This window comes from Hermetia illucens, chromosome 3 (genome assembly GCF_905115235.1).
Source record: "Hermetia illucens chromosome 3, iHerIll2.2.curated.20191125, whole genome shotgun sequence".
Lineage (NCBI taxonomy): Eukaryota > Metazoa > Arthropoda > Insecta > Diptera > Stratiomyidae > Hermetia > Hermetia illucens.
Genome location: NC_051851.1, coordinates 34,211,599 through 34,498,154, shown reverse-complemented (window position 1 = coordinate 34,498,154; position 286,556 = coordinate 34,211,599). Strand labels below are relative to the sequence as shown.

The window sequence follows — 286,556 nt, the reverse complement described above, 5'->3', positions numbered from 1 at the left end:
GAGTCTCGGGTTCTCCCTGTATACCAGCTCCGCGAGGCAAGACTTGGGTCCAGGACGGATCGTCGCATGCTTTAATGGCGGCTTTCAGCGTCCGGTGCCAACGTTCTAGCATCCCATTCTATTGCGGGTGGTGTGCAGTAGTCCGCCGGCGTTTAAACCCCAGGAGTTTGCCTAACTCCGAGAAGAGGGTGGATTCAAATTCCATACCCTGGTCAGTGATGACCACTGCAGGGACGCCAAAGCGAGGTATCCACTCTCGACAGAGGGCTTCGGCACAAGATTGCGCTGTAATGTCTTTCAGAGGTATTGCCTCAGGCCACCGCGTAAACCTGTCGATGATTGTGAGACAATACTTGTAACCGTGCGAGCCTGGCAAAGGTCCTACTATGTCCAGGTGTATGGTGTGGAATCGCTTGGTAGTGCGGGGAAATGAGCCTACTATCAACTTCGCCATCTTTTTAGGTTTCTAGAATAGCTCTCACCTCTTGGTTATCTCCGGCCACTCAAGATGGTCGTTTGACCATCGACAAATCTATATTTGTCATTACACTTCGGTAAAAACGGTCTGTTGACGTCAATATCCAATTCCAATGTCAATATCCTTCAAGTATGACCTAGGAAAGATTAGGAGTCGTATTCTACAGCCAAAGTAAGACCATTGACTCATTTGCAGTCTCCTATTTTCTCCAAACTAGGCTAGGATGTGTAGGTTCTAACAAGGTTATCTAAAAAATAATGGTAGTGCATTACATAAAAGATACCTGTCTCCCCCCTTCTCACTTTGTTTAAGAACGTCCAACCTATATCGCCAGAATATTCACTCTAGAAAGGAAGAATAGGTAATTCTAGTGGCCGTAACTTCCAAAAACCCATCCTTGTAAAATTACTTAGAATAAATAAAGGAACGGAAGAATTATAATATCTACCCAATCAAATCTAATAAAAAACTATGAGCCCAGGGACACTGCTAGAAGTCGTTAGAATATCCAAAAAATCTGAAGAACCTAACACGTTATGGCACCTTTACCAAGGTGAATGCTACATAGCACATTCCCACAAACCTGAAAGTTTGGCACAAGTTCCCATAATTGAATAGAATCTAATTATAACTCCTCTTGGTTTTGTGTGAATGGCTCGTTCGCCGGGTGTACATAATTAAACATAGATATAAGGTATTATTAGTGGATCAACTGAATATATTGTGCAGCCTTAGATACCTATATTGACTACCACTCTAATATTCTGGCCGCATTCATCCGCCAGCGAAGCACATCCAATCCCCACCATCCTTTCTTATCCGTCCCCGGAAAAAATCCTCAGATACGTACGTTCTTTTCGAATTTGGATCTCACTGAATAACGCTCAATCATTAAAATTTGTTATTCTCCGTCTAGTTCTGTTTTCTGAAATTACCTCTGCAAAACAATATTCCTCCTGCAAGGATTCAGGCATTCATACTAGCAATGGAGCCGAATGTGTACACAGAGTATACAAAAGTAATGAATTCATTTCGATCTCGGGACTCATCCTTTTGCCTAGGAACGAGGAAATATGAACCGTTCGTCGATTTAAACGCTGACATGCTATGCAATCGGAATGAAAAAGGATAACTAAGCAAAGATATCAATGGCTCGAATGTATTATGGGCCACGTAAGCTCAGTGTTCAGATACGTACGTACGCTCAAAACTGCCTTCGCTAAATAAATAATTTGGCAACGTGTACCTTCAATCGAGTCATTCAGAAAATCAATATGAAAGACTGTTGAAGGAAAGCAAGGAAGCATTCGTGGCAGGAGCAGCAGGATCTAGCGCAAAGCCACAGGGACGAATGTGCACACACATGTGAACTTATCTAGAAAAAAACTTTTTTGTTTGAATTCGCTGAAACTTAAGTTCAAACAGGAGTTCGGCTCCACTCATCAGAACTAATTGCCGAATCTTCGGGAGAATTTTGTCTTATACACAAGTAATTTGAACAAAGGGAGTACATCCAGTGCAGTGGAACTGCCAGACCTCCATTCAGACATTCAGAGACATTCATTGCCAAGCAGAGAAAAGAAAATTTAATTATAAGGACAATTCGCTCGCCACAATCTATTCTGAGCGGAGCTGAAAGAATGTCCTGCATCGAGGATAAATGAGATGCAGCTAATTTCTTTGGGGCTCCCGGTGAATGAAACAGGTGAGAAATACGACTGCTATTGCTCCCGGTTGGAGGATGTTCAAACCGAACGACACTTTACGTAATGAGAAAGGATCTTATGTAAGTGAAGGATGCCTTGGAGAGGTAATATAAATCTTCGAGAAAAGATAGTTCTGTGCTCGTTATTTGTAAATGGAACTAATATATATCGTTAAAAATTGAAGATTTCAGTTGCGGGGCGCGAATATATGTTTACTTTTGTAGATTCTTGCAGAATGAATTTGTAGTTAGTATCCATCACTTTAACTGTTCTAAGCTGTACCTTTCTGATAGGCCATAATCTACTTCGGAGATCCTCTCTAGAACTAATAAGAGATGTGCGTCTAAAAAAAATTGTAGTCTACATGAGGTGTGAAGGTCGTCTCAGTTCGAATCCCAAGCAGAACTTCGTAGCCCTGCAACCTTCCTTTTGAATGCCAGATTTAATTGCAAGGCCATGCCCTGCAGCATTTTTAAATAGCCATAGAATAAATAAATTGTCAAACAAAACAAAAAAAATCGAATGGAACACACTGAGAGAATTGAATGTCTTCCATAATTAACACCATGAGTTTTACAAAGATCAGATCTGAGCAGCGCTGGGGGAGGATCTCATTAACGAAGTGGCATCGTTGGCAATTACCCGAAATATGCTTCAGCCCCTCTATGTGCTCTTGGTGACCCAATCGTCGACCATCTTAAGAGAGTGCGTCCCACTGCATGTCATAGCCAGAAATGTAATTGTCACCTCCTTAAATTGTGACCTATCCACTGCCATTTCCGTTTTCCCATCACATCACCGACTGATGATAGACATGTGCACCGATAAAGTTCTGCGTTTGTAATGAAGCGCAGGCAGGTGTTCACAAAAATTGGGAGTTTTTGACTGACTATGGGGATGTCCAGTTAGCTGAGTGGTTAGAGCGCAAGGCTGTCGTACGGAAGGTCGCGGTTCAAATCTCACTGGTGGCAGTGGAATTTGTATCGTGATTTAACGTCGGACACCAGTCGACTCAGCTGTGAATGAGTACCTGAATCAAATTGGGGTAATAATCTCGGGCGAGCGCAATGCTGACCACATTGCCTCCTAGTGTACCGTTACGGTCTTGAATGAAGTGCTCTAACGCACTTCAAGACCCTGATCCAACATGGATTGTTGCGCCAACGATTATTATGGGGATCACTTTCCATGTGCTACTCCTATATAAATTGCAACACAAGAAGAATATCAACTCAGAACAGCCTCAATTTGTTCTTGGTGTTGAGCTAACTTTTCAGACTTTAGAAGGCAATGAAAGCAGATCTAGCGTTGTTAATGTACCGGACAACATTCAGTTCGATGCCATTGTCGGAAGAAACCACGCTTCCCAGATATATAAAATACTCCATGCCTTCGATGCTCTACCAGTTAATACAGATAGTAAGAGTACGGTGACCTGTTAGACTGAGAACCTTGGTTTTGTTGGTGTTTATTTTTAATTCAACTCTACTTGCTTCTCTTCCCAAATCGAGAGCCATTTGACCAAAGTTTGTGAACTAGTGAGAGAAAAAAAATAAATGTCATTAGTGTAGTCCACCACATCTTCCGAACAGGGCAAAAAGCAAAAAATAATCTCGGTGATAAAATTCAACCCTGGCGGATTCCCCTTTCGACCTTAAATTCCACTGAGATTTTACCTCAGAACAGCACATGACATTTTGCGCTATCATATATCTCTCGGAACGCCCCTCCTGCGTAGAGCACCTCAAATACACTCCCTGTTAACGCTATGGAAAATTTTCTCTAAATAGACAGAGCAAGTGGAGCGAAGATCTAAATTCCGCCCACTGTTCCAAAATGATAAGTAGGGTGTTGATGCCTTCAATCCAGGAGGATCGATCAGCTTTCGAGATGTTCTTTGACGCGTTCCAGAATTAATTTAGCAACTATTTGTCCAGCGGTAGACAGCGCGTAAATACGCCTCCAATTGTCATACTCCAAACGGGTGCCCTTCTTCAAAATCTTAACGATGACCCCTTCATCTACTCTCGAGGAAAGATTCTAATTCCCAGCATTTCCGTACGAGTGGAAGTAGCAGATCTGCAGAGACTGCAGGGTCATCAAGAATTAACTCTGCGCGCACACTGTCGAACCCAGGGATTGAATGCACTGATGGCCGAGATAATTTCTCTTTTGGTATGTTATGGTAACCAGCCATTTCATCCACAAGGGATAGAACTTCTCCGTGACCAGCGCAATAGCAACTTCTCTTTTGTTACGGTGCACACTACGGTGGCCTCGGAATTTGGGCCGGTATCGAAATTCGAGCGTGTCATGATCGCATTACCTGTAGCGGTCAATAGAGAATTCAATCCCTTCCGTTCATCGATCCGCTTTCACATTTCCGCAGTCAACCAGATCTTATGCCGCCTACGTAACACTGGAGGAAAGAGCCCAATGCACGTCGATATCCTCAGGCAAGTTACTCAGAGTATCTACCGTCCGATCCACAAGATAGCTTTCTCACTGCCGAACGACAGCTGAGTCGTATAAGCGGTCGATGTTGAACAACACTCAAACGAAGAACAAGTCGGGCAACAGGAAGTTAGACGCTTCAGGTATGAAAGGTTTTGTGTATTTCTTTTATAAAGAGATTTGAGTGTGCATTTGTCCCAGTAGTATGTAGCACGCAATATATGCATATACATAACATAACATAATATGTAAGAATATCCACTTTCAAGTGATATTGACATTCAAAGTCTAGAATTTGCGCAGAAACGACACCTTTCACCTACTATAACTTTGTTAGTAATAGTGCGATTTTCACCAAATTAGATAGGATGCTTATATTGCTGCGAAATTTCGTGATTCCAGGAGGAACTTAAGGGGGCTTTTTACTTAGAATTGTAGTAATGTACTATTGTTAACTCTATTTGAACAGGTATCGGTATAGTCGGTATTTTGAAGTCTAAGCACCATACAGTAGAAGCCTCTTGACCCTTTTCAGATTTTTCGGTTAAGTAGTTTCTGAGAATGGGTCCGTTAAAGAAATTATCACTTTCAACCCCTCGCACTCCTCACCTTTCTAACAAATGCCGAAACTAAGACCGGCTTCGAAAAGTACTAACCGAGACCTTTAATTTGATACCCCATAGGACTATATTTGATGAAAAAAAATTTACACCCACTTTTGCATATATGGACCCCCCCCCCCCCCCTTAAATTCGACGTAAAAGGATGTAACTCACTATATGCGTGAGCGTTCACAATTCCAGTTCCCACCTTTCTACCTTTGTATTTACACAAAACCTTAAAAACGACCATAAGATGGTGATCCCTCTCGCGGCCGATCTCAGCGGCTCTCTTGTTACGCACATCCAGGAGGGAACTCCAAAATCTATTGCTGATCGCAAAGTAGTCAATTTGATTGTTCGTACAATGGCGGACAGTTGAAAGCCAATTGACCTTATGGTAGCCTCTGTGCTCGAATAATGTGCTACCAAAGACGAAGAGGTGGAAGCTGCAGAATCCATAAACCACTATTATTGTTACGGTCGTCAAGACTGGTTTTCCCCGTCATATGTCCGATCAAGATGTTGTCAAAGCCCACCTTGGCATTCAGATTACCTTTAAGATGCCTCCTCTGAACAGCATGTAATTACTCGTAGAATGCATCATTCTCCACTATATTGGAAGTCTCGGTTGCTACATAGCACACAAGGACATTAGTGCCCTCCAGAGTGACGCCACCTTCGTTCATTCGAAGAATGTCCAGCTTGTATCGTTGGAATCTCCGCTCGAATTAGAGAAAGCGAACATTCTAAGCACCCTCGCTATCAGATAACCAAAGGTCGTCGCCGTAAAATTAATTCTTGCCCGGGACGTTCTTGACGATTCGACAGCAGTAAAACTTCGACATTTGCAGGTTGCTAGCCCACAAGTTTCTTTCTTTTCAATCGCCTCTTAAGACAAGCAGGGAAATCTTTGAATATATTCTTAAGTCCCAACTCACAGCGTACAGATTTAGTTGATAAATAATGGACGTTTGAGACACCATTAACGTGTGAAAGCCACCAGATTTCGGATGTTATTCTTCATTGACTTTGACATCCAGGCCAACATAGTTAACGAATTTTTCTCAGCACGGGTAACCTTGGAGAACGTTCTTTCGAAACTTCTTCACTATGAGATATGGATCGCGGGTATGCTCCTTTTAACCTAACCATAGCAAACTATGCCACTAACCCAGCGCAACAATTGTGTCTTCGTCTCCATCGCCTCAATGGGGGTTCATTGCTTCTGGTCCTGCCCAGCATCCAGAACTATGATAGGTAACATTGCGAATGACGATTCGGTATATTTTCCATTTAAGCCTTTCGTAAATGCGCTAATCGCCAAAGGCGGCAATTGCGAAGATCCATTTCATTAAGTCAGCATTGATACAGCAATTCACCATTGACTGACAGCACCGTACCTTGAGTAGTTAAATCGTCCAATTCTGGGCTGTCACTGATAGTATGCTCTTGATGTAGATGTTACGCTATTGAGCACGCCACAGCAACCTTCCCAATTGTTTTTTTTTTCACATGGCTGCGGAAGGCTTCAGCTTTGCTTTTGTCGAACTTCTCCCGCTCCGGCACGAGATCCCTTTTCTAGTTTCTCCGGGCTCTGTGACCAGAACGACCCATCTTGCCAAGTAATAGCACGTCTGGCTTGTTGTGTCGAATGTAGCGATCAGTTAGAAATTGTCGGTCCGAATACATGCTGTAAGCAGAACTATCAAATACTGCCTCCAGCTTACATCGCTGAGCCGGACATGTTCCCGTGATCAGCCCATGCTTGTATGAAAGGTTATGATGGATGACCTTACTTACAAAATTATGCCTGTTCGTGTATTCTACCGGTACCATAACAGTGCAGCCAGAAATAAGATGGTCTAACATCTCTAACGCCAAACCACATATTTTAAATTGGTCATTCTCCACCCACACTTTCATTATGAGCTTTTTATAAACTCGGGTGGCGACCACGCTGTTCTAAATGCACACTCATTATCATCAACGCAACAACCGGTATCCGGTCTAGGCCTGCCCGGTTTTGCGCCGTGGTCCACCAATTCGATATTCCTAAAAGCTGTCTGACGTCCTGACCTACGCCATCGCGCCATCTCAGACACGGTCTGCCTCGTCTTCCTTTACTACCGTAGATATTGCCCTTTTAGACTTTCCAGGCGGATTAGGTGACCCGCCCACCGTAACCTATTGAGCCGGATTTTATTCACAACTTGACGGTCATGGTATCGCTTATATATTTCGTCGTTATGTAGGCTCCGGAATCGTTCATCCTCATGTAGGGGGCCAAAATTTCTTCGGAGAACCCTTCTCTCGAACGCGGCCAAGATTTCGCAACTTTTCTTGCTAAGAATTTCCAAGGAATACATGAGGATTGGCGCGATTAACTGCTCGATCTTTATGAAGGCAATTGATACGTCTCGGGTGGTTCTTCCCATGATATCGATATCGTCAGCATAGGCTAATAGTTGGGTGGACTTAAAGAGGATCGTACTTCTTGCATTTATCTCAGCATCACGGATCACTTTCTCGAGGGCCAGGTTAAAGAGGACGTATGATAGGGCATCCGCTTGTTTTAGACCGTTGTTGTTGTCGAATGGTCTTGAGAGTGATACTGCGGCTTTTATCTGGCCTCACACATTGGTCAGGGTCAGCCTAGTCATTCTTATCAATTTCGTCGGTATACCGAATTCTCTCAAGGTCGTGTACAGTTTTACCCTGGCTATGCTATCATAGGTGGCTTTAAAGTCGATGAATAGATGGTGCAACTGATGGCCATATTCCAACTGGTTTTCCACCGCTTGCTGCACAGGAAAAATCAGATATATTGCTGATTCGCCAGGAGTGAAGCCTCTTTGGTATGGGCCAATGAAGTTCTGGGCATATGGGCCTATCCGGCCTACCAAGATTGCGGAGAATATCTTATAGATGGTACTCAGCAACGTGATACTTGTATCATTGCTCCACTGTATGATATCTCCCTTTTTATGTATGAGACAGATAATGCCTCGTTGCCAGTCGTCAGGCTGATTCGCTGTCCCATACCTTGAGTATTAGTTGATGAATTTGGTCGCCTCGATATTTAACCAATTTGGCTGTAATTGCATCGGCTCGTGGCAACTTATGGTTTTTAAGCCGATGAATTGCTAGCACTGTGCTTAGTGGTAGCAGCATTTGTCAGTCATCTTTAGTTGACAGGACCTCCAACTCGTCGATATTTTGGTTGTTGGGCAGTTCATCAAAATACTCAACCCATCGCTCCAATATGCCCATTGTGTTGGAAATCGGATTTCCCTCTTTGTCTCGGCAGGATGAGCATGGAGGTGTATAAGGCTTCACCCTGCTGATTTGTTGGTAAAACTTCCGCGCCTAGTGCAGTTGCTCCCTGTACTTTTCGAGTTTATAGACTTGTTGGTTCTTCCACGCTTCTTTTTTCCGTCTGTGTAGTCGCTTCTCCGCCCGCCGGAGTTCGTGATAAGTCTACGCGCGTGCCCGCGTCCTTTGAGAATGCGGCATTACTCGGTATGCAGCATTCTTCCGTTGCGTAGCAAGCTTACATTCATCATCAAACCAGCCGTTCCGACTTTTCTTGCAGCTGGGGCCAAGTATCTTTGTGACCATATCAGTGATAACGTTCTTGAGGCGGTTGTGAAGATCATTTGTTGATGCTTCATCTCCAGGATCTCTGTTGACTGTGGTTATTGCGGCATCCATTTCGCCCTTGTAACTATTGCGGAGAACTGTGTAGTGAATGATTTCCGTGCTAACTTTCACCTGATTATCAGAGGGGATTGTAGATGGCGTCGTAATTCTTGCTCGGAACACTTTGCCAATCAGATAGTGGTCGGAGTCTATATTGCCCCCCCCCCCCCCCCCCTCTGGAGAGGCCCACGTATGTTTGTGGACAATTTTCCACGCAAAACAGGTACTTTCAACAACCATTTCGTGCGATACTGCTAACTGAATAATCCGCAGTCCGTTATGATTGGTATCCCTATGTAAACTATGGGAGCCGAGGTATAGCCTGAATACGGGCTCCTTCCCTACTTGACTGATCCCCCAATTTTGATATCATACTTGGGACAGGCTTCGAGGATCCGCTCAACTGCCTCGTAGAAGCACATGGTTTACTGGATGCACGCTATAATATATGGTGTAGCAGCTCTTCTCCACGAAACCGGCCCCTGTCCATCGCATCTCTTACAACGCTGTTACATCAGGCTTATATTGAGATAAGGTTTCGGCATTCGGTCTGTACAGGGAACGCACGTTGCATGAGTAAATGCGCAAATCGTTAATCCGTTGTCGTTGGCGGGTTCGTCGTTTATAAATCCATCCACTCCGAGGCTCCTTCCGTGGCTTCGTAACATCAGTTTTCCGTGTAGGGCTGTCAGCCCTACCCAACCCCCAACCTGGAGGACCAGTTGGTACATTTGGTCCCGTTTGTAGGCGTGGGAGACTCGCCTTCATCCTTCTCCATCTGCAGTTTTTCATGAAGAAAGAAATCCCAGCGATCACCACGTGGAGGTGGAGATAGAGTTTGGTAGTAGAGCTGATGGTGTTGGTTCAGCAGGCGTTTCCCAGGTTTTATGCTCCATCGTGGCTACCAATCCATATTTCGCCCTGGAACCTATACTACCCTTTGACCGCCAAAAGGGTAAATGGCAACCATATATTGAATAATTACGCGAGTCTTGTCTTATTATTATTATGTTAGCACATGTCGATAGTGCCAGTATCTCGTCCATCCCCTATTACAAAGAACAATCAAAGATATTTACAACAAAAAGGCAACAAAATGAAAATCCTCCCCCATATTCAGCCTCCGTTGATCCGGGGGTTTCGAGTTTCTCACCAAAAATCATTAAATGAATAGTTATGCTAAGAACGTTTAAAATTTATTGAAAAAATACCCCGGCACTGCGAGACTGGAAGGCATTCCACTCTCGTTGTCTCTCGTTTCGATTCCTACATTATTTATCCTGATTTATGCTATTGCCTTCAATCTGTCAGCATTCGAAAAAGATTTGAGAAAATAAAGAAAAGGAGCGACGATAATAAAGAATAATAGCCAAGAGCAAGTGGTTTGCTGCTACTTTCATTTCGCTCCTTCAATTCCGCATTTCAGAGGCCTAATCTTCTGCCTTAAACAATTTGACAACAACTTAATTTCGCCTGCTTATACCCACTGGGAAATACAAGATGAGACATTATAAGCACATTCGAGCGGAATATATCCATATGAAAGGATGTAATGCCGAATGTAGGAGCGCACGAAGACTCCCTGCTCGTCGCTCATATCCTCCTGGCCGGATACACTTCTGTCTGTCTGTCTGCCTGCCGAGGGTTTATCATTCCTGCAGAAGCTCCAAGCAGGAGCAACCATAAATAACAAATAGAGAGATCATCTCGCAGCATTATGTGTAATCCCTATCTGATCAAAGTGTGTGAAACTTTAATAAATACCAAATAGACATAATGTACAAAACGGAAACTGAGTATTAAAACCGAGAAAAATGAGAAAACACACGTTTGCTTTACAGATGAGGCAATCCTCCACGGAGCCAGTTATTCCATAATTTGACGATTCAGGCAATAACGAAATTCCATTTGCTCCGTGTGTGAGTGTGTGTGTTCTGAGCGTCCAAGCCGCCTTTTTATCATTTATATTTGATATATAAATAGATGGGAATTAAGCGCTGGAGTGTCGTTGAGCATCTTGAGAACTGAGGAAGCGTGGACCGGGTGATGGCCAGCACAGGAAAATAAAGTCCCTGGCAATAGGGAGCGGTGAATAATGCAGAAAATCATATTTATTGCTTACATTTTGAAATAATTGGCAATTGCCCAGCCACTCAGCGTTTTGTTTGAAGTGCAGAAAATGTCAGAAGGTCCTTGGGGTCTGCGAATGGGCGGATATCAAAGCGAAGGCAATTTGATTCGTTATCAAAGATGGATTCGCTGTATCTATTACACCATAGACTTAGTCCTGCACTCGGAAAACGAATCTGTATTAAAAGATATCCAATGAAAATGCGGAATCAGCAATAGTTGAGCTGATTGCAAAGGAACAGTTCAATTTCGACATCTAATTCAAATATATTTTCACTCAACATTGAAAATTCTCGCAGTTTTTAGCCACAACAGTTTGTGCCGAAAACAGTAATATTTAAGTTTAATGGCGGGAGCCGCAGCTCCGACCACACAGGCCTTTGTTAGGCCATTGTGCTAACCCCTAAATCGCCTATTCAGTGGCTTCCCGCCTACGGGGTTCATAGACTTTGGAGAATCTGAGAAAATTCTCCAGAGGTGGAGGGTGAGCAGATTCTTCATTGTAGAATACCTTACCTAGGTGTCTTCGTTTGAGATATGAGGAGGCTCGGCAACTGCATATGAAGTGCAGAACCGTTTCTTCCTCCTCTTTACATTGGGTACATATAGCCGAAACCACCAATCTTTTCCATATGGTAGTGTGTGATACACACTTAAGGCACAACAAAAATGCCGCTCTAGTGGCCTAGGTTCTTTCACAATATTTTTCGCCTGCCAAGAGTTCAAATTTATCCACTAGGCTGCGTGAGTTCTTACAACCTTCAGAGTAGACTTGACAGTGGATGGTCGGATACCAAAAGCTGGTTCTGGCCGCGCCATTGTGGATTCAAACCCTTGGCGAGCCAGTTTGTCCACTTCCTCATCACCAGCTATGTTTGAGTGCCTTGACACTCATTTCAGAAATGTTTCATATGGTCGGCCAAGTTTCAACAGCAACTGGTGATAACTCCACACCAGCTGACTCGATATTGTTGCTGTTTAGTGCTGATATTGCTGCCCGGCTGTCGAAACAGATACAAATAGTGCGACCTCACCATTTTTGTCGCAAGCATTCTTCTGTTGCCAACGAAATAGCATATATCTTCGCCTGGAATATGATCGTTATTTTTCCAAGGGGTCGGCCAGTTCTATAATCGGATTATCCAATAACACCCCTGTGCCTGATCCGTCTTCCAGGAGTGACTCATCGGTGAAGACTATCAGGTCTATAATCCGAAAAAACTCATGGCCATTTATCGACCATTCATCTCTTTAGCTGATTAAGGCAGGGTATGTTTTTTCAAAGGAGAATCTGGAAACCATATAATCGGCCGGAATCAGAGCTACTGAATGTTTGTTCAAGAATTTCCAGATGGACGCATGACCATATGATTGGGATGTACTCCTAAATACTTGACTGTTTGTACCAACTAGAATTCCGCTCCTGCTAAGGCGGGTAGCGTGTAACTGCCACACCTGGCGCCAAACTTACTGGTAATTATTACTGCTAGATCATCCGCAAGTGCTTGGGCAAAGACCGTTTTGCCCTCCAGGAGCCACAGCAAAGTGTCAATTACCAAGGACCATGTCAGAGAGAAGAGAACCTCTCCCTGTGGCCAGTTTCAAAGACTTCTGGCCGACCAATGATACTACATTGCATGCCAGATTTAAATCTCTCGGCCTCGAAATGAGATTTTGGATCCTGCTAGGAAAGTGCACTTTAAGCAAATGGTTTGCCGTTTCTTCATCGCTTTCTGTGTTCCTCCCGCTCTGTAAACGTAAATAACCCAGCTTCTGGCTACGTTCGTTAAAGAAGATCCGCTTCAGCATTGAGGTTGCCTCAAGAGAATTTATCCCTCCCCAAAAGCGTCTCCGGATGGCTCAAGTGGTTAGAGCGCTGGGCTATCGTAGCAGAAGGTCGCGGTTCAAATCTCGCTGGGGGCAGAGGAATTTGTTATCGTGATTGGATGTCGGACACCAGTCGACTCAGCTGTGAATGAGTACCTGAGTCAAATCAGGGTAATAATCTCGGGCGAGCGCAATGCTGACCACATTGCCTCCCACAGTGTACTGTGGTGTACCGTTACGGTCTTGAATGAAGTGCTCTAACACACTTCAAGGCCTTGATCCAATATGGATTGTTGCGCCAACGATTATTATTATTAAAAGCGTCTCCATGATCGTGATCGTTTTGCCGATGCCCTCCAATCCATCCAGTCAGCAGCTGAATCACACTTCAGAGCACGATTAGGGAATACCCTTGTCATTCTCCTCTGTTTTGCCAAATCCGAGTACCGTCAAGGTGTTTTACCCTTATGTGAGTCTTGAGTTGACAGCATTTGTCGAAAGCTTCTTTTATGTTCTCATGCTAGGGTCATCTGGGTTGTTTCCTCTATTCCAGCAATGGATTTGGTAAACAAGGATCATGACTTCAGCGGTCAGTTCTATTTTATACATCGCCTAATCTGTCCTCCGCGGATTCCAAAATGGATTAGCCAGTGGTAGATCCATTCCCATTAAGAAATTAATGCGCCTGTTGTCGGAGAGTATGATATCGTTTAATACTCTCCACTCTACGACAGGAGCCGCAATGTCAGGGAATGCCACCGTGATGTCGATGACCTTTCGCCTGGCCATGTTGAAGAAAGTGGGCTCATTACCCAAATTGAGGATCTGCAGATCGGTTTCTACTAGATACTTTAATAGTCCCGATCCTCTTTTAAAAACGTAAACGATCCTTTCAGGCACAGTGCTAGGGTACTGAGATCGCCAACAAACACCATTTGCAATGGTAACAAAAAGCCCAGCAGCAAACGCCAAGGACAAAAACACATTTTCAAAGTTAGATGTGATGATTTTGTACCTGATGGAGTTTGTTGGTCACCGACACAACAACTTTGGCCCGCAACACCCTCAGAAGAGACTTTCAAATCATTTGTAAGCCTCTCTGGAGTAGTGTTGGGAAGATGCCATCTACTTCCACTTTAGCCTAGCTTCCGAACATACCTCTTTTGCTAGTTTCCAGTTCTCCTTTCTTCCCCTTTTATTCATTATTGGGGGGTCAGGCAGAATGTTGCCACCTGCCGCTCTGGGGTAGGACCCCGGGAAATGAGTTCTGAGAAGCAGGTATACTCTGTCCTCCTCATTCCTGGTGAATGCCCGATCCTCCATCTTCAAACAGACAGAAAATATTGCCCCGTCTTTGACTAGAGGCTTTTGTGGTTTGTTCAATCTCTTCACAGTACTCCCTGAAACTGGTCCATTTTGCATCCCCGATCGCGTTGCTATACGCAGTCAGCGCATTTTCGTACCACCCCCGTTTTTTTTACCGATTAAAGAGTTTTCGAACCCCTGTTCTCATTCTGGCTAAGTTCCTATTCCACCAGGGTACATCCCTTGATGACTTAGCTGTCTTAGTCGGAGAGCTGGCCTAATGTGTGTCAATGACGACTGTGTCTAGGTTTTTTAACACTATTTCTAGTTCCAGTTTGCTTTTAATGTCGTCACCCCTTGAAGTTGAGCCATGTTGCCACTCAGGTGCATTGAATTAGAATCTCAGTCCGTTCTCCTGGGATTCCTTATTGTTTTTATTTGAGAGTTGCCTTCAATGTCGAATATATATAATCAGATTATTCTGTGGTCAGGAATATGCGACCCTCCAATTCCTGACCGCCCCGTTCATAACAGTATTTCCTAGAGTTAGTATTTCCTAGAGATCACGAATGTTGGAGTGTTCCCTATGTTATATATTTCTAACTTATCGCTGAGAATAAATGCATGAAAGTACTCACCTCTTCGGTTCGGGTCGCTGCTTCCCCAGACTTCGTGATGGGAATTGGCAACGAAACCGAGGAGAAGTGGTAACGCCCTTTTCACACAGGACTTCCCCAGTTTAACGACCAGCTCCGGTGGGACCTGGATGTCGTCTCCTGGAAAATAGCTCAATGCCACAACTGCCTCTCGAGTGTATGTGACCTGGTGAAAGGCGTATCTCGATGAACACGAATTTCGCAGTCCATCCCTTGCATATCTGCCAGACGACAAGGTCTTCAATAGTTTCCTGCTCCTCACCAGTGAGTATTTGCTCGGAAAGCACTTTTGGGAGTATGGCTAACCGAATGCCCTTGACCGCACTAGCATAGCTAATGACGGGCTTCCTAATTCCTGTCTTCACCCCTGACCTACCCGGGTTTTCTTCCCTCTTGGGTTCAGGTTTGAACTTTTTGGGAGCATTCCTCTCATGAGGAGTTTTTCAACTCCCCAATCTTGATCCGCAGCGTTTTGTTAACAGTAGGATCACCTCGTACAGGGTGCGGCTATCACCACTCACTAACAATCTTAGTAGATGGGAGGTTTGGACCCAGGGGAGGCAGCTCACTCTCAGAGAGAGATAGGTTGGCCCCAGGAAGATATATTCCGCTCAGTCTATCCTACAGTGCAGTGCTTGACCCCTGCTGTAGCTGTTAGTTTAGCTGACAATTTTCGACAAATTTTTCAACATGCTTTGCTATGAAAGACCACCACATTATTTTCAGCCAGAGAATAAGCGGGTTGGCTGCTTTCAAAATTTTTCCATCTATTTCTAGCTTCCTTGAAGCCCCAACTTTTTCTCTTGGCTTTGACACTACAGCCTTTTCTGCACCTCTGAGAATGAAGGTTCCCTCAGAGTACTTATATGCATGATTTGATTTCCAAACCAACCAACCAAACTCTCTCTCCCTTTTCGAGGGCATTATCTGTCTCCTTATATTTGCTGGTCCATCTGGCATTAAAAGGCAGCCTATGCCAAGTGAAAGTACTATCTTAAACCTACCGTCTATTTAGGTCCTTTTGAATATTTGGCAGGAAAAAAGCGCTCACCTCAGAAAAAATATTGAAAGAAAAGTTTCCAGTAAGGATTTACCATCCAAATATGATAATATTACCTGAGATGCCAAGGGGTGGAGCAATCAATCATCCTTATTTTTGGACAGACTATGACTATGACCATGCACACGTATATGACCACGACTCTGCATTTTTGTAGTTTCTTTCATTCAAAAAGGCTTTATTCATAAAACTATACGCAACTCACGGACATGACCCTGCTGTTGTTTTTTTTTCGGCAAACATGCATGGGCTTCATTGTTAGAATTTATACTGGCAAAATTTGAAAAAGCGTCCTGGATAGCACTCATATGTATGTGAGTGTGTTTCCAGATCGCACGAATAATCTGCGGTTTAATTTAGTTGAAAACAGTTCACACTGGTTCTTTACAAATTTTTACCAATTCGTGAGCACTATGGTGAGCAGGATGTATGGCTTTATTTAGAACGTCCGTGGAACAACGTTAAACTAAATGAAAGGGAAATTTTCAAGATTGAGTTGATTGTTACGGAAAAATTTCCATATACATATAAATCACAGCAGATAGTGAAAAACACAATGGAACTAGGCAAGAATACATATGTAGTGAAAATGAAAATAGCACTACATTGTGGAAGGCTTCCTGAAACTTGTCGGTAACGATAATTTTATGGTATCAATTGCAAAGTATATGAAAAAGATATTAAAATACAAATAAAGGGTACAACGTTACGATAATCAGATACGATATTGCAGAAATTCGGTAGATAACTCACAAATTCTAGGCAATGACTTCATGACAGAACATCTGCATCATCCCTTAGATATCAATGCTTTCTTTCTCAGCTAAGAATAGCATCTTCAGCGTGACCTTCTATAAAAAAAGACAAACTGTTACTTGAAGAAGCATATGAGCGTAAATATTGCAGAATTGCAAAATGACCATCCCTAAAACGGAACAAATCGGGAAACCGGAAGCTAAAAGCTTCAGGTATGTAAGATTTTGTGCATTGCTTATATAAGAATATTTGATTGGGCATTTGTCCCATTTGTGCCTAGCTCGTAATGTTTATGCATTTTTTTTGGATAGGGTAGGTGAATACGCACCGAGTGTTGGACTCCCGGAACGGAACTACGTCGGACTACCAACTAAACACAACCCCATCGTCAGAGAGCTAAGCTGGAGCCGTTTGTCGCATTACTTTGGGCTTGTCCCCGAACTCTCCCGTCTTGCGGAGCCTTCAAATCAGGGAATTCCTTTTACCAACGGGAGGGGAGAGGAGGAAGGGAACTGTCAGTTCAAGGAACCCCCGGCCATCCGGCTCCTCCACTGGTCGAGCTCTATCTTCTTAGCAACGAGAAGTCCCGAAAGTACTGGGCATTATTATTATTATTATAAGGAAGTAGTCAGTCTCACCATGCTTCCGATTCGGCCACGGACCTAAGGTACCGATGAACCGCGTAGTCCATTTGCTTCTAGTTTGGTCTAAGGCGCGTCGCCGTTCTTCACGAACAACCACCTCCTTTGGCTCTTCTCCCTTGCGTTTAGATACGGCTTGACGCTCCTTAGCAAGAAGGGCAACGGGAATCACTCTCGCGATCACCATCACGGACGGTTCAAAAGAAGGTTTACCACATCTCGATGCCCTCCTACACATGGAGGCTCCGCAGGGCATTGTCATTAAGATCATAACTGAATTTATGTGAGAGCTGCAGCACCACTATCCCCAGGAATACCCTCCAGCGTGACCCCACGTGTTCCAAGAGTTTCGACAAACCTCCTGGTGTTCACCTTCGCAACGTTCCATGTACAGAAAGAGCGGCGGGGTGGCGCACACCGAGAGTTTGTGTCCACCACTTCAAAGGCAATGTATTGATGATCGCTTGCCGAGAAATCTTCCAGGACCGCCACCCGTCCACCAGCGATACCAGCGACTCCGATGCTAAGCTTTCATCCGGAATGCTTGGGTAGCCTGGGCGCCGGAATGTTGGGGTGGATCCGGTGTCTAGAACTACCAGTCCTGTTCTCACCCATAGGGCAGCGGTGCTGATATGTCAAGGTGTCATGAAACTGAGTCCTTGTTTTGGTACTGCTCACTAATGAGTACTAAATCAGCTTTGGTCCCCGCAGCGAACTGCACTAGCAACTCGTGAGCGAGTGCACTCCGATGCATAATATTTTGTAGGATGCGAATCATATTGACCTCGTCCTAGCTCTTTCCAGTTCTGCTTTGAATACAGAACACCTACCCGCGCCAAAGTCCCTGCAGAGGACGCAGCTTTCATTACTTTTCATTACAGGTGTTCACTTTATGGCCTCACTGACCGCATTTACGGCAAGTTGCCCTTCTGTCAGGTCCCCGACGGGTTTTAGACGTGTGTCCATAATGCAAACATCTGTAACATTTGGTTAGGGCGGCAGGGTTCGTATCCTACACACTGCCCAACCAATTCTCGTTTTCTTGCTGTATTGAAGCTTCCTCGCGTATTGCTCGGCAGCTTCCACCACAACGAGTCTTTGGCCTCGGGAATTCGCAGAGGGGATACCAACCCGAACATTAGTTACCTCCAGACATTGGCGTTTGATGGCCTCTTCTACCTTTTTATGAGGCAGTCAAGGTCTCGGATTTCCAGAGGCCATGTGGGTTCCAGGCTGGAAAACAAAGCTTTCTCTTCCAGAAACCCCTTGACCGCTTCACAGAACGTAACTTTATTATTACTATTATTTAAGTTTTTTTCTAGCGCTTTGTGTGCAAGGGAGCGGGCTGTCTGGCGTCCTGACCTACGCCATCGCTCCATCTTAGGCAGGGTCTGCCTCGTCTTTTTCTACCATAGATATTGCTCTTATAGACTTTCCGGGTGGGATCATCCTCATCCATACGGATTAAGTGACCCGCCCACCGTAACCTATTGATCCGGATTTTATCCACAACCGGACGGTCATGGTATCGCTCATAGATTTCGTTGTTGTATGCCGCCATCTTATGGTACAAATTGTGGTTTGAGGTATATGTGATGGTTCGTTGTGTCTGGGTCGGTTTCCTGTAGATTTCGAATTCAAAATCCCCTCCTGGGGGATGGGATTATTTTTAAGTCTAGGAACGGTATCTCCCTTTCCTTTTCGATCTCCATGGTAAAAGCGATATTCCTGTGTGCCCGGTTGAATTTCTTGAGGTTTGTTCCTGCCTCTTCCCTTTTGATAATTGCTAATACATCATCCACGTATCTAATCCAGAATCTCGGGAGTGCCCCAGCTTCCTCGAGTTGCCCCTCCAGGTTCCAAGGTAAAGCCTTCCTAAGGAAGGAATATTTCACAGTTGTCCCACGGGTATTTGAGCGGGGAATAGGGGGTGTGGTTTTAGAGGGGTAAGAATTCCGTACACTAATGCAACTGTGTGTATTTAATATTTCCACCTCTATCCATAAAAAAAACTACCCCTACATCCTTCGGCCGTAATATACGGAGATGCACTTATTAAAATGGTTCCTTCGGATAACTATAGAGAGTTGAGAGGAGGGCTTTCTTCAAATCAAAAAGGATTATTTGCATGAATCCAATTTGAGCTAGATTTTTAACGTGGGACTTTGAACATTCTGATGTCTAGTGAGGTCAGAGGGTGTCACTCTGGTGGTCACTCCTTTCACTTTTACCGCACTGTGCTATTGTACTCCGGAGAACCTGGCGGAAGTAAGCGTAAATCCACTGTTGGGTTAATGTTTATGACAATTGTATTTGGAATTCCGTCCGGGACAAGAAACGGACCGACAAATTCCGGTCTAAAATCGAGAACATTTCAATAGTACAATGTTATGAACCAATGGAGACTCCCAATTCAAAGGGAAGGACGCTATATATAAGAAAGTGCGGAAGAAGCTTGCTAAATGTAGCATTGTGGATGAAATGAATGCCAATATGAGCTCTGAAAATACTTCGCTCGGGCATTTAATAGGGAAACACTTTCTTGGGAACCGTAAGAATAATAGTGAGAGCTTTACTGATTTCTGCAGTATCCACTAACTCGCCATTGGTGGCACATTGTTCCAGCTGCTTGCCATTGGTGGGTTTCAACTGACCACATCGTGTCAAATTTCCCCCATTGTGATTAACAGGCGATTTGGAGGTTGTCTTTTGGATGAGCGTAAGAAGGCAGATGCTGACTTCGGCTTCGAAAGGGATCATCATCTCACCATCGCTTGCGCGTTGCATCAGTTCGTCGGCTTCGACAGTGGGAGATCATTATCATCATCACCAACGGCGCAACAACCGGTATCAGGTCTAGGTCTGCATTAATAAGGAAGACTTCCCGGTTTTCCGCCGAGGCCCACCAATTTGATATCCCTAAAAGCTGCCTGGCGTCCTGACCTACGCCATCGCTCCATTTCAGGCAAGGTCTGCCTCGTCTTCTTTTCCTACCATAGATATTGCCCTTATAGACTTTCTGGGCTGAATCATCCCCATCCATACGGATTAAGTGGCCCGCCGATCGCAACCTGTTGAGCCGGATTTTATCCACAACCAGACATTCGTGGTATCGCTCATAGATTTCGTCGTTATGTAGGCTACGGAATCGTCCATCCTCATGTAGAGGGCTAATAATTCTTCGGAGGATTCCTCTCTCGAACGCGGCCAAGAGTTCGCAGTTTTTTTTGTTAAGATCCCAAGTCTGCAAGGAATACATAAGGACTGGCAAGGTCATAGTCTTGCACAGTAAGAGCTTTGACCCTATGGTGACACGTTTCGAGCGAAACAGTTTTTGTAAGCTGAAATAGGCCCTGTTGGCTGACAACAACTGTACGCGGATTTCATCATCGTAGCTGTTATTGGTTGTGATCTTCGACCCTAGATAGGAGGAATTATCAACGGTCTCAAAGATGTAGTCTCCTATCTTCATTGTTTTCGTTAGACCAGTGCGATTCGATGTTGTTCGTTCTTTTGGTTTTGGTGCTGACGTTGCCACCATAAACTTTATCTTGCCTTTATTAATGTTCAGCCCAAGATCTCGCGCCGCCTGCTCGAACTGGATCAAGGTAGACTGTACATCTCGGCATGTTTTTCACATGATGTCGATATCGTCAGTATAGGCCAGTAATTGGGTGGACTTCAAGAAGACGGTGCCTCTCGCATTTGCAGCGGCATCGCGAATCACTTTCTCCTGGGCCAAGTTGAAGAGAACGCATGATAGTCTTGTCTGAGACCGTTGTTGATGTCGAATGGTCTCAAGAGTGATCCTGCTGCTTTTATCTGACCTCGCACATTGGTCAGGGTCAGTCTAGTCAGTCTTATCAATTTCGTCGGGATACCGAATTCTCTCATGGCCGTGTACAGTTTTACCCTGGCCATGCTATCATAGGTGGCTTTAAAGTCGATGAAAAGATGATGCAACTGATGTCAATATTCCAACAGTTTTTCCATCGGTTACCGCACAGAGAACATCTGATCTGTTGCTGATTTGCCTGGAGTGAAGCTATCCGACCTAGCAAGATAGAGGAGAATATCTTATAGATGGTACTCAACAACGTGATACCTCTATAATTATTACACTGCGTGATATCTCCCTTTTCAATGTATGAGACAGATAATGCCTCGTTTCCAGTCGTCAGGCATTGATGCGCTGTCCCACACCTTAAGTATAAGTTCATGAACTGCTTGCCGTAACTGGTCGCCTCCAAATTTAACCAATTCGGCTCCAGGCCACTTACGATTTTTAAGCCGATGAATTGTGCCGACTCTTTCTTAGATACTTGGTGATGGTAGTATTTGTCCGTCGTTTTTAGTTGGCGGGACCTCCAACTTGCCGATATTCTGGTTGTTCAGTAGTTCATCAAAGTACTCAACCCATCGCTCCAATATGCCCATTCTGTCGGAAATCACATTTCCCTCTTTATCTCGGCAGGATGAACATCGAGGTGTGCAAGGCTTCATCCTGCTGGCTTGTTGATAAAACTTGCGCGCCTGGTGCGGTTGTTCCTTGTACTTCTCGAGTTCACAGACCTGTTGAGTTCTCCCAGGCTTCATTTCTCCGTCTGTGAAGTTCGGGGGTGAAAGTTAATGAGGCTTATATTTCTAAACTTGCCTCGCAAGGGCAGAGTGCATAGCTATTCACTTATATTTTCAAAACCGATAACAGCAGGTTTCATTTTTTAGCTGACTAAGAAACCTACTCCGAACATATGGTTTACTGGATGGCCACTATAATATATGGTGTAGTGACTCTTCTCCAGGAAAGCGGTCGTCCTTGTATTATCAGTCTAGTCTGAGGCTCCTGTTCTAGCTTCTAGCCCTACCCAACCCCCAATCTGGACTCTTTGACCAGTTCTGGCTGTTTTTTAAAAAACTTTAAAATCAAAAAAATTCGAACATTTTTAATAGTTATTTTTCACATTTTTTTTAACCCGAGGACTTAAATGGGAGGTTTCCACGATAATCACAGGTGTCCTAAGTACTAAGAATTTTGGTTTTTATGTTTCAGAGCGACTGGAGGGCTGCAATCGGGTCCTGCAACGGACACCGTTTTTTTACACGCCACACGATTTTGTGACGTAGAGAGGGCTAAGGAGGGGTTAGGAAGGTCGGAAGGTATTTTTAATTGAAGCCAAAGATGTGACCAATAATTCTAATTTGCCAATTTTAGCCTTGATTTACTTTTGAAAATAAACCTGATTTAGATCCTTCTACACTGTACTCCCCCTTAATGTCGTATAGCGTATAGGTAAGTATCTAGACATAACAGCCACTACCTCGAGCGAATACACCCCTTGTTTAGTATTTTATCAAGTTTTACGTGAGTCCATGCTTTCCGTTGTATTCAGGTTAAAGTCATGCAATTACAAAAGAGTAGAGTCACCCGAAGTAGTGATTGTTGTTGTGGGGGTACATATCAGCCGTTCAGGCTATATTAACGACCCCCTTCATTTTTCCAATAGACTTGGAACGACTTCAGTCAGATTTTCTTTTGGACTTCTATCTCAGCATTTTTCAATTTAAGCACAAAGTCCTCAAAAGAAGTTTTAATGTAAATCGAACTCTATCTATTGAAATTGATGTTTTTACTTTTCGTAGAAAATCAGAAATGTGAATCTCCTAATTATCTCCATCCCTAATGTCGAAACGTTGATTCCCCACAATTTGTCATTGCCTCGCAACCCCCAGTAACGCATATTCAAAGAAAATCGTGGCATCCCTTCAGAAGAAGGCCACAAACGAATTTCAATTTATCTCAATTTTATGATCATTTGAGAAAACGTTCATAATATCCTCCATCTCCACACGTAAACGTTTATCCTTACACAAGGCCAAACTGCACGGAGAAATAAGTTCCGATTTCCTATCGAAAAACTGTCCAATAAATGGCTACTACAATTCGCCTATGTAAATAAAGCGACAACGTGGTCTAATCTGCAGAGGATTACATCTAATTTTGATAAATGGATTTCATCGTCCGACGAACACTCTCCCTGGGAGCTGCATAGTTAACGATAAAACATAAACCGGCTACTTATCAGAGTCCAATCTCGAGGGGCGGTTTTGTGCGTACTTAAATTGAATGCTAAATTTCCGTTACTTCTTAAGATGCCTTCTTTCTTCCAGAAAGAAAGAGTTAAGACAGAGGAAGAGGCTCAGAGACAGGGTCGCTCGTTTTGGGGTTATTGATGACTTGGCCCCAAAGCTATTTATTTATATTGACTGGCTTTATGCTAAGTGAATTATGTGGCATTCCCGATAAGTAATTTAAAATTCCTCAGAGGATGTGCAATAAAAAAAATTTTCCTGTTTCCTTGCTTGCTTGCGGAGGATTCATATTTTGATAGAAGCAAAAAAGGGAAGTTTATCTGTACATACGAGTGGTTCGCATCATTGGAAGTTGTTGCCTGTTGCCGAGAGAGTAGATGAGTATCTTTTGTTCATAGTCCTTTGGCGCATCATATTTAGGAACGGATGATGAAAGTCTGATAGAGCCACAAGGGTGCGAAGCTCTGAAATGAAGTCAAATTGTAGCGAAAAATTACTCCACCCTTTATTTCGCACAAGTAACTAATAGTGTACAGTGAGCTTCATTGCACGTTCGATGAGTGACATATTCCAAAGTCCTTTATGGGTAATCTTGATCGACAGTCACTTGCTATACGTGATATGCGGAAGCCACTTGCTTCCCTTGCATCTTCAACAACTTCCTGAAATAACACATTCGGTTTGCCATATCAAATGAACAACTCAACCCTCCATACATGTATCTTGTCAAATTAGAATTTCTGTGTCCTGGAAAGCTCTCTCGATGTTGCCAGGACTCTTGGAACCCTCCACCCCAAAGTAAAAACAGAAAGAATTCTCATACCGCAGTTTGAGGAAAAAATAAATGAGAACTAAATTCGTTTATGGTTGAAAACGAATTTCTGAAAGGAAAGGCTCGCACACATTAGATTAAATGTAAACTTTTCAATCGAGAAATCCACTTAGGGGGAAGTAACGACTTAGGGAGCGTATCAAATAAGGTTATATCCACGTACATTCATGTGGACGAATGTGTCTCTCCACAGGCGAAAAGTAAGAAAAGCGACAGAAATACGTATAACCGCGTAATGTGTCTAGCCCACAAGAATGTATCATTCACTCACGTACGGGGGTAGGTATGTCTACAGCCCGAAACCAAATGTTAATAGGATGTCCTTTATTGCCTAGAATCACGTTCTCTCCTCTTTGTAGTTCTTTAAATTTAATGTATCATTTATTTTTCAATGTTAATATATAATGAGCATATGAAGGTAAACACGTTAGCGTGCAGCCATCACAGAAAGCTGGTCCTCATTTTAGGAGTCAATGGAAAACATCGCTCATGATTGGGTCGAAAACCGGATGCAATTATTTGTATCCTTCATGCCATTAGGGATATGTGGTGGTCCCTGACCGCATGATAATGTTGGAGGTTTCAGGTAATTGCTTTAGTTGTTTTCGGTCAAGTAAACTACGATGAGGAAATGTAGTGCTACGTGGGAGGGGGAGTGTGTACGGCAATTTTTGGATGAACATTATCGATTTATGCAAATTGCTTGTTTATTAGCTTCGTAGTTAATTCACCACTCCTTTTACACTTCACACTTTATCATTACCCATAGTAAAGCAGAAATTTCAGTTGCTATATTTATGTTAGTCCTCGAATATTTTATTCTTAAATTGTCGTTGGAAATGCCACACAGGCGTCGGGTTTAGGAAAATGCTCAGTTAATTTTTCTCTAATGGATTATCTACGTAGTGGAATATTTAACACATAATTAGTACATATATACTTACAGAGATACAATTTAATCTCAATAATATTTTTTGGGATTTTGGTTTTAGGATTGAAGGAGTGCTGAGTTCGCCATTCACTTGATAGCGAATCACACCAATTGGAGAGAAATTTTCACCCAGTTTTTGAGCCACAGCCCCACTTTTATGGGCTACCAATCAATTTCGAGAAACAGGTGACTTGTGGTTTCATCCAGAGCAGAAGGATCAGATACTACCTCAACTATGCCACGGCACGTATCGTTCAGAGAGAATCGACCAAAATAGTACAATCAGGCTCAAGCCTCGCGACGTCTCTTACGATTGTCGAGTACGATTTCTCTACTGTTCCGATGTTTTCCACGATTGAAGACCTTGAAGATCGTCTAAAAAGGAAGGCGCACCCTACATGATGATAACCCACTCACAAACCCTTTATAACTTCCGCAAGTCCATTTTTTATTGAAGACAACTTGAATGGTTAAGTGGTTAAAGAACTATACTGTCGCAATGGAAGGTCGCGGTTCTAGTCACTAGAGGCAAAGAAATTTGTCCAAGTCGATACAGCCAAGCGAAATGCTGACCACATTGCTTCCTAGTGTACCGTTACGGTCCTGTTCTGAGGCTCGAATGATCCTACCTACTCAAAAAGAATAAAAGAGCTTCGGTGGTGGTGGCCGTATTAGATTAGTGGAAAAATTCATGGAAACTTAATGACAGCCCCTGGACATCTAAAGAAGTCGTGAGAGACTTAAATACAATACCCATAACCCACAATATGATGGAACGTACAACCACCCTCCCAAGATATCAAATTTCTTTGATTTCGCGAGCCAAAGAGTCACAGTTCGCCCTCTTCTCTACGTATTTCTGTACAATGCTGCTATTATAAGAGATAGCAACATCGGTAATATATGCGGAGTGTCCTGTCTTGTCAACCAACAGCATGTCAGCGAAATGAGCGATACCATGGCCACCTGGTTATGGATCAAATCTGGCTTAATAGGTTGCGGTGGGCTGGTCACTTAATTTGTAAGGAAGAGGATGATCCAACCCGGAAAGTCAATAAGGGCAATATCTATGGTAGACGGCGCTATGGCGTAGGCCAGGACGCCAGACAGCTTTTAGGGATATCGAATTGGTAGATCTCGGCACAAAACCGGGATGTCTGGAGTTCCAGACCGGATACCGGTTGTTATATCTTTGACGATGATGATAATCTAAAACTTACCAGTCCCAACACATGCGATAAGCGGTTCGTATCGGTAAACTGTCCAAGCTCCCATAATCACCCAAGTTACCCAGTGTATCTACCGCCCAATCAACAAGATAACTCTCCCACTGTCGAACTACAGGTGGATCATATAACTCGTCGATATGAACTTGGATGGTCGCAATTCTTAAACCCTACAAGAAGTTGCACGCAAGTGAACTTATGCGATTATCAGATGGTAATTTCTTTCGAAGCCGATATCAACGCCCCGTCTTGTTACGCACACACGGGAGACAACTCACAAATCTACTGCCTATCACAAAGTGGTTGCTCATGCAGTGTCGGTCAATTGAAATCTAACTCTGGGCTCTGAGCTCCAAAAATGTGCCACCAAAAACGATGCGTTGGAAGCTGCAGAAATGCCACCCTATAAGTTCAACACAGACCGCTTGTACGATCCGGTAGTCGCTCGACAGTGGGAAAGCTATCTTGCTGATCTGACGACCAATGCAATAATTAACCCGGAAATATTGATAAATATTGAGCTGCAATCGAAAATTCCCTTTTCTCGTGCGCGGAGTTTAGATTTTCGCTTCACCTTCTCATCATCACCATCATCAACGGCGCAACAACCGGTATCCGGTCTAAGCCTGCCTTAATAAGGAACTCCAGACATCCCGGTTTTGCGCCGAGGTCCACCAATTCGATATTCCTAAAAGCTGTCTGGCGTCCTGACCTACGCCATCGCTCCATCTTAGGCAGGGTCTGCCTCGTCTTCTTTTTCTACCATAGATATTGCCCTTATAGACTTTCCGGGTGGGATCATCCTCATCCATACGGATTAAGTGACCCGCCCACCGTAACCTATTGAGCCGGATGTTATCCACAACCGGACGGTCATGGTATCGCCCATAGATTTCGTCATTGTGTAGGCTACGGAATCGTCCATTCTCATATAAGGGGCCAAAAATTCTTCGGAGGATTCTTCTCTCGAACGCGGCCAAGAGTTCGCAATTTTTCTTGCTAAGAACCCAAGTTTCCGAGGAATACATGAGGACTGGCAACATCATAGTCTCGTACAGTAAGAGCTTTGACCCTATGGTGAGACGTTTCGAGCGGAACAGTCTTTATAAGCTGAAATAGGCTCTGTTGGCTGTTATCGGTTGTGATTTTCGACCCTAGATGAGAGAAATTGTCAACGGTCTCAAAGTTGTATTCTCCTATCCTTATTCTTCTTCGTGTTTGACCAGTGCGATTTGATGTTGTTGGTTGATTCGTCTTCGGTGCTGACGTTGCCACCATATATTTTGTCTTGCCTTCATTGATGTGCAGCCCAAGATCTCGCGCCGCCTGCTCGATCTGGGTGCAGTTTGTACGTCTCGGGTGATTCTTCCTATGATGTCGATATCGCCAACATAGGCCAGTAATTGGGTGGACTTGAAGAGGATCGTACCTCTTGCATTTACCTCAGCATCACAGATCACTTTCTCGAGGGCCAGGTTAAAGAGGACGCATAATAGGGCATCCCCTTGTCATAGACCATTGTTGATGTCGAATGGTCTTGAGAGTGATCCTGCTGCTTTTATCTGGGCTCGCACATTGGTCAGGGTCAGCTTAGTCAGTCTTATTAATTTCGTCGGGATACCGAATTCTCTCATGGCCGTGTACAGTTTTACCCTGGCTATGCTATCATAGGCGGCTTTAAAGTCGATGAACAGATGGTGCAACTGTTGTCCATATTCCAACAGTTTTTCCATCGCTTGCCGCAGAGAGGTAAAACTTCAGAGGATTTTAAGGTCGAAAGCGGAGTCCAGCAGAGTGGCATCACCGATATTATTTCTTGTTGTTATCGGTAGCGTTCTTCACGCTACTTTGTCCGGAGGGTTTCGAAGAGTTCAATCAACTATACCCTGTTTTCTCAGACACCTCGACTACGCTGACAACATCTATTTGCTTTTTCACTGATCAGATAGCTTTGCATTTGAAACAGGAAGTAGATAAAGTTGGACTGAAGATAAGCACCAACAAAACCAAGGTTCTCAGTCCGCCGGGTCATGGTGTGTGTGTGTTTGAGATGGGGGAGAGGCAAAGACTCTGAGCACTCAGACCTTAGTAGTCCATTGTACTCGATTCCCCCGTCTAACGGAATATCCCGAATTCGCTTATGTATCGCAGGGTTTACTTTAGTGGATATGATGCTACCTGCTGCAATTGGAGCACACCAGCACCAAAAATCTGATGTCTGATGCGTCCTTAGACGGGGTACTCACATAGAAAATGTTCCGTGGATTCCGCTTCCTCATTACAGGATAGACACCTATCATCGTGAAGTATTGCCAGTCAGAATGCCCACAATGCTTCTGCGAGTATTCGTACTTTTCGACAGGATAAACTTTGCAGTATGTTTGTTTGGTTCTGACAGGTAAATTTTTGTCTGTCCAGCAGCATTAAGTGTTCGCCACCTGTCATTATGGGAAGCTTGTTCATAGTTTTTGATAGCAGCATCAGCCAAGACTACCGACACTCCAATTGCTGGTTCCGGTCCGGGCATGAGGAAAATTGAAATCTCTTTTACTAAGGCATCCGAGATTTCATTTCCCTTTACACCACAATGACCATGTACCCAGAATAAATCCACTATATTGAATTTAGAAACATTCTTGAACGATTTTTGAAGTGATCAAAGTACTACTCATCGCCCTCAATGCAGCTTGATTATCGCTACAGATTGCGATGCGCCTGCCCTTAACGCTCGTCAATTATCCAGGTTGCCGCCCTTAGGATCGCGTACACTTCAGCCTGAAAGACCGTTGTGTATTGTCTGAAAGGAAAAGCCCACTTCCCGTTTTTATTCCAGAGGTAGACTCCCGCTCCAGAACCATTTTCTGCCTTTGAGCCATCAGTGTAGAAGACATCAGTATATTCTTACACACATTCATCTGGTTTGTCCCAGTTTTCTCTTCGTCTCAAGATAATATCATATCTTCTACCAAACAGATGGATGCGTTTTTTTCTTTCACCTTAACCCACCACACTACGGATGCATAAGCGAACATCGACCTGATGATAGCATTACTACCTGAGGTCTAAGTCCCCATGTCGAGACAAAGGTCCGCCTACACAGCCCATAAGCTGCGAGAGCTCATTTCATCTATATCTCTACATGTTTGTTCCAAAAAACCTTCTTGTCTAGAATAACTCCCAGATATTTCACTTCTTCGGAGAGTTGAAGGGTTGTACTCCTTATCTCTGGAAGGCAAAGACCATTCAGTTTCCTCCTTTTTGTAAATAATACCATTGTGGTTTTATTTGGATTTACTGAAAATTCCTGCCTGAGGCACCAACTGGCTACCAAACCACATCGTTCCAAGATCCCGATCAACAGCAAGCACAACCACGTCATCAGCATAAGCTTGAGTGTGCATTGGCAAATTTTTCAGTTCGAATAGTAGTGAGTTGTTCAGCATACCTCACCGAATTGGCGATAGCACTCCTCCTTGCGGGCTGCTATTCGTCGTTTCTGCTGTTAGGTAGCGATCGTCGCCCACCTCAGCACACAGGAATTCCTGTCTTAGCATAGTATAAATCAACTTAATTAAAGTATCATCAGCACCATGCGCTCTACCGCCATCACAAAATTTATGGAAGGGCGCACCGTCAAACGCCCCTTCCACGAATACCCTCATCGCGTACTCACTCTTCAGAGTTGCATCTACAATCTTTGAAATGAAAGAATGAAGAGCAGACTCTTGATTTCTCTGAGAATACCCGCACTTGGAGATGAGGCCGTTCCCATGTCCTCATCCATCAAAGAGCTGGTTTCAAGTCAGTTTCGTTCACATCTCTGGCTTCCTTTCTTCCTCTTGTTCCATAAATGGTTTAGGATAAGTTACTAGCATATGGAGGTTCCGTCACTGTATGCACTATCATCCGCGCGCAGCTCCATTGTGGGAAAACGTACCGAAAATGCTGCAATTTGCTCTACCTTATGTGAGCCAAATGAAGATGATGCCCTACAGTTTCCTGACATGACTGAATTTCAATTTTGTGACAGTCGCTGAACACATTCAGACTCTTTTGGTCCAGTTCGAATACCAAACTGAAACCCTCCACTTTTCTAGATTTTTCCTTAATGGCATTCATGAATTTCAGCGTGTCCGAAGTCCATGCCAAGGTTTTGTTCACCTAACATGCGGATGATGTCCGCTGCTTTCCTTCGGGGACCAGGTAACCAGCATCCGATATGTTCAGTCCTGCGCAGCGCAATAGTGAAAAAATTAGGTCGACCACCAGAACTCAAAGTGGAGATTACCTGGTGGAGCCACCTTAAGGCAGCCTTATCAGTGCGCTCCAAATGGAGGAGCCCATTGCACATTGATTGTTAAATTTTGGCTTCATTCCAAGGTTTTTCCAGCATTTTTTCCCCAAGCATTCCCCAAGAATGGTATATTGTCCTTCTGACATTTTGTCATCCTTGGAGAAAACCCCAACGGTAGCAGTCCAAAATGTGGCTGCAACTTGCGCATATGTCCTCTTTCTTCCGGTCCTTGTGTCCGTATTCATATGGGAGGGACCACCTTCGTTGAAATCTCTCGCTGATCTGATCACCTCCTGGCACACCGGTCGTAATCCCCGCGAGATGCGTGGGCGTAGGCCCTGGTGCGGAGCGCAATAAAGCGTTATTGGCCTTTCGTTTCTTGCGTGCAATACCGCTAATAGAGGAGTCTGGTGCATCTGCTATGGCTCTCACCGGGCTTACCAGTTTGTCCCCACCTTCCGCCGAAGATCCCACTTCCTTGCATCCGATTTCTCTGGACATTACCGCACCTAGTGATGTAGCGACGCCCATGTACTCATTCCCAACGTGCTTCACGTGGTGGTGCTTGGAGCCTTCCAAGCGTGACCGGGTTGCTTGGGTCAATTTCCATATACTAGTGTTAAAACAGTAGCGTCCATGTCACCAGCTTCCCTTTCTACCCCTCTTCTCGGTAAGGGTGGAGGATAAGATTCTGACAGGCAAGATTCAGTCTGTAGCCCCCCTCCTTAATAGCTGAAATTCCCCTCTGGCGAGCCTTCTTCTACAGTTTACGGGTAGATTTAGGCTGTAGTGCCATGGACGGGCTAGGGTTTCCAGTTTCTCCCAAGTTGTTAGTTGCCGTACTTTCTTTTCTGGCTGACTTCGCCGTAGGCACTAAATTCATGCTTTCCATTAAGTCTGAAAGCATGCCTTCTACAGATTTCTTCGTGGGGGGACATGAATTTGAAAAGGCCTCCAAAATCCGCGCCTCGACCGCAACCTAATTGCTCATGATCGAGTGTGGATTAGAAGCTTGTGATTTCTCACCACTTAGAGAGTTAAAATCCGCAGCTTCCATATGCATGTTTGGACACCTGGTGGACCAGGTTGCATTCCATTTCCTTCATGCATGGGGCTCACAATTTCAACATCTGCAAAAATTTCATGTGAATAGCTGCAGCCATTTCTGAATAAATTTCATGTGTTAATTGAGAGACGATAAACTGATTGTTATGCCAAAAACCTTAGAAACTATAATCCAATTTTGAAGCGTGGAGAAAAACCAAACCATGCTTTGCTCACATAAGTCCGTTCAAGCAACATATTAAATCCAATAAATCCTTTTCCAGGCGCTTGCTCCTATTATGAAACCAAACTCGAACTATCAATTTAAAGGAATGACTCCCGAAATTATTGTTCAGCAGACACCATAACTTTTATCCTGCTCGTATGTACATTTTTTCGGAAAATTCATTTTACGAGTATCCTGTCTAAATCATCGGTCATTGGATCGCATCCGGGAACGGGCGGAAAAGGTCATTTTCGAAAATGCACAAGTGAACCGATTTGCTGATATGACTTAATATAATCATCATAGTGTCCTGATGCCAGATGTCATACAAATTTATATATAATATTCTCGGTTCCGTCCTCCGAATAAGAATTTACAACACATGACATATCCCAAAGTTTGCTGGCGCTCGAAACAAGGGCCGCTTTCCGTAATCGTGTGTCATCATGGTTGCCATCAGGACATTTCCACATGTATGAGGATGTGCATATAAGTTTGCGTATCTAGTGTGGACTCTCCGAGCTCTGTATGAGAATATATTTGGAGCATACAAATATGTATGATGCGCATATATTACATAGTCGATAGACCATTTTTAAATTGTTGTGAGGGTAGAAAATGATCGCTTTATTGCACTTCGAACACATGTTTTTTGGTCCCAGTAGTGGCATTATGCCTGACACAATTGAAAGCCGCCCCGGTCATCTCCAGCAATTGATGTTGTCTGTTCGCCCCATGCTGGGGTCGGATTTCAATGTTTGCCTGATGTCTGGTGCTCCAAAATATTGGATGAACGCTCTCTAGGAATGGCATAATAATGCTTACTATTTACTGGTGAAATTTATATCAACCACTTTCATTTTTGTTTTTTTGGTTTTCTTAAACGAGAAATATCGACCGCCTGGCGACACTCATCTTGTTCTTGGAATATGAACATGATGGTACTTTCGCAATTGTGAAAATCCAATAAAAATCTTTCTTTCGAAGATGAAGGAAAAATAGAAAATGTGGCCTGCTTTTTGAGCCGAAATATATAGTCATATTGGTATAATTAAGTCAGTCAGTTAATTTCACAAAAAGCATTACTAGCTTTACCTGCATAAAATCTACATTGCCAAATTGTGGTTGATTGGTTCTTCTATCAGTTTCGCTGACTCCACTGCCAACTCCCCACAACAATCCTGTGACCTACTCTGCACCTACCTCTCTTCAGTATTTTCTCCCTGGAACCACCTTCAACATCTCTCATAACTGCAGACTGCTCCGAATCTCTGGCCATTCCTCTCCTTACGCCTTCCTTGGTTGAGTTCCTCATTGGTAATCTTGACCCCAATGTCGGACCTGGCACAGATGCGCTTCCTAACCTCTTCCTCTTTAACTGTAGAAAATATATTTCCCTCCCCCTGAGTATAATCTACAACAAAAGTCTAGATGAATGCTACTTTCCCCGTCTCTGGAAAGAGGTCCTTATCCTCAAGAGCGGAGGCCCTTCTCTTCCTGTGAACTGTAGCCCCATTTCTATTCTCTCCTCTTGCTCCAAAATCCTCGAAAGATACGTCAATGACTGATTGATCGCGCACTTAGGTCACCTCATTGTCAAAGAGCAGCATGGTTTCGTAAAACATAGATCTACGGCTTCAAACCTTCTGGTCTTACCAACTTTGTTACTAAATGCTTGAATTCACGACAGGAGGTACATGCTCTTTATACCGATTCCTCCAAAGCTTTTGATACCCTTGACCATAACATTCTCCTCTCTAAACTTTCATTACTAGAGTTCCCTCCCTCAGTCATCTCCTGGCTTTCCTCCTATCTCTCTTACCATTCCTGCAAAGTTTCTTTTCATGGTTACTCATCTCGTTCCATCTCTCCTTCCTCGGGTGTTCCCCAAGGCTCTATACTTGGCCCTGTTTCGTCTCTGTTGGACTGTGCTCTCTTACAATCCCATTTAGGGATAATGTGTTTAGGGATAACGTTTTTTAGCGTTTATCTGACATTGAATGAGACAATGCCGGAATTCGGCGCCGGCTCGATGCTATGAAGGACACCATTTCGGGCACGAAGGGGCAAATCTTGGTAGGAAGTGACTTTAATGCTGGGGCCCTTGAATGGAGCATGCCTTGGCCGAACTCCAGAGGGAAATGGATCCTGAAAATGGCGGCCACGTTTCGGCATGCAGGCTACGATAGAAGCATCCCTGACATAACTTTTGCATCGGAATCTCTGGCACTGTCTGGGAGGGTGGCGTGTCCTAGAAGACTTCTCGGCAAGTGATCCTGAAGGTATCCCAGCAGAAGTTTACAAACTGGTGATACTCGGAGCGTTCTACGCTCGCCTGAAAGAGGACATTTTTCCTTGTCGCTGGAAAGTGGCGAGACTCGCACTGATCAAGAAAGAAAAAGGAGGCCCTGAGCTGCCGTCTGTATAACGACTGCTGTATATGCTTGACATGGCTAGGAAAGTGCTCGAAAAGCTCATCAGGAGTAGATTCGCTGAAGCGATCCGCGCTGCCAGGGACTTATCCCCAAGGCAATTCAGGTTCAGAACAGGAAGAGCTACGGTGGATGCTGTTGTGGAGGTCGTGGATGCGGTTCATCGAACCGACGCACACAGCGACCGATCTCGACAAATAGTGCTCCTCATAACGCTTGATGTGAGAAATGCCTTCAATTCCGTAAGATGGACAGATATGCTAGGCACATTAGAAAACTCATTTCAAATGCCAAGCTATCTCTTGCGGATATTGAGTGATTATCTGAAAGACCGTTCTCTGCTCTATGAGACGCTAGAGGGCCAGAGGAGGATGGAAATCACGTCAGGAGTCGCACAGGGATCCATCCTAGGCCGGACCTCTGGAACGCTTCCTACGATACTCTGCTGAGACTCGCTTTGTCCGAAGAGTCGCGCCTGCTCGGTTATGCAGACAACGTTGCCGCACTTGTTGAGGCGTGCACTGTTGAACAGGCGCAAAGCAGACTTGACATATTGATTGATGACATGGGTAAGCCGATGGATGACTGCTCACAGTTTCAACCTTGCGCTGGAAAAAACCGAAGTAGTCATCTTGACCAGAAAGAGAATCCCGACTCTGCGTCCCATAGCGATCGGCGAGTTGACTATAGAGTCAAAACCATACCTTGGTTTAATGCTTGACTCGAAGATAAGCTTCTTCGAGCAAATCAAAGCAGCAGCAGACAGGGCTGCAGCTGGAGTCGCGGCCTTGAGTCGGCTAATGGCGAATGTTGCCGGCCCTATGTCTACCTAGGAGACAGGAGCAACGCAGTCGGTTCTGCTCAGCAGCTTTATGCACACACAGGAGAGCTCTCACCAGACAACATTGTCTGAGGGATGCTGAAAAGCGCTGGTAACTGGAGTCGTACTGCCCATTATGTTCGGGCTATTCTTTTTGTGTAGAAGATTTAACTCGATCGGCGGAGGAATCGGATAGCAAGGGGTTCCCTGAACTAACAACTCCCTTTCTCCCCTCCCCTCCGTTGGTGAAAGGGATTCCCTGACTTGAAGGCTCCCAAAACCGGGAGAGCGGGAGGACTAGCTAGAAGTAATGTATCAAACGATTCCAAGGTAGTTTTCTGATGGCAGGGAGGTGTTTAATTGGTAGTCTGGCAGCGTACTGTAGTGACATAGGGTTCAGCTACAAATGGTGGAAGGAGGAGCTACAAATGGTGGAGGAGGAGGAAGGAGGTCGTTCCAAAATCGATCATTAAATATCTGGGGGTAATAATGGACGCCAAGTTGAGCTCCAAAGGGGCACTTGAAATATTTGCAGGAAAAGGGAGCAAAGGCTAGTTCATCTCTAGTAAGAATGATCCTAATTGAGGGTCAAAATCTAATCACCGGGTGCTTATCTCAGGGGTGGTGAAATCCATTCTGATATACGCGGCGCCTGTCTGAGCGTGCGTGCGCACTGGATAACACAGTGACCCTGGGAAAGGTAGATTCTTCATATGGGGCAATCGCTCTGATAGTGTACAGCGCATATAGAACAGTATCCGGTGGGGCAGTGTGTGTCAGCACAGGGATGATTCTTTTGAATCTTCTAGCGAATGAGGCACACTGGCTCTACCGGAGAACGAGGGCGAATCCAGCCGAAATGACTACGGGCTTCCGAAAAGACGAAGGAACTGCACAGGAGATGGTAGCAACGGTTGGATAATTCCGAAAAAAAGCCGCTGAACCCATATACTAATCGCGATGATCGAGATGATTCGCCCCAAATCACGGAGAATTAAATTACCACCTAACATAGTTCCTTACGGGACTTAGTGGATACAGGAAGTTCTTATATCGCTTCGGATTGGATGAGTACCCAGACTGTTCCGAATGCGCCGCTACACTCAAAGACGCCCCCGCGTCAACGGAGCTATCGGACTCTATAATCTGGTGCAGGGCATGCTGAAATCGGAAGCAAATTGAAATGCGATAAACGCAACAGCAACCGCGATACAGGAAAAGTTGCAGGAATTAAATCGCAGCATTGTCTTTTTTTAGAATTTCACCTATGTACACTCATAAAAAAAGATGATATTCGCCAGAGGAGTTATTATGCATTAACGCCATTCAATATCTAAGTTAGTTCTGCTTGTTTTCAGTTCCCGAATATGCTTCAGCATTGTTACTAAAATGTATACTTTCAGAAAATAGTCAACGATTAGTCGAAAAACGCTTAAGTTTATGGTTTTATCTTTTGTGTTATTTGAATCTATATAACCTGAATTATTTTCCCAAATGGCACAACCGATCACATCTAGCCGATCCCGCTTGTAAACGGGACAAAGGCTGAAGAAAAAGAAGAAGAACTCCCAGGTTCACCTGATTAAGATTTCCAGGACACTAACTAAACAATTAAAATTCGTTCCTTCACGCATATCATCAACGGCGCAACAACCGGTATCCGGTCTAGGCCTGCCTTAATAAGGAACTCCGGACATCCCGGTTTTGCGCCGAGTTCCACCAATTCCATATCCCTAAAATCTGTCTGGCGTCCTGGCCTACGCCATCGCTCCATCTCAGACAGGGTCTGCCTCGTCTTCTTTTTCTACCATAGATATTGCCCTTATAGACTTTCCGGGCTAGACCATCCTCATCCATACGGATTAAGTGACCCGCCCACTGCAACCGGTTAAGCCGGATATTATCTACAAACAGACGGTCGTAGTATCGCTCATAGATTTCGTCGTTATGTAGGCTACGGAGTCGTCCATCCTTTTGTAAGGGGCCAAAAATGCTTCGGAAGATTCTTCTCTCGAACGCGGCCAAGAGTTCGCAATTTTCTTGCTAAGAACCCAAGTCTCCGGGGAATACGTGAGGACTGGCAAGATCATAGTCTTATACAGTAAGAGCTTTGACCCTATGGTGAGACGCTTCGAGCGAAACAGTTTTTGTAAGCTGATATAGGCTCTGTTGGCTGCCAACAACAGTTGTGATTTTCGACCCTAGATAGGAGAAATTTACAACGGGCTCAAAGTTGTAGTCTCCTATCTTCATTGTTTTTGTTTGACCAGTCCGATTCGATTTTCTTCGTTCTTTTGGTTTTGGCGCTGACGTTACCACCATGTACTTCGTCTTGCCTCCATTAATGTGCAGCCCAAGACCTCGCGCCGCCTCCTCAATCTGGATGAAGGTAAACTGTTCATCTCGGGTTGTTCTTCCCATGATGTCGATATCGTCAGCGTAGGCCAGTAGTTGAGTGGACTTGACGTGGATGGTGCCTCTCGTATTTACATCGGCATCGCAACTCACTTTCTTCAGGACCAGGCTGAAGAGAACGAATGATAGGACATCCACTTATCTTAGACCGTTGTTGAGGTTGAATGGTCTCAAGAGTGATCCTGCTGCTTTTATCTGGCCTCGCAATGTGCGAGGCCAGGGTCAGCCTAGTCAGTCTTATCAATTTCGTCGGGATACCGAACTCTCTCGGCCGTGTACGGTTTTACCCTGTCTATGCATAGGCGGCTTTAAAGTCGATAAAAAGATAGTGCAACTGATGTCCATACCCCAACAGTTTTTCCATCGCTTGCCGCACAGAGAAAATCTGATCTGTTGCCGATTTGCTTGGAGTGAAGCCTCTTTGGTATGGGGCAATGGTGTTCTGGGCGTATGAGACTATCCGGCCTAGCAAAATTGCGGAGAATATCTTATAGATGGTACTCAGCAAGGTGATACCTCTATAATTGCTGCACTGCGTGATATCTCCCTTTTTATGTATGAGACAGACTCTTTCCTTCATGCACAGCTTTTGCAATATTCGCATCTTCTTCCAAACTATTATGTTCAATGAGAGTTTCCACAGCTATAACGTACTAAACACTGCCATGGTTGAGGCACACTTCTTGGGAATAAAGGTTGTATCTGAGAGGTAAGGATCTTACAGACCAGAAGAGTAGGAAAAATAGCCTTGATTTAAAAACAAGCAGCGAGAATCGCTATAATTAATAGCAAGGCTCAGAACTTATCACAATCAAGTAGATTGTTATTTCTCTCAATACTTTCAGTGAAACTTATCACGCTCTCCAAGTTTCAGGTTTCACTTACTTAAGTACATAAATCCACGGATCCATTTCGATAAGGTAACTCATATTGCGAAAGCAAGTTTCCGCTGAGTTTATTTATCTATACAGTAAAAGATATTATCCGTGTGGACTCTTCATAGTAAACACAACTCGATAAAAGTAAAATTAATTAAATTAATTAATTTTCTTGGGAAAACAATACAAAAACCAATAATATGTTGCGAGCAACAACTATCCGGTCATTGTACAATAACAGCCCCCTTCGGCCCTGCTTTCACAATTCCAGAAAATAAACCATTTACAAATTGAAACATGCAAACAATTGAATTGTGGTATTCCAGATTTAAAGTTGACTCCGTCAGTTCTCAACAAATGGGCAAAACTGTTCAGTTACCTGAACAATAAATAGATTGGTAAATAAATAGCAAATCCTTTTCAGGCTGCAACTCGGAACGTCCACCGTCTATAGCGATTCTTCTCTAAATTGCATGTTTCTTAGTAAATAGACAGAATAGCTGAGGAACTATGTATATATGTACGGTATGTCTATGTTTTTATATTGTGAAGTCCATCTACATTAAGGATATGAAGGTCTTAAAGAAAGATGAATTTTTATACCAACTCAACTAACAATAAAAGTGCATGATACCATGCGAACTTTTCAAATCCTGAACAGAAAATGGCCAACGAAAAGCAGAGGAGAGTATAAGGGCCCTGTAGAAAACCGGAACGGAATATGAAAAGATTTTCCTGGACAAGGATAATGAAAAACATCCAAAAGTAATAGAGAAAAATTGACTAGTACAAAAATAAAATGTAGATTGGTAGAAAAGGTTCAAGTAAAGGCGTTTTAAGGATACTTTAAATATGGGGAAATGTATATCTCAAAATGTTTACCTATGTTTATCTATGTTTACGTTAGCATAGAAAACTGAAAAGAAAAACTCCTGGGCTTATATAAATCTGATGAAACTCGGTTCACATTTCGTCTTAAAGAAGATATGTTTCCATATTTGTTGATATTTTAGATTTGAATAGGACAGATATTATTTATCAGATATTATATATGATTGCCATAAACCGCACACCACATCAGCTATAACTGCGCACAGCACTGTCCGTTCCTTACAATGCGCTTCAGCTCCGACAGGTTTTTCCGGGAAGTTTACACTGTTTATCCATTGTTCCACTGCTCTGCGTTTTGGATCTCTACGACAGCTAACTGATCAGCCATCCTGAGATAGTGGGTTCCACTGCATGGTTCTTCATTTGTTATTGTCTAATCCCAGCTGACTCCAATGAAGAATTGATAAAACCTTGAAGTTTTCGAGTAACAGCGCTGGTGACTTTCTATACAATAATACAATAATGCATCATCATCTCCAGATGATAGTTTAGGATGCAATGACAGGTAAGCGTTTCCACTATTCTGCAGAAGCTCTTCCTGTTTAAACAATCCTTCCAACGCTTGGGTTCGTATCCCTACAAGCACCCTGGATTGTTTCATTCCAGGTAAGTTCGCGCAGTACGCTCTTTCAGCGTCATAGCCATAGACCTATTTCCGACTTCACAGAATGGTTTATATAGGATCGTCCCTCCTCCTTTCCTGGCCCACTCGTCCGCTGCTTAATTACCTTCTAACCCTGTGGTCTGAACCCCAAAGTGTGCAGATCATATTGAGCAAGCCCTGAATGTACAATCTGTGAAGACATTCCCATGTCAGCTTGAAATTCTGCTAGTTGGATCTAAGTGCCTTAATGTCCGCTTGGCTGTTGGTTAGAATAGTGTTGTTCTACCCCACATAGTTCCTTTCGATATTGATTTTCCTTAGACTAATGACCTCACTTAAGCTCCGTCTGCTGTGAGGGGTCCATCAGTGTCATTGCCAGTCTTTCCCAGTTTACCCTGTTGTTCAAATCTATTATTATTATTATTATATTATATTATATATATTATATTATTATATATATTATATTATTGTCAAAATGAAAAATCGTTATCGTGTTACCCCTTGATATAAGTATTTCGGGACCCGCCCAGAAATAATGCCAATCCATGGTGATAACCCCCTTATATCCTGAAGACAGAGGAGTCAATCCCAAAGGATCCCAAAAGGATCTCCAGGGATGCCGTTAGACATGTTCTCATTGCTGACATACTCACGCAAGCCAATCTTTAAAGTTTGTGTAACTCGCTTGCTATTGTGCTGAGTTCACTTCCATTTGTCCACATTACCACGTCATAGGTAATCATTGAGCTTACTATTGCAGTATATATCCAATGATTCCCAAATATTTGAAATAATGAAAACTTGCTTTTTCTATTCGCTAGTGTTATTTATTGGTCTTGTGTTGTTAGCACTGACGTAGGGAACAAGTGGTTCCCGAAATATCAGTATTTCCATGACCAATAAATATTACTTGCGAAGAGAAAAAGCAAGTTTTTATTATTTCAAATAATTTATTCGCTGGGTATACCGCGTATTTTCACTCAGATCCCAAATATTTGTCCTTTGTTACTCGTTTCACCTTCATGCCATGTCAACTAACGCTCTCAGGTGATCAAGCTTACGTTTTCTAACGAATGGTACTATATTGGCTAGCCTAGATTGATGAACAGCTCCGCCTTCCTGCACTAGGTACTAATGATTCATACTCCAGTTTGGATTCTGTGACATAGAGCATCCTCATATTCGCCCCTATACATTAAAACAGTGTCATCACCTAAAAGTTCGTCAACTATCATACTCTACATTAGTAGTGATGGTACCCCACCCTCCAGACAAGCTTGAGTAATGTTCATGATAATAGAATTTGCATCTGGTGGTACTTCTATTTGCCTACTCATTAACTCCGTAGTACATACGTCAGCTAATACAGGGCAGTTTCGGTTTAACGTCCTGCCCGGTAAGCGTACTGACATGGATGTAAGGAATTACCAGAAATTTAGGTCTAATATACATAATTATCTATGACCTTCTCCATCATTTTCAGTACAACCGATGTCAGCCAATTGGTCTGAAAGATTTAGAGTGAAAAGATCCTTTTTACCCGCAGTGCGAATAAAAGCCACTTTCATCCCCTTGTTATATATCCCAAGGTCATGCTGCATTTTACCAGACCGATACTGAGATGATTTCTAGGCCTCTCCCATTGCGCATCTTACTCTAGCTCAAGAGCATACCTCTTTTGCTATTTCCCAGTTCACCTCTTTTCCCTGCTGTCCGTCGTTGGGTTGTCAGGCAAAATTTTGTTGTCTTTCACCGTGGAGTAGAACCGCCGGAAATGGGCTCTGAAAAGTAGATGTAACCTGACCTCCTCATTATCGGTTAATGTCCCATTTTTCTTCTTCAGACAAAGAGAAGATTTAGCCCTGTCTTTGGCTTTAGCTTTGTATACTCTGAATGCTTCTATGGTTTGTTCGATCCCTTCACAGAATTCATTGAAGCTGTTTCCTTTGGCCTCAATGATCGTATTGCTCTACCTCGTTAATTTGGTATCTCAGCTAACCCTCAGTTTGTTTCGCCCAGTTGAACTTTCGATGCCCTACTCCTATGTAGCACACAAAAAACACTGGCGGAGAATAGCCTACTGGTGTAAAGATAGGTGAATTTCCACATTTTGGAATCAATAGGAAGAGTGTAATTACCCGTCAAACTGAGAGCCTTAGTTTTGTTGGAACTTATTTTCAGCCTGGCTCTGTTTGCTTTCTCCTGCAAATCCATAATTATTTGGCCAACGGACATGTATCGATGAGATTTACTCTCTCATCGATTCGTCACGGTCTATTGAAAACCTCCACGTTCTACAGGCCAGGCAACATTAAGGACATCACCAATAACGAGAAGAATAAGTAACGGTGACCGGATATAGCCCTGACGGATTCCGAAGAGAATGGTACTGCGGCTTCTGTTTCTCAATGATGAAATTGCTTTTGTCAGGGCTTACACTACGCTGAACTGGCGGGACTTCCATACAATTTTCTTCATAACTATTTAACCTACATATCATTAAGTAATAATTAAAATAAGAGTCCTGTTAAATGCAATTGATTAGTGAACTATAAAAGGTGACACCGACAACAAAACTATGTTGATGTGGTGCCCAACTGTGAAACAAAGAGTAGGAAGACCTCCCTCCAGTGCTGTGGAGAAGTGAACAACTCGATTAAGTGCATACGGCATGTCAGTCAAAATTTGACGGAAGTGCTCATCTTACTTCGCCTCACCGCACTTTCAACTCTCTTGTCTTGTTCTGTCGCGTGTAATTTTTGCGTGCGGCAGCTACTGTCTGCTGTCGTCCATTTTAATAATATTCTCACTCAACTTCAACTCAAATCCAGGGTACAAACACATTGCTCAGCCGCCTGTTGACTCAGCCCCATTTTACGCCGACTATAAAAGACAATGAATGGCGTCTTGCGGTAATGGAAACGAAGATGTTGCTTTGGACTAGTGGCGTGATACGTTCTGACCACATCCGAGATGAGTATATTCGTGATCGATATGGGGTTGTACTGACCATGGACAAATTGCGAATGAAGCGTCTTCGATTATATGGTCACGTAATTCGCGTTTAATAGAACTTACTTGTCAAGATTGGCCTGAACGTCCAAGTCGATAGTAAGCGACCAAAAGGCCGGCTGAAAGAACGGCTTGATACGCTGGATGGGGATTTGAAAGCATCGCAATTGCATCCAGACCAGTCATTTGATAAAATAAAAGTGCGAAACCGATCACGATGAGCCGACCCCGCTTGTAAACGGGACAAGGGCTAAAGAAAAAGAAAAGTGATGTATAAAACAATTTATAATTTATAATTATAATTTATAAAATCTATTTTCAAAAATAAAACAGTTAGGCCAAAAGAGCCGACGCCAAATTTTTTTTTCAAGTACAAAGCTAGGCAGGCTGTGACCTCTGGAGTTTGCGCTCGCGGACATTACTACTGACTGAGATTTCCCACAACCTAAAACGGTCAAAAACCTGCGAAGGTTTTTGGGCATTTTAAACTTGTGTCTTTCCCAAAGCCGCACAACATCATGCATCCTCAACGCCCCCCTCGTCTGGACGCGTGATTGCGTAGTCTACAGAGGCCGTCCAGCTGAGTTAGCCAGCTTCTTTTCCAAGAAATTGAATACAGCTCAACGCTTTGTCACGCATTTCAGAAGTCAAAATCCCAGCCACTGTCGAATTTTCTATCTTACGAACCCAGGCATTCGGACAACGAATCGCATAGACTAGCAAATATTTCTGCACCTCAATGAATAAAGATGTTAACTCCTGGGGCAGACAGTGCATACCTTGCCAGAAGTGCTAAGTCACCAAGCACATACAGAAAGAAGTATGCCCATCCTCTCGGTCTACCAAGCATTTTCACACGATCCACCTCGACATCATTGGCCCCTTGCGAAACCCACATGGCTTCAATTATTGCCTCACAATCATCGATAGGTTCGCGCGGTGGCCTGAGTTAATACCTCTGGTCGACATTTCCGCACAATTGTGAGCCGAGGCCCTTTGTCGAGTATGGATCCCACGTTTTGGAGTTACAACCGAAGTCATTATTGACTAGTGGATTTAGTTCGAGTCTACACTACTTTCGAAGTCAGGCAAACTCCTAGGCTTCAAACGCCATCGAACGACTGCGTACCACCCGCAATCCAATAGGATGCTGGAACGCTGGGATAGGACCCTGAAGGTCGCTATAATGACACACAAGTCCTGACGGTCTTGCCGAGCTACAGGGAGAACTTGAGACACCCTAACAACTCTGTGTTCGATACTAGGTCAGTCCTTTCCACCATTAAGCTTTCGCGCTTGCTCCGAGACACCGTGGGTAAGCTAAAATCACCCCCGCCATCCGGTCATTGTTCGACGAAGGCTAACGCCTTCAAGGACCTGGACGTTGGCGTACACGTCTCGGTTCGAATAGATTTTTGCCGGAAGCACCTGCAATCACCATATGAGGGCCCATATGAAGTGTTTAATAGAGGGGAGCACTTCTTTAGGCTTGACGTCGGCAGTGGGCCCAAGAACGTCTCCATATCCTAGACAACAAGTCATTAACTAATAATTAACATTTTTAAATTTTGGCAAATTCAATTAGTTAGTGAACTATAACAGGAATTCCCTGACTTGAAGGCCCCCTACGTGGGAAGAGCGGGAGGGCAAACCCGAAGAAACATGCCAAACGTTTCCACGCCAGTTAGCTGATGATAGGAAAGAGTTTAATTGGTAGGCCGATAGCGTACCGCTCCACGAGCCCAACATTCTCTACGTAAAAGCAGACACCAGTCCTACCCAAAAAAAATTACCACTAAGCAATCTATGGGCAAATAATAGGTGCGTCGAGGCGTAGAACAAGAAAAGCAGGATTTACCAAAGATGTTCGCTGAACATTCGGAGCCTTTATTTCTTGATAACCATTATATATAAGAGATCAAATAAATAGGCAAAATATTACTTGTCCAGATAAGAGACGCTTTTCTTCGTTAGGAGAAAAACCATAATAGACAAACAGCCAACAGCAACCCAATCACTGAAACAACGGAAACCGAGGTTTTTACCCAGAAACTTAGAAGCCAATAGACATCCGACTATATCTAAATTGTGCAAATAACTTATGATGGGGGACCAGAAAAAATTTAATCGGATTATATCACACAGATTTATGGACTTACAACAAAAGAGCGGTCAAAAAAATCCATCAACAGAATCACACTTATAATTGGAGTAACTGGGAAGACAGCACCTTAGTTTGACAACTCATAGGCAGCAACATTTTCTTTTACCCCAACAAATCTACTCTTTCATTTTCTGAAGACCCAAAGGGTCACCACCGCATGGCCTACTTATATTATGAGTGGAATCCACTTCTATCATGCAAAGGGTATTCAGGATCAACACAGTATTGAACCGAGCCTGTGTTATCATTACATACTTACTATACATCATCAGGACTACCATCCGTAAAGGACATTCTCGACTAGCAATTGTTCAGAGAATAGCTCCCGTCAACTGGATAGCGCTATAGAAATAATTCCTAGCCATATCTTTGCTTTTGAAGATACATTGCAACTAATTATGAAGAGTATATTTGAGTATATATGCAGAAGTACATCGCCTAAATAGAGTATCTGCGTTGTCTTTTCCTTCTGAACAACGCTGGATGGAAGATAAGTCGGATCGAAAAAGCACCGCCATAGGACGATGGACGATGTCATCCTACATATTCATAACAATTCTATGAAAACTATATCAAACACTTTCGCTCGTTATAACTTTTTTTCGCGGAGCGCACAGAGGAAATAAAGGATTTGTCCATGTTGAAAAATAAAGGCTTTAATTTCAAACCAGTTGAATGCGGTAACGAGTTCCTATTTTACTTTGCTCGTGTATGCCCGTGAGTACGTAAACAGTAAGCGGGACTCTCTGGCATAGTAACAAGCCCCCATTATTCCTTCAGAATGTGTATATGTTGGTAGGTAATGAATACTTCAATTAGCATCCCTCGGTGGAGGAAAAGCACAACAAACACTTTCTTTCCCATATTTCCGAATAATAAACTGGAAAAAAAACAAAGCGACATAGCATTTTTGTCGCAGTGCATCCTACGGCTATGAATAAACAACCTTTCAAAAGCACAGTCGGGTAAATAAATAACCTTATTAAAATTATGTTAAGATTTAAAAATGCAAGCTCGGGGCGGAATATTCGAATGTTCGGGAGCATTGGGAGCATTCCTTTACCAGGTGGGTGATTTCGTTTTTTCCTTAAATTTGTATTTGACAAATACTTCCACAAATTCGTGCAGGGTCCCTGCTCGTGTCTCTGCTATTTGTTGAGTTCAAACCGACAACCGGGAGGGGTATTGTTGGCAACAGGAAACGCCAAACTGTGCCCTTTACATTCGCCGACTATTAGCTATAAATTTGAGGGAAATTATTTGTGAATAAATACGACCGGGAAACTTTGCAACATTACAAGTTTTAATTGCCATGCTATTTCATAATTCAAGGATGGCATCTTGCTATCCTTAGCACTGAGCCCTCAGGCAATATTTGGATTTACTGCACTTTAATGGAATAAAGTCACTACATTCTGTTGGAGCTGGCTTCGACTCGCATATACATCACTAAATTAATTGAACGGAAACAAGCCCATGTTTGAAGGGTTTTTGCATATGTTATCCTTCAATGAAAGAAAGTGGCTTCTCACTTGCCCGCTTTTTCCGAGATTATTGTCTGACTTCGAATGTCCGTTTGACTACAAGTTGTAACACAACATTTAAGCCCGTCCATCATATACTATACAAAGATAATACTTAGTTTTACCAGACCTGTCAGAATATAGGCGTTTTCCTTCGGACCCCGAGTTTTCTTGGGGACTCATAATTAGGTTAATTGACATTAATCTAACACTTTAAATATTTAATTGTCACTGTTATTAGCCCAGGGCTCGTAAGCCTTTATTTAACAGTTTGACAATTATTACTAATAATCCTTCTATAACCTCTGAGCATTCTACAAGCTTAATAACGGATCACACTCCCCTGTGAGGGATTTGCCCCTCCCCCTTTGAAACAAGTTACTGGAGATGCAATCCTTCTCGCTCCCTAGAATTTGGTGGACCAAGCTTCCATCAATAAAGTGATAGTCCCGGTCTTATATGACGTTGCAACCCCGAGAGAAAGCTACCCCTTCTTGATCGAAAGGATCAAGATTGCAGAAACTACCCTTTTCAACTTAAATTCCGTGCAGCTACAACATCATATCCAATCGCTCAATATTCAGAATGTACTCCATTCTGTACATGATAATTGGAGGAGTGTGAAAGTACTCTTCAAGGACTCTGTTAATGCCAACAGGCCGGCCCACGATGGCCGTTTGACATCTTTAGGAGTTAAAGGGTTCATCCTCTTTAGATGCGTCTATAGATATGGGGTGATCAGAAATATACCTCTCTGCTATGATATAGAAACAATTGCGAATACTGAATCATCGGTTAAAATCGCCAATGTCGAAAGACTATCTCGTAAAAGTCGTGAACCGAGTGGTGTTAGAGTGCCTCCAACCACTTTCAGGGTAACTTTCCTGGGCAGTGACTTGCCCGATCACATCTCTTTTGCCTACACTAGAGTGGAGGTTGCCTATTTCAAATTAAGGGCGTCGTAATGTCTTAACTGTGGTAAACCAGGCCCCATACACAAATTTGTTGTCATTCAAAGTCTTAAATTTGCACAGAAAGGCAACTTTGACCTATTATAACCATGTTAGTAACTGTGCGTTTTCCGGCAAACTTGGCAGAATTATGCTCTATACTGTAACCTATATTGGTGCTAGGATGAACTTAATTGCTAAGGTAAGTTTCGCAACCAATCACTAAAAACTATAGTAATATACTATTATTAACTTTATTTGAGCAGAAATCGGTATCGAGGGCATTTCGCAGTCTAGGCACCATTTAGTGGCAGCCTCTTGATTTTTTTTTTTAGATTTTACAGTTGAATAGTTTCTGAAAATGGGTGCGTTAAAGAAATGGTCACTTTCGACCCCCGCACTCCCCGCCTTTCCAACAAATGTCAAAACTAAGTCCGGTTTCAGAAAGTACTAATCAAGACCTTTTATTTGATATCCCACATGATTTGGTGAAAAAAATTACACCCCTCTTTTGCATGTATGCCCCCCTTTGAATTCGACTGCGAAGGATGTTACTCACTTCATGCATGAGCGTCCATAGTTCCCACCTTTCCATCAAATTTGGTGGCAATCGTTGCAGGCGTCTCCTCCGAAAAAATGCGTGTGACAGACAGATAGACGGGCAGACCTGTGCGGAGTTGCCAGATCTCCCATCAGGCGCGTCCCTTCGTGCGGGTAAGGAAATGCTCGGCAGATGCCTAGGAACATGCACGCGTACGCATTTGGAGGTGTGCCTGCATGGGCATGTTTATGCGCAAGTCAGGTTAGTGCGAGAAAGACACCCACCCGTGGACAAAAATGGCGGTGGGAAGGACACCCAGAACAAGAAACCAATATGGAAGAAGAAGGGAGAGAAAAATTGACGGTGCAGCGAACCCAGTACCGGCGGCTTTTGGGAGTGGGCAAGCAGGCTCCCGGCCGTCGATATCCCTCGACTGCAGTGCCACCGTGATGGATTACTTGGCCACTGCAGCATCTAATGCTACAAGCAGCTTCGACAAAGAGGTGTTTAAACCGAGCAGTCGCTCCCCTAGGACACCCATAGCAAGCGCGCAGAAGAATGTGCCCAAGGAGCAACGAAGGAAGATAGGATCCCGAGGAATCAAAAGGCAGATCTTATGCTGGAACTGAAAAGGTCCGAAGAGAGCAAAGCCGAAGGCCTCCGCAGCCAAGACAAAAATTTACTTGGAGGAAGTGCTGGCGTGCGTGGTCAAAACATGAGATCGCTATACAGTGCAAGGACCTAGATAAGATCACTTCTAAGGCCGAAATTTGCACTGCCTTAGGGGAGCAGTTCAACCTGCACGACTTGCAGGAAGCATCCATTGCAAGCCTTAAAAAGCCGTATGGAGGTACACTGACGGCGACCATCCGGCTGCCAGCGAAAGCAGCGCGCAAACTGCTGCATTTCGGAAAGGTCCGTATTGGATGGGTAGTTTGTCGCCTTAAAGAGCAAATCTCATTGAAGAGATGCTTCAGGTATCTCTCGTAGGGACATCTAATGAGAATGTGCACAAGTGAAGTTGATCGGTCTAGCCGATGAAGACGTTATGTTATGTTATGTTATATTATGTTATTGTAACAATGGTTCCAAATGCATGTTGTGTGATGGAAAGGAGGGCCTGGACAGCTGGCATATTGTCGGAAGCAGCAAGTGTCTCGGGTTTAAAAAGGCACTAAGTGAAGCAAGAAAATGAGGTTGGTCCAAATCAACCTCAATCACTGCAGGGTCGCGCAAGATCTGCTCTCGCAGACCACCCATGAATCAGAGGTGCAAGTAGCTATAATAAACGAAGCCTACAGAAAACCTAGCAACTGGTGGGGCAGCCTTGTGGGCATGCGGGGACCAAGCCATACAAGAATATATGAGGCAATCCACAAGTACATTTGTATGGGCAAAAATAGACGGCATATACGTCTACAGCTGCTATGCACCTTCAAGCCTAACGTTGGCCGAATTGGATTGGATTTCAATGCATGGGCCACAGAATTGGGAAGTTCACTGACGAATGCAAGAGGGCGTTGTCTCTTGGAGGCTGCCGCAGGGTTAGATATCATTTTGGCTAATGATGGTCGCGTTAATATTTACCGGAAAGGGGGGTCCACTTCGGTTGTGGATTTGACTTCTGTTAGTCCTTCACTAGGTTAAAATATCCCCTGGAAAGTCGGTGAACAGTACACCCAAACTGATCACCAGGCACTAGTCTTGGACCTGAAGAACAAGTCAAGTGGTTGAAAATCTTCTCGTCCAAAAATGACCTTGTCAAGTTGGTCCACAGTAACAGTGCGTAGGCTGAAAGACAACAAAGCGCCCGGCATCGACGGCATACCAAACAAACCCCTTAAGCTGGCCGTTGACTCGAGGCCAGACATATTTGTAGAGTTGTTGGAAGCATGCTTGCCGAATGAGACCTTTCCTGAGACATAGAAAAAACAAAGGTTGGTGTTATTGCCTAAACCTGGTAACAATCCTGGTGAACCATCTTCCTACAGGCCTATATATCTGAACACTATGGGCAAAATGTTGGAGAAACTAATTCACAACAGATTGCTTCCGGCTGCAGAAAGTCTGGGAGGCTTATCAGGCCGACAATTCGGTTTCCGTACGGCCAGATCAACGGGCGACGTCATCAAACTGGTGACTGGTTTAGCTGAAAATGCGATACACGGAATGGCTGTCACTAGCAAGTATTGTGCTGTGATTACTCTCGACGTGCAAAATGCGTTCAACTCTGTCAGTTGGAGCCTTATAAAGAAGTCATTAGCGGCGATTGGTGTACCAAGTTACTTAACTGCACTAGTCGACAGCTACTTAACAGATAGAAGGCTCTGGTACGACACAGACGTGGGTGTTCCGCAGAGGTCTGTGCTGGGATCGCTATTGTGGAACATCATGTATAATGGTATCCTCAACGTCCCAATTGCTAGCGAGGCCACAATTGTAGGTTACACCGATGACATAGTGGTGATTGTTGTTGCAAAATATCTGGCGGATCTGGAATTGTATTCATCCAAAGCAATGACTGCTATAAAGTAGTGGCTGAAAGATACAGGTTTTACACTCGCGGAGAATAAAACAGAGGCGGTGCTTATCATGAAGCGGCGTAAGGAAACCACTGCCCGTATCAGAATGGAGAAACATATCATCTCTTCAAAGCCAACATTCTTGCCAACAGTACCTTGGAGCGAGGCTGAATTTCAAGCAGCACTTAAAAAATGTTTGCACCAAGGCGTCCAATGTTAGCATGGCCCTGGCAAGGATGATGCCAAATGTTGGAGGTCCGCGATGCACTCGTAGACTGCTTATAGCTAGAATGGTGAGTTCTATGCTGCTTTGTGTATCGCCATTTTGGTCAACTGCATTGCATACCGTATGCAATGCTCAAAAAAAGAGCGCGTTTAATAGAAAGGCCGCCCTAAAAGTGTGCTGTGGTTACTGAACCATACAAATCCTTAAAAATGTACAGATTGCTTCGATCAAAAGCATAACGGTTGAAGAAGCTGCTCGGGAATCTAACAACTACTATAGCCGTGGTGTTTCTAATGAAAAGGTTTAAGGAATTAAAACGTAACACCGTCTCCGCCGCTAGTTGTGATTATTTTATTAAGCAAACGTTGATATTTCGGGGACAGCTTGTTCTCTTCTTCAGTACACGAGCGTATACATCAGCAAAATATTACTAATGCTGAATGAAACTGTTATAAGGCAGGGTCCGCTTCGTCTTCTTTTTCTACCATATACATGACATTACTGATTTTCCGAACTGGATCATCCTCATCCTCCATACGGATTAAATAACCCGCCCACCGCAACCTGTTGAGCCGGATTTTATCCACAACCAGACGGCCGTGGTATCACTTATAGATTTTGTCGTTGTGTAGGCTACGGAATCGTCCATCTTCATGTAGGGGGCCAAAAATTCTTCGGAGGATTCTTCTCTAGACCGCCGCCAAGAGTTCACAATTTTTTTTGCTAAGAGTCCAAAAGGTTTGACCCTATGGTGAGACGTTTCAAACGAAACAGTTTTTGCAAGGTGAAATAGGCCCTGTTGGCAGCCAACAACCGTGCGCGGATTTCATCTTCATAGCTGTTATCGGTTATGATTGTCGACCCTAGATAGGAGAAATTTTCAAACGTCTCAAAGTTATAGTCTCCTATCTTCATTGTTTTCGTTTGACCAGTGCGATTCGATGTTATTCGTTCTCTGGTTTTTGGCGCTGACTTTACCACCATGTACTTGGTCTTCCCTTCATTAATGTGCAACCCGAGATCTCGCGGCGCCTGGTCAATCTGGATGAACGTAGACTGTACATCTCGAGTTGTTCTTCCCATAATATCAATATCGTCAGCGTAGGCCAATAGTTGGGCGAACTTGAAGAGTATCGTGCCTCTCGTATTTACGTCTGCATCGTAAATTATTGTCTCCAGGGCCAGGTTGCAGAGAACGCATGATTGGACATCGCTTTTCGTAGACTGTTGTTGATGTTGAATAGTCTTGAGCGTGATCCTGCAGCTTTTATCTGGCCTTGTACATTGGCCAAGGTTAGCCTAGTCAGTCTTATTAATTTCGTCGGGATACCGAATTCTCTCATGGTTGTGTACAATTTCAACCTGGCTATGCTGTCATGGGCGGCCGTAAAGTCGATGAAAAGATAGTCGATGAAAAGATGTCCATATTCCAACAGTTTTTCCATCGCTTGCAACAGAGAGAAAATCTGATCAAGTCCATAATCAAATTATCAAAGCCAACGGTCGACAGGAAGATGTACTTTTTCGAGCAAATCAGAGCAGCAGCGGACAATGCTGCAGCTGGAGTTTTGGCCTTAAGTCGGATAATGGCAAACATTGGGGTCCTGTACCCAGCAAGCAACGTGTTCTAATGAGGGGAAGGTAGTCTGTTCTGCTCTATGTTGCTGAAGTATGGGCTATTGCTCTTGGCAAAGAGGAGACAAATATAGAGATGGGCTACTTTGTGGTTGGCGTCTGCATATCGCACTCTCTCTGAACCAGCTTGTCGGTAATCGCGGGAGTGATTCCCGTTGCTCTTTATGCTAAATAGGGTAAGACCATGTACAAGTGCAAAGGAGAAGACTCAAGGGAAGTGATTGCTCGTGAAGTACGGAAACGTGCACTAAATAAGTAGCAAAGCGAAATAAGACGCAGATGGACTGCACAGCACAATGGAACTTACACGCGTGGCTGAATCGAAAGCATGGTGAGATTGACTATTTCCTTACCAAGATTGGGAAGTCACTGTCTCCTTCACAATGATGTTGTGGACGACGACGATCATACCTATTTTCTTTGTGGAAGGTTGAATGAGATTCGTCAAAAACTTTTCCCAAATGCAAAGAACCTCACTGCTAATAAAATTGTCGGAGTGATACTGAGGAACGCTGACAGATGGAATTGTGTTTTGCATTACGTTAGGGTTCTTTTTGAGAAGAAGATAGAGCTCAACTGATTACGGCACCAGATGGTAAGGGGCTCCTATAACTAATTGTTTCCTTCTTCCTATTTCTTCCCGTTGGTGAAAGGAATTCCTTGACCTGAGGAGTCCCCAAAGCAGGAGACTGGGAGGGCTAGCCCGAATTAATATGACAAACGGGTCCAGGCTACGGGGACGAGGAGGCTTTTAGTTGGTAGTCCGATGGCGAATCACTACATAAGGCTGTGCTCTGTGAGTAAACGCATTCATTTACCTTACTCCAAAAGAAAAAAAATCTGATCAACCACATCGCGTGCACCAGTAAGCTTAGGAATTATCTACATCTACTTAATATGTGCTCAAGGAGTATAAGTCTGTGAAACTCATTGTTGGAAAACGCATCTTTTATCTAAAAATAGGTAACTATACAATTATATTTGCAATACATATAATCTAGCATATATAACTCAAAAAAGAAGAAAGTGCTTCGATTAAACACTATTAAGACAGCAACTCGCCATTAAGTCACAGACCATCCCCAAAACTATGTCAAAGTTGGAGAAATCATAAGGTGTTCTAAGGGAAATTCAAACAAACTCAACAAGGGTAGAACAATATCAATTCCTTAAATAATTTCTAACTTCTGACGCAAAACCCCGAAGGACTTCATTCGCTGCCCCGGTAATTCCCGCAACGAGGTCAACAATGTACGGTGGTTCCTTATTACGATCAAGCATTGTTAGTGCCAGGCTGTATCCACAAAAGGAGCAGTGAATAAAGTTTTTCGTAAATTTGTGTACGCGCGGGTATTTTTTCCTAATTTTCAATGAAGAGCAAGTTCCTCCATTTCACCCTTAACGAGAAGTTGTTGCACTTTGCAATTGCAAACTAATTTCTTTCCCACGACGAAGAAGACGAAGTCGGTCCTCTTGTTTCCGCCTCTCAGGCATTTATCAGTTAGCCGAATCTTTCAACATGAGATGAAGTTAAGTGACTTTCGGCTAATTTGCGACTAATTACATCCGGAATTATGTTAAATTTATGTGTAAGTATCTCTCCTGGTGGCTGTGCCGGAGAGTCAACCCTTTTTCGTTCAGTGGATATTTCTATCCTTTTTAAGTGGCTCGAGAGATCTCTGATGAGTTGCGTTTCCTTTCAAAAAAGGTTATGTTTTCCACAATTAAAACTTTTGTAATTAAAACTAAGGCACTTTCACGAAAGAGAGGGCGTAACGGTTGTAGCCATCCTCAGGGCAAATAAAAAAACAGAAATTCAACATTCTCATGGGGCGCGATATGCGGACTGCAGGAACGCGCTTCCCTAAGTAGCGGGTGTCGAGGGTGAAATGTTTTGCTAACTTCATTTTTTATCTTTCACCATAAGTTTGGGACCTGGTTAATTTCCCTCGTAATGATTAAAATCCGCATTTTCCTTTCGCACTGGCTCAATGTAGTAATTATCTGTGCAGTAACTTTGGACGAACTCCCATCACATCGCTTAGATGAAGTGCTGACAGAAGCAAGCAAGGAAGTAACCAAGTTGGTTCAATGCAAGATTCAAAGCATAAATTTCAACTTTTTGCAAGTGTTGATAAGATTTCTTGCATGCACACACATACTCGTGCATTTTTTCACGGCCTATTTCTCCTGCGATTGAAGTGAAAGTCACTCGACTTCAAGGATAATTACATTGCATACTACACAAGTAGCATCTTCCCGGAAATGGATTTTTCTTATTCCTTTTGGGATTGAAAATCGAGTAGTTGATACACTTAAAATATTTATAAAATTATACAAAATGGGAATAAGTAATTCTTATTATGTGTCCGGATAGCTGAGTGGTTAGAGCACAAGGCTGTCGTACGGAAGGTCGCGGTTCAAATCTCGCTAGTGGCAGTGGGATTTGTATCGTGATTTGACGTCGGGTACCAGTCGACTCAGCTGTGAATGAGTACCTGAGTCAAATCAGGGTAATAATCTCGGGCGAGCGCAATGCTGACCACATTGCCTCCTACAGTCTACTGTAGTGTACCGTTACGGTCTTGAATGAAGTGCTCTAACACGCTTCAAGGCCCTGATCCAATATGGATTGTTGCGCCAACGATTATTATTATTATAATTCTTATCAATGCTGAATCCACGCGCCCTAAATGGAAAACATTAATTTTTCGAATTGACTATTTTCACAAATTTCAGACGCAATGCAATTTTTGAGAACGAGATGCCTCTTTTTTATTACATCATGCAAAAATGCAATGTCCCAGTAACATGACTGTTAATGGTTATTAAAACCTAGCCTAAGTACGCCAAATAACTAGATGCAATTCAAATGTTGGTCCTATTAGTTCGAAATGGTTATGGCTGAGGCGCGGATTTTGGAGACCTCATACTTTCCCCATGGAGTAATCTGCGAAAGACAGACTCCCCGCTTCAGTGGATAATCTTCACCCGGTCTCTACGACGCAAACAACCAGAAAGGATAGTATAGCAACTTCCTTAATGAGAGGAACTGGAAACCTGGCTACGGTCGGTCTATCGGTGACACTATTGCCTAACTCTTCCAGAAAACGGAAGGAACTTCAGCCGAAAGGGAGAAGGGACTACAGGCTTACCTATCCGAACCTTCTCTTCCGCCTCTACCAGCAAACAGGAAACAATGGAAGCTGATGATGTGGACGCATTTGATCTGATTCCAGTATATGGAAACAGATCCAAGAAGCCCGGATATCGTGAACCTAGGAGGGTCTCACCGACGACAACGCAAGGCACTGCGAAAGAATGCGTAGTTTCTCGACATGGGCATTGCTACACATCAAGCGTGGTGATATCCAAAGAAATCGGACGTAAGAAAGTGGAACTTTCGGCAGAAAGTAAGATCCACACTGAACGCAGTACACTTTTCAGTTAGCGCCGCTTTTTACATGAGACTACGCTGGTGTTTACAAACATAAAAGTTAGTCAACCTGCAGCATGCCAAAGCCTCTTCCTATCTACTGGCAGCAAAGCTAACAAAGTTGCGGGACTTATATACTTTTGGTACAAGAGCCGTAAGTTCGTTTTATCAAAATCTGTGCGCACTGTGCACTGCTTTCAGAAGAAGTCAAGTAGTTGACCTAACAATCTGCACTTCAAAGTTGTTAGAGTTAATTAGAGAGTGGCAAGTGCTAGATGAATTCTCACTTTCAGAACACCGTTACTTAGAATTCAGTCTGAATATTGTAGGCGAACAATCTGTAATACCAAGCCGAAATCCTAAAAAAATAGATTGGACAAAGTTAAAAGAACTCCTTAGTAACAAACTGGACTTGGGACTCCTTTGGCCAAAGAAAATCAATTGGAAACTCTGAATCGCACACTTTTGGAGTCTTTTGAAGAGACTTGTGTATTTCCCAAGACCAAAGTAGTAAAGCAATGGAACCAAAAACCGCAAAGACTCAGGAAATTAATCAGCCGACTTCTAAATCGTGCTTGCAAAAGCAATAATCAAAACTGATTAGATTTCCGGAACTCACAGAGTCAATATAAGAGGCTTGTAAAACGTTCGAAACGGAACTTTTTTAGAGCACACTGTGAGGAACCCTAAAGGTAGATTAGAGGCTATGCAGAATCCTTGATAAGGATGAGTCGGCCCAGTTGGACTCTCTTAGAAGACCTTAGAACTCCAGGGTTGAGTCTATACAGACTCTCTTGGAAGTACACTATCCGGGAGAGTGGGTCTCAAAAGTGGGAGGGAGAGAATTGGCGGTCTCGATAAAACTTCCAACACGAAAGTGTCGCAAAAGGAATTGGGACACTGCGAGGGCAGTGCAAAACTTGCTATACTATCCTGTGAACACTTCAAAACACCGGGCATACATGACACCTATCCAGCAATGCTATAGGAGGGTATAGAGCACATAGAGCAACTTCTAAAAATATTTATCGTGTATGTCTTGCTGTGGGATACATGCCTTCCTCTTAACAAAAGGTTAAGGTAGTCTTTATACCAAGTCCGGGAAAGATGAGAATTCAAACCCAAAGGACTTAGGACAAATCAGCTTAACATCATTTTCGCTGAAATGCCTGGAAAGGCTACCTGAGCGTGACATTCACGAGAAGGCGTTAAGGTCGCACCCACTGAATGAAAACGAACATGCTTACCAACGTGAAAAGTCCTGTGAGTCTGCTCTTCACTCTTTCGTTTCAAAGATAGAAAACCCAACTCTGAAAAGCGAGGACGCAATGGGGGTGTTCGCAGTCATTAAACTGGCGTTTGACTGTGCGCCTTTTCGGAAGCTCTGTGATGCACCCAGAGAGCATGGTGTTGACGAAACTTGAATTAGGTGGATCTAACTGGTACAAACCAAACGAATGCGTGGCAGGATATACCAACGTCTTCTACACCGATGGCTCAACAACAAAATAGGGTTCTGGAGCCGAGTCTACCTCTCGAATAAAAACGGGAACTGGGATTTTCCCTTGGTACAATATGCAACGGTCTTTCAGGCTGAAGTGTATGCGATCCTAAAGGCGGCAACCTGGCTAAGTGACGAGCAATTGAAGGGCAGGTGCATCGCAATCTGTAACGATAATCAAGCTGCATTAAAGTCGGTGAGCTGTCCTTTGGTCACCTCGAAAATCGTTCAGGAATGTAGAAATCGGTAAAACCTAACCTAAATCTTATTGCTCGTACCGTGTCGGTCAGTTAAAACCCAACTGACATTATGGCAAGCTCTGCGCTCGAACAACGTACTATCAACGATGAGTCGATGGAAGTTAAAAAAATCCACAAACCTCCTACCATTATTGTTACTGTTTCCAAGACCATGTTTCCCCATCACATGTCCGAGTATTGTGTAGTCAGAATCCACTATGAAATTCAGATTACCCATCACGATCACAATGTCACCTTTAGGAAGCTTCTCCGGAAGTGCATGTAATTGCTAGTAGAAAGCATTGTGGCGGTGCGAACAACTTGCGTGCCGAACGCACGAAATTGCGAATCGCTGTCAAAAATTGTGTTTCGATGTCACTGCTGAAACAAAGCCGAAAGAAAGATTCAGCGGAGTAGACATCCGAACTCTCCATATTATTTACATTTTCAAGAGCTCAAAATAGTTTAAATAGTTTAAGAAACAGTGATTGTTAATTGAATATAATGAATGTCTGAATATAAATAATGTCTGCCATTTTGACGTAGGAGACTAGCAGGGTGGTTACGCGCAGTTTGATATCGGATTCACTTTGGCCGGCATTAAAATGGACGTCATTTACTTCAATCACGCGCAGGTCAGGCTAGGTGCAGAGACAATTGAGCTTGTCTCCGACGTTCTCGAGAAATGCTCTCAAAAAAGGCTAAAGGAGCGGCTCATAAATGGCCTGTCACTAAGTGAGATGGTTAAAATTAAACACTTACTGACAGAGCTAACGTTAGGTGATCGTGCTCTAAGTCAGCGACCGAGGAAAATGAAGTAGTTGGGTGGTGACAAAGTCGGCACCGAGCTGCTACAGTCTTTGGGGCAGCAGAGGCTCCCGAAGAGCACACATGCCATCGTGGCATGTGCGGATTCAGGGTCTCTGGACACGTTAGCCGCCACCGTGCACAAAATTCATGAGGTCCACGTGCGACCCGTGGTTGGCGAAGTTCTTCGCGATACACCAAACCAGGTCGCTCAACTACAGCAGATGATGGCAGTATTAATTGCCACCGTTTCTGAGCTGACGTTGAGTTGGACGATCGGGTAGTAGGTCGTTGGGACCTCTGACTCTGACTTTAGAAGACATTCAAGAAACGGCAATATGCACACTTTTCAGACTCTTCAAGCCCACTAGGGGGTGATCTCCAGATGCTGTCCAGCCATTTGAGACCACCAAGCAACAGCTGGTTGGTGCTACACTTCTGGCATTCCCTCAGTAAGATGTACCTCTACCCATATTCGTCGATACCTTAGATATTGCCGTCGGTACAGCTCCTCACGAAAAAGTAAAGCAAATCTAACAACCATTGAGCTGCTTCTCGTCCAAACAGCTAAATTCCGCTCCATGGAACTACAGAACCTATGATGGTGAATTATTAGCCTCGTACCTCGTAATTAAATACTTCCTGTATTCCCTTGAAGGCAGGCCCATGCACAGTGTTCACGGACCGCAAGCCACTCACTTTTACTTTGAAACAAAAACCTGACAAAGCTTCCCCTCGCCAACTTCGGCACTTGAGCGCCTACGATCACACATGTCTGGAAAAGATAACTTGGTTGCAGATGCTTTGCCACGTGTTGTCGAGATCAAGATGCCCGCCACCGCCACCATTTTCCAGCAATCGTCGAGGCGCAGAAGGATGACGCAGTTCTACCTGAGACGCAGACTACTTGAGTAATTATGGGCTGCTGGTAGAAATGCAGCATAAATCCCTGATAGACCCCATAACCTTTCCTAGCTCATCAGCGAAAAGTTCAACCTGCGCAACCAATAACACCGTCGTCATTATTTTTGAGGACGTTGCCGATCCACGATCCGCGCACCTCTTCCAAAACATTACTACCGAATGCAGTTCCTATAAGCCAATTAAGCATCATGTTCAGCACCATATCAACCATTACTGGCTTCCCAATCTTCTCGAAGGTGCGTCCGTTTCTACCGCAGAAGCTCGCTATCGTGCGGAAAGAATTTGAACAACTACTTAAGCGGGGTATATATAGACCTTCCAACAGCTCTTGGTCATCTCCACTCAATCTGATCCTCAAGCCTAATGGCAAATGGCGACTATGTGGAGATTATAGACGCCTGAATGCTCAGACGATTCCCGACCGGTACACCATTCCGCTCATCCAACACTGCGCATTATTTAGCAAACTGTCTTGTTTTCTCGATTTTGAATCTCGCCAAAATTTACCACAAAATCTCAGTAGCTACCGAACATGTTTCAGAGACAGCAATTTACACATTTTTCAGACTTGTCGAGTTCGTAAGAACGACTTTTGGCCTATGTAATGCGCGCAAGCCTTCCAGAAATTTATCCACTCTGTAATACTGTTTCGTTAACTAAGATGACATTCTGGTCTCGCTTCCACCGAGTCTGAAAATTTGGCACATCTGGGGTGCATTTCTGAATACTTCCTTGATAATGGCCTAATTCTTAACGTTGGAAAATGCAATTTTCACCGCCTAAGAAGGTTCTTGGGCATGGTAATCGACTACCGTCGTCTCCTGCCCAAAGCCACTGACTAAGAGGTTCCTACTTAACTGCTTCTTCCTTGGCCCTAAGACCAAGAAATCGCTGGAGATTGTGTGGTCTCCATAAGATGTCCAAAGGATTGAAACCATCAAGCAACAGCTAGTAGACGCTACACTTTTGTCATTCCGTCAGCAGAATGCATCCCTAGCTATGTTCGTCGATGCCTCAGACATCGCAATAGGTGTTGCTCTTCACCAGATAGTGAACTAAAACTGGCAGGTGTTGGGTTTCTTCCTAAAGCAGTTGAATCATGCTCAACGGAATTACAGCGCCTACGATTTTCAACTATTATCACATATCTGAACATCAAATACTTTCGTTTTTCCCTTGCTTACGGGTCATAAGCTAAGCCCGACACGGATCTCCTCGCCAGTTTCGGCACTTAACATTCAACAGCCAGTTTACCTCGGACATTCAACATGTATCCGATAAAAACAATTTAGTCGCAGACGCTTTGCCCCGATTTTCTGATATCAACATCCCAGCCACACTCAATTTTTCGGCAATAGGCATGGCCCAGAAGGATGAGGCAATTTTCCAAAGCGTGCAGTCAGACTCCAAATACAAGGCTAAGAAGTTCCCCATCCTCGATTTCTCTATTTGCTGCGAGATCTCTGAAAAAGGACCTAAGTCATATATTCCTGCCGTTTTCCGTAAGGAAGTGTTTTGCTCGGTGCATTCAGACAGCGAACCGGATAGTCTCCAGCAAGTATTTCGGCTCATCCATGAACAAGGAGTCAGAAAATGCGTCGCATTCCAGAAGTGTAAGATCACTAGGTATATTAGGAAAGAAGTAGGAGTATTCCCTAAATAAACAAGACACGGTGTCCAGAGGCAATACTTCTGAAGGACATTACGGCACACTCATATGCTGAGGCTCTCTGTCGAGAGTGGATTCCACGCTTTAATATTCCACTTGTAATTATCAGAGACCAGGGAATGAAGTTCGAATCTATTCTCTTCTCGGAGGTCGAAAAACTTCTAGGATTCAAACGTCCGCGGGCCGCCACAGTAAATTCGCAGTCCAATGTGATGCTGAAACGTTGAAACCGGAAGCTGAAGGTAGCTATTATGGCGCGCGACGATCCATCCTGGCCGTAGGTCTTGCCCTGCGTTCTGCTTGCGCTCAGTAACATGCCCGCTAACAGTTTGATACCAGGCCTACTGATCTGGTATACGTGGATAACTTCCAACTCCCCGGCGACCTGGTCCTCGATAAGAAAGGCAAGCTGGAGAAAGCGGATTATGGCACCTTATATGGGAGGTTGTTGCCAAATTAAAGCCGCCTTCGTGATCTTGTCACGCGCAGCCAGCGTTCTACACCACTAGGGAGCTTGAAATCTACATCTATGGTCCGGTAAGGACTGATGCCAACCGGAAGCTGCTGCAGCCATCATACGAGGGCCTCTATAACGTCCTCAAGCGTGGGGAGCAATCATTCACTCTAGACGTCGGTGGCAGGTCCAGAACAGTCATTTTGAACAGGCTGAAGTCTTTCTTTCAATTAGGCAGATGGAATGAATCGCAAAGATCACGTCCATTTTACCGTCCGGGGCTAGACAGGAGCGACATGCCTCGTCCTGTGGATTTCATTCCCGTTCCCTCTTCTTTCGGGGACAAGGCTGGAACTTCAAACTTAACCTTGATGAAATTAAGAAAGCCCCTAATTTGGGAGATATGGATTGAAAATTCAAGCTTTACTTGTTCCTGTTTTAAGTTCCCATTCTGAGCAGTAATTATTTGCTCGCTATGTTTATTACATAAAACCCATCCTCGTTAGACCGCATGCCTATCATAGGTGTTCACTGGGTTGTATTATTTGCTATTATGTCTAATTCTATCAAAATCGGTACAGGTAATACTCTATAGGCTTAAATTGTTAATCATTCAATGAGCACATTCTATATCCCGAAAGTTCCAAGTAGTCTTAAACGCAAATTCCTACTGGCCAAAATGAGAGCATCCTATAATTCCGTTTCACATACATATATTTTTGGTACCCAAATCAAAGCAATGATGAAGATTAATGATTCTGAAAGCATTACCAGCATAAGTTCTAGGAGCTGCATAGTGCATTTAAATAAACTAAATCTATTCCATACGAAGAAGAGTCAGTGTATATCTTATCTGGAAGTCAAAACTGATTTTTATTGCCTTTCTGTGCTATTTGACTTGAAGTGGCACTCAAATGTTCAAAATATCTGCTAAAGCGAGCCTAGATATGAAGTGAATCATGTGCTAGATTATCTATGAAGCCCCTTTTAACCAAGTAATAAGGCAGAGTGGTTGAAGACCAGCCTAGTCATTAATACGCACAACACACTACCCTTGGGCAAAAGCAAATCTGCTATGAAATAGTTCCCTTGCTAACCCAAAATTCCAACACATTAAAAAGAGCGCCTTCAACCACGTAAAGTAAACGCTTCCACCATCTAATTGTTACATGGACGAGCTGACGTATTGACGTTAATTAAACTTGTCTTCCCTGTCCGATGTTGATAACAACCCTAAAATGTTTTGTTATTCAACTCGAAAGTCCTCGCAAATCAACCGCTAACGAACATGAAATCCTTGTGTTGAACACACCTGTCACTTACTACTTCCACTGGTCGCTCCGTAGTACTTGCATTGTCTGAATCGAGCCCCAAGTCAACGGAGCACAACATGATGCCTTTTAACAAATTTATTCAAATTGCCATGGTCAGAAATGCTAAGTCAAACAACATCCACCATTCACACGGAATATGTTATGCTCGAACAGCCCGCGATACTGCTCTCAGTTTCCCTCATCCATGCTATGTCAGTGGCTGTAACATGTGCTTCAGGAAAATGTTATATTTGTTACCGTCAAAAAGGATGGCGGAACGAAAATCAAAGCCGTTTTCATTTTCGTTTCATATCTATTTCCACTTTCCATGTCCAACCCCACAAATGGACTATAAAATAGTTTGTTTGAATAATGAACGGTTCTAGACATCCTAATCCAGTGTTCCTATTATATACAGAAGGATAAGTGATTATACACACGTCCCTGCAGATTCCTGGGATGGACCCGATGAATGGATCTTGTTTGCAAATGAAGTTCGTCTTAGTTCAACTGTTACACAGATTTTTTGCCAGTCTGCCGGTTTGTTTATTTCGATACCACCTTTGCCAGGCGAATTGCATGGCTTAATTTAATTAATTCCTTGAAAGCCACTTATTTCAATCCATTCGTAGTTTAGAACTGATCTCAATCGATTGGCAATGCAAAAAAAGGACTCAGTCGTGGACGAGAAGTGAAAAGTTTTATGCAGTTTGCAATGAAAAAATCCAAAATGTTCATTCAACTGCGAAACACTTTGTATAGGTATCTATCGATTCACTAGATACACTACAAGCAAAGCAGAATCTGAAGGCATAGAGATTTCCAGCTGTAAAGATTTCTCAGATTTTGAGAGGACATTCAAGAATTTTCACATTAGTCGATGATATTAATTAGTCTGCGTAGCAAAAAAATACTTCATTAGGTGACATAGGTGAAACGATGTCGTCCGATTATGAACCGCAATTTAGGTGGTCCTTCCTGTTACCTGTGAAAGCCTGAAATGTAGATAATTATCATCAACGGCACAACAACCGGTATCCTCTCTAGACCTGTGTGGCGGCACCACTAATTCTCGGAAATGCTCCCAAGCACGCCAGCGACTACACAAGCAGGAGGTTAACTTCTAGCCGCTACGAGTAAATGGCGCTACGGTCACTAGTTTTCACTCACGCCATATGTTCCAGACAACACTATCACCTTCGAAGGGGCCAGGTACCTTTGGACGGAAAAATATAAAAGCGCGGAAGAAAATCAGATCAACGCTAAATTTCAACCACTCCTACTCCCATCCAGCAGTACAGTTTCCAAAAACACCATCGACCAAACAGTCCGTCAATACACCGAAGCAATCCGGCACATATGTGACGAACTGATGGCATCTCGTCCCTTAAACTACCGCAACCTTATTGCCCTCCCTGATGATATCCTAAATGATATCAAATACAAGCAGACCCTCAGGCGCAGACTATTTAGAAATAGAGTTCTTACCACCTACACTCAATATCCCCACAACCGCCTCTCCAGCACCGAACTGAACCATGGTACATACAGGGAACTCAGGAGAACCTGCCCGCGTTAAGCAAATCTGTCCAACAAAATGCGATCCCACCCCAAAACACCCCCCCCCCCACAAAAAAGATGAACGTACACTTCCTTCAAGCACACCACTTGACCCTCCATTTACGTGGACCACATTTTGACAACGAGGTGAGCAGAAAAATCTCCCAACTTCTTTGCCTCCCATCCTTCCACATCCCTCAACCTACCCAAAATCCCCTCAAACAAACACTCACCGACCCAAGTCGGCGGAAAAGTATCCTCTCCATCAACTTTGTCAGTCCAGACTCCGTCATGGCATCCATCGCCACCTCGAAAAATAAAAAAGCCGTGGGACTTGACAAAATCCGCTCCATCGTCCTAAAGAAATGCACTTCTAGCATTGTTCTCATCCGTGATCAACCAATGCCTATCAATGCCTACTTCCCAACAGATTGGAAAGGTGCTCGGATAGTTCCCATCCCAAAAAAGAATCATAATCCTCTCAATCCCGATAACTACAGGCCTATCTCGATGCTCTCATCCTCCGCCAAGATCTTGGAGCGGACCATAAAAGCAATCATCGAAGAGCACTGCGACTCCAATCACTCACTCCCCGACTTTCAATTCGCCAACAGACCCAAACACTCGGTTGAGCATTCACTCCTCCATGCTCAAATCGGACGTCCTCCAGGACTTCAACTGGAAGGCGCCGACCATAGCTTGTCTTCTCAACATAAAGAAGGCATTTGACTCCGTATGGCAATAGTGGCTTGTTTATAAGCTTTCAAAAGTCATCCATTTGCACCCGCACTTCCCCAAGCTAATTCTTAGCTTTCTTGACGGGCAGCGGTCCCAAGTACAACACCAACAGCACCTGTCTTCTCTCTACTCAAGTCCGGCTGGCATTCCCCAAAGATCAGTCCTCATCGCTACCCTCTTTTCACCGTACACCGCAGACCTACTCAAACCAACCCCACCCCCAAACCCAACCCAAATCCTCCAATATGCGGACGACCTTATCCTTTACATTCCGGCTGGTCAAGCCTGCCTGAATGCCTATTCGGACAAGCTTTGCCAGTATTTCACCCATTGGAAACTCTCCCTAAACCCACAGAAGTGCGAAAAAATTGCACTCTGCGTTAACGTAAAGATGACGCCGAAAATAAGGGGTGGCATATCAACCATATTCCACAAAATTCACAACGCCCCAATCCCAACCGTAAATGAAGTCACCTACCTTGGGGTGACTATGAATCCCTCTATCCCATCTCCCACATATTACCAAGGCACTAAGCCGTGCAACTGATGCCTTCAAATCCCTTTACCCAATCCTGAAATACAACATCCCAACACCTCCGAAAGTGAAACTGTTTTGGTACAAACAGTTTATCCGGCCCCTCCACATTTTCGGCTTCATTTTCTGTTCCGACAGTTCCCCTACCCCAATCGAACAACTGCGACTCAAGACCGATCCAAATACATATCCATCCAGATCCTCTTCGCCACCTGAAAAACGCCCCGCATCGATGCTGTCCTAACCCGTCATGCCCTCATTTCCACAATAAATGTCAAACCCATTCTAATCCCCTTATCTCTCAGGCCATGAAGATTAAAATCGTCGAAGAGAATCTTCTACGAACTCATCTGTTCCCTCAAATCCTGTTATCTGTTCAGACCCGAAACCTCCTTTTTGATCACAACGCAGAGTAGTCTTCTAAACCGGCAACTACTCCTCATTCCAATTTTCAAAACCCACCCATCCCCAACCTCAATCCTAGCTTCCTTTTGTTTTAACCCTTCTGTAGAGAAATTAATGCAACCACGGTGACCTCGACTAGAGCAACATAAAAAAAATGTTTTTTCAAAACTAAGATTAACAAAAAATATTAAAACCGCTTTTCTCACCATCTTCTGTAATTCTGTATCCTGAAGCACTGAAATGACTAATACCGACGCCAATGTCTCAACAGGAGATATTCCTCAGAGATTCAGCAAAACGGACCCAACCCTCTGGGTTTAGCTACTCAGCCAAACATGAATCACGATCAACGATCGAAGATCCACTAGCGCACCTTCACACACAGAGGAGCTTCTCTATCAGCGGGTCGTTTCGAGCAGGTCCACCTCGGCCTACGTCCGAGGGAAAAAGGTTCTGCCTGGCCATGATCGACAGATACACACGTTCGGCAGAAGCTATTCCAATCGAAGAAACTTCTGCTGAAACTATCGCCAGAGCATTCTATGACCACTGGATAGCAACATTCGGTGTACTTCACCAAGGACGTCGAGTCGGACTTATTGAACAGCCTCCTCCAATTCCTAGGCATCGACCGTATCCGAACCACGCCCTACAGGCCAACGGGTGTGTTGAGCCCTGACACCACTGAAAAGCGCTATCATCGCTCAGTCCGATGATCCGCAGTGGACGCGGCGTTTTCCCACTAGTCTATTAGGCCTTCGTTCCACACTGAGAGAAGATACTTGACACAGCACCCCCGAATTGGTTTGCGGTTTCCAGGTGAATTCTTTTTTCCAACAGCGTTCAACACAGACGATCAACCAATAGTGGAGAAACTAAAGACGACTCTGAAGAAAATGACATCAGAGAACTTCAACCATCATCATCCAGGACGGGTCTACTAGCCCAAAGATCTCTCCTCCTGTACACATGTCTTTCAACGAGCTGGCATCAAGAGACCTCTGAAACTACCTTACGACGGACAAGTTAGTGTAGAGCACAACTGTTACACACGGCAAGGTTTTTATTAATCATAAAGTCAAAGAAAGACTTACCCTTTTCCTTGCTTTTTTAAATGCCATAGTAGACATAGACATAGACATAGTAGTCTAACAACAGGTTAGCTTTCCTCGATACGATGGTTGGCGCGAGATGTTGTAATTCTTCCAGTGGTCAGCCGTGAACCAGGTAAGCAACTACTCCCGACTACTTTATTTTGACCACAATTAAGTCACTAGAACTCAGCTCTGGACACAGAAGGCATGCTGACTCTTCTTCACCAGGATACATGCTCTACGCCTGGCCTGGTCAGTGGCCTATGAAATAAATTGTAGTATTTTCTGTAGAGCCATTGGTGCCTAGGTGATGGTTCGACCTGTTAAGATCAAGAACTTCTGTCTTGCTGTCATATCGACTTTATCCACTCGAGAAACCGGAGCCGAGGTGTACTTTGAATACTACAGATCTATCTTCACTACCCTGAAAGTAGTCTGGTTTCGAAGTGAGACCGCCGACAGCTCATTAGCGGCGTCAATTGCGTCCAATTTTCCGCACTTGACCTATGCGCTCCTGACTCCGAACATCACTCCGTAATCTGGCATTTCCAGGGCCTCCCAGCACTTTCCACTTATGTCGAGTTGTAAAGGCTGGCTGTTCGTCTGAGATTCCACCTCCTTGATCACCACACAACCGTCCAAGAGATCGAAGGAACTGGACTAGCTTGTCCGATCTTCGGAAACCAGGTGCGAGTGACATGTTTCCTAGGAATTTCGTTGTATGGGATAACCTTGAGCTCCCCACCTTCCTAGTCGCCGCTTATCTTAGCCCCACATGAACATGCTCCAGCACCCGGCCATTATTGCTTCTCAGTCTGCCAACATTGCTTGAAGTCCGAGCCTTTGAAAACTCTACTCCTTTTGATTTTACGCTTGAAGACGGTAAATTTTTCTCTCTGCTGATTTTTTGCTCTGTGAGTTGAGGCTTAAGAATACCCCCAAAGTTTTCCGTGCTTGTCGCAAGAGGCCACTAAAGGGAATAGAAATTTGTGGGCTAGCATCATGCAAATTTTGAACTTTATTGCTACCCAAACTTCAACAACACCCCGGATAGGAACTGACCTCACGCCGCAGATCTTTGGCTATGAAAACGAACTATGATTGGTTTCTGCAATGTGCGCGTGGTCCTCGACAACGTTATTGAGGGTCCTCAGAATGCTCGCTTTCTCAAACTTGATCGGGGATTTAAACGATATAAGCCGGACATCCTGGACCTAAGCGAAGTAAGATGGTGAGACTCGGGAGAATACCTCTCTCTCCCTTGCATCAATGTGCTTTTGTACTCTGGAAAGCCAAGTGGTAGCAACCGCGAATCCTGTGTAGGTTTGTTTCTGACGCTACCAAAAGGCGCGCTCTCTTGATTTGACAGTCGATTTTTGATAAACTTCTGACTGAAAAATATAATGCTATGCACCAGCGGCGACTTCCGATATAGTGGAGAAGGATGCTTTCTACCAGCAATTCCACACAGTTCAGGGGAGGTTTCTTAAAGGTGGCATTGTGATCGTGGGGGGTAATCTAAATGCCAACACGTGATGGAAAAACACGGTCTAGGCGACCTTAATGATAATGATGGGAGGTTTGCGGATTTCTGCAGTTCCAACTGGCTCGTCATTGGTAGCACATTATTTGGGCACAAACCATGCCATAAGATAACTTGGGTTTCGACTGACCGACACCGTACGAGTAATCAAATCAGCAGCGCGATCAGCAGTAGATTTAGTCTTCCGAATGTGCGCAATAAGAGAGGCGCTAACATCGGTCTCGAAAGGGGTCACCATTTGATGGTTGTTTAAGTTCGCTCATGTGTTGTATCCGCCACTTCTCGCAGGGCTGGGGAGCAGCGGCTCCCCAAATTCAATATCAACCGCTTGTATGATTCAGCTCTTGCTCCAGAGTGAAAGACCTATCTTGCTGATCGGACCGCAGATATACTGAGTAGAGAGAATATCGATAAATATTGGGCTGCGATCAAAAATGTGCTACGCAGGTTGTCGGCTACGTCCCGCATGCGCGTCATAAGGTCTGGCTGACTACGAAATCATGGAAGCGGAAGAGGTTGAAGGCTTTATTGACCGCTACGAGTGGTGGCGACCGTGACGCGCTCGAACTTTGGGACCGAAAAGTTCAGCGTAGTGTACACCGAGACAAAAAAGCATTTGCCATCGAGCTAGTCAGGGAAGCGGAAAATGTTGTAGATTGTAATGATTTCAGAAAGCTGAAATGAAATGGTTAATCACGAACACGGACTGTTCCTCTAAGCAGAAGAAAAATCATTTCGGTCATCAACGCACTCCGTGTAAGGAGTAAAGCCGTTGAGCCTGCCAGTCAAACAGAATTATTTGTCACTGCACCTACAGTCGCTGCAGATATGCTGCTTCCATTCGTCCGGAAATCTTGGGATTCCGAGACATTTTCCAGAGAGTGGAACAAAGGGATGATCTTCAAGATTCCAGAGATGGGCACGTGTGACATTTGGAGGAGTATAAACATGCTCCTCATCCCCATCTTTGCAAAGATAATGCGTTGAAATAATCCTGGAATGTATTAAAGAACATTTCGCAAGCTTGAACCACACAGAGCAGAAGTAGGTTGGTTTCCGCTCCGGATCCTCCCACATTGACCACATCAACATCCTACGGATCATTTTGGAACAATGGGCGGAGTTTAGATCTTCGCTGCACCTGCTCTTCATCGATTTCAAGAAAGCTTTCGATAGCATGAACAGGGAGTTCATCTGGAATGCTCTAGGCAGGACGGACATTCCGGAGAAACTATTAACTGTTATCAGAGCGACATATGATAGCGCAAAATGTCGCATGCTACACCGAGGCAAAATCTCAGCGGTGAGGCTGCATCTTTTCACCGATATTATTTCTTCTTGTTATCGGTGACATCCTTCATGCTGCTGATACTGTTCTGTGGTAGTCTTGTTTCTGTGTTGCTATGTGGGAGTAGCACATAGAAAGTGAACTCCACTATTACTCAAAATCTCCAAGCCTCCGCCAACACCTTTATGCGAAGAATCATCAGAGTACGCTAGTCTGACACTATCTCAAACGAAGAACTTGGTCGGCGCATGGGCCTGCTACTCGTATGCATTGTGATCGTAATACGGAAGTGGTAATGAATATTTCACTCATTAAGATGGGGCGACAATTGCATTGCGGGCTACGCCATGCAGTAGAATCCACTCCCCCAACATGACCGACGAGTAGGTCGCCCCAACGCACTTGGCGCAGAACAGCAGAGGACAAGCGCGAGCGTGTCTGGAGGGAAGGGTCAGCTCGTCGTGATCGGTTGCACTGTGGCGCGACAGGATTCGCGGCTTTCGAAATTTATTTCGAGTGTTACGAATACCAGCGGACAGAGGACGTCACCGGCGCTCTCCACTCAGTTCAGACCTAGCTACAGGGGTGAAGAGCAGAGTAGGTGACTGAAAAAAATCTGAGATGTCAAACTCATATTTTTTCGGGCAATTATTTTTTTCGCTCAATGTTGAGTAACCAAGTAAACCCATTCAATCTTCAACTTATGTCACAGTAAAAAAAGACGGTTATCGAATATTGTAATATGGCGAATATTATTGGTGCCTGCGTTGTTCTTCATAATTATAGTGAAAGAGTTATGTAAAAAGTAAAAAACTGTAGCTAATCAGGATTTGAATACTGAACGGAGCAATTCATAAATAAGACGAAGTCATTTAAATTTCGGAATCTGCAGCCTGACGTTGTTGTCTTATAACTTCAAAATTGGTGACCCCGGAGCGAACATCACCGCAGGAGTCAAAGCACCAGCTCAGCCACCATACCACAGAATAATCGGTGAACAAAAAATCGGGAAAATTGAGGAGACCTTAAGAAGCCTTTCGCGGTGCCAAGGTCGAAAAGATGCGGCAATTCGCGAAGTAATGCGCAAAGTCGTGGATGAGTGGAATTGGATATCGGTCAGGAACAGTCTGTGCATTTAGCCTACTGTAATCCCCACATGGGCGCCATTCGCCGTTTGGCTTAGGGACCATATGCAGTGGGGAAGACCAACAACTGTTTGAGAGCCTGCAGATACCCTGTTGAACGAGTTGTTCAAACTCTTTCCGTGCAATAGCCAGTTTCTGGGATGGTAGAGGACTCACCTTCGAGAAGATCGGGGAACCAGTAGTGATAATGTGGTGCTGCACATTGCGCTTCACTGGTTTGGAGAGACTACACTCGGTAGTAATCTGGCTGAACTTTTGGAGAAGTGCCCGAACACGAGAGTCGGTAATGTCTTCTAAAAGAACGGAAAGATTATTGCCTGGGTGAGATACCATCTGTCCCGACGAATTAAGGTTGGTCGTGGAATCTATAAAAGACTTGTTTTGCAAGTCTACCGACAATCCATAGTGACACAGGAAGTCTGCGCCTAGTATGGGGAATCTGACATCCACCAGGATGAAACGCCACGAAAATATCCTACGCAAGCCAAGACTCACGTCCACTTGCCTATACCCGGAGGAATTTGCCGCTGCTAGTTTCAGGGATTGTGGAAATAGTTTATGGTGCTGGGGTACGGGAAGAACCGAAACTTCCGCACCAGTATCCACGAGGTAGTTGCGCCTGCTGAGAGGGTCGTAAATTGTTAGGCGACGTGGCGCTGCGTTCTGGGTGGCCGTCGCCAGGACCCCCCGCGGACTTAGTTTTTTGCGGCATGCGTGAATTTACAAGGGATTGTACACTTAGTGGCTTTATCGCCAAATCTGCGGTGGTACCAGCAAATCCCTCGGTCCGTGGACTGTCCTGACGACCTGCTACCTGATCGCCCTTTTCGGGTGGCAGACCACGAGTGAGCTCGTGATCTGGCGCCCGAACGCTGAACGTCCAGCGTCGCCCGCATCTCGACCACACTGGCTGTTAAGGCGGCTATTTCGCGCCTTAAGTCGCCCACCTCGTCCGATGGTTGTTGAACGGCCGCTATGGTCAGGCGTACGTGCACCTCGTGCATTTTGTCGGCCGCAGCTGCCAGTGCCTCCAAGGAACCTGAGACACACGCGAGGACCGCCTGGGTGCCTTCCGGGAGCCGACGCAGCCAAAGGGACTTCATCAGCTCGTCGTCGATCTTACTCCACCCAATTGCTTTTTTATTTTATCAAAAGCCTGATCTGGATGCAATCGCGAGGCTATCGAATCCCCATCCAGTGTATCAAACCACCGTTGTTTCGGACGGCCTTCTGGTCGCTTACCATCGACTTCTGAGTTCAGACCATCTTGCCAATTGAATTCTCATTAGCGCGAATTACGTTATCATACCACCGAAGACGCTTCTTTCGCAATTTTTCCACGATCGTTGCAACCCCATATTGCGGATATCCTCATTTCGGATGTGATCAAAAGCGTGTTATGCGACTCGTCCAACGCAACATCTTCGTTTCCATTACTGCAAGACGATGCCCATTGTGTTTTGTAGTCAGCCAGCACTCAGAACCATAAGGAACAACAGGGCGAACGACATTGCGGTAAATTTTAGATTTGAGACGTTTGTTGATACAACTTCAAATTCCAAAGGAGAAGCGACAACCTTTCAAACTTAAATCATTCAATTTTCCACTCTAACGCACACTGAATACTACATAGAAGACTAATGAGCTTGACCCATCCTAGTAATACCTATCATGCTATGAATATTTTTATCGTCTACAAAGGAACTTAAAGTTATTGAACACTGTTAACCAATTAAAGAATCCAATCATGAAGTAGATAGATCAGAAATTGTGTACACGAACGGGTCCAAAATCAAAGTAAACATCGGCTTTAAAATTATGGATATGGATCTCTTTTAAAGCGGGTCAAAGGAGTTGAAAATAGATGGAGAACTGGAGCTGATTTTCACTGTACTTACCAAAGCTGTTCTCCATCTATCAGCTAGGAAATTGGCATTTCAGAATAGTCCTCCGAAATAGAGTATCCGATGAACTATGCAGATAGACGTTCTGGATTTCAAATTTGTCAGAATGACAACTGAAACCACTTTTCAACCCCCTCTCACACCGGCGAACCTAATTCTAATTCTCCACCTGAACGTGCCTGCCCATTGCCATTTAATGAATTCATCCTGATTTACGTACTTCACGAACAAATTTTCCACGAAGATATGTTGATTTATGTCGCTATCTTCAGTCTTTTTAACAACCTCCGATAGCAGTAAACTTGCCGTTTTTATTACATCCTCTCACGAAAGTTGGCCGCCTTTGCGACCTAAGGAATTGAGTGATTACTAACAATTTTCGATTAGGACGAGTCGTTATCGACACTTCATGGCCACACACCAGCAATTATTACTCAATCTCCACCGTTCCTCATCAACAGTGTCAAGCATCGCTTCCAGTGCCGATAAATAATCACATCACGAATTCTGCTGTGTTTCCGCGCATAAGAGAGGAGGCTCCAGGAAAGCCATCATCCCGTATATTCTAATTACCCATTCATGGGATTTAAATCGCTGCGATGCTGCCACCACCGTCTTGGCACTGCTTCCTCGCCGTGGCATTATATAGATTGATATCAAGGAGATACATCAAAATTTGGTCGCTGGAGCTCTCCTGCAAAAATTGCACAGAATAACGAAGGAGCGGAATGGAGTCGTTCAGGTCTTCCTTTTTTCCTCTTTGTTTTTGTCTTATCTGGCAAAGTCCAACGTATTTCAGTCATTTTTCTTTTCGCCTCAAAAGTGTAATTTATTCAGGCACTTTCTCATTTTAATGCACCATTTGGTGGTGGTTTGCCAAAAATGATTAGGAGTTCGTGAATGGAATCATTAAAATTTGAAAACTGAGCCGAGCAAACGGGATGCCGTGAAAGGACCAAGTTCTGCTGTTGTCCTATGCCCTCTCGTTAAACGAGCCAAAAGGATTGCAAAATTATCGACCGCAGAATATGCTTCTGCCTCATTATTTGTATCACTCACTGGAAATTTTACAAGGAGGCAACATCACCGGGTCGTGCATAATTAGGAGAATTTCAAAGAAGGACACAATCACTGCAGCAGTAGATAGTTGACGAGAGAGCTTTGAGTTCGAAAACTATACCGGAGACCGTCCAAGGATTATCCTAAAGGTACAGATAAGGGACTGGCTTGACCAAGTAAGGATAACTTGGAATGGGTTTTCTTGGCACCGAGCGTTCCATCAAATTCGAAATTCTAACTCTACTAGAAGACCGCGTGGGATTCCATGCAGGACTATTATAAAATCATTGCCGTTTTCAAATCAAACAAATCCACACATTCATAACACAATTCTCCATACCCTCAAGTGCTCACTTCCTTACTTGCCTTCGAAATATTCAATAATATTCATCCCATTTCTATATTGGCATACGATTTAAACATGTGTTCCTCCCGCCTTGACTAAATCGACGGAGGACGCTTCTATTCCATATCTCCCAAGAAAATGGGGGGAAACAGTCCACAATCTAAGACAGAAAAGCGACTATGGTATTCCAGTAAATATGGAGCGAGCACGAACAAGGCATTGAAAAGACGGAATTTCCATGTCCGCTGCCGTCTTCTGCCGTCCCAAGGAAAGAATTTCATAATGTATTATCACTCGGAATATAGTGCACCATTGATTTTCGAAATTTTCAGGAATAAAAGAAGCTAATACAATTTTGCAATGCGAAGGATATCGGGTAAGCATCAGTCATGCCGGGGCTTTTGTATGAGCTCAAATCGAAGAAGCCACAGATGGACATATTCATAAAAAAAGGTCATGAATTTATAGGTGAAGGATTCGGAAGTAGGTTCGGGCTGAACCACAATTGCTGTGAAATATGTGAGAAATGAGATGAGAGTAGCGATGCAGTTTTGGAAATACCATTGTGCTGAAGGTCCTCAGTGAATAATGGAGGTTGCTCATGTATGAGCTTTTGGTTTGTAGATTGATAATGTATATTATTAGGCACTAAGCAAGGAGAGCTATCTGGAAGCTCATCGTAATAAATCAGGAAGGTAAAATTTTGATGAATTTCTGAGTCTGCAAGGACTTTATCAGAAGTCGACCAGAAAGCTTCGCTTTAGGAAGCAGGCTTGAGTATCGAGAGCCCCAACATTAAACTCGACTGGGAAGGACATATAGGCAACGCGAGACTTCCGAAAATATGCGCTTGGACTTACAGCCATGTTTGCATATGAAAGGCAGGATCACCTCCCCCTCCCAGGGGACTACGATTAGCAATGACCATCGCTTCATTTTTAAGGTTTTGTGTAAAACGAAACCTTATTAGAATCGGTTTACTGTCTATCCGTCGGCAGTCTGTCTATCATTGTGTAACCACAAAACCTTATTAAAATCGGTTTACTGTCTGTCTGCCTTTTTTTTTGTCTGGGGGGAATCCATCATGGATACGCATCTGCAATCTAGGACACGCATGCCGGACTCTTACCGACTAAAACCTCCCATATTTTCTACACACTCTCCCCGCGGGACCACCGTTTCGGTATTGCTTCGCGGGGCTGTTCAGTGCTTAGCTGTTCACTCTAAATGAGCTACTACCGTTTTGCGTGGCGATAATTGCAGTAGCTTCCCTTCTATGTCTCCGCTGTACTTCTGCTGCTTTTAGTTGCTGGTGGATCCGTTTCACCATTCCAACCACCGCGTCCCATGTTGTATTTGATTGCACCATGTACCGTATCAGATTTTCCACCGTTAAACGGGTATTGAGCTCTGTTTCAAGTTTTTTTCTTGAGCTTTGGCGAAGAAAACGTGTTCTGCATTTTCAGCTGTACCTTCACACGTAGGACAATCGGGCGATTCATCTAGACCGAACCTATAAAGGTAACTCCTGTATCCACCGTGCCCGGTTAAGAACTGAGTCAGATTGTAAAACAAAAATAAAATGCTGAGATCAGGGAAAGAGATAAATAGAGTATAGTTGGAGTTATTCTACTATGCTAAATCCTACCTGATCTCTCTTGGTGAGAGGCCCCGCGACAGGTCGACCAAGAAAATGCATAGAATGTCGTTAAAAACATGATGATCGGATTGAGTCACAAGCCTCGGAAAAATGCTAGGGCGTCCACCTCAGTCGACGCGGCAGGACGGGCCACGGTCCTGTCGAGAAATGGGCAGGGGTTCTTGACGCATGGACGGCGTCAGGACGCAAGCAAGTTAGTCCGCGCAAAACAAATACGTGTCTACACGCTAAATGTTGGTACCCTAACTGGAAAGACGGAGGAACTCGCAAGAGCACTTCGGAAAAGTTGCATTGGCATCTGCGCTCTGCAAGCAACCCCATGGTCTGGTGCCAAAAGCTGCGACATTGAACGCGAACGAGGTAAAAATGGCTACAAACTTCTCTATTTTGGTAACCCACACATTCAATATGGTGTTGGCATTGCCATCTCGGACGGTTTCCATGATGCCATTAAAGAAGTCGAACGATTTGATGATCGGCTGATGAAGCTCACCATTATATCAGCTGATCGCACTATTCACTTCTTCACCGCGTATGCACCACAGACAAGTCGACTTGATGCCGAGAAAGATGCCTTCTGGCAACTTCTCGAAGAAAAGACTTGTCACGTGCCTGCTGACGATTACATAATCATTGCCGGCGATCTTAATGGTCACGTGGGTGAAAAGGCAGACGGTAACAGGTGCCATGGGGGAAAGGGGTTCGGAGCGTGCAATGAAGGTGGCGAGCGTATAATCGATTTTGCGGACACCCACGACCTTGTACTTATGAATACATGGTTCATCAAACGATTGTTTCATCTCCCCACATTTTATAGTGGGAACAATACAACGCAAATCGACTATATTCTCATAAGACACCAACATTTTACCACTGTCACTGATTGCAAAGTCGTTCCCTATGAGACCATCGCACCTCAACATCGGCCTTTGTTTGCGCATTAAATGGTGCCGATTTGGTGAGAAGAAAGAAGAAACGGTCTCACTCATACGATTGCCAACCATTACGAATGTGGAATAATCATGGAACCAAATGAAAGACACGATCCACAAAGCGGCCTCTTCAACCCTCGCGGTCACCAAGCCGGGTAAGCGGTACATCAACCGAGATACTTGGCTTTGGAATGGGTCCGTGAAAAGAAACGCCTCTACCACAAATTTCTCGACGATAAAACGCCTGCTAATTGACAAATTTATAAGAATGCCAACCGGGAAGCAAAGAAAGCGGTCGCTGTCACCCTAGCGAACCATTTCAAAAATCTTTACGATAAACTGGACACTCGGGATGGCGAGAGAGATCTGTATCGACTTGCTAAAAGCCGTGATGAACGCACACAGGATATCGAACACTTCTGTTGTGTTAATGACAAGAACGGTACTTTGCTTACCAACCGTCGAGCCGCAACGGATAGATGGCGAGAATACTTCGAGCAGATTTCAACTGAAGAATTTGCTCATCCTCCACTTCCACCATCGTTGCCGACATTTGGAGCAGTTCCACCAGTCAGCGCAACTGAAGTCGAGGAGGCAATAAAACAAATGAAATCGGGGAAAGCAACAGGACCTGACGACATCACATCTGAGCTCTGGAAAGCGAAGAGCTGAGACCCAACACTGTGGCTCAGTGAATTCTTTAACCGGGTTATTCAGGAAGGACGAACACCATCTGACTGGCAAGAAAGTACCACTGTTCCAATATGGAAAAAGAAAGGCAGCCCAGCAGCGCTGCGCGGTTACTCATGGAGAAACACCGTGAGAAGCATCGCCCTCTTTACATTGCCTTTCTGGATGTAGAGAAAGCGTTTGACCGTGTACCACACGAACTCATCTTGTATGCTTTACGACAACACTTGCACTGCCAGAAGAACTCGTGCGCTGGGTTCAATTGCTCTACCACGATCCGAAAAGTAAAGTTCGAAGTATGGCGGGTGTATCAAAACCGCTTCGTGTCTCTGTTGGAGCTCATCAAGGAAATGCCCTCTCACCACTCCTCTTTGTCCTTGTTATGGACACCGTCACACGGGATATCCAACGTCCAGCGCCCTACACACTGCTTTATGCAGATGATGTTTTCCTAGCATCTGATAGCAAAAATGATCTCGAGCAACTTGTTCAAAAATGGAATGATCGCCTCATGCAACACGGTCTCAGATTGAATTTAAACAAAACTGAATTTTTGACGACCGATCCCCATGAAACAGGCGCAATCACTGTCAGCGGCTGTGATCTGCCCAGAACTGAGCGATTTAAATACCTCGGGTCAACGCTATCAGCCAATGGAGAGCTGCGTTATGAAATAAAAGACATAGAACGGCGTCTTGCAGTAATGGAGACGAAGATGTTGCGTTGGACTAGTGGCGTGACACGTTTTTATCACATTAGAAATGAGGATATCCGCGATCGTTATGGGGTTGCACCGATCGTGGAAAAGTTGCGAGAGAGGCGTCTTCGATGGTATGGTCACGCAATTCGTGCAAACGAGAATTCACTTGCCAAGATTGGTCTGAACATCGAAGTCGATGGTAAACGACCAAAAGGCAGACCTAAGCAACGGTGGCTTGATACGCTGGATGGGGATTTGAAAGCCTCGAGATTGCACCCAGATCAGCCATTCGATAGAGCCAAATGGCGAAGCCGATCACTACGAGCCGACCCCGCTTGTGAACGGGACAAAGGCTGAAGAAAAAGAAGAAGAAGCCTGTGCATCCACCGGCCATTCTCCACCTGGTCCCATGCTGTTTGCCATGCAGCCAGTGACCGCAAACGCTCACTTTGCTTGTTTAGGCTTGCTTCCTGATTTTCGTACAGACGACCTTCCTCATCGGTTAGAATATCTACCGGGATCATCCCCGCAATCATGCATGCTGCCTCATAAGATGTTGTTCGGTAGGCGCAACATGTTCGGAGAGCGCTTAATCGATATGTAGCTTGAAGCTGTCTACGATTTTCTCCGATTTTTATCGCTGACGCCCATACTGGTGCCGCGTATAAAAGTACAGAGATGACGACTCGCGATAAGAGTAACCGTCGACCGTGCTTTGGGCCGCCTACATTTGAAAGCATCCTTGCCATTGTTGCCCAGTAAGCTTTAGCTGGGGTTTAAAGCACAGATGGCTGAGAGCTAACAACATGCGCCCCGATGTAAATTTCAACAGTTTTCTGTTTCCGCCGCTTTGTAAAGAGCAACAACTCGTGTTCGGCAAACTCCAGCCCGTGGTCTTTAAGCCAAGACTTGATCGTCCGTATAGTCTCATTCGCATGTATCTGTATTTCGTCGGGGTCATTGGATGTTATGACCACTCCAACGTCATCTGGAAATCCGACGACAACGACTTGTTTAGCTACGGAAGCCGTAAAACGCCATTATACATTAAGTTCCATAGCAGAGGGCCCAGAACAGACCCCTGCGGAACTCCTGCCGTTATTACATACATCTTCGACCCTTCGTCCGCATCATAATGTAGCTTCCGCTTCGGAAGTAATCGAAGATTATACTTAATATGTATTTTGGTGTTTGTGCCGCGATGAGCGATGATATGGTTCCATCTGGCAGAATTGAACGCATTCTTGATGTCAAGAGTCACCAGTGCACAGTATTTTCCGTCATCGTACGCTTTTCTGGCTAGTCCAAAAACCAGTTTTGTAGCATCATTGCAAACCAAACTGTCTATTCGATAAATAACCTCCACTATCAATTAATGGTTATAACCGGTTATAGAGTACCCGCTCGAGGACCTTGTCTATTCTATTCTATCGGCTTACTGGTCTTCGGGATCAATACAAGCTTTTGTATTTTCCACTCTGCGGGGAAGGACCCTGCTTTTTGGCAGTCTGTAAATACCCGTGCAAACATACTTGGTGCCATTCTCATTGCCAATTTCAGCGCCTTATTGGGGATTCGATCCATGCCGGGGGCTGCGGCATCCCGGCTGTCTGTCTGTCTGTCCGTCACACGCATTTTTTTCGGAGATGGTTATAGTGATTGACACAAAATTTGGTACAAAGGTGGGAACTGTGAACGCTCACACTTACAGAGGGACGCATACATGCAAAAGGGGGGTGTAAAATTTTTTTTCATCAAATATAGTCATGTGGGGTATTAAATTAAAGGTCTCGGTTAGTACTTTTTGAAGCTGGCCTTAGTTTTGATATTTGTTAAAAAGGTGGGAAGTGCGGGGGGTTCAAAGTGATCATTTCTATAGGGGGCGATTTTCAGAAACTACCAATATCACCCGAAAGTGGATACTCTCACGTGATATGTATTAAGAAATACACAAAACCTTTCGTACCTGAAGCGTCCAGCTTCCGGTTTCTCGACATGTTCCTTCAGGAGGTGGAAATCTTCAAAAGACACTGCCCTAGACATACCAGTGTGTGGGGTTTTTACCAAGAAAATCCACCTCCGACTTCCCCACCTGACCCGTGCAACCACCATATGGTATTACATGACGGGACGAGTTAGTTCACTCTAGCTTGGGTTCTTCTCTTCTATACTAGGCTTCCATAACCTTACTTTCCTGGTCTCCTCTGCCTTTCGCTGTTTGCTCTAGATAGGTACGACCATTTTACTGACACGCTAGTATTCTCCGTACCAGAAATTCTGGTGCAACCAACATTCCTAGAGTTTTGACTAGGTTCTATCTTTCTTCCACGAATTCGGACAGCGGAAGAATACGTTCTATCACCATAGTTTGAAGCATCGAGTTAAATGTTCAGTTAAAAACTCTACAGGTTTGTACGTGTGTGTATGAGGTGGGGGAGAGGCAAAACCTCTAAGCATTCAGACCCCAATGGCCCATTTTGTTCGATTCCTCCCGGATTCCTTTATGTATCACAGGATTTCCATTAGTGGATGTGATGCTATCCGCTGCAGTTGGTACGCATCAGCACCAAAAGTCGAATGCGTCCATAGGCGGGGCACATAGTTCCGTGAATACCGCTTGCTCATTACAGAATGGGCACATATCATCTTGGCGAAATACAATTTTAAATATATGCCCAGCTAGTGAATTACGGCCAGTCTGCAAGTCTTTCTGCTTTTCGACAGATAAGCTTTGCAGTATGTTTGTTGGTTCTAACAGGAATAGCTTAGTGTGTTTAGCAGCACTAAGGCTCTACTAGCTGCCATGATGGGAAACTTGTTCCCACTTTTTGATAGCAGCATTAACCAATGCTACTGATACACCAATTCTTGGTTCCGGTCCTCTAAAGCATCCAAAATTTCATTTCCCTCTATACCACGATGGCGGGTACTCTGAGCAGTTTCTTCTGTTTCTACATTTTTGAATGATTTTTAAAGGACGCACCGACCGTTAAACCTCCCATCAATCATCCAGGTTGCCGCATACACTTTAGCCTGAAAGGCCGTTGCTAATTGTCCCGACGGAAAAGCCCACTTCTCGTTTATATTCGAGAGGTAGCTTCCTGCTCCAAAACCCTGTTCTGTTTTCGAGCCTCCGGTGTAGAAGACGTCAGTGTATCCTGACATGCATTCTTCTTGTTGATCCCAGTTTTCTCTCCGTTTCAAAATAACTCCATATCTGCTACCAAATAGATGTATGTAATTCATTGCGGAAACTGGATTCAGTTCTCCCAATGACTCTTCCAATGCTTTGTGCCCCCACGTCCATCGTTGCCCCTTAAATCTAATCGAATTAGTCTATGAGCTGCTCTCATTGCAGTGCTCTGAATAAACAAATCCAAGGGCCGCGTATTGAGTAATGCATCTAGAGCTGGACCGGAGGTCGTGCTCATGGTACAGGTAATATCCAGATACACAGTTGTTTGCAGTGTGGCTAGTTTACAGCGAAAACTCTTTTGTTTCACCTTAACCTACCGCACTACTGATGAATAAGCAAACATCGGCCTAATAATAGCAATACATATCCACATTACTACCTGAAATCTAGGTCCCTATGCCGCGGCAAAGATCCGCCTACACGGCCCAAAAGTTGTGAAAGCTCGTTTCATCTTTACCTCTACATATTTGTTCCAAAGAAACTTCTTGTCTGGAATAACTCCCAGACATTTCTTTTATTCGAAGACTTGAAGGTTTGTACCCCTTATCTCTGGATAGCAAAGACCATTCAGTATCCTCCTTTTGGTAAATAATACCATTGTGGTTTTCATTGGATTTACTGAAAGTCCATGCCTGAAGGACCAAATGTCAATCAAATTAACGACACGTTGTGTATTTCTAGATACCATTCTGAGATCTCAACCAACAACTAGTAGAACCACGTCATCTGCATAAGCTTACATTTTCAGGTGCAATCAACACCCACTCCAGCACACTGCAATCTCAACTTTTCGGCTCTTTTGTTGAATCAAAACACCCAGATCGGGGCGAAGAGCCAATCTAATGTTGTTGAGCGACTCTTAACCGTGTTAGGTATTGTCTTCGTATCCCTGAGATCATATTAAAATTATTTCAAATGTAGTCTCCAATTTCTTTCGCACGAGTAATGGAGAAGCAGTCAGCCTTGCAACAGAACCCCAATGTTGGAATGCCCATGGTTACCTCCAAAGGGACTAACTAAGGACTCTAAGGACTTTCTCGGCTCGTGCGTCGCTAAGATCAGCGACGCTTGGGAGGGCGTTAAGCTCAAGATTATCCCTTACGACGAGATTCCCAGGAGAGCGGTCGCTCGTATTTGGTTGCCGAAGATCCGCATGGAGAAGGACAAGCTGGTCCATTTCCTGCGCCTTCACAACCCCGGGATTCCCATGGACGACTGGGTTGTTATAAAGGAGGAGGAACCTCAGATAAACAGCCAGCCCGTACTACTCCGCATAAACGAGGAGTGCCTGGAGGCACTGAAAAAGGCTGATTATAAAGTGTGGTTCGGAGTCAGGAATGCCAAAGTAAAAGTGTTCCGCTCTGCGAAACCGGACGACGACCTTGACCCAATCGACGCCGCCAACGAGCTGTTGGAGGAGATGACGATCGACGGTCCGACGGGGGCTGACAAACCCAAGCAGATCATGCTGAGGGTAACGCAGATAAATCTGCAGCACTCGAAGTGTGCCTCGGCTAATCTGCTCGTCTTTCTCTTAGAGGAAGACATCGACATCGCATTAATACAGGAGCCCTGGGTCGGAAGCGACCGAACCATCAAAGGGCTCCAAAGCAAATATTTTAATTTATTCCACAGGACAGGAGACGCTGATCAGGCTAAACCTAGAGCATGTATTTTTGCGAGGAAGAGTCTGCACGCTTTCCTGTGCCCGGACCTGAGTTCCAGTGACCTAGTTGTGGTCAAGCTGGAGCAGGTGGGGGCAGAGAACGTGTATACCATAACACCAAAGAAAGCCAACCTGCTGATAGACTGCGACGCAAATGCAAGGCATACGCTTTGGGGCAGCTCCGAAATCAACGAAAGAGGTGAGTCATTCTTTGATTTTATTATTACTTCAAATCTATCGGTGTGTAACAGGGGCAGTACACCAACCTTTCATTTCCCCTGCTCGGAAAACTGTGACGGTTGGGAGGAGGTCCTTGATATCACTCTAATAACCGACAACGGGATTCTTAGGGTGGAGGACTGGAGAGAGTCTGACGAGAGATCCTTCTCTGACCACAGTTGGATACTCTTCAGTCTAGATCTCGCCGCAGAGGTCTCCAAGCCCTTTAGAGACCCTAGGAGGATCGACTGGAGAAAGTTTGGTCAGGTAATTAAGAACAAACTCTCCGGTGCGCAAATTGGTAGGATTGGCACGACAGACGAACTGGAGTCAAAGGTCGGGGCTCTGGAGAAGGCTTTTGATACTGCTCGTGCCCTGCTAAGTACAGCAAAAAGACCCTGCCACCGTGGTGGAACGAAGATCTCTCTAGTCTCAGGAAGCTGACCAGAGAAATCTTCAACATCTGCTACAGGCAAAAATACTGGCAGCCATACAAGGACTGCCTAAGGAAGTACAAGTCGGCTATCAGGACCGCCAAGAGGCGGTCTTGGCTAGACTATTGTGCACTAGTGAATCCGCGAGGCTCAATAAGATTCTGTCCAAGGAACATAAGAGTCCATCCTTCCTTAAAAAGTTGGAAGGCTCCTGGATGGAATCTTCTAGTGAAACCTTGGAGCTGCTGGTGCAAACGCACTTTCCCTCCAGCGAGGAGGACTGTGAGTCAGAACCTCGCTTGGAGGGTTTGCGGCAACCCCAGCTGTGCGAGACTATCAAATCGGTAATTACCGGGGATATGATCAGCTGGGCTATAAACAGCTTCTCCGCATACAAATCTCCAGGCCCAGATGGTATAATGCCAGTCATGCTACAGAAGCAGCAGGAAAGGGTTGTGCCGTGGCTTGTTGAGATTTACCGAAGCTGCATCACTTTAGGATACGTACCGCAGTCCTGGAGGCGCGTACGGGTGGTTTTCATACCGAAAGCGGGCAGGCGAGGTCATGAGTCCGCGAAGGACTTTCGGCCAATCAGCCTGACCTCTTTCGCGCTGAAGACCCTAGAACGCGTCCTGGACATTCACTTAAGGACGATTATGGAGAGAACGCCTTTCTCTAAGTCCCAGCATGCCTACCTCAAAGGAAAATCCACAGAAACCGCCCTCCACGAAGTAATTGGCACGGTTGAGCGGTCGCTGCAGTACAAGCAGTATACCCTTGCTGCCTTCTTGGATATAGAAGGAGCTTTCAACAACGTCAGTACCAACGCCATCAAGGAAGCCTTGATCGGTATTGGATTGGAGGGGTATCTCACGCATTGGATTATATCCATGCTGAGTACCAGGATAATCCAGTCCGATCTGGGAGGCAACCACTTGACCAGAGCTGTGAATAGAGGCACGCCCCAGGGTGGTGCTATCTCACCGGTGCTCTGGTTAATAGTAATGGACAAAATTTTACGTACATTGGACAGCAGCGGGGTGAAGGTGGTGGCGTATGCCGACGACTTGGTGATATTAGTATCAGGGATATTTCTGTCCATTATGAGCGACATCATGGAAGGAACGTTGCGAAAGGTGTGCCTGTGGGCCGCAAGATGCGGACTCAGCATAAACCCAACCAAAAAGCAAATGATGCTGTTCACCACCAAGACAAGGATACCTGAATTCCATCTACCACGGCTGAATGAATAAAGATTGGTTCTTTCCTCTAATGTAAAGTATCTGGGTGTAATCCTGGATCCTAAGCTAAATTGGACGTTGAACATAGAACTGAGGGTTAAGAAGGCCTGTATAGCCTTCTATGCATGTAAGAGAACCTTTGCCAAGAAATGGGGTCTCCGGCCGAGGATGGTTCTCTGGATGTACACCGCTGTAGTGCGTCCGATCCTGACGTACGGATCTATTGTATGGTGGCAGGCTTTGAAGAAAAAATACAATAGAACGAAGCTTAATAGGATTCAAAGAACCGCGTGCGCAGGTGCTACGGGGGCTCTGCAGTCCCGCCCAGCAGATGCTCTCAATGTACTCCTGCATCTCCTCCCCCATGACCTCCACATCAAATATGTTGCAGCGTGCAGTGCCGTCAGGCTACGTGAGTCCGGATGCTGGGCAGCGGAGTCCTACGGCCACAGCAACATTCTAGATGAAATACCTCAAGAAATCTGGGCAACCCCCACGGACTATGTCGCACGCAAGCTGAACTTCACGAGAAACTTTGCTGTGGACCTTTCAACCAGGGCAAAGTGGAAAACCGGCGGCGTGTTGCAAGACTATGACACGGTATTCTTTACGGACGGATCAAAGATGGCCTATGGAGTGGGCGCGGGGGTTTTCTCGAATACACACGGTGTATCCAAGTCGTATGGTCTCCCAGGTTTCGCCAGTGTATTGCAGGCGGAAGTACTGGCGATATTGGAAGTCTGTCGATGGCTGGAGCGTGATTCAAGCCCCAAGCGTAACATAGCCATTCTGACCGACAGCCAAGCGGCCATCAAGGCTTTGTACTCAACGACGACATCTTCCCAGTTGGTGGGGCAGTGCAGAGACACGCTCAACCATCTGGGCGGCACGCCCAAGATCACTCTCCTCTGGGTTCCCGGGCATAGGAACATAGAGGGGAATGAGCGGGCTGACGGATTGGCCAGGCAAGGCTCTGCTCTTGGCAGTCCCTCGGGGAATACAGTCGGTGTTCCGCTGGCGGCTATCGGGGGCCGAGTTTACTCGCACTACCTAGCAGCCGCGGCCTGAGATGGCGAAGGCTTACAAGCTGTGCCAAATCAAGGAGAATTTGGCCCGCTTATAACATAGCCCGACCACGAGAGCTCCTGTGCCAGACGCGTGCAAATGCATTCAAGATTACGGCGGTCTGCACGGGGCACTGGCCCATAGGGGACCATGCCGCTAGGCTTGGCTTACCCAACAACTCGCATTGCCGAAGCCGCGGAGAAGCAAGGGAAACCCTCATGCACTTTCACTGCGATTGCCCGGCTCTGGCTTGAGTCAGGCTGCGGACACTGGGTAAACCATTCTTTGGGGACCTTAGTGAAATTTCTGGCTGCAGGGTCGGAGAGCTGCTTTCCTTCGTGAATGCTATAGGCTGGCTCTGAAGATCCGAGCCAGCTGGACTCTACTTCCTTGTTCCTATAACAATAGTCACGGTCTTAGGAGTTTGTGGCATCAAAACGGCCCACCAAAGCGCTAATTGGGCTCCTCGGAGCGGCCACTGATACCTACCTACCCTACCTCCAAAGGTACAGAAAGTATTTGGAGAGGAGCTGCTGAAATACAGTGCTACGTCACTGATATTCATCCAATAGGCACGTCGATTCCTTCACCCTGAATTACGCATTTTTCAAGGAGGTTTGCTCCCCAAAAAGGAGGAAAGGATTTAGGAGGACGAACACAAAAGGAAGCGTTCTGCTTGTCCGTGGCTACTTATTTACATTTACATTAGATAAACTTGTGATTTTCGTAGCTAACATGGTGGGTTGTGTCATTATCCGCAGCCCCTACCACGCGCCTAGTCGCATGCGGCTTTGCGATTGCAACTCACGTCGGGGTTAACCTGGTACATATATATATAATGTTATATGGTTGCCTTTCACACCTACAAGCCATCGTTCGCAATTACCTGCAATACCCATCAGCTCCCCCCTTTCTCACCCCACGAATTCTCGAGACGCTCGCACCCCTCCTCTACTGCTCTGCGCCAAGTGCGCTTGCCCAGTCTCAACTTGATCTTGATGTAAGTTACCTGCATTTCCGGATTTTAGACAGGGCGACGAAAGCGGATCAAGCGCCGTTAATGCATCGGGCAACATTCAGTTCAGTGCCACTGTCGACAGAAACCACGTTTCCTAGATATACAAATTGATCGTCGCCTTCGATGTTCTGCACAATAATGCAAATAAGAAGAGTAGCTAACCCCCTCGTAACTGGCAATATTGTCTACCTTCAATGCAACTCTACTTTTCTCTCTTTCTAAATTCAGAGCCATATGACCAAACTCCATGACTTGGTGATAAAGCAAACACACGTCATCAGCATAGTGAAGATTTTTGGAGGAAAGATTTCATAGTCTATTAAATTCCTTCACTTCCTCTGGACAAGACAGCATGTAAAACGTCACCGATAATAATAATAATAATCGTTGACACAGCAATCCAATTGACTCAGGGACTTGAAATGTGTTAGACCACTTCCTTCAAGACCGTAAGAATACCCCACAGGATTACAATACTCTATAGGCAGGTGATCTACCTTCCACGTACTGTTCCAAAATGATCCGTAGGGTGTTGATGTGGCCAATGCAGGAAGATCCGGTAGAAAACCAACCTGCTCTCTGTCGATCAAGTTTTCGAGATATTCCACTCTCTGGGTAGTATCAGATTCAAAAGATTTCCGTACGAGGGAAGCAACAGATCTGCAGTAACTGCAGGTGCAGCGATAAATAACTCTGCGGGAAACCCGTCAAGCCTAGCCGCTTTAGTCCGTTTGAATGCATTGATGACCGAAATGATTTCTCTTCTGCCTGGAGGAACAGTCCGTATCCGCATGCTACGGTAACTAACTACTTCGTCCACAAATGGAGAAACTTCACCGGATGTGATACGGTTAAGAACCGTGGTGAAGTATTTTTTCCACCTATTCAGTTGAGGAATCGATCGTTAATGTAAGCTCTTTCATGATGCGATGTACACTTTTGAAGTCATTGCGTTCTGCGGCATCTTCCGCTTCCCTGACCAGTGCAATAGCAAATTATCTCTTGTCACGGCGCTAAACCTCTTGGAAGCGCATCAAACCCGCCATCCCTCGCATCCCTCAATAGAGCCTTCAAACCCTTCCGTTCATCGATCCGTTTCACAATTCCGCAGTCAGCGCGATCTTATAACGCTCCTTCAGGACGAGACCAACATCCGACAAATCAGTACCAGCAAGTGATGAAGGGGACAAGTGGTTCCCGAAATATCGGAATTTGCAAAAATAAATATCTACACCGACGAAAAAGAAACAACAAGTTTTTTATTATTTCAGATAATTAATCGTTGGAAACACCGCATAATTACACTCAGATTGGTCGGGCTGTCGCGGGACATATCACCTAAAGACTTCAGGTAGGATTTAGCATAGTGGCATAACTCCGACTATACCGTATTTGTCTCTGCCCCTGATCTCAGCACTTTATTTTCGTTTTACTGAGGATAGTACAACTATGTTACCTAAGACGCTCCTCCTTTACCTCCTTTACCTTCGGACCAGCATCCTATGTATAGCAAATAGCATGGCAGAAAAACTCCATAAAGATTAGATTTGACGAACATACCGTATATTTGCAATCATTGCTCAAATATTTAAGAGTCATTATTGATAAAAAACTAAACTTCAAACCATATCTTGAGAATTTAGCAACAAAAGTGTATGAGGTAAACACATTGCTGGAGAGAATGTTGTAAAAACTTAGGTAGCCCAAGGCAAAGTCGTTAGCAATGGGTACTTACTGTATCTACTCCTAAGTAGCCAAATAGGCAGCTCGGTCTGCAATTAAATTGGAAGAACGGACAATTATGTTTATATGAACAGCGGACGGTCATGAGCTGTAACAAAAAAGTAACACATAATTCCTCTAAGCGTCCATTAACTCCTGCTTGTATAGGGTTCACAAAGCTCTCCTGCCGTCGGAGTAGAAGACAAACCACATGTAAGGAATAACGCGTCAATCACACCCTAGTGCCTCAACCCCCTCTAGGACTTTGAACCCTCGTTCCACTATTCTGCGCTACGTAGCCTTAGGGCGACTCACTGGTTGTGACCATCCTGAGGTGGTACGTTCAATCGCATGCATAGCCTGGAGTTCTTGCCCCTTTTCAATGTCCTACCCGCTGCCACTTCAGCCTTCTGATCAATACGTCCATCTGGCACATTAGATTTTCTCCGTTGAAATACATATATGCAATCCTAAAAGCAACAGCCTGTGTGATATACGAGCTGCTGTCGAGAAACCTGAAGTGACTTACCACAACAACATAACCAAAGCCCAAAATGTCATTAGACACACCAAACTTTCCTTGTCAAAACGAAACAAACATACTATAATACAACAGTTATCCTGTTGAAAAGCCGGAAGATATGAACAAACATTTCAACACCCACAGAGCAACCAGGATTCGAACCCAGGAGACAAAATCAAGAGGCTGACGCTCAACCAACTTGGTCACCGCGCATTCATCACTGATACTCCACTAAAAGTACCACCGCTTGAACAACTTTTTTGTTTCCTTTTTACACACTCCAACAGAAAGTATCACCTTAACGTTTTTCATTCAAATCCAGGAGATTTTGGGAAAAGCTCCCTCCTCGCAATCTTACCAAACATCGCGTCGATCCACATTAACAATAAACATTCTCCTGGGAATTAGTATGGCATCTGTTCTCGCTTCTAGATAAGATAGATTTTTTCAGATTCATTTAACAAATAACAAATTTTTTTCGTGCCTCGAATCCAAGGTAAAGGATCTCCAACTCACGCATATATACCTATGGGGGCATGTGTAGCTGCTGTCGTCCAATGCTCCAGAAATATATAATAATCAGAAATGACTATGAATGGTCCAGAAACGATAATTTTATCGAATCGCCATCCGAAACGAATTCCTGAACACACATTTGGAAATCTAGGCACGAAACGGTAACGAAAGGAGCCATTTATGAAAATGTAAAGTTTCCTCAGCGAAACTGCACGCCCAAGAATCAAACCTCTACTTTGTATTATAGGGAGCGAATAAAACGCCAATAAAGATATATCCATTACAATTTCGTATATACACACTTACAAATATATTTTTACGATATGATTCATGCTAACGTCTTGGCATCCCCTCGACATTTCGGACGTTCAGATTTGCATTTCAGATATCATTAGCATTGATTTATGTTTTTCAGCTCACCACACACATACACACTTGCGGCGAGGAACAGCGGGCATACATGGTATAAAACTTCAATTTTCAAGGAAGTTACTCCTGGAACGGAGGAGCCCAACAACTTCGTCTCGCTGAAAACACACACAATAGCCTTAAAAATTGATTTATGCTGCAAATTCCGACATTTCATTTTCCATGCGAATAAATATTTTGTAAATTAGTTGCCTTGCCCAGACCAAAATAAACTTAAATAAATTGTAATAGACTTGTGGATTTAGATATTTCGGAGAGAGATTTAGATATCAAAGATAATAACATGTCCTTGTAAGGATATGGAAGTTCTCATTCAAATCTGGCAGTTTTAAGAGGGTCAAATGCCTTTCAATTGGGTTAGACTATCCTGGGGTTGTCTGACTAGGATTTGTCAGTATTTTTGGCAAAAATGATTAATTTGTGTCTAGAATTTAAGAATACTTTTCAGGATATCTGTTATTGACCAAATTATAGCTTGCACATGCAGCATACCCTTATATGGATCTTGATGAAGGATATTTCACAAAAGATGGTACTAAGCCCTTTTGGGAAATAAGGAATCACTACAGCCCCAAAAGCCGAATATTTCCAGGTACCTAAGGTAGTAGTAGGTGGAAGGAATCTCATCTGCTATCAATCATTGTCACATTAACCTTATGCATAAAATACCCTGCAAATTCATTCAAAGTATATCCTGCTTTTGCTGTTGTACATAGACGAGGATTGATTTTGGAATGGAATTCCTTGGTGAAAATATTGAGGGTCTAAAAAGCGCACGTATCCCCCGATTTAAGAGACTTCGATTTGCTAGAATCTACCAGATTCAAAGTCAGCGCCATGATAGTTGAAAAAATTCGTCTTCGAGTTCTTTGGAATTCTTATTAAGATACCCGTTTCCTGTCACCACTGGAAAGGTTTCTGGAAGTGCTATAATTTTTAGCGACCAGCTTTATCAGGGGCATGTGTTACATTTGGTCGCTTAACACAGCAACGGCACCAGAAAGCTATTAGGAGTATGTGCTCACGTATCGCACCATCAATACTAAGTGTTATTATGATCAATGTTAATATCCTTTTTTCATGCAATTGTGGTTATTACTATGAATGCCCCACAAGTAATACCAACCCCCTTTTACCCTTCCCCAGTCCAATTAAAACTGAGAAAATCAAAATTCCCACAATCACGCAATATAAACTCACCCAGATCTAAAAAAACTCCATGGGAAAAGGGTATTAAAACGTCCTCAATAACACTCTTATCTTCGTGGAGTCAGTTGAAGATTATGCCTAAATTACTCCGGTCAAACGATAGTATAGATCCCAGGGCGAAGCGTGAACACCCACGATGGAGCATAAAACCTGGGAAACGGCTGCTGAACTAACACTAACAGCTCCACTACTAAACCCTATCTTCACCTCTACGTGGTGATCGCTGGAAGTTCTTTCTTAATGAAAACGGAGAAGGATAAAGGTGGGTGTAGCAACTGGTACTTCAGGTTAAAGGTAGAGTAAGGGTGACAACCCTACACGGCAAATCGCAGTTACGAAGACGCGAAAAGAGCCTCAGACAGGATGGATTTCACAACGACGAACCCGGCAAAAAAAACGGAATAACGATTTGCACACTTTCTCATGGAAGGTGCGCTCCCTGTATATACCGAATGCTGCTCAGTAGCTAGCCGAAAACTTGTCCGAATATAAAGTTGATGTAACAGCGTTGCAAGAGATGCTCGAATAGGGGCCATATATTTTAATATATATATATATACCATACATTAAAGCGGCCATCCAGTAAACCATGTGCTCGGAGTAGGTTTCCTAACCAGACAAAAAATGAAACCTGCTATTATCGGCTTTGAACTCTGCGTTTGCGAGGCAAATTTATATAAGCCTCACTAACGTTCACACCCCTACGGAGGAAACTGGGGAGTCGAAGAAGGATAGCTTCTATGAGGCAGTTGAGCGGACCCTCGAAGCCTACCCCAAGTATGAAATCAAACTCATACTTGGAGATTTTAACAGCCAAGTAGGGACGGGGCCCTTATTCAGGCTATTCGTCGACTTCCATAGTTTACATAAGGATACCAACGCTAACGGACTGCGAATTATTCAGTTAGCAGTATCGCACGATATGGTTTTTAGAAGTACCTGTTTTACGCGGAAACAAACAAGCAAACATACGTGGGCCTCTCCAGACGGGACCACTGTCAACCAAATTGACAACGCATTGATTGAACGCCACTACCTCTCAGCCTTGATGAATATAAGAACCACACGAACTCATCTGGTATGCTTTACGACAACACTTCGTGCCAGAAGAACTCGTGCGCTGGGTTCAATTGCTCTACCACGATCCGAAAAGTAAAGTTCGAAGTATGGCGGGTGTATCAAAACCGCTTCGTGTCTCTGTTGGAGTTCATCAAGGAAGTGCCCTCTCACCACTCCTCTTTGTCCTTGTTATGGACACCGTCACACGGGATATCCAACGTCCAGCGCCCTACACACTGCTTTATGCAGATGATGTTTTCCTAGCATCTGATAGCAAAAATGATCTCGAGCAACTTGTTCAAAAATGGAATGATCGCCTCATGCAACACGGTCTCAGATTGAATTTAAACAAAACTGAATTTTTGACGACCGATCCCCATGAAACAGGCACAATCACTGTCAGCGGCAGTGATCTGCCCAGATCTGAGCGATTTAAATACCTCGGGTCAACGCTATCAGCCAATGGAGAGCTACGTTATGAAATTGCTTCACGCATTAACGCAACCTGGATGAAGTGGTGTTCCACAACTGGTGTCCTTTGTGATCGACGTATCAACGAACGTCTCAAATCTAAAATTTACCGCAATGTTGTCCGTCCAGTCGCTCTCTATGGTTCTGAGTGTTGGCCGACCATAAAAGACAATGAACGGCGTCTCGCGGTAATGGAGACGAAGATGCTACGTTGGTTAGTGGCGTCACACGTTTAGATCACACCTGAAATGAGGATATCCGCGATCGTTATGGGGTTGCACCGATCGTGGAAAAGTTGCGAGAGAGGCGTCTTCGATGGTATGGTCACGCAATTCGTGCAAACGAGAATTCACTTGCAAAGATTGGTCTGAACATCGAAGTCGATGGTAAACGACCAAAAGGCAGACCTAAGCAACGGTGGCTTGATACGCTGAATGCGGATTTGAAAGCCTCGAGATTGCACCCAGATCAGGCATTCGATAGAGCCAAATGGCGAAGCCGATCACGACGAGCCGACCCCGTTTGTGAACGGGACAAAGGCTGAAGAAAAGATAGGGGGAGGGCAATATAGACTAGGATCATTATCTCGCTGACGTGGTGCCCTGAGCTGCAGTTACAACACCTCCTACAATCCCCTCTCACAATCAGGTGAGAGTAGATATTGAAGCAACCCAAAACAAAACCCTCAATAAGACCTATAAGGAGGAAATGGAAGCTGCAATAACCCCAGCCAACAGAGGTCCAAGAGACGAAGCATCAACGAATGATCTTCATAACCACCTCAAGATGGTTATCATTGAAACGGCCACAAACATACTTGGCCGCAGCCGCATGAAAAGTCGGAAAAGCTGGTTCGACGATGAATGTAAGCTAATAACGGAACGGAGGAATGCTGCATTCCGGACACTGCACTCACAAAGAAGGCTGGCGCGGGCAAAGGCCTATCACGAACTTCGTCGAGTGCAGAAGCGACTTCACACACTGGAACAGAAAGCCTGTGAGAACCAATAAGTCTATGAACTCGAGAAGTACAGGGAGCACCACATCAGGCGCGCAAGTTTTACCAACAACTTAGCTGGATGAAGCCTTGTACACCGCGATACTCTGATTTCCGACAGAATGGACATATTGAAACGATGAGCTGAGTATTTTGATTTACTGCTCAACAACCAAAATGTCGGCAAGTTGGAGGTTTCGCCAACTGAAGACGACGGACAAATACTACAACCACCAAGTATAGAAGAAACAGTCCGTACAATTCATTGGCTTAAAAACCATGAGCCGATGAAGGTTAAATATGAAGAATGACCATCTACACCAAGCAGTTCATTAACTTATACTCAAGGTGTGGGACAGCGAATCAATGCCCCACGACTGGAAACGGGGCATTATCTGTCCCATACATAAAAAGGGGGATATTAAGCAGTGCAGCAATTATGAAGGTATCACGTTCCTGCATAAGATATTCTCCGCTATCTTACTAGGCGCCCCCATACACCTAGAACACCATTGGCCCATATCAAAGAGGCTTCACTCCAGGCAAATCAGCAACAGATCAAATTTTCTTTCTCACGCAAGCGATGGAAAAACTGTTGGAATATGGACATCAGTTGCACTATCTTCTCGTCGAGTTTAAGTCCGCCAATGATAACATAGCCAGGGTGATACTGTACACGGCCATAAGAGAATTCGATGTCCGGGATAAATTGATAAGACTGATTAGGCTGACCCTGACCAATGCGCGAGGCCAGATAAAAGCCTCTTTAACATTTAAGCCTACAAAACCTGTTTCGCTCGTCTCGCCATAGGGTCAAAGCTCTTATTGTACAAGACAATAATCTTGCCAGACCTCATGTATTCCTCGGAGACTTGGGTTCTTAGCAAGGAAAATTGCAAACTCTTGGCTCTATAACGATCAAATCTATGAGCGTACTTCGACCGTCTGATTGTGAATAAAATCCAACTCAACAGGTTGCGGTGGGTGTATCACCTAATCCGTATGAGTGAGGATGATCCAGCCCGGAAAGTCCATAAGCATAATATCTATGGTAGAAAAAGAAGACGAGGCAGACCCTGCCTCAAATAGAACGATGACCTAGGCTAGGACGCCAGACAACTTTTAGGAATATCGAATTGGTGGACCTCGGCGCAAAACCGGGATGTCTGAAGTTCCTTACTAAGGCAGGCATGGACCGGATACCGGTCCAAATCCGTGAGTGTCTAAAACCCACAACGACAATACCACACTCCCACAACTGTGAGCAAACTGAATATCAAGCTAATCACTATGGATGGTCAGTCTTCAAAGGAATGATAACTAAAAGCAAAGCTACCAAAACCAACGAACTTGTTCGAATCAAGCAAACCGTGGCACAGCTATCGTGAAAGTTGACCAGTACCAGCGTCTTCTGCGCCTCAAAAAAGAAGTTTCAATCAAGGACCAATCTATCCCCATTTGAATATCTGCAGGATTCAAACGGCTGACTGAAGCTAAGTAATAACAATTCACTGTTATTAAACTCATCATGAATCTATGGAGTCAAATATCGTAACGCTCAAGTGTTAGTTGAATCTCTGAAAGCAGACTTCTACTGCATTTCAGAGACATATCTAAAGAGCAGAATTTTATAGAGTTATCATCGACAACCTGCTAACCTACCTTCCCTTGTTTCCTGCAGCGGCACCAATTAAAACTACGAATAATAAGCAGTCTCTGTTTACATAAAATGAAACTCTCCTATTGACCAACTCGGAAATGCGTTAATGGGGTCATCCCGTGTGAAGGCCATTTTTTCCTAAAATTTGGTAATATGCTATTATTAACTCTATTTGACCAGGTATCGGAGTGGGATGTATTTTAAGGCCTAGATTTTCAGATTTTTCGGTTGGATAGGTTTTGAGAACGAGACTTGTTATACTTTTTGGGGCATACACTAAGCCCCCCCTCTATGTTTCACCCAATATCGAAAGTAAGATAAGTTTCGAAAGATACTAATCAAACCCTTCCTTTCGGCCCCTCACATGACCAAAAAATTTGGGGAATTCAAATCCTTGATTTTTAATAGCAGCTTCAACAAGAAACCCTCTCAAAACCTCTTGGTCCCGATCAATGTCTCTTATGCTGTCTAATAAATTGTAATATTTGTTTTAGAGCCATTTAATGATTCGGCCTCCTCCAATCCAGTGTCCGGCGAAGGACCAGCAGGTTAGCGCCATATTACAACACAGAAAAAAGACTAGCACAAAACAGTCGCAACTTGATCTTGACACATTCGCAATCCAGTCCATTTAGTGTGGGTACTGCCTATTAAATATACTGTGGCTATTAGTTTCTCCAAAATCTCCCTCCTACGTAGGGTACCCCAGATATGCTTCCTCGAAATCAATGAAGAGCAGGCCCAGCGAATATCTACATTCCGCGCATGTAGTCAATGCAGTAAGATCCGAGACGGAAACCAGCCTGCTCTGTCGGTCAAGCTTTCGATATGTTTTTTGATGCGTTCTTTCCCTTCCTTCCCTTCTTCCACTCTCTGGGAAAGGTCTCGGATTCCCAAGATATCCGTATGAGTCGAAGTAGCAGATCTACAATAATTGCCGGTGCAGCGATAAGTAACTCTGCGAGGAGACCGTCAAGAGCAGCGATGATGATTTCTCTTCTACTTGGAGAAACAATCCGTATCCGCATGTAACGGTGACTAGCCATTTCATCCACAAGGGGAAGAACCTCACCGGATGTAATATGGTTAAAAATCATGGTGAATGTTCCTTTCACCTCTTTAATTGTCCATCATCGTGGATAAGAAGTCGAGCGTTGACGTCCTTTACAGGACCATCGAAAGATTTGCGACCACATGCAAGCTCTTTCGTGATGCGGTATACAGATCTGAAATCACTGCGATCTGCGGCATCTTCCGCTTTCCTGGCCAGCACAATAGCAAATTCTTTCTTGTCACGGCATATACTATGCTGAACTTGCCGCGATTTCGGTCTGTATCGGAGTTGGAACTTGTTAGTAGAGCCTTCAACCACTTCCGTTCACCGACCCGCTTCCATGACTCCGCAGTTAGCCAGATTGTATGACGCCCTTAGGGACGCGATCGACGTCTGTGCAGCACTCAAAAAAAGAGCATTTTTAAAGGCGGCCCAATGCTCATCGATATTCTCATCCGCCGCTCGATCAGCAAGAGAGTTCTCCCACTGTCAAGCGAAAGCTGGGTCATATAAGCGACCGGTGTTGAATTTAGGGGGCCACAGCTCCCCAACCCTGCGAGAAGTGGTGGACGCAACACGTGAGCGAGCGTAAGCAACCATCAGATGGTGATCACTTTCGATGCCGATGTCACGTCTTTCTTGTTATGGACATCCAGAAGACAACTAACTACTGCTAATCGAGAAGAGGTCGACCTGATTGCTCGAACGGCATTGGTCAATTGAAACCCGACTGACTTTATGGCAGGCTCTGTGCTCGAACAATGTGCCACTAATAATGAGGCGGAGGTTGCAGAAATCTACGAACCTCCCACCATTATCCTTACGATCGGCAAGACCATGCTTCAACATCACATGCTTGAGCAAGGTGAGATCCCACCTTGGCATTCAGATCCCTCAACACGATCCCAGTTTCACCTTCAGGAAACTTCCACTGAACTGAGTATAATTGCTCGTAGAAACCCTTCTCCACTACATCGGAAGTCTCCGTTTGTTCGTAGCATTGTACAATTGCACATAGAAAGCTGAAAATCCATATACTCATATCTGCCGCTTGATGAAGCCACCCTGGCAAATTCTAAACTGAATAATTAAAAACCGATTTAGCGATTTAAATATTTATTTTCGTAAATGTAACAACGATTTCCTTTACACCTTCTATTACACGTTAAATTTCGAACGCTTAGCCCAAGAAAGAACATTCACCTATAATAGCTGGCATTCTATCGGACAAAGGACATTGTCAAGTTGAATTTTTAGGCAAAAACTTAAATGTAGATAATTTGTTTTCTGATTACTGTCATAGATTTCACAATTAATTCCTTAACACGCTAACAAAGTACTGAGTAGCAAATGCAACAAATATAAATATAACGGCCTTAACATACACACCACGATTTGTCTGATAATTGCTGCTGCTACTATGAATTGGGGCAAATTTAATTTTCTCAAGAGCTAACTGAATGGCACCTAAACGTTTAGCGTGTTCTTCCAGAGTCTTGTTGATCCTTTCAACTTTCTCCTCCAACCTGGAATTCGTGAATGGAAAATTATTAAACGTTACCAGTAAAAGTAAGGATCTTCAATTCTGCTTACTTATTCAAATTCCTGCTTGATACAACACCATCAAGGGATTGACTAGAATCAGAGTCATGCATAGCTGCTTCCGGTGATGATCCCTTTGACACCCGTTTCGATTTCAATATTCTCTTATTTTGTTTAAGCGCCACTAGAGAGGACCGTGACTCCCCTTGTAAAATTGTTATGGGTTCGCCGCTTACTATACTAGTTGTCCTGACCATTGGTGCACTGTGCCGTGTTTTAGTTTGTATTCTGTATTCACTTTCATATTGTTTTAAATCATTTCTAGGATCCCATGGACGAAGGTCGGCGTATTTATAGTGCCACTGAAAAGCAGATCTCCAATTAGCAAACGTTCTTATAACACTGTAAAGAACAGCATACCTGTCCGGTTACAAGATCCTGTTGGAAATGAACTGGAATCCATTCAATGCATTTAGCCTTACGTTCTTTCACAGCCGCCCGCTGTATTTCTTCCAAAGCAGTTTTCTCCTCCGTTGCAGCAACTTGATCGTCCCGATAAATGGCTGCCGAGACGTGCTGCCACAATCGTTCCGATTCGTTTGTGTTTTGCGATTCAATTGGTACCGTGTAGCGTTTCAACCTTTTCGTCCGAACGTCACCACTAGGCACGAATAGAACAGACTCTTCTTGGGTCCTTGAATCTTTGATTCTTATTTCACTATCCCAGTGACCCTGGATTGTCGCCAAAGTTTCTTTACCAAGCTTAATTCGCCCAGAAACAAGATTAGTTTGATCAGCACCTCCCAAAAACGGCTTCAATTTGAATTCAATGTCAGCTTTGTAGCCTGTATTTTCACATTCAATGGAGACTTTACCACCCAATTCCATCGAGAGGGTTCCCATTAGTATTCCCTTGCAGTGGGCATATGGCACGGTCAACGTGTAATTTTCGCCCCTTGGTAGCAGGGTCAATGTAGCGACCCCATCCAATATTGCGGATGTACTATTTCCATAAAACTTAGATTTGGCGAGAATGCTGCAACTAATACAAAAGCCATCTTGACGATTTGTAACATAGAACGCTGATATGGGTGGATGATGCGAAACTTGCTCGGCAATGTAGAATGTCCGACTACCATTTGGGTGCTCCCAATAGCAACGGAAAGTTTCTCCCAAGATGGGATTGTACGGCTTCTTTAGACCTTTTGGTTTTTTATAAAATCCTGACATATACCACTGGGTAATTGCTTTCATTCGGGTGAAAGGATCATCCTCTAGAACGGCTCTGAAAAGCAAATAAAAATTAAATATTTCATTAAAAATTCATCTTTCTCATGAAATAAAAGCTTAAAATTGGCTTTATTGATAGAAGAATCAAATATTAGAATGGACGCAAATGCTGAATAGGAAATTAATGTATTTGACTCGTTTGTTTTAAAAATCAGAACAAAAAACTTAACTTTTAAAAGAAACTAACGTATATGTTAAGCTCCGAAGAAAAACGCCGTTTTTTTCTAACGCTGTGGTGTTACTGAGTATTATGAATTGGGAGATCGATCCACTGCTTGTCAAACGGAGACTTAATACTTTGTTTCGTATATTCATGAACATCCGACTCGAAAATCCGAATTGCCTACAACTTCCACAACGATCAATCCATTTGATTAAGAGAAAAACAAATCACTCTTCATCATGACAGCATGCAAAATTACTTCCCACTATTTGAACGACGAAAAACTGATCTTCAAATGGACCAAGAGCTAACCTGCTACCAATTCAGAGGAAGAAAAAAATGTGTCTTTCCTACTTCCTTTAGGACGAGGTCGGTTCGTAATGCAACACCCCCTCCAATACACGCCATTCAATACACGAACAGTAGAGTTATAAAGATGCAAAGAATGAGACTGCTAGGGAAACGTTCTTTTTGTCCCTAAAACAGGACATGAGAACCCTTGTAAGAACAGATGAGTTGAACTTCCTTTATTCAATACGAGGAAGGAAAGATGGCGCTGCATTTTCTATGCAATTCTCCAGATGACTTAGGTTTCTTCTCTGACACGGAGGTGAAACAATCTTAAAAAGGGACGCTCACTCTTAGCCTATCTGTCCAAAACATATGAAGATGGAAGCAACGGATTTTAACTCTTCAAATGTTAAAGAGTCACAAACCTCGAATCCACTTGCGAGCAATCAAGTCCCAGTCGAAGCACGGATTTTGAAGGTCTCACCAGATTCACTTTCCCCCACGGAAAAATCTGTGAAGGACATGCTCTCCACTTTAATGGAAAGCCTGTACTCAGTGTCTACGGCACTGTCTGTTGGAAGACATAGCGACTCCCACAATGAAAAGAACTAGAAATCTGACTACGCCCGGTCTGTCGGTGGCACTGTTGCCTCAGTCTCCCAGAAAACAGAAGAGAAAGGCTCAGCAGAAAGAAACTTCTGCCGTAAAGGAAGGGGAGACTACAGGCTAAATTTTAAATGTTAGAACCTTCTCCGCCTCTCCTCTCTTTTTGTGAAGAGAAATAGGACGCAAGACAACCGAACCTTTAACTGAAAGTGTGGATAAGCTGGTAACCCTGGTAAGACTCACATCAGACGTAACAGACCTAAGCACTACTGGTAGCAAGGCTTGGAAAGTTGTAAGAGTGCACTTGGGTTCGTTTTAACAAAATCTACAGTATTGGATCAGTAAAGGGTGGCGAGGACTTTCTTCTTTCAATTCTGTTCCCAGGACCTCATCTTGCAATACCATAATTCAAACGTCATAGTTGCCTCTACTTATTTACCCTAAAATTCCTTGCATCCTCCACCGACGAAAGAACTAAATGATCTGGTAATATATGCAGAATCAAGTGGTCTTGAACTCTTAATTGGTTGTGATGCGAACGCTTAGCATATTGTTGGTGCAGAAGCAAATAGAACCCTACAAGAGGGAAGCTATTTGATTTTATCACTTCATCTAGTCTGATGCCCACGAACGACGGAGCCAAGAAGAAATGAAATAATTGACCTAACAATATCCCACCTCTTTATTTCATCAAATGTAAAGTGGACACAACTAATACACTGACGCTTGAACATACCATTGACGTTTTCCAGAGATAGCCAGGAACTTGTTATAGGTCTTCACAATATCTTCTATAATGACGGATCGTCTGGTGGTTTATAAGGTTTCCCATTTCATCACTGAGCAGCGAATAAGTCGGGTCTATTTTCCACTATCAGATTTAAAACTTTATTAGGAATGCTTCCCAAGCCTGAAAACGTGCGGTGATCACGGATCTACGTCGGTCTCCTCACACAGCAGTTGCGGACAATTTATTTGCACCTCCTCACTTTGGCCTCAATTAAGTTGCGTTCTCTTGTTCAACACTACTAGGTCACCGTGCATGGAAATTGCAGCACTTTAATTTCGCTATTCCACCAATAGATTACTGAGAAGCACTTGCCTTCTTGGCACATTTACATAACATGCTTCTGTGGACAAACGAAAAATTTGAAGGACTTTCTTTACGAAAGCCCCCTCTAGTTGTATTTCGATGGCCGTGGCTTCGGAAAACCGATCCTCCACCAAGGAGTTCACAATCAAACAAGGCAGCCCGATGGACATACTGAATCATCCTTTTTATCTACCGCCTCAACAGTTTGTATGCAGATAGGATTGTATTCGCTGTGGTGCCCACTAACACACTAACTTTCGCTGTTAGTGTGACACTTCCACTATAAGTAAACCCTAGGCTAGTTCCAGGAAGACTTTGTGTTTCTGAATAGAACACGTTTCCTCACATTCCACAGTACTACATGCGGTCGCTATGTGATCAAAACCAAGGGAACTGTGGTATCACTTCAGTAATATTTGCCTGATCTGGCCTTCGTACCATAGGAATTTCTCTAATTAATATAAGAATTTGCTTGCGCTAACATCTTTGAGGGTTGTCCTAAGTAGTAGTGCTGCGTACTAATGGGACAAATCCACACTCAAATGTCTTTATAAAAGAAATACACAAAACCTTTCATAGCTGAAGTATCCAGCTTCCGGTTTGCCGACTAGTTTATAATAAGAACGGACTTACTCCTCAAAATAACCATTTTGCCGATATCATTTCTTCGTCGTTGAAAAATCTTTGACCGCTGATGGAGCCGATTCTTCCTTGCGAGTCCATTGTTTTGACTGTTCTTTTATCTCGGATATGAAGTGGTGAACCGATGTTTCATGCATGGTTATGAAAATTCTGCGTTGTTCCAGTGAAACTTCGCTAAACACTCAACTGATTGTGAGCAAACGCAGCACTCATGTTGCGCACAGCTTTCTCATGTCCAAATTTCAAATAATATGCGATATACCGCACTTTTTGAAATGAGTACCATATCTTCTAACTGGTGCACTTTCAATCGACGATCATCCAGTGCCACTTTATGGATTTTCTTCACCATTTCTGGAGTCGACCACTGCGAGGCTCATCTTGGCAGCTCATACACCCTCGTTTAAACTGTGCTTCCCAATCTTTTATTGCTGCAAACGAAGGAGCAAACTCACTCAGAGAGAATCCAGTTCAGTTGGTTGCGCTGAAACCTTTCAATTTAAAGTGTTCCATCACATAACAATGACCAATTTTCTCCATTTTCACAAACTGACTGAAAACGTTCATTATTGGCTGCCAAACAAATACTACAATACATGTTCAAACTATCGTAGAGATATATGGTTTACAGATTGTGCACTTTCTAATTCAGTGACGCGTCAGGCCAGGAACTTTTGGCACCACCCTCGTAATCTGCTTTAACGCTTGGGGATTGTCGGTACATGTTGCCTCTCCCTGTTTAGAGATAATAATAATATCTAGTCGTATCAGTCTCCAGCTTTTCTTTTCCTTGGGAATTACTTTTTCCGGCTTTTGTTTCGGGAATCTAGTTTGGTTTCGCCCGGTTCATGTCTGAATTCTACTAGACAGTTTTTGTCGTGGTTACAATGCATACAGATGTGTGTTTTTGAATTGATATGAGGAGTCAAATACCACCTTGTAGCCACTTCGGTCATGCTGCTCCGAGAGATGAGGTAGGGTGTAATGAGTTGCCTCTACCCTGAATGAAATCGCAAGTCATATTATTACTTTTTCCAGGATTCCAAGCTCTCTCTTCGAAGTCCACCCCCCTTTCACGGATTCAGAACCACTTGTCCTTAGCAAAACAATGTCAGCCACTTCTTTTATTGTTCATTTGTTTGGGGGCCTTTTGGGAGTCTATTGCCGAATTGATTCGTTCGACCCTTTGCACGATCACTTTCCTGGTTTTTCTGCTCCGATTTCTATACCTTTGAGAGACATCCTTGCAAAAGCTCACAAGCTTACAAGCCTGAAAAGCTATACTAAGGGATAATACAATGACCCTAATGCACAGGCATGAGAGCTTGAAATGTCGGTCTTTCATTTGACAGAATACTTTTTACCAATTATCTAAATTATGTAACCTGCAGAGATGTTTATGAGTAATTAATGAGAATTTTTAATGTACAATAAGGAACATAGATAAAATTTAGAGATTTTATAGTAACAAACAAGACCTGCTGCTAATAATGGAATTGGTAAGAAGACCAGCATTTGAGGAGAGATCCTGTTTAGAAGTTATATTCTTTATACTTCAAAGAGATTTATTTAATATGGTATTTGCTTCATAATAGGAACCTTCATGCGCTTCGTATTCAGAAAAGCTAAGAACGGTTTCCCAGGATGTGAAAAAAAGGGAATGATTAGTAAAATCTTTAGCAATAGTCATCTCCAGAACAATGAATATTTAGAGATGAACTGCTGTGATCTTAACCTTTAACTTACACGCCAGAAAAATTACGTTAAATACATCCCAGCAATTGCCACTTCTTACATACTTATAATTTAAGTTTAAACGAGTTTCAGTGTATTCTATGTAAGGCCAGTTCACAAATTTTAGAAAAATGATGTGTGACAAAATGAATGATAATTTGAACTTAAAAATTCTTTGAGGTCCTTTGGACCTCTGGTGTACGTTCAAGGTTGAAAGACTGATCGACAAAGAGTAGGCTCGTTCCCAAGCTTAAAGCTTCTGCAAGTGGTCGAGGCAATCCTAAGGACCCCAGTCACAATCTGCAGATTTTAAATATCCATGCTACCTGCTTTCTCTTGAAGAAGAAGAGTACGGAAAGTTTACGTTCTGTCATCGATACTCTCTGCTCTCCGGCAATGTAGAGTTTTCCTAGATAAAGACAGAGACGATGCGATAGCCGAGATAGTCGAGCATCAGCTTTTCAATTCTCAGATTTCGGTATAAGTTTTATTAACTCATACTGAGCAGTACTAACGGCATATAACAAAAAGAATAGTCATAGAAAGGGCTTGAGTAGAGCTGGGATTTAGATCCGCTTATCCCCCTTTCTCCATTTAGGAATTTACACCAAACCACATATTCCCATCCTAATATTAGAATTAAAAAACAACCACGAACTACATCTAATAATGCGAGTTCTTGTGATTTAGGTAAAAAATATAAAGTAATGCTCACCTGGCTAAATAATCGGCATGATAATATGAATCAGATAACTTATCCAAAAATGACCGTGGTTCCAAAATGAATGTTGGGAGAACAACCTTGCTCAAGTCCATCCCAGGTCTAACTTGCTTAACTAAAAACCAAATAAGACTCTTATGCTCTTCAGGCAATTCTTCTACTTGTTCACCAGCCTGTAGAAATATTGTCATTTAGAAGCATCATAAATCAAATCAATATATGAGCCTGAACTTACTGCTCCAAACTCCTCTTCTGGCAGATGGACATATGGCGTCTCAGGCATTTCTTCCACTTCCATCTCCATGCCATCACCAACATCTGATTCTGATTCGGACTCAGGGCCAGACATAAGAGCAGCTGCGCCTTCATTTTGACTATCCACGTCCAGATCTAAAAGAAAACAATTTGAAATTAACTCAGTCGCAAGCTTTGTTCATTCATTGTCAAAAAAAATAGAATTCCACGACATGATGGTAGTTTCCATGATACTATGTCGAAATAACAACGAAAGGTAGGTTAGGAATATATAGAAAGACTAGCAATAATGATGTCCAACTCAACAGTCATACGAAGAACCCTCCGTAGTGTGTATATGTCCTAAATGCAAAATCCAAGAGGTTAAAGGTGAAAATTTTCTTCCTACCGAAAAACATAAGAATGCCATCTAAAATAAATGGAAAAATTCGCCGATTTTTACAGCTTAAATAAAAATAGTTTAGTGATCCATCGTTGTGAGTTTGTCTCCAGCCACTTTAATTGGCACCAGCCATAATATGTAGAATATGTATGTACATGTCTAAAGTTGAACTATTACGCTTTGATCTTTATAACACGAATCGTGAGATAATGGAATGATGGAATACAATCTTGAGTGCGTAGTGTGTTTTCAACAAACCCATTCTTTACTAAACTCTAAAACTAAACAAACGGGTCTCCCCTCAAGTACACTTAGTACACATCCGAAAACGGTATGAGATGTGGTGAAAGTAGACAAAGATATGAGGATGCGAAGAAAAAACTAAAAGCATCAAAATAGCCATAAACATTCACTGGCTAGGAAATTATACAAAACCAAAAATCCAAAAGATTGAAACTAATGTTTAAAAAAACCATAATCGGACAAATGTTCTATATGCAGAAAATTTTTTAGAACAACCACTACTCAATACCAGCATTCCCATTTCTATAATTCACTGGGTGAATTCCGGCCTGTATATCATTCTCGTCATGATTATCATTATCAACAGAAACATCAAAAGCGCTAGACGATACGGCTCTTTTTATCAAAGGATTGTACGCTAACAACCCCTCATTATCGGATAAATCACTCATATCCGAATGATACTCTTTCTTCCTACTACCACGAGACGTACGTTTTGCTTTTCTGAATTTCTGTTTGATATAATCTGGGGAATGAGACATGACTCGTTCCCAATGTGAAACTGCCAGACAGAGTTGTTGAAAAATTGGAGTATGTGGTGCATATGGACTTATAGACGTTTCCTTGTACTGATCAATCAATGGCGACGGAGGAGTATATGTGGCCATGAATACTGGTTTCTCGCCGGCTTGCACAATTAAGAATTTATGTAATTATTTTGGAAAATTTTGAGTAAAAAATATAAACAAATATAATACAAACCATCATTGAAGTGTTTCTCGTAATCGGCTTCAGACCATTGAGTCTCATGCGAAATAGTTCCACTGGCAATGGGTTCATTAGCACTTCCCGTGTTGCTGTTTGATCTTAAAAGCAACGCTGAACATCTTAAAGACAATTCAAGAGCATCCATCCAGCACTTCCCTGCCGCTTGACTTGGGGCTCTGAATATTAAGTAAGCAGTAGGCAAAGGCTGCACAACAGCACCTGAAAGAATACAAATTTTAAAGTTATTAGAAAGTGTTCATTAACAAGTGGGAAATCGGAAGCTGATCCCTTCAGATATGAAAGGTTTTGTGGCTTCTCATGTGACGAACTTTGCGTGTACTATTGTGTACCATTTTTACTATTTTCCAAGATACTTTTCCAAAACGCGCTAGTTCTGGAGAATGCTCTATCAGGAATAGTCCACCTACTGTAACTTACTTTCTACTACATCTATAGTAAATCTATTATGAAAATCAAATGCCCCAAGAATCTAAGTCTAAGTTAATAGAGCGGAGGCGGGAGGTGTATTCCTGACGAAAAGATTTTTTTGAAAAAAGAAGAGGAAATGGATGAGTAATGGAAAGATTATCAAATGAGAGAGCAACATTCGTACTTCTAACGAACGAGCAGAAGAGAGTTAAGGAGGGTTGGAGGCAGTCAAAACCAGAAAAGGAGCCTAGCATAAAGTCCGGAAATTTTACAACCCGATTGGTAACTTCAAGGCGATGGGTGTCGAAGCGGAGCTTATTGTCGAAAGTGACTTAGAGGTTTTGAGTGCAGTTCTTTTATGATAAGGAATATCCGTCAAGAGGTTGAGGTAGGGGATTTAAGCAAGTAGCATATTGAGTGACACTTGTTGGCGTTTAACGCCGCAAACACTTTAGCAGAATACCAGCGAATCAGAGTATTTAGGTTTGAAAGAATAGAGACGCAGTCCACAGGCGACGATATCATGGAAAACAGCTTAAAGTTGTCGACTTAGAGCGAGCAATGACAAGCAAAGTGGGGAAGGTCATTAAAGAAGAATAAGAATAATAAAGGACTGAGAATAGAGCTTTGTGGGATGTCAGAGAAGGGGATATGCAGCCATCAAAAGAGACGCGGCAGAATTGATTGGAAAATTTGCAGAAAACTTTCATTTAGACTATGTTGCTAGGAAATTATGATGCTCTGTAATAGAAAACAGTTCCCCCATTATCAGGGAGCCTTCTATGTCGCTTAGCTACTCGCTCATTGCCTCTTATACGGAAGATAAATAAAAACAAAGTAGGTCACAAGAATATTGTTTGTTGTTGTTACTTTACCACAGGGAGATTCCGAATAATACAGTGAAACTTGGTTCCCAACCTGAAGCTTCGCCGACAAATCTATTAATATAATAATACGACTGCCATTTATCCCTTGGTGGGGTATAGCGCATCAACCACATCTACGCCCCATCGTTCCTGGTTACTTGAAGTGGCCTTCAGCAGCTCCACTACTTCCCGAGACGCTCGCACTTCTCCTCTACTGTTCTGCGCCAAGTGTCCTTGGAACGACCCAATCGTCATCTTAGGAGAGTGGATTTCAGTGCATGGCGTAGCCCGCAATGCAGTTGTCGCCCTTCTTTAATGTGTGATCTATCAACTACCACTTCGTCTTCCGATCACACGGCGCATACTAGTGGCAGGCATGTACGCCGACCAGTTCTTCGATTGAGATAGTAGTAGAGTAGGGCCAGCGCACTCCAATAATCCGACGCAGACAAGTATTGGCGAAAGCTTGAAGCTTTTGGGTAACAGTGGAGTTCACTTTCCATGTGCTACTCCCATATAACAACAACTCACTAGCACAGAACCACCTCAACCTTGGTATTGAAATAACTGCATTTCCAGATTTAAGACAGGGCAGCGCGAACGGATCTAGCGCTGTTAATGCGTCGGGCAACATACAACTCGGCAGAAACCACGCATCCTAGATATACAAATTGATCGTCGCCTTCGATGCTCTAAGTCAGTATCCTTGATTTTGTTGGTGTTTATCTTCAGTCCAACTCTTCTTAACTCTCTTTCCAAATCCACAGCCATTTGACCAAGATCCATGACCCGGTAACAGAGATGAGAGAGCTAACAGATGTCATCAACGTAGTCGAGTTGCTTGAGGAAAGATGTCATTGTCCATTGAATTCGTCTTCCGTCTTCCGGACAAGCCAGTATGAAGAACGTCGCCGATAAGAAGATGAAATAATAATATCATCAGGATGCAACCGGTCTCCGCATTGGACCTCGAAATTCTCCAAGATTTTACCACAATCCAGTACGTGATATTTTGTGCCATCATATGTCGGTCTCATAATATCTTTTTTATCCGGAATGTCCGCCCTGCGTAGAGCACTCCAGATACGCTCCTTCGTTACGGTATCGAATGCTTTCTCGAATTCTGTGAAGAGCAGGTAAAGCAAACATCTAAACTCCACGCACTGTTTCAAAAAGAATCCGTACGGTGTTGATGGGGTCAATGCAAGAGGATCCCGAGCGGAAACCAGCCTGACCTCTGTCGATCAAGTTTCGAGGTTATCTTTAATGCTTTCCAGGATTAGTTTAGCTATTATCTTTACGACGGCAGGGAGGTCGCAGGTACCCCTCCAATTGTCACACTCAAAACGGGTCCCCTTCTTTGAGATCTCGACGACCCTCCCCCCCCCCCCTTTCGGATTCCCAAGATTTCCGTTTGTTATCATCTGGTACCTCAAACAAACATTGTCCAGTTAAGAAATGACCTGGAGTTAACGCTGTGAAATCGTTAGGGTCGCTGCTAACTGGTGTTAAAGGTCTTGAATTCATGCAGGCTATTTATCCTTGTTAATTTCAAGAAATTCATTATTTAGAAGGGCTGAGCTATATTGGGTACTAGTCTATAGCAGCTTGTGGCTGCTTGAGCGAATTTGAGAAATGAATCTAATATTTAATCATCATCAACGGCGCAACAACCGGTATCCAGTCTAGGCCTGCCTTTATAAGGAACTCCAGACATCCCGGTTTTGCGCCGAGGTCCACCAATTCGATATCCCTAAAAGCTGTCTGGTATCCTGACCCACGCCATCCCTCCATCTCGTGCACGGTCTGCCTCGATCATCCTCATCCATACGGATTAAGTGACCCGCCCACCGTAACCTATTGAGCCGGATTTTATCCACAACCTGACGGCCGCGGTATCACTCATAGATTTAGTCGTTATGTAGGCTAGAGTTCGCAATTTTTCTTGCTAAGAACCCAAATCTCCGAGAAATACATGAAGACTGGAAAGATCATAGTCTTGTATAGTAAGAGCTTTGACCCTATGGTGAGACGTTTCGAGCGCAACAGTTTTTGTAAACTGAAATAGGCTCTGTTGGCTGACAAAACCGTGGGCGGATTTCGTAGATGGATCTAAAGAGGATCCTATCCCTCGCATTTACCTCAGCTTTTCGAATCACTTTTTCCAGGGCCAGGTTAAAGAGGACGCATGATAGGACATTCCCTTGTCTTAGACTGTTGTTGATGTCGAATGGTCTTGAGAGTGATCCTGTTGCTTTTATCTGGCCTCGCACATTGCTCAGAAGCAGCATAGTCAGTCTTATCAATTTCGTTGGGATACCGAATTCTCTCATGACCGTGTACAATTTTACCCTGGCTGTGCTATCATAGGCGACTTTAAAGTCGATGAAAAGATGGTGCAATTGATGTTCATATTCCAACAATTTTTCCATCGCTTGCCGCACAGAGAAAATCTGATCTGTTCCTGATTTCCCTGGAGTGAAGCCTCTTTGGTATGGGCCAATGATGTTCTGGGCGTATGGGGCTATCCGGCCTAGGATGATAGAGGAGAATATCTTATAGATGGTACTCAGCAACGTGATACCTCTATAATTGCTGCACTGCGTGATATTTCCCTTTTTATGTATGAGACAGATAATGCCTCGCTGCCAGTCGTCAGGCATTGATTCGCTGTCCCATACCTTGAGCACAAGTTGATGAACCACTTGGTGTAACTGGTTGCCTCCATATTTAACCAATTCGGCTGTAATTCCATTGGCTCCTGGCGACTTATGATTTTTAAGCCGATGAATTGCACGAACTGTTTCTCCTATACTTGTTGGTAGCAGTATTTGTCCGTCGTCTTCAGTTGGGGGGACCTCCAACTCGCCGATGTTCTGGTTGTTCGGTAGCTCATCAAAGTACTCAACTCTTTGCTCCAATATACCCATTCTGTCGGAAATCATATTTCCCTCTTTGTCTTGGCAGGGTGAGCATCGAGGTGTATAAGGCTTCATCCTGCTGACTTGTTGGTAAAACTTCCGCGCCTGATGCCATTGCTCCCTGTACTTTTCTAGTACACAGACCTATTACTTCTCCCAGGCGTCCTTTTTCCGTCTGTGAAGCCGCTTCTCTGCTCGACGGAGTTCGCGTTCTTTAGGAATGCAACATTACTCAGTATGCGGAATTCTTCCATTCCGTAGCTAACTTACATTCATAGTCAAGCCAGCCGTTCCGACTTTTTTTGCGGCTGGGGCCAAGTATCTTTGCGGCCGTATCAATGATAACATTCTTCAGGTGGTTGTGAAGATCATTTGTTGATGCTTCATCTCCAGGATCTCTGTTGACTGCGGTTATTGCGGCAACCATTTCCCTCTTATAGGTGTCGCGGAGGGCTGTGTTGTGGCTTCAGGATTCACTTTCACCTGATTGTCAGAGGGGATTGTAGGTGGTGTCGTAATTCGAGCTCATTTCAGGGATGGAATTCATAAATTGGAATCTCGTTGGGACAGGTGTATTGATGTTCACGGAGACTACACTGAACTTTAAAGTGTATTTCAAACCATAAAATTAGGTTTTTCTTATTGAACCCCAAAACTTACTGAGCAACCTGATACTTGGGTGAAATTGAGTGCTGAAGTTAATACACCCTACTCTGGTTCAATAAACAATATCAAAGATTTTTCAAGATGAAATTAATAAATGTTTAGCTTTGTGAATCACTTTTCGATAATCATTCAATTTCTATTCTAAAACTGACCTATCCCAAGCGAACAATTATCTCACATAAAAAACAATCGATATATGTGCATTCAAAAAAGCACAACAGAAAAATGATATTACCACTGAGAATCTATATTTACATTGCAGTGAAAACTTCACATTCTTGTCGACAAAATTAAGCATTAGCTTCAAACATCAAAGCAATTGCCTCTCGCGTATTGCGGAATATTCAAATAATGGCCTTCTAGAAAGAAGATAATTTTCAACAAATCAGAAATTTTTATTCGAAAATTGATTAAAAGCACAATGAAAAGTTCATTCACAGATCGGCCGATCTGGAATGAGTGGGCGGTTCCCCACAGCAACATTTTGGAATGTTTATGAAGAAAATAGCTACCGAACATAAAACAGCTGGATCCATATGTATTAAACACTGATGGGAATCAATCGAAACTGATTGAATGATTAACTGAGCACATTTAAAACATTTAAAGATATAAATTTAACAGTCTTGTTAATGGACAGAAAATAGAATTTAGTAATACTCACCAATTGTTTCTTTATCTGGTCCCCTCGGGGCCCATATGGACTGCTCCAATGGATGAAACAGCTTGAAACAGAACCCATCTTTTTTGCTAGGCCGTTCTATCACTTGGCAAGATGTGAGCAATATTGTACCAACCCAATGACTACTTTTAATTTTTGGATTTTTATATAATAATAGAAGTCCTGGTTTGAGCACGCACCACAGCTTTGTCCACGATTTTAATGTACCGCGAACCTGAAAAACAAGAAAAGGATTAGTAAAAGTATTCAACGCATGCAAAATATTGCCATTCAAATATTTTAAAAATAAAAAGTATCTATTCTGATTAATCTATACTAACATTAGATAAAACAGAGACGTTTTATTGTTCTAAGAAAACATACCTTCAGCCAATCGGCAAGAACAACAACTGCTGGATCTTGTAGTGAATTCAACAGTTCAGATGCAACACGTTTCTTTTCACGGCGATAGTTCTTCCTTTGCGCCTTATAAGACTCCTTCCTATTCAATTTCGAGGCATCTGACAGCTGTAAATAGATAAAGGCCGAAGGTTACTCAAAATTAAAGAATATTACATTTAAAGTTTTCGTTACCTTTTCTGTAGAATTTGATTCTATTTTTGTAGTGCTGTCAGTCCAATTCATTGCCCCTGAAATAAAAAACGTACAATGAAAAAATTATTCAAGTAGGAATGAGTTTCGAGGAGAATTTATACAGCTGCGTTTTCTACAACTTATAATTTCACGTTGACATACAAAAAATGCACTTGTGAGGAGCCATAATAGCTTTGTGTCGACTGGAAAACAACATATTTGCCACACAGAAAAAAACAGTCAATGGAATGACGAGACTAAAAACGAAATTGCTTGTTTTTCTTGCTTTAAGTTTCCCATGTGATTACTGGAACTTTAACTACTATAGGCAAGCATATTTTAATTATTAAGAAATGACAAGCAACATGAAAATTAGAGCAGGGGCAAAGTTTATCACCTGACTTTCCAACTATGATTTCAAATCGATAACAGCCGTTCACTTGAAGGGAATTCAAGAAATTTTGTTACTTTTACAATTATTCACTGCTCGAGATACCTCAAAATATTCCTCTACAACCATTCTAAGGCGAAAATGTGTAGATAGCGTAATATCATGTACAGTTTATGCATACAAAACTTTTATTTAGGCCATACAAATATGCATATCAATTTCCCAGCAGTGTAGTAATTTATAAGTCAGCGGAAAATCCTTTTTCGAACGTCATAATCGTAATGAGTTCCCTATAGAATTCCTGCAGACGAATGAATACTTCAACTAGTTTGCTCATTATTTTGTATGGTCATATGACGTAATTCTGCACCACGAACTTTACATGCTTTTAGACTCAACTCTGAAAATTACCATAACTTTGAATTTTCCGAACAGCTTTCATATGCACGGGTTGCTGTGAAAAGTTGGCATTGTATAGTATTGAATACGAGAGGAAATGAAGATAAGCGTTATTTGTCCCAGAAAGAAGTAGAAGTGTAACAAAATTCTGTTGGGAGAGAATATACACGACATAATATCATAATTGTAGCTTTGTATAGTATGAACGAGGCTTCTATATGGAAGAATAATTAGCAGATACGAGAGTAGAGCTGAACAATTTGTGAGGTCAACTGTTGTAAATATCAGGAGACCATTTTATTCTCCCCATTCACGACAATATAGGCAATGCATATAGGAAACCATGAGTTGATTCAGTGACTATGAAGGACACCCGATGATGGTAATGAATGGAAAACTTTAGAATAAAGGAACACTTCAACCAAACACCGTCAGATCTTTCAACACAAAGTACCACCACTTAACATACTTTTAATTGACTAACCATTTGTGTACCACAAAAAATACAAGTTCAAATCGAAATTGTTCATGGGATCCTGCAAAGTCCTGTTTTGCACAACTTGAAACAAACTCTGATGTGGAAAAATTTATAAGCTTCCAACCAAAGCCACATATGCTTATGCATTTATGAATTCCAATCTTCATCGATTATCCTGTCAGTCGCATATACGGTCATCGATTCTGCTAAGGCTACCCCCTTAGCAACTCATACATACTTTTGCACCTCATACATACTCTTTGACCATTGTGCTAGAAAATCGAGCACTTTACCTTGCTAGTCATTCATTACTTATTAAAGTGAGAAGTACAGCAGTTATAAGTTAATTGCAAGAAAATGAATAACTCATAACTTTGTGGATTACAGTCAATTAATTGAGAATGAACTTATGTTATAGCACATATGTATAATCAGTAATATAGCCTTGGATAAGGAAAATATAGTGGGAGAAAAGTGGAGCTGATTTAGAGAGTCGTCAAACGACACGTTTGACGTTCAAAATAGTTTTATCAGAGCAGAGTAAAATAGCGTTTTAAATTATAGCAAATCATTTGTAAACATCAAATCTTAATGTTCAAAACAGCGCAAATGAACTGAACTTCCCTAAATAAAATCGACTACTAGAGGAAAAACCTTTAGCTAACTGGTCCGGCAGTCGAGAGTTTCTTTTTAGTTTAGCCCTATTTCTTATAGTGACTTTAAGTATATACTAAGTATTCCAATAAGCGAAATCGTTCAACAAATGAAAAATTAACAATATGTTTGATAACTGTTATTCAATAGTTAGCTTATAATAAGTGTCTACAGCAATCTAATTGAGTGACTTACAAAATGATTTAAAAAATAAAACAATGGTTGAATCATCTCCGAAACAGATTCAGCGGTAATATTGTACCTCCCATCGCAACAGTGAAACAGTGCACAGCTATCAGAGTTGTCCAAAAAAGGGGACTACTGAAAAAATGATCATAAGAACCCATTTTACGATATTGGATAATCTGAACTGAACATGTGTAGTATAGAAGAAGTCAATTGCATTTACAGATAAGTGGTAGTTATAATATTACAAAAGTGATATCACTTTGAAGTATGATATCACATTGCCATCACGGAGCGCGATCAAAACATCACCGCCCAAAAAAGAAGTTATAATATTACTCCTGTGATAAATAATGTTTTCAATGTCAATGCCGATGACATATCCCATTACAAAACATCACCGTTCTTTCGATTATCATTTGTGAATCTGCAAGTGTTATCGACTCTGTTCTTTTGGCTGACTTTGGCGTGGAAAACGATTTCGTGTGTGTATGTGGTAACTTTTCACTATGGGGTTTCTTTTCAATGCCGAGCAATAGAAAATGGACATACTTTTAAGTGATAAGTAATGTTTGTTTGCAAGAATCATGATTTCCTGCTTTTTACGTTGCTGTATATTTTACCCTATGAATTTAATTAATACATGGGAAATCTCTCACTCAAGTGATAATATAACATCACATGTACGGTTAGGCTTATGAAAGAAGATGTTTGCGATATGACTTTGTAATATAACTTTTCCCAAAAGTGATGTGATATCATATTAGCTACTGAAATGATATTTCACGCATCATATCAATTTCAAATAGTCACTTACACTTGAAAGAGTTAATCGCAAGATGGATATACGTTTATCATAATCGTTTAAGAGCGCTAAAGTGAAAGAGATTAAACGAATCGTTAAATATAGCTAATATTTAATCGTGATCGAAAAAAGTTGATGGATGATTAGCGACAAATGATGAAACGCAAATCCATCACTACATTTCGCAATTGAAGCAACAAGCAAAAAAAGTGAAGAGAAATCAGTCGTACTTGATGTAAGAATCTATCTTATTTCTCCTCTCTTTCGTAGATTAATTGCATAAAAAAAAGGGGAGCCTATTAGAATTTTTCCCTATGGATCACATTCAATAATACTGTGTATTTAATTAAAATCAACCTAAAGTTGCGCAAATGATAAGCCTACGGCAACGAACGAACACGAATAGAAATTCCCTTGACACAACCAGGATTCGAACTAAGCAGAACGAGAGGATGACGCTCAATCAACTCGCCCATTGTCCTCTGCTTCTAAAATGAATAAAGAGAGTTTTGAATGAAACGAAAAGATTGCTTTTTGGTTAGGGATTTATTCGCAATTATTATTTATTGTATTTGTTCGCAGATATCGATATTTTGGTCCAGTTGCTCCCTTTTTCAGTGCTTCACATACAATGACTCAGATTGTAAGCACTAAGGAAGGAAGCAACAAAAAACAATCTTTTCGTTTCATTCAACCACTGTTCAAGGCTACAAAGGAGGAGAGATTTATTAGTGTTTGCAATCCCCTGAAAGAGGAATTCAAATGAAATCGGCCAAATTTAGCGAAGAAAATAGTAATGCACACAAGCGCTAAAAGCGATCACAATAATCCGTCGATTAAAGTTTGAATTATGTGCTCTTCCTATGCGTTCTCCAAATTTGGCTACCAGCAACTATAATCTGCTTTTAAAATGGAAATGATGATTCCAAGGAATGCGACTTGCATTAATTTATAATGTGGAATGGGAAATTAGTGTTAAGTGTAATGGAAATTCATATTATAGTGGAATTTGCTTATAACAATGCAGAATGCAACGTTGTTTCGGGTATAAATTACGAATATATTTATTCAATTCCGGCCAAGAACGGTGTTACATAGAGTCCATACTGGTCATCAGCAAAACGATAATTTGAAGTTTCTCGTCGACACGCGCTCGGAGCGACTTTGGACACGTCAGTTCCTTACAAATCATTTTGCAAAACTTCTTACGTCCTTTTGACCGAAGCGCAGAACCACACCGATAGCGAAAAAAAACAAAGGAACAAATTAGAATACATAGCACCTACAGTGGCGAAACTCCTTTGTTTATTTTCAATGCTTAGCTCGTCGCTCCACTATGGTTTGAGCCTTCTAGGTCCAAATTAATTGGAGTAAGGAAAACCCAATTTTGAAGTATTGGTTAAGAACGCCTCGAAATGAAAAATACATGATAATCTAGCGACAGTCAACCCAAATGTGGTATAGCAGAGTGTCTGAAAAACCAAGTATAGCCCCACATAGCATTTCAGACTACCACCAACAGGAGTACAATGAGCCAACACGGTCTGACTGCTCAGAAACTGTAACTTCTCCCCCACCATACCACCCAACAGAAGTTCTACTGAACATTCGGATAGACACTTATCAGTTATTGATCTCTGATCAATTAGTAGAATTTGGGAGAAACCTTGCACTGAAGAAAACGACAAACTCTTCTCGAAATAGCGGTATATGCCTAGCGACGGAAATGATGTTAACAATTGAAACCCTGTCATCAAATCAATCAATGAACGCAAGTTTCTAGGTGGTGTCCACATACCTAAAAGCAATAAATTACTAGGAGCTGCTACTGCAAATTTTCCACACATTATAGCCAAGAAGCCTGTTTCAAGTACAGTAAGCGGCAACGTCCGGAGCAAGGTAGGATCTTTACTTAATCCCTGGAGATTTGCGCTAGAACGAATACTTCTCCGTACAGGTACATGTTGCTTCACGTACCCACAATTCCGCGGGCTAACAGGGAAGGGCGACACTTCGTTCCACACATCGATTTCTCCACTATAGCTATTGGCTAAGACCACGAGAATTCTTTTGAGCTCAACGAGGAAGAAGCTCGCATCATGTAACCACCCTAACGAAGTCTCCTTATGTCCTCTCAAGGTGATAAAGGCATGTCTAATTTGTATACCATATCACGTCCCAACAAGCCGACATGCCCAATGTATGCCGCCTCAAGTAACAGGAAAACTTCAGGACTACCTGGAAGGAAGTTTCGATTATGTCGATAGCTTGCAATGAGTAGCGTCCTGAAGTTGCGCCAACAATTGCAGTGGTCGGACATCAAGTATTTCGTCCATAACAGATCGAGATCCCGTTATTCCACCTATAGGGAGAGATCTTATTTTTTTAATAAACCGCTGATAGTTCTTACCCTTTTTAATTTTCTAACTAACGATTAAACACAAGCAATCTGTTTCCCTAGCCTGCTTTCTGTCAACAATTAATAGAATTCCCTACCAAGTTTACAAGCCCAGGTTCCCAGATTATTGTTGTGTATTTTTATAATTTAAACTCAGTTATCGGTTTGGTTTGATTATCATAGCACCTACATTGTATAGTGCTCAAAATATGGAATCAGCAGCGACTTTCTTTTTCCATCGCCAAGAAAATGTAAATGATCTCATAGAACGTTCAGAAAGTGGTATTTGTAATAAACGTCTCTACTATGTAGAAGCTAGCAATTGCCCAATCTACCCTACTCATGATATAGAAATCAAAGGATCATATTAAAAGGCTTTTTGAAGAGAAGAGCATAAACAATAAGAAAAAGATAGATAGAATTAATCCAGCATCAAGGCATGGTACAAGCTTTCCTTGAATGGTTCAAAAATATATACATATATATTATATTTTCAGGTCTAGATGTGCTTATAAGGACATCATTGGTATGAGTTCAAATGTTTCAAGTAGGTAACTTCTAAAAATGAGCAGTTTTTAACATCAGTGATAACATTTGCTTCAAAAAGTACAAATAGAGAACTTTCATTTGATATCCAACATGGTTATATTTGGGGAAAAAATGGAACAATCCATATGTATGGGGATTCCCCTTAAACTCAATGTAAAATGATACCATTCGCTACATGCTTGGAATAATTGTTTTCGGAATAGATAACTTGTAAGAGACAGAGAGACGGAGGCCAGCAAAGGAAAGCAATGGGTCGCAAGACAAATACTGAAAAATGACTGCGTTGCAAATAATTCCCACAGTTCTTGCTTCCAAATTCCTACTTCCACCTGCATAAAGATGCGACCACTGGAAGATGCTTTAAAATGGAGGAGGATGAGAGCGAATTTTCCATATTTTTCTTTCTATAACGGAGACACTAATCTTTATGCAAGAAAACTGCAAATACACAAAAAACCAAGCAAACTCTACTCGAATGTCGAAGCAACTTCGGTGGATTTTCCACCAATAAAAGTACTGAGAAAATCCAATGAATAGCTTCAGATAAATCCGGCTGGTAGATGATAACAGAAACGGTATGTGAAATTTTTGCTTTCATTGCAATTTAAGGGTTAACCCTTTGGAAGTTTCCGTAACCTACATAACGGCGAAATCTACGAGCGATACCACGACCGTCTGGTTGTGGACAAAATCCGGCTCAACAGGTTGCGGTGGACGGGTCACTTAATCCGTATGGATGAGGATGATCCAGCCCGGAAAGTCTATAAGGGCAATATCTATGGTAGAAAAAGAAGACGAGGCAGACCCTGACTCAGATGGAGTGATGGCGGAAGTCAGGACACCAGACAGCTTTTGGGGATATCGAATTGGTGGACCTCGGCGCAAAACCGGGATGTCTGGAGTTCCTTATTAAGGCAGGCCTAGACTCGATACCCGTTGTTGCGCCGTTGATGATGATGAAGTTCAACGCATATGCTGCCATGGGTAAAGTGTTCTCGAGGAGGAGTTGTTAGGAATTGTTTCGAACATCGGAATCCAATCCAACCAGAATTTTATTCTTCTTCAAACATTTTTCCCAAATTTGATCGATATGGGACTATAATGTTGGAAGAGATACCTTCATTCCGAACAGCAATATTTTCCAATTGGGGGGGAAATATCTTTTGTTTATAGAGTTATTAAAGAATCAGAAAAAAAGGAAGCAGACATTTGTTTGAAGCTTGTAATTCCCCTGTGTCGTTGCCAATAAGTTAATTGTTCTTAAGGATGTCATCCCGTGTGTCGGATCCGAGGAATAGACTTTTTTTGGCATCAATTGTATCTAGATATAGTGTAGAATATATAGGCAAAGTGACTTTTTAATATTCGGAGTTGTTCGGAAATTACAGTGTTAAACAGGTAAAATGTCACATGCCAGGTTTATGCCGATCGCCGTAATAAAGCGCATATTTATCGGTCCGAATGATGCTCAAATGGCTTCGCTAATATCATAAAAATTGACGCCAAGGCTTTACATGTCATCCTTCATGAAACCTAAGGTTTATGAACTAGGTATAGAAGATTAAGATTTTATGGCTAAAAATCACATGACCCCCTTAATAATAATATTAATAATCATTGGAGCGACAATCCAATTAGATCTAGACCTTAAAATGTGATGAAACACTACACATTACTAGATTACAGTACGCCCGCGATTATTATCCTCAGGTTCCCATTCGCAGCTGAGCCGACTGGTATCCAATCCAAAGACAAATCCCTCTGCCGCCACTGAGATTTGAACCGCTAGGACAACCTTAACCTTTCTTGGTAAGGTCAAACTTGCGGAATTGATCACTAGCTAGTTTACGAGTACACTATCATCTAAAAATTTTACAATTATCAAGGCTTTCGCAATTGTGGGATGTAGGAACGAACCATCAGCTAATTTGTTTAACTGTAAGGAGTTTCTTCAAAGTATTAGGGAAAATAGAATGAATAAAGAAAGGTCACCTCAAATTACGTAACTGAATCTCAACCACGAATGGCGATAAAAGTTATTCACTCTAAAAAATCTATAAGGTCTACAAATAAGTTGTCGGTTTTCACAATAGATGGCGTTGCTTGTTTTTTATTCCATTGATCCACATTTCCAAACATTCATCGGAAAGCTACTGTCAATAGGCACAAACGTCAGTATAAATTATTTAATTGAAGTGTAAACAACAATACTTTTTTCATCAACGAAAATGGCCAATTTTGTACCAAATAATGTGTTTTTGCGGGGAGTTCTACTTCATTATTTCAATATGAAGAAAAAAGCAACCGAAAGTCATCGCATTTTGGTGGAAGTTTATGGTGACCATGCTCTATCTGAACGAACGTGTCAGAGGCGGTTTGGACGGTTTAAAAGTAGCAATTTTGACTTGGAAGACGAAGAGCGCGCCGGACGCCACAATTTTTGAAGATGAATAATTAGAGGCATTGCTCGACCAAGATCCATCGCAAACGGAAGAAGAACTTGGAAAAACACTTGGAGTCACTCAGCAAGCCATTTCCAACCGTTTAAAAGCACCGGGAATAATCCGAAAGGTCGGAAATTGGGTTCCGTATGAACTGAAGCCAAGAGACGTCGAACGCCGTTTTTTCACATGCGAACAACTGCTCCAACGACAAGAAAAGAAGGGTTTTCTGCATCGAATAGTTACTGGCGATGAAAAGTGGATCCATTACGATAATCCCAAGCGTCGGGTAACGTGGGGATACCCCGGCCATGCCTCATCATCGACGGCCAAAGCGAATATTCATGGTGAGAAGATCATGCTGTGTATATGGTGGGACCAACTGGGTGTGCTATACTATGAGCTGCTAAAACCGAACGAAACGGTCACGGGGAAACTCTACCGACGTCAAATGATGCGTTTGAGCCGCGAACTCAAGAAAAAACGGTCGCAATACCAGCAAAGGCATGATAAAGTTATTTTGCAACATGACAATGCTCGTCCGCATGTTGCACAGCCCGTTAAAACATATCTAGAAACGTTGAAATGGGAAGTCCTACCCCACCCGCTGTACTCTCCACACATCGCTCCTTCTGATTACCATTTGTTCCGGTCGATGCAACATGGCTTGGCTGACCAGCACTTCTCCAATTACGACCAACTCAAAAAATGGCTCTATGAGTGGATAGCGGCCAAGCAGGCCAATTTTTGGCGCGATGGTATCTATGAATTGTCTGAAAGATGGAAGAAAGTTGTGGCTAGCGATGGGCAATACTTTGAACAATGAATGTATAACCAATTTTTCACAATAAAGGTTCAAATTTAAAGAAAAAACCGACAGAACTTATTTGTAGGCCTTATATATATCTTTCCACTTTCCTATTCATTATATTCGTTGTAAGGGAGTATTTGTAAGCAGTAAAAATGGTTTTTATGTTCATTCTTAATTACCCATTTTCCACCATCACGCATAATGCAATAAAAACAAACTATTTGCTTTTTTTTTAGATAAATAGATCGTTATCAATATATGGTAAGGCAATACAAAACACCGCAAATTGCACTTTACTCTTGGGGTTACCCCGTTTCGAACCGTGAGTTATTAGCATCACACGGTTAGATAAGTAATTTTATATTTACCTAGTGTAATTCATCTTATCAATTCAAGTAGAGCAATAAAAAGATATAAATAACCAAAGAAAGTAGAAAATTTATTCTGATATGGTAGTTTTATTATTCGTGACCTGAATTGGCTGAGTGTAAGAATGACGATTTCTTTTCTACTAAGGAGAAAATATTGGAAAGGGTTATGATGTCCATAAATCAGTTTACAGGTTTTCTAAAGTCACTATGTGGAATATATTTTCTTTTTAGAATGTCAAAGATTGACTTGTTTAAGGGTTGCGATTCGAGTTTATTCATTGCTAATAAAATCATTAACAAGTCGGGACGTTTCAGGTATGAAAGGTTTTGTGTATTTCTTCTGTAAAATCATTCGATTGCACATTTGCCCCATTAATATCATGCACGCAATTTAGATGCATATATTACGTCAGAATATCCACTTTTGGATGCTACTGACATTCAAAGTCTTAGAATTTGCAAAGAAGTGACAACTATTAACTGTTATTAACTTCATTTGAAGTGATATCGGTATGGGGGGTATTTCGGAGCCTAGGCACGATATACTGGCAACTTCTTGATTTTTTTCAGATATTTGGATTGGGTAGGTTCTGGAAATGGGTTCGTGAAAGAAATTATCGCTTTTCCATCCCCCTCCCTACCACCTCATGAATTAAATGCCAAAACCGAGACTAGTTAGTAGTACTAATCCAGACCTTTCATTTGATACCCACATGGCTACATTTGATGAAAAAAAATTCTACTCCCCCTTTTTGCATGTATGGAGACGCCCTTCAATTTGACGTAGAACAATGTAACTCACCGTATGCTTGTGCGTTCACAGTTCCCACGTTCTCGCAAAATTTAATGTCAATCGATATAACCGTTTTCGAGAAAAATGCGTGTGACAAGCAGACAGACAGACAGTAAACTGATTTTGTTTTACACAAAACCTTAAAAAATCAAAGCACTAAATGAATGTGAAAAATTGAGTCGCCCTTATCTCAGTTACCGATATTACATGCTTCTCAAATATCAGAAATGTACTGCGTACACATTTCTGCACAATAATATGGATAGTATTTCAGTGGTTGGTTGTTTTCAACGAGAACTATCCCACTGACTGTGGTAGTAGCTAAGTGTATCGTATTGAACTCCGTTGCATCATAAGTATTTTTATTTGACTTGCGATACCGACTTATCACTCACTCAGCATTAAATGTTAACCTCTTGGGGAAAAACGACAAAGAAAAAGTCGCAATACCGGAAACTGGACGCTTCGAGTATAAAGATTTTGTGTTCACCTTGTGTGAGAAATTTCCTATGCAAGTTTTCCCATTCGTACATACCTCCTCCTCCGCCGTTCATATGAGTTCATTTTATATGATGATGACGTCATACACGTCTTAGAGTGCGATAAATTCACACGAAATACACAACTTTGATCTTCTATAACTTTGTGAACAATAGTTGGACTTTTTTCAAGTTCTCCAGTAGTTAATTATAGCTATATCAAATTTGATACTGCTAGGATGAAGGGTTTTTTTTTCGGGCAAATTTCTAAAATATGGCCTAGATTTCATATGAATGCACCATTGTGATTTTTTTTCAGATTTTTCCGTTTTAAGAACGAGACGTGTTTCACTTTTTGGGCACACATTTCGAGCCCTCACTCCCCTATGTTTCCCCTAGTATCAAAAATTAGTGTACTGAATGAATGGTTAGAGCACAAGGCTAGGTCGCGGTTCAAATCTCACTGGCGTCAGTGGGATTTGTATCGTGATTTGACTTCGGATACCAGTCGACTCAGCTGTGAATGAGTACCTGAATCAGATCAGGGTAATAATCTCGGGCGAGCGCAATACTGCCCACATTACCTCCTACAAGCTACTGTAATCCTGTAGAGCACCGTTAGGGACTTGAATGAAGTGCTCTAACACACTTCAAGGCCCTGATCCAGTTGGATTTTTGTGCCAACGATTGTTATTATTATTATCAAAAATGGGATCCGTTTCAAAAAATGCTAATCGAACCCTTTCATTTGGTACCCCACATGACCATAGTACGTGAAAAGAATTCCCTTTCGCATGTATAGGAAGTCCGCCTTAAATACAATGCAAAATGATGCCACCCGTTGTATGTAAAGGGATTCATAGACAACACGGTCCCAACAGATTTTGACAATTGACAATGTGTGAGGAGCTGTGAATAGGAAATAAAAGAAAAATAAATACCTCATATTTCTAAATAAGACAAACACCTATTTTTTATCCAAATTTGTTGTCACCTTCAAGCTCGAAATAAGGCACTTATAGCAACGTTTTCCACCAATTGACAATTTGAGAGCAGTTTCCTTTATGTGATCAACGCTTTTGCCAACTTACGAAAATTTCTTCGTATTTACCTCTGGCACACTGATTCTATTTTAATGAATGACATCTGAATTTCAAGATGTTAGCAGTTCTGTGAGTTGGAAAGTGGATATGTCAACTGGAAAAATTATTTCTTTTTTTGTTAGCCTCGCCTATGCACTGATTGCAGGACTGCAGAATGACCCCGAAGCTCCATAGACCAAAAAAGTGGGATAAAATTTCTTCCCACTTAATTCGACCTCAGGACTCACTTAGTACAAAAGCAAAATTAGTCCTGATTTGGTCAACTAAGGCCTAAACAAGACGGTTTTTGCCCAGAATTTAACTCACATTCATGTCGTGTTTGTAAATATACATTTAAGGCAACAGAAAAAATCTTCCAAGCAGTTTCGGATCCTTTCGGGCCCTATCCCCGGGCTAGAAGTGAGTCATCTGTTGAAATGCGTTTACAATGGGCAAACACGATTGACGGGTGTTTTTTTTAGAAATTTCAGTCTTACTTTCCGAAAAGCAAAAACGAAACGCAATTACGTGAAAAAAAATTGTAAAGTTTACGGCCGTAGCCTACATAACGACGAAATCTATGAGCGATACCTTTGCCGTCAGGTTGTGGATAAAATCCGGCTCAATATGTTACGGTGGGCCCGGAAAGTCTATAAGGGCAATATCTATGGTAGAAAAAGAGCCTGAGATGGAGCGATGGCGTAGGTCAGGACGCCAGACAACTTTTAGGGATATCGAATTGGTGGACCTCGGCGCAAAACCGGGATGTCTGGAGTTCCTTATTAAGACAAGCCTAGACCGAATACCGGTGGTTTTCCTGTTGATGATGATGATGATGAAAGTTTACGACGAAGATACTGTCCAAGTGCGATTAATAGCGACGTGCGAGCGATTCCATTCGAAAAAATTCGATATGAAGAAGCAAAGCCGGATGATGCTCAGTATCTGCTGGGATTTGAAGGTAATCATTCACCATGATCTGATCCAGCAGCCCAACGAAAATAATTTGAGACCAGTTGGTAACTTCCTAAGAGCTAGAGAAACTTGGCTGGGAAATTTTGATCAATTAGCCCAGACATTGGATCATCAGAGTGCAGCTCATTCCAAGAATTTAAAAATTACTTTTCGTAGTTTTCTAGCCACAATTCCGAAGATTTATGAGGATGGAAAAATTAAAGTTCAGTAAAAAATGAGAAAAGAATTTTTCTTAATATAACACTACAACTGATAAAAATCCTTATATATTCAAAATAAATCCTCACAGAAACGGACTCTTCCAAATGGTTACTCTTTTATTTGCCTTTTATCATTCACTATCATTTCATATATTAGAACATTTATGTTACCTTTAATCGTCTTTTATCTCAGATTAAATATTATGGCACGAAAATTGGACTTAGCCTAGACTTATTTTGATGAATTTTAACCACTTGTTCTTTGCGGCAGACATGGCTTATTATGGTTTATCGCTAATGATAAAATTTTATAATTTGATCCCCATTTATGAAAAATTTGAGAAAATCAAGTTAATCTGAACTTTGAATGGCGATCAATATAGTATGCGTAATGCGGGAACAGGCTAAAAATTTAAACAGAAATAGTTATCGCCTTCTTCGAGACATCCTAACTTCATAAAATCAAGAAGACCTCACATCGGAAAAAAACTTAATCAAAAGCTCGATATCTGAAGTACAGTAAACCTAACTTCGTCGTAGGATATTCAAAACAAATTTCCTTATGTGAATTATGCCTTGAAAGAATGTTTAAAGGGAAAATTTCCGACGTCAATCTTTGACTCTTACAGGAAAAGATGAAACAACGAAAGAAAATCGTCAATAACAGAAAAAAACCAAAAGAAAATTCGAAGAATTTTCAATTAGCGTAGATCTAGAAGCCACAAAGTACAAACGCCTTGCGATTTCCTAGATGATTTTTGCTGTTACGACACCGTGCACTTTTGGCGGCCAAATAGATAGTTGCTTTCAAGATACTTTGATTTACACTGACAACCGCCCGTTGAAGTTCATATGCTTAGCCGTCATATTGAGACCAACGCTATAAAGGTTGAATTTGCATCCCTATCTCCAGAGGCGATTATGAAGTGAGAAGGGGAAAATCCGCCTAAACAATCCTGATGAAAACTTGTGGCGATCACTCCCCCCTAAAAAGTCATGGCACCTCAAAATGAAATTTTATATATCACCATCATCATATCATCGCTTACCATCGAATTCCATGTTGAGACCAATCTTGGCAAGTGAATTCTTGTTAGCACGAATTACCTGACCATATCATCGTCACGCCACTAGTCCAATGCAACATCTTCGTGCCCATTACCGCAAGACACCGTTCATTGTCCTTTAAAGTCGGGTAACACTCAGAACCATAGAGAACGACAGGACAGACGACATTGCGGTAAATTTTAGATTTGAGACGTTCGTTGATACGTCAATCACAAAGAACACCAGTTGTGGAACGCCACTTCATCCAGGTTGCGCCAAACAATTTAGAAATGAAACTATTTTATGTCAAAGCAATAGGGTTTAATTTTGAGCGCCACGTTCCGGAAGGAGGCGTGAAAAATATGGAAGGACAAAAATTGATAGACCAATAGCTTACTCCAAACTAAAAAAAAACTAAACGGCATTTTAATGTGGACAATATTCCACGGTCCGCAAACTAGAATAATTAGAAAATATTAAAAGGTAAATTTTTCGTGGGCTAATTTTTTGGATTTTGGTGTTTTTTTACGGCTTCTTTTATGAATAAAAAAAAACTACCCGTCCGATTGCAATTATCCTAGTTTGCGGACCGTAGAAATATGTACTAAAGAAGCCGTGAAAATTTCAAAGAATTTGGTCGGATAGATTTTGAGCTATGGTGGCAGCCGATTTTCAAGATGCAGTTTCGAGAAAAACGCATTTGAAAATTTAAATGTGATTATCAACAGTAAAATTTTAACTCACCATTAATCTGCTATACCTGGTCCATAGAGAGCACCCTCCGTTTCTTCAAAAAAGTCTTGTAAGGCCGATTGTTGCTCTCTGGTGTCAATTGTGGATCTTTTAGCGAGGTCAGTCGATCGTCGTTCGGACCGCCAAATTTGCGCTTCATTAGGGCGGTCGGCATAAACCTGACATATGTGACCAACTTGACATCCCATTGTCACTAGGATTTTGAGAATGCCATTGAATCCTTCATTGAAAATAATTACAGCCAGAAAAGTGGCTATTTCTACGACCTTGGGCCCAGAATGAAGGTGTTTAGGAGCGAAAGTCTAGCTCAATGCATTTAACGACTCATTGTTATTCTGGGTCTCTGCTCCTAAACATCTGTTCAAGAGATCATCTCGTGACAAATCTTCGTAGATTGGTTTGATGACTGTTTGAACTTCTTCAGTCAAAGTTGCCTTCTCGTGGTGAAAACTATCCAGTTCTTCTTTAGCTTCTGCTTTGCGCCATTTGCACCAACTGTCCTCGCCTGCTGGACAATTTTGATGCTGAGGATTTTCGTCTGTACATTTATGGAAGAAAGTTTCCCAAATTTCTTGCTTCATTCCTTCTATCGAATTTACGTGTCGACGAATAGCTAGCCTAGAAAATGTAGTGAGGTCCTTATCAGTAAGTTTTCCAGCCCCTTTTCCACCAATGCCTTTGTGATTTTTCTTTGCATTTCTAAGCCGCGTTCCCATTCTTTTCTCGACATGTCCTACGTATTCCTTTTTTACTATCAGGTTTTCCACAAAGTTTTCGCACAAATCAAAGACAGAATTCAGCAGATAAGTTTATAAAAACCTTTAATTATTTAATCTAATATATAATTGCCTCCATTAGATACGACTTCCCTCCATCTATCGAGCAACTTCAAAATCCCCCCTCTATAAAACTCTTCCCCCTTCCCCTCAAAGTACGTGCGAAGTGCACTTTGGAGGTCAGCTTCAGAAGTCATTTTTTTACCATCCAGAAAATGTTGGAGGGACCTGAACAAATGGTAATCAGAAGGAGCAAGGTCGGGACTATACGCAGGATGACTCAAAACTTCCCAGCCAAGCTCACTCAATTTTCGCTGAGTAGTTAAAGATGTATGCGGCCGGGCGTTATCATGATGAAAGACAATATTTCGCCTGTTGACCAATGCTGGTCGTTTCGAACGTAGCTGGGTGTTTAATCTGTCGAGCTGCTCGCAGTACTTATCGGCGGTAATGGTCTCGTTTGGTCCCAAAAGCTCGTAGTGTATGGGGCCACGAACGTCCCACCATATACTGAGCATTCGCTTCTGCTGATGAATAGACGGCTTTGCTACCGATGGACCCGGTTGATCTCGATGAGTGTAGGCTCGTTTCTTCGCTACGTTTTCGTACACAATCCATTTCTCATCGCCAGTTACCAATCGATTCAAAAAAGGGTCGTTTTCGTTCCGTAAAAGGTTAGCGGAGCAAATTCTCACTCTATCGGCCAGATTTCGCTCAGTCAGTTCGTGCGGTACCCACTTTGTGTTCTTCAAAACATATCCAAGACGCGTAATGGCTACTGCTACTCCTGATTTTGATACACCGAGATCCTCTGCAAGCACACGTGTCGAAAGAAAAGGATTCGCTTCCAGTTTGTTGCGCAGGATATCGTCGTCAATCGTATAGGGTCTTCCTGAGCGAGGTTCATCTTCAAGTGTCAGGTCTCCGCTGTAGAATTTTTCGAACCAATCGTAAACTGTCCTGCGCTTTACCTTTCCTTCACCGAATACCTTCGACAAATTTTCAATCGCCTTCGGCACCTTCGTCCCCATTTGAAACTCGTACAAAATGCAATGACGAAAATGTACTTTGTCGAATTCCATGTTTATCCTTGAATATCCTTCACAACACTGATCCTTCAAGGATAATTTACCATGCATTTTATAGTTAGGACTCTGACCTTTCCATTGGGATATCACATGTTGTACCTGCTGTTTTGGTTTGTCTGCTAATTGCTTTTTAATTGTCACATTAATATTTGTGCGAAAACTTTGTGGACAACCTGATACTACGTATATTTTATTATTTACAGAAATTTGCAGAAATACCGGAGAAAACTCCAGCAAAATCCAATATATAATATACAAAACTTGTCGGAATTGGAACATCCATGTTCATGCTTGCTAAAAGTTTCTTTGCTGATGTTGATGCGAAGTCCTTTTTCTTCTCTGATAACTATCGATTCCCATGAAATACTCGCTTTTTAGTGCGAGCATGACGTTGAACGTTAAAGCGATCTCCCTTCGTACGATCCATTTAAAAAAATCACTGAACACACAAACAGCACAATACTTACAACAAAATATAACTGAGTATAACTTGAACGCCTTTCAGTGGTCATTCTAGACTGGATTATCCTTTTTATTCCAAACAGCAAATAAGTTTAGACAATTGATTGGTTTTTCATCTTTTTATATTTATACCTGTGTTCAAATTTATAAGGCTCAGGTAAAAAACTAACAGGTAAAAAAAGATTCAATGCTCTTTCTCATCGAGTACTCTAGCCGCGGCTGCAAACTCCTTACCTGTTTAACCCTGTAATTTCTGAAGGACTCGGAATATCGGAAAATACCTTTGCCCACATATTCTCCACTATATATAGATACAATTCATGCAAAAAAAAATCAATTTCTCCAACCCGACACACGGGATGACCCCCTTAACTACAAATAGAAGACAGTATCTAACATTTTATGGAAGGACAAGTCACGGCGTTCGCCCCCCCCCCCCCTAAAATTCACGATGTCTCAAAAAGGAGTAGACTGACATCATAATTGTAAATTTAAATTTGTCAATTCCACGGCACATATAAGGAAGTTGCGCTCTCCAACCTCGCACAAAACTGGCGGCGGCTACCCCTTCTCAAAAAGTAGGGCGCCTCAAAAAAAGCAAACGAGAAGGGGTGGCTCACCCTCCAACACCCCATGCAAACGGAGACGATAATTATCTCACCAATAATGAATGCGTGAAAATAGCGAGAGTTTATGGAACCTCCGTCACGAGAAGCACGAGTTGAATTGAAGAAAGGACAAGCAACGGGATAAATAAAACCGTCAGTAACCAAGCTTTTGGTAAGCAGGAACCATAACATCGCCATAGATAACTACGAGATGCTGCACACATTAAGAGAAAGACGATCATTGGACATCTTAAAAAGTCTAGAAATTTCCAGACTTGGGACTCTTGGGAACGCTCCGTCATGGCAAATTGCTCAAATCTTTTAACAAAATAGTTTAGTGGATAATTATCACAATATGAAAAATTTACAGTGATATATCATATAGTAAATGTTGATGATCCCGACAAGCCAGGTTGGGGTCACTCACCAGCGAGAGTACGCAATATATCAGGAAAGTGTATTAGCGAGAGTGCCTGACACATCAGGAAAATATATTAGAGAGAGTGTGTTCAACAAATCGGGAAAATACACTAGCAAAAATGCTTAACACAACAGGGAACTTCACTGGTCAACTCATTAGGAAAAGGGTACTAGCGAGAATGCTCAATACTTCAGGAAAACGCACTAGCGAAGATGCTCAATACAACAGAGAAAATTCACTAACGAGAGTACTCAACAAGGAGTGAAAATGTGGCCAAGATTTAAGAACTTTCTAGGCAAAGCTAGTAAGGAAAGAAAGGGCACCACAGACACCCTTGATATGCGACAATAGATGGGTATCCTTCGCAGTGACACTGTTTACCTTAAGTAAAGGCAAAACATCAGGATGACTGATAAAAATATACTTTAGCTCCGACCGATGTCTAGTTGTAACAACACGCCTTTAGTGGGGACGTTTGTCTTCACGGAACAAATCTGATCTGAAAGTCCTGTCTTGTGTACGCCAGTCAACTAGTTTTAGAGCTTTTATGTACAAAATTCACCTTTATTTCTGATTAATAGAAGACAAACATATGGCTAGCTGTGTCCTACAGCCACCTTCGTACAAGTTAATGGTCTTGCGATCTTTAAAGGCGCTTAACACTTTGTCGAAGATAGCTACACAACCTCCGGTGTTCTTACTTCTTACACAGGACCCCTGGTTGATTTTTTCGATTTCTACCGCTCCACACTCTACCAATTGGCATCAAAAGTTCAATGTCACTCTTTTTTATTCAAAAGTTATCAAGTTTCATGGGTGAATCTTACGGACGTAAATACTAGACATAGTCAACTTCGCCCATTATTCATTCATAGTTCCCATTATATGTATAATATATTCAAAGTTAAAATGATATCACTAAATATTCATGGAATGACATAATATGATGATGAGATAATCTTCCAACATCCAGCAATTTGTTTGGTTTATTCATCCAACATATTTTGACTAGAATCAAAGCATCTTTAATGAAACAATTGAGGAAAAATTAAAAGTAAACTTCCATTCCCACTCGAAGGCATTAAATAACCTCTCCTAGCTTTCTTTGAATATTCAAGCCGATCGTCTTCATTTGATATTACATCAATCGATTGGGAAATATTTGCTTTTATTGGCATTAAATGATAGAAACAGCGCACATTCATCTTAAGTCTATAATAATAAATGGCTGAATAGGCGATCAAAGATACAAATTTATTTACCCAATTTCGAAGAACCTGCTCATCGTCAAGTTTTTTTAAATTGATTCAAAACGATTTTTACGAGAGCAATTATAGCAGATGATCTTTGACTTTAAAAATTGATTTTTATTCAGATGTTTTTTAAAATTGTTACAGTCGTTTTTGCAGAGAATATAACTTGAGCTATTTTCATGGAATGTAAATCGATGGCGCAATTACCATGGAGTCAACAATAAAATCTAGACAACTAGAACTCACTAAAATTTTGATAGTTCACCAACTCTGAAAATCGCCAGATAGCAAGCAAGATATCTAATTCTTCTGATATTTCATGGAAATATGTAAATGCTTTCGAGGATAGCTGTGATAGTTTTCAATCTCTTCAAGGCCTTCTGAAAACTCTATCCATCTTCCCTATTTACACTATTTCTAGTGAGCAAGACAAAGGCTAGGGAAGGAAACGCAGGGCCTCTGATAACTAATTGGTACGAAAAACATTGTCTGTTCAAAAAACAGGCAGATTAGGTCTCATGTCAGAGTAGAAATAAGTGTACCTTCATAGACTTTCAGATTCAGCTAAAGTACCACTTGGTTCACAAATCAATTGCGGCTTCCATATTCAATTAAAACAGTCAAATGTCCCTCTGATATTCACAGTCAATCCGAATCATCTTATTTCAGGAGATTTAAACCTCGCGGACTGTAACAGTAAACAATAGGCTCAAGAGCGCAAAGCCCACAAATCCGTTCCAACCAAGCGCAGAAACTCAAAAAAAATCTTGACGGAAAATCTCGCGCCTCAATTCAACACACTTGTACATGGTTAACACACCGTTCTTGAATCACTTTGTCTCTGTAAACTTTTCACACAGTTGACACCTTTTTCCCAAGGACTCCTTTAACTAACAAAGAAATTTACCGAGTTTTTTTTTAATTGATCGGAGCTGACAGCTTTAACCTTAATGGAAAAACTCAGCCATTACAGCCTGCCAAAAACTTCCCACCACTACGAATGAAAGCCATGCATGCGGTAAGTTTTTTAGTGAATTGACACTTCTTCCTTATCGTTCGTCTCAGTAACTCCAAAAGGATTCATTTCATTTTCCACACTATAAAACTTCCACAAATGGTTGAATTTCTAACTACACTAACCTTTCTTTTAACTTTCGACCCCAACAGACAGACAAAGTGATTGAGAAATGTTTGATAGATCCCCGAAGGTACCACTAAAACTGGGGCAAGCAAATAAATAGGCTTCAGACACAGCTTTTCACTTTTTTGGGAATCCATAAGTGTATTACGCATTGAGAAGCGTGACTGAAGGCACAACGATAAAAAGCATAAAACACGCCGCTTTTCTCGGCATTGTGAAAACAAAACTGTCTGTCTCTCCGTCTGCCTGTCCATCACATGCACTGACGCTTATTGACGCGAAATTTGGTGAAACGACGCATGCAGCGAATCACATGCTTTTCTAAAAAAATAGGCGTGTTGGGTATGAAATGAAAGGTGTTCATTAGTACTTTACGAAGCAAGTATCAGTTTTGAGATTAGTTGCGAAAGGAAGAGCACGGGTGTTAAGGAGTCACTCCATCCAACCGGAAAATCTAGCAAGTCGGAAAACCGGAAGCTGGACGCTTCAGATATGAAACATTGTGTGTATTTCCTTCATAAAGACATTTGAGTGTGAATTCGTCCCATTAGTACGTAACACGTAATATACGCATATATTATGTGAGAATATCCACTTTCGGGTGATATTGACATTCAAATTTCCAAACAAGTGGGGTGCAGAATGTGAAGAACGCCTATGAGAAAGTTGATCGGGCTACCCTTAGCGACATAATGTCACATTCCCCCTTTCCTGATGAAATTATATTTCATGGGTGTCAAGGATAATGTCCAATCGACGCCTACAACTAGGGCTGAAGAGCGTTCAAGTTGTAAATGGCATTCCCCAAGAACGCGTGTTAAGTCCAATGTTATTCAATAATAATACAACATTCCTGCATAATAAATGCTACCATAGCATTTATGAAATCTTCCAATTTGCGATTTCATCATTTTGGCCACTGGAGACGATTGGTTGTCAACTTCCAAATGTTTGCAAAAGCAGATAAATGTGTTTGTTGATGAATCCCGAAGATTGGGCCTACCAGTCAGCATAACCAAATCCCAATCTACATCCTTTAAGAGAAGCAGGGTAACTCCCATGTTCATTAAAATTAATAAACTTACCCTTGCTCATGTCAAATCCATCACCTTTTAGGTAGGGAGGTAACGAGAACATGTTCGGTCAGAGACCACTTAAACTCCATTATTTCTAAAATCGTAAAGGCAGGCAGGTTGGTTAATTGTTCAAGTGGTTTTTCTTGGGGTCTCACACCTATAGATCTGTGGTAAGGCCCATTATAGAGTATGCCGCTACGTCCATTATGAATCCGTCAAAATACATTGCACAAGATTTTTGCTTTGGCCAAGGAGTCGCCTCTCCGTCCCAGAAGGCTCTCTTGACAGCCAAAGAACTTCTTAAATTTCGGTTCTGAACCCGGATACTGAAAATGGCCTCTCCTCAATATATAAGTCATTCCGGAGCTTGTTTGCCACTGTAATTCCCAACGTTATTTTCGCAACGTTTAATAAGATTCAGGTTATCCTGTCGTATGATTTGGGGGGCATTTGTGGCGGAGCCCAAGTGGCGGCTGCGTGTGGCAAGCCGGTGGAAGTCATGGTGTCTGATGCTGCGTTCAGACGTGGTGGATCTGCCTGTACGGTGGTTGGTCCGGATGGGACGCAAGTCTCGCGTTTTTCCTTGGATTTGAGTTCGAATTTGGCAGCCCAACTTTTGCCGTGCTTCAGGCATTCAAGGTGACTTTCAGGATGGATGAGGAGAAGGTTGTTATCATTACAGACTCTCTCCATACTTGTAAATTATTCAAACAAACTACACCATCATATCGCCTAGTGGGTAAAATACATACCCTTTTTAAGTCTTTAAAGCTTCTATGGTGCCCGGCGCATGTAGGGCACCAATTAAATGAACTCGCCCATGTAGAGGCCCGTAAGGCTCTGGGCATTAGTCCCACAAGTTTGGTAGAACCCTCCACTGTAAATATGTCGAAGTAAATTCAGGAACATTCCTATAAAGAGTGGGAGGATGATTTTTGGCGATATCACGTGTCAAAGGACGATTTTTGTCTAACATTCTTTACCAATCCAGTCCGGATAGCTCAGTGGTTAGAGCACTAGGCTGTCATACGGAAGGTCGCGGTTCAAATCTCACTGGTGGCAGTGGAATTTGCATCGTGATTTGACGTCGGATACCAGTCGACTCAGCTGTGAATGAGTACCTGAGTCAAATCAGGGTAATAATCTCGGGCGAGCGCAATGCTGATGACCACATTGCCTCCTAGTGTACCGTTACGGTCTTGAATGAAGTGCTCTAACACACTTCAAGGCCCTGATCCAATATGGATTGTTGCGCCAACGATTATTATTATTATTATTCTTTACCAATAATTCAACCGGGAGCTACGCTTACAGCTTTCGAAGAAAAACTACTGAATCTCCTTCAGGCTAGTCACACATATAACAAAGTTTTTCTGAAGAGGTTTGGAAACATAGATTCGGACAAATATAACACTTGCATGGATAGAGAAACTAATGAACACATAATCTTCGATTATAAGGATTATGCCCGGTTTCGGATTAAGTGTAGATGGTATAATACGTTTTTCAACCTCCCAGAAATCTTTTTGGATAGAAGTCCTTGCATAATTGATGACGTTTTATATTTCTTTATGCAGGCTAAAGTCAGTTTCAGCCTCTTCGCAGCATGGAATTTCCTGCCATCCCCGTTCTTGTTCCTTGCATTAATCTGTCATTATCCCTCGGTGCTCCAATGGTTCGCAATGGTTAGTAGATGCACACGGTGTGAAATACCTTTAAACTACCGAGCAGCCTCTGTGTTCATGCGTCAAGTCGCTACCGGCTTTCTGGTCTGGGGAGACCGTTCAAATGGAGGATGCAGATAACCTTTCAGTTCACTCGAAATAATACTAAAGCTTAGTTTTCCGGACTTCAACTAACCTTGATTTTACAATGCGCCCTGTTTTTCCCGAATCTCATCTTTTTGTATACTAAAATTTATAATGTGTCCTGGTCATCATCATTAATTACAATAACGACTAAAAAACACTAACATGTATCGTCGCGTGAATTAACTGAGACCTTTAATTTGATATCCCACATGACTATAATTGATGAAAAAAAATGTACACCTCCCTTTTGCACGTATGGAGACACCCCCTTAAATTCGACGTAAAAGGATGTCATTCACTATATCACCTTTCCACCTCCAAATTTGGTGCCAATCGCTATCTCCGAGAAAAATGCGTGTGACGGACAGACAGATAGACAGACAGCGAACCGATTTTAATATAGTTTTGTGTTTACACAGTCTTAAAAAGAATCAAACTTAATAAATTTGTATTTGGCTGTTTTCGGCCATAAACGATAGTCTTTTGGTGTACTTCGTGGGTCAGATCCTGTTTGGACTGTTAACCTGTCGGATCCCAAAGGACAAATAATAAAAAAACAAAATAGCCTCATTGTCTAGTCGAGCAGAAAGCAAATATCTATCGCGATATCTTCAACGGAGGCTGAATATATCGTTGTTCCTTTGTAAACAAACCAGGCGTGCATTAAGTTGATTTCAAGTCGCACTGGAGCTAGGAAAAATCACATTGAGGAATACTACCTCCAAGTAAGAGCCCTCCAGGAAAAAATACATTTTTGCCCGTCAGACTAAATTCTGGTCGATACATTTACAAAGCCATTGGTAAAGAACCACTTCGAACTATGCAAGGAACAACTGGAATTGAAAGGACCCGAATAGACAGGGTAGTGGAAATACAATAACGTTCACATTGTCCAAATCACAGTTACAACCGTATTTGTCAAGAATTGCGGAAAGTTACAAAACACTCGACGAGGCTGCTTATGGAGTGGAAAACGTCTCCCTCTCTACATTGCATTCCTGAATGTAGAGAAGACGTTTGACCGCGTGCCTGACAAAATCATACGGTATACATTACATAAGGGCCAGAGGATCCCCTGCAGCAGATTAAATTACTATACCGTGATCCGAAAAATAAAGTTTGAAGTATGGTAGGTATGCCAAAATGGCTCCATATCTCGTTCGATGTCTCACAAATCGTCATCGATCATGCCATTGACGCTGTGACAACCTATATTCAGCACCCTACGCATTATATCTATGCAGATGATTCTAGCGAATCACTAAAACGCTAATCTCCAGCAACTTTTCCAAGAGTGGAAAGACAGTTTCATTCCGCACGATCTGCTACTGATTCTGAATAAAACATCATTTTTGACATGTGACACAAAAACCAGACACTGACAGTGAGTCAGTAAGAGCGACCCTTTGAGTACTGAGCGCTTTAAGTGCTTTGTATCTCCTCTCTAAGCCCATGGTGAACTGTGCCAGAAAATTACATCACCCATTGACATAACACAACTTTAATGAAACAGCACTCCATGACTCTCATCGGTTCCGATTGACGCATTGATGACCGCCTCAAATCCAAAATTTACCACAGCATCTTTCTCTTAGTCACCCTATATATCTATGAGTGTCACCAAGACAATGAATGCCTGTTTGAAGTAATGGAGACAAAGATGTTACACTGGCTTAACACACTATGATTACGTATGAAATTAGACATCCCCAATCAATATGACGTTAAATCCAACATGGAGTAATTGCGAGAGGGGCAGCCTCAATGAGGTAGTCATGTAATCTAGGCTGAGAAGAACCCGCTAGCTAAGTCAACCCAAACAGCGATGGTTTGGTACGCTAGGTGGTGTTTTGAGAACCTCTCGACTACACCTGGACCACGTCTATGAGAAAAGTGGCCAACCTGATCGATTGACCAGACTATAGAACTACACAAATGCCCACAAGGAGAAACAAGTCGGGAAACCGGAAGCTAGACGCTTCAGGTATGAAAGGTTTTGTTTATTTCTTTTATAAAGAGATTTGGTTGTGCATTTGTCTTATTAGCATGTAGCACGTAAAATATGCATATATTATGTGAAAATAGCCACTTTCAAGTGATATTGACATTCATAGTCTCGAATTTGCAGAGAAGCGACAGCTTTGACTTAGTATTACTTTGTTAGTAATAGTGCGATTTTCACCAAATTTGGCAGGATCATGCTCTATGCTGTAGCCTATATTGTTGCCAAGTTTTCTGATTCTAGGGTGAACTTAAGGGGGGGTTTCCTGTCAATTACTAAAAATTATAGTAATGTACTATTATTAACTTTATTTGAACAGGTATCGGTATGGAGGGTATTTCGGAGCCTAGGTGCCATATAGTGACACCCCCATAATTTTTTTCAGATTTTTCGGTTTGGTAGTTTCTGAGAATGGGTTCGTTGAAAAAATGACCACTTTCAACCCCCCGCACCCCCCACCTTTTCAACAAATGTCAAAACTAGGACTGGCTTCGAAAAGTACTAATCGAGACCTTTAATTTGATACCCCACATGACTATATTTGATGAAAAAAAAATTTACACCCTCCCTTTGCATATATGGGGACCCCCCCTTAAATTCGACGTAAAATGATGTAACTCACTATATGCGTGAGCGTTCACAGTTCCCACCTTTCTACCAAATTTGGTGCCAATCGCTACAACCGTCTTCGAGAAAAATGCGTGTGACGGACAGACAGACAGACAGACAGACAGACAGACAGACGGACAGACAGACAGCCGATTTTAATAAGGTTTTGTTTTACAAACAAAACCTTAAAAAGGAATTTGTCACGCATATACGATACTACCATGAAATGTCACGACAAAAAAAAAACATTTTCTCATAATTTACATTTCATAATTGACTAATAAATTCACGCCATACTCAACGACGCCGACACAAATCTGTTATATCTGAGGAGGAAGTCACATAGGAGGCAAGTATACAAGTGGCGTGAATGAATCCATTTTTTTTATTCAATAATTCCTCAGTAGGAAAACTACACAATAAGAAATAAAGTCGCGTGACTATCTGTAAGTACAACCAAGATCTGGTTTATAAACAGTTACAAATCAATTTCAACTCGTAGTCTTGGGACATCACCACCCGTTCAGGAAATAATGTCCTCTTTGTCGACCACATTATGTATTTAGAAAATAGACAAAACAATCTATCGACACCTGCGAGTAATAGTTTCCTACTATGCACACCCCCACACTCCCAAAATCTTGCGCAACATGTCTCACGCTTTTCATCAAAAATGGGAACATAGACTTTGGATTTTTGTCTATAAAAAGTTACTGGACAGACGACCCGATTTGTAGACAAATATAGAACTTTATCTATAGACAAAACACACGAGAATTTTTATGTGATTATATAATAGGCCTTAGAATTCGACAACCGGAATTGTATCTTCGCAAAAAATTTTGAAAAGGTCGTTAATTCAATAATCAGAAAAAATATATTAACTAAATCGAAATGATGACAAAAACGACTGCGATACGTTATCATTAAGCAAATTCAAATTGTCTGTGGGACCACATATTAAATCTATAGCAAAAACTGTTAATCTTCCACCTTTCACTTTTATGAATTAACTTAAGATACTATTTTTGAATGCAAAACAAATCTCTAAGCTACAAGTTCGTAGAAACCTCACGTGTAAATGAAATTCATTCTTCACTTCAACAGGTTGCATTCTACATTCACGACTTATCGATTTATTCAAATATGCAAATGCAAATTATTCAAAAGATATGGACTTCAAATTTGAGATAACTGCATGTCCACAGGAATCGCTTAACGGATAACAGAGACTCCGTGGCGCAACGGTAGCGCGTCTGACTCCAGATCAGAAGGTTGCGTGTTCAAATCACGTCGGGGTCATGGAATAAGGATTTCTTTTTTAAAGAAAACATAGAAAATGTATTTTACAAGATATTTCGTATATTTTTGATGATGTCTTTTCAAGAAGAAAACATTTTTTTGAAAAAGATTTAGGTCGAAACGTCACGGTTAAATATAGACAGTAAGACCAGATATTTCAATTTAACAACATGAACAATATTGAAAGGTGTTACAATTTCGCTTAATAACTCATCATAGACACAACCAGTTGTCTATAGACAGTGCCAATCGCTTGTCTCGAAAATAGATTTCTTTGATAAATACATTTTACCTGAGCAGTTCATGAGAGGTATAAAAAGAGATTTTGCTCGCCCTCTTCTACCTATACAATTTCACAGCGATAGATACATTTGAATTGCTTTTAAGTGCCAGGTATAGATAGCTGCATAAGGCCTTGATATTTCAGTGGAAATATAAATTGGAAAAAAAAGATAGGTTCAAAATAAAAGATAGTCTACCTAAAACCAAGCAGATAGTACCACAACGACTCCGTGGCGCAACGGTAGCGCGTCTGACTCCAGATCAGAAGGTTGCGTGTTCAAATCACGTCGGGGTCATGGCGGAAATTAGTATTTTTATAAAACTAACTTTGGTTTATATTAATCTAATTCAACTAGCATCCCCCCACGTACTTCCAAGTTCAGCGCGAAGCTGTTTCATAGTAAAGTGAGCGTAGCGCTTAATTGGGAATTATGGCTGACAATTGATGAATTAATCAGACAAACTAGGCCACATTCGTGTATAGTCGTCGTCATATACAAATCTTCCACTAGCATACCAGACGGATCAAAGAAGCCAAGTTATGAAATTACATTTAGCGCAATAACATTTGACTTTGTCTACTCAAAACTTGAATCACCACGACACGACCTACAGACGAATTTCTTTTTTGGGTAGTTAGTGACTTCCTGGAGAAACCTAATCTCATTTACAAATTTCAATGATAATCTGGCTACAACTTTATTCCTGAAATAATGTTATGACAAATCAAATATACTGAATTTCAGGAACCAACTATACCAAAACTTTAACACACTGTGAAAACTGACATCAAGAGCCTGAGGAGAGCGTACGGTGGAACGCAGACAGCTACCCTAACTATGTCTATGACCTCAGCTACAAAATCATTGTCTGGGGATAAAATCCGCATTGGTCGTGTGTAGGCGTGACCAAATTTCACTAATAAAAGTGTTTTAAATGCCTCGGACTCGGACATATGGCGAAGGATTGCACTAACACCATTGGTAGATCCAAACTGTGTCGAAGATGTAGAGAGGAAAATCATTTGGCGAAGGACTGCAGTAAAAACCCTCATTGCCTTCTATGCAGGGAAACCAAAAATCACGATTCTAACCACATAACGAATAGCACCAGGTTTCCAGCCTACAGGATAGCTTTAAATACACTACGTAAATGAAGGTCATTCAGCTGAATCTAAATCACTGCCAAGCCGCCCAGGACCTGCTAGCACAGAAAGTATATCGGTGTTGCTATTGTCTGCGAGCAATACAAAAGCCTTCATCACGGCGTCTAGGAAACAGATATAGGTGGAAAGGCTGCGGTGTGGGCTTGCGGCAATCGATCCTTACAGCAGGCAATGAAGCACCGCAAATACGATTAAGGGTTAAAATCGATGACCTCTACATATACAGCAGTTATGCCGCCCCAAGTATGACAACACCAGAGTATTGCAACATGCTAGATAGACTGGCGAGAGACGCCAAAGATCGCAACCCCAAAATTATTACTGGCGACTTCAACGCTTGGGCAAACAAATGAAAGGGGAAGAATTCTACTCGAGGTTTTCTCCTGCCTAACGTCACCCTGGCTAACATCGGAAGCGTAAACACCTTTAGGCGTGGAGAGCTAGGCGATATATATTACTATTGAAAAGGGATCCAGAACAATAAATCGTCACCTGAAGAAACCAGAAACAGGTTGGTCATCAAGAGCACTTGATGAGGATACATTTCTCGAGGTATTGCAGTGGAACACCGAGTTTATTGGAACAGCCATCGAAAAAGCATCGCAGCTGTCCCAAGACAGAAGGGGAAGCGTACAAGTCCGTTATATCAGCAATAAAAGGCAAAAGGTCCACTCCTATTATGTGCCCTAGATTATTGTGGGAGATAGTTTCGACATTGTTCCCCCAACATCCGGAAACAATCTTCCCAATGATACTAATGAGCGCCAAAGACATACCTCGACGAAGTCTTGGAAGCAGTGAAAAGGGCCTGAGATGCTGCAGCCCCCGGCAGGGATCGAATCCCCAACAAGGCGCTAAAATTGGCGATGAGAATGGCACCAAGCATGTTTGCACAAGTTTTTAACAGGTATTTACAGACTGCTTAAAAGCAGGGTCCTTCCCCGCAGAGTGGAAAATACAAAATCTTGTATTGATCCCGAAGACAGGTAAGCCGATAGGTGAACCAACATCCTATCGACCTATCTGTCTTCTCAATACAATAGGCAAGGTCCTCGAGCGGATAATCTACAATCGGTTACATCCATTAATTGATAGTGGAGGTTATTTATCGAATAGGCAGTTTGGCTTCCGAGAGGCTCGGTCGGTGATTGATGCTCCCAAACTGGTTTTTGAACTAGCCAGAAAAGCCTACGACGAAGGAAAATACTGCGCACTGGTGACTCTTGACATCAAGAAAGCGTTTAATTCTGCCAGATGGAACCATATCATCAAAGCGCTCATCGCGGCACAAACACCAAAATACATATTAAATATAATTTTCGATTACTTCCGACAGCGGTAGCTACTTTATGATACGGACGAAGGGTCGAAGATGTATGCAATAACGAGCCGTGTCGGATTCGCAGATGACGTTGGAGTGGTCATAACATCCAATCACCCCGACGAAGTACAGATATATGCGAACGAGACTATACGGACGATCAAGTCTTGGCTTAAAGACCACGGGCTGGAGCTTGCCGAACACAAGACGGAGTTAGTGCTCTTTACAAAGCAGCGGAAACAGAAACTTGTTGAAATTTGCAACGGGGCGCATGTTGTTAGTTCTCAATCATCGTTGAAATACCTAGGAGTAATATTCGATTCCAAGCTGAGCTTTAAACCCCACCAAAAGCTTACTGGACAGAAAGCGGCGACTATCAGCTCAACACTGGCAAGGACGCATCCAAATGTAAACGGCCCGAAGCACAGTCGACGAATACTCTTATCGCGAGTCGTCAGCTCTATACTGCGCCGGCGAAAAAATCGGAGAAAATCATAGACAGCTTCAAGCTACATATCAATTAAGCGCTCTCCGAACATGCTGCGTCTACCGAACAACATCTTATGAGGCAGCATGTGTGATTGCAGGGATGATCCCGGTAGATATTCTAACCGATAAGGCAAGTCGTCTGTACGAAAATCAGGAAGCAAGCCTAAACAAGCAAAATAAGCGTTTGCGGTCACTGGCTGCATGACAAACAGCAGACGGAGAATGACCGGTGGACACACAGGTTACCCCAGACATAAGCATGTGGACTATGTGGAACCTCGGTGAGACGAGTTACAATCTGACTCAGTTCTTAACCGGACACGGTGGATACAGGAGTTACCTCTATAGGTTCGGTCTAGATGAATCGCCCGATTGTCCTACGTGTGAAGGTACAGCCGAAAATGCAGAACACGTTTTCTTCGCCTGCCCCAGATTTAAACGCTCAAGGAGGAAGCTTGAAACAAAGCTAAATACCCGTATAACGGTGGAAAATCTGATAAGGTACATGTTGCAATCAAATACAACATGGGACGCGGTAGTTTCAATGGTGAAACGGATACACCAGCAACTAAAAGTAGCAGAAGTACAGCGGAGACATAGAAGGGAAGCTACTGCAATTAACGCCACGCAAAGCGGTAGCAGCTCGTTTAGAGTGAACAGCTAAGATCTGAACAGCCCCGCGAAGCAATACCGGAACAATAAGAGTCCGGCATGCGTGTCTTAGATTACAGATGCGTATCCATGATGGATTTCCCCCAGCTAAAAAAAAAAGACAGACAGACATTGAACCGATTTTAATAAGGTTTTGTTTTGCAAACAGAACCTTAAAAATGTATAGTATAAAAACAATTGGTAAAAGCTCGCCCTCGGACACCACCTTGCCGTGGTGGGGGAGCTTGTGGAAGTTTACTACTACACTAAGAGTGTCCAAAAACACATGAAGATGGAAACAAAGGATTGTAACTCTCCAAGTGGTAAGAAGTCAGACTTCGAATCCACCCGCGACTCTGAAAAATCAGTTCGTGGCCGAGGCACGGATTTTGGAGGCCTCCCCTTATTCATGCTCCCCCACGGAGAAATCTGTGGAAGACAGGTTCTCCACTTCAATGGAAAACCTACACCCGGTGTCTACTTCAGCCGCAAAGGAGAGGGGACTACAGGCTTGCCTGTCAGAACCTTCTCCTCTCCCTGTACCAGGAAAAACGGAAGAAAGGAAAGCTGGTAATGTGACGCAACTGGTCTAACGCCGGTATGTGAAAATAGATCCATACAGCCCGGACTCCGTGAATCTGAAAGGGCTTCTAGCCGACGACAATGGAAGGCAGTGCGAAAGAAGGTGAAGTTTCTTAAGAATGAGGACATAAACGTTGCTACACCACCAAGTGTGGCAATATCCAGAGAAGTCGGACGCAAGAAAGCGGAACTTTCGGTGGAAGGCGAGGACAAGCTGGTAACCTCGGTGAGATTCACACTGAATGCAGCAAACTTTTCAGTTAGCGGCGATTTTCATATTAGACTGCACTTATGGCTACAAACATAAGAGTTAGTCAAATCAACCTGCAGCATGCCAAAGCTTCTTCCTGTCTACTGGCGGCAAAGCTGGCAAAGTTGCAGGACTGCCCTTATATATTTCTGGTTCAAGAGCTATGAGTTCGTTTTAACAGAATCTGTAGTATTGGATCAGTCAAGGGGACTAGGATATTCTTCGATGAAAGATCCTCGAGATCGAGGGACAGCGTTCTGATGTCAAAATTGTTAGAGGCAACCATGCTGAGACAATTCTGTTGCCAGAACATTGCTGCGGTCAACTTACAATACCAGGTTAATGGCAAGAGGAGAAACGTCATAGTTACCTCTGCTTACTTATCCTATGATTCTTTGTGCCCTCCGCCGACGCAAGAACTAAGGGATCTGGTAGTGTATGCAGTATCAAGTGGCCTTGAACGTTTAATACGTTGTGATGCGAACACTCAGCATATTTGTTGGGGAAGAAGCAAATGCAATCCTAGAGGAGAGAAGCTGTTTGATTTTATCCCTTCAGCTGGTCTGATGACCGCGAACGTAGGGTTCGCCCCTACGTTCGTGGGACCAAGAAGAAATGAAGTAATTGGACTAACAATCTGCACTTCAAAGTTGTTAGAGTTGATTAGAAACTGGCGAGTACTGGATGAATTCTCACTCACACAGCCTGTAATACAAAGACAGAATCCTTGTAAAACGGATTGGACGAAGTTCGATGAACTTCTTGGCAACTAAGGACACCTTTGGCGCTGGAAGATGAATTGAAAACTCTGAATCGCACACTTTTAGAGTGCTTTGGAGAGGCTTGTCCTATTTTCCGAGGCCAACGTGGTAAAACAGTTGCATGGTGGAACCGAGAACTGCAGAGACTCAGAAAATCAACCAGACGACTTCTAAATCGTGCTTGCAAAGACAATAAAGATAAAGCTTGGCTAAACTTCCGGAACTCACAGCGTGAATATATGAGGCTCGTAAAACGTTCGAAACGAGACTCTTTTAGAGCGTACTGTGCGGAACTGGAAGGTGAAAGGGAGACTTCCAGGTTGTGCAGAGTTCTTAATAAGGACGAGTCGGCCATTTTGGACTCTCTTAGAAAACCGGATGATACTTTCACGAACTCCAGGGTTGAGTCTATACAGACCCTCTTGGAAGTATACCACCCGGGAGAACACGTCTCAGAAATGGTAAGAAGAGAATTGGCGGTTTCTACAAACCCATCAACACGAAGGTGTTGCAAGCTGAATCATGAAGCTGTCTCATGACATTCTAGGCAAGAGCGTGGCTAATATTGCGGCAGAACATCGCCGGCAAATCGACTCGCTACGCGCTTATTTTTGCAGCAAAGAGCAAACGAATCCCTTGCATACAGCCGCTTGTTAGACAGATTGTGGGTTGACTCTAAGTGGGATGAAGTCACACCAAGGGTGGATCAATGAATGGAAATCGAGGACAATACACGGAGGAACTCTTTGCTGAGACGAAAAGATTTATCAAGAGAATGTGTAATCGCGTGTCAACGCATTAATTTGTAGATGTCTCCAAATTTGATCAAGGAGGAATATAATAATAAACATCCCTTTCTCTACATTTAGCACTACACTTTTAATTATTTTGCAATAAATTTAAAATGAACATTTTTTTGACTAAATTAAAACGACCTTGCTAGGTCGGTGATTCGCCACTTCAAATTCAATTGTAAAATTACACATAAAATGAATGCAGTAATTCCGAATCTGTGAGACCCGATCTCTTGACGAAGACTGAATCACTTGGGAATCTTGGGCTCTCCCCGTATACCAGCTCCGCGGGGCTGGCAGCAAATACCTCTCAGCGGGTTTTTCGGAGGCCAAGTAGGACGAGAGACAAGACTTGAGTCCAGGACGGATCGTGGCGGGCCATAATTGCGGCTTTCAGCGTCCGGTGCCAACGGTCTAGCATCCCATTGGATTGCGGGTGGTACGCCGTAGTCCGCTGGCGTTTGAATTCCAGGAGTTTGCCTAACTCCGAGAAAAGGGTGGACTCAAATTGCATTCCCTGATCAGTGATAATCACTGCAGGGACACCAAAGCGAGGGATCCACTCCCGACAGAGGACTTCGACACAAGATTGCGCCGTAATGTCCTTCAGAGGTATTGTCTCAGGCCACCGCGTAAACCTGTCGATGATTGTGAGGCAATACTTGAAACCGTGCGAGTCTCGCAAAGGACCTACGATGTCGAGGTGTGTGATGTGGAACCGCTTGGTAGTGCGGTTAAATGAGCCCACTTCTTTTCTTACATGCCTGGTGACTTTACACTTCTGGCATGCGATGCACTCTCTGGTCCAGGAGTTGACGTCCTTATTCATGGAGGGCCAGAAGTATTTTCTGGTGACTAGCCGATTTGTAGCCCTGATGCCTGGATGCGCTGACTCGTGAACCGCGTGGAACACTTCCTTGCGAAAGGTGGCCGGAATGTATGGCCGGGGACCCTTTTCCGAGCATTCACAGCAGAGAAAGAGGTTCGAGCCGAAGATGGGCAATTCCCGAAAGTTGTATTTGGGGTTGGATTTGAGGCTCTGTAGTACTGCGTCATCCTCCTGCGCCTTAGCGCCACAAATTCAGTGTTATTGCACTTAGCTGCTGGCGGGACTCAAATGATCAGCTTTCATCACTTCTTTGGTTTTTGGGATAGTTCTGCTTTGATGGTTTGCCATAGTCAATTTGGCACGCAGTTAGCTATACGTCGACGAAACGATAACTCTAAATGACTGAACCGATTGGACCACAATGTATTCCTTTTCTCCATGATTTCAACTGTTGCTGTCACGAATCCATAGAGAAATTAATCTAGAGAACTTCCCAGTCATTCTAGTTTCGGATTCAATATTAAAATTCGACGAAAGCCTTTTGATAAGTGGCACGTGAAAAAATATTTAAACGGTGAGTGTCTTCAATCAATCAAATCACATGCAACTAATAAAACATCAATTTCAGTGCATACAACTTTCACAAACTATTTGCAAATATCCACAAAGGCAGCAAATCTTTAACTTGAGAACGAACATTTATTCTACCTACCGGCCGGCCTGGTTATTCAAATGTTAGACAATATTAGCATATTAAGTACATACATATACATATCATGAACCTGAAAACTAAGCTCAATGCAATTTCTTGAACTCCAAGATAGAGGCCAAAACTTTGAAAATCGACACAATTTTACCACAGCTACTGGGCTATAATGTGAACAAAAACTGCTAAAACAATAATTACATGAAGAACAAATCAAATACGACAACAATAAAAAAAATCAACTACATTCACCTGGTGATGCCGGACCAGGGCTGGTGCTTAAGCTATCAGATGACGAAAGCTTAGGAAGTAGAACTTGCAGAGACGTTCTCCGAATCTTTTTCTCCTCAACTGCAGTAGTAATTATTAGATACAATGAAAGAGAACAAGAATTTACAATTTATACACATGAATGTAATTATATTTGAAAATAAACATCAGAAGCAGCGATAATTGAAATATAAATCAAAGAAACCAAACAAAAGGAATATCCTAACAATTTGAGGTGCTTTATTGTGTATTCTGGCTGTATGTACTCGTATTAGTTCAGCGTTCAAATGCAGAAGTTATTATCAGAGTAGGAAGAGATGTAAATGGTAGAATATGTTTTCAGAAGAAAGAAGAAGACTGAAACAGGCTCCCAATGCAAATGAAAGCTAAACTAATAATTCTACCCCTCTTGACATTTCTCGCAATTCTACGTTCTTCGCTTATAATTCCAAGTCTAGAGCATTCGCCTGAAACGGGCTGACAACAGCAAAAAACTAGCTTTTTGAACCAACTATCACTTTCTGACAGAAAATATGTCAAATGTTAAATAGTCAGAAGATTTCTAAAATCAAGGAAATTCCCAAAGGAAGAAAAAAGAATTTAAACTTTGGAAATTATCACTACTATTTACAATCCCATGCAAAAATATAACCCACCCCAAAAAAATTGTCAATGACTAGCACAAATTTACAGCGATTATAAATGTTTAAATTCCTAAATATCACAATTATCATTTCTAACTAAGGTTCGACTCCCATTTTACAAGAAAAAAACACATGACGAAAAATCCAACTTTCAAGCATGCAAAAATAAACCCCACTCCACTTCAACTTACTATAACTTTGCTAATAATGCTGAGTTTCCCACTAAACTTTTCAGTATGACACTCCTATTAAAACCTGTACTATTGCACGGTTCTAGGATTAACTTAAGCTCTTTAGATTCATCCTAGTATTCTGATACCCAGTTTATCACCGTAAATTTATAAATTTACAAAATATAGCAGATATTGTGATAGAGAGTATTTTGTAGCCCAAGGATGGCTATTTTTCGGTTGGTTAGTTCACAATTAGCCACAATAAAAATCGCTCTGCCAAATAATTAATGATTTTCTTAAATAATATCAGAGTAATAAGCTGGACATTCTGGACCTAGCGTTTGGATGGCTCAAGTAGTTAAAGTCCTGGTCTGTCGTAGCGGAGGGTTGCGGTTCAAATCTCACTGGGGGCAGAGGGATTTGGTGACTGGATGTCGGATACCAGTCGACTCAGCTGTGAATGAGTACCTGAGTCAAATCGGGACATTAATCTCGAGCGAGCGCAATGCTGACCACATTGCCTCCTACAGTGTACTGTAGTGTACCGTTACGGTCTTGAATGAAGTGTCCTAACACACTTCAAGGCCCTGATCCAATGTGGATTGTTGCACCAACGATTATTATTATTAATAAAATGACACCCGTAAAAAAAGCATTAATTGCCATTAATTTATTTGATCAATATTGTTACGAATTTGCTTTTACGTATTTCTACCGCTGTCACCAATTGTTACGATTTCCTTTACGTAATCCCGTCGCTATTACCAATTGTTACGTTCTTAGCTATTAGTACTCAGCACTAGTTACATTACATGCTTTATGTAGACTTGGATTGCGCAGTACTAAACAAAAACCCGAATAACAACACCACCCAGAATCCCCTATGACAATCAGGTGAGAGCTAACACTGAAGCCATCCACAACACAGCCCTCCGCAACACCTATAAGAGGGAAATGGATGCCGCAATAACCGCAGTCAACAGAGATCCTGGAGATGAAGCATCAGCAAATGATCATCACAATCACCTGAAGAAAGCCGCAAAAAGAGTCGGAACGGCTGGTTTGACGATGAATGTAAGCTAGCTACGGAACGGAAGAATGCTGCATACCGAGAAATGTTCCATTCTCAAAGGACGCGGGCACGCACAGAGACTTATCACGAACTCCGGCGAGCGGAGAAGCGACTTCACAGACGGAAAAGGGAAGTCTGGGAGAACCAACAAGTCTGTGAACTAGAAAAGTACAGGGAGCAACCGCACCAGGCGCGCAAGTTTTACCAACAAGTCAGCAGGATGAAGCCTTATACACCTTGATGTTCACCCTGCCGAGAAAAAGAGAAAAATCTGATTTCCGAAAGAATGGGCACATTAGAGCGATGGGTTGAGTACTTTGTTGAACTACTGAACAACCAGAACATCGGCGAGTTGGAGGTCTCGGCAAAAAAAAGACGACGGGCAAATACTACGACCACCGATTATAGAGGAAACAGTTCGTGCAATTCATCGGCCTAAAAATTATAAGTCGCCAGAAGCCAAGGGAATTACAGCCGAGTTGGTTAAATATGGTGGTTCATCAACTTGTGATCAAGGTGTGGGGCAGCGAATCAATGCCTGACGACTGACAAAGAGGCATTATCTGCTTCATACATAAAAAGGGAGATATCACACAGTGCAGTAATGATAGACGTACCACGTTGCTGAATACCATCTATAAGATATTCTCCTCTATCTTGCTAGGCCGAATAGCCCCATACGCCCAGAACATCATTGGCCACCAAAGAGACTTCACGCCAGGCAAATCAGCAGCAGATCAGATTTTCTCTCTGCGGCAAGTGATGGAAAAACTGTTGGAATATGGACCAGTTGCACCATCTCTTCATCGACTTTAAAGCCGCCTATGATAGCATAGCCAGGGTAAAACTGTACACGGCCATGAGAGAATTTGGTATCCCGACAAAATTGATAAGACTGACTAGGCTGACCCTGACCAATGTGCGAGGCCAGATAAAAATGGTCTACGACATAGGGATGCCCTTTCATGCGTCCTCTTTAACCTGACCCTCGAGAAAGTGATCCGTGATGCTGAGGTAAATGCAAGAGATACGATCCTCTTTAATCCACCCACCACCCATGGGAAGAACCACCCGAGATGAAGACAGTTTGGACTTCATCCAGATCGAGCAGGCGGCAATTGGCGCGAGATCTTGGGCTGCACATCAATGAAGGCAAGACAAAGTATATGGTGGCAACGTCAGCACCAAAAACCAACCAACCAACAACATCAAACCGCACTGATCAAACGGGAAGAATAAAGATAGGAAACTATAAGGCCTACAAATAAGTTCTGTCGGTTTTTTCTTTAAATTTGAAGCTTTATTGTGAAAAATTGGTTATACATTCATTGTTCAAAGTATTGCCCATCGCTAGCCACAACTTTCTTCCATCTTTCAGACAATTCAGAGATACCATCGCGCCAAAAATTGGCCTGCTTGGCCGCTATCCACTCATAGAGCCATTTTTTGAGTTCGTCGTAATTGGAGAAGTGCTGGTCAGCCAAGTCATGTTGCATCGACCGGAACAAATGGTAATCAGAAGGAGCAATGTCGGGAGAGTACAGCGGGTGGGGTAGGACATCCCATTTCAACGTTTCTAGATATGTTTTAACGGGCTGTACAACATGTGGGCGAGCATTGTCATGTTGCAAAATAACTTTATCATGCCTTTGCTGGTTTTTTCTTGAGTTCGCATCATTTGACGTCGGTAGAGTTTGTCCGTGACCGTTCCGTTCGGGTTTAGCAGCTCATAGTATACCACACCCAGCTGGTCCCACCATATACACAGCATGATCTTCTCACCATTAATATTCGCTTTGGCCGTCGATGATGAGGCATGGCCGGGGTATCCCCACGTTGCCCGACACTTGGGATTATCGTAATGGATCCACTTTTCATCGTCAGTGACTATTCGATGCAGAAAACCCTTCCTTTCTTGTCGTTGGAGCACATGTTCCCACGTGAAAAAACGGCGTTCGACGTCTCTTGGCTTCAGTTCAAACGGAACCCAATTTCCGACCTTTCGGATCATTCCCGTTGCTTTTAAACGGTTGGAAATGGCTTGCTGAGTGACTCCAAGTGTTTTCCAAGTTCTTTTTGCGTTTGCGATGGATCTTGGTCGAGCAATGCCTCTAATTCTTCATCTTCAAAAATTGTTGGCCGTCCGGCGCGCTCTTCGTCTTCTAAGTCAAAATTGCCACTTTTAAACCGTCCAAACCACCTCTGACACGTTCGTTCAGATAGAGCATGGTCACCATAAACTTCCACCAAAATGCGATGACTTTCGGTTGCTTTTTTCTTCATATTGAAATAATGAAGTAGAACTCCCCGCAAAAACACATTATTTGGTACAAAATTGGCCATTTTCGTTAATGAAAAAAGTATTGTTGTTTAGACTTCAATTAAATAATTTATACTGACGTTTTTGCCTATTGACAGTAGCTTTCCGATGAATGTTTGGAAATATGGATCAATGGAATAAAAAACAAGCTACGCCATCTATTGTGAAAACCGACAGAACTTATTTGTAGGCCTTATACAACTTTGAGACTGTTGATAATTTCTCCTATCTAGGGTCGAAAATCACAACCGATAACAGCTACGATGATGAAATCAGCGCACGGTTGTTGACAGCCAACAGAGTCTGTTTCGGCTTACAAAAACTGTTCCGCTCGAAACGTCTCACCATAGGGTCAAAGCCCTAACTGTACAAGACAATGATCTTGCCAGTCCTCATGTATTCCTCGGAAACTTGGGTTCTTAGCAAGAAAAATTGCGAACTCTTGGCCGCGTTCGAGAGAAGAATCCTCCGAAGAATTTTGGGCCCCCTACATGAGGATGGATGATTCCGTAGCCTACATAACGACGAAATCTACGAGCGATACCATGACCGTCAAGTTGTGGATAAAATCCGGCTCAATGGGTTACGGTGGGCGGGTCACTCAAACCGTATGGATGAGGATGATCCAGCCCGGAAAGTATATAAGGGCAATATCTATGGTAGAGAAAGAAAACGAGGCAGACCCTGCCTCAGATGGAGCGATGGCGTAGGTCAGGACGCCAGACAGCTTTTAGGGATATCGAATTGGTGGATCTCGGCGCAAAACCGGAATGTTTGGAGTTCCTTATTAAGGCAGGCCTAGACCGGATACCGATTGTTGCGCCGTTGATGATGATGATGAAAAATTACCCTGAAATGGTTAACAGGTTCAATTGTCTTGGTTCAGTTGTTAACCAGTTCAATAGGAGGTGATGTCAAAAGTAGAAAAATCTTTCAGTCTGCCTGTATGAAGAGTTAATTAGCTCTCTTAAGGGGTTATGCCGAAAATAATGATGATCATGTTGTGTTTGAGTATTTCCGATCTCTAACCATACAGAATCAACTCCCGAGCACAAGATACAGGGGTCGATTAAACATTCTGTTCAAATCGATCTTAGGACTTCTTTTCAGAAATGGGGTTCGGGAAGCTTTTTGCTGAAAGATAAATTAAACGCCAAAAAATATTCGAAATTTACAAAAGCAATGGGGCAGATTAAGAAAGGTTGATTGGGTGAATAAAAATCGAAGAAAGTATTCTACAAGAATGACCCGAAGCGTTAGAGGATGACGTGCACTGAGTTTAAAAAAGGCAGATTGACGTTATCATTCTGGCCTGGCTCTCACAATTGCAAACTCTCCATAAGCACAAACTACGTAGCAAAAAAATTCAATTTGAAGCAATTATCAAGGCAAACCCGTCAAATTTAGAGATCGTTATCGATTCGGTCAGTTTGTTTGGAAGCATACCTCGGCGATGTACTGCTACAATTGTTTTTTCCAATAATAGAACAAACAAAGCAGTCGCTTTTTAAATTAATTTTTTTTTTATTTTCTGATAATACTGAGCTTTTTATATCTGACATGCCATTAGATATGTATTCCAATTTTATCCGCTGGTAATTACGCATCTACGCTAGCAATTTTGGCCTAATTGAGAGACAGACCAATTTCCAATAGAAATTCCAAAATAAAACGAATTGTTAATCATAAAAACATATCCAAAAGTTAATGATAATCCACAGTCATGTCTCTAGTAAAATAATCCAACAACAACGATATCTTTTCACTAACCATCCAGTATAAACGATTGATCATCTGATTGGCCATAAAATCAGAATGCCCAAAATACAAATACCTCTGCATGTCTTCTTTTGTTTCAATAAATATTCCAGTGTTTGTTTGATATTGACCCGAAAAGTTTGGTGTGTGTAGCGACATTTATGCCTTACCACTTGCCACACAGAAGAGACTGCATCCAGTTACTGATAGCATTAGCCACTGTTGCTGGCACCTCATTTCCTAGTTCCGATCCTGGCATGAGAGAAATTGAACCTTCTTTTGCTAATACATCGACCCAGATTGGTTCCACTACATTGAATCTAAATGTAGCGTTCAAAGATCAAGAGGCTTCCCTACGACTTCAAAAGTGCTTGGCTATGTGTTTGGCCTTCAATCGCTCGTCAATCGCTCGATTATCGCCCTTAGGATCGCATACATTTCAGTCTGGAAGATCTTTGTGTATTGTCACAAAAAAAAATCAACTTTAATTTTTATCTGAGAGAGGACGACCCTTGCTCCAGAAACTTGTTCTGTTTTTGATCTACCTCTCGATTCTCTTCGCTGGAGGCTAACTTTACTATATCTCCAACCTCATAGCACCAGTAATACTCAGACATACAGTTCAACTTGCAATGAAAACTCTTTTGTTTCACTTTAAAGGACCGCACTATGTTACCTCATGAACCCTGAGTCCCCATGTCGATACGAAGATGCGCCCATAAAGCCCATAGACGGTGAGAGTACGTTTCATTTTTAAGAAGAATTATTCCCCTGGTCTTTGGAAAAACCGTTTAGCTTCACCCTTTTTGTAAAAGGCACACCTCTTTGAGGATAACCTTTCATTGTTTCTATTTCAGTTAGCAATCACCTGCTGCAGCTCACTCCAATCTATGCATTAGCATAGGTAGATCCACTTAACTGTAGTATCATCAGCACCATGCTACCTTGCAGTATCAGTTCTTAAAAACTACCTCAGCCTCCTGCCAAGAAATAGACATACAACTCAAAACTAAACTCCTAGAGGTCGCCCTCAGTGACCTATATACTCCTTTCGCACCGCTCCCCTGCACAGAATTGAAGCCTCTTCTTCGCCTTCCAGCTCCTCCCTATATGTTCTAAAAGAGTCTGGCTTCCCAATTGTTACGAGGGTCTTAAACGCACACTGGAAGTTTACCCAGTCTTCATTCAGAAGTTATCTGGTTAATTGGCTGGGTATCGTTTGCATCGAGTAATATGACAACTCTTTTCAAAGCATTCTACAAATGTGCAACATGGAGTTTCCAAATGGGTTTCTAACGCCAAAGGAATTCTTGGCCGCCCAGGGAGCTGCACCTTATCGCCATGGAGTTTGTTCAAATGCCAAATTCGTTGCCCTAGGATTCAACCTTTTTATTACAACCTGTCCTCTTCTAGTCAATTTGAATTCTAAGTAATGGTGGCTTCACAGTGAGGCTTCGTCCACCGCCCGCCAGTCTGCAATCAACTCAACTGGTTGTAGGATTGCCTCAGCATGGGTGCTTCTAACAAATTTGATATTAGGACTTAAACATGAATGGCTCTCAGAATACATGGCCCTTGTACCTGAAACTCGAGCAATATTGCTGGCAGTGGAAAGGAAGAGGATTTGGCATTATGTTCTTAGACACAAGTGAAGTCTTATATGTGATTAAACCTTTCAACGCGAGACTGAAATCTTGACACGAGGGTTTACCTAACTGTCGAGTCAATGTGCTAACTGGAGTGTGCTGGATGCAGTGTGCACACCAGGTGATGCAACAACGCGCAATATCCTCAGGCCTAAAAAATCCAAACCTCAGTCGCGACGTAATTATTGCTCAAATTTGGAGGTGGATTCGAAGTATATGACATCTAACCACTTGGGGGAGTACAAATCCTTAGTTTAGCCTAGAGGGGGGAGGCTATATGTCGTGGTAGCGCACATTCCGAAAATCAATTCTTTTCCTATTAAGGTAGCCAAAAGTTGTAACCGATAAATCCGTGCTTTATCCGGCCATCTGATAATTGTGCTACCTTTGGTACCATCACTTACACATAAGGACATGAACAGTTGAAAAGGATATTTAAATAGCTTGGTGTGTGTACTATTCCTCAAAACAGTCGGAACGTTGAAACCAAGTGCACAAAGCTGCGATAATCGAAAGAGTGCTGAGAGCATGGCAACTGGAATCATTCGACTTTTCTGGTACCGAAAATCGACTGTGTATGTAGTCGGAGTAGTCTAAAGGAAGACACAAGGAGAGCATGCCAACGTGCCCATCATCATTCAACGGGCTCAGGAGCTGAGCAACATCATTAGTTGAACTCTGCATGTGGAAGGCCTTAAGACGAGATCACAGCCTGAACAAACATGTTTGGCCAGTTTGCCGAACGATTTTTCATTCGAACCGTCAAAACTGACAGACCAACTGCATCCCATCCATATTACGGCCGCCAGTCAAATGCGGACTCTTCAGGCGTAACTGACGAGCCGAATTGAACGTGGATGACGGGCTTGAGAAGCAACGCTGCCGGACGACTCAGGTTTTTCTCTCATCGATCGAAGGAAGGGCCGCTGGATCACTCACGACCCCGAAGGTGTCTCCAATTTCCTATGAATTTTCAAATGTTTGGTGTCGTGTTCAATGAGGGTGATATGATCTAACCCAATTTCTTTAGCAAAGCGCAAAATGATACAAAAGGAATTTATTCTTCGTCTTTTGAAGAATGGTGCTTTGACTCACAAGTCAAAGTATTTCCTGCTTATCGTCTTCAAAATGCTCATCTTCTTCAATTCGCGTGAGAATTCCAACATTCTGGCCCTGAGAGAAGTAAAATGGTGAGACTAGAAAGTACTCCTCTCCCAACACTTATGGCACTGTGTTCTTGTACTCTGGAAAGCCAGCAAACGTGAATCCGTTTTCAAATTATCACTGACGGATACCGCAAGGCACAGTCTGTCCTGACAGAATTCGGACTGCGAAATTCCGGCCCAGGCTAAGGAGCAACATCCTTACTCAATTGACCACTGCTAGTGATGCCCCGAGAAGATCACCGTAGTGTGCACTGTAACAAAAGGGATTTTTTCCCGCTGGTCAGTCAAATGAAAGAGACGGCAAAAAACAATGACTTCAGAAGTGTATACCACATCACGAAAGAACTTGCATGTGGTCACAAACCACTTGACCACGATTTTTAACCGGATCACATCCGGTGAATTTCCGCCTCTTGTGGATGAAATGGTTAGTCATCGCAACATGCGGATACGGACTGTAACTCGAAGCAGAAGAGAGATCATTTCGTTGCTATCGATGATAGTTATTTAACTGAAAGGAGGCTCTGATATGACACCGATGACGGACCCCAGGAGTACATTGTTTCCGCGGGTGTCCCGCAGGATTCCGTATTGGGCCCACTACTGTGTAGCATCATATACAACGATGTACTTAATCCCCCCCTTCCGAGGGCAGCCACAGTGGTGGGTTACGTTGACACCATAGCGCTGGTTGTTGTTGCAATGCATCTCCAAGATGCAGGCGAGGCAATCAGTACTGTTAAAAGTTGGCTAGAGAGCTCTGGTCTGACACTTGCGAAGAAAAAACAAAAGCGGTGCTCATCACTAAGCGCCGGAAGAAGAATCGGGAATCATATTATCACTTCCAAGCCGACCATCAAATACTTGGGGATGGTGATAGACAGGAAGCTCAGCTATAGGCAACACGTGCAAATCATCAACTGCAAGCATGGCCCTGGCAAGGATGATGCCGAACGTAAGAGGGCCACGGCATACCTCTAGGTTGCTTATAGCCAGGATATTTATTTAATGAGGACAATACACAGAACCAAATTCCTTATTACATATTGTCCTCAGAGAGAGGAGCTTAAATTTACTTTAATTTTACGCTTAAAACTAGAGAAAGAACGAGTCAAAGGAACCCAAGCTGTAGGCCATTGTAGGACCTGCATAGCCTCGAGTGCTTGCAAAAGCTTATCTATACACATCAGAGACGCTAAACAAGGTAAAGGCATAATCTTCGTCAAATCGTATTGGTAAGAGAGAGATCGGTGAGCTTTTGCTATTCTGGTACTACGGCGTGCTCACCCATATAGCAAAAAGTTGTTTCACGTATTCACTTATAAATAAGCAAAAATTTGCCAATCTCACCAATACATTGGCAAGTCCGGGCGGTATGTCAAACACAGCTGATCGGGTTTTCGGTACATCTCGCTCATGCTCAAGGGCAAAACAATTTGAAATCGTGTGTACTCGCACTGATTTCCCCCCTTGAGGGGCAAGGGGGAGTGAGGTAGCTGTCTAGTATCTAACTGTGGTGTAGAGGGAGGAGGACTCGAGGAAGAAAATACTGAAGAGAAGTAGGTGCAGAGAAGGTCGCAGGATTGTTGTGGGAAGTTGGCAGTGGAGTCAATGAAACTGATGGAAGAAGGGAGAGATTGAGTGGGATTACGAGAATTGTGAGCGTGAGACCAAAAGGGTTTTAGGTTACCTCGGGAATAATGTCGATTGACATCTTGGCAAATGAGATGGCGAACATATACAATGCGAAACCAATCTCTCCCTCATCGCAGACGTAATATTAATTATAATCTCACCCAGTTTCTCACGGGGCATGGAGGATATCGGCAATAACTGCACAGGTTTAAATTGGAGACCTCGCCCGACTGTCCAAATTGCGATGGAGTCCCAGAGGACCTAGAGCATGTATTCTTCCACTGTCCGAGATTTGTGGAAGAAAGGAGGAATCTAGAGGGGACTCTAGGAGAGGCGCTGGTACCAGATGCGGTGAACTCCATGATCGCATCTATCCAAACCAAACTGCGAAAGGGGCGTATAGAAGAAAGGTAGCTAAGCTAAAGTGAACGGTAAACACCTTAGGTTAGTTCCGGGGGGCAGGGAGTCGGGGGTGGTTTTAGTGGGTAAAAATCCCAAACGCTGGTGTGTCCAGACCAGTGTCTTTTGAAGATTTCCATCCAAAAAAAGACAGACATCGAATCGATTCTAATAAGGTTTTGTTTCTATCTCGTAAAATTCCAGAAAAAAGACACAGCCCCTGCGCTAGTCTGTTTAGAATGCAGTTTTTGGAGCATTGGCGAATGCACAACGTATAATTGTGGCCTTCTTTTCTCTGCCTGTAGGAATCGTCAAAGATTACATAAGCTTGCTTCTTGCAAAGATGCAACTCGTCCTGAGATCCACGGCAGTTATGACGTACAGATAAACATTGTTTTTGAATGAATAGCCTAATGCCGTAGAGATGACATAACAAACATATTTCGTGATGGATTGCTTTATTCTTAGCAAAATAACGTCTCACCCTACCAACGCAATACCACTATCCATTATAGCCTTCAAAAGCAACCTAAAATAATTGCAATTCAAATGACGCCACTTCTGTGCTGAAAAACGCTTTCAAGTTACCTCGCACACTTTCTTTGATATGCGAACAGTTCAATAACCTACGCACTGCGAGAAATTGCCAAAAAATCGTCAGCATCTGAGCGTGTGGTACATTTTCAAGCACTCTGAAAAGTAGTTCCCGATCGATTTGGGCTAATGTTAGCGCCAGGCAGGTCCTTCTTCGAAACCGCTTCGTCAGCGCCAACTTCATTAGCTCCGAAGTTTCAGTCACTTTCGCCGCTAATCAGCTAAACTATTTTTAGCAAAAAGTGACTACGATAAGAGGCGACAATCATTGTTGTAAGCACATCTCCAATTAACTTTGATATCGAATGCAAAGAGGGGCTGAGCGGATACTCTCATCAGAGGGGAGCACGGTTTTTCATACGAATCATAATTGGTGAAGAACCATCTCAAGGCTTGTGGGTTATTAAAATTGAAGACAGCACAAGGAAGTCGTAAGTGGAATGTGCAATCAGAAAGTGAGTCAATTCCCTCCCTGCAGAGAAGATGTGCAAATCACCAATCATCCAAAAAGCCATTAAGTGCAGATCGGGCGACCGTGAGGCCGCAAACACTCCGCAGCACACGGTTCGATGCTTTTAACACATAATTACACGCCACTTGGGGTCAACTATTTATCCGCATCAGATGTGCGCAGTTCCCTAGGCGGACCACCGCACTCGCGAATGTGCCAACTTTTGGGGCTACTCATGTTGTGTTGTCGTGATGTGTTCAACTGATGCCGCCTGAAGCAGCTGCACTGTCAAAGCAAACCTCACTCACAATAAAACAAAAACACTCTTTCTAAAAATAGGCGTAAATAGCATACCAGGATACTTGAGGCCGGCGTTTTGCGGCGTGGACGACATCGAAGACGTGGAGGTCCCCATTGCGTACGAGCTGTCAGCCACACGAACCGGAGTACTGGCCGCGGCGCCCGCTTGCTGCGAGGCATTCGGTGACACGCTCATGTTTTCTCCGTTTCACGCCGATCCACAGCGAATTTTCACACGACAGGGCGCGGGCACGACACTTCAATTCGCGGCTAATCGTATCAAATTGCCTCAACACTTCCAAACCCCATAGAAGTGCACCAAATCGATAACGCCAGCCAAAAACACCCAACAGCTCGCGATCCGGCTACGAGCAAACAATCGCGACCGATCACACAGAAAACAGCTGGAAGCGACCCATTTACGAAAACCACACTACACTTGACGACCACGAGCCTAATTGTTACTGATAATCCCACGCAACGTAATAAAGCATCATCAGTCACAGAAAACCACTCGACCAGACCACCGTTGACAATTGACTCAATCAATATCGCAAATCCGTGTCTTCACCCACCCGAAATCTACGCGAATGTCACGTAATCGCAACATCCCCAGCTGACGGTTTTAAGGCGGAAGTTGAACAGCCGCGGATGTTGCACAAACTCAATTCATGTCAACGTAACCAATAACCGTTCCAATGTGGAGCAAAAAATAGCAAGTGATGGAAATTCGCGCAGTGATCGACTTCCGCCAAAACGTAGAATACTATAATAATTCCTTTTTTTTATTAAGTACACTTTTTATTATTTTAACGGACAAAAACCGAATACACTTGTTTTTCACTCCTCCACCAACTGAGATGTTTGGTACTATTGGATACATTTTCTATGCACCTTCGCGCTGACTGCTATCAAAACACCATTCACAATAACAACCTGATCTCAGCTTTGAGAAACACTGTAGAAAACACACTTGATCCAATTAACCAATCGGCAAGCAAACGAAACGTCACTTTGTGTTTCTCATTCCTTGGGGGAGCGGCGTATTATTTTCGGTATTCAGGTAGATAGCAATGAATTCTTAGGTTCCAAAGCAATTTCGACTAATGTCACTTCACATTTAGACAAAAACCAAATTGTCTTGTGTTCTAGAAGGAGCCATTGAGTCATCGCGCCTATCAATTTCCAAATCGTTTAACAGCTGCACCTCAGCAACGTGGAACTACAAAAATGGATCAATTGCTACAAAGTAATTTGGTGAATGCTGCAGTGCAGATAGAAAGGCAATTGGACGACGAAATCGACAAATTGGACAATCTGAATATCGACGACATTCATGCGTTGCGGGAGAGACGTTTGAAGGAACTCAAGGAGGGTGCGAAGAAGAAACAAGAATGGTTGGCGAACGTAAGTAGATTCGTTTCAGACTATTTTTTATTAACTTTAAGAAGCACGTAATGTCTCCAAGTTTATTTTAACCGAGGCAACTTAAAACCGCTCAATATTCAGAACGGAACACTAACAACCTCCTTTTCCAGGGTCACGGCTCCTACTCTGAACTTCCCGACGAGAAAGAGTTCTTTGAAATGTCCAAGAAGTCGGCGAATATTGTGTGCCACTTCTACCGCGACAGCGCCGAGCGCTGCAAGATAGTCGACAAACATTTGAAAATTCTGGCACCGAAGCACGTTGAGGCGAGATTCTGCAAAATAAACGCAGAAAAGTGTCCCTTCCTGACGCAGCGCCTGCGAATCAAGGTGATCCCCACCATAGCGCTGATAAAGGACAGTCACACGAAGGACTACATCGTCGGATTCACTGACCTCGGCAACCGAGATGACTTCTCCACGGATATGATGGAATGGAGGATAGCACAGTCGGGGGCGATTGAGTACAGCGTAAGTGTTTGGCTTTGATATTTTCTTTCGCAGGTTTTACAGAAAACTGTCTTTCTAGGGCGATCTTCTGACGCCGCCGGACCAGAGGCCAGCCCACAAGACAACGCACCTCAAGAAGAAAACCATTCGCGGCGGGGGGTATGGCTCCGATGACTCGGATGTGGAGTAACGTCCAAGGCGTAGTAGGCACTCGCCGAAATCACGCTAGAATATTAGAATTAACAAATTACTACTGAAATCCACTCATTAAAGCCTTGTTTGTAAGAATTTCTTTTATACTCTATTTAACGCTAGATGCAAAATTATTTTAATATATTTCAAATACGTACGAAGCGGGAGCGTTTCTTTTACTGCCGATTCACGGACGGGGGCAAGTATTGTTGGCCAACCGTTTCCTTCCAGGATGAATTATTTCTTCTTTAAGTCCCCGTCCACTATTGGACGCTGTAGACCATGTTGGCTGTCACTGCCTTATTCATGGTAGCTTGAAATGGCGCGCTTCTTAACATGTTAGATCATTGCCGCAAATTCATATTTGCAAATCCTCGAAGCCCAGAATCCTTGTACAATCAGGCAAGTAACTTTTATTTATTTGGGTGCTTCATCTCGTGGGCCGTACGGATTTATCCGATTATAATTTGAGTTAAAATTGGATAATCGTGCAAGTCCTCACACTACGTCCTTACGGTGACCGCTGGAAAGTGTCTTCGCACAAGCCAAGATTTTGCGGGGCCGGGATTTGGTAGGTTCATCTAACCGACAAAGATCTGTTTGCCTGCTAGACATGCTTTAGTGAAAAGCATATCTGGTGGGAGATAGACTGAAGAAATAGCCTTTAGTCTCTCTTCCTTCTTCTTTTTTCAGCCTTTGTTCTGTTCACAAGCGGAGGTGGTTCATCGTGATCGGTTGCGTCATTTTGATCTATCAAAGGATGCATCTCGATGCAGCTGTGAGGCTTCCAAATCGTTGGCCGCCCTTTTGGTCGCTTATCATCGACTTCGATGTGCAGACCAATCTTGGTAAGTAAATTCTCATTAGCACGAATTACATTACTGGGCGGATGACACTCCAGTAAATTTTAGATTTCAGACGTGCGTTGATAGGTCGATCACAAAGAACATAAGTTATGGAACGCCACTTCATCGAGCATGCGCTAATGCGTGAAGCAACCTCATAACGCAGTTCTCCATTGGCTAATAGCATTGACCAGAGATAATTTATTCGCTCAGTTCTGGGCAGGTCACTGCCATTGATAGTGATAACGCCTGTTTCACGGAGATCGGTCGTCAAAAATTCAGTTTTATTCAGATTTAATCTTTGACCGTGTTGCATTTTTCCACAAATTGCTCAGATAATTTTTGCTATTAGACACTAGGAAAACATCATCTGTGTAAAGCAGTGTATAGGGCGCTGGACGTTGGATGTCCCGTGTGACTGTGTCCATAACAAGAACAAAGAGGAGTGCTGAGAGGCCGCGCACGATTCTGGAACTAGGTATTGTCGTTGAGCATACCAAATGATTTCGTGTAGCACACGGTGAAACAATTTCTCCAGATCCCAAAAGGGAATGTAGAAAGGCCGGTGTTTCTCCATGAATAACAACACAAAATATGTGTGTGTCAGTAGCTCTACAATTCTTGACAAACCCGACTTGATTCCCGAATATGGTTAAAGAATGCGTTTAAAAATATTCATGTCTGAGACAGCAACCGGATCGGACTATAATTTAGACATCTGCTGGACTACCTTTCTTTTTCCATATTAGAACAGTGGTGCTTTCTTACCAGTCAGATGGTGTTCTACCTTTTTCGATAACCGGATTGAAAAATTCAAACAGTCAGTGTTGGGGTCCAGTTGTTCGTTTTCCAGAAACCCGATGTGTTGTTAGGTCCTGTGGCTTTCCCTGATTTCATTCGTTTTATTGCTTCCTCAACTTCAGTCGCGCTGACAAGTGGAATCGCTTCAAATATCGCTAAGACTTATGAAAGTGGATGATGAACAAATTATTCAATTGAAATCTGCTCGAATTATTCACGCATCTACCAGTCGCGATTCATCGGTCGGTAAACAAACTACTGTTCTTGTCATTAATGCAATAACAGTGTTCGATATCCTGTGTGCGTTGGTATCGGCTTTTAACAAGTCGCGGGGAGCAGCGCGTTTCTCACGCTGTTTTACCAGTGGCTTGATCCGCAAGACGACAATCAACGACCAATATTGAGGTGTGATGGTCTTATAAGGAATGGCTTTATAGTCTGCGACGGTGGTAAAATGTTAGCGTCTTATGAGAATATAATCCATTTGCGTTTTATTGTTCCCACTATAAAGTGCAGGAAGATGAGGTAATCGTTTGATGTATTGACAATGTATTCACAAGTATAAGGTCACGGGTATCTGCAAAATCGACTTTACGCTCGCCATCTTCATTGCACACTCCAAACCCTTTTCTCTCATGGGTCCTGTTGCCATGTGCCTTTTCACCAACATGATCATTAAGGTTGCCTGCAATGGTGATATAGTCATCAGCATGCACGTTACAGGTCTTTACGTCGAGAAATTGCCAGAAGGCATCTTCATCGACATTAGGTTAATCTGTCTTTGATGCGTACGTGGTGAAGAAGAGAATAGGGCAATCAATTGATATAATGGTGAGCTTCATCAACCGACCATCAAATAGTTCGACTTGGTTAATGGCATCACGGAAACCCTCTGAGATGGCAATGCCAAAGCCTTATTATGTGTGAGGGCTACCAAAATAGAAAAATTTATAGCCACTTTTACCGTGTTCGTATTCTAACACACGTAACTTTCCCAATTTACTCCTTTCAATTTTCCAATTACCATCCCTACATTCATTTACCTTCAACATTTAATTTTTAAAATGATCAATTTTATTTATTTTACAAAAAACCAAACAACTGGTTTCTTTCCCTTAAACTCAAAAATAGATTCCCATTTGAACAATTCCAAATTTTATATTTTACCTTCTTTGCTTGTACCTAAGCTTTGAACGTCGTTGTTGTTTTCACAACGCAATGTTTCAACCAAGACTAAATGCAGGAGATTCAAGTCCCAGCACATTCTTTAAAATTTTCCTTATGGAGACGGAAAATCCTTGCACCTCTTCGATCGCGCAGCAGCTGCATAACGACGAATGTGGCAACGACAAAAGAGTTCTGTTGTAGTGGCTTGACGAAGTTTAACTGCCTGGATTTAATTGTTGCTCATTAGCCCGAATTAGGCTTTTGTCTAATACAGAGAAGTGCCAATCATTCCACTAGTAGGAATTTCCAGAAAAATGGTGTTCGTATAAAATCTTACCGTAATTTATTTGAAATATTGCCATGATCTATTGAATGATAATATCTTAACCCTAGATGTTATTTAAATAAATTACTTCCATGTTAAAAGTCTGCACATCTACTTTAGAATCGTAAAGGAAGGGGCTCTGGAACTCAACCCTTAGAGAGAATTTTATTTATGAATTTTGGTTTTACTTTCTTTTCTTTTCGATTATCTTATATATTTATAGATTTTATCCTTTATTTATCCTTATTATTATAAGATTTTATTTTTACGATTCTTTATTTTTAATAAAAATTTTTGCATGCATATTATAAAAATATATATTGTCATGAATTTTAGGTAAATACTTCTAATTTGAAGACTGCCTTTTGCCTTACTTCTTCTCGGTTACCCCCGTAAAATTCTTCCTGTCAAGGTGCATCCTCAACTAGAAAGGCCTGAGAATACCTAGGCAGGGATCGAACCTCGAGGCCCGCGCCTTAGCATACATCTGGAGCAGGAGGAACATCGATCGAGGATGTGATCAGTCGTGGATCCTCTCTTTCGAACTTCGGCGTTCAAATCCGAAGTTTTCGGGCGCACGTTCGAGTCTGATCTGCCAATAGGTTCCTACGAATCCCTCTGTTTGTTTATTTTCAAGATTCGGAGCCTGGTTAAGGATATTTGCGGGTGGACCTTCACGGATAATTTCGCCATCTTTTCAGATTTTTGCAATAGCTCTCTCCTCTTGGTCGTCTCCAGCCACACAGGAGGGTCTTTAAGACCATTTCAAATCACATTTCAAACATTACACGGCTTTTGTGAGTTCCTCAATCTTTCCAGAGAGGGTGCCAATATTTAGCGTGCAAACACAGATTTGTTTTCCTCGGACTAATTTACTTACGTTCTGATGCCGTAGTATACTGTAGTGTACCGTTACGGTCATGAATGAAGTGCTCTAAAATACTTCAAGGCCTTGGATTGTTGCCCCAAAGATTATTTCTAAATTGTCAGAATCTCGGCAGATGCCGGATTTTACCTAATACTAGCACTAAGTGCCAAGCATTTATGCTCGGACGATCCTACCTACTTAAAAACTAAAGGAGCGCTGGTGGTAGTGGCCGATGGTAGGTTAGTGGGAAAACCCGTCGGGAACTCCCCGCAATATCGAGCACGCATGCAGAATAGTGTACTTCTGCATGGTTTGAACCAGACTGTACGAAAGTCCAAGGACATCAAGGGAAGTCGTGAGGGATTTAGGTACAATACCTGTAGATGACAATATTATTGGAGCTACAACCATCCGCTCGAGACGCCAAATTTCTTTGATTTCCCGAGCCAATGGCTCATAGTTCACCTTCTTCTCCACGTATTTCCGTCCTGAATGGCACACATGAACCCCACTCAGCGGATTGAAAGATCGATCCTTCAAGTTAAGTGGAGGCAGTACGCAGTCTGCCTTACAGACAGCGGCATGCAAAGGATTCGCCTGCTCTTTGCTGTAAAAATAAGCGCGGAGCGAGACGACTTGGCGATGATGTTGTGCCGCCACGTCAACCAGGTCCCTACCTCCGATGTCACGAGGCAGATTCATCCGCTCCATGGCAGAGTTTGGATGATGCATTCGGAATTTGGACATAGTAGTCCGTATCCGCCGCTGGACGTTTTCCAGATCAGTGTTCGTCCACGGCAATATTCCGAATAAGCCACTGAAGGGATAGCGTATACATTCAATGCGTTTATCTTATTCTTCCCCGAGAGATGCGCACCAGCTTCACACGTTGCAGGAATTCAGACAGCAGAGCATCCCTCAGATCACCAACTCGAGCATGGGTTCCTTGTAGAATTCTTAGGTACTGGTAGAAGTCAGTCTCGGTCATAGCTTTGATTTGGAGGTCACCAATGCTATGTCCAGCATGCGGCTCGTGGTGACCTTTGCGGAAAAAAACTAAAATACACAATTTATTTTAATTTCGTTTTATTGAAATACCAGCAATACGTTTTACACCCAAGCAAAATGATCAACATGTCACCTGCTCCAATCGCAATCCGTACCCTTTAAGGGTATTATGTAATTATTTAACTTCACTTTTGTGAGGCTTGAGCAAGTTGTTCATGTAAAATTCGTACGTAATCATCGTATTGTGCTTGATACAAGTTTCCAGCAACTGGGTCTCCTAAGTTAAACTCTTTTATCAGTTCCCTCGTTGATGTTTTCATACGTCCTTCACGTGACCTACATGGAAGAAGGTTAATGGGAAAATTTTATATCAACGCAGCCATTTTACCTATGAATTAAGTCCACTTACCGATTTGAAACTGAAAGGTTACTCACGATTTTGCCTTTCTGTTTAAACAGGAGGAAAACGTATCGGTGCAGACCAGTATCAGCTGGTGGGCCAGATCCTACGAAATCTATTAGAACTTGACCTTCATCCAGTTTATTGCCAGGAATATTAACAACGAGCCAATGGCGAACTTCTCGATAAGTTGGATTCTGGCGCGATGGAGCATCAGGATCGGTCATTAGAAGCGTATAAAGAGCCCCAGATTCGGCATCCCATGTTACTTTTGGTTTATCCTTCACTTGAGTTGGAGTTAATTCGTTTCCAGAATCAACTTTCACACCGCTTGGATAGGATATCTAAAATGAAATTCAAATGAAATCAAAGTTACAAAAATATGTTACGTTTTATAAATGGAGAAAATTGTGTTTCATATATGCATTAATATCAGGTTTTTCGGGTTCATAATCTTGAGACAACTTACAATCATTTCAAAAAGATATTTGTTCACTACCAATTTCTACCTGGCCCTTGACCACCGTAAACCATCAACCAAACCTAGCTACCATGGCCACTTTCTGGAAATATGTTTCGTTTCCCGCCTGGAGTTCTCCAGGAGCCTATATTTGATCTCTACCATTCTGCTTGGAGTATTTCTCGAGCAACGCACTCATCCATTATTCTGGGATAGTGGATTTCGTGGTATAGTTGTTAATAGTGAAGTGGCCCTTGCTTCTTTTGGCAACACACGGACAAAATTAAGGCTATATAACCTCAACTTGATTTTGAACTGCATTTCCAGGCTTCGAATAATGCAACGAAAAGCCAAGGCTGTTGAAGTCCATGGATGGGTCCAATATGACGACACCAAATTATTAGGTGCGGTGCGAACAGCTCAAGAACTGTACCGTTGGTCACTCAGGCAGCTCAAGAACTGTACCGTTGGTCACTCAGGCCGTACTCGTTCTCTTACAATGTATGAGAGAGTAAGTATTCTGAAAATGGTTATTCAGAGAGTAGTAACTGGCTACCATTGAAGTTCCAGGATGGTGCTAGGCAGAATATTAGGAGAAAGAACCGATAGGTTGAAAGATTTCCTGACTGGCTACTGTGAAGAAACTTAAGGAGTAAACATTTCGATACATATTGCGTCTGGCTCTTCGGGAAATACAGCAGTTCTTAAAGCTATTTCGGCAGTCCTTGAAGTAGAAGCTCAAATTTGCAGATTGTCAAATCAGGCATCTCGCTTCTCGGATATTTCAAGTGACCCTATGACCCAAGTTGGGGTTCAAATCTCATTGATGGCAAACATCAGATTTGTATCATAAAGTTTGAGTCTCGAATATGACTCGATTCAACGCCGAAGAATTGCATGCTACATTTGCTGCTTCCTCCTTTTTGCGCTTCGTTATCCCATGTCCAACTTCTTGTACCCCATTTGCATATCAATCCAAAATTTCAATTCCATTTTTTTTAATGAGGGATCCTACACCACTTACGGAACAGGCTTCAAACCAGTTCGAGTGATCGAAACCGGACACCGCAAACCAGTGAAGGTGTTTAGTGGAAAACAGACGAATGTTCTGCAGGATGAGATGAGACGTTTCATGGATGAGGACATGGGAACTGGTGTACCTCCAAGTGCGGCTATGCACAGAGAAATCAAACACGAGTGGATCGGGTCTCTGGCGGTACGTTGTCAGAGGAACCCCGTCACACGCCTACCGCGGCATACGCTTCTAACAGTTTTCCATTACAGATTAGACTATGGTAAGTTTATATGGGAAAACATAAAGATTGATCAAATTAACCTGCAGCATGCCAAAGCATCCTCCTATTTGCTGGCAACGGAGCTGACAAAGCGGCGGGATTGTCCCTAAATTTTTCTGCTGTAAGAGTCATGGGTTCGATGTAATAGAATCTGTCGGATTGGATCAGGGGCTAGGATCTTCTACGATGTAAGCTCCATAAGACGAGAGCTTGTGCCCTGATGTCAAGACGGTTAGAGGCAAACATGCTGAGACAGGTCTGTTCCCAGGATTTAGTTACGGTCATCGTACAATACCAGATTAAGAACAAAAACATCACAATTGCGTACTCTTATTTACCCTATGATTCTTTGTATCTTCCACCGACGCAAGGGATCTGGTAGCGTATGCAGAATAAAGTGGTTTCGAACTCTTAATACTCTTAATAGGTTACAATAGGCAAATGCAATCCACTTCAGTTGGTCTCATGACTGCAAACACTTAATGCAAACCAACATGCTTGTTAACATGAAAATTCCTGTGAGTCTGGTCTTTATTCTTCGGTTTCAAAGATAGAGGATGCATCTCTGAAGAGTACGCGATGGGGGTGTTCGTGGACATTGAGGGGGCGTTTGACTGTGCGCCCTTCCAAAAACTTTGTGATGCCGCCAGAGCGCATGGTGATGATGATACTTTAAATAAGCGGATCAATATTATGCTAACGCAGAGATTGTTGTGTGGTGAAGTTGATGTCGATCGCTACCTAACAGCAGAAGCAGCGAAAGGCTGCCCCTAAGGAGATGTGCTGTCGCGATCGACTCACTACACTATACGCTCAAGCTTATGCTGATGATGTGGCTGTACTTGCAGGTGATCGGGATCTTGGATGTAGAAATGTACAGCGCGCCGTTGATCTGATAGACAGTTGGTGCCTCAGGCATGGCCTTTCAGTTAATCCAAATAAAACCACAATGGTATCATTCACAAAAAAGAGAAAACTGGGTGGACTTTGCCTGGCGGAGATTAGGGGTGCAACCCTTCAACTCTCCGAACAAGTGAAATATCAGGGAGTCACTCTAGATGAAAAGCTTCTTTGGGACAAACGTGTAGAGATAAAGTTGAAACAAACTCTCACAGCTTATGGGCTGTGCAGACGGACCTTTGCCTTGACATGGGGACTTAAGCCTCATGTGGAAATGTGGGTATACGTTGCCATCATTAGGCCAGAGTTCGCTTATGCATCCGTAGTGTGGTGGATTAAGGTGAGACAAAAAGATTTTCACCGTAAACTACCAGCACTGCAAAGAACTGTGTGTCTGGGTATTACCGGTGCCATGAGCACGACATTCAGCCCAGCACTAAATGCATTACTCAATTTGTAGTCCCTGGATATATTTATTCAAAGCACTGCAATGTGAACAGCTCATTGACAAATCCGTCCGCGTTCACGTCCGTTGTTTCCCCATAGATCTTATGAGGAAACAACGGACGTAGGGGTACAGAGCATTGCAAGAGTTATTGGGAGTACTGAATCCAGTTCTTTCAATGCCTTCTGATTCTCGGGCCCCCATAAATCTGTTTGGTAGAGGATATGAAGTTACCCTGAAAACTAACGAGAACTGGGAAGTCCCAGAGGAAAACTGGGGGAATATAAGGAAGTCTTCTACACCGATGGCTCAAAAACAGAACTGGGCTCTGGAGTCGGAGTCTACCTCTCGAATAAAAACGAAAAGTGGGCTTTTCCTTTGGGACAATATCCAACAGTTTTCAACCCGAAGTATATGCGATCCTAAGGGCAGCAACTAATTGGTTGACGAGCGGTTGAAGGACAGGCGCATCGCAATCTGCAGTGATAACCAGGCTGCATTAAGGGCGTTGAGTAGTCCTTTGATAACTAAAATGGAATCGTTCAGGAATGCAGAAATCGTTTGAACTCTATCCCTAGATTCAATACGGTGGAACTACTCTGGATACTTAATCACTGTAGCGTAGAGGGTAATGAAATGAATCAGAACAGGGTTCAATCTTCCCCGTGCCAGGACCGCAACCAGCGATTGGAGTATCGGTTGTGTTGGCTAAGGCTGTCTTAAAAAACTGGGAACAAGCTTCCCACAATGACAGATACTAAACTAAATGCTGCTAGATACACCAAATTTTTCCAAACATGCATAAGGCAAAGTTTATCCTCTAGAAAAGCAATAGGACTTACAGGAGTATTGTAGGCGTTCTAACAGGCCATAATTCACTAGCTGGACATATGTTCAGAATAGGAGTTATTCAAGATGATACATGTCCCTCCTGTAGTGAAGAAGCGAAATCCAAGGAGCATTTTCTATGTAAATGCCCGACCTATAGACGCATCAGACATCAGATCTTCGGTGCCGATACTCCCCAGTTGCAAGGAGTAGCATCACATCCACTAACGGAAATCCTGCGATACATTAACGAATTCGGGATATTCCGTTACAATGACCCACCACGGCCTTAGTGCTCAGAGGCCATAGCTTCTCTCCTACCAAAAACTTTTAATCTCTTTAGCCAACGAGGAGTGGTATGATTGAAACCCATCTCCATCTCAGAGTTTTTATGGTGGGGGAATCGTTGATTATGCCTAACTGAGTATTTTTTTATTTTTTTCCGATACTAATAGTCAATTCTGCCCACACACCAGGGGATGTTGCCTGTACGCCGAAGCACTTTATTTTGAAAGGTTTGCTCAAACCGGCTTCAGAATTAAAATTTTATTTGCTCTTGAGTTTCGACCCATTGTATTTGGTTTTGCAGCTTTCTTCTTAATATGTTTCTACCATTTAAGCTTAGTGTTGTTGTATTAGGAGGAGGAATAATCTGACCATTCAGTAATAGTGGGTATGGATTTGTTATTGGTATATTGTATGTCAAATTAAGGTAAGAGGACTTCGTTTCATTCAGCTTAATTCGCTGTCGTTTCGTAAAATCTGGCTTTCAATAGTTTTCTCCAACATCTAACATCCTAGAATCGTATTGTAAACTAAAAAGATCAACTATATGGAATTTTTTTCTTAACTGCATGCCTTGGGATGCATTTTATTCAGCGGCTCCATACAGGCAATAGAGGAATTTTATGTAAATAAGGTCAGAGGCAGCTTTCGAGGTATTTTTGTGATTGCTGCACGCTATTGGTATAATGCGCGGGTACTGTTGTTTTTGAGCATTCGGAAAAGAATGACTTGGTATAGTGCTAGTTCTGGATTTTTGCGAAAAGCGTAAAAAGTTTAATTCTGAATTTCTTGGAGTTCTATATAGAGGGTGACCTAAGAACTTTGGATGTTTCTTTGATATTAAAGTGTTCCTCCAAAAACAAAATGAGCAAAGTGAATGATTAGAAGTTTTTCTGTGAGAATTTTAAACGTTTTTATAGACACTGACAATCTTAGTAGGAATTTACTTTATACGTTGTATGCTTGGCGGTTGAACTGTGAATATCAATTTTAAGGAAGTTTCAGGCACTTTTCGTTAATATCGCTAATAGAACTGAATGGAGGGGGACTCCGTATGGAAACAAATTTTTGGGTCTCTTGCAAGCATATCTTTTCAGGAGTCACTTACTCAGAAGTGCATACATATTCTACTTAAAGTATACCACTGCAAGGTACCTCCATTCCAGGTTAAAAAAATCGCAAAATCTCATGTCACATCCATTTTGCATGTCGTTCTCTAATTGTAGATTATAATTGAAGATAAAAAAATAGATATGTTTGCTAATTGCACATATAAGAAACAATCACCCAGCTTGCAGTAAAGCTACATAGCTACAGCAACTTCTCGGATCGGCAAACATGTACATATAATTTATTCATAAAAATGAACACTCGTAATTAGTATCTGCCATTGTTGAAGCGGGTTGCGAGTAATTACTCAGTACTTATACGAACTCAGCGCAAAAACTATCAGAATCTATCTTTCCTTTACACTATTTTGGGAGTATTTTCACTTCTTTATAATAATGGGAGATTTTAGCGAAACAAGTAGTCGAACTCACCTCCAAAGTCGCCTTCGGGGCCCGGTCAATAATATCAGGAACAACCTGGTGTTTCTCCATTGTTTCTCGAAGGGTTTTCACTCGGTAACGTTTGAGCTTGAAATCACTACTGCCGCAAGAATAACAGCGACGGCTTCACCAGGCATGATTAATAGCTAAATGTTATCAGCTATAATACAAGTTATCGCACAAACTGCTATCAGACCTCAGAGCCGTAAAACCTCGGCCGGTGTCTAATGAATAATCATATTTCTTGCAACTCATCGGGTCCGATCCATCACCTAATTCCTGTCCACTAGTATCGTAATAAAAAAATGGCTCCATGTGATAAGAGACTGACGAAATTGATTGCAATCAAACCTTCTGCTCGTAGATGAGGAAAAAATTTAGAGGATGATGATGATGATGCAACTAACATAACTTTACCATTCAATTCTACAACACCCACAATATACCCAATTTTACTAAATTATATGTACCAACATTCTACGTCTTCGTTTTGGCTTGCTCATCCTTTTCCTTTACGCTAAATTTCTAGTTCTTATATTCCATACCTGCATCATCCTTTAATCAAATAAGTCCTTACAACATTTGACAACCCTACACGGAAAACAACTTGTTAGGAAGCCACAACAGGAGCCTCGGAATGGACTGACTATATAACGACGAATCCGGCAACGAAAACGGAATAACGATTTGCGCATTTTCTCATGGAACGTGCGCTCCCTGTACAGAGATGGAGCTAACAAGCAGCTAGCCGATACCCTGTCCTAATATAGGGCTGATGTAACAGCGTTGCAGGAGATGCGTTGGACAGGGGCCGGTTTCCTGGAGAAGAGTCACTACACCATATATTATAGTTGCCATCCAGTAAACCATGTGCTCGGAGTAGGTTTCTTAGTCAGCCAAAAAATGAAACCTTCTGTAATCGGCTTTGAAAACATAAGCGAACGCCCCTACAGAGGAGGCTGCAGAGTCGGAGAAGGATACCTTTTACGAGGCAGTAGAACGAACCTTCGAAGCCTTGATAACAAAATGATACTTGGAGATTTTAACACCCAATTAGGGACGGAGCCCGTATTCAATTTACATCAAAATACAAATGATAACGGACTGCGGATTATCCAATTAGCAGTGTCACACGAAATGGTTGTTGGAAGTACCTGGTTTGCGCGGAAAGTGGTCCACAAATATACGTGGGCCTCCCCACACGGAACCACTTTCAACCAAATTGACCACGTCTTGTTCGAGCGCCGCCACCTCTAAGCCTTGAATAATATCAGAACATATAGGGGGGCCAATATAGACTCCGGTCACTATTTCGTTGGCATGGTGCTCCGAAGCTCGAATTATAACACCACCTAGAATGTCAGGCGATGACGGCTTTACTGTTTCTTGTGGGGTCCTAAGTCCGCATCAGCATCCGGTCCAGCATTAAGTTGATGCGGACTTAGGACCCCACAATTCTCAAAAAAAAAAATACCACCTAGAATCCCCTCTGACAATCAGGTGAGAGTTACCACTAAAACCATCCACAACACAGCCCTCCGCAACACCTATAATAGGGAAATGGATGCCGCAATAACCGCAGTCAACAGAGATCCTGGAGATGAAGCATCAACAAATGATCTTTACAATCACCTGAAGAACGTTATCTTAAAAGAAACGCCACAAACATACATAGTTGGCCCCAGCGGCAAAAAGAGTTGGAACGGCCGGTTTGACAATGAATGTAAGCTAGCAACGAAACGGAAGAATGCTGCATACCGAGTAATGTGGCATTCTCAAAGGACGCGGGCACACGCGGATACTTATCACGAACTCCAGCGATCGGAGAAGCGACTTCACAGATGGAAAAAGGAAGCCTGGGAGAACCAGCAGTTCTGTGAACTCGAAAAGTACAGGGAGCAACCGCACCAGGCGCGGAAGTTTTACCAACAAGTCAGCAGGATGAAGCCTTACACACCTCGATGCCCATCCTGCCGAGACAAAGAGGGAAATCTGATTTCCGACAGAATGGGCATATTGGAACGATGGGTTGAGTACTTTGATGAGCTACTGAACAACCAGAACATCGGCGAGTTGGAGGTCCCGCCAACTGAAGACGACGGACAAATACTGCCAGCACCAAGTATAGGAGAAACAGTGCGTGCAATTCATCGGCTTAAAAATCATAAATCGCCAGGAGCCGATGGAATTACAGCCGAATTGGTTAAATATGAAGGCGACCAGTTACACCAAGTGGTTCATCAACTTGTGCGCAAGGTATGGGACAGCGAATCAATGCCTTACGATTGGCAAAGAGGCATTATCTGTCTCATACATAAAAAGGGAGATATCACACAGTGCAGCAATTATAGAGGTATCACGTTGCTGAGTACCATCTATGAGATATTCTCCTCTATCTTGCTAGGCCGGATAGCCCCATACGCCCAGAACATCATTGGCCCATACCAAAGAGGCGTCACTCCAGGCAACTCAGCAACAGATCAGATTTTCTCTGTGCGGCAAGCGATGAAAAAACTGTTGGAATATGGACATCAGTTGCACCATCTCTTCATCGACTTTAAAGCCGCCTATGATAGCATAGCCAGGGTAAAATTATACACGGCCATGAGAAAATTCGGTATCCTGACGAAATTGATAAGATTGACTAGGCTGACCCTGACCAATGTACGAGGCCTGATAAAAGCAGCAGGATCACTCTCAAGACCATTCGACATCAACAACGATCTACAACAAGGAGATGTCCTATCATGGGCCCTCTTCAACCTGGTTCTCGAGAAAATGATCCGTGATGCTGAGGTAAATGCAAGAGGTACGATCCTCTTTAAGTCCACCCAACAACTGGCCTATGCTGACGATATCGACATCATGGGAAGAACGACCCGAGACATACAAACTGCCTTCATCCAGATCGAGCAGGCGGCGCTAGATCTTGGGTTGATTTTACACATCAATGAAAGCAAGACAAAGTATATGGTGGCAAGGTCAGCACCGAAAACCAACCAACCAACCAATAACATCAAACCGCACTGGAAGCGGAGACTACAACTTGAAACCGTAGATAATTTCTCCTATCTAGGGTCGAAAATTACAAATCCGCGCACGGTTGTTGGGATCCAATAGAGCCTATTTCAGCTTACGAAAATGGTTGCGCTCGAAACGTCTCACCATAGGCTCAAAGCTTTTACTGTACAAGACAATGATCTTGCCAGTCCTCATGTATTCCTTGGAGACGGGTTCTTAGCAAGAAAAATTGCGAACTATTGACTGCGTTCGAGAGAAGAATCCTCCGAAGAATTTTTGGCCCCCTACATGTGTAGCCTACATAACGACTAAATCTATGAGCGATACTATAACCCTCAGGTTGTGAATAAAATGGGGGCAAAAGGTTACGCGGCGGGGGGGGGGGGGGGGTCACTTAATCCGTATGGATGAGGATGATCCAGCCCGGAAAGTCTATAAGGGCAATATCTATGATAAAAATGAAGACGAGGCAGACCCTGTCTGAGATGGAGCGATGGCGTAGGTCAGGACGCCAAACAGCTTTTAGGGATATCGAATTGGTGGACTTCGGCTCAAAACCGGGATGTCTGGAGTTCCTTATTGCGGCAGGCCTAGACCGGATACCGGTCGTTGCGCCGTTGATGATGATGAAGATGATGGTTGCACACACTTTACATTATATCATGCGGGCCTTTGGATGTTGCCTTCAGTCTATCCTTAAGTTCGTCGGTACGTCATATTAAACTCTGAAATGCAACAACCCTTCTGAATCTTTAACAGAAACTCGAATCTATGTTAAAGACAAAAGTATGTGATGAGCCGAGAAAATAAATAAATCCCTAATTATGTTTTTGTTGCGTTCATGTTATTGATATATTGATATGAAATTATCAACTTAAAATGTTATTGTAGATGCGAAATGGTTGCTACGATATTTTTTGTGGTCAGTAAATATTTATTTAATCCTTTTTCGGGGGCACTCCACCAAGTTGTTGGTGTAAAATTGGTACGTAGTCATCATATTGTGCTTGATATAAGTTTCCAGCAACTGGGTCTCCTAAGTTGAGCTCCTTTATCAGCTCCCTTGTTGACGTTTTTATACGTCCTTCACGTGACCTATGTGGACAAAATGGGGTAATATTTCAGTCAAAAGTAAATAATTTTAAATTTAAATTAACTCCACTCACCGATTTGAAGCTGAAAGATTACTCTCGACTCTTCCTTGCTGTTTAAACAGAAGAAAAATATATCTGTGCAAACCAGTACCAGCTGGTGGACCAGATCCTATGTAATCTATTAGGGTTTGACCTTCATCCAGTTTATTGCCAGGAATATTAACAACTAGCCAATGGCGACCTTCTCTATAAGTTGGATTCTCACGTGATGGAACATCAGGATCAGTCATTAGAAGCGTGTAAAGAGCTCCAGATTCGGCTTTCCATGTTACCGTGGGCTTATCTTTCACCTGAGTTGGAGTTAATTCATTGCCAGAATCAACTTTCACTCCACTTGGATAAGATATCTGAAATAAAGTATGCAATCAAATGAGATTAAAGTTTCATTCATCCTGTAGATGAAAAAGGACCAATCACTGTCAGCGGCAGTGACGCATCTCGGGTCAATGCTATGAGCCAATGGAGGACTGCGTTATGAAATTGCTTCACGCATTAACGCAATCTGAATGAAGTGGCGTTCCGCAACTGGTGTTCTTTGTGATCGACGTATCAACGAACGACTAAAATCTAAAATTAACCGTAATATCGTCCGTCCTTTTTTTTCGTGAGGAGGTGGAAATCTTCAAAAGACACTGGCCTGGACACGCCAGCATGCGGGATTCTTACCCACTAAAACCAACCTCGACTCCCCCAAGCCCCGTGGAACCGCTGTACAGTATTACATCACGGGGCGGAGTCAGCTCATTTTAGCTTGGTCCCCTTTCGTCTCTACGCGGCGTACGTAACCGCGCTTTTCTAGTCACCTCTGCCTTTCGCAGTTTGCTCAGGATAGATACGACCATGGAGTTGATCGCATCCCAATCTTCCTCACATGCTAACATTCTTCGCACCAGAGCCTCTGGGACGAGCACCTCCCCTAGAGTCTCCTCTAGGTTCTTCCTTTCCTCCACAAACCTTGAACAGTACAAAAATATATGCTCTGGGTCCTCTGGGACTCCATCGCAGTTTGGACAATCGGGTGAGGCGATATTCTTCATGCCCCTTGAGAAACTGAGTAAGATTATAATTAATCTCATCGTGCTATCTCTCCAACCACTCCTTGATGGCAGGGATGAGCCTGTGTGTCCACTGACCCTTTCCCGGGCGTTCTTCGTCTGCCAAGATGTCAATGAGCATCATTCCAGAGATGACGAATGCTGCATCATCTGAGACAGTCCTGAATGCCGAGCACACCCTTAGGGCTTTTCTTCTGTAGACTGAACTCAGTTTGTTAGCGTTAAGTGTAACCTGCAATGCCTTTCCCCAGCATAGAGCAGGATCGAACTCACTACCCTAGCTATAAGCAACCTGGAAGCATGCCGTGGCCCACCCACCTTCGACATCATCCTTGCCAGGGCCACACTTTCAGTGGATGCTTTGTCATAAACATACTGCACGTGTGGTTTATAGCTAAGCTTCCCGTCTATCATCACTCCCAAGTATTTAATGGCAGGCTTATAAGTGATGATATGATTCCCAATTTGAATACGGGCAAAATTTCTTTTACGGCGCTTGGTGATGAGGACCGCTTCCGTTTTTTCTTGCGCAATTGTCAGACCAGAACTCTCTAGCCAACCCATAACAGCACTGATCGCTTCGCATGAGTATAACTCAGCATCTTCGAGGTGCTTTGCGACCACAACCAGCGCTATATCATCGGCGTAGCCCACCACCGTGGCTATATCTGTAGGAGGTTGGCTCACCTGGAGGTTTGTCAGCCTTAGGCAGTAGCACCAACTTCTGTCGTTTCCATGATGCAGGAAACATCCCCTCGGACATGCATGCTTCGAACAACTCAGCGAACATGTTATTTGGCACGGCGTCCAGACCCGGAGCTTTGTTATCTCCTATCCTAGCGCAGATCTCTAGCGACTCGTCACAGGTGACTGGCGGTATTGCCGTGTCGTCCAGAGGTTGCTGGAAGCTATCTATGCCCTCCTTTTGCTGGGGGAATAACCCTTGGATAAATTTTTAACAAGAGTGAAAGGCACGTGATCTGCGGAGATGATGGACCTCTGAATCGCCCCATCACGATTCTACAGGCGCTCCCCCACGGGTTTACGTCCGCTTCTGAACAGAGCTCCTTAAAGCATTCCCTCTTGCTCCGTTGGATGACGAGCTTAAGGGTTTTACGGGCTTCCTTATAGGCTCACTCTTTTTGCCATTGGTCGATTTTGCCTACCGCTCTCTGAGCCGCTCTTCTGGCTCGGTGACAGGCTGATCGAAGGCTGGCCAGTTCAGTATTCCACCAGTAGTTTGGTCTTCTACTGGGGAATGAGCACCTCCTCGACATGGACGCGTCACATGCTTTGGCGATGCATTGGGCCACATGGACAGCTCTTTCCGTAGAGGCGCCTGCTTTATTAGGTTGGTCTTACCACACCTCCATGAAGATCTGCTCATCCAGAGCTTTAGCGGACCAGCCTGATATTTTTCTCGGTTTTGGGCATGATGGTCTTTTGCCCGGTGACTCCACCCATAGCGCAAAGAAGATTGTCTGGTGATCGATGTGGGTGTAGTGGTTGCTGTCGCACCAAGAAATACCACGTGCCAGTGCAGGGCTGACAAAAGTTAGGTCTAGGATTGAGGTAGAGCCCACTTTCTGATCCCTTCCGTCGAGAACAAGACTGTCAAGCATTTCCTCGAATTCGGGCAGTGTAACGGCGTGACACGTTTTAATCACATCCGAAATGAGGATATCCGCGATCGATATAGAGTTGCACCAATCGTGGACAAATTGCGAGAGAGGCGTCTTCGATGGTATGGTGACGTCATTCGCACTAACGAGAATCCACTTGCCAAGATTGATCTGAATATCAAAGTCGATGGTAAGCGACCAAGAGGCCGATCGAAACAATGGTGGCTGGATAGGGATTTGAGAGCCTTGCGATTGCATTCAGATTAGGTTTTCGTTAAAACAAAATGGCGCAACCGATTATGGCTGAAGAAAAAGAAGAAGTTGTGAGAAATTCAAAGAATTTTGTTAGATAGATTTGGAGCTATGGTGCAACCAATTTTCGACATGTAATTTCGAGAAAAACGAATTTAAAAATTCAAATTAATTAATATTTCGGGAGCAACTTAGCCCTTAGTTCTTAGATCAAAACGTGATGATCTAAACTACTGGAGCATCTGTAGATTCTCAACTTGGGCACTTTCGTCAATGAAACTATCTCTCGTTAGGGAGTGACGAATATCAATGATAACGGACTCTGCGACAATAGACACAAGATAGATTTTGAAATTGGTATAGAATCACCTGCTCCGCTCCAAAATCCACGAAACATCGGCTGGGTGAGGACTATGAAATCCTAATGGATAGAACTCAGGAAACAACTTAACGCCAATGGGGAGAAACCTTATTTTAAAACACGAATTTGGCTAAGCAGAAGAGAATGGTAAGGACACTCTTAAACTGGGTTAACTGAAGACTGAAATCGGTACTAAGAGGATTCAGCTTTAGAGAAGAACATAAGGCCAGTTAAAAGATCATCGATACTGGATGAAGAGTGTAGCCAGCACCTTGGTAACATAGGTAGGCGTTGCACTTGTGTGAATCCCACATTGCTGCTACCTAACGTAGAACCATCTTTCTATAATTTTCCCTTCCATCAATAAAAAAAAGTTTTGAGAAGAATTTCTGACCGATAATAACATTTTCTGAATAGATACAAAACTGAGGCCTACAAGTATGAGTAATAATATGTATATTTTCAGGAATAAAAAAATATCTATGGACGTTACCGGCTATCTGATATTAAATTACAAAAAAATCGCAAAATTCCGTATCACATCCATTCTGCATGTCATTCACTAATTGTAGGTTCGTGCATCGTAAATGAAGATAAAATAGATACGTTTGTCAATTGGACATATTATTAAAAAAAACCAAAGTCAGCAAACGGGGTAGTGATCATCAATATAAACATTAGAACTCGGTATTTTCCATCGTTGAAGCGGAGTTTAAATAGCAAATTTATGCTTATAGGCACTCCGCGCAAACACTACCAGAATCTATTTTTCTTTAAACTATTTTTGAATATTTTCGCTCGTTTTTGATACAATAAAAAACAAAACAGCTTTGAGAAATTTTAGTGAAACAATTCTTCCAACTTACCTCCAAAATCACCTTAGGGGCCTGGTCAATAATATCTGGAACAACCTGGTGCTTCTCCATTATTTTTCCAATGTTTTCACTTGTATCGTCTAAGTTGGCGATCACTACTGCCGCGAGAATAACAACGCCGGTTTTGCTAGGGATTATCAATAGCTAAATGTTATCATTTATAATGCATGTTATCAAACAAACGGCTATCAGTGCCACAAAGCCGTAAAACCTCGGCCGGTGTCTAATGAATAATCATATTTCTTGCAATTCATCGGCTCCAATCCATCATCTAACTCTTGTCCATTAGCGAAAAAAGTCCCCTGTGCGATAAGAAGCTGCTTGACGAAAGAATTTAGACGATGCAAATAACATACTTTTAATATTTTAACCAGTAATATTTTTAATGTTACTACAAATTGTTTGTACATAGATACTGGCGCTAGTTATGAGGTAGGGAGGAGATAGAAGGGCACCAACCCTGTCGACGGAATCAACACCAAGTGGTCAAGGAGAACCAGAAAACGCTGTATTCACATCGACTTGCTGGTAGTGGATGCGGTAGGCGGATGCTCTGAGGCCTAGAGTGATCAGACCCGAGTCTGCAAGGAATTCATCTGAAGCGGCTTTACCACGAAGCCTCACTAGAGGTTATCTGGTACCATAGAACCCGGGACTCAGAAGAACTCTTGGGGGATGTATTCTCGTCACGGTTATTTTCAGGTGGAAATTTGCGGGAGTTTCATGGTAGTTTGGTTGTGCTCATATTACGGACTCAAGCGTGGAGCTGCGTTCGGGGGCCGTACCCCTTAATTGTGGTAGACGTATTACATAAGCCTCGGATCCACTGGTATGAATGCTGAACCTGCACTAAGTATAAGCTAGTACCGCTTTGGTAGACACGGCCGGGCTCCGACAGTGATCTCCAAGTCAATCCGTGTACGAAGAGGAGGACTTAAATGTGCATATATAATGTAGTACTATCACTAGGGTTTTGATCTTGCTTTTGGCTTGCTCCAATGTTACCTAAACAGTGCATCGTCCTACCACTTTTCCACAGCTTTGCAATTATTAAATTCCCATTACTTCAAATTACCCAGTTTTTACTTTACTTACATATATCCATCATCTTTAATCTGTCCACCATAGTCGATCCCAAACCATGACCATATAATGCCTAGACGTCTCATAAAATGCCTTATGATTTCATCAACGGTTTATGACTGGATTCTGGAATATGCAAACGTTTCTCGACGCCATCCCCTCGATTTCAGCAAGAATTCCATTGGTACTGACTGGACATTCTGGGATTAAGCGAAGTGAGGTGAGGTGAGGAACATTTCATTGTTAGCTACCAATTGAGGCTTCCGGTACACAAGGGAACGATGCTTTCTATGAACAAGGCAATAGGTTCAATAGAATCTTCCTAAAGGTGACATTGATCGTGATCAGTTATCTAAATGCCAAAGTGGATTTTGATAACACCTTGCCCGCACATGTAATGAAAAAACACGCTGCAGGGACTCGTAATAACATTGGCGGGAGGTTTGTGGCTTCCTGCGACTTCAATAGCCTTGCCATTGGCAACACATTTTTGGGGCAGAAAGGCTTCTGAGTTGGGTTCAAATGATCGGGTGAACCACATTGCGATCAGCAGTTGACTTCGAGCGAGACCATCATTTGATGTCCGCTAAACCTTGCTTGCGTATCGCTAAGCGCCTACTCCTGTGGATAATATGGCGCCTGGTCCTGTGGATAATATGGCATGCTATTAACGCACTCAAGTGGAGTTATACCCTCTGCCTTGATGGTTTGCTTCTTGCAGTCCTTTCAGTTTCGGCAGAATTCCTATCTGAGATATCTATGACATTTTCCAACGGCAATTGGAGGGGTATTTTGGTCGTTCCTGCTATTGCGAAGATATCAAAGAACACATCGGAAGATCGATCAACTAAGAACAGGCTTGTTTCCGTTCCGGAACCTTCTGTACGATCCACATTAACACTCTTCGGATATTAACAGTACTTTTTATTTCCTTTTTCGATGACGTTACTGATATTACCTTGACTAGAAGACGTCGAGGGATTTAATGGCCAATGCCATATTCCTACCAACACCTCAACTAGACTGACATCTATTTCCTCGCTCACCGACTCATAAATCTTAGCTAAATGGCTCTGGATTTGCAAAGGGGGCCAAGCAGAATCAGATTGCATTAATGGGTAGAAGAAGTAGATCAGATTTCTAGGTAGCATGAAATGCTATTGCACATAGGCTGGTTAGGTACATGGTAGCTAACTGGAGCGTGTATCGATGTGTATGTTTCCCCATCCCATGCATCACATATATGACACCAACAACATCAAAAAGATGGGCGGAATTATTCACATGCAACTAATTCTTCCACCATACAAGTTCAAAGCGGATAAATCCCCTGTATGTAGTCTCCTTCGTGTGTCAAATACTATGTATACGGATCCAGCGAGAGGAGGGAAGATTCTCCTCGGGCCGAATTTATTATTGATGCTACCCGAAGTATTAGAAACGCTAAAACCGCTTTCGCTATCTCAATACCAGTACCGAGTTCACGTTATTCTGCAGACTAAAGGAGAATCAAATCGAATTTCCTAGCTGCATGGAATCTGATGGCGAATATACAAGTTATGTACGAGGTAGCCAACTGAGGCGTCATCGACGCCTAGGCGGTTTTCTTGTTTTTATTTCTCCATTCCATGCATCACATGTACGACACCAACCCCATCAAAACGATGCCCAGGGTTCTTCACGTGCTAGTTATTGAAGACCGTTGAACATGTGCAATGCTTTTGTCCGCCATACAAATTCAAGCAATGCGCCAATGCCAACGGCATTTCAGAATGGTCGATGAGTTCAAAACAAAAATATTTGATGAGTTAAGTACGTATAGTAAAACAACGATACCTATGTTCACTTTTATTATAATAAATGTTAATGATATCAAATTAGCAGCTTAACTGTTTTAGCTGCGATACAGTGGCTATGGTATATCTTGAGGGTAAATATATATTTATTTAATTTGCCTTCGGTGGCGGTCCACCAAGTTGTTGGTGCAAAATTGGTACGTAATCATCATATTGTGCTTGATACAAGTTTCCAGCCACTGGATCTCCCAAATTAAATTCCTTTATTAGTTCCCTTGCAGACGTTTTTATGCGTCCTTCACGTGACCTATATGGAAAAATTAAGTAATACTTTAGTCAGAGGCAAGTCATTTTAAATTTAAATTAATCCCACTCACCGATTTGAAACTGAAATATTACTCTCGATTCTACCTTGCTGTTTAAACAAGAGGAAAACATATCGGTGCAGTCCAGTACCAGCTGGTGGACCAGATCCTATGTAATCTACTAGAATTTGGCCTTCATCGACTTTGTTGCCAGGAATGTTAGCAACGAGCCAATGGCGAACTTCTCGAGCGGTTGGATTCTCACGTGATGGAGCATCAGGATCGGTCATTAGAAGTGTGTAGAGAGCTCCAGATTCGGCATTCCATGTTACTGTTGGTTTATCTTTTACTTGAGTTGGAGTTAACTCGTTGCCAGAATCAACTTTCACTCCACTTGGGTAAGATATCTGAAAAAAGGATAATCAATGAAAGCACTATTTTTTTCTATAAAGCTTCCACATATGTTACTGGCATTATCGCTATTTCAGCGTCATACCATAGTATACAAAGATTATCGATGAGGCCGTGTTGAGTACATCAGTGTGTGTTTTCAATCTTTTACAATTTTAACATTGGAATTGGATTTACAACGAGTTTGTATTAAATTTTACGGGATAAAGACATGCTATCAATGGCCGAACTGACACAATATTCGTCATATGAGGCAGGAACCTTGAGAATGATCCTGCTGCTTTTATCTGGCCTAGCACATTGATAAGGGTCAGTCTAGTCAGTATTATCAATTTCACCCGCGATGTACTGCTTTAGAGCAGTCACATGAGGAGAGTGGAAAAAAGGAGATGGTTTTAGTTTCCATAGACCCCTAAAAACGAAGCTTAAGCCTGTGACAGATGGAAGCTACTGAGGAATTCGATTCAACGAGTTGTATAATCTTAATGATATCAGTAGGTGTTAACTTACGAAAACTACTGTAAGTCGATACAATAAATTGTAAATGAGCGAAGGAATACTTAAAAGGATATTCGAAGGTAACGGAAAGTCATGAAAACGTTGCGAGAATTCTTTGACGATGTCAATAAAAAACTCTTTAATGTTTCCAACTCAAGAAAGATTGAATTGCCTGGAAGAGTTAAAGCCCGAACTGAAGTCGGTTCATTGAAAAAAGGAAGTGACTATACAAAAAAAAGTTAACGAAGCTAATCGACAGTATGCGTAAAGTGAGGTCAACCACTAATAACTCCATGCCTATTTAAACTAGAGCTCCCTCCCCCCATGAAGTAATAATTCAGTGACATCGTATGGGGATAACGATTGGAAAAGAGAACGTATATTTTGCAGGTGTGTAGGAAACCTGTAAGCGGTTCAACAAAAGCCATGAACCAGCAAACTTTTCTAAAAGTGCAATTAAATCAAGTATTCGCACAGAAAGAGAGCTTTCCACAGAACAAAATTGAATCACGGTTTAATGTTGATTTCGCAGCAGAAAGACTAACTATTGATGAAATATTTTTCAACTCAGTTGGCGATAGGTAAGAGGAACTGAGGAGGCCAGGACAATACTTTAAAGAAACCTAAAAAAAAAATGAAGTTATCAACATGGGTCATTAAGTCCCGAGACTAACAAACACATTGTGCCACGATTACCGTATAAACCAACTTTTAGAGGTTACATGTGAAAATTTCATGGCATTCGGTTCAGCAGCTCTTGAGATGTTGAAGGTTAAGTGACGATAAATTTGTGTTTACTTAAACACTGGAAAAAACTGTATTTCGCGTGTTAATCAAACACTATTTTCGAATTCGAAAAAATACCGCAAAGCTGAAAACTGGTTGTAAAATTATTACCCAGAAAAGTAGTCGAAAGCAACCATTTGCCGATGGTATACGAACTTTAAACGTGGTCGAACATCTACCGAACACGCAGGGCACTCAGGTCGTCAATTGAGGTGGCTGCCCCCGAAAACATGCAAAAAGTTCTAGTCCGATCGTAAAGCGAGGTTGGAGGACATAGGTATGATCTTGAAGATATCATGGGCACTGCGTCCAAATCTGTGCATGTCAATTTGGTTATGAAAAAAAATGTTACAAGCGGGTGCCGCGTTTGTTCACAGTGGAGCAAAAACAAAAGCGATTCAGAACGTTGTTTGCAACTGTTTACGCGGGATTGAAACGATTTTTTGCATCGATGTATAACAATGGATGAAACATGGATTTATCATTATACTCCGGAGTTCAAAAGAACGTTAGCTGAATGGACACGAAAGGACGAAAACCGGCCAAAGCATTCGAAGACACAACAGTGAGTAGGCAAGGTCTGTTAGGCCTCTGTGTTGTGGGACATGCACGGAATTTTGATTTTGGCTTTCTTCCGGAGATTCAGACGATCAACAGCGACTACTATATTGAATTATTGGATTGGTTGGTTGACGCAATTAGTCATAAAAGATCCCACATGGCAAAAAAAACATTGCTGTTTCAGCAGAATAATGCTCCGATTCACAGGTTGATGAAAACAATGGGAAAATTGTACTATTAACGATTCAAATTGCTTTCACACCCCCATATTCACCAGATCTGGTCCATCTGATTTCTACTTGTTTGCAGATCTCAAAAGGAAGCTCCAGGGAAAGAGGTTCGGCACCGATAGTAAAGTTATAGCCCCAACTGAGGCCTATTTTCAGGGTAAAAACATATAATTTTATAAGATAGGCATCGAAGGTTTAGAAAAACCCTGGAACGGAATAAAGTCGAATTTTGCCGAAAAAAAATCCGTTTTTAAGGTTTTGTGTAAAACAAAACCTTATTAAAATCGATTCAATGTCTGTCTGTCTGTCTGTCTGTCTGTCTGTCACACGCATTTTTCTCCAAAACGGCTAAACCGATCCGAACGAAATTTGGTGGACACATGGCATAAATTTAGGTGGAGTTTAAAGGGGGGCTCCCCATACATGCAAAGGGGGGATTCAAAAATTTTTTCCACCGGATATAGTTGTGTAGAGTATCAAATGAAAGGTCTCGATTTGTACTTTCCGAAACTGATATTATTTTTGGCATAAATTGCAAAGTGCGTGAGTAATGAGTCAAAAAGTACGCACTTGAAGTGAGACAGGACTCATTTTCGGAAACTACCCAACCTAAAAATTCGAAAAAAATCGGAGTGGTGCACCTAGATGAAATCTAGGCCTCAAAATGTGTCCCATCCCGGTATCTGCTCAAATAAACTTACTAATAGTATATTACTACTTTTTAGAAATTTACTGAAACACCCCTTAAATTCATCCTAGGACTTTGGTATTTTGTACCAGCATAGAGGACAATATTCTGTGTGTACTTGCAAAATTTCATAGAAATCTGGTAATTAACGCCAAAGTTATAGCAGTTCAAACTTAGCAATTTCGTGCGATTTTACCGCTTCCAAAGCCATGCAAATCAGATGCTGACGTCATAATTACCCGGAATAATTGACATTCGCGTGAAATATTAAAGTCGCATTTATGAAGAATCTACTTATCTGCAGCACTTTTTAAGATTTTGTGTAAAACACTTATGTGAAATCTAACCTTCGAGAGATGTCCCATTCCGGTATCTGCTCAAAAAATTTACTAATAGTATATTATCAACTTCTAGAAATTGACTAAAAAACTCCCCTTAAGTTCATCCTAAGTGTACTAAATTTTGCACCGACATAGAGGACAGCCTCGTGCATACACATGCCAAGTTTCATGAAAATCCAACTATTATTGGGAAAGTTATAGCAGTTCAAACTTATCAATTTCGTGCTAATCAACAGCATCCTAAGCCATACAAATAAGATGCTGACGTCATAATTAAGGAGAATAATTGAAATTCGAGTGAAATATTAAAATTCCATTCAAGAAGAATCTAAATCTCCCTAGCCCTTTTTTATATTTGATGTTGGTTAAATTGTTGGCATTTGCTAATAATATTAAACTGAGAGCGTGAAGCGTATGAGGTTGACCATTATCAACACAGGGCTTTCCATCAAATGATTTATTTAAATCGCTTTCTAGAAAATAGAGGGTAATGGAATTTTTAGCTATATTACACGGAGCTGTCGTGCACTCGTCGCTCCTCACATCTTTTTCTTTTTCTTCGGCCTTCAGTTCACAAGCGGGGGTCGGCTCGTGGTGATCGGTTTCGTCATTTTATTTTATCAAATGCCTGATCAGGATGTAATCGCGAGACCTTTAAATCCCCATCCAGCGTATCAAGCCACTATTGTTTTGGCCGGCTTTTTGGTTGCTTACCATTGCTTTCGATGTTCCGACCAATACTGGTTGTTGAATTCTCATTAGCGTGGATTACGTGACCACACCATCGAAAACGCCTCTCTTGCAGTTTTTCCACGATCGATGCAAACCCATATCGATCGCGGATATTCTCATTTCAGACGTAATCAAACTGTGTCACACCACCAGTGCAATGCAACATCTTCGTCCCCATTACCGCAAGACGCCGTTCATTGTCCTTTATAGTCGGCCGACACTCAGAACTATAGAGAGCGGCAGACGGACGGCATTGCAGTAAATTTTAGATTTGGGATGTGCGCTGATACGTCGATCACAAAGAACACCAGTTGGGGAATGCCACTTCATCCAGGTTGCATTAATGCGTGAGACAATTTCATTACGCAGTTCTCCATTGGCTGATAGCATTGACTCGAGATATTTAAATCGCTGAGTTCTGGCAATGGCAGTAACCTGCCCTTCGAGATATTTAAATCGCTCAGTTCTGGCAATGGCAGTAACCTGCCCAGAACTGAGCGATTTCAATATCTCGGGTCAATGCTATAAGCCAATGGAGAATTACGTTATGCTCCTCACATAGGGAAACACAAAACCTTTTATACCTGAAGCATCGAGCTTCCGGTTTCCCGACTTGTTTATATTTGATGTTGGTTAAATTGTTGGCATTTGCTAATAATATTAAACTCAGAGTGTCAAGCGTATGAGGTTGACTATTTCAATACAGGGCTTCCCATCAAATGATTTATTTAAATTACTTTCTAAAAAATAGATGCCAATAGAATTTTTAACTATGTGACGTGGAACTGTCAGGCTCACCGCTGCTCACATCTTCTTTTTCTTCAGCCTTCAGTTCACAAGCGGGGTCGGCTCGTCATGGTCGGTTTCGTCATTTTATTTTATCAAATGCCTGATCAGGATGTAATCGCGAGACCTTCAAATCTCCATCCAGTGTATTATGCGACCATTGTTTTGGCCGGCTTTTTGGTTGCTTACCATTGACTTCGATGTTCTGACCAATACTGGTTGTTGAATTCTCGTTAGCGTGAATTACGTGACCACACCATCGAAAACGCCTCTCTTGCAGTTTTTCCACGATCAGTGCAAACCCATATCGATCGCGGATATTCTCTTTTCAGACGTGATCAAAACGTGTCACGCCACCAGTGCAATGCAACATCTTCGTCCCCATTACCGCAAGATGTCGTTCATTGTCCTTTATAATCAACACTCAAACTATAGAGAGCGACAGACGGACGACATTGTAGTAAATTTTAGATTTGGGACGTGCGCTGATACGTCGATCACAAAGAACACCAGTTGCGAAATGTCACTTCATCCAGGTGGCGTTAATGCTTGAAACATTTTATTACGCAGTTCTTCATTGGCTGGTAGCATTGACTCGAGATATTTAAATCGCTGAGTTTTGGCAATGTCGGTAAACTGCCCTTCGAAATATTTAAATTGCTCAGCTCTGGCAATGGCAGTAACCTGCCCAGTACTGAACGATTTCAATATCGCGGGTCGATGCTAAAGGCCAATGGAGAACTACGTTATGCTCCTCACATAGGGAAACACAAAACCTTTTATACCTGAAGCGTCAAGCTTCCGGTTTCCCGACTTGTTATTAGTTAGTCTCGGCACTTAATGACCCATGTATTAGTTGCATAGCGATGTAAAGGGAACCCTTGAAAACAATCTGCGCAGAGGGAAATATAAACTTACGGTGTATTTCCAGAGAGTTTATCATCATTCGCCAGTTGTGTCCTTCATCAATTCCAAGTTGACACTATACAAAAGAAGGGCACAAATGGTGCCAGAAATGCAGAAATGCACTCTCTTTTTTCCGCCAACTATACTTCCTTAAGCTACTCTCCAATATATGTTTCCGCATTCCTTTTGGTTTGTTCGATATATACTTTTCTGCACTCTACGTAGGAAATTTCGTATATCCCCGACTTGGCCATGTGATCGATTAGATCCTTGGTTGGTACCAAAAGGGTTTTGAGTTAGGTGTTCCTGTTGTTAAATCAACGTCCAAACCATGTTTCCCAGTTTTCGTTGAATTGTAAAGCTATTCTCCGTCCGGGTTGTTAATCCGGAGTCAGCTTGGTAAGCGTTTGCGGTTGAAGTGTTTTAATTCGTTTCCTGATCAAGTTGCTGATGGTCTGATCGGTATATCCATTCAGTCTGACGACCTCAAAAATCTTCTTCGTTTCCGTCATCTCGCCCGCCGAGGAAAGGGGTAGGCTTAACATCAGGTGGATCATGCGGTTTAAGGAGGCGACTTTGTGTTGACGATTTCCGATTTTAAGCACTATGGGGAAAGTACTAAAGCGGGTAATTACTGCAGTTGATGGTCTGAAGCTTTTCATATTAGCAGTTTGATTTGTGTGATCCAATCTGACTGCTGAAGCTATAAACTTGGTTAGCAGCTTAGCTGTTTTGATATGACGAATGTATCAAATTTGGCCAACTGGAACGAAATAGGGAGTTCCCTATTCGTGGCTGATGCTTTCAAGTATATTGCTACTTTTGTCCGCAGCTACCTGGAGGAAAAGCGAGTCTCTCTCTATGATATAACGGTGGACTGAAGGATATTGCCTCCATATTGCCTCCCCAAATATCATATTGGACTGCATTGCGCCCGCTATTGTCGAACATCATGTTCGACGTGATGTACCCAATCTTCCGGAAACATCTTGAGGATGCGAGTTGTATTCATGCGGAGACAAACTTGAGGAATAGAAAACGAAAACAATACTATCATTCCAAAGCGCTGTAAAGCCCGCCATCCACAATTCGGCCTGTCAGTTACGCCTGAAGAGTCCGCATTTTACCGGTGGCCGTAACATGGATGAGATAGAGTTGGTCTGTCAGTTTTGACTGTTCGGCCAAACGGCCAGATATGTTTGATTTGGCTATGAGCGAGGAAATCAGGAGAATTTTATGGGCACCTTTCTCGCTGATGAACATTTTTGATAAATTCTCACATAAGTGGTCTTCCACATCCGGGGTTGAAGTAATGATATTGTGGTTCGTTGGTACGTGGATGGTACCTGCTGTTCAATTGTTGGCCGGGTGCATTACGAGTTCATCCGGCGTAACTAGCAGCCCGAACTAAACTTGAGCTGGCGGGCTTAAGGGGAATTTAGATTAACATTCGGAACAACATCGTCAGTTTTAAGCCGGCCGGCATGTGGGAATTGTGATAAACGCAACATTGAATTTTAATCAGTTTCTGCGCTATACTCTTTACAAAACATCCACGAGAAAAAAGGGTAGAAGGGTCTAATTTTAGAATTTCCTGGGAACATAAAAAAAATAATACAAGCGCCTGAATAATTCCCACCCCGTACCCCGATTTTCTCTCTACGACCGTGTACAAATTAATCTGTACAACTTCACATAAGTAATCATATCATTTGAAGAATGCACAAATATTTATTTCCTTGCAAGTTATCTCATTTTCCCATGTGATTTTGCGTGGAATTGAAAGTTTTCGCATCGTAATTGATGATAAAAAAGATATATTTATCAATTGCACGTAATATAAAAAAATCAATGTCAACCAGCTTGCCAGCAGAGTTACATAGCTACAGCAGCTTCCCGCGCAGACAAGTATGTATGTACATATAATTTATTCATCAAAATGAATACTTGAACTTGTTATTTTCCATTGTTGAAGCGGATTGCGGATAACTAGTTTGTACTTATGCGCATTTGACACAAAAGGCAATTGAATCTACTTATTCTCTATACTATCTTTGGAGCATTATCACTATTATATAATATAATAAAACGAATGGGTTTAAATGCCAAAGAAGGGGCTTTCATTAGATAACACCATTTTGGGAAGTTTCAGCGAAAAAATTGGTCCAACTCACCTCTAAAGTTGCCTTCGGGGCCCGGTCAATAATATCTGGAACAACCTGGTGCTTCTCCATGGTTTCTCCAATACTTTCACTCGTAACGTCTAAGCTCGCGATCACTACTGTCGCAAGAATAGCAACGACGACTTTGCCAAGCATTATCAATGGCTAAATGTTATCAATTTATTGTTTATCAAACAAACTGCTATCAGCACCGTAGAGCCGTAAAGCCTCGGCCGGTGCAAATGGAAAATAGACTGCTTAGTGAATGATCAGATTTCTTGCAATTCATTAGCTCCACTCCATCATCCAACACCTGCCCACCAGTCAAGAAAAAACTGTGAATACCTGTACGTGATAAGGGGCCAATGAAACCGGTTTCTATGGAACTTGCTCAATCAAACTTTCAGTTTGTAGGTGAGGAAAAAACTGAGACGATGCAACTAACATAATTTTAATATTTTATTAAATAATATGTTAAATGTTACAACCATTTTTTTTGTACATACACACACGTAATATGTAAATTGAGATCAGCAAATGTTAATTGGCATCCAACTGGGCATAGAGTTTGGGAACGTAATCGTCCCACTGTGCTTGGAAGAAGTTACCGGCTATTGGCTTGCCAAGCTCGTACTTATCGGCGAACTTTTTGATGGAGAACTTGCCACGATTTTTGCCACTTTTGTTACTGAGCTTGGGTTCGGTGAATGATATTTTGCCGGAAGGCTGCTTATAGACAAGAAACACGTACCTGTGTTCACCTGTGCCCTTTGGGGGACCTGCCCCTATGTATTCACTCAGCACTTGACCCTTTTGTATTTCATTTGCAGGGATGTTGCCCACCAACCAATGCTGCCATTCCCTCATCTTAGGGTCTTTGCGACTAGGGGCATCTGGGTCAACCATGGCGAGGGTGTAGAAACTTCCTTGTTCTGCTTTCCATTTCACGGACGGCTGGTCTTTCACCTGCGTTGGCGTCAGTTCAACTCCTTTGTCGGCTTTGATATTATTTGCATAGAAAATCTGGAAACCAGAAAAGAACATGTAGAATGGCGTCCGGTCGACCTTGTTCTGTACTCACTGTTAAATATTCGTCTGGCCCTTCACTGATTACATCGGGTATGACCCCTAAATGTTTCATGAACTTGGTGATATCAGAATCCGCCGCGTAAGCGGCTGAAAGTGTTAATAGAAAATACAAAGCTAATTTCTTCATCTTGAAGCAGTTGGGAGAGTGCCGTTTCCCTCTGGCCAGATCTAATGAAAAGTTTGCTATTTCCGCACAACCGCACGCTGTAGCTCTTAGATAGCAAATGAACAATCTGAATATGACTTTTCCGTTCAGTAGAGTTAGGGTAATAGGAGTTTTGTTTGTCACTAGTCGCGGACGCCTACTTTCATTCTTCTGCAGGTTGAGGGAGCCCAGGAGGGGCTAATTATATGCGGAACAGTGCGGCTGCCTCGACCTGGAGTTTCATATTCAATATGTTAGTTCTTCTGAATATGACTGGTAGTTGTATAGCAATTTACTTTTGCGACTATCCATTCCAAACATATAGTATGGTATATACTCTGTATGTACGCACGCGTGTGAATATACAATGCGTGCTTCGTTCGTTTAATTTGAAAACATCTTATTTAATGTCACTTGTTAGCATTAGTTGCATACAAAGCAAGCATTCCATTACTAGATTCTATATAGATATGCAATTTATCTCTCCGCATATTAATTGATAACAGTATATTTCCTATTATACTAACATCGCAGAATTTGGTTTGAAGCTTTTTCACGCGTAAACGTACCAGTTGCTAAGTTCGATAATTATTCATATGACACGCAACATTTCTAGCCAAAAAACAATAGGGCTATTGTCACCGTTCCAATAATGAAATATTGTTTTTATATTTATGAAGTCGACACATTATATTTGATCAAGTTCTACCTCTCGTAGCTAGAATAGTCACACTAATATGCAGATACCGAATCCATTGCACACCCATGATAACAACGGCTAATACGATGCGGCTCCTTTGGTTTAGGACATTTACAGCTCCCACCCATAATCCTATGGGAAAATTTGGATCTTTCCCAGGAAAGTAAAAAAGGAGTAAATTTTAAAATCCTGTAATATGAGTAGTGAAGGAAAATCATATAGGCAACTGATACTTCATTACAAAAATTAGTCCTTTCCCTTCTACACTTCCCTAAGTGCCTGTCAACATGGGCTAGTTATAGTCTAAACGCTGCCTATAGAGAAATCAGCATGACTCGATGCACGACATATTGTACTTGGAAGTGGTTCAATTGTTGTCGGTGAAATAACACCCTGTGGTGGCGGTAGCGACAGTCCCTAAAATGCTCGCTTTCTCCAACTCAAGCAGGAATTCCAAAAATACTCCTCACCATCTTGCCACTTTTTTGGCAATGTGCTTTTATACTTTGGAAAGTCAAATGGTAGGTGATAAGAATCCGATATAGTGTTGTTTCTTATGGCTACCACAACGTGCGGATTCTAGCTGCAAATTCTGGTCCATATTAAGGAGCATTACAATTGTATAGTGCTATGCATCAATGGAACTTCGAATTTAGGGATGAAAGTCCTGGGGAGGGTTTAACATGAGTACCTGCCGTGTAGGCATAATTTCACGGCCCTCTTCAGACACGGATTGATTTTGGGACCACAATCAGAGCCCCGCCATGCAAGCACAACGGTCCTGGTTTATACTGCGTGCTGGCTCAGCATTCATACCAGTGGATGCGAGGCCTATCTAACACCGCTGCCGCAACTAAGGAGTACGGCACCCGAGTTGTACAGCGCAACTCCACGTTTGAGCTCCGAGGAGCTCTGCCTGCGATGAAGGCATAACCACAACCACCATGAAGCTCCCACTAGGGGGTCAAATAACCAGGCCGAGAACACATCCTCCAGGAATTCTCCTGGAGCATATACTCATATCATATACTCACCTCCGGTGAGGTTTCGTGGCAGAGACACTTCAGATGAGTCCCTTGCAGACTCGGGTCTGATCGCCCTCCTCGAGTACGTTAGGACGGAACTCCCCAACGGGTCCAGATTTAGTAATGAAGGATGCTTACTACGAGCAATTACACGCAGTCCAGGAGAGGCTTCCTAAAGATTACATTGTGATCATGATGGGTGATCTGGACGCCAAGACAAGCTCTAACAACACCTTTCTGGGATATGTGATGGAAAACAAGGACGTGACAAAAGGGAATTTGTTATTGCGCTAATCAGGAAATTGGAAGATACTGCAGAACGCTTTGACTTCAGAAGGGTATCATGCATCAGGATTGTTGGCGTCCAAAGGGTAGTATAGCTCCTAGGGCGAAGCGTGGATTGGTACCCACGATGGAGCATAAAACCTGCTGAACCAACATCTCTCAGCTCTACTACCAAACCCTATCGCGACCTCCACGTAGTGACCGCTGGGAGCTCTTTCTCAAAGCTGCAGACAAGGATGAAGACGAGTCTCCTGCGCCAAAACTGGACAAATTCTACCAACTGGTCCTCCAGATTGGGGATTGGCTGGCAACCCTACACGGAAAACAATTTGTTACGAAGCCAGAACAGGAGCGTCGGACGGATAACACGAGCCTGGACAGATAACACAACGAGGAACTCATGGAACGTGCGCTCCTTGTACAGAGATGAAGCTGCAAAGTAGCTAGCCGATACCCTGTTCCAATATAGGGATGCTCTAACAGCGTTACAGGAGATGTGTTGTACAGGAACCGGTTTCCTGAGAAAGAGTCGCAATACCATATATTATAGCGGCCATCCAGTAAACCATGTGCTCGGAGTAGGTTTCTTAGTCAACCAAAAACCCTGCTGTTATCGACTTTGAAAACATAAACGAACGGCTCACTATCTCGTTGGCATGGTACTCCGAGCTCGAATAACAACGCCACCCAGAATCCCCTCTGACAACCAGGTGAGAGTTAACACTGAAGCCATCCACAATACGGCCCTTCGCAACACCTATAAAAGGGAAATGGATGCCGCAATAGCCGCAGTCAACAGAGATCCGGGAGATGAAGCATCAACAAATGATCTTCACAATCACCTGAAGAACAGTATCATAAATACGGCCACAAACATACTTGGCTCCAGCCGCAAAAAGAGTCGGAATGGCTGGTTTGACGATGAATGTAAGCTAGCAACGGAACGGAAGCATCCCACATACCGAGTATTGTATCATTCTCAAAGGACACGGGCACGCACGGAAGCTTATCACGAACTCCGTCGAGCGGAGAAGCGACTTCAAAGACGGAAAAAGGAAGCCTGGGAAAACCAACAGGTCTGTGAGCTCGAAAAGTACAGGGAGTAACCGCACCAGGCGCGCAAGTTTTACCAACAAGTCAGCAAGATGAAGCCTTGCACACCTCGATCCCCTCCTGCCGAGACAAAGAGTAGAGGTGAATACTTTGATGAACTACTGAACAACCAGAATATCGGCGAGTTGAAGGTCTCGCCAACTGAAGAAGTTGTACAAATACTACCACCACCAAGTATAGAAGAAATAGTCCGTGCAATTCATCGGCTTAAAAATCATAAGTCGCCAGAAGCCGATGGAATTACAGTCGAATTGGTTAAATATGTAAGCGACCAATTACACCAAGGTGGTTCATCAACTTGTGCTCAAGGTATGGGACAGCGAATCAATGCCTGACAATTGGCAATGAGGCATTATCTGTCTCATACATAAAAAGGGAGATATCACACAGTGCAGCAATTATAGAGGTATCACGTTGCTGAGAACCATCTATAAGATATTCTCCGCTATCTTGCTAGGCCAGATAGCCCCATACGCCCAGAACATCATTGACCCATACCAAAGAGGCTTCACTCCAGGCCAATCAGCAACAGATCTATTCATCGACTTTAAAGCCGCCTATGATAGCATAGCCAGTGTGAAACTGTACACGGCCGTAAGAGAATTCGGTATCCCGACGCAATTGATAAGACTGTCTAGGTTGGCCTGACTGAAAGCAGCAGGATCACTCTCAAGACCATTCGACATCAACAACGATCTACGATAAGGGAATGCCCTATCATGCGTCTTCTTTAACCTGACCCTCGAGAAAGTGATCCGTGATGCTGAAATAAATGCAAGAGGTACGATCTTCTTTAAGTCCATCCCACTACTGGCCTATGTTGACGATATCGACATCATGGGAAGAACCACCCGAGACGTACAAACTGCCTTCATTCAGATCGAGCAGGCGGCACGAGATCTTGGGCTGCACATCAATGAAAGCAAGACAAAATATATGGTGGCAACGTCAGCACCGAAAACCAACCAATCAACAACATCAAACCGCACTGGTCAAATGGGAAGAATAAGGATAGGAGAATACAACCTTCAAACCGTTGATAATTTCTCCTATCTAGGGTCAAAAATCACAACCGATAACAGCTACAATGATGAAATCCGCGCACGGTTGTTGCCAGCCAGCAGAGCCCATTTCAGCTTACAAAAACTGTTCCGCTCAAAACGTCTCACCATAGGGTCAAAGCTCTTACTGTTCATGTATTCCTGGGAGACTTGAGTTCTTAGCAAGAAAAATTGCCCCGTCCGAAAGAAGAATCCTCAGAAGAATTTTTGGCCCCCTACATGAGGATGGAGGATTTCGTAGCCCACATAACGACGAAATCTATGAGCGATACTATGACCGTCAGGTTGTGGATAAAATCGGATGATCCAGCCCGGAAAGCTGATAAGGGCAATACCCAAACTACCCAACCAAAAAATCTGAAAAAATCAAGGGGCTGCTTTATGGTGCCTAGGCTCCGAAATACCCTCCATACCGATACCTGTTCAAATAAAGTTAACAATAAGACATTACTATAATTTTTAGTAATTGACAGGAAATCCAGCTTAAGTTCACCCTAGAATCACGAAATTTTGCAGCAATGTAGGCTACAGCATACAGCACAATCCTACCAAATTTGGTGAAAATCTCACTATTACTAACAAAGTTATACTAGGTCAAAATTGTCGCTTACCTGCAAATTCAAGACTATGAATGTCAATATCACTTGAAAGTGGATATTTTCACACAATATATGCATATTTTACGTGCTACATACTAATGGGACAAATGCACACTCAAATCTCCTTATAAAATACACAAAACCTTTCATACCTGAAGCGTCTAGTTTCCGGTTTCCCGACTTGTTATCTGTCTGATAGCACATGCCTTCTATCCTAAGGAAACAGCAATTTGCACAGGTCTCTCTCCTTTGTCCAAACGTTTAATTATTTCCATTTGTGTTTTCAAATTAATGTACTGCCTCTGCCTTTAGAGGAGGTGTATCCTTTATACATACTGCTATGTGGGTTTTTGATCCTTTTCTATTAAAACGATTTTGTCGCTTAGAATATGAAAGTCCGTTTAAAAAGAAAGTTTCTTACCAAGTTTTAGTCGTTAATTTCTAACTCCAAATTAAACCAACATCGCATTAGATGTCGTTTAGTCTTGAATTCTACTACCAAGATTGAATTAAAACTAACCAGGCTTCTTTTATTTATGTGTCAGATAACTATGTACATAGTTGGATGGATTTACATTTATTTATTTATTTACATTTACAACGTCCGATCCTTTTAGACTTTAGTTGAACAGATTGCTTACATGCAACGGATCCTTGTCCAGCGTTACCTGAAAATGTAATTACCTAACTCGCTCTCAATGTTTATCTAAGAATAATCTTCTAACGCCCTCCCGTTTTCATGTAAATTTGCAAACCAACCATAATAAACCAAAATAATTTGTTCAGATGGTTCCAATCCAATCCAATCCAATCCAAATCCATCGAATATCACCAGATATTCTGGACAACCGAAAAAATAAACTTAGTAGTTGTGGACAGCAATTTCGCGGAACACTTAATATATAGCAAAGAAACCTAGAGCTTAGACATATATTCACTAGAGGTGGAATGAAAAAACAAAGTAAACACCTACGGCTGATGAATAGCAAGAACAAACCTCTGCCCCGGAAAATATTTTCCCTTAGTTAAAACAATATTCGAACTCATAACAAACGATTTTTTCCGACACTGTAATAGAACGGATTGTCACTAAACTTGTCAACGGCAACCAAATGTAGCCAACGTCAAGTATAATCATTGTTGCCATTTCACCGACTGCCTCTAAAAAGTGCAAGTCAATTGTCATTTGAATCAAATTAATTTTTGTATCGTTCGTTCACCATGTCACGCGGCAGTTCAGCAGGCTTCGATCGTCATATTACGATTTTTTCACCGGAAGGACGACTTTACCAAGTCGGTAGGTGTTGCTTTGTCCTCAATGCTAACATAATCCTAACCTTGCTTCCATTCCTATGAAGAATATGCCTTCAAGTCCATTAATCAGGAAGGGCTGACCTCGGTGGCCGTAAAAGGAGCCGACACTGCCGTCATAGCTACGCAAAAGAAAGTTTCCGAGAAACTCATCGACCCGGAAACCGTCACGCACCTTTTCCGTATCACAAAAAACATTGGCTGTGTGATGACCGGCAGAATTGCCGACAGCCGCTCACAGGTTCAGCGGGCACGCTACGAGGCGGCCAATTGGCGTTATAAGTTCGGTTACGATATCCCCGTCGACATTCTCTGCCGCCGAATTGCGGACATCAACCAAGTCTACACGCAGAATGCAGAAATGAGACCACTGGGATGCAGTAAGTAATTGTTAAGTGAGGTAGTCCTGGCTGGATAAATAATGAACGTTTTAGGTATGATCCTGATCGCATACGATGATGAGAAGGGTCCGTGCGTCTACAAAACAGATCCAGCTGGTTATTATTGCGGCTTCCGGGCAGTATCCGTGGGAGTGAAGCAGACCGAAGCGAATAGTTATCTGGAGAAGAAGTTGAAGAAACCGGTAAATGATGCGACTATTCATCTATGGCGACATATTTATTATTGTTTATTTCCCAGGTGCAATCCGGTGAAGAGGCAATACAACTTGCGATAAGCTGCCTATCGACGGTGTTGGCTGTGGACTTCAAGGCGTCAGGCATCGAAATAGGTGTCGTCTCCAAGGACGATCCGAAATTCCGAGTACTCACCGAGGCCGAGATTGAGGACCATTTAAACAAAATTCATCAAAAGGATTAGATCCGCTTATACTTTTTTTTATTTAATACTTAAAATAAATCATACAAAAGTATCCAAAATTCCTTGTTATTATTTGCCAGCTGCTGTCGCCAGCGGGTTGCGTAGGACGAGGATAACAGAGTCGCCTCGCAGGAACATCTTCGAAATGAAACGATCTTTGTTTACGGGTTTCACTTTCTTCTTTCCTTTTCCCGTTCGCGGCACCTCTGTCCACATTTCCTTTACATTTTCAAGAACCATGTTACAGTGCCGGTCGAAGGCTTTCACACGTCCGAGCAGCTTTTTGTTGTTTCGGCAGTTGATAAGGACCTGAGTGTTGTTTTTCACGGACTGGGTGAGTACGGAGAGTGGGCCGGTGTTGAACTCTTCTTCCTCCTGACGCGCCAATTCCTCGGGAGTCAGCTCAGACTTTGGTTTGACGAGGGCCCTATAATTTGCGAAAGGATTATTTAGCGCTATAGCTCACATGTAGAGATTTATCTCACGAACTTACATTATTCTGTTAAATAACTATAAGCAACACACGATTATCGAATGTCAGCGAAACTTAACCTGTCACGCTTCTAACAAACTTAATCATCCACTGAACAGAAGTTGATTTCAATAGCGACTCTCAAACTGTGTAGACACCTATAATCGTCACTTTGATATCTTATTGGAATTCTATATATGAATACTGAACTTTTGCGAGCCAAAAGCGACTCAATGAAACTGTACAAATATAGATTCAATAATTGAAGGAAGTACATCAAAAGTGGATTCATTCTTCATCGCTTAGGAAGGAACTCAGGTTGTTTTTCAACTTCACGGTCTAGACCTTCGATTTGATTGAATTTTTGTATTAGTTATCACTTTCTTCCATATAATGTTCTCCTGCCCCAAACGGTTCCGTCGTACCTTACGTGAACAGTTCCCTAGTTCCTGTTAATAAGCAAGGATTTCACAATGCGATTCTGATTTGATTTCATCACTCAATGATTGAATAAATTCGCATAATACTCACCTCTGATTATCTTTCCCTTAATGATGATCTACAGCACAATAACTGATTTCCGTCCAAGTCTGCTTAAGCCCACCATCCACATACAATTTGGCCTGTCAGCTAGGCCTGAATAGTCCGCATTTGACCGGTGGCCATTACACGGATGAGATGCATTTGGTTTGGCCATTTTGATCATTCAGCGGCCGGTGATCGAAGGAAAACGGATTTGTTCAGCCGTAACCGATAGGCCGAACTGTACGTGGATGGGAGGCTTAAGAAATATTCTAGTTTTTAGCTGAGATCCACCAATTAAATATCCATAGCAACTATCTAGTGTCCTGACCTACGCCATCGTTTCGTTTGAGGCAGAATGTGCTACTTAGAGTTTGTGAGCTGGATCATCTTCCCCAATATTAATTAAATGACCCGCCCACCGTAACCTATTCAGCCGGATTTTATCCACAATCAGACGCTCGTGGTGTCGCTCATAAATTTCGTCGTTATATAGGTTATGGAATCGTCCATCCTCATGTAGGGGAGGAAAAATTCTTCGAAGGATTTTTCTCTCGAACGCGGCTAAGAGTTTGCAACTGAGGACTTGTTACGAACGCAACCATCGTGGCCCCACCTTCGGCACCAATTCTGTTACGATGAGAGTCCTTGGCACCAACACGGTCGCCAAGGTTGTCAACCAACTAAACTCCCCTAACAGGTTTGCCAGTCGTGAACACCGACTGTGCGAGATAATATATGGAACTGGACGGCACGCGCTGGAACTAACCCGAATGCTAACATTTCGGTGAGATATTGGCTCTCACATATTATCTTCTTGTCAGGACACAGAGATTTAATCACGTGTCTTGACTCAGGAGTCAACAAAACAAAACCCGCCCGGGGTAAATACTCTAATAGAGGCGTAAAGTCTGGAGACGGATTGATACCACCGAGGACTTCAATCCTAAAGGAACTAAAATGCCTAACGGCCTGATAAAGGAGCGGACTAACTCACAAAAACCTGACGCGCGAGGAATGGACGAGGAAGGATCGGCTCTGAACCGATTCGGACATCTACGCGGCTCCTGTCTTCCTTTCTTCATCATGAAGGACCAGATGATATAGTGGCCCTGCGCAGGCCCATCCCAATCTAATCGTTTGCCCCCAGCCGCTTTAAACATAATAAGGAGAACCCTAAATAAGCATGGGAGGACTGATGTTTCCTGAGAGAAACATTACAATAATTATTTCCCGTTGAAACTAACAAAGGCGAGTTAATGTTTTTTTTTCTAACTATAATCAATAAAATAACAACAAAAAAAAATTTATTCGACTTGAAATTTGTAGATGTATTGCAAATAAAATATGTTCAAATCTTTAATTTTCTTCTGTCCATATACTCTGACTTCTTCCATTTAAATCCGTGATATTATTTAATTATTTGTGCTTAGATATAGTTTTGTTATAATAGAACGATATTCCTCCTTTCCTACTTATATAATTTTTTTTTGTAATTTTTTAATCCTCTCTTCATTTTATATTCTCTCTTCAGCAGTCGTACTTTCTCTCATTGTTTTTGTGATGTATATTACTTATTTACGAGTCGTGTATTCCTCATAAATACAAATTATTGTCAAGAGAAAAAAAATCTGTTATACTTAAAATTCAAATATCCCTCGTTCAAATCAGCTGATCTAATCAATAGACATAACCAGAACACCGGGGAGATGGCGCCACCCTGGGGCATGCCTATGTTCACAACTCTGGTCAAATGTTTACCTTCCAAAGCTGACTGGATTATCCTGATTTTTAGCATGAATATTATCCAATGCGTAAGACATCCCTCCAATTCAATACCGGTCAAGGCTTCCTCAATGCGTTGGTATTAAGGTTATTGAATGCTCCCTGTAAAAGCAGGAAAGCAGCTAGAATATACTGCTTGTACTGCAGTGATCGCTCAACCGTGCCTGCACTCTTCTGTACTTGCCTTTGAGGTAGATATGTTGGGACTTATAGAAAGGCGTTCTCTCGATTATCGTCCTTAAGTGGATGCCCAGGACGCGTTCTACAGCTTTCAACACGAAAGAGGCCTTCGCGGATTCATGGCCGCACCTGCCCGCTTTCGGTATGAAAACCACTCGTGCGCGTCTTCAAGGCTGTTGTACATATCCGAAAGAAATACAGCTCCGGTAAATCTCGACAAACCACGGCACATTCCTTTCCAGGTACTTCTGTAGCATGCCTGGCATTATCCTCTCTGGGTCCAGAAATTTATATGCAGAGAAGCTATGAACAGCACATTCGATCCTCCGTAATTACCGATTTGATAGCCTCGCACGGCCGCATACTTTTAAAAGCAAGGCTTTGACTTTGGCGGGGAAGTACGTCTGAACCAGCAGCTCGATCCACCAGCCTTCCTACTTTTTAAGAAAGGGTGGGCTCCTATATTCCTTGGACAGAATCTTACTGAGCCTCGCAGATCTTTATTCCACCACGGTGGCAGTGTCTTCTTGCTGTGTTTAGCAGGACACGAGACTTTAAAGGCGGTATCGAATGCTTTTTTCAGAGCCCCGACATTTGACTCCAGTTCGTCTGTCGTGCAAATCTAACGAAATTGCGCAGCGGAGAGTTTGTTCTTGATAAATTCACCAAACTTCCTCCAGTCGATCCTCCTGGGGTCTCTGAAAAGTTTGAAGACCTCTGCGGCGAGATCTAAACCGAAAAGTATCTCGCGTCGCTGTTCGCCTGGGGTTCCTCCTCCTTGATAACTACCCAGTCGTCCATAGGAATTCTGGAGTTTTAATGGCGCAGGGCCAAGCTTGTCCTTATCCATGCGGATCTTCGGCAAAAAGATGCGGGCGACCGGTCTCCTGGGCATCTCGTTGTAGGGGATGACTTTGGGCTTTATGCCCTCCGAGGTATCGCTGGTCTTAGCGATGCATGAACTGAGCAAGTTCTTGAAGAATTGGTCCTCGTAAGTTATAACGTGGAACCCACCTCAGAGAAAACAAAGTAGAGGTTGGATCCGGTGTGTTCGCCTTTGGCGTCCAGGAGATGCTCGATGACCATATCCGACAGCCTGGCCTCAACGGTGGTCTGCACCTCCGGAATTCCATTCGCTGTCGCCACACGTAAGTGAATCCTGGCCGCGTCGCTGGAGGGTTTCGCAGTTCGTGACTTATCAGTTGGATGTTATTACTTATCTGTCTGCAGAGGTTGCTACTGTTCGACCTCGCCTTGAGATCGATTGCGTTTGAGAGCGGTGGGCTTCGCCTTCCGCTTGTCTGCCAGGCGTTTGCTGCTATGCTTCAACAAACGCCTGATATTTAACGAAGTCCTTTTTATCCCATTCGTCGACAGTACCGGCCTCCTTATTTTTTGCAATTTTGCTCAAAATATGCATGGCCTTCTGGTACTGACTCTTGAGTAGGACTCCACTAGACCTTCCCTGCTTAGCTGGTTTCCGGCGACCGACATTCTTGTCATTCCTTGCTTTTGAGGGGCTCCTGACGTCTACGGTTTCGGGTCAGGAATTCTATGGATGGTACTCGCTAAACCCAGCTTAACGGCAATAGATTCCAAGCTGGAAACTACTATTCCGTACGCTGCCTCCCTCCGAGGGCTCTGTGGATGGTTTCAAGACACCGGTGCTACGAATGCCAGCAGCTCATCCTGCGATGATGCACCTGGCATCACCACCTCTTCTTCTATCGTCAATCTTTTATTTTTATTAATTCAGTCCATATCCAACGAGTAGTTCGGGAAGAATATTCACCCTGGTTAGACTGCCCACCAGGGTAAGGTTCTTATTTCAAACTGTAGCCCCCGGCGTATGCTGTTCCATTTTGCCTGATGGTCCTGTAAAAACCTTCTCCATTGCAAGGAAGACGATCCTCGATCGACTATATTCTGTCTATTAATGGAAATAGGAAAGTATGATAATCCGTTGGGTCGATAAGTAGGATATCTATAACCACAGCCTTTTCGATATTCTTCTTCGGCTCGACCTTTTTTCCCTCTATCTTTAAATTCAGAGCCTTTTCGTCAAGGCCAAATAATAACAGTGATATCGAGAATAAAATTGAAAAAAATAATTAAATCAAATGCAAGAATCAGGAAAGATGACTGCAGATAGGAGGATTCAACTGACACAATAAACGAAGAGTTTCGTTAATAACGCATTAAAGAAGGAAGCATTCTCTTGGTAAACCCTATAATAGAAACTTCAAACAGATGAAACAAAATGCCATAAATTATTCTAAGCCTAAATATTTTATTGAATTGCATGGAATTACAAAAAAAAATAATTATTTATTTGTAGCATTTGACAAAATATTGAACAAAACTAAAATTTATTGAAATTCCTGCCCGAGAGAACGGTTTTATCAAACTGTTGTATTCTGTAAAAATTAAAATAATTTATTATACTAAAAACTACATAAAACGGAAGGGAAATGAAGGGGATTCCCCTGTGAAAAATACATAATGGGGGCCCGAAAAGTTTTTACCCGGAGGTTCAGTACAACAATTTTGATTAAAAAGCCGACTTACACACTTACTAAAAACAGAATATTGTATTCACTCTTACCTTTCCTTAACCATGGAAACACTCGGGGCCAGACGAATGTTTGAGAATCTGGAAAAATTTAACTAGAACCAAATAAATTTATAAAAATAATGCATACTTATGGATCACTTTCTTCCGGTCCTCCCATGGCCATGACTTTTCCACTTTAAGTATCTGTTGACGAGAATCAAATGTGATTATTCGATCAGTTTTGTATTGAAAGTTTATACCTTTTCCCGTTTCTCGCGTTTTAGAAGATCTTCTTCAGTAGGTTCTGGGGTTGGCTCCTCCACAACTACTTCGAGCTCCGGTAAAAGTTTAGGTTCTTCGTCTACTTCTTCATCATCATACGAAGAATCATCAGAATCCAAAGAATCTTCATAATAACAATCTTCATATTCCTCGCCATCCTCACTGAACTCATAATTATTCTCCACATATTCGTATTCAGATAATTCAGTTTTTGCGTAAGCATAATTTTCAGTTATACTTTCGGAGATGTCCTGCAAATCATGTTGCAAGGACTCAGAAGGCATCGCATGCTCCACTGTCTTTGATACAGTTTCTAAAGTTGATTGCAACAGTTTAGGGATCTCCGCAATTTCCGCAAGCTTACGCTGAAGTATATCCAACCGTTTCTGGATATGAGCTTGGTGAGAAGGGAAACGGTTGCCGATTAACAAAGTAAAGAGAAATTCCATAATACAACTTGATTACGTACAAATTCAGATCAATTTTATTAAACCATAATCAGGGATAAAAATTACATTACAAAAGAAAAAAAAGGACATAACATAACTACAAATTCAATCCAACTTTGAAGCACTGGGGAGGGCCAACAACATATCTTCGACGTGTTTTTGTCTCAATTCCGGTTTATCTTCAGTTTCTTTAAAGAATCGTCTGATATTGCGGATAATTCGGTGGTGTGGAAGCTCCTAAATTAACACAAGTTAGTTATCGCTCTACTGCAGTATTATATCATTAATAAACAAATATAAATAAGAACCTCTCCTTCTTTTCTTTCCTCGCTTGATCTGGGGGGATGATGCCACATTACAGGATGCCAAACTCTTGGTTCAGCTTTAGGCAACACTAACTCTGCATTTCCGGGGATGAATTGATACAAAAATCAAACCAAGGGTGGCGGATTCAGAAAGAAATTCATTTAGTGAATGTTAAGAAAAGTTATTGGAGGGAAATTTCAATAATATCAGAAAAAAAAATTGGTTAAAAAGGCGCTTATTTACCACGAGGCGGAGCCAAATCCTTCAAAATCAATGGTTGTTTCAAGACAATGGTCTTCTCTTCAACGCCAGCTTCATTCTCTTCTTCCATCCTAAGAGATCAGAATAATTAACATATTAATAATGGTTGGAATAGTAAACATACTTCTCAACTATTAGCTCAAGAGATTCTTCCGCCTGGTCGATTATTTTTCGCGCTTCAGACAAGTTTAGAGTACTTGAGTCGATTCCGTTAATTTTACGAATGACGTCGCCAAGTTTAATTCCGTTTTTTGCGGCTAGACTTCCCTCAGTCACCTGAAATATTACGCTATTGTTTTATAACTATCAAATATAAAGATCAGAATATAGAAACAAAGGAACATATTAGCAGCGTAGAAACCAAAGACCATTTCAAAAGCTAGATAAAAAAATTTAGCCCCTCTTTCGTTCCGATTCTGCCTGTACAGTGCCGGAGGTGCTTAGAGGTGGGAAGGCAAATAGGCCAGCAACCCTGTCGACTGAGTCAAGACTAAGTGGCCAAGGACAACCTCGAGGTGGTGGCACCGAGAAACTCTGAATTCACATTGACTTGCTGATCGTGATGCAGTAGACGAATGCTCCAAGGCCTTGGCGATGAGACTCGAGTCTACGCGGGGTCTCATCTGAAGTGACTTTGGCCACGAACACTCTCAAGGAGGATATGCTCTCAGCTCAGTTTTTTGCGGTTTGCCCCCATGTGGTTGTTTCATGGGGGTAGTTATATTCACATCAAGCGTAAAGTTGCGCTGTACAACTCGGGTCCGTACTGCTTAATTCGGTAGAGGCTTTACCAGTACAGATGTTGAGCATGCGCTGATTATAAACTGTTACGGTTAGGCTTGCCACAGAGAAAACCTTGGAGTTATGTCGACATGGCGAGAACTCACGTAAAACCACTAGTACTAAACTGTAGGGTCCCGGGAAGGGTTTAAAAAAAGACGTTCAACTACAAGCCATACAGTCACAGCAAAACTAAGATAAATACCAGAAAGTGGACACTTCGACTATAAAGGTTTTGTGTTCATCTTGTGTAAAAAATTTCTTATGCACGTTTTTCCATTCGGAAATAACTAAAAATTTAAAGTATTCCTTGATATATCCAGCTCCAGTGTTCAGCTGACTTCTTATGGTGATGAGCTCATACACGTCTTAGATTGTAATAAATTTACTTGAAATACAAAATGTTTACCTTTTATAACTTAACTGTGAATAATAGTTGGATTTCCTTCAAACTTCTCAATATTGTGTATAATATTATTACTTATAATGGGAATTTTATACTTCTAGAATGACCCCTTAATTCATTCTCAAATAAATTGCCGAAAGATGGTATTATGCTATTATTAACTTTATTTGAGCAAGTATCGGAATGGGATGTATTGTGAGGTCTAGATTATGTAGAGGTGCATTATGATATTTTTTAGATTCTTCGGTTGGATGGGTTCTGAAAAGAGACCTTTTACACTTTTCGAGACATATATTTTGACCCCTTACTCCTCTACTTTTCTCACAGTATCGGAAATAAGATCAGTTTTGAAAAGCAACAATCATGTCCTTTCATTTGATACCTCATATGGCTATATTCTGTGAAAAAATATCTTCCTTTCGTATGTATGGGTGTGACAGACGAATATGTCATGCTTACCCCATAGACATCCAAGCGAATGAAGGCCAGCGTCTCTACGATAAAACGTATGCAACCGGGGTGTCACCCGCATTTCAACGGCAGCTGTCACGGCGGGAATCGAAGAATGGCAAAAGAGATGGAGCTAGTCATAAACTGGTCACCCCGCAGAAGAGTGGAAGGAGGTGATTTTAGTGAGTAAGAGGCAGGAGCCAGTAGTAGGTTTTGAACCTTTCCACCTTGGAATGCTGAAAAAAATACAAACAGGTAGACAGACAGACAAACGAACAGACAAACATTAAATCGATTTTAATAAGGTTTACAAATGGTCGGAATACAACATCGGCCTAAACCAGATATTTTGGACTTTAACAGACAGTATTGACGGAAAATAATAAATTATTATGTTAGATTTTGCAACTCCGCTGAAACTGATCTGACTACTGATCGACTATGAATCACATAAAACGAGCTTTAAGGCAAATACTGGTGTCGGGCAAGGGAAAGGCTTGCCAATACTGACAGATTCCTCATTATAGGCCATGTTTGAGTATCCTAGCTCCACACCAAGAATGTTTTGGTTCAGTCGGCCAAATTAGCTGAATATGGTGTCGCTGTTTAGTACGGGATAGATTCGAACGATGCAAACCTGCCCACCACTGCCGATTTGGGAATGAATATCACCTTCACGGCATCATCATCATCAACGGCGCAACAACCGGTATCCGGTCTAGGCCTGCCTTAATAAGGAACTCCAGACATCCCGGTTTTGCGCCGAGGTCCACCAATTCGATATCCGTAAAAGCTGTCTGGCGTCCTGGCCTACGCCATCGCTCCATCTTAGGTGGGGTCTGCCTCGTCTTCTTTTTTTACCATAGATATAAACTTTCCGGGTGGGATCATCTTCCTCCATACGGATTAAGTGACCTGCCCACCGTAACCTATTGAGCCGTATTTTATCCACAACCGGACGGTCATGGTATCGCTCATAGATTTCGTCATTGTGTAGACCTTCACGTCGCTTCAAATAATTGAAACCCAAGGCATTACTTCCTCTAATACTAGATAAGGAATCCTCAGATTTGCATCTAAGAAACGAGTTAACTGTCCATTTAATTCGCTCTGGGTTGAGGACTGTAGATGGCGGTCGGCTCTGAATGCTGCACATCAAGCAGAATGTTTATTGTTCCCTCATCGCTTTGAGATCCCCTCTAGCGAGATAGTCTCTTCGTAAAAGCACCTTAATGCTTCTTCAGAGCATCCTGAGTCTTTTTATGCCCTTATCATCCCGCAGCTGAATCAAACTTCAGAATTCGATTGAGGAGTGTTTTTGTTGTTCTCCTTATTTTTCCAAATTTATCGAGTTCTACCATTGTGTTTTACCCCTTTTTGGCATACTGAGTGGACAAATCTCTTCCAAAGCTTCTTTCATGCAAGTTGTAATCGTCGAGGTAATTTCCTCAATTCCGGCAAAGAATACACAGTACGTCTGCCAGTGATTGTAACTGCAAATCTATAGAAGGTGGTCATCAGTCAGGTTGGAAATCTTTAATTCAGCCTTCACTAGATTTTCTAATGGTCTAGATCCTCTTAGGTTATTTGTAGAAATTCCGCAACAAATATGGTGGCCGTTAACATCGCTTTCTACTCTTATCCCCATACCTTTTCTCTTGACATATCGAATAGCTCTTATCGTTCAACTGGGACCTTCGTCCTCATTGTAGGAGAAATAAATAGAACACCGAAAAGGCTATTTATCTTTTCATTCATCTGGTTGTTGTGGTATCACCATCACATAGGTTGTCTCTATGCATAAACGGGGTCTAGTGCTTCCATTCACACAAAATAGATCAATATGTTGGAAGTTTAAGCCTGAACTTTCCCCACCAACAACCCGCGTTTGCATGAGGTATATAAATATCCTGCAGCAATCGATACGATGACTGATTGGTGCACTATCCTCTTTACGATGCTGCGAATTTATTTGAGTGACATTGCATTTCATCTATGCTTTACATTCACTGGCCTTAAGGGATGACACCTGTAACGTGATGGCCCCGGGGCTATGGAAGAAATGCAGCCCGTTGGTTCTTGAACATCGAGGAAGTGGTTTTCCTCATCTGGAAAGCAGAGAAAATGCTCATTGAACGGTGGCACCCCATTGACCTTTTTCTGAGTTAGTCACATACCCATCCGCACATCGGCGAGGGACGGGCAGTGCTGGTTGAGTCAATCGTTAGGATTTTTGTCGGCAATATTTAGTTGTAGCACAAACTACCGACTCAAAACATGATGGTATGAGAAGTTTTTACCTAAGCTATTCGCAACACTCACTATTGTAATTTAATGGATTAGTGGCCACACACATCGGTTTCGATGCCCTTAGCTGATGAACTGTCTTAGGATCATGAGAGGACCACTGCCGCTTCGATTTACTTCTAGTGGCAAATGTCTCGATCCTTCGACTATCATTCGGGCATTCGAACAAATTGACTGATTTTTGCCTCTGCATAAAATGTCCGAAGTGCACACAAAATATCTGTTTTTGATTGTTCTCCCGACATGGCAAACAGGTTTTTCCTCAACTTAGTAATTCTTTTTTGTGATCTGATTTATCGAATGACCGATTATTGTGGAAGGGGTGAAATCTCTCATTAAACTTGAACAAATTGCAAGAAATAAAAGGCGCCTAATTGAATGGTGTTACTAATAGCCTCACGTTTCTCCAAACGGCTAAAAAGGTTGCTAAGGTCTACGGAAGTAATATGATTCAGATATTGCCTATGTGAGTTCATACACGATGTAGTTGAATTGAATGAATGAATAAACTCAGCGCAAGAACACATCCACCATATTACGGAGGGTCAGTTGGTTGAAATTTAAACCCTTCTAGTGCCCTTCACTTCCAGGACAAATTGGAAAAAATCATGAAAACTCACTCTCACTATCATCACTGTCGTAGAAATACCACTTCCATCCTTCATCCAGCTAACTTCCAGTCATCCTTGCCTTTTCTCTCCTTCCGAATATCCATGGCTTCCGTTGACAACCCTCACATCATGCTCAGAATACTATTTCCTCTGAGTTTTTGAATTCTTTTTATTTCTCTTTTTTATTCAAAAAAAACTCCCCAAAATGTTTGGCAACTACTAACTTCACTTCCAAGCAAATTTCAGACAGAAAGCGCTTCCTCTACTTTGAATTCGGATTTTCCAAAACTTAGCTAACAGAAAAGTTACGCCGGTAACAGACCCGAACGAAATCGCCCATTCAATTAACTTGTCCGTTCAGATTCGCTCTAACCTCCCCCCACCCCCTCGCTACCCAATATCCTGTTCATTTTGCTGCCCAAACAATGAGTTCAGAATTCATCAACAACTGCAAGATCAACAAAAGCTACTCCGATTGTTTTCTATATTTTGAATCGTCCTTCGTTGAACTGGCCCCTTAAAAAGAAATCACTGAAAAATATCTGTCCTTGCATTTACATGCATTAAATTTCGTCTTAATCTGAAACAAACACTAGAAATGCATTTAATAATATACACCATTATCAGGTTTATGGTGAAAACAAAAAGTCGAAAGATCATGTTTGAAACATTTGAAAATTCCTCTGTTATTATTACAAACATTTAGAAGAAACTCGTGGGTTTTTGGGGAAGTTAGAAAGGGGAGAGAATTTTGTGAATAAAATTGTGAGAAGAAAATCAAAGCGATCGTTTATAAATTTGTGTCTTGCAATAAGTGAATATCGAAATGGGATTTAGAAAATTGAAGGAAAGATAATGGAGACGGTAAGGGGTGCTTAATAAACGGGAAAACGCTGGATCTTAGCAAACAACTCTCTGCACTTTATCCAGTGCAGAATTCTATCGAAAATATGCGTCACGCAAGTGATTGCAATCTCAGGAATTTTCTTCGACATTGTTTAATAAATAAACCTCATTTGAGTGGAATTCTAAAGTCGTTGTCAAGTAACTCATAGAATGTAAGAATACCCTCGTCATATATATAGATTTTTAGTGCCTCATTCACTTTAATATGGTACTGACATTTTCTCATGCGATAAGGTGCAGTAAAATTACCAGAAAGGCCAGTTTTCACTATAACTTTGTTAATGATAGTAGGATTTGAATCAAACTTTCTAATATTGTGCTCTGTATTATTTTCAAAATATAATAACTACTTATGGTATATTAACGTTATTTTAGGATATTTTAAGGCCTAAGTGAACTTTCCGGTTGAGTACTTCCTCAGAATGTATGTATCCATTGGCCCTTCCATAACTAGCGTTAGCACTAGGATTCATCTTGTACATATTTATGAAGCTTCGCTTAATAATAATAGTAGTGTCAAAGGAAGTTGCATTTCATCCTAAATCTCGCTAAATTAGAACTATGATAGCCCCATTTCTAAATAGGGAACACACGTTCTAGATTTTCAATTCATACTCATTTTCCATTTCCATAATTGTGCTTCCGAACCAATCTAAGGTTCACTTTCGTGTTCCACGAAAATCATCAACAATCACTGACTAATTTTTTAGATTTTTGCACAGCTACCAATGGACCTACTACCATGGAAGGCTAGTTGACTTTTTCCTGTTCTGCGACGCAGAAAGCATATCGTTCGCCTTCTCTCGTTTGCCGTTACCCAAAGGTTACCGTCATGGAAGTGAGAACCAAAAATGCTAAGGGCAATAACAGATGCTTCATGGTATATTAAGCTGGAGCTGGATGTGACTTTATTGGAGGTCAATATACTTGAATTTAGAAAGATTTTTTCATCCAACTGTCCTACCTCTAAAGTGACTACAGCTATTCGCCTTTTAGCGTATGTCCTGCCAATATATATAACTTTTGAATAAAATACATGATCGAGAACTCATCACTCTTTCCTCAGCAGAAACACTTCAAAAAATTTCTTAAACGAATATACTCGTATCCAATCCAATCACATGCAACTAAATTTTCCAATAACGAGTACTTAGAAAACAAGCGACTGGTGGTATTTTATTATTATTGATTGGATATTTAAGCGCAAAACATTGCTACCATTCGATGCCTCTTCATTTACTTTTCAAAGCTGTTTAAGTTGGCTTTGTTTTCAGCACCAAATCATCATTAGTGCCAAAACTTCAACCATAATCTTCCCAATAGACCGTCAAACAAAAATTTGCTGCAAAGAAATGCTTCCCTAGTAGACTGACTGGTCCTCTTCAAGCATTTCACTATGTTTAACCAAATGCGACCAAAATAAATATTTGACGCGAACATCATTATTGGTGCCAAAAATCATTTTACGCCGTCAATTATAATTTCTAATTTTACCTTAAATTCTGGTTCATTTCTGGTATATAGTACATTAATGGGGCCATAGATTTGCGGTCATTGAACGACAGAAGACTGCAGATTTTGATACGCTGAGAACTACATGCTATACTATGTCACCAGTTCACGGCGGAAGATTCGAACTTGGCTCAATATTTCTACCAAAGTTCAAAGGTTTCATCCTGTCATCTAATATCGATTAGCAAGACAAAATGTATTATTGCAGCTTTATTTTTGGATTTTAATTTGCCAGAAGCTTTCTGGGGTTCTTTCAAAGTACAGCTGGGAGAAGTAAAGTGTTTTAAAGGCAATTCGACTCACTTGTTGAATTTTTATTGGATGGAAAGCAATGCAAATTCAGAATAAAGTGAGTAAAAATCAAAGTGCAGTCCGCTCCAAGCCTTGACTTCTCGTATGTACTCTATATGCAAACTCCAATAGTCCTATTCCTATTCCGCAACATAGTGTCTGAAAATCGTTTAAATAGAAGTGTAGGCCGCAATGGAAAATGAATGCAGCTCCCTTCAATAGCTGATCGTTTAGTACTACGAAAAAAATTTGAATTGGCAAATAAAGGATCCAAATATGGGGTTCCAGCCAATTCACATAAATAGCCATCCTTTATTGCTGCAGTATTTGCTCGAAATTAAAACAAATGGGATGACGTTGAGATGCAGTTTTCTAGACCATATAATGATGAAGAGTTTGTAATGTTGGGACTATCATTTGTATTAGTTAGGCGTGGTTTTGGAGCAGACCATGCTATTTGCCTAGATTTATCCAACTATTAGCATAGTTTCTTTGCTGCGTTTTTTAAAGTCAGGTAAAGGTGAAGGGTAAATGCCCTTTTGAACTTGAACCCCCAATATCAATCTGAAATCCTGCCTGGCGGAATATATTTGATTGTAATAAATCAAACTATCTACCAGATCTTTCTCTGTGTTTTAATTTCTAGACGCATTCTTATTCTTTTTCTTTGTATCTATATTACATATATAGAAGGCGGGCGTTTTTTACTTGACCGACATTGAAATCTTACGCCAGCATTCCGAGTTAATAAGTTTTCTTCCTTCAAAAGTGTCTGATTGCCGAACCCTGATAGCCAACCTTCATGCACCTGCACTCTTTTTTCGAAATGGTTAAGCTTAATGTGCCGAATGCATCTGATTTTCAATAAGCATTTTTATTAACTAAGCAGAGGTGAATATTTTTATTAAACAAGAGAAAACGAAACACCAATGTCCAATCAACTCTACAAATTTTTACCATGTTTGCATGGAAATTTCAAGCTAACCAAACACAAAATCTAATCAAAATCGGTTCTATCGACTAAACACAAAATCTTATTAAAATCTGTCCGTCACACACGATTTACTCGAAAACGGCTAAACCGAATGTTACGAAATTTGGTAAGAAGGTGGTTCTGTGAATCCCTTTACATGTAGTCAATGGCACCATTTTGTCTTCAGTTTAAGGGGGCTCCCCATTCATGTGAAAGGGGGATGTAAAATTTTGCTCCACCAAATATGGTCATGGATGATACTAAATGAAAGGGTTCGATTAGTACTTTTCGAAAATGATATTTTTTCTGATATTGGGGAAAACGTAGAGAAATGAGGGCTCTAAATGTATGCCCCAAAAAGTGAAACAAGGGAAACGTAGGGGAATGAGGACTCTAAATGTATGCCCCAAAAAGTGAAACAGGTCTCGTTCTCCGAACTCATTCAACAAAAATATCTGAAGAAAATCACAGTGATGCATCTCTACGAAATCTAGGCCCCGAAATACATTCGGTTCCGATATCTGCACAAATAATTTTAATAATAGTATATTTTCATATTTTAGAAATTTATCTAATAACCCCCTTAGGTTCATCCTAGAAGTACATACATGGCATTGGTATAAGGGATAACATAAGGCACAGTTTGGTCAAGTTTGAAGCAAATGCAACTATTATTAACAAAGTTATACAGAGCGAAACTTTTCAATTTTTTGTGAATGCCATGCATTCGGCAGCGTTTCTGTTGTCATCATCGCATATCAATTCGTCAATACCACAACAAAGTGAACGCATATGAAATGGGGATCACAAAGATACATTTTCTTGTAGTTTTTCAGTCGTTTGTATATCAATATCAATTACTCCAGTCAGACAAATGTGTGTATATAGGTATATATACGCGCTAATGCAGTTCGCGGGTAGTGTCTAATTCAAATTTATTTCATTAAACCAGCGGTTTTTAATATACGTACTATATATGTTTTGTGCATGAAGTAAATCGAAATATGTGTACCATTAATTTATATACGTGTAATATTCGGCAGTTTGTTTATTTCTGTAAAATGTACATATATCTTGTAGCGATTTAAATAGGCACAATCACTGTCAGCGGCAGTGCCCTGCCCAGAACTGAGCGATTTATTTATATTTCGGGTCAATGTCAAAGCCAATGGAGAACTGTTGAAAACTCTTCAACAGGTTGAAGAAGAAACTTGTGGTAGAATTTTACAAAACTCTCACCAACTCATATCGGGAAAGCAATCTCGATTTGGATGAGGCAGCAAACTTCTGGAGAAGTATTAAGTAGAGACGGTTTGTTTGCACAGACTGTCTTTATTATTATTATTTTTTTAAAAGCAAAATATTCCTTTAAGTCATTGAGTTATTTATTATCCCACATGCGTACTTCAGTAGCAACTTGTTACCTTCATCGTAGCCCACTGATGAAACTGGTAAGTTTCTACTGAAATGGGCATATGAGATAATAAATAACTCACTTACTTAAAGGAGTAATTTTGCTTTCTTTTTAAAAAAAAAAGTTGACGTTAGATCATCCCTTGAAAAGGTAAGCAATTGGAACCACAATTGCTGGCTAAAGAGGTCTCAAAAAGTTAAGAGTCATTATCCCACTTTATGAGGGAGAAAGAGGATGGCGGTGCTTGATTTAAAAACATTGCACCACAACCAAGCGAATCCTCTTCGCGAGTTCTTTTATTAAAAACAATTCTCTAGGGTACGGTCATTTCTCCTTTGGACTAGAAAGCAAATAGTTTAACAACTAATCCTGAAGGTGTGGGACAGCGAATCAATGTTTATATCTCATACATAAAAAAGGGGATATCACGCAGTGTAGCAATTATAGAGGTGTTACGTTGCTGAGTACCATTTATAAGATATTCTTCGCTATCTTGCTAAGTGGGATAGCCCCATATGTCCGGAACATCATTGGCCCATACCAAAGAGGCTTCACTCCAATCAAATCAGCAAAAGATCAGATTTCCTCTCTGCGGCAAGCGATGGAAAAACTGTTGAAATATGGAAATCAGTTGCACCATCTTTTCATCGACATTAAAGCCGCCTATGACCATATAGCCAGGGTAAAATTGTACACAACCATGAGAGAATTCGATATCCCGACGAAATTAATAAGGCTGACTAGGCTCACCCTTACCAATGTGCGAGGCCAGATAAAAGCAGCAGAATCACTCTCAAGACCAGTCGACATTAACAAGACATAAGACAAGATTATGTCCTATCATGCGTCCTCTTTAACCTCGCCCTGGAAAAAGTGATTCGCAATGCAGACGTAAATGCAAGAGACACCATCCTCTTCGAATCCACCCAACTACTCGCTTACGCTGACGATATTGCCATTATGGGAAGAACAACCCGAGATGTACAGTCTACCTTTATCCAGATCGAGCAGGCGGCGCGAGATCTCGAGCTGCACATAAATGAAAGCAAGACAAAGTACACGGTAGCAATGTCAGAGCCTATAGCCTATTTCAGCTTACGAAAACTGTTTCGCTCAAAACGTCTCACCATAGGGTCAAAGCTGTTACTGTACAAGACTATGCTCTTGCCAGTCCTCATGTATTCCTCGGAAACATGGGTTCTTAGCAAGAAAAATTGCGAATTCTTGACCGCGTTCAAGAGAAAAATTCGCCGAAGAATTTTTGGCCCCTTACATGAGGAAGCATGATTCCGTAGCCTACATGACGATGAAATCTATGAACAGTATCACGACCGCCTGGTTGTGGATAAAATCCGGCACAACAGGTTACGGTGGGCCGGTCATTTAATCCGTATGAATAAGAATGATCTAGCCCGGAAAGTCTATAAGGGAAATATCTATGGTGGAAAAAGAAGACGAGGTAGACCCTGCCTGAGATAGAATGATGGCGTAGGTCATAACGCCAGACAGTTATAAGGGATATCGAATTGGTGCACCTCGGCACAAAACCGGGATGTCTGGAAATCCTTATTAAGGCAGGCCTAGACCGGATGTCGGTTGTTATCCCGTTGATGATGACTAGAATGCAAACAATTGGATCCCATGTATAATGAAACTTTAGTTCGGCAGAAATTCAACATGTGGAAAGAGAAACCCTTTTAGAGCACAAGAAAAATGTATTGATAAAAGGCGTGGATATCGAAGCCTCTAGTAAATGATTGATTAGAGTGGTACTGTTTTACGAGAGAAAGACGTTCCTTACTTCCAACCAACCAAATACCAACTCCAGTTATTATATACAATCATGAAGTGCAAACCCTCCAAATAACATTTGCTTGATGCTGAGGAAGCCATCATAACTCCGTCTGCATGATTCTCAATCAAATCCCCATATCGAAGTATGACTTAGTGGCAAGGCAGAAAATATTGGAGACTACACCATTGCTATCAACCACAGAATTGATCACAACAGGCCCGATCTGTACTACCTAGAATTTGCCACCTACCATCCTCTGCAGTGTAGAACTACCACGTTACTGTTTAAATTGTTTGCGATAATCTGGGATGTAAACACACATTTTCGCATAATCGCAGACACTTTTCAATAAAACGCATCATCATTGTGATGCAAATCGTTGGAGGTTGCCTTCAGCTAAAGTTGGTCCCCCTTGGTATGCTTGGGTAGGAAAAAAGATTGTGAGCTTATCTACACAGTCACACCCCTACTATTTACTTCTTTCCCCCCATTTTGTTTTCAATAGAACTGTGCTTCAGTTTCGTTTCCACCACAGCAGCGAAACAAGCACAGAGACGAACACTAAGATTCATGACGACCGGGATTCAAATCCATGGCAATGAGATCAAGAGAACAGTGCCCAGACATCTTAACAATCGCACCACTTCACAATCAGGCCTATAGAGAGAAAATCCGAGTTCTTGATGAAAATCACGCGATTTCCTTTTACATCTTTTTATTTCATTGAAATCTTCGCTCAGGGCCCCTTAGAAAACTAGGCTAGAGTGGGAAGAACCCCGTTTTCCGATCCTCTCGTCAAGTCTGCTAACAATGTCAATGTGTACCGGAGTTAGGATGGTGCTGAAAGGGTTACACTTGGCAAAAACTAAGAAACTAGCCGTTTTTCGTTAAAAGGGCTAAGAAATACAAGAACGGTATGAAAGATACCGGGTGAATATCCGAAGTTCTTATGGAAACGGGAGTAAAGTATATATACATACACAAAAATTGAAAAGTTATACTGACTAAGATAAGCACATAAACAAGTTTAAACTTATTAAATTTACACCAACCTCAACCTCAGAATCGAAACCAAACGTTGAGGTAAAATAATTTCACACAGAATTTTACTAGATTTCTTCAGACAAAACTACTGTTCCAGTCGCTAACTTACAGCTAACTCCGTAGAAAGCCACCACTAAAATAAATTCAGTTTTCCCGGCCCACCTAAGAGAAAACAATACTTAAATACTAAATTTCCCATTGATTGTTTTCCCGGTCTCAGCTCGGGGTAACTAGTTCACTAGAGAACATATGTATTGATCAGCTTTTCCGAACGCTAATTTTGCTTCTACACTACGTCACGCCTGCACCCAAAACATTGTGTTCCTCAAGTGTTTTGTTTTTGAGTACATAAACCGAACGTGTTAGCACATCTCTACTTCTAGGATTGCGCAACGACAACACAGCGAAATTTTTCACTTACTTGAAAGACAACCACGGGCATTTTGAATTCAGCCCCGCCTGTAATACGGAAGCCCCACTTTTCCTCCTCCGGGTGGAGGACGTAGACATCATCTTCGCTGCCATTATCAAAAAGCGGAAATATGTCGGAATCTCCTATGCCGCCGTTTGAGAGGACTGCTAACTTCCTTTCTGTTTCAGCTGTTGGGGGAACGTGGGCTTCAGGCATTTTCGTTTGACTCCAAGTCGGCCTAATTTACATCCACAATTGAAACTATTTTTAGGATGCACTTTTTGATTTGACGAGTTTTACGCACGAAATATGACGATTGCACAAAGTTATGCACGGGATACAATGAATGAATATTGAGCTTTCAGCCACCACAATAAATTATTTAATTTTAATATAATCCCAATTGTTTTAGTAGGAACTTGGCACACGTAATTCGGCTATTTGAATTGGCGATGTACTGTAGCAAACTGATTTGCTCGTACGTCGAAAAACTGCAATCGTGCCGCATAATCTAAAATTAGAGTTGGATCTCACGCATTAATGAATGCATGCACGTAGGACTCGCAGCCCTACAATCTCAAATTAGTGTGACCGACACTAATGTTCTTTTGCCTAGGCAAACAACCGATTTATAGAAATAGATAACCTAACAGCGAACTTTACACTCCTTCTTTAGAAGCCTTTAGGAGCCTGCAGAATGTCTTTTGATTGCTGTACATCTCAGCTCCTTCCCTTTTCTCTGGTGTACCACAAGGCTCCATTGAGGAACCCATAATATTCTTATTTTCGTCATTCCTTCTCATTTCTCTCCCTCCTCACCTGCTCTTCCTTCCTTTATGCTGACGATCCTAAACTGTTTCCCTTGTTTCTTTGGAGTTTCTTTTCCACGAATCCAACTTTTCCAACTCACCCCCATGTGGCAATGGCCGTGTTTTCCGAAATGGATGAGCCTTGAGGAGAACAATATAGGGAAGTAGCAACCATTATGTGCCCCAGAATATTAGCTAGGTCCAAAGATAATTTTGTAAAAAACCTTGCCCAAAATTATTGTCTTAAACTATACTTACTCAAACTTATAAACAAACTTATGACTAAATATTAAATGCTATGGTCAAAAGGTAGTATAGGTTCCAGGGCGAAACGTGGATTGGTACCCACGATGTAGCATAAAACCTGGGAAATGCCTGCTGAACCAATACCAATTGCACTACTACCAAACCCTGTCTCCACCTCCACGTGGTGACCGCTGGGAGCTCTTTCTTAACGAAAACCTGCAGACGGAGAAGGATGAAGGCGAGTCTCCCGCGCCTAAAAACCGGAAAAATTGTACCAGGTTGGGGGTTGGGTAGGGTTGACAAGCCTACATGGAAAACAACTTGCTACGAAGTCACAACAGAGCCTCGGACTGGACAGATAACACAACGATGAACCCGGCAATGGCAAAGTATTATAATAACGATTTGGCCATTTCTCATGGAACGTACGCTCTCTGTACAAAAATGGACCTACCAAGCAGCTAGCCGATACTCTGTCCCAATATAGGACTGATATAACAGCGCTACAGCGTTACGTTGGATAGGGATCGGTTTCCTGGAGAAGAGTCGCTACACCATATATTATAACGGCCATTAAGTAAACCATGTGCTCGGAGTAGGTTTCTTAGTCAGCCAAAAAATGAAACCTGTTGTTATCGGCTTTGAAAACATAAGCGAATGAGAAGGATACCTTCTACGAGGCAGTAGAACAAATCCTCGAAGCCTGTCCCAGATATGATATCAAAATTATACTTGAGGATTTTAACAGCCAAGTATTCAGGCGATACATTGTCCACAAACATAGGTACGCCTCTCCAGACGGGATCACTTTCAACCAAATTGACTACGTGTTGATCGAACGTTGCCATCTCTCAGCCTTGCCGAATGTCAGAACATATAGACGACGGGCATATGCTGCCACCACCAAGTATAGAAGAAACAGTCCGTGCAATCGGCTTAAAAATCAAAACTCGCCAGGAACCGATGGAATTACAGCCAAATTGGTTAAATATGGAGGAGACCAACTACACCAAGTGGTTCATCAACTGATGTTCAAGGTGCCTGACCACTGACAACGAGGCATTTTCTGTCCCATACACAAGAAGGGCAATATCAGGCAGTGCTGCAATTATAGAGGTATCACGTAGCTGAGTTCCATCTATAAGATATTCTCCGCAATTTTGCTAGGTCGAATAGTCCCATACATCCAGAACATCATTGGCCCATACCAAAGAGGCTCAACTCCAGGCAAATCAGCAACAGATCAGATTTTCTCTCTGCGGCAAGCGATGAAAAAACTTTTGGAGTAAGGACATCAGTTGCACCACCTGTTAATCGACTTTAAAGCCGCCTATGAGAGCATAACCAGGGTAAACTGCACACGGTCATGAGAGAATTCGGTATCCCGACGAAATTATTAGAACAATGTGCGAGGTCAGATAAAAGCAACAGGATCACTCTCGAGAAGCACCATCCTCTTCAAGTCCACCCAACTACTGGCCTATGTTTAGGATATTGACATTATAGGACAAGCAACCAGAGATTTACAATCTACCTGCATCCAGATCGAGCAGGCCGCGAGATCAAAGAACGAACAACATCGAATCGTACTGGTCAAACGAAAACAATAAAGATAGGAGACTACAACTTTGGGACCGTTGAAAATTTCTCCTATATAGAGTCGAAAATCACAACCGATGACAGCTATGACGATCAAATCCGCACACGGTTGTTGACTGCCAACAGAGCCTATTTCAGCTTACAAAAACTCTTCCGCTCGAAATGTCCCACCATAGAGTCAAAGCTCTTCTTGTACAAGACAAAATTTTTTGCTAGCCCTCATGTATTCCTCGGAGACTTGGGTCCGTAGTAAAAAAAATTGCGAACCCTTGGCCGCGTTCGAGAGAAGAATCCTTCGAAAAAATTCTGGCTCCTTACATGGGGGTGGATGATTACTTAACCTAGATAACGATGAAATCTACGAGCGATATCATGACCGTCAGGTTGTGGATAAAATCCGACTCAATAGATTGCTGTGGGCGAGTCACTTAATCCGTATAGATGAGGATGATCCAGCCCTAAAAGCCTATAAGGGGAATGATCTTGGCAGTCATCAATCCTCGGCAATCCTCGGAAACCTGGGATCTTAGCATGAAAAATTGCGAACTTTTGGCCGCGTTCTAGAAAAGAATTTTCCGAAGAATTTTCGGCCCCCTACATGAGGATGGACGATTCCGTAACCAACATAATGACGAAATCTATGAAGGATGATATCACAACCGTCAGGTCATGGATAAAATACGGCTCAATAGGTTACAGTGGGCGGATCACTTAATCTATCTATGGTAGAAAAAGAAAACCACGCAGACCATGCCTGATGATGGCGTAGGTCAGGACGCCAGGTAGCTTTTAGGGATATCAAATTGGTGGACCTCGGTGCAAAACCGGGATGTCTGGAGTTCCTTATTAAGGCAGGCCTAGACCGGCTACCGGTTGTTGTGTCGTTGATGATGATGTATTGCGCATATCATAGGCTAGAATAATGATAACTTCAATCGTACTGTGATCTAGATTACGAAAGCCGATTGGTGAAATTTTAACTTTTGCTGCTGCAGAGGGTTGTTACACTGTAGATGGGCATCTTCTGTTACCGGGTTGGCTAACTCTGCAAACCAGTTTCCCTGTTTGGGTGGCATTTTGATGCTTTATCTTCCAGATAGGAGCGTAATTTTGTTCCTAAGTAAACATGGGAATATTTATTCCCTGAAGGTTAGACTAAATCTCTGGCAAGATTTTATAGAAAATTTTTACAATTAGATGCATCTATCTATTTGTTATCATTAAATTATTATTCTATTAGTGCCCCTCATTAAGGGCCACTTAATGTGTATTTTAGGCGATCGTTCTAATGAACCTTGATGGGCAGTTTCCTTCATCGGTGTTAAGAGGGGAAAATCACATTAGAAGGCCTAATTTCACATATGTTTTTGTAATTTTTATTTGAGTGGGGAAAAAAAATTAGAATTAAATCAAATTTGGATATTTGTTATTCCGAGCAACTTTCGAAAATTCTGACACGAATACTAACCATATTCCTCTTCTTATGATTGGTAATCCAGCCACCTCCGTTTTTTTCCCCAAAGGTCAAGCTCAACCATCTCAGCCAGGCTTTTATGGAGTTAATGGTTTCGTTGACGTACACTTCAACGTCTTCAGTTGTTTCGCGATCACAATCACGGCTAGATCATCTGCAAAACCAGTTATCGTTGCCTCCTTTGACACGGGAAGGACAGAAACCCCATTATACATTACGTTCTACGCGAGAGGACTCAACACTGAGCCCTGTTGTGCTTCTGCCGTGACGGTGTACTGCCTGGGTTTTTCATCCGTACCGCACCAAAGTGTCCTTTCCGAGAGGTAACTTTCGAGGAGTCAAATAACTGGGGACATCCGTTTTGGTCAAGGAGCTTTTTATCCACTCGATGTCTGTCTTTCCGTCTGTCTGTCTGCCTGTCACACCCGATTTACTCGGAAACGGCTAAATCAATTACCACGAAATTTGTTGAGAACGTGTAATCTGTGTATCACTTTACATACAACGGGTGGCTTCATTTTGCACTGGGTTTACATACATGTGAAAGTTGGATGTAAATTTCGTGTGGGATATCAAATCAAAAGGTTCAATTAAAACTTTTCGAAACTGATATTTTCGACACTGGGTGGAATATAGGGGAGTAACTGCTTAAAAGGTGTCCCACAAAAAGTGTAACAGGTCTCGTTCTCAGAATCTATCCAACCGAAAAATCCGAAAAAAATCATAATAGTGCATCCATACGAAATTTAGGCCTCAGAATACATCCCATTCCGATATCTGTTTACATAAAGTTATTAATGGTATTTTATCAAATTTTAGAAATTTACCCGAAAACCGCCTTTAAGTTTATCCTAGAAGTACAAAATTTGGAACGGTTATAACTAATAACACCATCATCATCAATGGCACAACAACCGGTATACGGTCTAGGCCTACCTTAATGAAGAACTCCGGACATCCCGGTTTTACGCCGAAGTCCATCATTCGATATCCCTAAAAATTGTCTGGCGCCTTGGCCTACGCCATCGTTCCATTTCAGGCATGGTTTGCCACATCTTCGTTTTCTACCATAGATATTGCCCTTATAGACTTTCCGGGCTGGATCATCCTCATCGATACGGATTAAGTGACCCTGCCCACTGTAACCTATTGAGCCGGATTTTATCCACAACCTGAAGGTCATGGTATCGCTTATAGATTTCATCGTTATGGAAGTTAAGTAATCATCCATCCTCACGTAGGGGGCCAAACATTCTTCGGAGGATTCTTCTCTCGCAATTTTTCTTGCTAAGAACCTAAGTCTTCGAGGAGGAATACATGAGGACTGGCAAAATCATTGTCTTGTACAGTAAGACCTTTGACTCTATGGTGAGACGTGTCGAACGAAACAGTTTTTGTAAGCTGAAATAGGCCCTGCCGTGCGCGGATTTCATCATCGTAGCTGTTATCGGTTGTGATTTTCGACTCTAGATAGAAGGAAATTATCAACGGTCTCAAAGTTGTATTCTCCTATCTTTATTCTTCCCGTTTGACCAGTCCGATTCGATGTTGTTGGTTGGTTGGCTTTCGGTGCTGACGTTGCCACCATATATTTCGGGTTGCCTGCTCTATCTATATGAAGACAATTTGTCGTTCAATTTGGTCGTTCTTCCCATGATGTTGACATCGTCAGCGTAGGCCAGTAGTTGAATGGAATTAAATTGGGTCATGCCCCTGGCATTTACTTGAACATCACGGATCACTTTTTCCAGAACCAGATTATAGAGGACGTATGACCCCCCTTGTCGTAGACCATTATTGATGTGGAATGGTCTTGAGAGTAATCCAGCTGCTATTATATAGCCACGCACATTGGTCAGGGTCAGCCTAGTCAATTTTATCAATTTCGTCGGGATACCAAATTTTCTCATGCTGTGTGCAGTTTTACCCTGGCTATGCTATCAAAGTCGATGAAAAGATGGTGTAACTGATGTCCACATTCTAACAACTTTTCCATCGCTTCCCAAAGGGGCAAAATCTGATTTGTTGCTGATAGAGTGAAGCCTCTTTGGTACGTTCCAATGATGTTCTGGACGTATGGGGCTATCCGACCTAGTAAGAAAGCGGAGAATATCTAATAAATGGTACTCAGTAACGTGATACCTCTATAGTTGCTGCACTGCGTGGTATCTCCCTTTTTATGTATGAGACAGATAATGCCTCGTTGCCAGTCATCAAGCATTGATTCGCTGTCCCACACCTTCAGCATACATAAGTTGATGAACCGTTTGATTGAATTGGCCGCCTCCATATTTATCTCATTCGGCCGTAATTCCATCGGCTTCTGGCGACTTATGACTTTTAAGCCGATGAATTGCATGGACTATTTTTTCTATACTTGGTGGTGACAGTATTTGTCCGTTGTCTTTAATTGGCGCTGATTGTGAAGATCATTTGTTAATGCTTCATCTCCAGGATCTCTGTTGACTGCGGCTATTGCGGCATCCATTTCCCTCTTATAGGTGTTGCGGAGGGATGAGGTGTGGATGGCTTCAGTGTTAACTCTCACCTGATTGTCAGAGGGGATTGTAGGTGGTGTTGTAATTCGAGCCCGGGGCACCATGCCAATGAGATAGTGAACCGAGCCTATATTGACCCCACCATATGTTCTGATATTCATCAAGGCTGAAAGGTGGCGACTCTCAATCAACACGCGGTCAATTTAGTTGAAGGTGGTCCCGTCTAGTGGCGTAGTCTGTTATCAGTAGCATCCCTAGGTAAATTATGAGAGCCGACGTATCATCTGAATACGGGCTCCGTCCCTACTTGACTGTTTAAATTTCCAAGTATGATACTAATATCATACTTAGGACAGGCTTCGAGGGTCCCTTCAACCACCTAGTAAAAGATAACCTTCTTCGACTCTGCAGTCTCCTCTGTAGGTGCGTGAATATTTATGAGGCTTATATTTTTAAGTTTGCCCGCAAGCGCAGATTGCATAGCCTTTCGCTTATATTTTCAAACCCGATAACAGCAGGTTTCATTTTTTTGGTTGACTAAGAGTCCTACTCCGAGCTCATGGTTTACTGGATGATCACTGTAATATATGGTATAGTTGCTCTTCTCCAAGAAATCGGTCCAAGTCCATCGCATCTCTTGCATCGCTGTTACATCAGCCTTATATTGGGGCAGGGTATCGCCTAGCTGCAGACGGTCTGTACAGGGAGCGCACGTTCCATGAGAAAATGGCCAAATCGTTATTCGTCGTCGTTTTAAAATCCATCCTGTCCGAGGCTCCTTCTGTGACTTCGTAACTTTGGTTTTCCGTGAGGGTTGTCAGCCCTACCCAACCCCCAATCTGGAGGACCACTTGGTACAACTTGTCCCGTTTTTAGGCGCGGAAGACTCGCCTTCATTTTTCTCCATCTGCACTTTTTCATTAAGAAAGAACTTCCAGGAAGGGTTTGGTAGTAGAGTTGTTGGTGTTGGTTCAGCAATCTTTTCCTGGGTTTTATGCTCTATCGTGGGTACTAATCCACGTTTCGCCCTTGACCACAAAATATAATGCATAATTTTGGAAAGCTTGACAAAAATTCAAATATTAATAATATAGAAGATCAAAATTGAATCATCATATAAAGCGAACTCATATGAACGGCGGAGTTAGAGTTTGGAAATACATAGATATATCAAATATTTTGAATTGGAGGTATATGCGAGTGGGAAAACGTGGATAGAAAATTTCTCATACAAGATGAACACAAAACCTTTATACCCGAAGCGTTCAGCTTCCGGTATTTCGACTTATTCTAGCTTTCTGAACATGATCGATAAATAATAGTGCCAAAAGAGTGATGTTTTTTATAATGATATCCTATCCTGGGACGGTATCTAATTTGTAATTTTACTGGAATATGTATAAATATCACCATTTTCACTCCGTACTGCCTAGAATGCTTTGGAAAGTGGATGTAGTGCCAATTTACCGCTTGCACTTAGTAAACGAGAGAATGGGGGTTCGTAATTTATAAGGACATTCTCCAGACGTTGAGGATTAAAAAAATAATAATAACAAAACAAAAATAAAACTCCTCGATGAACAGAAAAAGAAAAGAAGAACAAATATTTAATCCACATCTGAGCATCTCTGATAACAGAAACTTAGATTATATAAGTATAAATGGATTGCATGAATATTAGGAAGTTTTCTTTAAGTTATTTTTTTCAAATTAGTTCGAAATTAGTGCAAAGTTGCATTTCCGTGCTACATTTTTAAGAAACCTGCATCAAGGCCTTTATTGGCAAAATATATTTATTGAAATCTTTTATCGTAATTTTTGTCAATAGTCATTTATTATAAATTGGTAGAGTGACTCTGAGCTAGTGAAAAAGTAGCCGCTTAATCACTCTACATGAATCCAATTGCGCATCCTCAACCTTCACCTCGTTCTATCTTAAGAAAAAATCTCATTATCACAAGATGCAGCTATTTGGCATTGAAACCGATTCTTATAAATACTCTGATAAGTGATAAGCTTTTCAGTTTCAATCGAATCGCGGATCCTATCGCTAGCGGTTGATAGCCATCATCATTTCAGACCAGCGGTTTATTGTATCGATTTTTAGCTTCTGATTTCGTGCCGGCAATAACAGGTACCACAATACTTTGATACCCAAAGTTTGGCCCATCTGAAAGTGAAGATTGGTAGATTTTTTTTCTGCAGAATGATCGATACAAAACCATCTTCCGTACCAAAGTACACATCAGACGCATTCGACAATGTTGAGTACGAATTGAGAATCACGTACACTGTCGAAACGGACAAGAGGATCATGTCCTTCGTGGATATTCTTTGGGGGTTTGAAGTGACTGGTGGAATAGATCAATTCGAACCGTTAACTATCATCGCAGTGCGAAGGAGTGGATTAGCTCGTCGTGCAGGCATGAGAGTTGGGGATGTTATTACCCAAATAAATACTACCCCTGCCATGAATTTAACTCTGATGGAAGCGCAGAGGTTAATCAGGCAGTCTGGAAAATTTGTTCGAATTTATGTAACAGGGTAAGGAATCCTCCGATCATGATTGTAGATGTGGTGGATACTCTTCATCTAATGATACTTCAATCTGGTCGTTTCCAATCATCCATCCTTTCAGTTTAACATTCTTTCCCCATTTGTTAATAGTTAATTTATGTTTTCAGAGATGTTGATGAAGACAGCGATGACGAATTCACCGTGGACTTCTGGTTCAAACCACGTAAGAAATTGAAAATTTTAGTTTAGATTTTCCTATTAATTCTCTCACAAACATTTTAGGGAAACCATGGAAGAGAGATTTCCAGGTAAGACGAACTATAACTTTCTGCATAATATCGAGGTGTAACTTGTTTCTATTTTCAGCCTATTCAATGGGAATTCCCCTGGAATGATCGCAAGAAGCCAATCTATAAGTATGACCCACTCTTAGAAAAACATAATGAGCACAAAGATTATTAAACAACTTATACCTTAGGGAATCCAATTGCTACATGGTACCCAGTCGGTTTGAGGAGCGCTTACGGTCTAGGCGGCAGACAGTATCGGGCAATGTCTTCCAAAAGGAGGGCTCTTATGCGCAATATGCCAATTTGGATGGACCAGCTCGAGGAGTGTCACTACCGCCGTCCGGAATCGCTGGCAAAACAACTGAAAATTTGTTATCAGCTGCTACTGCTCTCTTGCAAAAATATAAATAATATTAACGCACCTCATCTGTGCACAATTGCTATCCACACATTCAGTTTTATTGTGCATAAAGTGTAAGTTTTCACAAGAATAAGATGGTTTCGTGAAAGTCCTGGGAACTTCTTAATCTAATTATTGTTTAATTTAAGGCGAAGAAAGACTAGCTTTGGGGCTAATTGAAACTATGTACAGGGTCGCACCGGAAGGAGGACCCTACAATGAAAAACTTCGAATTAACCAAACTGTGGTTGGAGGAAAGGTAGTTTCAACAAAATGACAACAACCTACTGGCGATATGCGACGCACATCATAGACATGTTGAAAGACAGTTTCCACGCCAATTTCAGCTTTCGTTCCCACGATTCATTCTATCAAATAAAGTCGTTCGACGTGACCATTTCAGCTTTCGTCTTCTGGTGAATTAAGCAGACTCAAACAACAACCACTCACCAGAAGTCTTTGAAAAATATTGTAAAAACACAATTAAGTTGACACAATAAATATTAAACTTTAGTACAGTGTTTTTTGAAAGGCTTTAATCTAAATTTTTTTCTCGTATTTTGGGAGAACTAATGGGTTATAGATATAGATAGATTGTATGATAAACCTCAAACCTTCAAATTTTTATCTTTCTAGTCGTATTCTTCTCTTTTCATAGCTACAAACGAAAATCTTAACAAGCTCCTCCTACGCTATCGATAACCATCTCCACTCTCTCCTTTCTAAACTAAATTTCGAACAGTAAAACACAATATGTTATAAGTCTTCAACTATCCAATCTAGATCGATTCAAATACTTCCTGCAACCTTCATATGCGTTCAGGGCCTATATCAGGTTGTAGTTAATTCCTCTGACCTCGCTGAATTCACTTCTCATAGGGTTTTTATGTATGGGCCTGGCAGCCAGTCTGCAAATCGTCCAACTATTGTTGTTTCTTTGCATCGACTGTTCTCTTGCCATTATTCAATATTCTATATCTTTCCCACATGTGGAACACTTTGTTTTTCTCGTACAAAAAGCTTGTCTCACTTATCAAGGGATCCATCAGGCCCATTACTGCAAGCAAAACGCTGGTTACCCTAAGCGCTAATTGCTGGTCAAGTCCATCTTACTTCGATGAAGCTCATGTGTTAATGCATCCTTTCAAATCGGTACCAGGTTTAAAAGGGGAGGGGGGCACAATTAGTAGTCTGCAGCTGTATGTCGGAGTATCGATACCGGCTATCACCCATGTTGCCACCACGTAGGCATAATTCAGGCACCTCTAAAAATTGAACTTCAGTAGTTTTTTATATTGTTGTTTCTTTCATTTTTGCTGCTGACGTTGCCGCAATGCATTTCGTCTTCTCTTCATTAATGTGCAGCCCAAATCTCGTACCGATTGTCGCCTGCTCGATCTGGATGGAGGCAGTTTACACATCTCTAGTTGTTCTTCCCATGATATCGATATCGGCAGCATAGACTAATAATTAGGTAGGCTTGAAGAAGATGGTGCCTCTCGCATCTACCTCAGCATCATGGATCACTTTTTCAATTCCCTCGTCCTCGTCTTAGACCGTTATTGATGTTGAATGGTCTGGAGAGTACTGCTGTTAATTTTATTTGGCTTTGCACACTGGTCAGCCTAGCTAGTCGTCGGCCTTGAAGTCGTTTCTTTTGTCCTTACTCATCGATGTTGCCACCATTCTTTGTGTTATTGCATGCTGCCAGTTGCTAGTACAGATAGTGATTTGAGGTGAACAGAATAATAATGTTACGAATTTGCTTTTACGTATTTCTACCGCTGTCACCAATTGTTACGATTTCCTTTACGTAACCCTAACGCTGTCACCAATTGTTACGTTTTTAGCTATTCGTACTCGTTACTCGTTACATTCCTTGCTTTGCATAGGCTCGTATCACTGGATTGCGTAACACTAAACAAAAGCCCGTTCTATAACTTTAATACAAGCGTTCATTAAACACTAAATTATACAACCGTACTGTATAATTAATTATAGAACAATTATTTAACTGGTACAATTCGAGGCGTATTCCTACCCGACGCGATCTGTTCTAACTCTGGAACCAGACGGACTTTGTGGGCGGATTTCCGGCCCTTTGCAAACACTTCACTAGAAAACTACTTTGCGACAAGAGCTTCTTGCCGACATTAGATTCCTCTGTTAACAATTATCGTAACTAAATATTCGCCCTACTGTTATACAATTTTGGTGTCCTGGCTTATTGTCATTAGAAGGATTTATATTGACGTCACATATAATTTTCCAAAGTGATTTTCATCACACTGCCCACCGCCTAAACTTGTTTATCCCGAACAAGAATCATCGCTATCTGCCTGGTGTCCCGAATCATGACAATTTCCCCAGGTAATCCAATTCCAACTTCGTCCGACATTTATTCACTCCGTCTAATTTAGCTTACAGCGTCATTAAATTCATTAATTACCCAACGAAGTTCTTCCAATTTCGATTGCGACATTCGTTTATCTTCCTTCTTGGGCTGTAGACTCTGGAGCAATACCAATTGATCCTTAACCATAAATCTCCTTCCGAATGTAGTTCCAATCTCACATAGAAGCATGTACTTCCTTCTTCGTCTCTTCGGCCTCTTTGCAAACTCATGCATTTCACATGATCTCATGCAATTTCGTCCTAAACATCTAGTCCAATAAAACTGCCGCTTGCCCTTCGTTATAGTTTCGATGACATCCAAATTCTCACCGCTTACTTCCTCACGCTGCTCCAAAACGATGCCCCATGTCGTTACTAGTAGCAAAACCATCCAAATTTGTACGACTCTGTGATCTTGATTTTCCGAAACGTTGAACACGTATCTTCTCGCTTGCAGAAGATTTTGCCGTCGTGCGACATAGATCTTAGCTATGCAAATTTTCACCGCTAAATCATCCCAGCTTCCTCTTTGGTTCTGCTCCTCCAGATTATTTCTTTCTTTTACTTTTTATCACTTTTCCAGAGCCTTGCCATACTTGCTCGAAAGCCAGCTCTTTCTCTGCCATGGCATTCAAACGATAACCACTATTGGTTATCCACCGCTCCACGATACTCACTTGTGTATTCTCCTTACTTTTCAATTTTTTTCTATTTATCAGTTCGCTTTCTTCACAGTAATTCCGTTTTTACTAAAAAAAATGTTAATTTTTACAAATATGCATATTTTGGTGACTACTTATTCCATTTAACATTAATTTTCTGTAATAAAATTGGTACACTGTGTATATTACAAATCGAAGAAAATAGGGTTTAACGGCAAAATTTGTGGGGAGAAATCCACAATTTTTGCAATTAGAAAGTTATAATTTCTACATAGCTTACTCCATTTTCACAACCCAACTTTCATATTCAAGAATAATGTATTAGCTGCGATTTAACATCTATCCCAATTCTCTAGCTATCGTAGTTTTTAAGCTACAATGATTTTAATAGTGCAAAGGCAGTTGTGGCAGCTAAAGGGTTAAGAAATAAAAAAAAATGTATTTAATATTTTTTGCTTAGAAGTACATGAGTATATATGAGAATATAGTTTGTCTGGTAATTTTGGAACACCATGTATACATGAAAGAGAAATGCGATTTGTCAAAGTACTTTTTAATATGCGAATTTTACGTGTTTTGTGCAACTTTAAGCCCTCCGACAGCCTTTTATCTTCCACATAGCCTTCTGACAATTTGTATCCTGTATTTACGGGTCTTCACTCTATATATACTTATGTTTAACCTAGTTGATGACTCAGGGAATGATCGTTAAAATTTCAAAGAAGGGCACCGGTTTTGACTGCAACAATTGGAAGAGGTATCTGTATGCTGCCTTCCGTCACAAAAATAATAGCTGAAATAATCCTGAAACCTCCTGATGATGCAAAATGTTACATGCTGCGCCAAGGTAAAATCTCAGAGGAATTTGATGTTGCATCTTGTCTGCGAAATTATTTCTTTTTGTCATCTGTGAGAAGCAGGTCGTGGAGGAGTTCAATGAACGATGAAATCTTCCTCCAAACAGCTCGACTACGCTCAATTGCTCTGAATTTGGGGAGAAAGGCAAGTAGAGTTGAGAGTTGAATATAAACACCAACAACAAAAAAGTTCTCAGTCTGACGGATCAACACACGCTTTCTTTCTGCATTAATGGGTAAAGCATCGAAGGCGTCGATCAATTTTTAAATCTTGGAAACGCGGTTTCTACTGACGGTGGTACCGAGTTGGATATCGCTCGACGCATTAACAGCCCCAGATCTGCTTTCGCTGTCTTGTCTAAAATCTGGAAATGTAATTATCTCAACACCAAGATCAAGTTGAGATTGTTCTGGACTAACGTTCTTTCTGTATTGCTATATGGGAGCATGGGAAGTAACCACCACTGTCACTCGAAAGCCTTCCTGTAATTATTGGAAACGAAGAATTTGGTCGGGATAGAGGCTTGCCCCTTGGACGATCTAACTGGTAGGCGGACGTGGCAATTAATAGGTCACACATTAAGAAGGAGAGGGTCGCCCCACGCGCGTTTGGCGCAGAAGAGTACAGAGGAGTACGCGCAACTCGGGAAGCCCCAGGGGAGTTGGGGAGAGATGGCGGTAGTTATTTGAAAAATATCACTTTATTAGAAACTACACAATCTATAAAGTACACGTTTATTTTTTGTGTTAGAAGACGCACGTTGTTTTTGTTTTTGGCAGTCATCAATGATGTGGGTATTCAGTGAATTTGTGAAAATGTAGAAAATTAATCATCATTATGTGATAGAATATTTTCATCTGAAAGGCTTCAGCTCAACAAATATAAGAGCTGAATTGAATTCTACTCTGGGTGAGTCTGCTCCTTCGTTTACAACAGTAAAACATTGAGTGGCAGAGTTTAAACGAGCCCGTAGCGTCAAAGGGTACATCGTAGCGGTCGATCAAATAGGAGAGACTCCAGAAATGATGTAAAAAAATCAGAAAGCGGTACTGGATGGATGGTACTGGAGCCAGCCAAATGATACCTCGTTAGAATTAGTATAAATAAAATACAGATGGGCGGAATGGGAGTCGGCCCTGCTCTACACACCACAAGGCTCCTTACAAATATATTACGAATGCTTTTAAGATTTTGCAGATGCACTAAATCTATCAAATATAGTCAACTATGAGTCCTGACATCTATCACAATGGCAAATATCATTACATCAAAATTTTAAAGCGTTTCAATAAGAAAATATTTTAGAAAATGTACCCAAGGAGAATTGAATCTTTTGAATCTATTGAAAGAGTAGATGAAACTGGCTTAACGGGTCCTCAGAAAATTGCATTGCAAAACGGATGGCGGATTATAAAAACGCAGGCAACCTATCATGCTACGAATATCTTTTTGGCGTTAGTATTCAACTTTTAATAATAATATAATCCAAAATGAATAGACTTCTGATATTTTCCTGTATTGGTAGGTTCTTTGGGAAATATCCCAAATACTTCAGCGTGTTCGCAGCACGAGCCAAAAGCCAGTCACGAGAGAATGAAGCTCTACATGCACACCCCTCTTGGGTGGTAGCGAAATTTGGTACATTAATTGAAGAGGGTCTATGGGATACAGGAAAATTCAACGCTTCTATACAAATGATTGTAAAACGGCACAAGAGGAGACTCTTAAAGAAGTCTGACATTGAGGTGAGCACTATTTCAAGGTAGCTAATTTGAACAAATTCAATTAACCTGTTCTCATTTCTGAATGAATAATTTAAGTGCATGGTGAGCACTGTGAACCAGTATTTCAAGAAAGTATTGGAGAGGTACATGACTCCCACGCTATCAGCAGCCTTAGACAATCTGTGTAACAAACTTCTCGATAATTATGTGTAGAAGTTTTGAGATCCATTGTAACAACGAGCAGATCATCGATGTGTTAAGGAGAAAAACCAAATATCCGTGAGAACAAACATGTTGTCTGTGAGACTGTAAAAATAAATGTTTAATAAAAACAAATATGGTACACATACATGTTAATGAGCGATTTATACAACATTGAATGTACAGGTTTGGATCTGGTGCCATGTACTGCAGCCTGTTAGCTAATGGTATGCCCTATCAAAAATTATATTTGGCTTTGACTGTTTCGATCGCAGGGCAGAGACGATCTCATCAGACGCTGCCTCAGCACCTCTACCCTGCGGAGCAGCGTGACCGAAAGCGGCAACGGGTGGCATTTAGCAGGCAGCGTCTGATGAAATCGGCTCTGCCCTGCGATCGAAACCGTCAAAGCCAAATATAATTTTTGAAAGTACTGGGCGCTCGCCCATGAACAGAATAGTCCGCGCACTTAACAGAAGGAGTAAGTTGCTTCTCGAACAAGTCCAGCCCGCCATCAAGTAGATGGTGGGCTCAGGACAACTCATTCCAAACAACAAATTTTCTTTTTATTAGCCCTATCAAAGTTCATTTATTCTGCTTGCTATGCTGAAGAGATAATCTAGTCTACCATAATAGGCGCACCTGATCGAGCCCTTCTTCATAGTTTGTTACTCCCCAGGTAGTATATATGTACTGCGTGATGCCGCGCATTCCAACATGATGTAGGAGGTTGTTTAGATAATGTTGATACTCCCCTACTCAAGCTACATACTAACCCATAGAACGCTACTTACGCTTTCATCATTCATCATCATTCATTCATTCATCATTTTTTTATTTATTTTTGATTTGACGTTAATCTATTTTGTATCGTGTTTCTATGCCACTTCTGTGTGTGTGAATCCATGTAACTAAGCAACCAGCTATAAACAGCCAAAGCATACATAATTACAAATGGAAATTGATAAAGTGTTAACTGCGATCCTGACTGAAAAGCCCCGCCCACCGGACGCTATATTTTTTGTCTCGCAAAACTTCAAGGCTTGCCTGGACAGAACCCAAATACAATATTGTTAGGTGCTGATGGATAAAATCGTTTTGTGCGATTTCTTCAAACATCTTGGTTAGGGCTTTCGATATCACGCGTTTCATCTTTTTTCGAAAAACTATTCTCTAGAAGGATTCGAAACACTCTGCTTTAGTTGTCGCAACGAAACTCCGTGATCCATGATAAATGCGAGGGGTACGATCCTCTTTAATTCCACCCAACTACTGGCATATGCTGACGATATCGACATCATGGGAAGAACGACCCGAGACGTACAAACTGCCTTCGTCCAAATCGAGCAGGCGGCAATTGAAGCGAGATCTTGGGCTGCACGTCAATGAAGGCAAGACAAAATATATGGTGGCAACGTCAGCACTAAAAACCAACCAACCAACAACATCAAACCGCACTGGTCAAACGGGAAGAATAAAGATTGGAGACTATAACTTTAAGACCGTCGATAATTTTTCCTATCTAGGGTCAAAAATGGCAACCGATAACAGCTACGACGATGAAATCCGCGGACGGTTGTTGGCAACCAACAGAGCCTATTTCAGCTTACAAAAACTATTCCGCTCGAAACGTGTCACCGTAGGATCAAAGCTCTTACTATACAAGACAATGATTTTGCCAGTCCTCGTGTATTCCTCGGAGGCTTCTTCTTAGCAAGTAAAATGGCGAACTCTTGGCCGCGTTCAAGAGAAGAATCCTCCGAAGAATTTTTGGCCCCCTACATGAGGATGGACAATTCCGTAGCCTACACAACGACGAAATCTATGGGCCATACCATGACCATCAGGTTGTGGATAAAATCCGGCTTAATAGGTTACGTTTGGCGGGTCACTTAATCCGTATGGATAAGGATGATTCAGCCCGGAAAGTCTATAAGGGAAATATCTATGGTAGAAAAAGAATACGAGGCAGACCCTGCCTGAGATGAAACGATGGCGTAGGTCACGACGCCAGACAGCTTTTATGGATATCGAATTGGTGGACCTCGGCGCAAGACCGGGATGTCTGGAGTTTCTTATTAAGGCAGGCCTAGACCGGATACCGGTTGTTGCGCCGTTGATGATGATGAATGAAACTCCAGGCCACTGACTATGAGTATTCCCGAGTATCAGATTGGAAGCGGCGTTTATTCTCTTTATGGATTCTCTATCCAGCATGACAAGCATGTCTAAATATGTTAGTTGGTGGTTAGATTCCATTTCTATAATCAACTGTAATTTCTCATGATATGAGTTTAACCCCTGAAGAATGTTACCTACTCCCGTTCTAGAGAGGATCAGAAATACGACGTATTTGATAAGCTTTTTTTGCTGAGGCATTTTTCTATTAAATCCTCCATTAAAATTTCTCACACCACAGGCAATAGTGGCTCCCTAATGGAAGTATACTTAATTGTATATATTGTTGTTATAGCCGAAAATATAGTTTTAGAATTGATTCTTTGAAAGTTTGGTGTAGTAACTTTTCACATCGTTAATTGATTATTTTTTTTAGTTTATTTCCTGAATTCCACAGAGTTTTCAAAGTTAAAACTCAGTTCCGCCAATACGTACTTGAGTTTATTTGCGAATACTTTTGAGAGCTTATATACCGGACTGCCTACCCTTGACACCTTTGAAAACCCATTAATTTTAGGCATGACAGCTCCTTTTAGTGTCAATGAGTTGATCACATGCTTTTGGTTTGCAGTTGGCCTGTTGAATCCGCTCCTATGCTTCTGTAAGTCATTTTGTCATGCAAAAAGGCCTGCATTTTGGATGTGTACTCGATTTTTCATTGCCACGGTGAGATTTATTTTACCTGCATTTAGAATCAGAATGCCTTCGAAGGTTTTTAGAGATCTTTGCGATTCCTTCGCCATACTTCCGAAAGGTTTATCTAGCCGCTCGTCATCTTGAAATAAGTCTACAAATTTTGGCCTTTTTGAAGTTATGAAGTAGATGAGACGTTTGTCGGGTGGTCACACTGGAATTTGTGTAGATCGCTTTCTGGGCTATGTTTTTGTCCCAAATCCAATTTTCTTTAACGTTGGTTATAGTCGACAATTGCATGAAGAAATTCATTTCATCCCTTTTCTCTCGGGTGTCCATAGCTGGTTGCTTCTCTTATTGATTCAACAGTGAATTGATACACTGAGAAGCTACCAAAAGTTGATGTTGATGGACGATGATTTCTTAGGGTAAAGCTTTGCTGCCGGAGCCAATAAAGAAGTAACAATACCGGACGAGGGCGCATTCGACCATTGTCCCACTTTTGCAGTTATAAAATATGAAACTGTGACAGCTATTTAACAAACCATGTATTCGCAAGTACGAAGTTGTGAGTGCCATCGTGATCCCCGTTACTTTGTCACTCTCCTTGCGTGCACCGAAGCACTTACTCCAAATGCCATCTGCCGACATGACCATTGAGATCAACCATAATGATAGATGTAGATGTAAACACATCATAAGTTTTTGTATCAAGCAACTGCCAGAAGGCGAAAACAGTAAAGAAATGAATCATGCAGACACGTTAATTTCGGGCGCGTATAAGAGTAATCCTTTCCTTATGACATGAATGTATTATCAAATATTTATTACTTTAATACGTTTTTTAATGAAAAAAACTCACTAGCTGCTTTGTAATTTTGCAAATCCCTACTAGGTGAGGACAAAAACTAAACACGTCTACTGCGAAGAAGCATTCTCTATCCACAAAAGTGCGTAGCATATACAGCGCTTGCGTCTGAGAAAAAGCATTCAGCGCCGTAGAATATACGTTGCAGATAGCAAATGTATTTTCCAATATCAATACCTTATTGAATGTATGAGCTACCAAAGTAGGATAATTTATAGCTGCTGTTGTCACAACAAACAAACAAATGAGGCAGACCCTGCATGAGATGGAACGATGACGTACGCCAGTATGCCAGACAGCTTTTAGGGATATCAAATTGCTGGACCTCGGCGCAAAACCGAGGTGTCTGGAGTTCCTTACCAAAGCAGGCCTAGACCGGATACCGGTCGTTGCGCCGTTGATGATGATGGTGATGATGTTGTCGCGGCTATCCAATGAGTGCGATTGTGCGGACACGAATATATGTGGCTCTTTTAATTTAGCCAATTTAATTAGCTCTCGTCCTTGCATTAAAAACAGTTGATTGTTCTTAATTCGCGAAAAGTGAAAAAAAAACTGAAGATAATGGCAATTACTTTAACCGGCAAGGGTTTATCTCCTTTCCTTTCATTTTATGTAGGCAAGGGAGAACAATTATATTCCGTATACTCTATACATAGATTACACACAAACACATTTAAAAGTTCAAATGTTTTAATACTACACCCATTTTTTTTTCAATGATATACTGAAAATTTTAGAAAGTCACCACTATTCTTTATAACGTTTAAATAACATGCCAAATGCAATGCTATGGACTCGTTAATATAAAAAGTTCGTTTCATTTTATACTTTCGCTCAATATTATTACTTTTCATTAGGCGTTCATCTAGGGGCCGTACGGAAGTCGTAGGTAAATTATCACTTGAATCGCGTAGAAAGGACATCATCCTGGTATTGAAAAATACAGAATCCTCTTCCTGAAACGAATACGGGGAAAAATTTGGAATTATTAGCGATCAATTGTACATAACCAACAGTAAGGGAGACTTTTACGAAATCAAGTTTCGAATGGGCTTAATTAAATTAATTAATTCTTAAAAAATTACCTCGTCATAATCGTCCGAATGTAACACACCAATTTCAACTAAAGTCTTATCAGCTGCGTCAATGAATATTTCAATTCGTTCAATTGGGATGATTTCAGCGGGAAAATCCTTATCGTATTCAACAATTATGAAAGCAACTGGCGTCAACGCAATGATTACACGTTTCAATTGATCAGTGCCAACTAATGTGGCATCATGATAAAACAGCAGCTGATTTATTAATATCATTGAATAGTGCGGCAAATGTTTCCACGGGAGCTTGCAATCTGCGGGGCAAGCAATCACATTTTTGTTTGATGTCAAGTTTCTTTGTTGTGGCATTGTATTGAAACCAACTGTATGTAACATGCCCTGTCCGGTTAAAGCCACTAATTCTGCTGCACCACTAATAGGCTTTGCGAAAGCTCCTACGATTCCTTTCGCAACTCCTGTTACGACCTGTACAGATGATTTCGCTTCAAGAGGATGCCTGGCTAAACCTCCTAACGCACCCAGCAAACTAATTCCTAATCCTGTTAATCCCTGCGTAAGTCCTTCTGTAACACCTTGAGGACGAGATCGTCGAAGCGCTTCAGTTCGTTGGAAGTGTTCTTCATCCAGGGTTAAACGGTCCAAGTTTCGTGCAACTGATGCGGCTAACTTTGTTACGGAATTCACAGTGCCAGCTGTAATATTTCGCAGCAGTGATGCAGAGCCTTGCGTTATCCCGGCCAGAAAGCCCCACGGCCCACGGAACAAACCCTGAACAGGCATCGAAACAAAGTCCTTCAAACCCGTACTCAGAGATCGGGCTAAACCTCCTGGGCTGTAAAATAAAATCATTACGATTATGACTAAAAAATCCGAAACCTTTTCCAATTTCATGAAACCAACCTTCCAAGGATCTCAAGAGAACCCACGACCCATCCGGCTCCGAAAATAGCTCCAGATAGGTAATGCATCCCAACGGCATGACCAAATTTCAATGGAAGGGTTAAAATGTTTTGCCTCTCATATGACGAGAAATATAACGGACTATGATCTAAGGCTATATATAACCTGACGGAAGAAGACATCTATTATAAACAAAATTCTTTACCTAATTGTTATAATTCAAGGATACTTACCTGACACATGTATGCACCGAAAGCATTAAACTAATTGGTTCGATTTTAACCGAACTGAGCTGCAAGGTTCCAGAAAGATACAAAGCTGCGTTCACCACACAATCAGGTATTGATACATATCCTGGAGTGATGGTGCGACCATCTGGTGGATCTTCATAGATATACACAGCATTGGAGGGATCACAGTCGATTAAATGATCCAATAGATCGTTCACATATGTATCTTCGATGTAGGCACGTATTGCATTGATTTTGCAATATATCCTCTCGACATCCAACTCCTCTTTGTAAAAGAAGACGCGAAGCTGCAATAGGGGAGATTTCATTCGTGCGATGTATTCTTGCAGCGCGAAAGTGGAGGGAAGTGATGCATCTTTTGTATATTCATTTTCTGCACAAACAATTACGGGGAAATCATAATTCCCAGATGCGTACGATTGATTATCTAACTGCACATTTGATACGATCAAAGACATCGAACGCTGTTCAGAATCGAACCTGGCGGCAACATCATCAAGATGTATTGAAAGCATATCGTGTTTTACATAGGCTTCGCTTTTCGAATCAAAAAATACACTGACACTTGTCTCTTTGAGGAATACATTTATGTTTGGCATTCTATTTGGTGTTTCTTGAGCATTGCAAATATTGCAGGAAATATCTAAGATATTACTGCTCTTTGGATAATCCACTTGTAGTTGATTTGTTTTACGGAGATTTCCTAGTGAATCTTGCCTTTTGAATTCGGTAATTGCCAGCGTTTTATCTTGATCGGATAATCTCGTGCGAAGCTCCTTTACACTGAATTCCATTCCCTGCAATGTAGTGAATATAAATGAGGCATTAGGTGGGCCAGTATTGGAACTCAATAAATGGTTTAATATGCTTGTAGAATGATTGAATAACTGGCACAACGATTGCAGCCTTCAACGTGGCAACAAGAATAGCTGATGGTGAATATGTAAAACCAAAAATGGAATCAAACTAGGATCTAGTGCTGTTAGTGCGTGGGGCAACATCCAGTTCGGTGCTACCATCGGCAGAAACCACGCTTCCTAGATATACAAATGGATCGACCCCGTCAATACTATATGATGACCCGTCAGACTGAGAATCTTGGTTTTGTTGGTGGTTATATTCAGTCCAACTCTACTTGCCTCTCTTTTCAAATCCAGAGCCATTTCGCCAAGGTGCATGACCCGGTGAGAGAGCAAACAGATGCCATCATTGCAGGCGAAGTGTTTGAGTAAAGATAGTATAGTCCATTGAATTGCTCCACTTCCTTCGGACAAAGTAACATGAAGAACGTTACCAATAACAAGAACAAATAATATCGGTGTCAGGATGCAACCCCAGCGAACCTACCTCAAAATCCTCCCACATTTTACTTCGGCGCAGCACGTGACTTTTTGCGCTATCATATGTCGCTCTTATAATAGCTACTAGTTTCTCCGGAATACCAGGTACACTCCCTGTTCAAGCTATCGAAAGCTTTCTCGAAATCGATGAAGAGCAGGTGAAGCGAACATCTAAACACCGCGCACTGTTCCAAAATACTCCGTAGGGTGTTGATGTGGTCAATACAGGAGGAACCGGGGAAAAAATCAGCTTACTTTTAGCCATTATCTTTGCAATGGCAGGGAGTATGCAAATATCCCTCTAATTGTTACACTCAAAACCGGTGCCCTTCTTTGGAACCTTAACGATCAAGGAGGTCTCAGATTCCCAAGATTGTCATACGAGTAGAAGTAGCAGATCTGCAGAAACTGCAGGTGCAGTGATAAATAACTCCCTCTGAAAGACCGTTAAGCCCAGTGACTTTACTCCGTTTAAGTGCATTGATGCCCAAAATGATTTCTAAGGGTACCAACTATATTCAGCGTAAATCCGACCACAATTCGGACCAAAGCTTGGCCAGAGCTAGACAATTTCTTTTTAGGGATTGAGGAGTCCTAAGTCCGCATCTATTTAATACCGGACCGGACCAAGTGGAGAGCGACTTGCTCCCACTCTTTATGGTCCACGGACTCCTTTTTTTGGGTTAACACCCAAAATTCAAAAATGAAAAGTAGCCGTCTTCGTCCCTGTTTTCATTTTTGAATTTTGGGTGTTGACCCAAAAAGAGGAGTCCGTGGACAATAAAGAGTGGGAGCGAGTTACTCTTCATTTGGTCCGGTCCGACATTAAATGGATGCAGACTTAGGACTCCTCAATCCCTAAAAAGAAATTGTCTAGCTCCGGCCAAGCTTTGGTCCGAACTGTGGTCGGATTTACGCTGAATATAGTTCGTACCCTTGTTGTTTTTTACGAATTATAAAAGGGAGCGTACAACACCTGCGAGCCACTTCAATCACGCTGCTCCCAGGGTAGAGGTGAAGCAGCATCTGATGAATGGCCCCTGCCCTGCTATGAAACCGTAGCCGTCTTCGTCCGTCTTTTCACTTGGGTAATTTTAAAAGTAACTGTGAATGTAAAACCAACAAAGGCGATGCAAAACATTGCACAGAATATAGCAGTATCTCCCATTCCAATCCATCGATCTCTAACAGCGAAAGTATAGAATAAACAATTAGGAACGCGGATGCCCCACGAACTAGCGAGGCACAAAAACTACTCCGTTTAGAAATTTATGCATGGCATCATCACTTGTGATAAAAAGTCGATTTTGCAGAAGAATAAAGCATTCAAAAATGTTATGATGACAATCTGGTCAACGTCAAAAAGACCAATTCACTTTTGATTTCTTCAACCAGAGGAAACGACGAATGCAGGCAAATATTACAAGAAAATCGACGCAGAGTATGCGAAATTGGCTTAAAAGCAACCTATGTTGGCAATTATGCACGATTTAATCCCATTGCATGAAAAGGCTAGACCCCATACATCATGCTTAATAGTGCAAAAACTGCTACAGTCAGGATTAGTTTGACAAGATAGTTCAACATTCTCTATCGAAGTTTCCGTTCCTAGAACCGATCGAATGGTTTACCGCGAAAGTGCTGATGAAATACTTGGAGAAGGGAAACTTTCATGTGTTTGGAATTTCTGAGTTTGATAACGTCTGACAATAAGATACAGTTTAGGTCTGTGGCTTTCCACGGTTTTCCCAACAGTATTGCGTTGCAAATGCCTTGGAAAGAATGAATCGCTAACTGTCGGTTGCTATACGCGCTTATATAGGCTCTAATCAAAGGAATTTGAATACCAAGTTATCCTCAATCAACTGTGCTCTCCGCTGAGCAAAGCACATTTCGATAACTCTACCGCGTTGTTTTCGAATGATCATGGGAGCACCTATGCCCTTCTATGACGACCGAACGCCTTATGCGACGTATTCTATTCTCAAGGCAGAAGTCCCTGCAAGCATGAGAGACACAGGAGAAGAGTTTCAACTTGCGCTCTCGGGCTCATAAATTTCAGGTTTCAATCCAAGCAGAGCGACAAGGAGATAAAATGCCAAGCTGGATCAGAAGTTTACCAAACCAAAAGTCATGAAAAGGACAGGAACGATTCAATACGAGTTGGAGGAGATGGATGTTTGTCACCTGAGTGTCGCCCACGCGAAAGACCACAAAACATAATCATGATCTCCGCCTTCGACTCTTTTTCTTCGAGCCGGTCGCCGAAACGCAGCTGCCCTGTAGTATCTGCGATTTCGCGACATGCAAATCATTTCGTTTCGTTATTTTCTTGCACCAAATCTGGCTAGCCCAAGGCTTGCAAGTGCGTATCAATTACGTACGAGCAGACCTTCACGGTTACTTTTACCAATTTCTTTAGGTTCTGGGGTAGCTCTCCCGGTTTGGTTGGCCATAGTCAATCCGGATGACCACTTGGCCAACCCATAACCCATTGCAAGCATTAATGAAAACCGATTGATCACCCCTGACGAATAGAATAAGCGATGAAGAAAAAATGTCAGAGCGCTTGGCAGTACAATACTCGAAGCGGCTGTAAATGCAAAATCAATATAGCAGCAGCAACAGTGACTTTGCCGCAAAACAAAGCGAAATCGAGATCATCTAGAAACTAAACAACCAGAAAGTGGAAGATGCTGACGAAACATCAGCAGAACTGCTCGAGAGCAGGACTATTGCAAAAAAAGTAATCTATTGAGCTTCTAAGCAAAGAAGGCGACTTGAAGAATCTCTCCTTTCATCCCTCAGCCCTCCTCTTTCTTCAACAAGCTGCTAAACTGGGTAAACAGGATTATCATCTTGGCAATTCATAGACCAATTTCCGCAGACAACATAAGCAAAAGACAAGCTAACCTCAGAAAGGAAAAAGGATACATTAGTTTCGCAATCAGAGGCCTAATAATGTTGCCGAGCCCGGAAATATTAAATTCTCCTCTCTGACTTAGATTATTGCGGTCTAACGTACTGAAGCGTCGAAATATTACTGGAACGCGGGAAGACTGATGGAAAATCACTACGTCCCGCTGCTCCTAAGACAGAGGTGTTAGTTTAGATCAATGGGGGAGCCCCAGCTCGAAGCCATAAGGCCATCACACTATCCCCTAAAGTCGTCCATTCAATTGCCTCCGCTTGCGCCATTCATAGGCTTTTGCAAATCTGAGAACTTCCTCTAGAAGAGGATTTGCGCGGAGATTTCGCAAATTCTTCATTGACGAAAGCCTTATCGTAGTATCTTTGTCTGAGATGTGAGAAGGCCGGGCAGCTACATATGAAATGCAAGGCCGTCTCCTCCTCTTCCTCGCATTGGCTACATATAGCCAACAGCACCACTCCAATCTTTTCCATGTGATGTTTTAAGGAGTAGTGCGCCGTGAAAAGTCCTATTAGGGTTTTCATGTCCCACTTCTGAAAAGGCAACAAAAACGGGGCCCCGCGGTTCGTTTACAAAGATTTTCGCCTGCCAGCAGGAATTCAAATTACTTCATCCGGCTGCGTGAATTTTTGTAATTTCCCCTTTTCCCCCCAAAAATTGGTTCTGACCCCATTATTTTGTATCCAGAACCTGGCGACCCAGTCTGTCAACTTCCTCATTGCCAGCGATGTTTGAATGCCCTGGCAGACACATCAGGAATGTTCCGTTTAGACGGCCAAGTTTCATCAGCAACTGGTGGCAACTCCACACCAATAGACTTGATAGCAAATTTAATGCTGATAACTCTGCCCGACTATCGAAACAGATTCGAATGGCGCAACCCCGCCGTTTCTGTCGCAAACATTCTTCTCCTACCAATGAAATGGAATATAATAATAATCGTTAGCGAAGCAATCCATGTTGGATCAGGGCCTTGAAATGTATTAGAGTGAACACATCCGAACACGCCTAGAATATGGTAGTCATTGTTCTGAGAGATCGGGCCAGTCCCATATTCGGATTTCCCGAGAAAATCCCTTACGTTCAATCCGTCTACAATAACCCACTCGTTAGTGAAGATTATCAGGTCTGCAATAATAAAAGACTCGTGGCTATTTATCGACTATTCTTCTCTTTTGGTGGTTACGATGGAGTATGTCTCTTCAAAAACAAATCCGGAGACCATATAATCGCCAGCCATCAGAACCACCTGGTGTTTACCAATGAATTTCCAAATGAAGTCTAATTTTATGATTTTCATTCGCCAAAGTATTAAGCTTCATCATCGTTAACTCAGCGACAGAACCGCACTAATATTTAGGCAACCGAGTTTTTAAATCTTCACAGCCATCTGTAGTTAGCAAGCTTCTCGCTCGGCCACCAGACGATGCATGCATACATCAAAATGGGCTTTATTATAGATGTATACATCCAATGAACCCAATGTGGTGAAAGTCCGCAGGTGTAAAACCTATCGCAATCCTGCAGTACCAGAACAACCTGCAAAATTACTGATATTGTTTCTGGATATGCTTTCACGTTCCTATATACTTGAATATTCGTAACAGTTGGGTTTCCTGATAAGGTGGATAACGTATAGCAATGATACTACTTTGCATACTAGAGGCCAATCTCTCGGTTGAGGGCTGTATGCACCTGCCGATCCTAAGCCGAGGTTCGGATTCACTCCAAGCAAATGGTTTTCCATTTCATCGCTTTCTGTGTATTGTATTTGAGTTCAATCCTCTTCGCAACTCATTATTTTGTATTATCGTAGTTCTATCGGGAGCCCAATCGCGATTTCAGAATTAAATTCCACGAGTAATGGATTAATACATGTCGTTTTATACGGCCATTATTCCCAACTTTTCCAGCAGCGAGATATAACTCAACCTCAGCTGAGCAATCGATCCCTTAGATAACATTTAGCCCCCAAAAAAAATTTAGTTCGTTCAACCCAATAGGATGAAAAATATAAAATTCGCCTATTAGACCGGGCGCAAATTTAGACCCAGTGTGACGCAGGGTGACCCAGGAGCTTAAATCGTCTGCGAGCAGGCAGCGCGAAAGTTAAAGCGCAGTTCTATCGTAATGAAATCGCAATAATGCACGGGATTCCTGACTATATACATATCATGATCATTACTTGAAATCTGATTCCTATTATAAATACCGAAAAAATGCAACAATGTCTCCTAGAAACTTTTGGAAGAGAAATTATTCAAAAAAATGAAGATAAATTTATCTTTAACGACGAATTTTCTATAATAATAAAACTATAGAACCTTTCATTAAGCAATCCATGCATATTTTTTTGAATTACATGGATTCATCTATTCATTTGCTAGTTTTCAATCAACACAGGTGGCAATCACTAGTGAAAACTGCGACATGAACACAAACCTTCGAAGGTCACGAACGCTCTCGAGCTGCGTCACGTTAACCTGCGCACGAACATTCGCTGTTTTATTCATTTCCTTGTTTCACAAAAAGTCACTTTAGTTACGTATTTTTAAATTTTCACCATATCCATATAATCTCACCAGACGGTACTTACCTGTGTTATATAAAAAACAGAAACTTTCACAGTCTTGTGTTTTTTACATACTAAAATTTTCACATCCCCATGAAGTGGAATATTTAAAAGCGTTTCACGGCTTGACTCAATCGTAAGTGGTTTCGACCAGCGTATATTTTGTTTGCTACCTGAAATCATATCCTTATTATAACTATTATTTTCATATTTCCGCCCTTTTTTACCTGTTGCAGATTGGTTACTGCTAAGACATAATGCCAAAGACAAATTGCACTGAAGATTCTCCGCATCAGGGAAATTCATATACATTTCTGGTGGTGTATAAAATATCGTAGAATTTGCGCGTATTATTTGATGCCATTCAAATCCTTTTTCGTTCAATTCAGACATGACTTTCACTGATTTATCGTTATCTTGACTTTTCGTTCCGGCAACGAAAAAAGTCAAATCTGTGAAATTGTTCATTTGCAATGCTGGAGACTTATCGTTAAATACAGATATCACATATTGACCGTCTTTTTCTATAACGCACGCCGATAAGGGGATCTGGAAGTTATAAATATGTTTAAGTTATGAGCAAATGCATAAAGGCTCTTAGGTTCCATTGGTTAGAACCAGGATTTCATATTAAAAGAAGCATATCTATTGGTTGAAAACGAAAGAAAGATGAAATTACTCAGTCATCACCTCCGTTTTAGAATAACAACGATTTCATATGAAAACTTACCGCGTTATTTTCCTCGACTATACTAAAGCATTTTCTGTTGAAAGGTTTGGTTATGAGCAACGGCAAAGTTACTCCAACATTCTGATTTCCAACTACACAAATGAAATGTTTGAGCGATACATTCACTGACTTTTGAGGGTTCCTTTCAGTTACATCAACAAATGTTGCAATCGGAATTCCTTCGGATCTATAATTTTTTGTGTTAAATCGTATAGAGAAAGTTATACATGAATTCTTACCTGGCAGTAGATGTTGATTTCTGAATTTTAAATCGAGAATTAGATAACAACTCATTTATGTGCTTTTCTGAAACTCGCTGGTTGTCCTCAAACGAAAATGGAACAATATCGAATGTGATATCGGAAAAATTAACTATCACAAACGCCGCTGCTAATTTTATGACTCGGACACTGTTTTCCTGCTTAGACGACAGCACAAACCTCGAAACAATGCAAGCATGATGTATTTGGAATGTTATATTACCCGTCTCAGGCAACAAAAGTTTATTTTTCGACAAATTTCTTCGGAAACTGTTTTCATTTACGAAAATTGGATGAGATTCCATCCAATGTGTGCCGCAGCTAACTTCTATTTTGAACGCATCCTCGACAGCGAACAGACCAGCTATGCAGTTATTTTCTATCACAGTACTTTTATCGTTTGAAATGTTAGTTGTTTTTATAATTTGACCGGTGGAATTCACGAACAAACACCATGGAAGAATTTCGAGCATAAGAGTCGAAGAATACTGATGGCTAGGGACGTTTCGATAGATACATTTCACATCTCCCTGCAGCGTCATCGAACGCAGTTGTTCGTGATTTGAGTACGGTTCATTTGAGCTCTTGGGTTTCTTTAGATTTTTCACATAAACATCTATGCTTATATTTTTACTTTCCGTTTCGAATAAAGTACTTCTATCGATGTGTTTATAAGTAAGAACTACCTTGTCGTCTTGACTGTCTGGAGAAAAAGATCTGAAAATAAAAATGAATTAAGAGTTTCCAGCAAATTTGAAATTATAACGAGACTTTGAAATTTTAAATAAATTTGACTGACATATGAGTACCTAAGCGAGGATTCGATATACACAGATGTTACGTGGGATAACACCGAAAATATCAGAAAAAGAAAAAAATAAACCTTCAGGCAAAGAAAGCAATGCTTTGTATGGTAGAACAAGCGAGCACCGATATTTTGGAAACTCGGGGGGAAAGGATTGATACTGCTTTCTTCTTATTTTGAGGTCCCCAAAGAATTGTTTACCTAGCGTCCGCAGACTCACTTTAGCTAGAGCATTACAATCGGAAGGAAGTGAGTGAGGATCTCTCCCTCCTCTCCACAACTTTGACAATGCGAATCGCAGGGTATGATGAGTCTGACGGTACGGATCTGGGTGCCCCATGCATACCTTCGTAATCCTATGTGCGTTTGGGCGCATCTGGCCAAAAGGCTCTCACGATTGAGTTTTCTGGAGTTAGCGAGGGAGTTTGATTGGCAGTTTGTTAAACAGTCGTATTTTGGACATTTTTACGAAGTAAAAATGATAGAGTTCAGACCAACCGAAAAATAAAAAAAAAGCCAATGCTCCTATATGTTATATTCGTAAAATCTAGACCCTAAAATATACTTCATACCAATATCTACTCAAATGAAGTCATTAGTAGTATGTTACAATGTTTTAAGAATTTACTAGAAAATCACCATTAAGTTAATTCAGAAACATAATTCATAATATGGCCAAATGTGCATATTGGCCCATAATTGATAAGAAATTAGCCCCGGTTAGGCAACGAAATACTACGCGTCTGGTTATAAGTACATTCAAACTTCCGCTTTTGGATCGCCCTTCTCCTCACCGTCTTCTACTTTATTGGGTGTATAGACAAATAAGGTTGGAGTGCTGTTTATGAAAAGCGAGTTAACTACACATACGCACAATCTTAAACCGCACCCTAAAATGCTCTTCAATTCCTTTCAGAACTTCCTGAGAGGCCTACACTTCTCCTCCAATATCCTACACCATATAGCTCCAGGGGGACTCATTTGTCAGCCATCCTGTGATAGTGGGTTCCATTGCATGGTATATTCGACGGGGTTTTCACCATTTCTCAATATGTGACCTATCCACTACCACTTCCATATTCCCATCAACACGTCCACGGTTTTTCTTTGTTATTTTCTCAGCTCAGATCACCCCGATCAGACGATACAGACATAAATTATAAAGCTTGGAGTTTTCGATTAACAGTGGTGATCAGTTTCGACAGTTTCAACTTAGATAGTTGTATTTCTAGATTTCAGACAAAACAGTGGAAGCGGATTTAACGGTGTTAATTTGATTTTTTAATATTAAAACAAGTAGCTTAACATTTTTTATAAGAATTTTTTTTATTATGCAGATACATACATATTTCCGGAGTGAGTAGTTAAGTAGCTCTCGAAATATGTATAATAAAAAAATTCTTGAAAGGAAAAGAGAGGCTACTTGTTTTAATATCAAATTCGGGGCTGGTAACGCGCGTCGGTAACAACGCTGCTCAAATATACAAAGGAAGTGAGCGATGACGAGGATTAAGCAACTATTTTCAGTCTGATTGTACCTGCCTCTCTCCCCAGATCCAGAGTCATTTAAACAAGATCCATGACTCGGTTGTAGAATAAGCAGATATCATGAGCGTAGTCGAGATATTTGAGGAAAGATATTGAATTCCTTCGGCCAAAGCAGCGGCTGGCAGAGCTCAGGCAACAAATGGCGAGCATGATGACCTCAATTCGATAATTGACTGTGACCTGGTGCTCGATTTAATAGTCAAGTAGTTTCCTTATAAATTTATGTATATCTCTTATAGACTTTGGCCAGGAGCCACAAATGTTTTTCTAAAAGCTTAAAACTAACGGCAGAAAACTCCACGCCAATAAGTGCTTAGGTACTTAAACTGGCAACACTAAATTTAAAATTTTCCCGACGATTTTTACGAAAGTTGATAGCTACACACATCAGCAGTCCAGTTGAAAAAAGCGATAATTCTGGCTTCCTTGATACCGTTGTCAAGGACTGTATACACATTCCAGATTCCAATTTGAGTTCGATAATAACAAAAAGTCATTGCTCAAAATGATTTCCGGTACTTGTGAATATAGGGAAGCAGATTCTTCGCTTAAAGAAATGAATGTTACTGGTGATGTTATCGAGTAGAAAATAACTCTTCCGAGAACACACTGAGAAAGGGGACAGTTGATTCCTGAACCCTGAATGGGGACATTTGATTCCCGAAATACGTTATTTGATTGACGAACAGTTGGCATAATTCAGATTTCCTCTTTACCTGCTTTTTAAGGTTTTATGTAAAGCAAAATTTTATTAGAATCGATTCAATGGCTACCTATCGGTCTGTCTGTCACACACGATTGACTCGGAAACCATTGTCACGAAATTTGGTGAGAACGTGTGGTCTATGAATCCCTCATACATACAACGGATGGCATCATTTCGCACTGGGCTTAAGGGAGGCCTCCATACATGCGAAAGGAGGGTGTACTTTTTTGTACACAAAAGGACTCCATCACCCTGATGATACTTTTTGACATTGGAAGAAAAGAAACATAGGGAAGTGAAGCTCAAAATGTGTACCCCAAAAAGGGTAACAGGCCTTGTTCTCAGAAACTATCCATCCGAAAAATAAAAAAAAAAACTCAGATACGAAATCTAGACTTCAAAATACATCCATTGAAATTGTTGAATTATTGTTGAAATAAAGTTACGAATAGAAAATTTACCGGAAAACCTCCCTTAAGCTCATTCTAAATTTAGTACTACTATAAGTAATAAAATAATGCACAATTTTGGAAATTTTTGAAAAAATCCAACTATTATTAGCAAAGTTATAAAAAGTCAAAAATGGGTATTTAACGTGCCGTAGTTCAACATCTTCCCTTCTGGTACCCTTAGCATCGCCAAGCTCTCTTGCACATCCAACTTCCTACTGTTTCCGCATTCCTTGATGACCCGTGTAAAGCTATCCCTCGCCTCAATGATTGTCCGTGCTATCATGGATTTGAATATTGTGTTTTTTTATTCATTCTCCTAGATGTTTCTGCTTCTTCCTGGTGCTCTCCCCAGCGTACCGAAATCAGTGTTTTCGTTTATCCTATGTAGCACTTCTCACAATCTGAACATGTCACTTTATACATCCCGCTGCATTCGTTTTTTAATTTGCGTTCCTTGGAAGATCCTAGTCTGTTGTGAATCCTACTCGATGGCACAATGTCGATGTCATTTTTATAAGTTTCAACGAAGCTGCAGAGTGTGACCCCTTTTCTTCTTTTCCCCTTATTAATGAGAGATGTCAGTGCCCTTATTTCTTGCCATTTCCAAATGAGTTTTTCAATAATTGACGATTGAAAGCCATTCTTCACTCCGGTGTCGATAATATACTCCTTTTCTTTCCTAAATTTTCAGTACTGAGGAGCACGTCGGCGATCAGCCATTTTATGTGGATGGGAGTGGTTCGAATTTTCCGGGATTCTTCGCTGCATGTGTGCAAACTTTCTATAGATATCAAAAGCGATTCCCTTTTCCTCTTTAAGGATCCTTAAATCAAGAAATGGGAGTTTCCCATTGTCTTCTACCTCCATAGTGAATTTTAGGTTCCGATATGTGTCTTAATCAGGACTTCCAGTATCTCCTCCACTTTGTCTACACGCACAATGGTGAAAACGTCATCTACGTACCTCAACCAGATCTTTGGGAACAGGCCTTTGGAATGTAGATCATTTTTAATCTTGTCCATGAATATGTCGCTCAAAAAGGGCGATAGGGGATTCCTCATTGCCACCCGTCATGCATACCCCTGAAAGTTTCATGAGTATCCCTGTTTCTCTTTTCCACGTCAAGAACGTGAGCTTTTTACTTAGTAGCCACCCTTCCAGATAAAGAAGCGCCCCTTTCAGCGGAATGCTTGAAAGCAAGGTCTCCACATCGAATGACACTAGTCGTTTATCGGGTGTCGAAAATTCCACTTCATGCGCTGATGACATCTGACAACGGGTCGTGGACCTTGGCGAAATGGCTCTGGAAGTGGAGAAAGAGGCAAGCACATTCGGACTGCAGATAAACACCAACAAAATCAAAGTTCTCAATCTGACGGGACATCCCAATCTTTCTATCTATATTAATTGGCTGAGCATTGGAGATGTTGATCAATTTTTATATATAGTAAGTGTGATTTGCAGTTATCTCAACACCAAGATTAAGTTTAGAATATTCCCTTCTAATGTCCTTTCTGTGTTACTATATAGGAGTACTACGTGGAAAGTATTCATCACTGTTACTGAAAAACCTCCAAGCTTCAACATTAACTCATGTCTGGTCGAGTCATCGGGAGGCTTTGGCCTGATACAATTTCAAACGAAAAATTTCGTGGGCGGAAGTAGTAGTGGATAGGTTACACATTTAGAAAACGTTAACGTGTGGGAGGTCCCAGTAACATATAGCATATAAAAGGAAGAGTATAAACTGTTCGGGAACCTCTGGCAGAGCTTTCATTTAATACCCCACATGACTATAATTGGTAAAACAAATTTACACCCCCCTCTTACATCTATGGTGAATGATATATCTCGCTATGTGCGTGAGGGTCCGCAATTCCCATCTTTCCATCAAATTTGGTGTCAATCGCTTTAATGGTTTTTGAGAAAAATCCGTGCGACAGACAGACAGATAGTAACCCGATTTTAGCAAGGTTTTGTTCTACACAAAACCTTAAAAATTAAAATAAACCAGATAATAATACCATAGAATTTTGAATTAACAAGACTACAATGAAATACTCACTTTTTACTTAGATAAAACTCATGTTCCGTATCATTAGCTGCTGCAATACTTAACTCTTCCATTGCTCCTCTTCCTTGCAGTGTATAGGAATTATTATTTTTCATATCAGTCACTTGGATATCAGAAGGCAAAAGTGATTTCATGACAAACATCGGCCATACAAGCAATAATAATCGTTTTGGCTTGAACGTATTTGAAACACAAGAGTTTATATCCTCTTCAATTACTCTTACCCAAAAACTGATAAATTGCTGTTCAGTAGAACAAGGAACTGAAATATGAAATTAGAACAACAGTTACTTCAACAATCCAATAATTTCTTTTTAAAGTAACAAAATTTATACCTTTAACAAGCCACGGAACCTTCTTGCTTAACAGAGGGATTTCACCAGACCATCCTTTTCCTTCTTTCAATTTCAATCTGTAATATATGCAAGGGTTGGATCTCGTATTTGTTTCCTTCCTATGGACCTGTTCCAAACATCATCTTACCTTATAAAGTATTTCAATCCCTTATTGCATTCTCCAACGAACGAACCATGACCATACAAGCCCAAGTCTAGATAATATTTGGCACCATTAACTGCGTATTGAACTTCAAAGTGCTCCTTTGACATTGATAGAAGCTCTATTTGTCCCTTAATGAAAATACACAATTGTGTGGAAGAAAGCTTCTCAATAGTCGCCACAATCACATAATTCCCCACTTTCAAATATTGCGTTCCCTCATTCTCAACACGCAAAACACATGATTCACGTCCCGATTGATTTTCAAAAGTGAAAGTCAATTGTTGTTTTAGATGATCACTTCGAAACGCATAGAATGAACACTCGTTGGGTCTCAAAATAATTAATTCGTTGGAAGTTGTTTGGCCAAAATGAAACGGAACTTGCGTACAATTGCATACTACAAATCGTGTCATAATAGGAACATATGATTGTTTCTTGCACAAAATCTGCCGGTACAGATTCTCCGACGTCAGAAGTGTATGCATCATTGCTGGACCCAAATTAAAACGCATCACATCGACAACAATATTGCAATCTATTCTTTCCTCCAACGAAATGAAGCCCTTGATGTTTGTATGCTCCAGTAGGTCCAGCATATTAAGGTAGCTATAATCCAGAACCCTGCAACCAATATTAAGGTCCACGTTGGCACTATAACGTTGATGTTTTCGTTGCAAAGAGTATAGATTTACGTTTGATAAAATAATCGAAGCAAACGTGTGATTTCTATAGAAATCATTGGCAATAGAAAATTGTTGTATCGGCGGCGGAAGTTCGAAATTCTCTAGTGTTAGTTGATTTTGCAGATTAACCTGTAAGTGGGGTACGCGCAGTACGAATTGCAGGATAGGTATCTTTTGCGGTTCGAACGATGAGTCTATTCGCATGCAGCCAATAAGGGATTTCGGATGCAAAACGCTTCTAAATTCAACATCATCCGAATGGAAGAAATCATCTATGTGTATGGTTTCTGATTCACCCTGAAACGACAGTATCACGCAGTAGGAAAGGTGTCTACTTAAATAATTCGAATCCCTTACTGTTTCTCCATTTTCATCACTTTCAGTCGATATTGCATCCGAAGCTTGCAGTCGATTCGGACAACTTAACATTTTTTGGATTATAACAACCCTCCATATAAAAGCTGATATTTTAGCTTCTGGCATTTCGGGTGACTGAGTTTCAGTCTCGGACAATGCGAAATCGAAATACGGAACAAATGCATCAAGTACTTCATTATAATACTCAAAACGACATGATATGCTTATTGGAGCTGTATGCTGAAAACAAATGAGTTTAATATAAATGGCGTGAATGTTGTAAAATTATTGCAATTTACTTCAATTAAAATTGGATACAGAAGCAGTTTGGTTATACATCGTGGTTGTGGGTATCGCCAGCATATCGTTCTATCATTAAGGGATATTTTCATTTGGTATGGTAGCGGTAATGACATAATTGAGTCTCCTTTTACTTCTATAATTTGGAATGCTCCAGCCCTGTTGCAATAAGTTTTAGAAACATTTACAGCTTCGGCCACAGTACGAAAAAAATTACTTAATTGGATTGTATTCAATTAGACATGAATGTAAAACGAATCATATAGTAGTGTGCATTATTAAAACATACAAACCTGAGATCGTCTTGGAAGTATTCGTCCTTATGTACTGATTTCCGTTTCCTTTGTACTTTTGGTACAGCAAAAGCCAACTTGTTGCCCTGATTTACATCTGCCTGTGATTCAGATTTATTCAAAATATCAATTTCGCTTCCCGAGAAACATTCATTGAAGGTATCCAACATAATTTTTTGAATTTCAGTTAGATTCAAAATATGCTCCGGACTAAGGTCTATTTGCGCGACATTCGTTTCCACTTTACAATTAACGACGGGAAATTTGTGCCATTGTTCCTGCTTAAGCTGGATATCACACTTAATTGATAATGGATGCAACAAGGCATGTTTGATTGTCTGAACGAACAACGATTCTATTTTGAAATGTCCACTTAGCGACTCTGGATGCTCAAAGTTATCCACTTTTAGAATGACTTTATTAATCCGAAACTTCACTCCATATTGTTTCTTATGAATGCATTCAAATTGAAATTCATCCAGTGATAAACAAATGGAGTCAGTGTCGAATAATGTATTACGAATCATTCTTATAGTTGTGCCTCGAACTACAGGTTTGTAAACCTTTTCAACTACGCACTCTTTGTTTTCGATAAAAATACTGTTCAACTGATTTTTGATATTGCATAGTTTATAGAATGTGCCTTGACAAATATGCGTCTTGATTGGGCGTCCGATACAACAGGAAACGTTAACTTTCTTCGAAATCGAGTTCTGGAATGTTACAGAAAGAAGAGGTGGCGCAATTCCAGCAGGATTGACATTCCCTCTTTCCGTTTCAAAAAGCATTTCGGATCCACCTGGACTACCGTCTTCACCAAGCTTTACCATCAGATTGAATATCGAATACTTCACATTGTACTCGTACAATTTTCGAGTGATAAGCATGCTCGGTTGTGTGATCGTTATGTTTAGTAACGTTTGGAGTTTCGTTCGGTCAGCATTCCCCTCTTGATCGATTTCTCTAATTTTTTGATGTAGCTTGAATGAAAACACTCCAGCCACTATAGATATGTCGTAGGGTATGGTATGGTTATCGTTTATTAATGTTTTCTCTTGTCTCTTCTCCACAGATGCGAATCCCGAGTCAGTATTAATGTTCTCCGATGGCATTTGTGAGGTCAATTTTTCGCCTCTACTATTTCTATTAATCCGTATCAGGCTCCCATACCTAGTGGATGGAGTGATTTGAAGACTGCTTTTCGGTTTGATTTTTTCATTACAACCATCGCCTTTGTGTGAATTTTGTTTGTTTAAATAAATAATGCTCCGCTTCTTGGAAGGCATCTGGACCTCAATATGCGACAAAATACTTAAAGTAAAATAACGAACATTTTTCAAGTCGAAGCAATGCTTAATAGAAAATCTACTTACCATTTCGAATTTTCTACCGTCCTGAATATTTGACCGAGGAGTAACACTTGATCAATGGTGATGTCTATGTCGAGGTCGGTGACGCAATTTAGCTCAATAGACTGTCCACATATTAGTGTGGACTTATACACAATGCAAGGTGCATAAATAATAGATACAACGAAGTTTTTGAAGATTTCCTCAATTTTTACTGTTGGTTTTTTGTCCAAGTTATTCCATTCAACTGCAGGGTTAGTATTGTAAAATGTGCTATGATTCTCCTAAAAATAAAAGAACAATTTTTAAATTATTACATCTTTATTCCTTGGGATCGGCATAATGGAATTGAATGAATTGAACAAAATTGAGCGAGAATTCGTCGCTTTTGGCTTAAGAGAATTCTACTAAGGATTATCCATATCCCTGGAACCAGCTGTTCCCCTATTCTATCCGTTTTCTTCTCATAGGAAGATAGTGTACCTTCATCCTCGGTTTAGGAAAGTGTTTATATCAATTATGACTACACAAGAATTAGACGTCCTATCACCTAAATTTAAGTTTTATGGTTTTATAAGATCTACTTAACAGAACTCACAGAAACGATGGTTTTCAGGGTACCAGTAGATTTAAGAATTGTCTTCTGAATATGCGCAACAAAAGAAGCGCTAATATCCGTTAGACAACCAGAGACACCGACTTAAAATCTTCCTCACATTGGGAACATGCATGCTGGCAAAAGTTTAAATGGTCCCAATCGGTTACGTAAGTACGGAACGCCTGACGACAAAAACCACCTCCTGGTTCTTCCCTTGTAGAGTTAGGACTAAGGCAACCAAATTCATTAATCTCTTCATTACTACAATATAATACTCAGTTAATAGAATTTAAAGAATTCCATACTATCGACTTGTTAGCGCCACTTAACTATTTATCTGTCCATTCTCCTTTCATGCGCGAAGCTGTATATGCACATGTATATAGGGCATCCCCACAGTTTTTATCGTATGATTTTCCATTCCAATTTCCGAGACAGCACAAAACCGAACACATATATTCATAAGGAATTCCGGAGCAACGCGATCTAAAGGCTGACGCTGGTTGAGCGGTCATCACTTTCATCACTTTAAACTAACAAAGGACTACATTCCAGGCGTATCCGTATGATGTAGAAGGTATAATTCAGATATAGTTTTAGATACCGGATTCATTTCGCCAAGGTTTCCGCATATAAGAGGAATGACCACCCGTACTATCAACATTTAAAAGACCTCGGGGTCCAACTTGCGAGGCATGACATCATTTACATCTCAAAAAAAGCATACCTTTACAAAGATTTTTTGATTGCACTTTGAGATATCGATTTTGCGAAGAATCGGAACCGGCTTTTTGTCCTCTGTTGTGATTTCAATCAGTTCTTCTATCGAAAGATTAAACTCTCCTCACTCCAAAAATGGTACACCCTTATATGTAACTGCTACAATGGATTCATGGATTCTTGCCCCGATGAAATATTTCAAAATCTATCCGAAATATAGTTCTATATTCAGATTTACTTAGGATCCAGGATCAGACCCACCCCAATATAAAGTATATTGGAGGAAACAACCAATCTTTTTTCATGTGGAATTCGTGTACCCTTGGTGGTGAATTGCATCAGCTTCGTTTTGGCTGGATTTATGCCAAGTCCGCATCTAGCAACCCACAGGCACACCTTTCCTAACGCTCCCTCCATAACTTCATCTTCTGCATCTCCTGTTCCTTTTCTAAGCCCTTCTATTGTTTTTATCGACAGTATTGATCCTAGCGACGGTTGCGGTCACTTTTAAACTTTTTCCTAAAGAAATCGAAGCAATATTTCCGTCTCACTCAGCATCACCTTCAATTATAGTATTGCTGAAGAAATTTTTCTAGATTTACAATATTCCCCTACACTAACTAATACTCGGTCTCACTCCTTTCCCTATTCTGGAAGTTTCTTGAAAAGTACGTAGAAGATTGGCGTAAACTAAAAGTATTTATCCGTTTTTAATTTGGATACTTTTTTAAAGCTGATAAATTTATCTTATAGAAGAAATTGAAAAAATAAAAAAAATCCTTTGCACCATTATTGGGAGAAAAGTTTCAAAACCATTGAGGCGACATAAAAAATATACCAAATGGAAAGTGAAAGGTGATAATATGGTCTCCAATGCAGTAACACCTTATTTGTACAGATAGTTGAAAAACGATAAATGTGAACTTGAAGATTAGTCACTTTTAGGTTGACCAATTAACGAGGATATCAAAGCTTTATACCCCGCTGTTCCTTACGCTAAACTGAGTATTCCCCAAACGTCAATTATTGGAAGTCTTCAAGGTTTTGAGAAGATCAAAGAATCTTGCAGAGAAGCGCCTGATGACCTAACCAAACAATAAGCTCAAAATTGAAGACATTTGCCGGACAATCCAAATGACAACCTCTTTATTCGCGGAATTATGACGCACGATGAAAAGTGGGCCTAATTCAGTAATCCAGATGGGAAGAACCAATTTCGAGTAACCGGTAGCCACATGTGACTGATTTTCAAGGGAGGCATTATTGCGTTAGTTCCAAGTAATCGGACAATTGACACAGACTTTTATTATGCACACCTTGAATGAATGTATGCGGCGCTTACCGAAAAATATCCCGCCTTAATCAATCGAATCAATCGAAAGCGAGTTCTTTTGCAGCAGGACAATGCAAATCGAAACCGCTAAATGAACTAAGAAAAAAATCAATCAACTTGACGCAACTGAACACACACACGCAATTATACTTCTTCAATCCGATTACCACTCTACTCCATGGCGCACTTTATGCGTTGACGCAGCTTCCGCCACCTAGATTAGTTAAAAATTGCATGTCGTGAGTTTTTCACTTGAAAGAACAAGAGATGAGTGCAGACCATAGATTCGAATGACCTTCACTCGACCATAAATCGAATGTCTTTGAATGGTTGCCTGTTCATACCTTTTTTTTTGTCAGGAATTCGACAGGGGGCGCATCCTTTGCTGTTTGTTTTATTTACCACCAGTAATCTTCCTTTCTTATTCATGTCTTTAAAAAGCGATTCGCTTCTTGGAACAAGTAGGCTTTAATCAAATCTTAGCGAATTGATCCAATAGTGGGTTAGGAACAAGTCGGCACTAAATGTAAATAAATACATATATATGGTTTCCATTCACCTCTTGGTAGGCTATATCGCGCCAACCACGCTTATGCCCCGTTCCCGGTTACTTAAAATGTCCTTCACACTCCCTACCGACTTTCCGAGACGCTCGCACTACTCCTCTACTGTTCTGCCTCAAGTGCCCTTGGGACAACCCACTTGTCGGCCATCTTGGGAGAGTGGATTCCACTGCGTGGCGTAGCCCGCAATGTAGTTCTCACCCTCCGTTAAAATTTGACCCATCCACTGCCACTTCCCTCTTCCCTCTTCCGATCACAATGCGTACGAGTGGCAGGTCTGTGCCCCGACCAAGTTCTTCCTCTGAGATAGTGTCAGGCTAGCGCACTTCGCACTAAATAAATGCATACGTTATGTTATTCACTTGGATTTAATTCATCGGCATTATTAGTGGAGCTTCCAAAATGTACATCTTGATCCTTCGTTTACCTTATCAATTTACTGATATCCATTCTTCGGCCAGACTTTATAATTCCCTTGTCCATAATAGTCTACTATATGCTGGTGTAATATTCTGCAATATATCGGCATAATATGAACTGCTTAATACAATTCTGATTGCCTTGCAATAGAATCAGTTCAAAGTAAATTAACCTACTCTCTGCATTTCTAAAAGCGGTCTCACATATCCTAGCTATCTAGACCCTGACTTTGCTCGAGACCGAAGATCTGGAAAGGATGTTCACGTCCCCTTCAAACTATTCAACGACATAGTGGATAGTTCTATCCATTCAGATATACATCACCGCTACCTGGTTTACAGCATGGGACTCGTGTTGTTGAAGTACCATTCACAGAGCTCTTATGTTACTTCAATCCACCTTTTCTTAGAAAGCTTAGATACTGTAACTGCAGACGTTTGGCCCTGTAGTCGTTATCTTATAAAAGCTATAGAACGAATTATTTTTACTCTCAACTTATAATTAGATTTGTGCGTTTGTTGAATGGATGCATAAATAAATAAATAAATAAAAAGAAAAAGATTCGATTTGTCGCCAGTTTCGTCGCAGATATTCTTCTGCTACTAGCAGAATGGTATTGATCTCTCCCGGAATATGGTAATTGTTTTTCAAACATTCCAATCCCTAAAAACAAATTCGCATCAAAACCTCTTAATGCTTTTCAAAGAATGTTTAAATAGGTGCGTGCCCGGACAATCGATTACCTTTCCAAGCCAACAACACAGGATAAATTGAATAAGACCATTAATTAAAGTGAAAACATTGATAATAAACCCCTGTTGAACATGTGATCATGGAGAAAAAGGACCGATCTTTAGCTAACCTGTCCACATAGGAAAAGCTTTACCAAGAAGTGGGCAGATGATTGAAACCGTACGAACGAGGTTTGGAGATCAATTGAATCGTAAAATTTAAGAAAGTCAGGTAGCGCGTCTTCGATGGTATGGTCAGGCAATTTGTGCTAACGAGAATTCACTTGCCAAGATTGGTCTAAACATCGAAGTCGATGGTAAACGACCAAAAGGCAGGCCGAAACAACGGTGGCTTGATACGCTGGATGAGGATTTAAAAGCCTCGATATTGCACCCAGATCAGGCATCCGATAGAGCCAAATGGCGAAACTGATCACGACAAGCCGACCCCGCTTGTGAACGGGACAAAGGCTGAAGAAAAAGAAGAACCTTTCTGGCATTTAACCCCTTATTTCAGAAAGATGGGATTCCTTCGAAGAAATCCTTATTTATGACAACATGCGCTTATAACAAAATTTAGAAGAAAATTGATAAATAAAAAAGAAAGTTTTACAAGAAAATTTATAATAATTATTTTGATTCGCGTAAATATTTCTGGCATACTTACTTTAATCAGTAACATCATTTCACTCCACGTACTTGTCACAGCTGAGATATTGCTTATGATTAACTCGTATTGTCGTTCCTCTATTTTAGAGCCAGGAGTGCTCAAGATGCGCAACTGTTCTGCTTTGGTGTACACATCTGGCCGAATGGGCATCCTTGTTAAAGGATTATCAACGTTTGGCCGAATTTTAATATGACCCACCTACATGAACACAATTAAGATGCATTATCAAATTAAAAATAAAAATTTACTTTTAATATGAGGACATCGCAATCATTCTCCGTTTCGTCTGTTGGTATATAAACCACAATTCCTTTGCAGTCGAAGTGCAGTAGAGGCAGATCAGCAACAGAATGGACAGTTGTCGACGTTTCAATCTCTTTACTTGTCTGTTTCTTGAATCCCCTGTCTTGTTGCAATGTAAGTAACCCCAATAATGGAAATACAGCTTCAATCCCTTTTACACTCAGTTGTACATCAATTGCTTTCAAATTTAAAACTATTTCAGACAATGTACTTTGATTTTCAGTTTTAGTTTTCGCTCCCCATTTTTTCAGTACATTTTCTACTTCGGCTACTGTTAGAGTGAAGTCAAGGAATGCATCTTGTCTCTCATTTTCACTTGCTTGCAATTGAACTGCCAGTTTTAAGTCATCGCTTACTATCCATTCCTGTTCTTCATTCAAGTTAAAGTATTGAATACTGAGACCACCAATTTTGGTTTTAAGTTTAAAATAAATATTTTGTTGATCTATGCTTGTGATAAAATCTTCGATGTCAAGAACTAGTTTTGATTTCACTGAATTATGCGTTGTCAGTAAGTTCAAAGTGATTTTTGTGAAAGTCCATTGCAACCAGATTGAGATTGTCGACTTTTCATTTGCACCTACAAAATCAAGTACACAATAGTAAGAATTTCATTTACTTTCAATAGTATATCCTACTTGTTGAATCGGCATCCGGCGATAGTTCGGAATTTGAGTTTATTGCTAAAAATTCTCGAATGTCCAAATCATCATCGAAAGCTGCTAAAGCTTTTGGTTGTTGCGCAACAGTAATTGGTTGTGGGATATCCGCACACGTCAGTAGATTTGAAAGTGATGATAATAAAAATATTGAATTTTTCAAGAACATTATCTAAAAAGTGTTGTTATTCAGATAAGATATTTTTTCAAAAAAAAAACACGCATACCTGATCATCATAGATATTGCAAACAATCGGCGCGGTATCTAAATGCAAATTCAAAGCAAAATTAGATGCTTTGGAAACGGTTTTAACTTCAAAGGCGATCGTTACGCTTGTTTTTATCGGCACAATTATATATTTTTGCTCTTCTTTCTCATTCATCGAAGCAGATAGTTCCGATATCTCGAAACTCCATGAAAATCCTGATTTATTCGTATTCGTTTTAACATCAATTAGGACCGGAAAATCATCCTCAAATTTGAGAGTCGTGCTATTACTGGACTTACACTTGATAGAAGGCAGTCTAGAATATGTCGCATAAGGATAATAAACTTACCCAGTTGCAATCAAAAGAAAATACAAACTTTATTAGCAGATAATCAATTCCAATGTTTATCGGGTGTTCATTTGACATATCAAGACCATAATTAGTTTTCTCTCTAGGTAGAATGATTTCACATTGATCCATTTCCAACCCAAGCACCACATTGCTTAAATTTGGTAGTCTGTAAAAGTAGCAAAAGTAGAGTAGAAGTACTCAAAAAAAGTGGAAATTTGAAATACATATTGAAATTGAAATTTTTATTTGAACTCATTTCAGTGATATCGGTGGTGGCTGTTTCAAATTTATCCTCCTTATCAGAGCTTATGTGAATTGTTTCATCAGGCTGAATTGTTTTCTTGGAGTATCGCTCCGATGTGACCGAAATATGCGATAATTTAGTTTCTACTTCTTGATGTGTTATTTCTGAAATAGAGGAAAAGGAGATTCATCCAACATTTCATCAACGTTCATTTTACGTGTGTACAATTAAGTAAAATCGGATAATACACTTTGGAACTGTTTAAATTAACTAAACCAGTTCATTTCAACATTAAAATGGACCAGTCATAACAATGATAGACGCCAAGTCACAAGGATAAAATGATAAATATTTCAGCACACTTAGCGTCCACCGTAGAAACTCCCAGAGGAAGTCACTATGTACTCTTTTGTAACAATTTGTTGAACATTACCAACAAAGTGAAAACAGTTTGGGGGAAAACTATTAACAAAGCTCTATATCAAGGAGTCCACATTTTGTCAATAATTTCCCGTGATTACCAGGCAAGGTGAATTGAAACTGCATTCAATAACAGAGAGACGGCTATCGTAGTTGTAGTATAAACAGCAGGACTTTTCGAGAATATCTTTTTTAAATCTCTGGTATCAGCCGCCAGGAAGCATGATGTAGGGAGTACTCTATTGCTAGTAATGAGACTGGTTCAAACACTCTTCTGTGTTAATTTAAACATCTTTCTGTGATGAGCCGATATACGCCGTTATGCGCGGGAATGTCGGATTACGGCTGCCTCCCAGTATGCAAACTAGGACAGCATACTCATTGGGAGAAAATTCTTACAAATGCCCTCAGAGCTTTTTCAGCAAGCGCATAATAGAGCAGTGATGTGATCAGAAAAATATTATGAAAATAAACCCCAAAAAAAACAACCTCTTTGCGTGTTTCAGAAAAATAAAGCTGGTCAATTTAAACTTCTTAGAAGAACTCCTGCAGCTATATAATTATGGAAAATCAACTGGAGCAAACATTTTGAACATGTGATAAACAACGATGAACAGGCACTTTTTGCCAGAAGAACGGTCGTAAGCAGAGGGATTAAAAATAGGTATAGTAGGAAATAGTGGTTGTAGATCGTGTGTATCAGTTTATTTCCTGCACAGTATTAAATATGATGATAATGAACTGAAGTGTATGCCCTATACTCCACTAAAGAGTGAACAGGAAACACTAGTTCATCAGATAGAATTGCTCCAAATGTTCAGAGGTCACAGAAACATTGTCCACGAATTCAACTTTGGAAGTCGACATTGACTTTATGTTGTCGAAAATCTGCGTCGACTACAAAATCGACACCTCAAATAACCTTTTAAGTAAACAGATACTAAAACACCCAGATGAATGTAAGACAAAAGATGCTACAGAGGCAAAAATACATGGAGTGAATCCAAAACATGATATATGAGAATCGCTGAGCCAACAAATTCACTGTATTTCGGTCGAAAGTATATGCAGCATATGCAATAAACCGATGCGTCAGAGAAATTATCAAGGAAAAACAGGTATATTAACGCCAGCTATAACATCACCTGAAACTCGATCTAAATTAAATCAAAAATTGTATATAATTTCAAGAACGAGGTTCCCATGACTATTTACAAAATGAGAACATACATTTAGAATGAGGAAATCAAAAGTTGTAAAGACCATGATTGACTAAGAAAAGAAACAAATAGTCCCCAGAATGGGAATGGGAACAGCTACACACAAAAAATCCATGCTATGGAATAGAATAGCAAGTTGCGAAACCAGAAGCTGGATGCTTCATGTATGAAAAGTTTTGTGTAGTTCATATACATTTGAGTAGACATTTGGCCCATTAGTACCTAGCACGTAATGTAATATGCATATATTATGTCAGAATATTCATTTTTGCGTGCTACTGACATTCAAAATCTTAGAATTTTCATTGAAGTGACAATTTTGACCTATTATAATTTTGTTAGTAATAGTGTGATTTCAACCAAACTTGGTAGAATCATACTTTATATTATTCTCTATATAATAAGGTTATATTTTACAGAAAACTTTAAAAAAGGCTGGGAAGAAATGGATTCCTTATAAATGGAACTGATAATTCAGGCCAATGTCAATTATTCTCGTTAATTATGACGTCAATTAGTAAATATGAATTGCTATAACTTTGATACTAATAGCCACAAAACATTATACGCGATACTGTCCACTATGCTGCTGCAGAATTTGGTACTTCTAGGATGAACTTAAGAGGGGTTTTTCAGTCAATTTCAAAAAGTTCGTAATATATTATTAGCAAACTCATTTGAGCAGATATTGGAATGGGACATATTTTCATATAAGCGCATCACCCTGATTTCCAAACTTTTGGGTTGGGTAGTTTCCAAAAACGAGTTACGTCTCACTTTAGGTGTTTAAATTTTGACTCTTCGTTTACGCATTTTACAATTTTCGTCTAGCTAATATCAGTTTCGATAAATACTAAAGTACTAATCGAGACCTTTCATTTAATACCCCACAGGACTATATTCGGTGAAAAAAAAGGTTTACATCCGTCTTTTGCATGTGTGAAGAAACCCCCTTTAAACCACAAGTAAATTTATGTCACTCACTGTATGTGTGGAATAGTTCATAATTCCCCTATGTCATTTCATTTGAGTCGGTATAGCCGTTTTGGAGAAAAGTACGTGTGACAGACAGACGAATCGATTTGAATAAGGTTTTGTTTTATACAGTGTTTTTTCATAATTTCAAAAATGAAATTGAATCTGCAGTTTGTACTGAATCCGGCCATTCATCAAATGAATCACTGTTAGAGGCCAAGTGTATTCAGACGAGCGAAAGACATGCTAAAAACGCGCCGATACAAAAAACACGTAGCAAAAGAAGGAGATGCTCACAATGTTCATCATTGAACATCATGGATCTTTACTAGAAGGTCAAAAAGTGAATAAGAAGTATTATTTGGGCATTATGAGTGCATGAAGAGATTAGTAGAAAACGAAACTACCGTCACGAAATGCCATCATCATCTGCATCAAACACACAACGAATATCATCCAACAACAACCGATTTGACTCTCTGCGATTTCTTTCCACTGAATCGAGTCGCAAATCTCTAGCCAGAACTCATTTCAGCAGTCGAGAAGAACCTAAGACCTAAAATCAGGATTATTATCAATAGCTTAATAATCACCAATAATATGCTGAGCAATTATACGTCATTTAGGAGAGGCTTCCTAAAGGTGTCAATGTGATATTGGGAAGTGAATAACAAGGTGAGCTCTGACCACACCGTACTCAAACATTTGATGGGCGTACACGGTGGAAGGTTTGCCAGCTTCTACAACTTCCATTGCCTCGCTGTTCCGTCATCGGGGGCACAAGGTCAGTTGGATTTTCACTGACCAACATAGAGCATCTAATCACAACTACCATCAGCGCAGGATTTAGAATTGTCTTCTGAAGACGCCACTCAATCCCAAACAAAAAAGGTACTGACATCGGTCTCAAAAAAGACCGTCATATGATGGTCGCTTATCCTTTGCGTGTCACTAATGAATCTGCTCGCAAAGGAACAGTGCGTCACCTCTCCTCCCAAATCAAATATCGACCGTCTCCGCCTTGGGAAGATTTTCTTGCTGTACGAATGATACACACTTTAAACAACTCGCCCGAGAATATTATTGAGCACTAGATCGCCATCAAAATTGCCTTTTTCTCCAGTACGGGTTAAGTTCTCTACCACGTCCCAAAGGAGCTGACTAGGAAAGCCGGAAGCTCTGTCGATAACTGCTAGCGGGAGTGAGCCGACGTGCTGCAGCTCCACTCAACGTAGTGTGCACAGTGAGTGAAGGAAGGGCAAAATCGTTAAAATTCCGAAGAAGGGCAGCCGTCTCAAGTGTGAAAACTTACGACATATTTGAGTGTCTCTTGTCATCACGGAGTTATTGTCATTAATGCGGTCAAGTGGAGTAAAGTCACCAGACTAGACGGACTCCCTGCAATCTCTGGAGAGTTGATTCTTCCACTTAGGCGTAAAACCTGAAAATCTGAGATATTTCCAGCGTGTGGAAAAAGGGGATGATTGTTAAGATTGGTGCAACGATTGGAGAGTCACTTTGGCGCTTTCTGCTATCGCAAATAGCTAATACAATCCTGGAGCGCATCAGGGAACACTTCAAAACGCTTGTCCGACAAAGAGCAGTTGATTTCCGTTCTGGATCCTTCTCTACCGGCCACATTAACAGGCCTTGGATTATTGTGAAGCAGTGTGCAGGTTTAGATCACCACTCCACCTGCTCTTCGTTAATTTCGGGAAAACTTTTGACAACGTAAACATGGAATGTATTTGAAATGCCCTACGCAAGAGAGGTTTTCTTGACAAACCAATAGCTAATATCTCGGCCAGATCGCCGCATGAAGGTAATCTAATATTTTTAGCATGGAAATATATATGCCGGAATCATGCACATTTGATTCCAAATAAAAATTATCATGAACTCACATTAAAATCTTTTTGTCCGATATTAAGGATTAGACGCCTTCTTTAAAAGGCATTGTACATACTTCTAACTTACTACTCATGTAACCTGTAAATGTTTTGCGCAGGAAAACTCGTATTCGAAATGTCAACTTCTGAATATCGGCTGGACTCCATCACCGAACGAATACGAAAAAAAATCCTAAGAAACTCTGCCACAGCAAAAAGCAAGAAATAAACTGCCTTTGAGGCATGAATATCCAATGATAATAAATAATATGATAAAATATCGAAGGATGGTAATAAAAAGGACCAAGTTCAGTGACGAATAATGATGGCCAACAAATCATGCTACTCAGTCTTACAGATAATGAAAAGTAAAAGGTGTTCGGATAGCTCAGTGGTTAGAGCACTAGGCTGTCATACGGAAGGTCGCGGTTCAAATCTCACTGGTGGCAGTGGAATTTGTATCGTGATTTGACGTCGGATACCAGTCGACTCAGCTGTGAATGAGTACCTGAGTCAAATCAGGGTAATAATCTCGGGCGAGCGCAATGCTGACCACATTGCCTCCTAGTGTACCGTTACGGTCTTGAATGAAGTGCTCTAACACACTTCAAGGCCCTGATCCAATATGGATTGTTGCGCCAACGATTATTATTATATAATAAATAAAATAAACCATGTTTACACCGTTTGGAAGGTACTTTCAATTTATGAGAAACTCCCAGAGTAGAACTCCTTTAATTCTTACGAGTAAAACATATAGTCAAACATATACCATCTGCTGGAATTTACAAGCTTACCTGCATTAAGATTTTCCATCGCAACGGTGTCATCATAAAACAAAATAGTTTCCAACTCCGGGTCCAGAATCAACGTTGATTCCCGTATCTTCACCAGTACTATAAGCGCATATTTCTGCACATCAGCACTGACTGGCAATTGGACTTTCCACCTGATAAAATCGTCTGCAGACTTTGTCAACCTCGGCGCTTCGAAGAGGGGCACTCTGACCGCTTTTCCATTTTCATCATAATACTGCATTCCACGTATCACAAACGCTTTCACTGCATCTATTGACCCGTCAGTTGTCCAGGTATAATGGAATTTCGAAAAATTTGCACTTGCATTAGGAATGCTCACTTCCAACCGATCCAAGCTTTCATTTCCCAGGTTGTTCCTTGCATTGGATTTGGACAGGGCCCACAATGCTTTTCGATCGTATGCGAATAAAGTTTTCAACAGTCTAATCAGTAAAATTTCTTGTGGTCGAGAGAACCTAATACAAATCCTTCTCATTATGCACGATCCTCGCATTTGTTCGATGTCATCAGCCCAGTGTTGCTCCTTGAGAATAGTGCCGAAAGAGCATATCACATCCGGAATTTCAAACAGGATGAATTCATCAGAACTGTCCACTAAGTACAATTGGATACTTTTCGCGACCACCTCGACCGTCATGTAACACGCATCTAACAGTTTCTTAGGTTTATCGGGGAGTTGGCACGTCGTGTAAACCAGTCGATTCTCATATATAGGAGCGACATTTTGCAATTCCAAACGATTTATACGAAGCGTTAGGAAGGGCAAGCCTACATCGCAAAACGACTTCTTATGGGAAAGACCTTTGACGGGTTGAATTGCTTGAGGCTGTGCTAGCGGATGCACTTCGAAGCTGAATCTATTCAAAGTCAGTGATATTGTCTTCAAAGGAATACTGACCATCAGAGCGTCGTAGTCGTCCATCAGAGGAGGCGGGAGTTTACTCGGACTATCGTCCGACTTGTCTTCTATGTAAGGTGGGTAGTCATAACTGTTAACCATTTCGCGCACGACATTTATCACCCCCAGGATGGCGGAATTATGCTTTACTGTCAAATTCGAAATAAATGCACGAATAAGAGTTGTTTCCGGCAAATTACTATATTCCAAGTCTTTGGCCAATTCTGGGTCGAAAGCATGCCTATCTGGGACTTCAACAATGTGCACCATATCAAATGCAATTGCAGATGTTCGCTTCGATAGATAATCTTCGGTAATTTCCTCCAAGTGTGTCTTTAAGTCAAGCACGGTACGCTTTTTGGACAATTCTGCCTTGGCCTCGTTTTCCGAATCGAAAAAAGACCCTTGCAAGTAAGTATCTGTTGACCCGCTGCCAGCAACTAGTATTGTGTTCTCCACTCCACCACGGATTGCAAACATCCCCAAAGGTTCTATGCATGCTTGCGATATTCCTGCTTTCGTATTGAACCATTTCGATCCGTAGCTGAACGTTTCGGAATATATGCCATTGAAACACAATCTCACGATTGGATTATAACGGATTTTTCTAGAATTTTGCACTATGCTGTCGACAAATATTTCCAATGATTTCAAAGTTAGCTTAAAGTGGGCAATGTATAAGCCAATAGTCAAAATTGGTCCCAAGTTTGCCTTATTTTCCTCATCATCTTCCTCCAGCGGGAATAAGGACGGCACCTTGCTCCAAGCCCATGATAGCATTGAATCTGAATTCAAGAACTCAGTGCTATCCGAAGCTTCCAGTTGCGCACTTTCAATTGATTTTCCTTGCAGTTTCCCGGTTTTCAAAGACAGCACCAGCATTATCAGTCGCATAACCATGGGAAACTGTTGTGACGAGATATTTAATTCCAATGACCTTGTGAACACTTCGATGTTCGTGATTGAAGCCTTCGGCATACTTGCGGGAAATCTGATAAGTATTCTCGTTTCCAGAGAGCATTTGTAAAGAATCGGCTCCTGGCATACATCAATTTGGCCGGCGGAGTTTCTCTTGTCTAAGCAGATTGTCAAGTCGGATACATGCACTAACTTCCGCAAAACGACATTGGTAGGGCTCACATCGACATATGCAGGTTTCCAACCATCGTCGGCCGAGCAAAATGAAAGCAGTTGGATGTTCATCGATACGACAATGTCCTCCTCAACATATTTCAAAATGATGTTGTTGCACGTAATGGAGACATTGTTCACGATTTTGTCGACAAGCGAGTTTAGATACCCTTTGGAAACCTCCTCCACAGGCAGGTTGTTCTTGGGCTTTTCAGGTTTCGGTGGTGCCGAGTTGTTTAAGTCTTTAAGTTTCAGCACGAACTCAATCGTGTTTATTGTAACGGAAATGGGCTCGGAAGTAATCTTGGTCCATGGAATGTGGATAATGAGCTCATGGATGTGGCCAGAAAGGAATTCAAACGGCAACTGGAGCTCATTCTGCAGCACGTCAAGTCTGAGGTCCAGGTTCTGGAAGGCTGCGTCGCCTTCCCAAAGCGAAACCTGCAAACATTTGAGACATAGACTTTGAGCTACACCAAGTATCCGGAAGTACCAACCTGGGCATCCTGTGGACGAAGATTGACATATTTCTGAACGTAGCTTAAAATAATCGGCGTGACAAAGGACTCCATTAAAATTTATAAGTGTCGGCATTTAGACGTGGCACGGGCAAGCTCTAAAAACAATGTTGATCTGTGCCGGTTGACGGAAATTTCATCTACACTCCAAGTTTGTCAGTTTGACAACTGACAACTAATATATGAATGACACCCGAGGTAAACATACATATGCCTCACCTGCATGAAATTTCCCAATGGGGGTGGTGTCAAACGAATCCACCACGTTGTTTACACATTCCCCTCCGTGGTAAAAACGGAGCAATAGCGGATGTTGTTTTTCAATGAATAACCAACGGAGTTGTTTACCGGACACTGTATTTGTTAAAATTAAAATCATTTCCAAGTAAAAACGAAAAACAAGTTCAGTACCAGCTCGAAAATTAGAAAATAAAAGTCAACAATTGGGTAAACTAGTATTTGGTGTGGTGACCATTTGTTTTTAAAACTGCAAGAAATCTTCTTTTAATCGACTCTATAAGTTTTTCGGTGAATTCAGCAGCTTCAGCTCCAAACATTCTTTATGTGATATTCTGGATCCTTTTTGTTATGTGTATCTCCCTTTTTCGTAGCTCCTTTTCGACGTGTGTCCACAAATACCTAAACGCTTTAAATCCGGGCTCTGAGATGGATGAGGAAGGCTCTTTTTGTCATGGTAAAGCAACTATTCCTTAAAGACCATGGCTGTTTGTTTTGAGTCTTGGGTCGTAGTCATGAACCAATGCTGATATCTGATACCAAACCGTACATCGCTGGTAAGTGCTGCCTTAGTATATTAAGGTCTTATGAGTTGCCTCTGCCCTGGACGAAACCGTCAGTCAACTTTTTTGATAAACTTGGGTGTTTAGCCAAAAAGAGGAGCCCGTGGACCAAAAGGGAGGAAGCAAGTTGCTTCGCAAATGGCCCGGTCCGCTATCAAGTGGATGCGGACTCAGGATTCTCTGCGTCCTCAACAAAAAATTATGATAATTTCAGCCTAGTTTAGGTTTGAGCATACAATGGATTTCATTTCAATATAATTCGCACTCATGTCGTGTTTGCGATTATATATAGATGGGGTGATTACCATCACCTTTCGCCACTTTCCATCACGTTGCTTCCAGGGCAGGGATGAGATAGCGTCTGATGAGTTGTCCCTTCCCTGGTGGTGCCGGTTGATATTGAACAGCATAACCATAAAATTGCCGATCGTGCCGGCGCTTCAAGTTCTTCAATGTTAACATTTTTCAAGAAATCGAACGCGCCAACTTTAAAGAATTTGGATACTGCCATGGCAAAGGCATCTGGGCCTATATACAAGAAAACCACAGTTTTCGCTCTAATGATTGTGCATTCAAATTGATTCAGTCCTGTTTCGATCAGAAATTTAGATGCAGACGTACGAAATTAGAAATCATAGTAGTAAATGGTCTGCCGCGCATAGTGGTGGAAGAACTCAAAGAGGGTCTTGGTAAATCCAACTGTATTACAATTTCAACCCGCGCTTTGAATCACGGTAACAAGAAATTATATTCTGCTGCTGATGGCCTACCTGTAGATTATGGTTTTGTGTAACACAAAACCTTATTAAAATCGATTCATTGTCTGTCTGTCTAACTGTATGTCTGTCACACGCACTTTTTTCCAAAACAGTGAGTGACATCAATTTACGTGGAGTTTAAAGAGAGGCTCTCCATACATGCAAAGGGGTGATGTAACAATTTTTCCACCGGATATAGTTACGCGGGATGTCAAATGAATGGTCTCGATACTATTACTTTAGCAAGATGATATTAATTTTTACTTGGATTGTAAAGTACGCAAGCTAGGAGTCAAAATGTGCCCACATAAAGTGAGTAAGGACTCATTTTCGGAAACTACCCAACCCAAAACTCTCAAAAAAATTTAGACCTCAAAATATGTTCTCATGTCCCCCCGATATTTGCTCAAATAAACTTACTAATAGTATATTTTAAACTTTTAGAATTTGGCGGAAAACCTCCTTTAAGTTCACCCTAGGATACTAAATGCACCGCATAGAGTATAGTATCACGCATACGCATGCCAAGTTTCATGGAAATCGAACTATTAGTTCAAAATTATAGCAGTTCAAACTTGTCAATTTCGTGCGAATTTAATGCATTCTAAGCCAAGCAAATAATATGCTGACATCATAATTAACGAGAATAACTGATATTCGAGTGAAATATCAAATTTCTATTCATGTAGAATCTATTTCTCTCTAGCCCTTTTTAAGGTTTTGTGTAAAATGAAGCCTTATTAAAATCGATTCACTGTCTGTTTGTCACACGTACTTTTCTCCGTAATGGCTAAACCGATATGAATGAAATTTGGTGGACATATGGGAACTATGAAATCCCACGCATACAATAAGTAACATAAATTTACGTGCAGTTTAAAGGGGTCTCCCCATACACGTAAAGGGTGATGTAAACACTTTTTTTCATTCAATGTGGGGTATCAAATGAAAGGTCTTAATTAGTACTACGAATCTGATATTAGTTTTCACGTGAATTGCAAAGTGCCCGGGTAAGGAGTCAAAATGCACAGGCTTAAAATAAAATAGGACTCATTTTCGGAAACTCAAATCAAAAAATCCGAAATCAGGAAGGTGCGCTTAGATGAAATCTAGGCGTCAAAATATGTCCCATTCCGATATCAGCTGAGATAAACTTATTAATATTATATTATAATAAATTGACTGGAAACCCCCCCCCCCCCTTAAGTTCCTCCTAGGAGCACCGGCTTAGAAGACAGTATCGTACATACGCATGCTAAGTTTCATGAAAATCCGGCTATTAATATCAACGTTATAGCAGTTCAAACTTATCAATTTTGTTGAATTTACCTCATCCCAAGCCATATAAATAAGATGCTGACGTCATAATTAACGAGAATAATTGACATTCGAGTGAAATATTAAAATTCCATTCATGAAGAATTCACTTCTCCTCTGTCCTTTTTGTATCTGTTGTAGGTTGTCTTTTCACATTTGTTAATAATACTGGGCTTGTTTGTGAAGCGTATGAAGTTGACTACTATCAATTAGTGCTTTACAGATCAAATTTTTTGTGTAAATGGCTTTTTAAAAAGTAGAAAGCAATTTAATTTTTAACTATGAACACAAGTAATTATCAGGTATTCATCATTCCTCACATAGGGAAAGACAAAACCTTTTATACCTGGAGCGTCTAGCTTCCGGTTTCCCGACTTGTGAATTTTATTATTTTTATTCATTATTATAATTTTCCTTTCATTATTCTTAGTTAGTCTTTTATCTTTTTTCTCTCGTTTTCTTCTTCTTATTTTCATATAATATTGAATTTTTATTATGAATTAGTTAGTGTCTCATGAAAAACGATTTCGCTAGAATCGTTGAGTTTTATTAGCTATTTCAATTGAGGATTCAGTGTTTTTTAAATCTAGCGCTAAAATGGAAGGTATTTTTACCCCCTATGGATCAAATTGTTTGTTTTTTTATAAAACTGTGGGAGGAAGAAGGGCGCTTCTACGCTTTTTAGTGTAGTCTTATACAGAAGATTGATATCATGTAAATAATTATGGGAGTGATTCTGGAGCGAGATATTTGAAACGTGAGCTGCGGAAATGTGAGGTACATTTCCTGAGAATAGTTCTTTCGCATTTTTGGAGTTGTGTGCTCATACGGGAAAGCCATATGTGAGAATGAGTCTGATAAGGGATTTGTACATTAGAAGTTTGCTATTGATTTGGAGGTCTCTAGATGCGAAAAGCCTTTTTAGCATAGCTGTGGCTATACTGGCTTTCTTTAAGGTCTCTTTGGCGTGCTAATTTGCTTTTGCTCTATGGTGCAAAGTGATGCCCAGGTGCTTTATTTTATCCTTAGGAGTTAGTTAGTGATTCAACAGCGCTTTACTTTCTACTAAACTATATAAACCATATAAGTTCCGATTTGTTGGGATTGACTGTAAGTACCCATTTATTGAAATAAGAATTAATTACGTTACGAAGTCTGTTGAGAGCTCTAACCACCGCTAGTGAGCTGTTATTGTTGGCCATCACAATGGTGTCATCCGTAAAGAGTAGACCCCCCAGAGATGGAGCAGAAGGGATTCTGTTGGCCGTTGAGCTGTTTGGTAATGTTTCGTTGGGCGTGAAAAGTGGAAGTCTAGTAGATGTAACATTTCTTGAAGGGATGCCGCTGAGGTCATTGTTGAATGAAGGTGACGAGAAGATACGTATAACGATGTCGCAAAGAAAGATTTTGAAGGATTTGGGGCTCAAAACTAAGCCTTCTGGTATTCCTGCCAAGATGAGTGGATCTGTGGATCTAAGATCTCCAATACATATGTAAAAGGACCTATTTTGTAAGAAGATACAGAAGATCCGAAGCGTGTGTAGGGTGCACATGGTTTTGATAAGTTTATAGATAAGCCCTTCTTTCCACACTGAATCGAAAGCCTTTTCTAGGTTGATTGATCACGCGATTGTGCACTGTTTTTCCTCCAGATGTGTTGAAGCAAATTCTATTTTGATTAAAAAATAAATGGTTACGTTAAGAGTAAATCACATTTCGAAAGTATTGACAAACAAAAACATTCACTCGTCATATTATTGATAGACATTTTTATTTTCAAAAGGCTAGACTTCCAATTGCCAAAATCGCCAATAGATTTATGGAATTTATTACTAGAATGTCGAGGGACCCAAGAACAAAGAAAAAAACGTTCAAAACTTAAGCAGCATATGCCACTTTCCATTATTGTAGTGCTCAGAAGTGGATCGTAAGCACATAAGAAACACAGTTTACAAACTGGAGTATAAGCCAAAGGGTTTTATTTTTATACAAAGCTCTCAATAAACAAATGTACCTGGAAAAACTACTTATCTTAACGCAAAACGATGATCGGTTGATCATATCTAGTCAGGGAAACCACCAGTCGCTTCGGATAGGAAATACGCCAAGCACGATCGACACCAGCGCTCTACCGATTCAACGCGGCATGATTTCCAATTTGAGCCGCATTCAAACTCTCATTACATGTTTAGCAGTGTGCCCGCAATTGCATTTACCGAGAGCATGAACCCTTTTGTGCCTGTTCAGTTGGTCGATTCGTCAAGTTCAATGGCTGCCGGCGTCCCTTCATCTTTGCATCGGATTCGGTTTGAAGTGTTCGGTTTTCAATTTGCGAAATAACGGCGAGATATCAGTTGGATTAGTGTTTGCTTAATATAAATTTGGGCGGCAAAGGCATTTACTTGTTTTGCGCTAGACAAAGCGAAGAAAAGTGCCTGGCGTTAGTGGGATTCGGAGTTGGTCAAGTCGTCAGTCGCGTACACAACGAGTACAGGGCGCAAATTTTCTATAAATAGTGTGAGTATTGTTTTTGCTTGTTGCCACAATAGAAATTATTGTCGCGAGATGGCAATCAAGGGAATTTTGTGCGTTAATTTAGTGGAATTCCAGCTTGGGTTTGTGGTAAAATTGTGAGGTTTGTAAGGAATGCAGTCCCTAGGGGGCTGTAGCAAGGAAAATGTTCCGCGGTCTCGGCTAGTGCTGTTGACTTCAAATGCGTTGCATTCGCCTGAAATAGCATTGATGGCCAGAGTGCATGCATTGATAGTGCAGCGCGTCGAATGACGTCTGCGAATGTACGGGGGATAATCGTGGGGACACATACCTTCTGCAATAGCAGTTGCGAAAGGAATTCTTGTAAATCAGATGTTCTGGAAGGTTGTTGACTTCTTTTGTTAAAGGTTGGCGCATATTGCTTCGTCTGGACAGGTCTAACCTAGTGAATTCAATAGATAAAGACCAACAGATTAGAAAGTTTTCCTTCTGTGAGTGGAAAGTCCATAGCCATAAAGATTTACCTGACCCTTGGTGACTGTCTACTGTCAAGGGTATTTTTTCTTCATATAGTCATCGTCTTATCTCGTCCAGGCAACATTAAAAGAAAACATTAGAAATCCGATTTGTCTACCTCCAAAGAACCAAACTAGTTCTAGCCCGTACCTGATGCCGTACATTTCCGCGAATAACTCGTGCAGGTAGAAGCGCTCAAGATGGTTTTCGGCCGCGCAATTAACGGCCAATTAGTATCTTGAAATTCGTCAGTTTTAAGTCGTTGCGTGTAATTCACCCTAACAAAGTACTTTTTGTATTGCAGCATGAGCCTCCAAATATCGAAAACTCCCGCCGGGTCTGCAGTAGACCAGAGACACTTATCGCTCACTCCGAAGGATGCAAAGAACAGCAAAACCTGCACTAATGGCCACGACAAAAGTACTTCAGGCGAAAATGCGGCGCAGTCCAAATCAGTAAAGTCGGATGATGTTGCAGCTAAACAAATCGAGGACAAATCCAAAAGCCAAAATGAGGCCGCCAAGACCAATCACAAGCCCGAGAACGGCAGTGCCAAGGAGCAAGATAAGAAAACTCCTTCCAAAGGAGAAGACAAGGACGATTCGAAGCCCAATTCTGAGAAAGTGAAAAGTGAGTCAAAGGCAAAGCGGGAAAGTCCTAAAGTAAAGAGTGAAAGTCCCAAAACGGTGAGCTCTCTAAAAGTTGATTCGGTTCCAAAATCGGAAAAGGAGAAGGTTAAAAACGAATTGAAAACCGTTTCCGAAAGGAAGACCAGGAAAGACTCGTCGAATGGAATTGAAACCTCAAAGGCTGAACAAGTGCCAAAATCGAAAGCAGAAAACGAGATCAGCAAACATCTTCCCACCCCCAAGACTGAAAAGAATGAAACAGCCAAAGCAAAGCCAGCAGAGAAACTCGAGTCTGAATCGAATGCCAAAACAGAAAATCTGACTCCCAACGAAACACCACTGAACGGGGAGAAAGTAGCCACCGCAGAGAAGACGCAGTCCGAAACAATTGCGCTGGAGACTGCAGTGGAAAAAACAGGTTCAACTGTCGATGAAGAAATGGCAACTCTAGCGGTCGACTCTGAACTTGACGTTGTTGAAAACAAACTGACTGGAAAGATCCTGAAACTAAAATCAACGCCACACAAGACAAACGCTACAGAAAAATCCAAGGGCAAGACCAAAGCAGCTGAGAAGACTCCAAAGCAAGTTGTTGCCGACAGCCCAGTAAGCGCGACCATCCGAAGCGAAGAACTTCGGACGCGCCCATCACTTGGGCACATTTCTGGGCGACGAAGTTTCAGGAATCTGCCAGCCATGCCTCCGCGGAGATACAATCATGAAGTTTACAGACCAATCACCACTGAATTGGACAACAGCAGCTCAAGCTTGAACGTGACCGTGGGATCCGAAGTTGCAGCTGACAATTCGTTCTCCTTCTTAGGTTTCGGCCGCAAAAGGGAGTACACCGAATCGGTCGATACTCAAAGCACACAAAGCGATAACAGTGCAAAGACACCGAAACGGGCGCGCCTAGATATTGGCTTGCTGAACATCGTCAAGACTCCCATAACCATGCTGCGCTCCAGATTCTCCAAAGTTGCAATGCATTGTAGTACACCCAACGCTCAATCACGAGAAGGCAGCGATGAGGATGGAGTCGAAAACGTTTCGGTGATTGACGTCGAGGAGCCTGCAAACCAACTAGCAATGAACGAGCCCAACAGCCTTCCTGAGGACCTGAGCAACAAGCGGCCAAAAGACAAGGATGAGTGTTTCGATGAGCGCGCGAAAGAAGCACTCCAGATGGATGTTGGCAACGAAGTCGTGGAGAACCCAGGCGACACCAAAAGGAAGAATTGCAATATTATGTAATTTGCTCACGAGGGCACATGATGAAAGGATAGCGATGAAAGACACTTCCCGTGTTAGCAGTAGATTTTTGCAAGGAGAAGATATATCAATCGATTTTAAACCAATTTAGCTGAGTAAGAATATGCGATAAAACTTATTTTAATCCTGTTCCGTTGATTTCACATTGTATTTTTATTTTATATTTTGATTTCGTACAGAGTGCGCTGTACGTTTTATCAATAAATAACCATTACAGGAAGCATCGCCTTTTAATTGTTCGCTCCTCTATCAGTTTTATTTGAACGCGTTGGTCATGCTTCATTGTGCCATGGCACTGTTATCAATCGTTCTCTTTGCTTGCACAATGAGTTTAAGCTCAAATGGGGAAAGTGTTTTGGTTTTTTTTTCTAATTTGTGTCATTCAATGTTTGATTCCTCCTTGAACTTGAGGAGTTCGAGTAGCTACTAGTTTCGACTGCTAGAAATTGCGAGAGATTTCATGTACCACTTGGTAGCATTACATTATCTAATATGACCTTGTGAGATGTGGTTCAAGACTACACCCAAAGCCTTCGCAGCTTGTCGTAAAAGGGGATTAAAAGGGACAAAAATTTGTGGGCTAGCAAAATGCCAATTTCGAAACTTTATTGTTACGGAAACGTCGACAACGCCTCGGATAGGGACTAACCTATTTGACGACGAAATTATTGAAGCAGATGAACGGATAGGACTAGAAGCTCCGGCCCCGATACTGTGAGAAATCCCGGGAAGTTCAACGTAGTGTGCGCCATGGCAAAAGGGAATTTGTTACTGCTCTGGTCAGACAAGCAAAAGCCTACCTACCTTTTTAATTTTGTCTAGACAACATTCGGTCTCTCCTAATGATGTCTGTTTTCAGATTTAAAGTGAAATAATGGTGTTATAAAAGGATGGTCATATTCATGATTTGGAAGGAGAGATAGTGAAACCCCTAATTTTATGTGAAAAAATGTCAAGAAGGAAAAAATTAAGTGTTGAAGAAAAAACCGTATTCTGGTTTTGCGGGAAGGAGGTGATAGTAATAGGGAAATAGGGAGAAAAATTAATTGTTCTAAGGCAAATATTAGAATTTCTTTTGAAAAGATGCCAGAAATGACACTGGGACGAAAACAAGAAGAGCTGGCGGAAGTAGGTGATTACTCCCCGGGCCAGAGAGAGCGAGCACCCCTGTGAGATAGATTTGCAACTGCTCCTCAATTACGAGTTGTGTTCTCTGATGAGTCGAAATTCAATTTGCTGTGCGAAGAAAAGGAGAGAGATTTGACCCTCAGTGTGTTGTACGAACTGCACGCCATTCTCCCTCGTTAATAATGTCGGGATGCATAACATTCTAAGCGGTGCTGTCAACGCAGAAAACTACAAAAAAGGTAACGAAGATTGCGTTATTCAGACGGTAGAAGGATTGTATGAGCACTAATCCAACATAATCCTTTATATTTTTCCAAACTACGAGACATACGTACATATTACGCTCACCCTAAACAAACAAACTGCCTATTTCCGAATACTGTACACATATATGCTCGTATATCAATTGATCGTGCCCATATTTCCGATTTATTTCTTATATCTATCTGAATTAGGCACTGCCCGCAAAGTCCATTAGCACGCATATATGTACTATATACCTGCATACACACATGTCTCGTTGGAATAATTGATATTCATATACAAATGATTAAAAAACTAAAACAAAATAATTCTTTTCCACCCAATTCACACGAACTTACTTCGTTGTGGTATTGATGAATTGATATGTGATGATGACGTCATGCAGGTTGTAGAGTGCACGAAATTCACAAAAAATTGTAGTTTTACCCCCTATAACTTTGTTAATAATAGTTTTATTTTGTTCAAACTTCACCAAATTGTGCATTATGTTCTTCATTATACGCATGTCAAATTTTGTACTTCTGCGATGAACATAGGGGGGTGCCGGGTAAATTTCTAAAATGTGGAAATATACTATTATTAACTTTATTTGTGCAGATATCGGAACCGGATATATTTTGAGGCCTCGATTTCGTAGAGTTGCACTACTGTGATTTTTTTCAGATTTTTCGGTTGGATAGGTTCTGAGAACGCGACCTGTTACACTTTTTGATGGTCATATTTGGAGCCCTCACTCCCCTATATTTCACCCAATATCAAATATTGAATCAGTTTCGAAAAGTACTAATTGATACCTTTCATTTGATACTCCACATGGCTACATTCTGTGAAAAAAAATTTTGCAGGCTCCTTTCACATGTATGGGGAGCCGCTGCAGTTGCTGCATGTAAAGGGAACGGCAGATCACATACTCCTACCAATTTTCGTGACAATCGGTCCAGCCGTTTCCGAATAAATCGGCTGTGACAGACAGACAGACAGACATCGAATCGATTCTAATAAGGTTTTGTTTCACACAAAACCTTAAAAAGGATTTGCGAAGGAACATAATTTTAAATATAATAAAAAGGAAGATTCTCATTACAGAAGGTTGCAATGCTTAATTTTCTTCGAAAACGAAGGCACGACAAAAGAAATGGATACTACCAAACCCTATCTCCACCTCCACGTAGTGACCGCTGGGCGCTCTTTCTTAACGAAAAGCTGCAGACGGAGAAGGACGAGGTCTCCCGCGCCAAAAAAGGGGACAAATTGTACCAACTCGTCCTCCAGGTTGGGGGTTGGGTAGGGCTGACAACCCTACACGGACAACAACTTGTTACGAAGCCGCAGCAAGAGCCTCGGACTGGACGGATTACACAACGACGAACCCGGCAACGACAACGGAATAACGATTTGCGCATTTTCTCATGGAACGTGCGCTCTCTGTACAGAGGTGGAGCTGGCAAGCAGCTAGCCGATACCGTATCCCAGTATAGAACTGATATAACAGCATTACAGGAGATACGTTGGACAGGGACCGGTATCCTGAAGAAGAGCCGCTACACCATATATTATAGTGACCATCCACTAAACCATGTGCTTGGAGTAGGTTTCTTAGTCAGCCAAAAAATGAAGCCTGCTGTTATCGGCTTTGAAAACATAAGCGAACGGCTATGAACTCCGCGCTTGCGAGGCAAGTTCAGAAATATAAGCCTCATTAACGTTCATGCCCCTACAGAGGAGACTGCAGAGTCGGAGAAGGATACCTTCTACGAGGCAGTAGAAAGAACCCTCGAAGCCTGTCCCAGATATGATATCAAAATCATACTTGGGGATTTTAACAGTCAAGTAGAGACGGAGCCCGTATTCAGGCGATACACTGGCTCCCATAGCTTACACTAAAATACAAATGACAACGGGCTGCGGATTATTCAGTTAGCAGTGTCAAACGAAATGGTTGTTGGAAGTACCTGGTTTACACGGAAAGCGGTCCACAAACATACATGGGCCTCTTCAGACGGGACCACTTTCAACCAAATTGACCACATGTTCATCAAACGCCGCCACCTCTCAGCCTTGATGAATGTCAGAACATATAGAGTGCCAATATAGACTCGGATCACTGCCTCTTTGGCCAAGTGCTCCGAGCTCGAATAACAACACCACCCAGAATCCCCTCTGACAATCAGGTGAGAGTTAACACTGAAGCCATCCACAACACAGCCCTCCGCGACACCTATAAAGGGAAAATGGTTATAACCGCAGTCAACAGAGGACCTGGAGATGAAGCATCAAAAAATGTTCTTCACAACGTTATCATTGATACGGCCACAAACATACTGGCCCCAGCCGCAAAAAGAGTCGGAACGGTTGGTTTGACGATGAATTTAAGCTAGCAACGGAACGGAAGAATGCCGCATACCGAGTTATGTTGCATTCTCAAAGAACGCGAGTACGCGCAGAGACTTACCACGAACTCCGTCGAGCGGAGAAGCGACTTCACAGACGGAAAAAGGAAGTCTGGGAGAACCAACGAGTCTGTGAATTAGAAAAGTACAGGGAGAAACCGCACCAGGCGCGCAAGTTTTACCAACAAGTCAGCAGGATGAAGCCTTATACACCTCGATGCTCATCCTGCCGAGACAAAGAGGGAAATCTGATTTCCGACAGAATGGGTATATTGAAACGATGGGTTGAGTACTTTGATGAGCTACTGCACAACCAGAACATCGGCGAGTTGGAGGTCCCGCCAACCGAAAACGATGGACAAATACTGCCACCACCAAGTGTAGGAGAAACAGTCAGTTGATAAGACCCTGACCAATGTGCGAGGCCAGATAAAATCAGCAGGATCACTCTCAAGACCATTCGACATCAACAACGGTCTACGACAAGGGGATGCGCTATCATGCGTCCTCTTTACCCTGGCACTCGAGAAAGTGATCCGTGATGCTGAGGTAAATGCAAGAGGTACCATTCTCTTTAAGTCCATCTAACTACTAGCCTATGCTGACGATATCGACATCATGGGAAGAACGACCCGAAACGTACAAA

At 41.9% G+C, this 286,556-nt stretch overlaps 12 protein-coding genes and 2 non-coding genes across 24 annotated transcripts; 7 read left to right on the top strand and 7 right to left on the bottom strand.

Moving 5' to 3' along the window:
- Positions 1-98,090: 98,090 nt before the first annotated feature.
- LOC119653246 (oxysterol-binding protein-related protein 8) lies at positions 98,091-161,136 on the bottom strand. 6 transcript variants are annotated; one of them, XM_038057846.1, is made up of 12 exons: positions 160,532-161,136; positions 148,302-148,400; positions 112,859-112,914; positions 112,649-112,792; positions 112,268-112,499; positions 106,716-106,940; positions 106,243-106,641; positions 105,309-105,463; positions 105,068-105,246; positions 98,954-99,818; positions 98,585-98,895; positions 98,091-98,517 (listed from the first exon to the last, which is right to left on the bottom strand). In XM_038057846.1, exons 1-12 carry the CDS (start codon positions 160,671-160,673, stop codon positions 98,304-98,306), a joined length of 3,021 nt encoding a protein of 1,006 aa, XP_037913774.1. In that variant the 5' UTR covers positions 160,674-161,136; the 3' UTR covers positions 98,091-98,303. The 6 variants fall into 6 exon arrangements, with proteins under 6 accessions (XP_037913774.1, XP_037913775.1, XP_037913779.1 ...); XM_038057847.1 differs by lacking the exon at positions 148,302-148,400 and having other exon boundaries at positions 160,532-161,127; XM_038057851.1 differs by lacking the exon at positions 106,243-106,641 and having other exon boundaries at positions 160,532-161,105.
- Trnaw-cca lies at positions 140,148-140,219 on the top strand. The gene has a single exon. It is a non-coding gene; the product is annotated as a tRNA-Trp (tRNA).
- On the top strand, positions 140,726-140,797 carry Trnaw-cca. Its single transcript has one exon. It is a non-coding gene; the product is annotated as a tRNA-Trp (tRNA).
- Positions 161,137-161,408: 272 nt separating the features above from the next.
- On the top strand, positions 161,409-162,708 carry LOC119653247 (thioredoxin domain-containing protein 9). 3 transcript variants are annotated; one of them, XM_038057852.1, is made up of 4 exons: positions 161,409-161,540; positions 161,602-161,884; positions 162,016-162,375; positions 162,434-162,708. In XM_038057852.1, the coding sequence occupies exons 2-4, from the start codon at positions 161,708-161,710 to the stop codon at positions 162,542-162,544; spliced, it is 648 nt and encodes a 215-aa protein (XP_037913780.1). In that variant the 5' UTR covers positions 161,409-161,540; positions 161,602-161,707; the 3' UTR covers positions 162,545-162,708. The 3 variants fall into 3 exon arrangements, with proteins under 3 accessions (XP_037913780.1, XP_037913782.1, XP_037913781.1); XM_038057854.1 differs by having other exon boundaries at positions 161,424-161,540; positions 161,630-161,884; XM_038057853.1 differs by having other exon boundaries at positions 161,477-161,540; positions 161,609-161,884.
- Positions 162,709-167,621: 4,913 nt separating this feature from the next.
- Positions 167,622-173,872, bottom strand: LOC119650939 (protein D3-like). The gene is made up of 3 exons (XM_038054169.1): positions 173,715-173,872; positions 167,970-168,304; positions 167,622-167,896 (listed from the first exon to the last, which is right to left on the bottom strand). Exons 1-3 carry the CDS (start codon positions 173,772-173,774, stop codon positions 167,746-167,748), a joined length of 546 nt encoding a protein of 181 aa, XP_037910097.1. The 5' UTR covers positions 173,775-173,872; the 3' UTR covers positions 167,622-167,745.
- Positions 173,873-177,566: 3,694 nt separating this feature from the next.
- On the bottom strand, positions 177,567-193,664 carry LOC119650936 (phosphatidylethanolamine-binding protein homolog F40A3.3-like). Of its 3 annotated transcripts, none has more exons than XM_038054166.1 (3): positions 193,361-193,664; positions 177,911-178,245; positions 177,567-177,839 (listed from the first exon to the last, which is right to left on the bottom strand). In XM_038054166.1, the coding sequence occupies exons 1-3, from the start codon at positions 193,502-193,504 to the stop codon at positions 177,683-177,685; spliced, it is 636 nt and encodes a 211-aa protein (XP_037910094.1). In that variant the 5' UTR covers positions 193,505-193,664; the 3' UTR covers positions 177,567-177,682. The 3 variants fall into 3 exon arrangements, with proteins under 3 accessions (XP_037910094.1, XP_037910095.1, XP_037910093.1); XM_038054167.1 differs by lacking the exon at positions 193,361-193,664 and adding an exon at positions 182,055-183,118; XM_038054165.1 differs by lacking the exons at positions 177,567-177,839; positions 177,911-178,245 and adding exons at positions 184,982-185,249; positions 185,320-185,654 and having other exon boundaries at positions 193,361-193,659.
- A 139-nt stretch (positions 193,665-193,803) lies between these two features.
- On the bottom strand, positions 193,804-194,712 carry LOC119650938 (protein D2-like). Its single transcript, XM_038054168.1, has 2 exons — positions 194,430-194,712; positions 193,804-194,371 (listed from the first exon to the last, which is right to left on the bottom strand). Exons 1-2 carry the CDS (start codon positions 194,562-194,564, stop codon positions 193,889-193,891), a joined length of 618 nt encoding a protein of 205 aa, XP_037910096.1. The 5' UTR covers positions 194,565-194,712; the 3' UTR covers positions 193,804-193,888.
- A 5,766-nt stretch (positions 194,713-200,478) lies between these two features.
- On the top strand, positions 200,479-201,554 carry LOC119652620 (proteasome subunit alpha type-6-like). The gene is made up of 4 exons (XM_038056864.1): positions 200,479-200,662; positions 200,724-201,056; positions 201,111-201,259; positions 201,316-201,554. Exons 1-4 carry the CDS (start codon positions 200,587-200,589, stop codon positions 201,493-201,495), a joined length of 738 nt encoding a protein of 245 aa, XP_037912792.1. The 5' UTR covers positions 200,479-200,586; the 3' UTR covers positions 201,496-201,554.
- On the bottom strand, positions 201,497-202,105 carry LOC119652621 (probable small nuclear ribonucleoprotein Sm D2). Its single transcript, XM_038056865.1, has 2 exons — positions 201,989-202,105; positions 201,497-201,922 (listed from the first exon to the last, which is right to left on the bottom strand). Coding segments are annotated over exons 1-2 (360 nt in total). The 5' UTR covers positions 201,991-202,105; the 3' UTR covers positions 201,497-201,564.
- Positions 202,106-206,724: 4,619 nt separating this feature from the next.
- LOC119651482 lies at positions 206,725-221,697 on the bottom strand. Its single transcript, XM_038055093.1, has 7 exons — positions 221,217-221,697; positions 208,431-208,582; positions 208,289-208,377; positions 207,269-207,687; positions 207,157-207,212; positions 207,060-207,107; positions 206,725-206,871 (listed from the first exon to the last, which is right to left on the bottom strand). Exons 1-7 carry the CDS (start codon positions 221,421-221,423, stop codon positions 206,817-206,819), a joined length of 1,026 nt encoding a protein of 341 aa, XP_037911021.1. The 5' UTR covers positions 221,424-221,697; the 3' UTR covers positions 206,725-206,816.
- An 8,153-nt stretch (positions 221,698-229,850) lies between these two features.
- On the top strand, positions 229,851-231,553 carry LOC119651839. 2 transcript variants are annotated; one of them, XM_038055637.1, is made up of 7 exons: positions 229,851-229,967; positions 230,039-230,377; positions 230,518-230,573; positions 230,633-230,658; positions 230,717-230,766; positions 230,829-231,114; positions 231,190-231,553. In XM_038055637.1, the coding sequence occupies exons 2-6, from the start codon at positions 230,040-230,042 to the stop codon at positions 231,049-231,051; spliced, it is 693 nt and encodes a 230-aa protein (XP_037911565.1). In that variant the 5' UTR covers positions 229,851-229,967; position 230,039; the 3' UTR covers positions 231,052-231,114; positions 231,190-231,553. The 2 variants fall into 2 exon arrangements, with proteins under 2 accessions (XP_037911565.1, XP_037911564.1); XM_038055636.1 differs by having other exon boundaries at positions 229,863-229,967; positions 230,024-230,377.
- A 4,624-nt stretch (positions 231,554-236,177) lies between these two features.
- LOC119652441 lies at positions 236,178-237,023 on the top strand. The gene is made up of 3 exons (XM_038056584.1): positions 236,178-236,408; positions 236,480-236,699; positions 236,775-237,023. Exons 1-3 carry the CDS (start codon positions 236,263-236,265, stop codon positions 236,889-236,891), a joined length of 483 nt encoding a protein of 160 aa, XP_037912512.1. The 5' UTR covers positions 236,178-236,262; the 3' UTR covers positions 236,892-237,023.
- Positions 237,024-241,233: 4,210 nt separating this feature from the next.
- LOC119651035 (vacuolar protein sorting-associated protein 13B) lies at positions 241,234-274,500 on the bottom strand. Its single transcript, XM_038054352.1, has 23 exons — positions 274,323-274,500; positions 271,776-274,266; positions 266,455-266,638; positions 266,256-266,396; positions 265,897-266,194; positions 265,649-265,841; positions 264,956-265,590; positions 264,705-264,905; positions 259,697-259,956; positions 258,324-259,634; positions 258,030-258,189; positions 257,731-257,970; positions 256,673-257,670; positions 256,525-256,601; positions 256,181-256,451; positions 250,584-251,321; positions 250,345-250,531; positions 249,842-250,163; positions 249,639-249,787; positions 242,753-243,567; positions 242,520-242,684; positions 241,647-242,451; positions 241,234-241,517 (listed from the first exon to the last, which is right to left on the bottom strand). The coding sequence occupies exons 1-23, from the start codon at positions 274,395-274,397 to the stop codon at positions 241,275-241,277; spliced, it is 10,959 nt and encodes a 3,652-aa protein (XP_037910280.1). The 5' UTR covers positions 274,398-274,500; the 3' UTR covers positions 241,234-241,274.
- Positions 274,501-279,482: 4,982 nt separating this feature from the next.
- LOC119652726 (BUD13 homolog) lies at positions 279,483-282,348 on the top strand. The gene is made up of 2 exons (XM_038057024.1): positions 279,483-279,735; positions 280,532-282,348. Exon 2 carries the CDS (start codon positions 280,533-280,535, stop codon positions 282,108-282,110), a length of 1,578 nt encoding a protein of 525 aa, XP_037912952.1. The 5' UTR covers positions 279,483-279,735; position 280,532; the 3' UTR covers positions 282,111-282,348.
- The last annotated feature ends 4,208 nt before the right edge of the window (positions 282,349-286,556 follow it).

Bases quoted from the DNA above. Each gene is read 5' to 3' on its own strand.
- LOC119651035 (XM_038054352.1), bottom strand. From the start codon at position 274,397: ATGGAGTCCTTTGTCACGCCGATTATTTTAAGCTACGTTCAGAAATAT. The intron at 257,671-257,730 runs GTAAGGGATTCG...CTGTCGTTTCAG, and splicing joins GTGATGAAAATGGAGAAACA to GGTGAATCAGAAACCATACA. The intron at 256,452-256,524 runs GTATAAATTTTG...TTCATATTTCAG, and splicing joins GGTTCCGTGGCTTGTTAAAG to TTCCTTGTTCTACTGAACAG.
- LOC119652620 (XM_038056864.1), top strand. From the start codon at position 200,587: ATGTCACGCGGCAGTTCAGCAGGCTTCGATCGTCATATTACGATTTTT. The intron at 200,663-200,723 runs GTAGGTGTTGCT...ATTCCTATGAAG, and splicing joins AGGACGACTTTACCAAGTCG to AATATGCCTTCAAGTCCATT. The intron at 201,057-201,110 runs GTAAGTAATTGT...TGAACGTTTTAG, and splicing joins AATGAGACCACTGGGATGCA to GTATGATCCTGATCGCATAC.
- LOC119653247 (XM_038057852.1), top strand. From the start codon at position 161,708: ATGGATCAATTGCTACAAAGTAATTTGGTGAATGCTGCAGTGCAGATA. The intron at 161,885-162,015 runs GTAAGTAGATTC...CTCCTTTTCCAG, and splicing joins AACAAGAATGGTTGGCGAAC to GGTCACGGCTCCTACTCTGA. The intron at 162,376-162,433 runs GTAAGTGTTTGG...CTGTCTTTCTAG, and splicing joins CGGGGGCGATTGAGTACAGC to GGCGATCTTCTGACGCCGCC.
- LOC119651482 (XM_038055093.1), bottom strand. From the start codon at position 221,423: ATGCCTGAAGCCCACGTTCCCCCAACAGCTGAAACAGAAAGGAAGTTA. The intron at 208,378-208,430 runs GTATGTTTACTA...CTGATCTCTTAG, and splicing joins CTTGAGCTAATAGTTGAGAA to GATGGAAGAAGAGAATGAAG. The intron at 207,213-207,268 runs GTATAAACTTTC...TCTCGTCAACAG, and splicing joins AACGCGAGAAACGGGAAAAG to ATACTTAAAGTGGAAAAGTC.
- LOC119650936 (XM_038054166.1), bottom strand. From the start codon at position 193,504: ATGCTTGGCAAAGTCGTCGTTGCTATTCTTGCGACAGTAGTGATCGCG. The intron at 178,246-193,360 runs GTGAGTTGGACC...ACTTTATTTCAG, and splicing joins CCCCGAAGGCAACTTTAGAG to ATATCTTATCCAAGTGGAGT. The intron at 177,840-177,910 runs GTGAGTGGAGTT...TTGTCCACATAG, and splicing joins AATCTTTCAGCTTCAAATCG to GTCACGTGAAGGACGTATAA.
- LOC119652441 (XM_038056584.1), top strand. From the start codon at position 236,263: ATGTACCCAAGGAGAATTGAATCTTTTGAATCTATTGAAAGAGTAGAT. The intron at 236,409-236,479 runs GTTAGTATTCAA...CTGTATTGGTAG, and splicing joins GCTACGAATATCTTTTTGGC to GTTCTTTGGGAAATATCCCA. The intron at 236,700-236,774 runs GTGAGCACTATT...GAATAATTTAAG, and splicing joins TAAAGAAGTCTGACATTGAG to TGCATGGTGAGCACTGTGAA.
- LOC119650938 (XM_038054168.1), bottom strand. From the start codon at position 194,564: ATGAAGAAATTAGCTTTGTATTTTCTATTAACACTTTCAGCCGCTTAC. The intron at 194,372-194,429 runs GTGAGTACAGAA...TCTGGTTTCCAG, and splicing joins GGCCAGACGAATATTTAACA to ATTTTCTATGCAAATAATAT.
- LOC119653246 (XM_038057846.1), bottom strand. From the start codon at position 160,673: ATGAGCGTGTCACCGAATGCCTCGCAGCAAGCGGGCGCCGCGGCCAGT. The intron at 112,500-112,648 runs GTATGTTTTCTT...CTTGTTTTTCAG, and splicing joins TTCTTGCCGATTGGCTGAAG to GTTCGCGGTACATTAAAATC. The intron at 106,941-112,267 runs GTGAGTATTACT...GTATTCTTTCAG, and splicing joins ACCAGATAAAGAAACAATTG to GTGCTGTTGTGCAGCCTTTG.
- LOC119652726 (XM_038057024.1), top strand. From the start codon at position 280,533: ATGAGCCTCCAAATATCGAAAACTCCCGCCGGGTCTGCAGTAGACCAG.
- LOC119651839 (XM_038055637.1), top strand. From the start codon at position 230,040: ATGATCGATACAAAACCATCTTCCGTACCAAAGTACACATCAGACGCA. The intron at 230,574-230,632 runs GTAAGAAATTGA...CAAACATTTTAG, and splicing joins GGACTTCTGGTTCAAACCAC to GGAAACCATGGAAGAGAGAT. The intron at 230,767-230,828 runs GTATGACCCACT...CTTATACCTTAG, and splicing joins CGCAAGAAGCCAATCTATAA to GGAATCCAATTGCTACATGG.
- LOC119650939 (XM_038054169.1), bottom strand. From the start codon at position 173,774: ATGGAGAAACACCAGGTTGTTCCTGATATTATTGACCGGGCCCCGAAG. The intron at 168,305-173,714 runs GTGAGTTCGACT...ATTTCATTTTAG, and splicing joins CCCCGAAGGCGACTTTGGAG to ATATCCTATCCAAGCGGTGT. The intron at 167,897-167,969 runs GTAAGTGGACTT...TCTTCCATGTAG, and splicing joins AACCTTTCAGTTTCAAATCG to GTCACGTGAAGGACGTATGA.